The 286,857-nt window shown below is 41.3% G+C and overlaps 7 protein-coding genes, 1 long non-coding RNA gene and 1 other non-coding gene across 15 annotated transcripts; 6 read left to right on the top strand and 3 right to left on the bottom strand.

The window, feature by feature from the left end:
• Positions 1–23,663: 23,663 nt before the first annotated feature.
• LOC144270253 (uncharacterized) lies at positions 23,664–33,846 on the bottom strand. 3 transcript variants are annotated; one of them, XR_013347126.1, is made up of 3 exons: positions 33,431–33,846; positions 32,230–32,259; positions 23,664–25,208 (listed from the first exon to the last, which is right to left on the bottom strand). It is a non-coding gene; the product is annotated as an uncharacterized LOC144270253 (long non-coding RNA). The 3 variants fall into 3 exon arrangements; XR_013347124.1 differs by lacking the exon at positions 33,431–33,846 and adding an exon at positions 33,137–33,411; XR_013347127.1 differs by lacking the exon at positions 33,431–33,846 and adding an exon at positions 33,146–33,411.
• Positions 33,842–45,429, top strand: GPR160 (G protein-coupled receptor 160). Of its 3 annotated transcripts, none has more exons than XM_077826604.1 (4): positions 33,842–34,048; positions 40,810–40,855; positions 42,335–42,446; positions 43,090–45,429. In XM_077826604.1, exon 4 carries the CDS (start codon positions 43,144–43,146, stop codon positions 44,149–44,151), a length of 1,008 nt encoding a protein of 335 aa, XP_077682730.1. In that variant the 5' UTR covers positions 33,842–34,048; positions 40,810–40,855; positions 42,335–42,446; positions 43,090–43,143; the 3' UTR covers positions 44,152–45,429. The 3 variants fall into 3 exon arrangements, with proteins under 3 accessions (XP_077682730.1, XP_077682728.1, XP_077682729.1); XM_077826602.1 differs by having other exon boundaries at positions 40,805–40,855; XM_077826603.1 differs by lacking the exon at positions 42,335–42,446 and having other exon boundaries at positions 40,805–40,855.
• An 11,464-nt stretch (positions 45,430–56,893) lies between these two features.
• On the bottom strand, positions 56,894–157,917 carry PHC3 (polyhomeotic homolog 3). 3 transcript variants are annotated; one of them, XM_077826677.1, is made up of 16 exons: positions 157,753–157,917; positions 154,186–154,378; positions 151,064–151,222; positions 150,452–150,508; positions 148,490–148,567; positions 145,244–145,402; positions 140,693–140,791; positions 90,277–90,517; positions 87,913–88,787; positions 81,670–81,820; positions 78,099–78,352; positions 76,957–77,116; positions 70,489–70,603; positions 63,710–63,860; positions 63,387–63,618; positions 56,894–58,778 (listed from the first exon to the last, which is right to left on the bottom strand). In XM_077826677.1, exons 1-16 carry the CDS (start codon positions 157,791–157,793, stop codon positions 58,624–58,626), a joined length of 3,120 nt encoding a protein of 1,039 aa, XP_077682803.1. In that variant the 5' UTR covers positions 157,794–157,917; the 3' UTR covers positions 56,894–58,623. The 3 variants fall into 3 exon arrangements, with proteins under 3 accessions (XP_077682803.1, XP_077682801.1, XP_077682802.1); XM_077826675.1 differs by lacking the exon at positions 150,452–150,508 and adding an exon at positions 63,068–63,185; XM_077826676.1 differs by lacking the exon at positions 150,452–150,508 and having other exon boundaries at positions 154,186–154,333.
• LOC144270410 (A-kinase anchor protein 4-like) lies at positions 99,862–102,228 on the top strand. Its single transcript, XM_077826875.1, has one exon. It carries the CDS (start codon positions 99,862–99,864, stop codon positions 102,226–102,228), a length of 2,367 nt encoding a protein of 788 aa, XP_077683001.1.
• On the top strand, positions 130,095–132,566 carry LOC144270300 (A-kinase anchor protein 4-like). The gene is made up of 2 exons (XM_077826678.1): positions 130,095–131,496; positions 131,596–132,566. Exons 1-2 carry the CDS (start codon positions 130,095–130,097, stop codon positions 132,564–132,566), a joined length of 2,373 nt encoding a protein of 790 aa, XP_077682804.1.
• Positions 157,918–166,248: 8,331 nt separating the features above from the next.
• On the top strand, positions 166,249–211,092 carry PRKCI (protein kinase C iota). The gene is made up of 18 exons (XM_077825743.1): positions 166,249–167,327; positions 177,209–177,330; positions 181,085–181,174; positions 185,045–185,095; positions 187,035–187,120; positions 189,886–190,026; positions 191,233–191,287; positions 193,866–193,924; positions 194,321–194,497; positions 194,792–194,889; positions 196,160–196,246; positions 198,020–198,155; positions 200,995–201,082; positions 202,793–202,918; positions 203,740–203,819; positions 205,594–205,683; positions 205,992–206,107; positions 208,038–211,092. The coding sequence occupies exons 1-18, from the start codon at positions 167,197–167,199 to the stop codon at positions 208,123–208,125; spliced, it is 1,821 nt and encodes a 606-aa protein (XP_077681869.1). The 5' UTR covers positions 166,249–167,196; the 3' UTR covers positions 208,126–211,092.
• A 5,048-nt stretch (positions 211,093–216,140) lies between these two features.
• TRNAV-AAC (transfer RNA valine (anticodon AAC)) lies at positions 216,141–216,213 on the bottom strand. Its single transcript has one exon. It is a non-coding gene; the product is annotated as a tRNA-Val (tRNA).
• Positions 216,214–226,971: 10,758 nt separating this feature from the next.
• On the top strand, positions 226,972–261,823 carry SKIL (SKI like proto-oncogene). Its single transcript, XM_077826188.1, has 8 exons — positions 226,972–227,069; positions 228,632–229,023; positions 229,501–230,614; positions 236,988–237,085; positions 246,032–246,270; positions 246,511–246,752; positions 251,592–251,816; positions 256,365–261,823. The coding sequence occupies exons 3-8, from the start codon at positions 229,508–229,510 to the stop codon at positions 256,524–256,526; spliced, it is 2,073 nt and encodes a 690-aa protein (XP_077682314.1). The 5' UTR covers positions 226,972–227,069; positions 228,632–229,023; positions 229,501–229,507; the 3' UTR covers positions 256,527–261,823.
• A 6,679-nt stretch (positions 261,824–268,502) lies between these two features.
• Positions 268,503–284,503, top strand: CLDN11 (claudin 11). The gene is made up of 3 exons (XM_077826317.1): positions 268,503–268,876; positions 271,822–271,986; positions 283,161–284,503. The coding sequence occupies exons 1-3, from the start codon at positions 268,651–268,653 to the stop codon at positions 283,391–283,393; spliced, it is 624 nt and encodes a 207-aa protein (XP_077682443.1). The 5' UTR covers positions 268,503–268,650; the 3' UTR covers positions 283,394–284,503.
• Positions 284,504–286,857: the final 2,354 nt, after the last annotated feature.

Below are 286,857 nucleotides of genomic sequence, written 5' to 3'. Positions count from 1 at the left end.
CAGGATCAGCGAGCCGGCACCGCTCAACTTCCCTGGTGCTGCACAAGAAGGCCGAAACAGGGGGCTCACTGGCCCCGAAAGCAGCAAGTCATTCAGGGGAGGCACAAGGGCACCCTAGAAAGGACCCAGTGCCAAGACAGCACGAGTCACTGCCAACAACTTTGGTGCCCCAGACGGGACCACTGAGTCTAGCACGCAGCGACTCTCCAGTGGGCCAGTGCTAGGTGACAGAGCCACCCTCCACCCCGGATACTTCTGAAGCCACCAGGGACTTGACAGAGATGATGGTGGCACAGCACCCAGCTTTAAGGGACAAGCCTCTGGTGCCAATGAGGCTGGTACCATCTAGAGGCAAGCCAGCTATGATGGGCACTCCCAGTCCCTGGCTCAGCACCATCCTTGGCACTGCTTGACCTCGCTGTGGCGCTGCTCCCTGGCACCAAGCCTGGCAACAGACTCACCAGCATCGGTGATGTGATGCCCCACCTCTCCAACACCGCGGTCAGACTGACATCGATCCCCCACGCCAGGAGATGATCGGCACCGACCTACGGCACCAGGTCTTCGTCCGCCTTCGCTGGCACTGGACACGCATTACCCGTCTCCGTCACTGGATTCCAGGCACCAGGCCCAAGCCCTTAACCTCAGGTTGTGGCCGAGACATCTCCACCACAGGACCAGTCCCAGGTATCTACTGTAGTGGCCACAACAGTCTGTACTGACCAAGAGGAGGTCAGAGACTTAGAGGGACAGGAGGACCCAATACCTCCACTAGCCACCTCGTCTTCTTCCCCAGAGAAAGCTGTAGCGGGGCATCCTTCGGGGCCACCTCCAATAGATCACAGGGCGCACCAAGACCTCCTCAGGCGAATCGCCAGCAACATGGGGTTGCAAGCGGAGGAGATTGTCGAGACCAAGAACCCCATTCTCGCCCCCAAAGGTCCATCACGGGTGGCTCTGCCTCTAATCAAGACAGTGCAGAACAATACAAAAACTCTGTGGCAGACCCCAGCCTTGATCCCGCTGACTGCTAGAGGCGTTGAGTGTAAATACTTCGTCCCTTCCAAGGGATATGAGTATTTGTTCTCGCACCCACAGCCATGCTTGTGAGTTGTGCTGGCGGTCAACAGGAAGGAGCATCAAGGACCGCAAGGGCCAGCACCCAAGTCCAAGGAGGCAAAAAGGATGGACCTCTTCGGCAGAAAGGTCCATGCCACGGGCAGGCTACAACTGAGGATAGCCAATCAGCAGGCTATCCTCAATAGGTACAACTTCAATTCATGGACCGCCATGTTGAAGTTCAAAGACATGATCCCGGCAGACTCCAGAATGGAATTCTCCACTATAGTTGAGGAAGGGAAAGTGGCTGCACGGATCAATCTGCAGGCGTCCCTGGACTTGGCAGATTCGGCCGCCCATACCCTCTCCTCAGGAATAGCCATGCGACAAACACCCTGGTTCCATGCATCTAGGCTACCCCCGGAAGTGCAGCAAACTCTGCAGGACCTTCCCTTTGAGGGCGCAGGGCTTTTTTTGGAGCAGACTGACTCCAAGCTGCACAGCTTGAAAGATTCCAGGGCGACCATTAAGTCGTTGGGGATGTACACCCCTGCAACCCAATGCAAACACTTTAAGCAACAGCAACACCATATCATCCTTAGCCGAGGCAGGATTTTTATAGGCAAAGGGGCAGAAATCACAGGCGCAAGCCTTCAAACCCGCCTTCAGCGCAGGATCAAGGCCCAACCACGCCATCGTTGGGCTCCAAACAAAGTTTTTGAAGGGAAGCCCGAGGACGGCGTGCTCGCCAATATCCTGCCCCGTGCTTCCTGAATCGTCTGTCCCACTTCTACCGTGCTTGGTCGCAAATAACATTGGACCACTGGGTGCTTCACAAGATAGAAGTGGAATATTCTCTCCAGTTCGCTCCTTCCCTCACTCCCTCCCACCCCCCTTCCCCATCCCTCTTCAGGGACCCTTCTCATGATCAACTCCTTGTTCAGGGGGTTTAATCGCTCCTTGCCATAGGCGTAGTGGAGGAGGTTCCTCAAGAGCAAGGGATTCTACTCCAGATACTTCCTTATCCCCAAGGCGAAGGGAGGTCTCAGACCCATTTTAGACCTAAAAGGACTCAACAAGTTCATGTGAAGTTAAAGTTCCACATGGTCTCACTGAGCACAATCATACCTTCCCTGGATCCGGGAGACTGGTATGCCACCCTTGACATGAAAGATGCATACTTTCATATAGCCATTTGTCTGGGCCACAGACATTTCCTGAGGTTTCTGGTCGGCCACAAACACTACCACTTCATGGTGCTCCCATTTGATCTATTGACAGCCCCCCGAGTGTTCACCAAGTGCATGTTGATGGTTGTGGCCTTTCTCTGAAAGAGGGTATAGGTGTATCCCTACCTCAACGACTGGCTGCCGCAGGGGTGCTCCAGGGAGCAGGTGGAGTCCCAAGTCCGGTTAGTCAGAGACACCTTTGAGACTTGGACTCCTCCTAAAGGTCCACTCTTTCACCAATCCAAAGAATAGAATTAATCGGTACAGGCCAGAGCAATTCTGCCAGAGTCCAGATTTCTAGCAATGACAGGTGGTATACCACCACAACTGAAAGGGGATGCCGGAGTCTCCTCGGTCACATGGCATGCCAGACTGATGCTCAGGGTGCTCCAGGCATGGCTCGCCTCAACTTATTGCCCAGGTTGAGACAGCTTGGACCCAGGAGTGACAGTACCGGAGTGAGCTCTAGAATCCCTTCGCTGGTGGCTAGACCCTCGTGTGGTCCGTGAAGGAGTCCCATTCAGCACCCCTCAACCCTCCATGACCCTAGTAACAGACATGTCAGCTCTGGGTTGCGAGGCCCACCTAGAAGACCTACAGATGCAGGGTCGGTGGTCGCAGGTCGAGCTCTCACTCCACATCAATATCAAGGAGCTCAGAGCTGTGTGTCTAGCCTGCCAGACCTTCCGGGCCAGAATGCAGGGTCAGTGCATGGCGGTGATGACCGACAATACCACCGCCATGTTTTACATAAACAAGCAGGGTAGAGCCTGCTCCTTCCCTCTCTGTCGGGAAGCTCTCAGCTGTGGGATTTTTGTACAGCCCACTCCATTCACCTGGAGGCATCCTATCTCCCTGGAGTACGGAACAAGCCTGCAGACCACCTCAGCAGGTCGTTTCGCAACCACGAGTAGTCCATCCATCCGGACATCAAACATTCCGTCTTCCAAAGGTGGGGGTTCCCCCGGGTAGACCTATTTGCCATGAGGAACAACAAGAAGTGTCCAATGTTTTGCTCTTTCCAAAAACACAGTCCGGGCTCTATCTCGGACGCGTTCATGCTACCCTGGGCAGACCGTCGAATGTATGCCTTCCCACTGATACCACTTGTCCACAAGGTGCTGCTCAAGATCCACAGGGACAAAGTGGAGGTAATTCTGCTGGCCCCAGCATGGTCATGCCAATATTGGTACACGATGCTTCTGGAGCAGTCAGTGGATACCCCGATTACACTGCCACTCTACCCCGATCTGATCACACAGGACCACGGTCACCTCCTTCACCCGGACCTCCAGTCCCTCCATCTCATGGCTTGGAAGCTTCATGGTTAAACCAACGGAGCTTCAATGCATGGAATTGGTGAGGAAGGTGCTGCTTGGTAGCAGGAGACCTTCCACCAGGGCTACTTACCTAGTTAAGTGGAAAAGGTTCTCATGCTGGTGTGAGCAGCGTCACGTACCTCCACTTCAGGCATCTATGCCATTCAATCTGAAGCAATAAGGTTTGGCGGGATCATCCATCAGGGTACACCTTGTGGCCATCTCGGCATTCCACCAAAGAGAGTTGGGGCGCTCGGTATTCACCAGCCCTATGGTGGGCCATTTCCTGAAAGGCATGGAACGGCTATATCCACAGTCCCGACCGCTGGTACTTGCTTGGGATCTCAATCTGGTCTTCTCTGAGCTAATGGGAGGTCCCATTCGAACCACTGGCTACATGCTCCCTTCTTTATCTCTTGTGGAAGGTGGCATTCCTGGTTACCATCACATCAGCCAGGAGGGTGTCTGAGTTAAAAGTGCTAACTTCCGACCCCCACTACACAGTCTTCCATAAGGACAAAGTACAACTCAGGCTCCACCCAGTCTTCCTGCCCAAGGTGGTATCCCAATTTCACATTGGCCAAGACATTTTTCTACTAGTCTTCTATCCCAAGCTGCATGCTAATGCACAGGAACAGAGGCTTCACTCACTAGATGTCCAGAGAGCACTAGCATTCTACATTGAGTGCACAAAGCCTTTCAGGAAGTTGAACTAACTGTTTGTAGCAGTGGCAGACCGGATGAAGGGGCTTCTGATCTCCTTAACACATTTCTTCCTGGGACACGGACTGCATCCGTACCTGCTATGACCTCGACAAGGTCCCAGCCCCGGCTATTACAGCCCACTCAACACTAGCTCAAGCCTCTTCTGCTGCTTTCCTGGCCCAGGTGCCCATCCAGGAGATCTGCAGAGTGGCAAACTGGTCTTCGGTGCACATGCTTACCACCCATTATGCCATAACCCAGCATGCTAGAGAGGACAAAGCTTTCAGCAGAGTGGTTCTCCAATCAGTGATTCCTTAACTCTGACCCCACCTGTGGGGGAAAGCTTGGAAGTCATCTGGTTGGAATCAATGTGAACAAGCACTCGAAGAAGAAAAAATGATTACCTTCTTATAACTGTTGTTCTTTGAGATGTGTTGTTCACATCCATTCCAATACCCACCCTCCTTTCCCTCTGTCGGAGTAGCTGACAATAAGGAACTGAAGCGGGGTTGGGTCGGCAGGGTCATATATTGAGCCCCATGAAGGTGCCACTCCAGGGGGCTCCCTAGCTGCCCCAATGGGAGCTGTTAAGGGAAAAAGTTTCTGACGGCCATGCGTGTGGCACACACACCTGCTTGGAATCGATGTGAACACCACATCTAGAAGAACAACAGCTACAAGAAGGTGAGTAATCATTTTTTCTGCTTGCAGTGGGTATAATGCACTAGATCTCAAACCAGTCTCTCAGTCCATATATAGCACCCATCACCAGACTGAGCAACTTCAGAAACAAACAAGGAGAGAAAAGTTATTGGTAAACAAGTTATTTGAGTTAATGCTCCAGCTGCTGAACAAACAGCATTATAAATAACTGCACCTCTCACTTAGGACTTGTCCGCCTGCTAGCTCCATCTGTGTTTACCAGTATGATTCTCATCGCAGGGGAGGCAGAGACTTACAGTATGTACCTCTGCCTATCCATCTACCAAAGCTGTTACAACCAGATAAAGACAAGCAGAGAAAACTGCAGTGTCATAATATATAGAAGCAGTGTTTACACTACAGATGGGGAAACATGCTGCAGTTATAAATGTTAAGGAAACTTGCTAGTTCAGTAAATGAAATACTGATCATGATTCAAGGCTGGATTTAATATCATTTGTGACCTGTGTGAAAGATGAGCTGCAACATGCAGCAGAAGAATACACCGACGTACAGTAGGGTTTACTGGCCTTCAACTGAGTATCTGGAAATAGATTACGACTAAGAGAAGCTTTTTGAATTAAAAGTTGACAAAGGAAATTGTTGAAGTATCTACTTAAGAAAAAACAATCCAGGAACAAATGGGAGGAAATAGGTCTGATCAGGAGCCCTAATTAATAGCAATAAGGAATCCCTTAAGGGACAGATTATAAGAAACAGAAAACACCCCTTTAATGGAACAGTAGTGCAGTATTTTTCTTAGATGTAACAATATTTTGAATAAATACATGGCTCTTTTTTTCCTCAGTCAAATAAATAGTTTATTAAGTTTCCATTAATCCATTAAAACCTTTATCACCACATACTGTCTCAGCCCAACCACTTTGTTTTGTTTTTTAAACATACTAGTTTCTCATACAATTCTCCTGACAGAAGTTCCTGCTACTCTCAGGTCCTTTCATTTCTCCCATACATGCTTACATTATTAATCCCTTTGGAAGTTTGAAGCTTAGATATGCTTCTGATCACCATCTCTTGCTCCCTGACGGTCAGATTATAAAATGTCCAACTGGGGGGAGAAGACTCTGTGAGCCTATGCAGAGGCCAGTCACAACTGCACTCACTGTTCTTTTCTGGGTGCAAGAACTGTTTTCAACTAGCCTCTTGAGCACAAGACACTCCAAAAAGAGGAGATTGGAGAAGATGAGGCAGCTATGAGAAGAAAACAGCTTGCACCTTTCTAAAGCATGGCACTGCAGCTGGGCTCTTTAGGAAGTTTAAGGGAGATGTAGGGTCATACTGCATGGAACTATTCATTACCTCCAATATACCCCAGTGCCTAATGAGAATAACCTGGCCTGAACCAGCCAGAGCTAGGGATGGTGCAGATGCAGCACACAAACCTCTGATCATGGAAGCAGGGAGTCCATTCTGCTTTTCTGTGCTAGTCCTTCCAAGCAATTTCAGAACAGTCTCAATGAGCTGCAAATGGAATCTCATCAGACCATCTTTTACTGGAAAGTTGGAGTCTGCAATATAGAGCATTGTTGGTGGAAGGATTAAAGGATTGAAGACATGGAGGAGGAGGGTCACTGTTCCAGAGGAGGGGGCTCACTGGATAGACTTAAGTCTGTTTCTTTTCTGGGTGTTTTTCTTCCACTGGGGCTACCTGCTGGTTTGTTATTGTAGGCTTGTTGGCCCTGAAGTGTTTGTTTAGTGGGTGGGGAAGAAGGAAGCAAACAAACTCAAAGGACTGCATGAATAATACAGAGAAAACCTTTACTGCTTCCAAGACAGAAGGTAGAGTTCCCTGTCCATTCCTCAGCATAATCTCTAGTTCATTCCTGGGAGAGGAAGAAAAAGGAAGGAATCAGCAGTGGTGGGGAAGTAAAGTCTGTTTCTACACACTGGTCAACAGGAAGCTGATCAACCAGCAAACCACAGCTTCCCTTGCAACAGCCTTTTGTGCTCTCTGCACTCATTGCAGGACAATGACAGTTTTTAAACCGCACAAATTTGAGGAAGCTGTGACATGAAACACACTAGGACCAGATTCATTGCAGAACCCAGGCTGCGAGCTCCCAGTAGCATGCTGTGCATGCTAACTCCAACCCTGGCTCTATCAGGGCCCTGCCTTGAGCCAGTGCAACAGTACCTGGATGATGCACTGATTCAGCCCATCCCCCACTCTGCAGCTAGAAGGGTATCTGCTATGAAGCTCCAGCCAACATTTAAAGCTGCTCTCCCCTGGCACCACTTCCTGCATGCCAGAGCCCCGGGTGACTTCCCTCACCTGCCCACCTACGCTATCCCTAAGCAAATATAACAGCCACCACCCTAAAATGTTTCCACAGTTGCAAGCAGGTGTAAATGCCAACATCCTAAATCTGGAGGCTCAATCCAGCCCATTATTTACAAAACTTACTGATAGATTCTTAACAAAAAGCTTGTGGGCTTTGTTACATAGTTAAAATCAACATGGTGCTAAAGAAGAGATAGTGAAGAAGGGGCCAATCCTGTGCCGCACTTAGGGCTCTCAGCTCTCACTGCAATCAAAAGAGGCTGGCAGAGCTCAGCTCAGGACTTCACAGGGTAGGGCCCAAAGTGACCTCTCTTCTCAAGTGCAAGGTATTTAATTTTTGAGAAATTTTATTCTACGTGATCTATTTGTTTGTTTTAAGCACTCAGACATGAGACTGCATTTGGAGTGATAGCAATTACCATATTAATTCAGAGGAGATTAAACAACAAGCAATAAACGAACTTTCAAGCACCTACCACACTGACTGTAGGGGAAAGGGATGGATAGGGAGCCATGGGAAGCAAAGTGGAAGCAGCCTTGAGGCTGCTGTAACCCATGCTTGGGCTATAGCACTTCCAAACAGCTCCAGAATACATGGAATGAAAAAGTGGCTTAAAGCCATCTTCCCCACGCCCCCAGCCACCAATCCATTCGTACACTCAGCACAGAGAAAAAACTGGGACCCAAGTCTCTTATGTAAGTTTTATAGCACTCAGATACCATGAGCTATGGTGATGCACACCTTCTAAATACCTATACAGGTCTCATGGATATTTCTAAGGCACCTGACCTTCATAGGCGCTGACTCCATGGGCTGGAGCACTCACAGGGAAAAATTGGTGGGTGCTTGCACCCACTCGCAGCTCTCTGACCTGCCCCCCCACCCCAGCTCACTTCGGCTTCCACTCCGCCTCCTCCCCTGAGTGCGCCGCCACGTCCTGTTTCTCCCCCTTCCCTCCCAGTGCTTGCACCTCGAAACAGCTGTTTCACGCAGCAAGCACTGGGAGGGAGGGAGGGAGGGGGAGGAGGAACGTGGTGTGCTTGGGGAAGAGGTGGGGCTGGGGTGCAGATTTAGGGAGGGGTCCAATAGGGGCAGTGAGGGGGCGGAGTCAGGGTGGGGCCGGGGCGGCACGAGCACCCACTGGTGCCAACGAAAGTTGGTGCCTGTGTCTGTCTCTGCAATACATAAGTGCCAGCTATATATAGTTAGTGCCCACTCAGAAAATCCTTATTTGATTCCCAACTCTGTCAGTCTTCTAGTCCAGGAGCTGTGTCCCTATACCCCTGTGATGCTCTCTACCTCGGGGGAACACCCTGCACCCCCATGTTCATCTTTATAAAATGATTATGTGGTATCCAATGCAAAGTTTGTCATGTTGGGTGTCTTTGGAAGGCTCATAATGCACTGAGCATGGTTGTTATAGTGATGTTATAGTAATTATTACATTAATGTCATAGTAAGGTTATAATTTTGTGTATATAGTTATGAGGCTGAAAATGTATCCTCGTGGCTTAAAGCAAGCCCAGGCAAAAACTTTCCAAGAGCAGAGAGGCCGTTCACACCTCGGCAGGGCATGTATGGGACAAACCCAGCCCAGCCTCACAGGAACAATGGACTCTGGCTCAGGTAGCAACAAAAGATTCTGTTAGACCTTCGAGGGAGTCACCCCCTTCCTTTGGGCAGTTTGGGATGCAGTGAGGTAATGCTCACCTGACTTTAAAGGGGGGGGGGGCAAAGCCAAGAGGAAAGAAAGGACATGATAAAAGGGAGAGACATTTTGCCATGCTCTCTCTCTTCCACCTGTGTCTGCAGACACCACCACCACCAAGCGACTGAACCACTGATCAAAGGGGGGAGCCTGGCTGAAGAGCCAGCCCATGGTGAGAGGCATCTAAGTTTGTAAGGGCACTGAAAGTATTAAGATCAGCTTAGAATGCATTTTGCTTTTATTTCATTTGACCAAATCTGACTTATTGTGCTTTGACTTATAATCACTTAAAAGTCATCTTTGTAGTTAATAAATCTGTTTGTTTATTCTACCGAAAGCAGTGTGTTTGGTTTGAAGTGTGCCAGAGACTCCCCTTGGGATAACAAGCCTGGTACATATCAATTTCTTTATTAAAGTGACAAACTTATATAAGCTTGCAGCGTCCAGTGGGCATAACTGGACACTGCAAAATGGAGTTTCCTAGGGTTGTCTCTGGGACCGGGGATACTGGCTAGTGTAATTCAATTGCAAATAGCTGGGAGCAGCTTACATGCCAGAGGCTGTGTGTGAACAGCCCAGGAGTGGGGGTTCTGACAGCAGAACAGGGTAAGGCTGGCTCCCAGAGTCAAGGATTGGAGTGACCTAGCAGATCACTGGTCCAGATAACACCAGGGGAATGTCACAGTCCCCAATATTATATTATCTTCCTTTACACAAATGACTGCAGCCTCTCCTAGCATGTAGGGCCCTACTTCATTCTTATGATGAGGCACCTATGAGCTAGATAGAGGGAGCCCAGCACTTCTGTGTGGTTCCACAGAAATGCTGCCTACCAGAGCTCAGAGCCAGGGTATCAAGCTAGAAGCATTAAACTGTCAGAACACGCTTTGGCTGTGATTTCCCTGAAGATATCACACTTCTGCAAGCTGCCTGTGTAAGACATAGCCTGGAAAAAATTAACCCTTTGAGATGTCACCTATGCCACATCAGACAGATCTAGAGAACCAGGAGAAAGAGGAGAGAGGAAAACAAAATGTCCAATAGAATATTTGGGATTTTCACTTATACAGACAGGGACATTGAAAGGTCTGAATCTTCTCTTGATTCTGCACTGAGAAGAAGCAGGTTTTAAAATAGGCTCCTATAAGTAGGGGAAATGTCTTGGTAGCTTCCCTGTTTAGGGAGATAGAGCCATTCACCTCCACTATTTCAGGAGACCCGTAAAAAATCCACATCCAATTTGTATAACATTGTTCCTGAGACATAACACTCAAAAGCTTTAAAGAGAACCCCAGAACCCTTATGAGATCAACAGAGGCTTCTATGGAAGCACATGGCCTACGTGGCGATAACCAGTTCTCACAATGACCTGAGTCTACCCAGTTCAACTCACAATGCATGCATGAATGAGCAGAGAGGATAACTTTTCCAAGAGGTTATCCATTCAGATCTAAAAGGGAGATGGGTCAGTAAGAATCTAAGTGATCCTCAAGATTTCTGTCAATACAGGATCAATGCCTGACTGGAGGAGATGAGTAATGAGCCACTATCCAGAGACAAAACTACATTTAATTTTTGTATTTTTCTAGGTCAAAGCCATCTTTCTTAGGTACATTCCTTGATTTCAGTCCTTCAATGACCTGAGCTCTCACCCCACAGCTCAATTAGATGCAAGGGACCCCCCTAAAGAAAAATCCAAAAGAGCCACCCAATCAAAGAAAGAAAATCATTTTTGTTTTAAGTATAAATAAATGCTTAAAAAAAAATCAAACATAAGAAACTAGTGGTTCTCACCTATGCTGCATTTTATTTCCCTAGGATGGGGCAACATCCCACGGTCTGTCCATTTTGAGAGCACAGTTGATCAAATGGGGATAGTAGATCAAGATAGTGAGTCATAGACAATGATAGTAAGACAGAGTGCAATATGAACTTGGTTCTCTTCCTTCACACACCAGTCCACACACATGCACACACCAGTCCAGCCAAGTCACTTGGAAGGAGGCATCTTCACTTGAGATTCTTTTTAAGGCAGGTTTTAAGTGCTTCCTTACTGAGAGGGAGGATTTTGCAACACATTCCAATGAGACAACTAAAATCTCACTCATTCCAGTTGTCACAGTTCAGCACAGTGGCACACGGGTCATATTGCATAAGAACCTAGTAAGTTATGATAAGATGGAAAATACATGTGGCATATCCATTGATCAGTTACGCTGGAAGGTGCCTTTCCCCTAACTCATTCTTCAGTGTACTGCTTTGTTACGTTTTGAGATTGGTAATAGGAAGCAACAGGAAATGTCACAATGTAAATAAGTCAATGTTTCAGGTGACAACAAGAAAAACCACACCACTTCATGAAAAGAAAATGTCACCTCACAAACTTCTTATGTAATTTGGTATGTTTTGTGAATTCAGGAATACAGAGAAAAAGAAACCGCGGTGAAGAGGTTTATTTACCTATCAGGGGATTTCAGCAATTTATTTATGTAAGCAGAGTCAGAATGAGCTCTACCCTGACATCTGGTGGTGAGCTGTGGAAAAGGACTTCAGGGGCTGATCTTGTTTGCATGGGCACACCCACCCTGCTTAACATGATGGTCTGCCTGCCCAAATGGTCACTTTGGCTGCTGTGGGATCCCCAGTCTCTTTGTTATTGGGGCAGGAGTAATAAAGGTTGCTATCCTGGTTATGTGAATCAAGGACAGCAGAACTGTACTTGGCATTTTATGACAGAGGGACTCGCCCTCAACTAAGCAGCACTCGCTAAGCAAGGACATGGGTTCCAAAACCCAGTGAATTGAAAGAGGTTGGGGACAGGTATTTATAGGGGTGGTGGTAGGGGTGCTAAACACCAATTTCACCCTCTCCTTGCCCCACCGTGTAATATCAGAGCTAATTTTGATACTATTAGAAGTCTGGTTACAGGCTGCTGAACTGAATTCACTTGGGGAAAATGGTGTGCAAGCACTGAGGCTTCCCCTATTATGAGCCGAAATCACTAAAGAGCTAAAATTACTAAGAGTTGAAATCACTGAGTGCTGTTATATGGGGGGCCTGAAGACCAGTCGGTGAGTGGCTAGCAGGACATGGAGCGGAGCAGATAGCACGGAGACTGGTGGCAAGCATAGTGGATAGCACAGCAGCTGGCAGAGAGGAGCGGCAAGCAGGATGGCTGGCGGAGAGGCGCAGCTGGCGGTGAAGACTGCAGCAGAACCCATGGAGAGGCGTGGCACTCAGCCATTGACCTGAGCAGCAGGGCATGGAAGATGCACCCCCATACCTCCCGCCACTTCCACCCAGGCTGGGAAATGAACTCCACAGATGAACTCCTGAACTCTGGGGGCTGCACTGACCAAGGTCAGAAACTGTGGGTGGGGTGACTGTTGGGTTGACGGACTTAAGACTCTAGGGGAAAGGGACATTGCCAAACTTACTTGGGGGTGGGTCTTTTGCTCATGGTTTGTGTTATGAATCCTGTTTGTGATGTTTCCCTAACATAATGCCACATTGTTTCCTTCCTTTATTAAAAGGATTTTTACTACACTCAGACTCTGTGCTTGCGAGAGGGGAAGTATTGCCTCTTAGAGGGGGGTGGTATGTAATTGTCCCAGGTCACTGTGTGGGATCTCAAGCCGGTTTTGCATTGTGTTATTGAAACGGAACCCCTTGATACTGAACCCAGCCCTCGTTGCTGCCAATTCTGATGGGAAGAAGGGCTACATTTACTTTCAGAGCTCTGATCACTGATGTCATCCAGGTTTGTGCGTGCAGCCAGTTACTTTCTAGCTGCTAACTTCAGGATATATGACTTGCTCTGGTTTGTATCTAATTGCAATTAAACCTGAAGCACAATATTAAACTCTATATCAGGGCCCTATCCTGCAAACTCTTACTTGTGGACAAAATGTTTACTACCTCATAGTGTACAGCAATACCCAGTAGTAAGTGTGCTTGTTGCATGGGTACTTTTTGTAAGAGTCTCATGGAAATGGTGATCAGACACATGACTCTCACTAGGCTAGCTTGTGGCATCTTTCCAAACTACAAGAGTGATCATCTTTTTAAAATAAAGAATTATTGAATTTCTCGTTTTTCACAAGTTTATTTAACCACTGAAATGGAATGAAACAGGAAACACAATAAAATTGAGCACTAATTCTTCTGAATTTACCTCCTGTGAGTGCCAGAATGTCACTTGCCATTGGTAGGTGCTCTACGGGCATTAAAAACTTTCCACACAGAGTAAAACATGGACTCTCAGTCTAAAGTAATAAAGTCTCCATGAGACAGCAGAGTGTTTCTCCATTCTAATAGGCTACACCAACACTGAGTAGGGTTGCCAGGTGTCCGGTTTTTGATCGGAGTGCCCAGTTGAAAAGGGACCTTGGTAGGACCCCTGCCCCAAGCGCTGGCTCCACAGCTCCCATTGGCCGGGAATGGGAACCGCGGCCAATGGGAGCTGCAGGGGCAGCACCTGCGGACAGCGCACCACGCAGAGCTGCCTAGCCACACCTCTGTGTAGGAGATGGAGTAGGGACATGCCGCTGCTTCTGGGAGCTGCTTGCACCCCTGACCCCTTTCTGTGCCCCAACCCCCTGTTCCAGCCCTGATCCCCCTCCAGCCCTCTGAACCCCTTAGTCCCAGCCCGGAGCACCCTCCTGCACCCCATCCCAGAGCCCGCATCCCCAGCCAGAGCCCTCACCCCCCCCCGCACCCCAGCCCGACCTCCAAACCCCTCAGTCCCAACCCAGAGCACCTTCCTACACCCCAAGCCCCTAGTGGTTAGGGTATCCTGGGGTCAAGTCCCCCTGCTCCAATCAGTCTCGTTATTTCTCAACAATGATACAGCTTCAACAGGAGAGACTGAAGGACTGCCATATCAGACTCTCTTAGTTCAGTGGTTAGAGCACTCGCCTGAGAGCTGGGATTTGAACTGGGGACTCCCTTCTCCTGCTACTGCAAGGAGGGGGAAACTGAACCTGGGTCTCCCACATCCTAGGTGAGTGCTCTAACCACTGGGCTAGAAGTTATAAGAGGACTGCCATCTCCTCCTCCTCTTCCTTTAGCTGACTTCTGAATGGGGCCCAATATGGTAGGCATATTCAGAGGGTACCTACCTGATGGGGCCCCAGAGGCAAGACTGGCAGTCGAATGCCTATCTTCTCCTGGTTCATGAATTGCCCTGGGGCTTATGTGGGGGATAGGCATCCAGACACCTAGAGCAAAGCAGCCGTGCATAAGCCCAGAGGCAAAAACGTAGGCGCCTGTGGAATTTTCACTTTGAAAAACTTAGGCAACAAGTGAACTTCAGTGCCTACAGCATTCAGCGGGAGTTTTGTGAGTTGCCGTGTGGGACTTAGGCCCCTAAATCCCATTTTTAGATGCTGAAGTATTTTTGTGGCTCCCACCCTGAGTTCTTAGAAATGTAAACCATCAGTACAGAAAAAGAAAAATACATAACAGTGTCATAGCTACATTCAACAGAGGCAACTGTCCCTGGAATTCACCATAAAGGACTGAGAGGGTATGTACATAGTATAGAAACAGCACATCCAAAAATCCATAGAGCCTCAGGTGCTTGGACACTGAGTGAAGTCACTTAAGTACAGTAGTTAGGTGTAGCCTATAGACCTAGCTTAAAGGTAATTTATGTATCAGTAATGCAAGAAACCTACAGACCTACATCCTGCTAACTTGAGCAGTTATCATAAAGCTTTGAGGCCTATGAGCCTTAGCATGAGTGAGTTACCAAACAGTGACCCTGAGTTCTTGGGGAACCGGGGCTATTACACTTAGGGGATTTTTTGTATAAAAATGGAACCAGGTAAGCAAAGGAATATGAACTGATATAAGCTTTTTGATATTTTAAGATAGGAACATCTGCAGATATCTGATCACAAGAGTGCCATGGCAACTAATGGATGCATATTCTAATAAGCTTGAGGTACAACACCTAGTAACCTATGGAAGAAGGGCACTCCAACATTAGCACAGTGAGGAAAAAACAAACAAGGAAGGGTGGAGAACCCTGCCACTGAATGTGCAGTAGGCATCCTGGTGTCAGCGTAACACATTATAAAAATTGTATTCCAGCCCAGGTGCTTTGGGAGGGAGAGATGTAGCCCTTGGGAGGTGCCAGGATGATGACCACGGTTATGGCAATGAGGAAGGTGATGGTGATGAGATGGTGATGAGAGAGATAATGTCTAACATTTCAGGTTGTTCTGCAAGGGATGGTGTGAGTATACGGATGTTCAAATGTACATTCTGTATTATCTCTATCTATCTTGCTGGTTAGAATGTTGGTGACTTAGCTAACTCTGTTAATACAACTATTACAGATACAGACAGGGGTTTTTCTAAGTGTGAATGTTGCAACCGTACACATCGGGGTTCCCAAATGAACATTTATTAATAATTTAATAATACTGGCCCTGATCTTGGGACAAAAACCTATCAAACCTCAGAGTGTTAACTGGAAAATCTTAAAATATCAATGTAATTAATGCACAATCCATATATCAGGCAACATACGTAAAATAACAGATTCAGTGCTGATTGCCAATAGGAAACAATGTGTAAAGTTAACCCCTCCTCCTGTACCACTCTCTACTCTGCCTCCAACCTGTTCCATCCCCAAATAGGAATCCCTATTCTAGTGAAAGGCCCTCTCAGAGGATTAGGGACAAAGGTATGATGTTACAAAGGGAGCCAACTCCTTTATCTACACACTCCTGCTGGTTTTCTTCCTCTTCACAGGCAGAGGGGATAATTTGGCCCATTGTTATTTAAACAGCACAGTAGACAGTATTTATAACACACATAAAAAGACCAGGTCCCAGCCCTATAGCACTTGTACTCTGACAAACATGATGTACCAGACATCTAACAACACACTGTTGTGTGTTATTCTAACAACACACTGCTCTTCTGTACTTCAAAGAATTCAAAGGAGAATTCAAAGGGCATTTCAAGCATTAACTATTAGCTATGTAGGTTTCAGAGTAACAGCCGTGTTAGTCTGTATTCGCAAAAAGAAAAGGAGTACTTGTGGCACCTTAGAGACTAACCAATTTATTTGAGCATAAGCTTTCGTGAGCTACAGTGAGCATCACTTCATCGGATGCATACTGTGGAAAATACAGAAGATGTTTTTATACACACAAACCATGAAAAAATGGGTGTTTATCACTATAAAAGGTTTTCTCTCCCCCCACCCTATGTAGCTTCACAACATCACTTTGAGATGAGTAAACATCACTATCCACCTCATGTAGTGGAGGAAATTGAGGAATGGAGTAGACTATTTATGTCCTAGAGACCAACGTATAAGCATCCTATGATGAAATCAGCACACATTAACATCACAAATGAAGGCCAAGTAGGCAGGCCACCAACAAGAACCAAAACATCGACCACAATCCCAATAAACCTCCTGCAACCTTCCTAATGACAAAAGTGGAAACTATTCCCAGTTAACGCAAGGACTAGGAAAGGAATGGGATTAATACATTTTGGGGGGGCGGGAGGGATCAGTGGGGAGAGGAAGGAAAAACACATGGGGAATCAAAAGCCAAATAGGGATGAACGTGAAATAGTATATAGGCTTTGCATAGTGCCTTAACATCAACCCTAAACTGAGAAAGCGCTGTTGTAGATTTGCTCCTAAGAACCAAAAGCCAGTCCCACCTAGCTGACTGTAACTTCAGGGCAGAGACATAGAACAAGAGACATTACTCAATTACTGAGAGCCTAGATTATGAAAGGCTGATTATAGCAGTACCAAAATTGCAAATTAAGTGACTAGAGGCATAAGGAGTACAGCTCCCAGTGAAGTCACAACAGGAGCAAATGTGGTTCACTAGAAAGCAACTCTCTTCCTAGGAGCAGTCAGTGTAGGTAGATTGACATCACCTCACTTTTCTTAATCAAAGGAATAGAACATCAGCATGACAGCTTTCACAACAATGCAAAAATAGACACAGAGCTTAAACTACCTTTCCCATTTGAGTTCAGTGGAAAGATTCCCATTGACTTCAATAGACTTTGGATCAGACACAAACACAAGAGGGCATTGCTTGGACCCAATGACAAGAAATTAACTCTAGCTCACCTTGTATAGGTGTCCAAGGAAGATCTTAAACAGTGGCTTCTTGGGAACCGGAAGGGAGAGAATGCCTTGGGAATGTTGGGCTCCACAGCTGGAGGTTACAGGACCAAGCTGAACTCCAGGAAAGGGCACTTTTCTGTTTACTCTGATTAGATTAATCTAATTACTTCAAGTGCTGAAGTTCATGCTGTAAATCAGTGGCAAAACTGGGACTAGAATACAGTCCTGGCTCTCAATTCCATTTCTTATCCTTCTTCATGTCAGCTAAGTGCTCTCACTGCTAGCCCCTATCTCTCCCTTATCCTCCAACTTAGATAGTGATAGCCACTTGCTGGCCCTAGGTTTTGTAAATCTAACAGGATGATCATCCTCAAACAATTAGAAATTGCTAGTGACACCTGATACACTTGATCTCTGAGGGGTATTTCATTCATTTGAATAGTTCATACTTATGAAGGTCATTCATTAATATAAAACTCCTCAGCTACATCTTACATGCTGTAGTAATGCTTAGTTTGTTCTCCAGAAAAGATCAGAAAAGGCTTTTCAGAATAATGTGGAATTCTTGTGTGACATGCTTAGGGTACAATCACTTGAGGTCATTATACAACTAGAAATTCAGCTCATTGAGTTGCTGACAGTACAGCTATGAGGGAGGCTACAGTAGGATAAACTTTGAGTTATGACTAGAAGAGATTAAGAAAAAGAAGGGGGTCATGGATAACTTGACATGGGGAGATGGAACCTACTTGGCTCTGACCAGGTCAGTGTTAAACAAAACTGTAATGCTATTTATAAATAGATTCTGTATTGAATTCTTTACTGTCACTTTAACACAGTGAAATCTGAACCAGTGTCTCCATTTGCAGCTGAGAACAACAGGTGGTCAATCTAAAACTTGCAACTTCCTAATAATGGGCCAAATTCTTCCTTTTCTAGGAAGAAACTATACAGGAGAGGAAACTATACAAGGTCAACTACCTGCATCTATTCCAGAGATGGGCAAACTACAGCCCATGGGACCGTCCTGCCTGGCCCTTAAGCTCCTGGCTGGGGAGGCTAGCCCCCAGACCCTCCTCTGCTGTCCCCCCTTCCCTCACAGCCTCATCTCTCTGTCCTGCCAGCGCTTTGGGCAACAGGGCTGTGAGCTCCTGCTGGGAAGCGTGGCAGCGTGGCTGGCTCCGGTCGGGAGGTGCAGCTGCCAGTCCTGCTGCTCTGAGTGGCATAGTAAGGGGGCAGGGAGTGTGGGGGGGAGGTTGGATAAGGGGCAGAGGGTTCTGGGGGGCAATCAGGAGACAGGGAGCAGGGGGCAGTTGGATGGGGCAGAGGTTCTGGGGGGGCGGTCAGGGGATGGGGAACGGTGGGTGGGGAGTTGGATAGGCGTGGGAGTCCCGGGGGGGGCCTATCAGTGGGTGGGGGTGTGGATAGGGGTCGGGTCAGTCAGGGGACAGGGAGCAGAGGGGATTGGATAGGGGGTGGGATCCCGGGGGGGCAGTTGGGGCGGGGGGTCCTGGGAGGGGGCGGTGAGGGGACAAGGAGCAGGGGGGGTTGGATGAGTCAGGGATTCTGAGGGGGGTGAGAAGTCAGAGGGGGACAGATAGGGGGCGGGGGGCCAGACTGTTTGGGGAGATACAGCCTTCCTCATCCAGCCCTCCATACAGTTTCAGAACCTTGACGTGGCCCTCAGGTGAAAAAGTTTGCCCACCTCTGATCTATTCCCTTCCAGCTCAGCTGTGTGGTGATGATCTCCCGTTGGCATGAGGAAACGGAAAACAGCATTAGGACTTAAGTGAGTCTATTCTCTGCATCATAAGATAGTTTAAGGTTTCTATTTTGCAGTGTTGATGTGAAGCCTGCCATATTGATGTTTTTTCCTTAGGTTCAGAAAAATGAGGTAATCTCAGTGCAGCTAAACTGGTTGCTCCCAGGAAGAGAGAGCTAAGAGTGATACCTGTAACTAGAAATCATGAGCCACACCTACCCCTGCTATAAGCAGGCATAGCTTCCATTGATTTCACTGGGAGCTGTGATCCTTATTCCAGAGATGAATTTGGTCTAGTCTCCATAGTGTAGCAGTTTGAAAATTCACTGAGTATGAGATGTTACAAGAATGTTCCTTGTTTGGTGCCTTATATTTTAGAGTGAAGCTCACTTGTCCCTTTTTATAAGGGATGTCCTTCGATGCCTAACATTTAGCATCAAGAACCAAATCAACTAGTATAGATTGGTGTAGCTCCATTGGCTTCTACATATTTTCTGTATTTTAACAACAATCACACAAAGGATCACATAATGATACAAATGTATGATTTTCTGCAATGGATAAAACATTGTGTGGGGCTGCCTCTTTACAATTAAGCTTTGTCTCATGTCCCTTTTCCAGCTGTTTTTTATTTCCTTGCGGGGTAAGAAGCTACTGTAGCAAAGAGAGGTAATGTAGCCAAGAATGCGTCAAGAATGGACTCATGCTTGCTTTCTAAAAGGGAAGAAGACCCTAATAAAGCTGGAAAATTCAGGAAGTCAGGTTAACTCAGGGCAAGAAACTTTCCATATTTATTCTACTGAGTTATGGGTATTTACATTAGCTGTGAGACCCAGGAAGAGGCAATCTGGGGCCCCTTATTTTAATGTTGGAAATAATTTTTTCCTCCAAAAATGGGGAATGGAGAATATGGCTATGGGAAAATTTTAAATGGGAATTGGATCAGATGGCTTATAAACCAAATTCTGCTTGTTACGTTGGTGTTCAGTACCTGGGTATTGAAGTCGGTGGGAGAACACATTGGGGTAATTATAACTGGCTTCACTGTGGCTGCACAAGGATGAGGGCAGAATTTGGCCCACAGCCTTTTAGAGATTCATGTGATTTTAGGGGAAGTCCCATCAGAAGGGTTTGAAAGGAGCTACAAAGGTTTCCAGTCTGGCTGTTCACCCAGGGAGGGGTCTCTAACAGCTGTTTATCCTACTGTGACAACATATTTGAACTGAAGAGTTAGATAATTGGTGATCTAGGTCAGTGATTCTCAACCAGGGGTCTGGGAACCCCTGGGGGAGCGTGAGCAGGTTTCAAGGGGTCTGCCAAGCAGGGCCAGCATTAGGTTTGCTGGGGCCTGGGGCAGAAAGACAAAGCACCACCACAAGGGGCTGAAGCCTGGGGCCCGGATTCCTGCCACCTAAGGACGAAGCTGAAGCCTGAGCAACTTAGCTTCGTGGGGCCCCAGGCAGTTGTCCTGCTTGCCACCCCCTAACGCTGGTCCTGGCTTTTATATGCAGAATAACCTAAGGCACAAGTGGAGTTTTATACCATGTTGGGAGGGCCTCAGAAAGAAAAAGGTTGAGAACCCCTGATAGAGGTGACTGTGTCGAGAGTACCCAGGGCTCTCTTTATTTAATGGAATACAAGAAGTGATTGCAAGAGAAACTACCTACTTCAGCTAGATCTACATTCTGGAATGGTATCAAGTTACTTAGCATCTGTTGAGATCAAGGACAATGCATTGCTGCCCAAGTAGCTTATGTATATAATCACAGACTGATTGTCTAAGTGCAGTGGTATTCCTTGATCAGATATCTGGAAGGATTAGATAGGGGTCTTTCTGGAAGTCTAGCTTTGTAGCCCTTAATTCTAAAATACTTTGTTATTTCTGGTCAGGGGAGGGGGCAGTGCTTCTCCCTGCTATGCAAAAGAACTCCAGCATAACTGTAAAATGCCAGCAGTGATGAACACTGCAAATGAAGCAAAAAGAAAAGGAGGACTTGTGGCACCTTAGAGACTAACAAATTTATTTGAGCATAAGCTTTTGTGAGCTGCAGCTCACTTCATCAGATGCAAATGAAGGTGGGCAGAGACAGACAGTAATGCTATCTACCACTTAGGTCTTCTCTGACTTTGTGTGAGAGAAAGCAGCTAGGACACTTTCTTCACCTGCTTTCCCACCCACCCCACCTCCAGTCCCTTGCTGTGACCACATGCAATCCAACATGACTCCGTTAATAAACCATCATTGCTTCTCATAAAGCAGGTGTAGAAATGAAACTCTACTTGTGCTATGGAAAGTGAGAGAACCCCCACCCCTGAGACTGAGCACGTTGTAGCTGCACTGTTCCTAGCTATACCTACCCAGAGAAACAAGAAGCCAGATCTCAGAACAAAAGCCAGAGTTACGAGGGATATTCCATCAGCACGATACAGGCACGGGCAACAGCTCTTGAAGACACTAGTAAATTGGGAAGTCTATTTCAAGTCTAACATTCCTACATAGTTTTCTTTAAGGAAGTTTATTGAATGAAAATGGCTTGATTTGTTGCTAACCCAACAGTGTGGATAGTAGTGTGGCTTCAGCAGCTCTCCTCAGCCTGGTATAAAGGTTGGATAGACCACTGGCTCCAAATTGCCCCTCTGCTCCTGCCACTATTGGCCTAGGCGGGCCATTCTTTGTTCCAAAGTAAAATATGCAGATCAGTGTGAAGAGATGTGGGAGATGGAGACCAAACTATGGCAATTAGAATAAGGAAATGTCTCAAAATGCAATTTCCTTCATATCAATGCTTGGTACTTGGAGAATTCTGGTAGGTGGAAGTGCCTCCTCCAGAAAGTGCAACTAAATGCTGCCAGGCAGGAATAAAGGAAATAAGTGGATTGTGCTAGAGATGATTACAGAGCAGCATCCTGAACCAGGGCACTGAAACTGACCACCTTCATAATAGACCAAGAAGTGGCAGCAGAATTTTCCTGAAAATAAACACACATGCATGCACACACAAATTCCAGATTCAAGGAATGTTTGACACAGGAAAAGGGCCATGGAGTTAGTTAAAGGCATTCTTATACAAGGTCATTTAATGGTTTCACCATGGAAGACACTTTGTCTAGTAGTGAGAGCACATGATTTAAAACTAGGTCCCAAGGATTCTATTCTGAGTGCTGCCACTGATTTGCTAGGTGAATTTAGGCAGAGAGATGGAGACTTTCCCAGATTTCCCCAACTGCCAAGTGGATTTAACAAGACTTGCCCATGTTGGTAAAATGCTTTGAGCTCCACAGGTGAGAGGTGTGACATTATTGACGTGAACTGTGACTGTATAGATCATTGTTGCAACCAAAGTCCTGTAGTTGCACCAAATCTTGTACGAAGGAGGTCACGTAAGGTGTCTATGGAAAGGTTGTAATTTGCTGGTTATGATTATGCTGTCTGTATGTGTGTATCATTTTTGTATTTGAAGTTATGAATATTGGCTATGTACTTATATCTCAATGTGTTTGACTCTAAGTAGCATCAGTGAAGCATTTGGTTAGCTTTCTGAGAAAGGACTATTCTGAGTAAGTGCCCAATCAAGAAACACTTAACTGACAATGGACTTTGGGAGATGCCAATCCACATTTGAGCTTTCCGGGGAACATTCAAACTAACATGTAAACTATGGCGTCGGCCTTCAAAAAGCTGAATCATTCATGGACATGTGACTTGCCCAGATGGCTACAAACTCCATCTTATTGCTGTGATTTTGCACAGAAGAACAAAGGGGTTTCCACCCACAAGAGAGAGAATACAAAAGGCCCAGGAAACCTCTCCATTTTGTCTTCAGCTGGCTCAAGAGATGGCCTCTCCACCCCAAAGAGATGCCTGAAAGAAACTGGAACAAAGGACTGTGCCAACAGGGGTGTGAGTGATTGCTGGACCCAGGCCATAAGCCACAACGTTGGTCTGAAAAGGAATGGGCCCAGACTAGAAAGGAGTCTAGTCTGTGAAAGAAGCTTATTGGGACATCTCTGAGGCTGAGATTTACCTGTATTCAGTTTCCTACTATATTAGGCTTAGACTTGCATGTTTTGTTTTATTTTGCTTGGTAACTTACTTTATTCTGTCTGTTATTACTTGGAATCACTTAAATCCTACTTTTTATACTTAATAAAATCACTTTTGCTTATTAATTAACCCAGAGTAAGTAATTAATACCTGTGGGGAGCAAACAGCTGTGCATATCTCTCTATGTTATAGAGGGTGGACAATTTGAGTTTACTCTGTATAAAGCTTATACAGAGTAAAACAGATTCATTTGGAGTTTAGGCTCCCAGAAAGACTGAATACTGGGTGCTGGGAAAGTCCCTGTTAACTGAGAAGCCCCTGGGCTAAGTGAATCTTAGTTTCTGTGAACTGCAGGGGGCTGGCCCAACCTCTTGGTCTGTGCTGTAGCGGACTGGTGTGTCCAGCTCAACAAGACAGGAGTGGAGGGAAGCCTTCTCTGGCAGGGAAGTTTGTTCTCAGTGGTATCCCAGCACATCTAGTGACAGTCTTGAGGGAGTTTCTGTGACCAAACCTGTCACAAGATGTTCAATAAAAGTGCAAGGAGGTAGCTATAGGCAGCAAATTGACAGGACTTTTTGTCTTTAAAGGAGTTAAGTATTTGTAAACTTTCCTGAAAAATATTAATGTAATGGGCTAAAGGCTCAGCTTTTAGCTATACTAGAGCATGTTAAATAAGAGTTTGTGCTTAAAGAGAAGTCAAGGTTCCCATATGCACCGAAACAATCCCAAAAGACTTTATTTCTAAATTTCTATAGACACAATCGAAAATACCTTAATATCTTTAACACACCACCATCAGCAAGTGGCTTTAAAAAAATACAAAAGTCAATAGCTTGATCTGGAAACAGGAAGAAATTGGTTAAAGGAAGTTCTTAACTCCATTAAAAAAAAACAACAGAAGCTACACATCAAAGGTAAAATGTAATCAAAGTGAACTAGCTTTAAATCTGACACAGTTCCTTCCTGAAGCCATTCCAGAAGCTTTTGTTAATGTTCAAAACAAGCTACAATCTCCTAGCTTCATTACTAAAAGTCCTTAATCTCTCAGAACATCGAGGATGGGAAGAGGCAGCTTGCTTTTTGTTTTTAATGCTAACCATTCCTCTTCTAAAGTTACTGTAAACTGACCTCTGAGTAGTTATTGTGTTATAATTTGAAATACTGTACAGTCGAGGGTCACCCCGTCCCAAAACCATTGACCAAGATTTAATAATGGTCTGTCACAGTGGTGGTATAATTTACTTGGCAGGTGAGAGCTGGGTGGGTGTTATACCTTGAAAAAAGATTTAATGGTAGGTAAGACAATACAATTTTTTTTTTTAAACAAACCACATAACAGGGATTTTATGTAAACCAGAACAACCAGAACTGGATTCCATCTACCTATAATAACATTAAATATATTAATAATATATATATAATAAAAATGATTTCAATACACACACACACACTAACTTACTAAGTGTACTTAACTATATATAACCCAGTCCCTCAATATATATCTGTATACACAGGTTATTATCGTATAGATTATTATTAGTTCAAGGTTCCCCTTTTCCCAATCTTTCACTAGGTGCTGTCTAATGCCCAAATGAGTCTTTGAACCTCAAGGGCCTCTCAGAACTTCCTGTAGAGATGGACTTGACTCCAGTGGTGTTTGCTTACGGAGGTACACAGCAGACCAGACCCACGGGATCTGAAGGACCTTTGGTTCTCCTGTTCTGGAAGTCTGGGACAATATGAAGCAGTGATAGGAGATGACTGGATCCGATGCTCAAGGAACATGCCATCAAATATGGGCTGACTTGACCAGACAGCTCTAAAACTAAAGGGCCCCTCTCCTGCCCAGTCTCAGCCTCTTCATCCACTCTTGGTTTCTCTCAGTCCCGGTTTCCCTCTGCCCATGCCCTCCCTTCACCCTTTTTCTCTCAGCTACTCCCAGACTGTTTCTCTGTGTCTCTCTCAGGCTTCCCCTGCTTGCCTCTGTCCCTCAACAGTCCCCATTTTCCTCCAACTCACTTCCCCTCCCCCTGAGGGGAGGGGCCACCTCCCACTTTCCCAGAGGGAGGGACTACATCCTTTCCACAGAACAATGACATTGAATTTGCCCTGAACACACCCTAAATTGTATCTCCAGATAGAGTTGAATTTCTTTACCATATTTACATTCTGTTCAAAGAAAGATTCCTGAGGGAAATATCTTCTCACTTGTATACACAGTATTGTTACATGAAAGGGGTTACCAGCTCAATATGAAGTTCTCCTGTGAAAGAACAAATATGGTTATGAGATTAGATAACATTTGAGCTGTACTATGGATATGAAAACATTCAATAAAAGCACTACGTAATGTTAATAATTGTAATGCCATTGTAACCAGGACATTAGGCAGAATTCCCAAATTTGTTTCCTGGTTTTCTAATCAGTCTTAAGTGTGGAAACATAGAATATCAGGGTTGGAAGGGACCTCAGGAGGTCATCTAGTCCAACCCCCTGCTCAAAGCAGGACCAATCCCCAATTAAATCATCCCAGCCAGGGCTTTGTCAAGCCGGACCTTAAAAACTTCTAAGGAAGGAGATTCTACCACCTCCTTAGGTAACGCATTCCAGTGTTTCACCACCCTCCTAGTGAAAAAGTTTTTCCTAATATCCAACCTAAACCTCCGCCACTGCAACTTGAGACCATTACTCCTTGTCCTGTCATCTTCTACCACTGAGAATAGTCTAGAACCATCCTCTCTGGAACCACCTCTCAGGTAGTTGAAAGCAACTATCAAATCCCCCCGTCATTCTTCTCTTCAGCAGACTAAACAATCCCAGTTCCCTCAGCCTCTCCTCATAAGTCATGTGTTCCAGTCCCCTAATCATTTTTGTTGCCCTTCGCTGGACTCTCTCCAATTTTTCCACATCCTTCTTGTAGTGTGGGGCCCAAAACTGGACACAGTACTCCAGATGAGGCCTCACCAATGTCGAATAGAGGGGAACGATCACGTCCCTCTATCTGCTGGCTATGCCCCTGCTTATACATCCCAAAATGCCACTGGCCTTCTTGGCAACAAGGGCACACTGTTGACTCATATCCAGCTTCTTGTCCACTGTCACCCCTAGGTCCTTTTCCGCAGAACTGCTGCCGAGCTATTCGGTCCCTAGTCTGTAGCGGTGCATTGGATTCTTCCGTCCTAAGTGCAGGACCCTGCACTTATCCTTGTTGAACCTCATCAGATTTCTTTTGGCCCAATCCTCCAATTTGTCTAGGTCCCTCTGTATCTTAACCCTACCTGCCACCGTATCTACCACTCCTCCTAGTTTAGTAACATCCACAAATTTGCTGAGAGTGCAATCCACACCATCCTCCAGATCATTTATGAAGATATTGAACAAAACCGGCCCAAGGACCGACCTTTGGGGCACTCCACTTGATACCGGCTGCCAACTAGACATGGAGCCATTGATCACTACCCGCTGAGCCTGACAATCTAGCCAACTTTCTACCCACCTTATAATGCATTCATCCAGCCCATACTTCTTTAACTTGCTGACAAGAATACTGTGGGAGACCGTGTCAAAAGCTTTGCTAAAGTCAAGAAACAATACATCCACTGCTTTCCCTTCATCCACAGAACCAGTAATCTCATCATAGAAGGCGATTAGATTAGTCAGGCATGACCTTCCCTTGGTGAATCCATGCTGACTGTTCCTGATCACTTTCCTCTCATGTAAGTGCTTCAGGATTGATTCCTTGAGGACCTGCTCCATGATTTTTCCGGGGACTGAGGTGAGGCTGACTGGCCTGTAGTTCCCAGGATCCTCCTTCTTCCCTTTCTTAAAGATGGGCACTACATTAGCCTTTTTCCAGTCGTCCGGGACTTCCCCCGATCGCCATGAGTTTTCAAAGATAATGGCCAATGGCTCTGCAATCACAGCCGCCAACTCCTTTAGCACTCTCGGATGCAACGCATCCGGCCCCATGGACTTGTGCACGTCCAGCTTTTCTAAATAGTCCCTAACCACTTCTTTCTCCACAGAGGGCTGGCCGCCTCCTCCCCATGCTGTTCTGCCCAGTGCAGTAGTCTGGGAGCTGACCTTGTTCGTGAAGACAGAGGCAAAAAAAGCATTGAGTACGTTAGCTTTTTCCACATCCTCTGTCGCTAGGTTGCCTCCGTCATTCAGTAAGGGGCCCACACTTTCCTTGGCTTTCTTCTTGTTGCCAACATACCTGAAGAAACCCTTCTTGTTACTCTTAACATCTCTTGCTAGCTGCAGCTCCAGGTGCGATTTGGCCCTCCTGATTTCATTCCTACATGCCCGAGCAATATTTTTATACTCTTCCCTGGTCATTTGTCCAATCTTCCACTTCTTGTAAGCTTCTTTTTTATGTTTAAGATCCGCAAGGATTTCACTGTTAAGCCAAGCTGGTCGCCTGCCATATTTCCTATTCTTTCTACACATCGGGATGGTTTGTCCCTGTAACCTCAATAAGGATTCTTTGAAATACAGCCAGCTCTCCTGGACTCCTTTCCCCCTCATGTTATTCCCCCAGGGGATCCTACCCATCAGTTCCCTGAGGGAGTCGAAGTCTGCTTTCCTGAAGTCCAGGGTCCGTATTCTGCCGCTTACCTTTCTTCCCTGTGTCAGGATCCTGAACTCGACCAACTCATGGTCACTGCCTCCCAGATTCCCATCCACTTTTGCTTTCCCTACTAATTCTTCCCGGTTTGTGAGCAGCAGGTCAAGCAAAGCTCTCCCCCTAGTTGGCTCCTCCAGCACTTGCACCAGGAAATTGTCCTCTACATTTTCCAAAAACTTCCTGGATTGTCTGTGCACCGCTGTAGTGCTCTACCAGCAGATATCAGGATGATTAAAGTTGCCCATGAGAACCAGGGCGTGCGATCTAGTAGCTTCTGCGAGTTGCCAGAAGAAAGCCTCATCCCCCTGGTCCGGTGGTCTATAGCAGACTCCCACCACTGCATCACTCTTGTTGCTCTCACTTCTAAACTTAATCCAGAGATATTCAGGTTTTTCTGCAGTTTCATACCGGAGCTCTGAGCAGTCATACTGCTCCCTTACATACAGTGCTACTCCCCCACCTTTTCTGCCCTGCCTGTCCTTCCTGAACAGTTTATAACCATCCATGACAGTGCTCCAGTCATGTGAGTTACCCCACCAAGTCTCTGTTATTCCAATCACGTCATAATTCCTTGACTTCACCAGGATCTCCAGTTCTCCCTGCTTGTTTCCAAGGCTTTGTGCATTTGTATATTGGCACTTGAGATAACCTGCTGATCGCCCCTCATTCTCAGTATGAGGTAGGAGCCCACCCCTCACAGACGTTCCTGCCTGTGCTTCCTCCCTGTATCCTGCTTGCCCACTTACCTCAGGGCTTTGGTCTCCTTCCCCCAGTGAACCTAGTTTAAAGCCCTCCTCACTAGGTTAGCCAGCCTGCTCGCAAAAATGCTCTTCCCTCTCTTCGTTAGGTGGTGCATGGTGCAAAAGGGTTGACTTGTCAAGTATTTGGAGGCTTTGCTCTGTAATTAAGAACAGACTCAGGGCCCAATCCTGCTCTCTAGTCCATGGGTCTAATTCCCATTGATTACACAAGAACGACAACCGTGACAACATCACTATCATGTAGGTCCAAATATATGAGGTGGGACCCAGTGTTATGCATTCTGGAACTCTTCAGTTAGATTTAGTTACAATTCCTACCCAACACTCTGTAGTAACAGAAGTCCCTGGCAGTGGAGCTAGTATGGTTCCCCTGTGCTGAGGGCAGGGCGGATGTGGATAGTTCAAGAATGGGCTCCGCAGGGCTTTCTGCATGCTGCCGCACAGGAGCTTGGGGTTTGAGCAGGCAGATTAATTGTTAATCACTAAGCAGATCCACTGGCCTTCCCCACTGTATACAGGCACCAGGGGTGGAGGTGCCACAGGGCCTACTCCAGTCCTGAGATTGGCGTAGAGGCTGAAGAACAGCTATGCTGCTGCTCTGTAGCTTTCAGGAGATAAGGAGGAATCCTCACATCTGCCACTTGAGTTAGCTGAGTTATTAGCACTACAGTGCTAATAAACGATGGTCACATAAACACCACCCTATACCGGAAACCTACTGACCGCTATTCCTACCTACATGCCTCCAGCTTTCACCCTGAGCACACCACACGATCCATCGTCTACAGCCAAGCTCTGCGATACAACCGCATTTGCTCCAACCCCTCAGACAGAGACAAACACCTACAAGATCTCTGTCAAGCATTCTTACAACTACAATACCCACCTGCGGAAGTGAAGAAACAGATTGATAGAGCCAGAAGATTACCCAGAAGTCACCTACTACAGGACAGGCCTAACAAAGAAAATAACAGAACGCCACTAGCCGTCACCTTCAGCCCCCAACTAAAACCCCTCCAACGCATTATTAAGGATCTACAACCTATCCTGAAGGATGACCCAACACTCTCACAAATCTTGGGAGACAGGCCAGTCCTTGCCTACAGACAGCCCCCCAGCCTGAAGCGAATACTCACCAGCAACCACATACCACACAACAGAACCACTAAACCAGGAACCTATCCTTGCAACAAAGCCCCTTGCCAACTCTGTCCACATATCTATTCAGGGGACACCATCACAGGGCCTAATAACATCAGCCACACTATCAGAGGCTCGTTCACCTGCACATCCACCAATGTGATATATGCCATCATGTGCCAGCAATGCCCCTCTGCCATGTACATTGGTCAAACTGAACAGTCTCTACGTAAAAGAATAAATGGACACAAATCAGATGTCAAGAATTATAACATTCATAAACCAGTCGGAGAACACTTCAATCTCTCTGGTCACACGATTACAGACATGAAAGTTGCGATATTACAACAAAAAAACTTCAAATCCAGACTCCAGCAAGAGACTGCTGAATTGGAATTCATTTGCAAATTGGATACAACTTAGGCTTGAATAGAGACTGGGAGTGGCTAAGACATTATGCAAGGTAACCTATTTCCCCTTGTTTTTTCCTATCCCCCCCCACCCACCCCCGCCCAGATGTTCTTGTTAAACCCTGGATTTGTGCTGGAAATGGCCCACCTTGATTATCATACACATTGTAAGGAGAGTGGTCACTTTAGATAAGCTATTACCAACAGGAGAGTGGGTTTGTGGGGGGGAGGGGCGGGGGGGGAGAGAGAAAACCCGGATTAGTGCTGGAAATGGCCCAACTTGATTATCATACACATTGTAAGGAGAGTGATCACTTTAGATAAGCTATTACCAGCAGGAGAGTGGGGTGGGGGGAGAGAAAACCTTTTGTAGTGATAAACACCCATTTTTTCATGGTCTGTGTGTATAAAAACATTTTCAGTATTTTCCACAGTATGCATCCGATGAAGTGAGCTGTAGCTCACGAAAGCTTATGCTCAAATACATTGGTTAGTCTCTAAGGTGCCACAAGTACTCCTTTTCTTTTTAGTGGAAAGACAGTTCTCAATGGCCCTTGCCCTGTTGTTAAAGCTGCTTCATGTCCTGAAAGTGTAATTACTGAAGCGCAGTAGGAACCTGATCCAAAGTCCATTGAAGGCAATGAAAAAAGACTAATTTTAAATCCCACAGTGATTGATCAAAGTGGAGGACATCCCCCCCCGGTAAAATATTAGCACCTAGAGCCCAAAATAGGTGCTTTTTAAAATAAGTTGCCATAAATATTTTGGGCTCTAGGTGCTAATATTTTACCGGGGGGGGATGTCCTCCACTTTGATCAATCACTGTGGGATTTAAAATTAGTCTTTTTTCATTGCCTTCAATGGACTTTGGATCAGGTTCCTACTGCGCTTCAGTAATTACACTTTCAGGACATGAAGCAGCTTTAACAACAGGGCAAGGGCCATTGAGAACTGTCTTTCCACTAAAAAGAAAAGGAATACTTGTGGCACCTTAGAGACTAACCAATTTATTTGAGCATAAGCTTTCGTGAGCTACAGCTCACTTCATCGGATGCATACTGTGGAAAATACTGAAAATGTTTTTATACACACAGACCATGAAAAAATGGGTGTTTATCACTACAAAAGGTTTTCTCTCCCCCCACCCCACTCTCCTGCTGGTAATAGCTTATCTAAAGTGATCACTCTCCTTACAATGTGTATGATAATCAAGGTGGGCCATTTATTACCAACAGGAGAAGCAGGGGAGGGGAGAAAACCTGGATTTGTGCTGGAAATGGCCCACCTTGATTATCATACACATTGTAAGGAGAGTGATCACTTTAGATAAGCTATTACCAGCAGGAGAGTGGGGTGCGGGGAGAGAAAACCTTTTGTAGTGATAAACACCCATTTTTTCATGGTCTGTGTGTATAAAAACATCTTCAGTATTTTCCACAGTATGCATCCGATGAAGTGAGCTGTAGCTCACGAAAGCTTATGCTCAAATAAACTGGTTAGTCTCTAAGGTGCCACAAGTACTCCTTTTCTTTTTGCGAAAACAGACTAACACGGCTGTTACTCTGAAACCTGTCTTTCCACTGTTTATGGCATTACAAAACTTTGCACTGAATACATAAGCATTGTTTCTTGCACATTCATCTGCTCTTACTACAGTATTTCTTTCCCATTTCAAGTTGGAATATTTTTGTTCCAAGGGAAACACCTAACCATCTGAAAATCATATAATTCTAACATCTGGATTATAAAATGCTTCCTAAAGTGTAAACAAAGAGATTAGATGAAGGCTAATGGACACAGTTGACCTAGAGCAGACCTCACTTTTCTACAGACATGTTTCTAATAATAAATTCAAGACGTGCAGATGCCTACGTTGAGCAATTACAGGATTGTATTGCTTCATGTCTCATGAAGTGGAGCTGCTGGTCTGGTTCTAAGGAACTAGAGAGCTACCACAGGGCTGTTGTGGCTGTCAGGGATTGGCCAGTCCTAATGATTTTCTGACTACATGCCTTATGCTGGAAATCAGGAAAGAAGCAATGGGATTGGAGTTGCTACACTGGCCTTTATCTTCTGGTGATTTACCTGTCTCTACTTACGTCAGCTTGTTTGCTTGCACTGCGAGAGCCAGGCTCTGGTCCCAGCTTTTTATCTGTAAGCAGTATTTGTAGCTTCAACTTTTTCATTCTATGGATCAATTTATAAAATAAATCTTCTCCTGGACCAGCATCCCCATCCCTCACTGTCTGGGTCTCAACATGTTTCACTGTCAACTGCTGGCAAGTTGCCTGCAGTTTGCAAGCTAAGGATCACGGTAACACAGTAGGAAATAGTATCCACACTCACCTGGAATTATCTTCTCTATCAGCTGAGTGCCTAGAAAAGGAATATAACAGCACACTAAACATTCAAACTCCAACAAAATCATTTCAAACCAAAATATGTACACTCCATATTCCCAATTTTAAAATTCCCAGAGCCTGATCCTATAGGTTGCTGATTTCACTTGGACTTGACTATTCACCGGCCCCATAACTGTCCCCTAGCTCACTGGTTCCCAAACTTTTTACTAAGGCAACCCCCTAACTGCAGTTTGTCTTTTATTGTGACCCAGCCAGGGTGGCCCAAAATCATAGGTCAGTGTTCTTTGCCTACTCTCGCTCCATGCCCTGTCCAGGGAGCATCCACCACGCATAACAACACCCTGTGCCCCAGCACTGCAATCCTAATCCCAGCCCAGCACGGAGGGGAGGCCCCTGTATGTGGGGAAGGGCGGGGAAGAAAGTGAGCTCATCCCAAAGCAGCACTCACTCAAATGTGGCCTGTTTGCCCCTTCATCATCACAGAGGGGCAGTGGTGTAACCTTGTGCTTCAGGTTGTAGTACCTGGAGTGGGGAGCAGGACCCAGACCTCAGGACTGGTGCCACTGCTATGGGATGAGTGCAGGGCAGTCTTATTCTACAACTCAACTCCCCTCCCAGCTCTCACCTCCTCACTGGGCCTCTGACAGGCTGCCTAGAGCCTTCTACAACCCACTGGTGGGTTAGGACCAACCATTTGGGAAACACTGCCCTAGACCATGGGTAGGAGCACTTGGCTCCCATCTCCCACTCAGGGAGCACAAGCACAGTCCCCAGTCACTAACTTCAATCTACCCAATAATTCTTCCAAAAGGTTCCCTTCACAATCTTCTCCTCCCCACCCCAGTAGCTCGGACAATGGCTTAGGGTCTCCCACAAAAGACTGCACCTACAGTGAACACCTGTGCTTATTGCCACTGCTCCAATGGCCCTGGCTGGTCGGCAGAGAGAGGGGTCACCTCTACAGGGGGAGTTAAGCTCTAGAAGAGGCTTCCACGGGAGGTTGTGGAATCGCCATCGCTGGAGTTTTGAAGAGCAGGCTGGAGGAAACCCCTGGCGCACGGTTGGCGGAGGTTTAGCTGATTCTGTGGATGACCTCTCCAGGTCCCGGCCAGTCCTACAGGTCTCAGAAACAGGACAGCCCAACCCTCCCTGTTCCCAAAGAACCCCGTGCCCTATGCTCCGACCTTTGGCGCTCGCTGGGCCCTTCTCTGCTCCGGGGCCCTGTAGACGCGCACAACACTGTGAGAAAGTTGGGGGCCCGTTTTCCCAGCATGGGGCCCTGGACTGAGGAGGGGAGAAACTAAGCAAATTATCTTTCCAGTCTGGACTCCCGCTCGCTGGGGAACGGCGTGTGCTGGGGCCCCATCGCCGCCCGCGGGTGCAGGGGGCGTGCGGGGCCAGCCACCCCCCCGGGGAGCGGCAGAGGGGCCCTGCGGGGCGGCTGCCCCCTGTCCTCTGCGGACACAACCGGCTCTGCGGTCCCGCCCAGTGCCGGCGGCGCCAGGCAGGGCGGCGGTGTGTGAGCTGCTCCGCCCCAGCAGTCCCCTCCCTGTGGGCGGCTACGCCTCTGCCAGGCCCGTCTCGCTTCCCAGGGCGGAGCCCGGCGGGAGCCCGCCAGCCGCAGCTGCCCCTCAGGGAGGCCGGGGGGAGCAACACGGAGCCCCCCGCGTAGCCAGAGCTGCACGGCGCAGCGCCGCCTGGGGAGCTGTGTGAAGCAGCCCCGTCCGGGGCTGGGGGGGCAGGAGCGCAGCAAGCCACTTCCCCCGGGCTGCCAGGCGAGGAGGCAGCGTCTGCAGCTGCAGGTGGGTTTGGCTCCTCCGAGCTCAGCGAGAGGGGCTTCCCCCTCATCGCCAAACCGCCCGCCCCAGCCTTGGCAGCCCGTCTGCCTTCCCTGCCCCAGCCGGTTGCGGGAGAGACCCCCCCACCCCTCGCTCCGACACCTCTCTTCACCCACTGGGGGAGATGCCCCCTCCCCTCCAACTCACCTGCTGTGGCCAGCTATTCCCTCCTCTCTGTGCCCAGACTTCAGGTTATCCACTCTGAGAGGACCCCTATCCCCCCCCCCCAACTCACCCAGCATGAGATGCCCCCTCCCCCCAGGTCCCAGTACACCCACTGTGAGAGATGTCCTTTTCCTCTCTGCCCCCAGAAATTCTACTCTCCAGCTGCAGGAGATGTCCCCCTACCTCTGCCATAGACCTCAACTCACCCTCTGTGGGAGATGCCCCCTACCCTTCTTGCCGCCTAGACTTCAAATACACGTGGCTGTGGCAGATGCCCCCTCTCCCCCTCTGTTCCCAGCCCTCAGCTCACCCACTATGAGGGAGGACCCCTACCCCTCCATGCACCTCTGTCCCAGCCCTCAGCTCACCTGCTATGGGGGATGCCCCCCTACCTACCACTTCCCCTCCAGATCCGACTTTCCCACTGTGGGAGATGTCCCCTCCACCCACCTCAACTCACTCCTTGTTGGAGATGCCCACTGTCTCTTCTCCCTACACACACACTCACCCGCAACTTTCCTCTCTGTGAGCAAAGAGGAAGGAGTGCTCTCTGATCACCCTGGGCTTGGAGAAAGCAGGAGTGTGTCTGTCAGCCCCCAGATGAGAGGATGGGCACAGGAGGGTGCAGCCTGGGGAGGAGAAGCATTGTGGGGTAGCAGGAGGGAAAACAAACAGTGAAACAGTAGCAGGAGGGAAAACAAACCCCCACCCAACACTGGAGGCTTGTGGTGCTTCTGGGAACTGAAAGTTCAAGTTTAAGTCAGATATGAAGCTGACTATCTGTGAGAGCAGGATGCCACCACCCTGGAGTTAGGGAACTTCAGAGCATAAACTCTGACCCCTGACCATTAAAGTAATATGGGATTATCAAGAAACACAGTATGTGGGGTAGCCCAGTGGTATAAAGTCTCACAAAATAATGTTTCCTATTCTCAGATCTGAGCTCCAGATTTTGGTCCAGTTTACTCATATAGCATGATAATAGATATATTGTCCCCTCTGTAACCTGTTTGGGTTTCAGAACTCAGTTATGCTGAAGACAGACAAATCCTCCACATTCCAGTCTGGGCTTCTTTCTTACAATGCTGGTTATTCGCTCTGGAAAAATTTCTCTCCTAGAATTGCAGATCCTTTGCCCCTCTTCATTATCCTCTGGCTGCACTTTCAGACACAGTCCATTTGTTTTGTTGTTTAAGGGGCACCTGGCTTTAAAATCACAGATAGAAAAATTTGTTTACCCATTTTATTTATAATACTCTAGATTATTAAAAGCAATTTTATAAATATTTATTTTTTACCATTTCAGCTTAGACATGAAAATAGACTTGTCATTTCATCTACTGGTTCTAGGCTAGATCAAGGATGTCTGAGTGCCCAACTTGGCAGCAGAAAGTTTACAAAGTTTTAATTTAGTATCATGACTTTTTTGCATTAGGACTTGTAAAATATGTAATCTTCTTTGGTGGCACACACTTCAAGGGACTATTTGTTAATAAATTTAAAATTAAACATTTCTAGTGTCAGATTTTGAAAAAGATTCTTTTTACAAAACCTAAAGTTTGGTTGGTACCGGCTACAACATAGCTTAATTTATGTAGTGTAGAAAGGAACTGTTTCCCCACAACTGGCCTAAAACCTTGCTAAGTCATATTTGATAGCCAGGTTTGATTCACACTATGAATTATAACAGTGCTGTAACCTTGTCACCTTAGTTCTATTTGTAGTGTAGATGGGGCCTCAGAGCGTTAAGGTAAGATGACAAGCCAAGCTCCTTGCCTTTGGGCTAAATTGAGAGAGGCCCAGACGCATACAGAGACAAGGAAACTCACTATTGTTTCTAACTTCCCTCCAATCTTTTTCTTTTGATGCTGATTCCTACCCCCACTCCTCCAAATGTGGCTGCATCTTTGCTAGTAAACTAAGATCTAATTCATCACCAGTACAGCTCCACCAGTGATAGCGTTGGTGGAAGGTGTAGCCATGTGTAAAAACGCCTCAAGTCCTGTTGACTCTACAGTTTCTGCTATTGCAGAATTACAGCTACAAAGCTTGCTTGTGTAGAGGCAGCCCTGAAGTCTCTGTCTCTACAGTATAGATGCAATACAAACTTTGTTTTGTACTTGTGCATCTATGCTGGACCACACTTTATAGATAGAGGGTAATTCCATCATCTGTGATTTCTAAGAGAAGGAATGTCAGAGCAGAATATGCAATGGAACTCCTGGGTTTTCCTCCCAGTTTTAATGTTGATTTTCTTCTGTGGCCAGTCACTTACCTATGGGTTGGTTAGTTCACCCATTGTTTCTTCCCTAAACACTTCTCTCTGACCCATTGCTCTCACCACAAGACCAAGAAAAAGAAAAGATGAAGTCTTCCTACTCAGTGCAACCCACTTCCCTTGTGTCTAATATATCTTAACTGCCACCAAAACAAAGTTGTTTTTTATAATACAGTCAGGTTTGTTTTAAAGTGTTTGGAAAACAAAATGTTATGACTTCATGAATTGAGTTTCACCTACAGTGAACCTTTTAGGCCTTTTGAAAATAGTGGTTTATAATAGAAATGCTTACACAACTTAACCACTAGCTGGATAGTTGAAAATGACAGCAACAACATTTGGGGCAGGGGCTATCGGCAAAAGTTCTCTCTCTTTGAATAAAGGACTCTGGTATTATTGTTCAGGAGTTAATACTACTAACCCCTTTGATGCTGATTGTTCAGCAGGTGGGAGAATTGACATATACAGAATAGTATAAATTATTTTTCATCCATTCATAAGTGCTTTAATTTATATTGTATAATGTTTGCTGCTCTTTCCCTACACACACACACCCAAAATTGCTCCTGCCCAACTTGTGCACATGCAACAGCCAGTACACAATTATAGAGTGAACTCTTGCATGATGTGCACTTTTGAAAATGTGAGCCATGTTGAACAGAGTAAATTGAGTTAAAGCCAAAAGCAAAAGGAGTTGTACAGTGAAAGATGCTATGAGATGAGATTAGAAAAGAGGTGGAAAAGTTCATGAGGTGGAATTATAGATCTATTTCAGATACCAAAAATCTCTTGCAACAAGAGCGGCCAAACAGGAAGAAACTGGTACTCAAAGACCAGGGGAAATAGGAAGGGGAATTCAAAAGACAGACTGGGGCAGAACCAAAATTCTAGAATCAAGAGCAATATGTTGCACCTGTGGTTCAAAACTGCTGAGCACCTGAAGTTCCCAGTGACTTCAGTGAGATTTATGGGTAATAAATAGGGCTGTCAATTAATCGCAGTTAACGCAAGTGATTAACGCAAAACAAATTAAGTAGATTAAAAAATAATTGTGGTTAATTGCAATTAATTATAATGATAGTTATAATGTTAACAATAATAGAATACCAATTTAAATTTATGATAAATATTTTTTGATATTTTTCTACATTTTCAAATATATTGATTTCAATTACAACACAGAATACAAAGTACAGTATTCACTTTATAGTATTTTTTATTACAAATATTTGTGCTGTACAAACCAAAAGAAATAGTATTTTTCAGTACACCTCATACAAGTACAGTAGTGCAGTCTCTTTATCATGAAAGTTCAACTTACAATGTAGAATTTTTTTTCTCATAAATGCACTCAAAAACAAAACAATGTAGAACTTTAGAGCCTACAAGTCCACTCAGTCCTACTTCTAATTGCTAAGACAAATAAGTTTGTTTACATTTATGGGAGATAATGCTGCCCGCTTCTTATTTACAACGTCTCTTGAAAGTGAGAATAGATGTTCGCAAGGCACTGTTGTAGCCAGTGGTGCAAGGTATTTATGTGCCAGATATGCTAAACCAGGGGTGGCCAACCTGAGCCTGAGAAGGAGCCAGAATTTACCAATGTACATTGCCAAAGAGCCACAGTAATATGTAAGCAGCCTCCCATCAGCTCCTCTCCCTCCCTCTCTGGCTCCCAGTGCCTCCCACCCACCAGCAGCTCCACCGATCAGCACCTCCCCCTCTCTCCCTCCCTCCCGATCAGCTGTTTCCTGGAGTGCAGGAGGCTGGGGAGGAGGGGGAGGAGCGAGGGCATGGCAGGCTCAGGGGAGGGGGCGGAGTGGGGGAAGGGCCTGTGGCAGAGCCAGGGGTTGAGCAGTGAGCATCCCCCGGCACACTGGAAAGTTGGAGCCTTTAGCTCCAGCCCCGGAGTCAGTGCTTATACAAGGAGCTGCATATTAACTTCTGAAGAGCCACACATTGGCCATCCCTGTGCTAAACATTCACATGCCTCATCATGCTTCGACTTGTATATTGCGAATATTTGTAATAAAACATAATCTAAAGTGAGCACTGTACACTTTGTATTCTGTGTTTTAATTTAAAGCAATACATTTGACTGTAGAAAAATATTTATAATACATTTAAATTGGTATTCTATTGTTTAACAGTGCAATTAAAACTGTAATTAGTTGTGATTTTTTAAAAATCTTGTGATTAATTGCAATTATTTTTTTAAATCATTTGACAGCCCTAGTAATAAACATTTCTGAAAATCAGGACAGTTATACTTAGGTGCCAAAGCATGGCTTTAGAGCATAACTTTAAGCACTCATCATTGAAAATTTTGATATGAAGGCTAAATTTTTCAATAGAGCCAGCCCTTCTCCTAATTTTGTGTGTGCAATTCTGAAAACACTATCACTTGTATGCACCAATGACTAAATTTGCACACAACATTTAAGGTGCAAGTGATTGTGCAAACAAAATTAGGAGCCATTTGTTAGGCGTGGATCTTTATTTGCCTCCTTATTTAGCAGCTTTTCCGTTCACCTTTAAAGTATTTTCATTGCTGTTTGATTAAAGGTGGAAAGATCTGTCCAAGTGTAACCAGGTTAAATGTGTCCCAAACTTGACAATATGCTTTCAAATGTACAATTATTTAAAAAATATAGTATTATTTAAAAATATATTTAAAACTGTGTGTATAGTTTTCAGAGTAACAGCCGTGTTAGTCTGTATTCGCAAAAAGAAAAGGAGTACTTGTGGCACCTTAGAGACTAACCAATTTATTTGAGCATGAGCTTTCGTGAGCTACAGCTCACTTCATCGGATGCATACCGTGGAAACTGCAGAAGACATTATATACACACACAGACCATGAAACAATACCTCCTCCCACCCCACTGTCTTGCTGGTAATAGCTTATCTAAAGTGATCATCAAGTTGGGCCATTTCCAGCACAAATCCAGGTTTTCTCACCCTCCGCCCCCCCCCCCCCCCCACACAAACTCACTCTCCTGCTGGTAATAGCCCATCCAAAGTGACCACTCTCTTCACAATGTGTATGATAATCAAGGTGGGCCATTTCCTGCATAAATCCAGGTTCTCTCACTCCCTCACCCCCCTCCAAAAACCACACAGAGAACCTGGATTTATGCAAGAAATGGCCCACCTTGATTATCATACACATTGTGAAGAGAGTGGTCACTTTGGATGGGCTATTACCAGCAGGAGAGTGAGTTTGTGTGGGGGGGGGGGGGGGCGGAGGGTGAGAAAACCTGGATTTGTGCTGGAAATGGCCCAACTTGATGATCACTTTCGATAAGCTATTACCAGCAAGACAGTGGGGTGGGAGGAGGTATTGTTTCATGGTCTGTGTGTGTATATAATGTCTTCTGCAGTTTCCACGGTATGCATCTGATGAAGTGAGCTGTAGCTCACGAAAGCTCATGCTCAAATAAATTGGTTAGTCTCTAAGGTGCCACAGGTACTCCTTTTCTTTGTGTGTATAGTATATAGAAAGCCTTAGGGCCACCTTCTAACCTGAGGTATATATCTGCTAGCTATCATTAAAGTGGGAGACAGTAAAATTTAAGCTCCAGATAACCCTGTCTTCTCTTCCCATTGAGAGTAGTACTTAAATTACACCTAGTTCACAAATATTCTCTATTTATGCAAAATGGTAACAAAATATGGATGGAGATTTAAATACAAATAAATCAGTTATAAAAGAGAATGAAAGAATAATTCTTTCTTTATTTACCTTAATGGTCAGGGCTTGAGTTCTGGGCTTTCCCCCTGCAACAGTTGATCACACCACCTTAACACAGAGTGTATGCTGGCAGCTCTCTTTCACCTGAGGCAGGTGAAAAGACTGACTGACAGATCAGTGTTGTAAGAGGAACACAAAACCCTGCCTAAAGTCTTGGCAGGTAAAAAGCTTTTCAGCTCCCCTGGAAAAAAAATTGTTGTTGGACAATAAATTTTTTTAACTTGTTAAAAATAGAATGCTGAAAGCAGAAGTTGGTCTGTAGAAGCTGAAAAAAATTGAGAACTGAAGCAGAAGCCCTTGAGGGGGGAATTGGGATAAGGAAGAAGAAAGGCAAAGTGTAGGGAAGAGGAATGAAAATGTTTAATGAAAATGCCTAGATCTGATATATGAAGTTATATTAAGATGATTATAAGTGTTATATTCATAGTATAATAGAGACAGCAAAGATTTTTTTATTTCTGGAAAAATGCAAACTGATCATTCTTACTGAATGAAAAGACAACTTATGTTCTCTCTCTCATAGGGCAGCTATGGACCATGCTTTCAAGAAACAGGAGGCTCTTTAATAATGATGGTAAAGTATTTAAAAAGCCTATTGCAGTTTAGTAATTCAGGATTAAGTTATAAAACTGCATATCACAGTAACTGAAAACATGACAAATTAATGGGATCCTACATAGAATGGAGAATGGGATTGGATTAGTTACAATAGGGAGAATATAAAACAAAACAATCTTGGGAAAGTGGTATTTGATTATTGTGGAAAAGCTGAGAAAGATATGTTTAAAGATGAGTTTAACTATGGAAGTGGTAATATACAAGTTCTCTAAGGAAATAGAACCACTGTTATTAAAGGCCAAATCCTAATTACCTTACTCAAGTGAGTATTATTGAAGCCAATTCAACTAAAGGGCCCAATTCAAAATTAATTGAAATCAGTGGGAGTTTAATTGGAACCTCACTTGGTGAATATGGCAAACAGGATTCGGCATATGCCCACCATCGCTGCCTCAGTTTTTTAACACAGTAAGATGCCCACTTTCAAAATAGCCACAGCCTCCCATTGTTCTCCACAGGAGTGAAACCAAGCTTCCCTCAGAGTGATGGTGGACTCTGACACCCTTGAAGACAGTTGGTGGCTTTAGTCTCTTAGCAAACAAAAGGAGGAGATGGCTGCCATTTTGAAAGAGGGCAGTTCTTTGTAGAATTCTCTATAGTGGAATATTACATTATCTCTCATAAATGTAAACAAACTTATTTGTCTTAGCAATTAGCTGAACTAGAAGTAGGACTGAGTGGACTTGTAGGCTCTAAAGTTTTACATTGTTTTGTTTTTGAGTGCATTTCTGAAGAAGAAACTTATGAAGAATAATGGCAAAAAAGTTACCATTCTCCCCAAAATTCTTCAAATGTAGCTGATGCACAAAATTTGAGTTTTAATTATTTGAAATGTCTTACTCTGTTCTGAAACCATTAGACACAAAAAGTCTTGACACCCAATGCTAATATTTTATGGACCCACTTTTGATTATTTAATGGATTTAGTTGTAAATTCTCAGAAAATTAATTCTATATTCAAAGTACTGTAATTTAGGGAAGGATTCTCTTCTCTTGCTCTATTCTTCGTATGTAACAAAGTAGTAGAACACTGGCTGAAAGTGAAAAACTTAACTCCACCTTAACTACAACTGGTACTTCCATACTACACATGCCTCTGTGCACAAGGGCCTAAGAGTGCTCTAGACTTGGGCTGCTGCAATCTGCAAGGCTTCCTCAGCAGATCAGGAGGAGCTACTCCTGGGGAAACTGTGGCTTAAAGTACCCCACACCCAATTTTCTGCAAGAGGCAGGCAGAGGAGAAAGAAAACAAGCAGACATCACCCACAGGGTTGTAGTGGCTTCTTTGTAGAAGATTGGATGAGGAGAGAAAGCCAGTTTAAAAAAAAATGAAAGTGATAGTTATTAGTTTTGTGGGATTAGGAAACAGATTTAAAAAATTATATTAGGTGGCAATCTAATTCATTTACTCTTATTCACTTCTTTAAACACACAGATAAGAACAGTTGATCTTACCACATCCTGGTTCTCTAGGAAAAATGGAGGAAAGCAAAATGACTTCTTCCAGAGGACAGCATAAGCATGAGGATGTTACCATGCCGATGCAGGTGAAGCAGCCATCCCAGGCTCACTTTGTATAGAAATGAACGTATGCAAACAAGTTATAAAAATAAACCCATAAAAATCTGAATGGAAAACAAAAAGTGAAATCACTCAGTAAAAAATAAAATCTAAATCTAAATTATTTAAGATGACAGATCTTTTAATTTACAAAACTAAGAACATTATAGAAGATAAAGGAACTTGCTGTCAATAAAATGGTGTTTCATATAAGCTTTATACACAATCAAAGACTTGTGAAAATTTAAGTAGGAGTTTTATAACTGCTCGACTGACAACAAAGTTATGATTGTATGCAGTGTTGTTATAGCCATGTCAGTCCCAGGAAATTAGAGAGACAAAGTGGGTCAGGTAATATCTTTTTTTGGATGAGTTTCTATTGGTGAGAGAGACAAGCTTTTGAGATTACACAGAGCTCTTCTTCAGGTATGGGAAATGTACTCAAGAGTGGCACAACTAAATACAAAGTGGAACAGATTGTTTCGCACAAGTGGATAACACATTTCAAGGGACCATTGAAAGTGAAGTGGCTCGTTAACATCCCTTCCAGTGGGGAAGTTATGATTGGCAGGAGAGTTACAACAGTAATCAGTTAATATACTTTAAGACTGTCATTAATTCTCTTTTCAGGTATGAACCATTGTGTCCTGTAAGATTTATTTTGCTGGCTCTTATCCTTGAAGAATGGCTGCCATGTCTTGTGAAAATTGTTCCTTTCAATACTACAGCCAACTCAATCAACCTCTTGAAGCTAGCTGTATGCTGCTCCTGATTATGCTTGGAAAAGTGTCCCTCAATCTCTTCATGTTGGGAGTTAGAAGACGGGATGTAAAACAAAGTTTTATGGGATATTTCTGTATTTCACTGGCAGTCCTTGACTTCACACTTCTGGTGAATATAGCTTTCATCTCGTATTTTGAGGACTTTGCACTTTGGGGTATGAGATTTACCAAGTACCACATTTGTCTATTCACTCAGATAATTTCCTTTACGTATGGTGTCTTGCATTACCCAGTTTGTCTTGTGTCTGTTCTAGATTATTACATGACTATAGCTCAAACCCCTAAACCTGCTAGCATAGGTCAAAGGCTATTTTATATACTTGCTGTGGTTTTTATATGGATTTCAGTCCTCTTTTATATTCTGAAAGTTCCAGCTGTCTCTGCAGAATTAGAAATACAGAACCACTTTTTTACATGCCCTTTCTATATCAGTGTTCAGAGCTACTGGCTATCATTAGCCATCGTGTTTGTCATATGTGTGGCTTTTGTGATTTGTTGGTCAGAAGTTATAACTATGGTGCGGTCTGTCAGGATTATTTCCTTTACAAGTGAGACTGTTTTAATCTTTTCATATGCATCTGACTGCAATTGTACAGTCTGTAAAAAGCAGCTTTTGACAAGACTCCTCATCTGCTTTCTTGGTACTTGGGCACCTTTTGTTTTCCTTCAGATGATCATCTTGTTGCTCGGTGCTCAGATTCCAGCCTACATGGAGATGAATGTCCCCTGGCTATACTTCATAAACAGCTTTCTAATCGCAACAGCATTCTGGTTTAGGTGTCATGACATTCGATTGACAGAGGGGACGTGGTCTGCAGATCCATTTGTCAGCTGGAAATTCTGCTTCATCCCATTTAACAATCAAAATACAGAGCAAGCTGAAAAGTCAGGCACAGTAATCATCTGTTAATGAACTGCTGTGTGAAAAGAATGTAAGTAAGTGCTGTGCATCCGAGGTGTCGGACAGTGCTATTTTGGGTCCTCTGTGAACACGTGTAAATGGATTATATAAGGAAATTCCTCAAACTATAATCTGAAGAAAAATTCACAAAATGCTCCAATATATAATGGAATATTGCACTACAATGTGGAATACTGCACTGTTTTCCAAGCTAGACTTCAAACAAAAATGGGTGCTTAATGCACAAAATATTTTAATGGAATTGTGTTATATTTTCAAATATAGTTGAAAAATCTGGGTAAATAAAAATGTCCAATATTCTGCAAAAAACTGCTTGATTTTAACATTAAATGCTAATAAACAAAGTTGAGATTGTTTAAAATAAAGCAGGTCTGATGCATGAACTTCCATATTAAAAAAAAAAGAGAGAGAGAGAGAGAGAGAGGAATAAAATCTTTAGCTAAACTTGAGACTTCTACAGCTGTGGATAGGGTGACCAGATAGCAACTGTGAAAAAATGGGACGGGGGTGGGGGGTAAATAGGCACCTATATAAGAAAAAGTCCCAAAAAATGGGACTGTCCCTATAAAAATGGGACATCTGGTCACCCTAACTATGGACTAGTATTATTTATTGTCAAACGTTTTAGCTTTAACTACCTCCTTTATAACTGATCAGTTCTAAAAAAGTTTAACTATTTCCTATTTAAAATGGAAGTTTCCCTCTTTGCTTAAGGAAAGAGAAACTGTCTAAAAGGAATGGATGTAACTTTTACTACCTTCTCCCCTCAAAAAGTAAATATCATGTAAACTATGTTTAAAACTGTCCACAAAAAAAGGAAAGGTGGGTGAGGTAATATCTTTTACTGGACCAGCTTCTGTTGGTGAGAGACAAGCTTTTGACCCACACAGACCTGAAGAAGAGTGTCTCAAATCTTGTCTCTCTCACCGACAGAAGATGGTCCAATAAAGTATATTACCTCGCTCACCTTGTCTCTCTAATATCTGGGACTGACACGGCTACAACTACACTGCATACACAAAAAAAAGAAAGACCAATAAGATGCACAATTACCAGGGTGACATTAAGTGTGACAGTTTAAACTTTTTGTAAGCACTAAATGTAACTTAGACATTCATAACATACAATTTGTACTGTAGAAGCAAGTGTTATTTATTTGTTACTTCATTGCGGTCTTTACATTCTATATTTAGCGTTACACTAACTTTACCAGTAACATCAGAATGCAGTGGCTTTCCTTAGTGTACAAATAAATGTAAAATTTTACTTTAATGTCAAAGGTTATCTTGTTTTCCATACAGTTATTTGGTACAAATAAATTAAACTGCTGATAGTATCAAAAATGTGAAAGAATGACTTATCAAAATGTACAGGGTAGGTGTGAAAGATTTGCAGCTGTATGTAAATCTGTAGAAAGAATCAGTGGATAAAATATGAGCTTTAGCAGAAAAAATATTTTTCTGCATATTGTGTTGCTTCAGAAATTAGGTGCCAGTGAGAAAAGATAAAATGGAATATCTTCACAGAACATTAATAAACACAAAATAGTGGTCATTGGATAAAACAAATGATTCACCACTATATTAAAGTAGTGCTTAATGATACCAATGCTGATTGTTCCAGGCACTGTGCAAACACATAGTAGGCACTATGAAGAACATAGTCCAAATAGATTTCATGGACAAAGGAAGAAAGAGAGAAGTGAGTTGGTTACAGTGACACAGTAGACCAATGGCATAGCAGATCCTTAGCTAATGTAAATAGTTAGAGCTCTGTAATTTACATTGGCTGAGGATCTGGCCTCTGGTGTCTTGGCTCCCAGTCTAGTGCTCAACCCACTGGATGTCACTGCTTCTTTGTACTCATGAGTAGAGTTGACATAGGAACTTTATTCTGCCTGTCCTTTACATGCACAGTATGTATGTATGGGATGCTGTTCTGGGAAGGAGGAGTGCTGGGAAAAGATGGGGTCCATCTAAGAAGGGGAAGAGCATCTTTGCATGGTGATTCACCAATCTAGTGAGAAGGGATGGTAAATTTCTATAGAGTCATATGAGCAACAGGATGGCATTAAGTGAAGGAATCTGCTCTACATCTTAGATGTATATACACAAATGCAAGGAGTATGGGGAACAAACAGGAAGACCTGGAAGTTTTAGTGCATAAGCTAAATTATGACTTACTTGGCATCACACATTGGTGGGATACATCTCATGAGGGGAATGTTGGTAAATAGGGGTATAGCTTGTTCAGGAAGGTCAGGCAAGATAAAAAGGAAGGAGGTGTTGCATTATACATCCCAGAGAGTAGTTATCGTTCCCACAGAGTAGTTATCAGTGGTTCACAGTCATGCTGGAAGGGCATAATGAATGGGGTCCTGCAGGGATCAGTTCTGGTTCTGTCCAATATCTTCATCAATGTTTTAGATAATGGCATAGAGAGTACACTTATAAAGTTTGCAGACGATACCAAGCTGGGAGGGGTTGCAAGTGCTTTGGAAGATAGGATTAAAATTCAAAATGATCCGGACAAACTGGAGAAATGGTCTGAAGTAAATAGGATGAAATTCAATAAGGACAAATGCAAAGTACTCCACTTAGGACGGAACAATCAGTTGCACACATAAAAAATTGGAAATGACTGGCTAGGAAGGAGTACTGCGGAAAGGGATCTGGGGGTCATAGTGGATCACAAGCTAAATATGAGTCAACAGTGTAACTCTGTTGCAAAAAAAGCAAACATCATTCTGGGATGCATTAGCAACAGTATTGTAAGCAAGACACGAGAAGTAATTCTTCCACTCTACTCCGCGCTGATTAGGCCTCAACTGGAGTATTGTGCCCACTTCTGGGCACCACATTTCAGGAAAGATGTGGACAAATTGGAGAAAGTCCAGAGAAGAGCAACAAAATCTATTAAAGGTCTAGAAAACATGACCTAGGAGGGAAGATTGAAAAAGTTGAGTTTATTTAGTCTGGAGAAGAGAAGACAGAGGGGACATGATAACAGTTTTCAAGTACATAAAAGGATGTGTGACAGGGCAAGGCCAGATGGCTACAAAAGTAGTGGGAGATAGATATATTAGCTCCAGGCTAAACATATCCCTAGTACCAGAATAAGTTAAATTAAGACACCTGGGGCCAATTAAGAGCTTTCCACAAGGCAGGGAGGAAGCTAGGTTGATTGGGACACCTGAAGCCAATCAGGGGCTGGCTGAAACTAGTTAAAAGCCTCCCAGTTAGTCAGGTGGGTGTGCATGTCAGGAGCTGTGGGAGGAAGTTGTGCTGTTGGAGAGACTGAGCAGTACACACCATATCAGGTATAAGGAAGGAGGCGCTGAGGTAAGGGTGAAGTGGAGCTTGAGGAAGTGGGGGCTTCTGTGGGGGAAATACCAGGGAATTGTATGTGTCATGTTTCTAAAAGGTCAGCTACCATAGTGGATACTATTAGGGTCCCTGGGCTGGAGCCCAGAGTAGAGGGCAGACCTGGGTTCCCCCCCCGACTTTTGTCCCCCTGATTAATCACTGAGACTGGGAGACAACAGAGACTGTGCAAGGGAGGATAGCTTCTCTTCACCTCCCTTGCTGGCTTATGATAAAAATGGTTCCGTAAACTGACCCTTGTCCCTAGAGAGAGAAGGGTTATGTGGAGGGTCACAGTGAGCCTCTGAGGCTAGCGAAATCTGCCAGGAAACATGGAATCCATGGAGGCAAGAACAGAGCTTTGTCACAGATGTTACAAGGAGGAGGGAGAAAAATTATTATTCTTAACCTCTGAGGATAGAACAAGAAGCAATGGGCTCAAGTTGCAGCAAGGGTGGTTTAGGTTGGACATTAGGAAAAACTTACTGTCAGAGTGGATAAGCATTAGAATAAATTGCCTACGGAGGTGGTTGAATCCCCATCAGTGGGGATTTTTAAGAGTAGGTTGGACAAACACCTGTCAGGGATGTCTACATAATACTTAGTCCTGCCTTGAGTGCAGGGGACTGGACTAGATGACCTCGAGGTCCTTTCCAGGTCTATGATTCTATGAAAACACAGAATTCCCAATAAGTTATTGGAATGTATTGGGGATAACTTTTTGTTTCAGAAACTGGAGGAAGTAACATGGGGGATAGCCATTTTAGAATTGATTCTGACCCACAGGGAAGAATTAGTTGCAAATCTGAAGGTCGAGGATATTTTGGGTGGAAGTGATCATAAAATGATAGATTTAATGATCCTAAGGAAAGGAGGGAGTGAGAGCGGCAGCATAAGGACAAAGGACTTCAAAAAACACTTTGTAAAACTCAGTAAACTGGTAGGTATGATCCCATGTGAAAAAAATCTAAGGGGCAAAGGAGTTCGGGAAAGCTGGCAGTTTCTGAAGGAGACAGTATTAGACATGACTGCAAACTATCCTGATGTGAAGGAAAAACAAGGGAGAATAGTAAGAGGCCAATATGGCTCCATCAGGAGCTCTTTAATGACAAGAAAATCAAAAAGGATCCTACAAAAAGTGGAAACAGAAAATTGCTAAGGAGTAGTGTAAAAGAATAGGAGAAGCAGGAAGGGACAAAACCAGAAAGACTAAAGCTCAAAATGAGTTACACCTAGCAAGAGATATAAAAGGCAATAAGAAGAGGTTCTTTAAATGCATTCAGGTCAACAGAAAGATGAAGGACAGTATAGGTCCTCTATTTTGCAGAGAAAGAGAGTTAATAGCTGATGACATCAAGAAGGATGAGATGGTTAAATGCTCATTTTGCTTCAGTTTTCACTAAAAAGGTAAATGATGACCATATAGTCATATATATATAATATTAACAGCAAGGGGGAAGGAATGCAAGCTAAAATAGGGAAATAACATGTTAAATTATATTGCGGTAAGTAAGATGTATTCAAGTTGCCAGGGCCTGAAGAAATTCATCCTGCGGTACTAATTGAAGCCATCTTGGAACTGTTAGCAATTATCCCTGAGAATGCATGGGCAATGGATGAGTGCCCTTCTTCAGTCTCCTGGGACAACATGGTACCTCTCCTTAGAAAGGTGAGCAAGAGGACAAGGGGAACTATAGATCAGTCAACCTAACTTCAATACATGGGGAAAATACTGGGACAAATTTTTAAACAATCAATTTGTAAGTAAGTACCTAGAGGATACCAGCGTTATGAAGAATAGGCAGCATGGATTTGTCAAGAATAAATCATGCCAAACCAACCTAATTTCCTTCTTTGACAGGGTTACTGGACTAGTAGATGGCAGGGAACAATAATTGTGACAACTTGATATTAGTAAGGCTTTTGACGACAGTCCCACATTACATTCTTGTAAGTTAGGGAGGGAAATGTGGTCTACATGATACTACTATAAGGTGGGTTAAAAGACTACAAAGAATAGTTATCAATGTTCACTGCCAAACTGGGAGGGTGACCCATGGGGGTCAGTACTAGGTCCAGTACTAGTCAATCCGAGACGATCTGCAAATGCTGATAGTCGGGGTGCAGAGTGAGGGCAGCTGGCTTCAGCAGTGTTACTGAAAATGCTCAGTACAACCCACGTAGCAAATCTGTGGGGGCATGTGATCCAGCATGTCCCCACCACCACCCGTCGCTTCTGTAGTCAATATTTTCATTAATGACTTAATAATGGTATGGAGGATATGTTTATAACATTTGCAGATGACACCAAGATGGAAGGGATTGCAAGCACTTTGGAGGACAGGATTAGAATTCAAAATGACCTTGACAAATCAGAGACTGATCTGAAATCACAAACATAAAATTCAATACAGACAAATGCAAAATACTTCACTTAAGAAGGAAACCTCAAATGCACAACTACAAAATGGTGAACAACTGGCTAGGCGGTAGTGCTGCTGAAAAGATCTGGGAGTTATAATGGATCAAAAATTCAATGAGTCAACAATTCTGAAAAAGGCTAGTGTTTTGCGATGTGTTAACAGGAGTGTTGTAGGTAAGACATGGGAGGTAATTGTCCCGCTCTACTCGGCATCAGTGAGGCCTCTCCTGGAGTACTATGTCCAGCTCTGGGTGCCGCATTTTAGGAAAGATGTGGATAAATTGGAGAGGTTCCCGAGGAGAGCCACAAATATGATGAAAGGCTTGGAAAACCTGACCGGTGAAGAAAAGTTTAAAAACAAAACAAAACTGGGCAGGTTGTCTTGAGAAAAGAAGACTGAGTGGGGACCTAACAACAGTTTTATGTTAAGGGCTGTTATAAAGAGGTCAGAAATCAATTGTTCTCCATGTGCACTGAAGGTAGGACAAGAAGTAATTTGGCATAATCTGTGACAAGGGAGATTTAGGTTTGATAGTAGGAAAAGCTTTTGAACTATAAGTGTAGTTAAATTCTGGAATAGGCTTCCAAGAAAGGTTGTGGAATCCCCATCACTGGAGGTTTTTAAATAGGTAGGACAAACACCTGCCAGGGGTGGTCGAGATTTACTTGATCCTGCCTCAGCACAGGGGCTGGACCTGATGACCTCCCAAGGTTTCTTTCAGCCCTACGTATATATGATTTTATATATGTATTTTTTAAATACATCTATAAAATATTTATCAACACAGAATGGGATGCATAAAGGAATTGAACACAAATTAAAAGATTCTAATTAAGAATTAGAATAGGAGATTATTCCACAGTTGGAATGTTGTACATATCTTTAGATATTGATTTTACAGATATGGGGAAGGCAGGCAGGCTGATATACGGATCTTGGTTGTACAGAATGGGTAAAGAAACTAGACCTGTGTTTTGTTATTTAAGCATATTTTTAAAAAAAGATGCTCTCAGTGACATTTTAAAAATGTTTCATGATTTATTTGCCAAGATGTGTAAATATGCCTACTTTATATGCACCAAAAACGATACTGTATATGCAAACATTTTAAAAAAAACTAAGTTGCAATCTGACAGCAGTCAGAAAGGACAGTTACTTCCTGGTTAAAGCAAGAGGTTTTTTTATAGTTGGAATATGAAAGCAAATGTTTTAACTAAAAATTATATTCCCTACCTTAGTGGGAAAAATATTAACTTGTAACGGCTAACCCAACTCAAGTGAATAGATGTTGGTTGTTCTTCTCCTGTCCTTAAAGCTTTATGTAGCATTTAATTTCTAATTTTAAAGTGAAAAAATAAAACTGATTAAATAATCAAAGTAAACAAATGGAAGTAGCTTTTATTTTTGAAGCACTGAACTCACAATACAACATAGTATTGAAATATAATGATATAAATAAATGATGCTGTAGGTTGGCTAGTTTTCCACTTAGACCCACAGGGAGCAATGTTATCACACAAGAATGTTCAATAAGAAAAAATGTGCAGATAACAAAAGGTGCAATTACAAGCAAATTTAAGCAGCATAGTATAAGGTGCTTTGATTCAACACTTGTATAATCAGATTATCCATTCACAGACATGATGTTAAAGGTAAATTTTACTTCACTCTGTTACAGACTAACAAATATGAGAATCTATAATTCATTCACATGCTGGTTAATAGGAAAGTGCTTTTTTCTTTAAAAATGATACACAAAGTGAAGATGATATTTTACATAGCTCACTGTGCTCTTCAACAGTAAAATTTCTTTAACTTAATTTTGGATTAACATTTACATTATTACTTTAATTATAGACACTGATATTACACTTTAATTATAGACATTGATCTAGTTGCTGAATTTGATGCTACATATGCTAAAACTTCTTGGTAAAGAAGAATCCAGTATGATATCACTCCATGATAAGAACAAACACATTATTCTCTTTTTTATATATATATATAAATCCAAATTTTTTTGCAAACAAAAGTTCAATTGTCAGTTTTAATACATGACTTTACCTTGCATAAAGCTTCTCTCATTCACCGCGTGCCACATCTTTCTGAGGTTTTAATAACCAAAGTGTCCTTTTCTAAGATGTAACCAAAAGGAGGAGCAAAAATTTAAACACATGCAAAATGGTTGGGGGAAGTATGGTTAAAAAGCAAGTGAAATGCCTATGGTGTCATTTGCTAAATTACCAATAAACAGTTGAATTTTAAGAACTAGTGCAAACAGGAAAAGGCAATATTTAACAATACGTAGTTTGAAATGTTTGGCACCACAATCACAGGTTCATCCCTTATGCTGGCTTACACAGCATGGAAACGGTATTGTATTTTATGTTAAAAATAGGAAAATAACGAATACCTTCAAGAACAACCCTGAAAAACACCAACCAATAAACTTAATTTCTAGTTACTATTTGAAAAGATATAGGGCAAACCCTGCCCTACCACGTTTCTGAACACTGTTTCTTCAGCCTATATAAACTGGATACACACCAAAAAGGGCTGATAAAATATTTACAAAAACCCAATGGAATTTAAAAATCAGCATATCTCAAATGTATTCATGCACCAGGCATTTAAAGATAATGAAATAAGTAAAACTTTACCTAATCCACAGGTTTATGTATGAAAATACTTCATTTTAACTTCATATGACAATAGGTGAAGATTATAAGGTTATGTCCTGTCACATCCATTTTAGCAGCTCCTATTTAATGAGGTTAATCTAATCTCTAGTCCAGTAAGAATTATGATACATCAACTTCTCAAATGGAACATGAACTATAGATGAAATTTAAAAAAGTTAGATAAGGTTACTAACATTGACAAGTCAGATTTGGCTTTTAAAATCTAGATCTAATAGTACATTACATACTTTATCTGTCCTGAGATGGCAGCATTCTTAATATTTGCTGCAATCATTTTAAAGCGAATGGCAATTTTTACATGGAAATGTGACAAAGCAAATCAATTTCAATTCACAAACTTTATATTACAAAGAATACTTTTAAAGCAAGATTTAGAAAACTTTAAAATAGAATACTTTTTTTTTTTTTAACCCACACACTTTGGGAAAAGGTATCAGTTAGGATTTCAACCCTCAGGATGTCAGTGTATCCATTGACTAGATAACAGCAGGAAGACCAGCTTCCACATACCATCCTCCTACTGTGCTTTAACCCAGTGTTGGAGGAACCATCTTTAAATATGAAATGGTAGTTTTCTCTTTCTGCTAATTTAATCCTTGTTTTCTTATTTAAAGAAAGCAATTAGCATGTGGAAAAATTGTTCACTAAATCCTAGACTGAGATAATAGACTCATGTCATGTAGGATACCAGCTCGAGGATAACTATTTTTTTTAAAATCATAGTTGAACCCCGGTGACCTATGGTAAAACTATCTGTATCCCATTACCCTTCCATAAGCTATCTGTGTTCAAATAAAGGATCTTCTCTCTCTACCCCATTTTCTTATCTTAGCTGATACTACAGTGGGAAGCTATAATGCTGCATCTTTGATATAACAATACAACTGCACCCCATGATATGATTAACAGGATTACAGATTCACTGCAGAATCTAATATGTTGAGAAGGTGGTAACTGCAAATATTTCAAATACTGGCAAAATAATTATAGAAAAATCACTGCCAAATGTGCTTTGTGCATTAATTTATGTGCATGCTTGTGTCAGCATTAAAGTCCTCCTTTAACAGGCCACATGCCATCCAAATTCTGTATAGTCATCTAGCCATCATTATTATAAACACCCAATAAATTCATGATGTAGGTGCTACCCTTATTAAGAACTTTCTGTATCCATCTCATCTTAGATTCCATTAAGAAACCAATGAATGGACTCAGATGAGACCATGTAAATCTGCTCTTTAATGAGAGATTTTATTTGCTTTTCAGCTCCAAATGGAAATATTAGGTACTTATTAATCTTTTATTTTTCTTACTAATGCTAACTCACATCTCTCCTGGATCAAACTGGTTTCATCTGCAGAGCAGTTGTACCTAATAAACCATTCTATACTTGTGTCAATTATTTTTGTGCTTCTACTTCTACTTCCTCATCAGGAGGCTGAAATACGCTGATTTATTATGTGTGAACAATGCTGTACTTTTCAACTGCAGCTATATAAGAATACAGTACTTTAAAAATGTTCATTAAGTATGAATTAAACATTATACTTATTTAATATTTATTTATCATTGTACTAAGATATTTGTGCTCAAATTATAATTCATATAAAACTCTTCAAAAGGCTCTATTTCTAGATGTCTATTTTATATCTAGATGACATTTTGGATAATTTAGCAGCAAGTACCTTGCATTGGAAGTCAGTCTGAAATTTTCACTCATCCTCTCAATTTCTCTTGAAATATATTTACCCCACTGATTCTTATGCATGTGCTTTTTAGGAAAAGCTGAATCCACATCTTTGTCAACTCCAAGTGAACTGCAAGCTTATTGAAAAATTTAAATAATATGCTGCTTATATATTACCTTTCTTCTCAGAATTTCACCATTTCAACATTAATTTGCCCCATAATAGCATCTGAGATGTATAAATATTACACAATTTATAGAAGGGTAAAAACTGAAGTGTAGAAAACGTAACCAAAGTTACACTGCGATTTTAACGTAAGAGACTTTAATAGAACTCTGAGAGCCTAGTTATCAGTCTCTTGTTCTAACCACTACACAAGAGGCACTGGTGCACACAGCCTACACTCATGATGTAAAAATCACATATTTTAATCTCTATGGTGATGCTTGGGGAGGAAATCTGGCATAGTTTAAAACTTCTCCTTAAGATGTGTGATATGAGAAGACAGCACTATTTCTCTCACTCAGATATTATTATTTGCAATGCAATGAGAACACAAATTAAACAGAATCAAATTCTTCTCTTCCATAAACAGGTGCAACTCTATAGAGTTGAATTTGTTTATGCCAGCACTAATTCCCTTAATCTTCCAAGACAAATATTAACTTGTCTAATTTTAGACACTTTTTTTCATTAAAAATAGTGAAACTCCCCTCTCTCTTTAAGAATATACTTGGCCATGTTCTCTAAATTACATTTAAAACAAAGAGGGGAAAATGAACTTTGAATCATGTTTACAAAGAAATTTTTGGCAAAACTGATAAAATGTTCTTACCTTGTGGCTCACACTTACCTGATAAGCACACTGCAAAATCTGACTCAAACTATAACTTATTTCACTATAACTATATCTACACACATCTTCAATAAATAAGAGAAAAGACTTGCAAATACTACCAGTGAGATGTCTTGACTTAATTAAGGTTATTTGGTAGTGCTCAGTTCAGTAGCACTTTCAGATACTTCTCTCTTTAGCTTCACTGAAGACCTGATCCAGCACCCATTGAAGTCAAGGGGAATCAACCTTCCAAAGAGTGCTGGACCAGCCCCTAAATGCCAAAAGCTTCATCCTTTTAGCAAAATAAAGCACAAAACAACTAACTCATAAGTTATTACAATAGTAAAAAACAATGCTTGTAAAAACCCTACTATAATAACTGTACTCACAACTTGAATGTAGGTGTTGACAGGCCCTACTACATAATGAATAAAAATTAATATAAGAGTATGTCCAAAAGTGTATAGAGCCTTTAGAACACAAACATCTCTCCTCCGGTTCCACACAATTATTACACACTTAGGGCTCAATACAACTTCCCTTGTCTCCAGAGATCATCGGATCAGGCCCTCTTACTCTTAAATCATTGGTATTCTAACACTTTAACTGTTTTCTGATGTACAGTGGGAAGGTTTTATTTCATGTGCATCCTACTGCTTTCAATCGAAATAACGGAGTTGACTTTTACAAGGCCTGGCACATGAGAAATCAATGAAGCTTTTCTTAGTATAAAGATGCAACAACACCTCTCAAACATGGGTCTAACATTTCAATGTATAGAAGAATCTGAAAATGATACTGGGATTAAACTTTTTAAATGCCCCCACATTTTCAAAGCAATCTGCAGGGATTTAGCCACACAGTCTACTGGCTCTAATGTAAGTCATCTGACTTACACTGATATTAATTCCTCTGAATATGTAGATGTTTTATTCTATTTTAAATCTCTTTAAAATATTTCCAAACTGAAACTATAGCTCGTTGTGCAAAAGTGACTTTTTAAAAAATTACAATTACTTCTGTAGGAACAATAAATAACATCTAAGACTGAAAAATATGAACTTAGAGCTCTGATCAGCCCCATATCCCAATCAACATTCAATAGTAATAATTAAAAAAAAAAAAACTCCAAGACCACACACATTAGAAAATCATAAGCTTCTCTTCCTTTTTGATCAACTAGTTTTGAAGCAGCATCAATTTAAAAAGTGATCTTACTGAATAAATTATGCCAGGAAAAGCTCCAGTGTGGATGCAGTTATACCAATATTAATTACTCTAATCCAAGATATCTTATTTCACTTTGTCAAACCAGAATAAGATATAATTTTATACTAATATAACTGTATCTACACTAGCTTTTTTGGTTGCACTGCTTTAATTATGTTAGCATAGTTAAAGCAGCAAAACTTTTAAGTGTGGACCAGGCCTACAATTCCAGTTCTCCAATCCACGATATTTTAAAGCATACATAGTGTTTTGTGGCTCTCCCAGCTCTATAAGGAATTATATATGAAGTATAGCTCAGCAAAAGAGCCAGAATGAATGTGTACAGCAATCTGGGTTACTTTGAGCTCCTGGCAGTCTGTCAATAATTAGTCAACAAGGATTTATATATATTAAAGGCTAATATATATAAAAAATCCTTGTTGACATGCATATATATATATATATATATATATATATATATATATATATTAGTCTTTATATACATATAACTGCTAACTGTAGAAGTGTTTTTCTGAAAACTGTCCAACAATTCAAGATTAAAACAATAACGAAACTAACATGCATGTAACACTACAAACAACTGTAGATCTAGGCTATAAGCCTCACAATAGAAGATCACACTATCTAACATACTGTAATTCATTATCAATTCACGTGTAACACATGTACTTTCTACATTGCCAAACAAAGAATAACACAGTAATCAGACAAAGATTAAAAAATTAGCCAATAGTATTTTTGTATATAAATAATTAACGCTCTCTAGTTTTGACAAATCCAAGAGATAAATATCAACATATCTTTAGTCTTCTACTAGCTTATCAAACAAGCACAGATAAGATAAAAAAAAAAAAGAAAGAAGCTAAGCAGAACCCAAAGTAGCCATTCTTTTACCACTGAAATGAACACTGCCAACTATCTGCACAGTGCACTTTCAGCTAAGAAGTTTGATTTAACCACACTAGGATTAGCCAGATTAGACTGTCTTCCCCACACCACTGTGTGTACAGAAAAAAATAAATCAAAAAGTGCCTTGCAAAAAACCCCCAGCTTTTGGCTGTGTATTTTTCTAAATCTTTTGTTGCCCCACTGGGTGTTAAGCTCTTACCATACATTTTGCATTAAGTAGGTAACTTTGGGTAATCTTAACTTCCAGCTTCATAGGCTGATAGAAAATATCGGAACAGAATCTTTTGATACAGTCAGTTCAAGAAGTTATAATTCAATGCAGTGGTTCTAATGCTGACCTCTGGTAGATAGAAACAAAGTGTTATGTCTAATGAAGGAAAGGGAACTACACCATTTTCTGCAGGTCCAATTTGCTCTTCAAAGTCATCTGTGAAATAGGAGCCAAATGTCAGCACACCTTTGACTAATTCTTTCCTTTTAACCAGCAACTGTGTGTTGGTCTAGGTTAACTAGCAGCAAGCAAACTAGAAGTATAACAATTTAATGCTGTCTTAGTGCATACCAGCATACAAACAACAAAAGTAATGTATGTGCTTCAGCACTCTCTGGGAAGAGTGTCATGCCATTTGCTTGCCAGTAGTTCTACCACTGCGAATGTTAGAGTTACGATGAACACCCTACATTTTACAGAATACTTCCAAATGAAGAAAATACTACAATGGCCAACAGATAAGCTTTAGGCTGTAAGAAGAAGAGGTTTGTTACAAATTCCCTTCAAATGATATGCTCAAGACGAAATGAAACTCAGAGAGTGTCTAAATGCATAGCATTTTACCATAATCAGTGCTTCCACAGACTTTGTGGACTCTTCTGTTATTCCATAGTCTAAAAAATGCTTGTGGGAAAATTTGTTTTTCTGAACATATGAACAAAATTCAAACGATGATCAGATTGTGTTAAAAAACCCTTAACCTTGTATGATATAGACCATGGTTCTGAGTGTTGGGTTTTTTTTTGGGGGGGGAGGGAGAGAGGGAAGAGACTAGTATCATCTACCACAACATATTACGTTTTATATGTGCCACTCATCCTACCTCACCCTCTGCTTTATTCTAACAATTCCCAAGCATTGCTTATAAATTTGCTAATTACTGGAAGTTTTGGAGGATTATATGATACAGCCGGAGGAGTAAATTTTAAAGTCATTATGTGGGGGGAAAAAAAGATATTTAGCAAAATATCACAGTAATAGGTATGCCATAGTATGTATCAGTCTGTTAGAGAGAAGCTACTGTCTAAAGCTTCCCATTAGGATTCCTTCAATGAGTTGATGCGGGCACAAATTTTCAGTGCAGGTCCCAGCTTAATGTTCATTGCACTCATAAGGTGATCCTCTTTCAACAAGAGAAGGGCCTGTCCATCGATCTCTTGTGCTCTAAATTCATCTGCAATATCTTGACAACCTGCAGTGGAATAAGAAATAGTAGGTTAGAAATAAATGCTGACAGATGCAATGGCCTTGCATACAGTGGAATTTTTCTGATTCATAATTCCCAATGGCTGTATTTTTCATTGGTGGAAGTTGTAGTGTAGATGAGAGTTAGACAACGATTGCAAGAGCTCCTGAATTCAGCTGAGTCCTATCTACATTACATCATCGACTGGTGCTACCACTGGTGCAACTGTGCCCATTAGAAATTAAAAATCCTAGTGTAAAACAAGGCAATTTTTTCCTATTTTGTTTACAAGAATGATTGCCATGATCTCAGAGTCCTTTGATGCAGACTAAAGAAATACCTATTAAATAAAAACACAGAATCCATCTGGGTTCTCTCCGGCAAGAAAAGATGACATTAATATTCTGCAGGTGTGAACAGCTCAAATCTCAGAGGCTCAGAAAAAAATTACTTACCTATAATTTCTGAAATATCCCCGGTTTTTGGGTTCACATGTGCAACTCTGACTTAAATTTTCAGAATTTTTAGCTATGAAGTTTTATTAGAACTCCCCCAACAAAAATCATTAATATTACAGGCATTGATCGAAGGGCATACTCTATGTCTGAAGAAGGAAAGATAGTAGACTGGCATGTCAATGGAGGTGAGTTAAGGTAGTTGGGTGCCTTGTTTGAGGAGTACCATAATGCTGTGTTTCCCAGGTTTGTTTGTTTTTTTTCTTTCCTTAACTAACAAGGTAACAAGCATTCAGCTCACTGATACATGGTTGCAACTTTAACACAGAAAATTGGGATGTTCAATGGGAAAGACTGTTTCAAATAACCAACAATCTCTCCCACAGATTGTCATTGGGGGAAAGAAAATGATTCTCTGAGAGATGTCCTGATGAACAGTTTTCCTAATCCCATTAAGTGGGGATTTCTGTTATATTTCAACCTGACCTGCAACATCCTTGCTATTTCAATGCCAGCCCAGGAATCTGTTAAGCAGAAACTGTCAATTATGCCAAATTGTATGGTAGTTGTGTCCTATGGAGAATGTATAAATGTCCTCTAGCACCTAGAAGACCACTCATTTTCAGTTTTGACTTGAAGATTCTCCTTTCCCGCTATACCTCATATTTTATATTAATTTAAAAACAATAACTTATTTTCTTAATCCACTTGTCTGGCACATTTCTTTTTATATCCTTTCAGATGTTTTCTCCCTTAACCTTCCACCCCCCATTCCTGATTTTAATTATTACTCAATAAGTTTTACTTTCTTGATTTCATTTAATATTTTTGGCTTTTCCCTTTTATAAAGAATCTGTACAGTTATGGGGAAATCCTCCACATGGAGAAGTCCCTATTTGTGTTCCCAACAGAACCAGGCACCATTGTTCCTAGGATGAGAGCAAGTGACTAATTCTGGATCTCATTGTAACTTTATATTTAAATTCTATAAAAGAATGAATATTGTCCTCTTTTCAGTCTGATTTATAAATGAGCAAAGGACAGGTAAATAGAAAGTGGTGAAGAAGTGTTAGTTCAGCTTGAGTGGAGTGTCACTGCGTATGAAAGCAATAAAATTTATGAGCTGAAACAGGAAGCCCTCCATAAAGAGTAAACCCACTTTCTATTTCCTTTTTAGCACTCTATACACAGATTTGGTTATGTATCAAATCAATTGACAATTTATTAAGGAGATGAACGAGTTACAGTCCAGGGTGATGCAGATTAGAGGACTGTTGAGCTAAATGGCTAGGAAACAGGAACGTCTTGATGGAGAATTCCATAGCATAAACTATGCCTTCAGGAACTTTAAGCTACAACTCAGTAACACATTAATTAACATAGCTACTGTAAAGCAGCAGATTGTCTTCTGTTAACTGTTGGTATAGCACCTACCACAATGGGGCCTTGATACCTGATTGGGGTTCCTGGACACTAACAAGTATAGTGGCATAAAAAGAGGAAAAGAAAAATTAAGCATCTCATAATGATCTATATACCCTGATAACACACCAGAGAAAGGATTACATATTCTATTATCAAAAAGAAAAGGAGTACTTGTGGCACCTTAGAGACTAACCAATTTATTTGAGCATAAGCTTTCGTGAGCTACAGCTCACTTCATCGGATGCATACTGTGAAAAATACAGAAGATGTTTTTATACACATAAACCATGAAAAAATGGGTCTTTATCACTACAAAAGGTTTTCTCTCCCTCCACCCTACTCTCCTGCTGGTAATAGCTTATCTAAAGTAATCACTCTCCTTACAATGTGTATGATAATCAAGGTGGGCCATTTCCAGCACAAATCCAGGTTTTCTCTCTCTCCTCCCCCCCAATCCACTCTCCTGTTGGTAATAGCTTATCTAAAGAGTTTTACTAAGAAACCTGTTTTAAAGTCAGTTTTGGAAAATTGAGGGATTGGAGTTTGGATTATTTCAATTCCCTTACTCAAATATATACTAGCATTCACAACTGCCAAAAGAGTGAGTATACTGTATATACCTTGTATTGCACCCAGTTGGTAATGAGCATTTGGGGTTATATAAAGACCACTAACCTTGGAACAGTATATGTGCAAGTGGAACATCTCTGGAGGAGCATATGCCACAGCAGATCCAACAATAATTCTTCTTCTCCAGGAGAAATTAGCGGCAGTAAAAATGTCACAGAAACCAACAGACCCTAAAAAAGCTCCCAGGGAATTCAGGAAAAGCTACGTATAGACACCAGATGAGGAGACCCTATTCTGTGCTTAGATTTCAGTTCATGGATTCTATTTAGAAGGCTGTAAATCAAAGGTATCTAATGGATTACCAAAGACAGAAACTGACAAATCAATGTTGTATAACAAGACTGATGGCCTGTACGGCGTGCATTAGATTCATAATCCAAAATAATATATGCAGTCCAATTACTATCCTGATTCTTTTCTGTACAAAGGTCAATCACCTCTGCCAATTCTGTTAGTAATATAGGAGAACATTTTCTAGAATACTGCTTGAAAACATACTGGAGGTATGACGAGAACCTGGAAGTGCCCAAAAAGATAAGAAATGTAGCCATATAGTAATAAGGAAGCTTTTTGGTATGTTGGGGCCCATCATTTGGATATCTAGAAGATAAATAATTTCCAAGGAGGGCAGAAAACAAGACCTTAGACTGGACTGAAACCTAATGTTAACTGTAGAGAAATTTCTGAACAAGTCTCATTTAAATTCAGAAATCAACATGTTTATCAAACATATATGAGGAACAGATTCAGTATCCTGTAGAAACTTCCTCAGGTAATTGTTTCAAAGTAGAGAACTATACATTAGGATTTTAAGAACAGTGTCCTTGTTTAGCACAGTTGCACAGGAATTTCTCATGCCTAGGCTGCTCTGCATGTTTTAAAAACGTACTGTAGGGTGATCCAAGGTAGATAATGCAGCTTAATATACATCCACATATTATAGTCACCAGAAGGAATTTACATCAAGGGTAATTTCTGTGGATTAAAAATTTCTACCTCTTTATAGAAGCATCACTTACTGTCAAATTAAATTCTTCTAAATTTCATTTACTTCATAAAAGACCAGTGGCAAAAAGGCAAGTTTTATCACCCAGGGATGAAGATACTTTCCCACAAAAAATCATCTTACTAAAATGTTTGTGTTTCAAGAGAAATTGTTTGCTATCACTATAAATCCCAGAAGCAAGTAAGCTAATAAGAACAGAGCCAACCTGAGTTTCAATGTGCAGAGATGTAAGAGGCATGTTTTGGTAAGAGAAGAACCTTTGATTGCTTCAGGCAGTGAGGTAGGCCTCATCACCAGAAAAGGGTAAGATATGTGCCTGAGCAAAACTACATTTCCCCAAGGGGGAAGCAAATATGGGAGCTAGTCACAGAAGAAAATGCCAAACAAATGTAAAATCAGAACTATGAACACTGAGCTAAAAGAGAAAATATGTACATAACAAGACAGGAGACCCATCCTAGATATTAGAATGGAATATTACAATTGTCTGTACGATTTCCAATACATGCATCCTTAGAGGCTACATAGAAAAGGCTCTCTGTATTTCAGGTCCTCTGAAAAGCCATACAAACTGTGGATTTAATTTTATAAAGGAAAAAAAATGTAAATCAGTCTTTTATATTATAAAAGATCTTTAATGTTAATCTTTCAATAATATATAAGGAAAGAAGAGCCCCTTTCTTGCTTTCTCTTTTAAATGAAGAATGAGTAAGGAGGGAAGAGATAGAAAGAGAAGCATAAAAGGGAGGAAGTGTGTCTGATTCAATCTCTCTACTGACCTCTTGAGAGAAATCAGACTGAAGGGAGGAACACCTTTACTCTCCATCAGCTGGGATGCCACAGCAGAGGTGGGACTAGTTCTATCGACATGGGGCTTGGAGGGGAAACCCGGTTGTGCTGAGGGAACAAGCAAGAGGAAACAAATCACATTCCAGCCTCTACTACCAATTAACTAGCATCTGAGTGCTGTTACAGTACCTCTCCCTCATAACCATGCTAAAAAAAAGCAAAGAGCTTTAATGTTCCAAAACTGTGTGTGTGTGTGGTTTTTTTGGTTTGTTTTTTGTTTTGTAAAGTGAAAGTATCTACATTACATACCAGGCAAAGAACGTATGAAGGCCCAAACTTCATCAACTGTCCACACTGATGGATCAGCTTGTACAGATGGTAGCAAGTCAATGTTCTCTGGCAGTTTTCTAACTTTTAGTTCCCTAAGTTCACGCTCTCTTTCCCTCTCACTTTGTCTTCGCAGACGAGTGGTCATGGCAGCTGGCACAGCATCATCATGAGAAGCCAAATCATCTTCTGCAGATGGATAAGTAATTGGAAGCTGGAAAATGTAATACAAAGAAACTACACTATTATATTTCTTTTGCAATTCCTAAAATAGTGCTCTAGTTTTAAGCAAGTATTCCACAGACCTGTCTAAGGAAATGCTCTCGTGATGCCCCATCAGAGCCACTTGGTCGATGCGCACGTCGTCCAAGACTTTGGCTATCTGACTTCCGATTCCAACGACTGTTCTTGTCTGATGTAAACAGCCCAAATTTTTTAGTGCAACTTACGTTGTGCCTAAAGAAACAAAATATATTCAATAGTGTACTGATAACTCAGTAGAATTTTTTTTTAAATCAATATAAACAACATTTTATGCTTCCTATGGAAATGTAGTCTGCTTGGTGGAACATGTTTGTTCCAATCCTGTTTCCCTAGAAAAGTTGGGGAGCTGTAATAGCGCTTGGCCTGCATGCTAATACTTGTGTACTCCCTGAGCCAGCAGTACCCATTATTCAGATTATTCTTAATTTTTAGTAGGGGCAGAATGCCTATTGAGCCTGTACATATAATTGCTATTATACAGATTACAGGCACGCATGAGCACTGATTTTTGCAGTGTGTACATTTTGGGGATAACTACACCACTTTTCCCTTCCTTATCAGAATTTGGCCATATTAATAAACAAAATATTTTGAACAGGTGGCACACACAAATCATGCCTTGACAAATTATGACCAAAAATGATAGGACAAGGTTACTTACCAGTAACTGAAGATCTCCAATATATTTTCTCTGCAGAGCCACACTGTAGGAGCCACAAACTTACTTCACAGATCATCAAACCATAACCAGCAGTAGCAAAAATCACCAGTGCTCAGTGCATTTCCCACCCAGAGATGTTCTGGCAGGTAAATCTTGTCTACACTGGGAAATTTATAAGATTAACACAAGTGGGAGAAGTCCCAGTATAGACAATCACTGTCTACACGGGGGCTCCAGCTGACACCGCCTTTGGTTTGAAAGGTCCTGCCCGCTAACTGTCCTTCTGTTTCTCTCAATTCAGAAGAGCCTAACACAAATTCTGAAGGTGGAGGGAAAATGTCTGGTATGGAGTGGCAGAGGTAATATAATTGGAGAACTTCTGTTACCATTATGAAATATACTTTTTTTTTCACCCCTCTCATGAAACCAGCTCCACAGAGCCCTATTCTGGAGCAAACAGCGGATCCTCAGAACAAGGGCTACATGGTACTACATGAACAGAGACAAAAGCACTGGTCCCCTCACATGAATATCCAACCTTGTCGCCAAACAGAGACAATTCTTTGTAAAAGCATGAACTGAACTTCAAAGGGCAGCCTTGCCAATTTTCACAAATGACATTAGTTTAGCCAAAGACCAGTAGCTGCCATTCTTCTAGTGAAATGGGCTCTAATGAAAACATTGCCTTTAAGGTATATCTTTCCTGTGGAGGTAACTGAATTAGACTCTCAAGTTGCTTCTCTTGAATTAGTTTAGCTTGAATAAGAGTAGCCAGACGGCAAAATTAATCTCAAGTTGTTGTGTCCATATTAGCATTGCACTCGTTCATGTGTTGCACTAAGATTTGTAGAGGCATATCCTATGGTTCTTTGCACTGCAAAAAGCTGAGCTGCTCTGTGACTTCTTTCCCAAAGAATTGTGGGAGAACATGTCTATTTTTTCTGGGCACTGGAGAAAATTATGGGATGCCACTGAGGACTAGTGACACTGAAGTGCAGTATGGACTCAAATAGCTCCAGAATGGTCATATTAGCAGCTGTTGTCCTAACTTGAGCTCTAGCAGGAACCCCTGATGAGCCAGCCAATTCAAGTGAAAAGCAGCACCACATTTGAATTAAGGAGTTTTGTGTTTGCGCGTGGACGGGAAATACTCGAGTTATAACTCAAATTAACGGCAGTGAAGACAAGTCCTAAGTCATCCTGGCACCGGAACACAACAAATCTGAATACATAACTTGATCCATTTTGATGATTTCTAAACTTCAACAGAGACTTTAGGTTTCCTCACCAATGCCACGAACAAATTAGGTGACTTACAGAAAGGTTTATATGTATCTAAATTTAAAAAGAGATACACAGCATCCTTGTAACATCTAACCAATGGATTCTGAATCTGGCCTCTCATCATAAATCACAAGTTCTAGGAAATTAAAGGTTACAAACTAAATAAATGGTTTGGGATGAAATTTCCTGTAAGGTGGCATAAAGAAGGATCAGCCACAAGGGCATGGATTTATTGAGCCTTATAGCCAAAGTAATGGCAATAAAAATGCAAGCTTCAAAGGATAATGGCGAAAGCAGTCACTTATCCGCAGAGCTGGTCAAAATAGTTCAAATTTTGATGAAAAATGGCAAAGAAATTGATTAAATGTTTGTGGTTCCTCCCCCCCACTTTTTAAAAATAGCTCAATTTATCAGTACACAAAAGAGTTGGTCGGATCAGATTGAAATCCTGAAGACTTCTACAGTTAAAAATTAATAAATACAAGTGTGACAGCCCCTTAAACAGTTTTTCAGTCTCTTCTCACCCCTTTGTATACTAACCCATAGGTGCATGGTAAACTTAAATGACTGCCAGATGTACCGTAGACAGAAATCATACCATCTTTCTCATAAAGAGACCGTAACCAAAAGTAACTGTGATTGGTCAATTAGCAGGATCAACATTTTCAGGACTTGACTACTCCTTTAAACATTTCCACTTCGAAGTATAACAATGCCTAGTGAAATGCTTTCTGGATTTCAAAATAAACTTTTCAACCTCTGTTGAGACCAGAGATGGAATTCTATGCAGACTATGAATGACTAGATTGTAAAGAAAATTTAGCCAAACCTCTAAAGCAGATGCATAAGAAGTCTCATAAATGGCATTATGAAAGTGCATGAAGCCATCAGTCCTACCACTGTAAACAGATGCTTACTGGGAAGTTCTAATACGACTGCCTTTTGTAGAATCAGCCTTGAACCAGACAAGCAGGGATCCTTCTGGAATCCAAAGAAGCTCCTATACATTGTAGCATTTGAGCTGGACTCAATACAGACTTTTTTACATGTATCCTCATTCCAAAGGAGTTGAAGCATGTTATCTTGCTGATGTGACTCACACCTGATCTGACAGAATTCTTATGAAGCACTTGTCCAAATAAGGATACATCTGTGAGCCTTAACAACAAGAGCAGACAGCCACAACTGCTCAGATCACTAGGGTGAGGAGCAGAAGGCTTTGGAGCCTCCTCATCATGAGGCATTATCTGAGGTCAGTGGAATCAAGAGATTGACAAATATTCCTCCATATTCCATTGCCTCTGGCTTGGGACATAAAAGCCCAGACAGATTGTAGAGTTATAGTGTGCATGCTCCTCACGCAGACACCAAGGATAGTAGTATGATCTAAACTGACACAAGAGAGAGGTGGAAGTCACATGGCAACTCTTGATGGCAGAAAAAGGAACAGAGGGATGGATGATTAGGAAGCAGGGCCTTTTACCCATACCGCTGTATTTCCAGAAAGTCTGGGGTACGTGTGCCCCTTAGTTTTTTTTCTACTGAAATGATTCTATGGCTTGTAAGACAAAGCAAGGCACTCCTAACAATGGGTATCTGCACAAGTAATTTCAGAAGGAGACCTTTCTGCTAAAATTTTGTTTTTCCTCACTGGCAAAAGCTTAGTGGGACTCACCTCAGAAGCTTTTTGTGCATGTTCATATGAAGCTTTTATCAGAATCTAAACAGAATGATAGATTTTTCCCATGTCTAATTTCAATCTCCCACCCAGTATAGGACTATTCCCTACAGTACATATTCCAGTGCTTTATTCAATCTATTTTTAAGTAGCTCAAGTACCGGGGCTTCATTCAGACCACCTTGGGAGACTATTCCACAGACCAACAAACCACTCGGTCAGGCTATTTCCCTTGACATTCAAGTTTTCTGTTTTACTTTGATCTCATGGTCCCTAACTATGCCCCCTTGAAGAACATCAAATGACTTGTCTGACTCTTTGGCCTTCAAATATCTGTAACAGTTCTATTATCTTCATAGTCATGGGTTAGTTAGCCAAGCTATACATGTTTAGCTCTTTTAATATTTCATCATTAATAATTCTGGTCCAGCTCCTTAATTTTTGTTGCTCTTCTCTCATTTCTCTCAAATTTATCAATACTGTATCATTTTGGTAATGTGATGCTCAGAGTATCCATTACTGCCTTGTTCCTCTGTGTACACAACCCAAAAAGTGCATGGAACATTTTTCCTGCCACATCACATTTGTGACTCATTTAATTTGGTTAATAAACCAAGTTCTCAATTTAGCCTAAAGGGTTCACCCTTGTTCCATTGCTTCAGATGGCAGGTAAATAACGGGGAATGGACTTTTCTACTTTCAGCTCAACTATTAAAAAACAATCACTAACTGGAAAATTTAATTCTGAGTATTTTCATTAAATTCTTAATGCTCTCTACACAAAAAGCAGTTTAAATTCTTAGCATCATGCAAAAAAACCCTGCAGTATTGTAATATCTGTAGTTATAAATGGAAGATATTTAAGATCATCTAACATTTCCCTTACAAGTGAAGGATTGTTCCCTACATTATGGGTCAGATTCTCAGACAGTGTAATCCATGCAGCCTCATTGATTTCAGTTGAGCTACGTTGATTCACATGTACTGAGAATCTGGTCCTATATTTTCTAATCCAACAATCTCATGTTCTTTAGATGTAGGGCTGCCAACTTTCAGCTCACACAAAACCGAACACCCTTGTCCCACCCCTTCTCTGAGGCCCCACCCCCAGTCACTCAATCCCCCACTTCCCTCTGTTGCTCGTGCTCCCCACCCTCACTCATTTTCACCAGACTGTGGCAGGAGTTGGGGTGCGGGAGCAGGTGAGGGCTCTGGACTGAAGGTGTGGGTTCCAGGGTAGGGCCAGAAATGAGGGGTTCAGGGTGTGGGAGGGGGCTCTGGGCTGAGGCAGGAGGTTGGGGAGTGGGGGGGGGGTTTGAGGGTGAAGTCTCCCGCTGGGGGGTGCAGGCTTTGGTGTGGAGCCAGGGATGAGGGATTTGGGGTGCAGGAAGTTGCTCCATGCTGTGGCTGAGAGGTTCAGAGTGTGGGAGGGGGCTCTGGGCTGGGACAGGGGCGCGGGCGGTGTGAGGGCTCCAGCTGGGGGTGTGGCCTCTGGGGATGAGGGATTTGGTGGGTACAGAAGAGTGCTCTAGGCTGCGATTGAGGGGTTCAGAGGGTTGGAGGGGGATCAAGGCTGGGGCAAGGGGTTGGGGTGCAGGGGGTGTGTGAGGGCTCTGGCTGGGGGTGCAGGCTCTGGGGATGAAGGGTTTGGGGTGCAGGAGGGGGCTCCAGGTTTGGCAGAACTCAGGGCTAGGGCAGGGGGTTGGGCTTACCTTGGGTGGCTCCCCGTCAGCGGTGCAGTGGGGCTAAGGCAGGCTCCCTGCCTGTCCTGGCTCCGTGCTGTGCCCTGGAAGTGGCCAGCAGGTCTGGTTCCTGGGTGCGGGAGCCAGGAGGCTCCATGCACTGCTCTCGCCCACAGGCACTGTCCCCCCACAGCTCCCATTGGCTGCAGTTCCTGGCCAATGGGAGTGCGGAGCTAGTGCTTGGGGCAAGAGCAGTGCGCGGAGCCCCGTGGCCTCCCCACCTCGGAGCTAGACCTGCTGGCTGCTTCTGGTGTGCAGCCTGTTGCCAGCACAGGAAGGGATTAGCCTGTCTTAGCACAGCTGACCGGACTTTTAATGGCCCTGTCGGCACTGCTGACCGGAGTTGCCAGGGTCCCTTTCCGACCGGGCGTTCCAGTCTAAAGCCGGACACCTGGCAACCCTATTTAGATACCTCAGTGTCTGGAATCCTGAATTCACCAGAAATCAAAAAGAGTTTAAGTTCTAGTGTGATCACCAACATCAGCTCCGATGCACCTAGGAAAAGCAGAGTCACCAAATCTCATCTCTCCTTGGATCTATGGTACCTATGTCTAGCCTTGAGTTTAATAGATTCTATTTATTTACTCAACCAATTTGTGACAGAAACTGTCTGATGTTTTTACTCATAATGATCTCATTCAGTCTTCAACAATTTCAAAAGAAGATCAAATTAGAGAAAAATGACACATACTTTTCTGTTTTAGAACGGTCAGTGGATAAATCATGCTTTCCTCTCTATGCTCTGGAATTAATGAAAGCAGTTCTATGAAAACTGACAGTAAAATGAATTTAGCTTACTTTTTCATTCTAAATTAAAACTGATTTTAAACATTCAAACAAGCAAAAAACACAAGGTAAAACTTCTACAGCAAAAGACCACTAAAAGATTAATATCTCTAGATAATTAAGATAATGGTGTATCTGTAGACTTCAATATTAAATTTCTACCCCAGCAGCACTGACTAAAGAGCTTACAAATAAAAGTTTAATTTTTTTAAAAAACAAAGTCAAATATAATCAGACCACAGAAGGACCTGAAACCACCTGTTACTTTGTTAATTAAGTAAACAGGTAACTGCTGTACAGCTTGGTTTATTTGGAGCATCAGAGCAGCTTTAGAAAACATCAACTTAACTATACTTACTCATTACATTTTTTATTTCTCTTTTATGTATGCAAGTAAAGACTATTCCCACTCAGTCTAATAAAGATCTAAAGCCCTACCTATTCTGTGCAGCATTTCAGCTATGCCAGAACACATCACTCTGTTTTCTGAATTGCTTTTTAGTATATTACACTATTCCCTCATCACTGTAGATTGTAAGATCTTTGGGGCAAAGACCCTGTTTGTTATTTAGCATGGGTAGTTTAACTATTTTTCAGGGCAATATACAATTTTAGTTTTATATCCTGATTAATAAATATACATCCATTAATAATAATAATGCAGAATACCTTTTGGCACAGGACATGGAGCAGAATCGCTTTGACCGTAGGAACTTATTAGAATATCCCATTTTTCCACAAAACTCACACTTCAGGAGATCATTTTCCATTTCATCTAGTCCCTCTAAAGGAAGGAGTGACACACACACAAGAAGTCAGTTTGAATGATTTAAACATGATGCCATTTAATTTCTCATCTCTTAAGGAGGTAAAGTAAAATTCAAATATCAATATCAACACATTTAACTGAATGCCTTTAAGAAGGTAAACAGACAACTGATGCCAAACCAGTAGATTATACAAATCATTCTTTGACTAGAGTGAAGTGTTAATTTATCTAATGAATTTAGCCTCTTTTGTTTTGTTTCATTTGCATACTATCCATGAGCAGGTAATGTCCTCAAATGTAATCAACCTTCCGCCCGCCCCCGCCCCCCATCACGGACCGATCACAAACAGTTCACTGTGAGCATTTGACAATCCATATTCAAAATTCAAGCTCTGTCACTTAGCTGTAATATGTCACATCATTACATAGTACTATTTCTCTTCCATGAATGGATAAGAATAACTCTTATAATCAGGAGGAGGGTTGGGGAAGCCACCGAAGCACTGAATCTAATCTATGGAACAGATAGCAATTAAAGAAGAGAATAAGCCTATAGAAAGGAAATTAATATTATTAAGATATTTTCCTTTCTAAGCCACACAGGCCATGCCCAAGCCAGTATTCCTAGAAATATTAGGCTACTGTAAGATGTATTGCCTATGTTTAGTTTATTTTTTCTTTTCAGATTGCATAATGTAGTGACATGTGTGATCAAATCTTTGTCAGGCTCCTTTGATTGTCTTATGCTCTGCCAAGTGGTTCAGGGAATCCTGTCCTCTCCTGTATTAAGCAGTGTTCCCATCTTATATAAAATATACTTCATTTACTGTTTTAATAACATTACTTCACATATTTTATCTCCATAGTCAGTATTGCATACTGATCACCATACTCAGTGATATAATTATATGTGAATACATGGTCGTGGTTACAAAGGAAGTGGTCAGAGCCACTAAAAATTTAAATATTTTTCAGTACTATACTTTGATTAATTTCAACAGCAAATTTTGCAATTTACTGACACACAAGAAAACTTAAGGCATTGTACCCAACCATATCATATAACCCATAGAAATTATCCTTCAGCCTCCTGCCCTCTCACCTAGGAAACTTAATTCCCCAAAATATTATAAGAGAAATCAGACTATGTATCATTCCTGGAAAGTTAACAAATCCAGATTCTGCTGGAACCAGCAGGGAAGCAACTGCCAAAGATGAGGACCTGTCATGCTGTAGACACTGCTAGGTCGACCCAGCTACTGCCTCTCAAGGGGGTGCGTTTACTTAAGTGATGAAAAAATCCCTTCCATTGCTGTACCACGTGTTGCTGCAGCTGTGTTGCTGTAGCCCTTGTAGTGCAGACATACTTAATGATGCAGTGACATCTGCCTGCTTTTGGAGAACTGGAAACAGCTTTTAGAGGTGCGATCTGCCCCATTCATATCAACAGATGTTAACTTGGATGCCAGTGAGAATATTCTAGATGTCACATTGTTGTTAACTTCAGAGCATATAAGAAAGGAAAGGAGAAGGGCTGATCATATTATGGATAGCTGAACAATCTATTTTGACAGTTTATTTTGGTGCCACTTCTTCCCAACCAAAGAGGAGCTCAGCAGGGCCTCTGAGCCCCTCAAGGGGGAGCCAAGCTCAGGAAGCCCAGCAGGGCACACAAGCTTCATTGAGGGGAAAATAAGCCTGAGAAGCACAGTAGATCATGTGTTGTGCTGTGCAAATGGGTGTTTCCAAGTCCCACTGAAGAGGAGCCAAGAGCAAGAAGCACAGATAGCATGCCTGGTCATATTTTGACCATCTGCACAAACTACTATGAGCAGCATCTTACCTGGGTAGATCCGGAAAGAGTACCACCAGCTTTTTCCCCCCACTCCCCAGTCTGACCCCTGGCCTCAGACAAGTTATCCTCATGCACAATTATTGAAATATAACACTACTGGTGCTAATGATCAAGAGAGCAAATTTAACATTTATATTCTGCACGCATTCATGTGAGTAAAGCTCAACTGCTTACAAAACGGGTGCAAGCATGTTCAAAAACAAATTCATTTTAAAATGCAAGTGAACATATAAAGAGGGTTTTTTTTGTTTTAGTTTCTGGGCCCCCCCCCCGTTATTTAGCTATTCCCCCCCCCCAAAATTAGGCAATTCACTGAATACATCTTACTTCTTGCTCTTTGTCCCTTTTCATTCATATTTAGCAACACAAAATTTCCACTTTGTTTGCAACTATGGTTGCTATTTTTTGGTTCTAGACTGTTCATGGAACTCTAATACTAGCTAACGAAGATTCTGGTATGGCAGTTTAACTCAAGGGTCAGGTATCTGAACCTTTAATATTCTGACTGGGTTATATTTACTCATCGAGAATCTTGCCCAATGCTCACTCTGCTACATTGTCAATAGGATAGCAAACTGGAAAGCACTATTTCAACAAGAAGAAATCAAACAATGCTGAATAGATTAATGTGGGGAAAAAACTTTAAGGTTCCAGAATCCTAATATATTATTAAAGCTAAACTCATTTTAAGAATGAAAATATTACCATGTTATATACCAGTTTTATAAACTCATACAGTATTACAACTGCAGTAACAATGGAGAAAAGACCTCAATCTCATCTGATTAAAAACTGGAAAATGCATCAGATCTCATCAACTTTGCAACTGAAGTAATGAAAACCACACAAATGTACCCTCAAAATCAATCTCTCTTCCTACGGGAAAAAGGAATATACTGATACAATTCAACCTAGATCACGCTACCTGCAAAAAGAAGAAGACCCTTAGAAGACTGCCGGGAAAATGGGTAAAAAAGAAACTGTTCTTTTGCATATGAAGCACTTCTTCCTTTTACCCACAGCTTAACTGTTGAACGATAGGAAAAGGGATTAAATTATTTGATCTTGGTGTTTGTGAATGGCTCTCAATGCTGGGTAAACGTTTTCTGACTCATCAACTGAATAACTGCAGAATGTTTATGATACAACAACAAACCGTTAGAAATAATAACTACAATGAAAATGTTTGAACAGTGCTGTAAAATAGATAAACTGTCTGCTTGAAATCTGCTCAGGAACAAATGCTTATGGTTAAGGCTACGATTTAGTCACGGAATCCATGACTTCCAGTGACCTCCATGACTTCAGCGGTCAGGCAGCCCCACAGCTCTTGCTGCCACAGGTGGTGGGGGGAACCCCCATGCTCCACGCGGGGTCGGAGAAACCCTGAGCTCCTGGCCACAGCAAGCCTCTGGAGCTGCGAGTGGTGGGGGTACCCTGCAGCTCCCAGCTGAGATGGGGGTGGGAGCACCCCAGAGCTCCTGACCCCCACAGGCAGCGGCGGCCCCCTGGAGCTGAGGTGGCAGGGGTACCTCACAGCCCTCAGCTGCTGCTGGCGGCTCCTAGCCCCTGTGCAGCTGCCTTACTTCAGGCGGTGTGGGGACCCACAGATCCCCATTTTGTCCTGGATATTTTTAGTAAAATCATGGACAGGTCACGACTTCCATAAATTTTTCTTTTTTGCCCATGACCTTTTACTAAAAATATCCATGACAAAATCTTAGCCTTACTTATTTGTTAGTATACAAAGAACCCTGGAGGGTCCTGTGAAAAATGAAACAGTATTCAGTGTAACTACTAAATTTAAGATGACTTGCTAATTACGCCACTGAAACTGCAAACGCTCTAAAGCATACACCAAAAGTAAAAGTCCTTAATATTTTTAAAATCTCACATGAAGTAAAAAATTAGTAATTACCAATGAGTCAGGCAATTGCCATCTCAGTAGTCTAATAGCTTAATATAAATCAAGAAGTAGAGCGCTCCACACACAAACATGAGGTAGGAGATTTACAAAGCTGTTGCAAGGTAAGTTTTGTCATTTATTAGTCTAGAAAGGTATTGTATATAGTATTGTTAAATTAACAAAAAAAGTCACAAGTAACAGAACTTACCACACATATAACAACTTTGAAAGCCTCCTGCCTCTCTTATGCTGTTCATGTCATCAGACTGTACTTCCTGCCAGAAGAATCAGTAAAATGGCAGCACTCACTGAGAGACACCGGCATCATTCACAATTATGAAGACAATAAAACAATGATAGATTGACAGAATATTTTACAAAATATTTTAGAACTGTTATCATCTTTTCCTTTACCATACTCCATATCCCTCAAATGTTAAGCAACATGCAAGCCAAGGAGTTAAGTAGCTTTCTCAGGGAAAAAGACAGGGCTCTGAAGAATCTTGCCTACATGCAATACGGAAAGGCCAGGGGCTCAAATCTCATTGGTTGTACACATTATAGAGTACAGAATGTTCCACTGATGACTACCAAATAGCTGAACATGGTGAAATTGCTGTGTTTTTTCATTTTAAAATATGTAGGAAATGTCATTTAAAAAACTGCATTAAAAGAGTGTTACGGTTTCAAAGTGAAATCCTCAAACATCAGGAAATTACTAAGTTAAGGCTGTCCTTGCAAAATCAAAAAAGGTTTTGGAGGACTTTTATGAGACATATCAGCAGTTGTGATCTCTCAGACTAAAACAAGTCAGAAAACCCTGAACTGGAAGCTTAAAATTAATTTTGTATTTAATTTTTAGCTATCATCTCACATGTTTTGACTTGCAACAGGACTGCAAACTACTATATCCCATTTCAATAAAGTGTTTCCAAGATAAATAAGTTATCAATGTGTGTCTGTTCCAATGTGTTACTGTAATGAACTACTAAGATGAGAATTTACATCCATTTCAACCTCAAGGCATCTGGCCCCAAATAGCGTTTGAGCGGTGACCTGAATCTCAGCTTTAAATAAAAATCCAATAGTGATTAAATTTTCTATTATGTCAACATCAACAAATATTCCTCTTAGCTTCAGAACCGTTAGAAACACTATGCTTTTTCCCTCCCCAAAAACCTGCAATTCTTCTCTCTTAAGCAGTGGCAAACAATGATAGTAAAAACAATGTTCCAGAAGTTAATAATTAAATAGGTTGAATTCTGAGCTTGTTTGTCATTGAGATATACTATAAATACAGTATGTTTTCCCATCACTTCTATATCAGTTTCACTAGTGGGAGAACCGCAGACGTGAACAATTCCAATTGCTATAGAGGTCTCTGAGGCCCTTATGAGGAAAGATTAGAAAAAGATGTACATATGGTACAGCTTGGATAACAAACAACTCATTTGGGTCAGGGGAGAGGACAAGCTAACAATATATGGATATTTGAAGAACAGAAAGGAATTATGGTACAAGGAGGTATAAACTAGAAGCTGAGGTGGAAAATTAAGAAAATCATAGTACCAGAAACAACTTCCTGACAGCGTCAGCTGTATTAGTCTGTGGAAGAGACCCCCAGAGGAGATGATGGAATTTGGGACTTTAAAATTAGACTGAAAATATATTATAAAATGTAAGGTGGAGAATAATTCACCATTGACTGGGGCCTGGACTAGGAGGTCTAAATCTCTTCTCTCTCTATGATCTATGATGCTATCCATACTAAGGCTTGAACACAGGATTTTGATAAATTGGAGAGGGTTCAGAGAAGAGCGACAAGATTGGCTAAAGGATTGGAAATCATGCGTCAGTGATAAACTAAATAGACTGAACACCTGGAATCTAACAAAGAGAAGGCTCAAGGCTGATTTAATCACAGGCTACAAATACCTACCATGGGCAACAAATATTTGATAATGGGATCCTCAGTGTAGAAGACATAGGTGTAACAGGATCCAATGGTGGGAAGTGGAAGCTATACAAATTCAGAGTGGAAATTCAGACTGGTTATTAATCATCGGAGTAAGTTAGCCAGGGTTGTAGCAGATTCATTCTTGATTTAAAATTTGCCAGTGATGAGGAATGTTTTTTTAAAAGATATGCTCTAATTCAAATAGAGGTTATTTTGTGGAAGTTCTATGGCTTGTGTTATGAAGATCAGACTAGATGATCACAGTGGTCCCGTCTGGCCTTTGAATCTATGAACCATAGTACTAAAATAATCCATGTTAAAAAAATGTTTGAAAACCAGGGTTCTATCAAAACTTTCTGTAACTGTTTTACAATGGAGCTACTGTCAGCATGGTCTCTTTTTTGAGAGCTGTGCTAGCCCAAGCTATGCTATACTACTTAGGTAAGTCAACTGCATAGTTTCTTAAAACAGTGTGCATCCACACTGAGCACCGTTACAATCTGTGTTTGGCTATAACTGTTTGAAAATGGTTTCAAACATCATCAAAAGTGTCGAAAGGATCTAAGATAGAGAAACAGTACAGATGTACAGACTGCAGTCTATGCCATAGCATCGACTAGAATAATGTGTATTAAATTAAATCTACGAACCTTCTGTAATTATGTCCTCTATCTCTGTGTCTGAGGAGTTCTCTGCATGTTTTGTATTGTTCTGCAGCTCTGACTCAACACACACAACACTCATGACCTGACCCTCCATTAGGAGCCTTTTCTTCGCAGGTTGCTCAACCAGCAGAGATGAACGACTTACCTGTTATAATAAAAGCAGAGCAGTATGAAACAACAATTAGAAGAAAATGGCACATGGTATTTAGCACTTGTAGTTGAGCCACTACAACAGTGTTTGCATTCTTTATCCTGTTCATTGTTATGATACATAGTGCCACTCATGCACACATCATTTTATAGACAAATAAAAGGACAGGTTCCTGCCCTATGGATCTTACAATCAAAACTAGACTTAACACAGGAAGACACTATAGTAAGCAAATGGAGATGAGGAAGGTGAATGAGTCCATGAGAGTTATCCAATAAAGTGATCAGCAATGCAGAAGACATCACACTTTTCAAAACTAAAGACCCAGTAGTCTGGAACTGGCCATTTCTGGCTTTAAAAGTTTCCAGTGGTTAGCAACAATCTGCTCTTACAGGGCCAACTCCTGTCAGTGTTTTGTCAGTGACTTTAATGGGATCAAAGTTTGTCCAACACATCTTAACACCAAAATCATAGTATATGCAGAGCACCATCTCAGATATCTACATCAAGTAATTTTTCTATAAGATGGATAAAAATAAAACTAAATATTATAAACAATATTACTAAAACTATTTCATCTCACTATATACATGTCCTCACAAAAACATATATACTTTTAAATAGCCCTCTTTCCCGCTCCCCCAGAAAAATTCTCTGCTATGGTTCTATTAAAAACTAGTAACCTGCCATTCAATTATACAGCTGGACGAAAAAAGTAGCATGAATTCGAACTATACACTTAAGATAAACCTGATTCACATATGCTGTAATACATGTAAATATGCAGATATAAAATATGCTGTAAAAGTGCTGTAACAAATTGGCTATAAAACAGAAGGAAAAGAGGGTCAATCCCAAAATCCTGAAAAGTTATTCAGAATACAAAGAACTTATCTATGTAATAGCCACAAATAACTGAATCAGATTTGTTTGCCTTTTAAAACATATATTAATAGCTTTTAACTTTTACACTTACAGGAAATGGCTCTAAACCCTCCTGAATCACAAAGCCCTCAATAACATGGGTCAGGATCTGTGGTTTAACAATAGCCTGTGGAGGTTTGTTTTCTAGGCTAGGAATGCTATTAGGCATTGATGTGATGTTACTCCTTGTGGCAGCTGCTGGAAGCAAAAGAGGAGGTGGTGGAATAGAGGCATGTGAAGGGTCTGATGGAGATTTAATTACTGAGGCACTGACTGATGATGCCATTGCAGGAAGTCCCACTTGTTCTGGAAAAAATAATTTAAAATAATATATTATACTTTCAATCAGTGTCCAGATATTTTCACAGAGTTATAGAAAGCAGAGATGGAAAACACCTACATTACTACATTCCTGGTCTTGTCAATGCAGATTTTTTCCCTATGGTTTATATTATAAACTTTAAATTATACCAATGATAGGACAACTTTACTTTCCGTGGAACAGTCTTCCAAGGAAAATAAAGTTATTCTAATACCCTGTACCATTAGGACATTTTTCCTGACATTCAACCTAAATCTCCCTTTGTTCAGTATCTCCCATCTATACCCACCTTTGTCCACAACAAACATCTTTAAAATATTTGTATCATACAGTCCTTAGCCATCCATCTAGATTGTAAGTCCACAAGGCAGGAACAGAGACCAACATTTAAAACTTGGGAGTCTACAGCTAGGCTCCTAAAACCATATTGAAGCACTTCACTAGATACGGTCTGTTTTCCAGTGGTCTTATTGGACAAACCCTGTTCCTACTGAGCTGCAAATTCATAAACTCATTAGAAAGCCAGGCCACTTCTATTTAGGTGCCTAAATATGGATACAGGAGCCCAGCTGTAGGCACTCAGATTTGAAAATTTTGGCCTGTGTCTCCTAGTGGCCATCTAAGATGTCATGCACACTGTGATGGGGCAAGGCCAGATGGCTATAGAAAAGTAGTGGGAGATAGATATATTAGCTCCAGGCTAAACAAATCCCTGGTACCAGGATAAGTGAAATGGCAGCTGCTCCAGCTCAATTAAGACACCTGGGGCCAATTAAGAACTTTCCAGAAGGCAGGGAGAATGCTAGGTGGATTGGGACACCTGAAGCCAATCAGGGGCTGGCTGAAACTAGTTAAAAGCCTCCCAGTTAGTCAGGTGGGTGTGCATGTCAGGAGCTGTGTGAGGAAGTTGTGCTGTTGGAGAGACTGAGCAGTACACACCATATCAGGTATAAGGAAGGAGGCCCTGGGGTAAGGATGAAGTGAAGCTTGAGGAAGTGAGGGCTGCTGTGGGGGAAGTAGCCCAGGGGATTGTACATGTCATGTTTATAAAAGGTCAGCTACCATAGCTGATACTATTAGGGTCCCTGGGCTGGAGCTTGGAGTAGAGGGTGGGCCCAGGCTCCCCTCCCCCACCACCTTTTCCCCCTGATTAATCGCTGAGACTGGGAGACAACAGAGACTGTGCAAGGAAGGATAACTTCTCCTCACCTCCCTCGCTGGCTTATGATGAAAATGTCTCGGTAGACTGTGACCCTTGTCTCTAGAGAGGGAAGGGTTACGTGGAGGGTCACAGTGAGCCTCTGAGGCTAGTGAAATCCGCTAGGAAACACGGGACCCATGGAGGCAAGGACAGAGCTTTGTCACAACACTTATGGTATATAAATAAATTCACTATTATTCTAATCTTCATCTCAGCGGGTTAATTATTTGTTTCAGTGCATCAATAATATTCACTTCTTGTCTCTCATTCTATACAAAAAAACCCTCAAAACCAACAAGGTCTGCATATGCCTTAAACTGAAAAACCACAAGTGTATTGCTGTTTCCTTTGTCCTTCCATGCCCTAGTCCCTCTTTATTTGCTGTCACACACACACATTCAGAGGTGTAATGGTCCCCTTGCCAGATACTTCTCTCATCTTTCCAGCCCAAGAAGCTGATTGGACTGATACAAATCTCTTAAGAGGACTTAATTAAAATAGTAGAATAACTTGCAGTTAAAGAGATTTGTAAATGTGTAATATATATTAGGATTTTTAATTTACTCTGTGTTTAGAATAAAAGTGTTTGCTCTGAAGTTTCTCATCAAAACAAATGAAGGCCTGGGATAAGATAGGGGTTGAAAGTAACAGGAATTAAGTTAGGCATTCTGTAGTGTAGAATACTGATACCTGCTTTGATACTTTTTGAGGTTCTACAGTGGTTCTATGCTAGAAACAGACCTGTGGCTCTGAGGAAGAACACAAAGAAATAGCTGAAGGGTTGGAACCTTTTGAATGAGTGGCACTGCAGGTTTGCTTATGTAATAACTCCTCTGTTTGCTGAAACTTGAAAAACACATATCTGAGACCATTTCTTTTGGACTCCCCCAACAGACTCAGGTATGTCTGGGTTGTTTCACGACAATTACTAATAACAGTTATACAATACACACAAAGGGCGCTCTAGTTGGAGTGGGAGCAAAACAACAATAGTGGAACCTGTGCAAAATGACTTCTTCAGTCCAGGCAGAATCCCTTCTAGCCTTCCAGGAGGGCATAATACGCTGGCTCCTCCAGGCAGGAGTAAAGTATACTTGTACCTGATGTTGGCTAGTATTTGTTTTTGACTGAGTATATACGGTAACTGATCCTGATACCAGTCAGCATTCTCTCCTGGCATGTGAAGGCAATAAATAAATCATGTCCTGCTGTCTGAGGGAAGAGACTTTTTTATGCTTTCTTCTCCCTGGTCTATTCCAGGACCTGATCCTACAATGTGCGGAGCACCTCCTGTGATGATCAAAATGCTCTGAACTCCCTCTGATTTAGGGAGGAATTGAAGGTACTCAGCACCTCACAGGAGTACTCATCTACCTGCAGGATCAGGACCTAGTGCAACAGAATGGAAGATACAGACAAAGAATATTCTCTATAATTAAACTAAATATATTTACTGGTTCCTTTTGTCTCACAATATGCCATTCTCATGACCTACCAAAAATTGAAGTGAATTGGAATAATTACAATGCAGCTGATATCCTTATAGCATTTTCCAGATCAGCTTGTATGATCAGGGCTGCAGTATGTTGGGGGCAGTTCACAAACCAATGAAGATTACTACTGTTATTAATTAATGAATTAATTGTGGTAGTGCCTATGGGCCCCAGTCAAGACAGGTGTTCCATTTGCTAGGTGCTGTACAAGCAAATATGGAAGCAGAGTTGCTGCCACAGAGACCTTGTGTCTAAGAGGTCAAATGATATACAAGCTGTACGTCATTTATCTTTTTGTTTGTTTTTAATATAAAAATCAATTAAAATTAATCAAAAAGCATATTCTCTCTATATAAATAGCTTTCTTAAAATTAAAATTCTTTTTCATATATTTCTTTATAACTGAATACATCATTCTACCATCCTGCCTTCTAGTATATTTCATGAAGCTTCATTAACTTAGAGAACTATCTCATTAAACCGTAAAAACAGGTGAAAGTCAGATACTTTTGCTTTAAACATTTCAACCTAGGAAAGTTACCTGATCAGAAGGAGATTCAGGCAGAAAAGCTGACCTAATTCCACCAGTCTCTACACTTGCACTCACCTGACAAAGACTCCTCTGAAGCAAGCTCCTCGCCATTCCCTAAGGTTATGACTGGTGGAGACAAGGTTGGTGGGGTCGGGGTTCTAACCATACGGACGCATTCGGACTCCTCTGGCATCTCTTCCTCACACACGTTCTCCACTTGGTAAATCTGCATTGAACAGATCACTGGTTTAAGAAAGATTTCCATTCTTCCATAGCACCCCAAAACAGATACATGAATGTAATCTTGACAAACAAATTTCCAATTGATTTTTAAAAATATATTATCACCTGTTAATAATATACTTTCATTTTTCCACACTACAGACACGCCCCTCCCCCCCATCTATCCATGAGTGGATTCTGATGGCATAGTAATAATGAGAGCAAAACTATCAGCCAAATTCTAAGACATGTATACCATTCTCTTCACAGACAGGTGGTCCAGAGAACTTAACTGGCCCTCCCAATCTCTAATCTCTCTAGTCTTCCATGTTTTATTATATATATTTAAAGACTATCACTAGATTTAAGCAATAAAACAGAATGGCAATCTTGGTAAAGAGGACATGGATTGAAATCGCAACACTTTACATTATAAGATCCCTATTTTCATTGTTTATAATTTTGCCAAACTAACTGTTTCAGCTAAAATTTAATGTGCCAAGTGTGTCTGCCTCATACTGAATGTTTTTGGAAAGTTTCAGCAAACACTGTACACTGATTTCTCAGAATGAGTTTAGGGGAAAATGCAATGTTTTGCCCATGTTAAAAAAAAATCTTATAACTGTTTCATTGAGAAGTTCTATCATCCCCATGCTTTGGACCAGAAGTACTTGAAATTTGGCAGGTGGGGTCACCTGGGAATGAGGGATGTGACTTTTAACATTCTCATGAAAGTCCACCCCCATTTGGTCAGGTTATAAACCTCTGAAAATTGCAGTTTGCACATGGCCAGTGGAGATTTGTTAGAGTTAGGCAGCTAAATTCTCTGAAGATTCTGTCTGTACTGAGCATGCGCCATCCTGGGTGTGCAGGGTCTGAGTGAGACCTTCCCATCAATTTCTCCTCCCAGCTCTTGGGGCACCAGGCACAGGAACTGAGAGCAGGATAACTATCTCTCCTGTGCTCACAATGCTCACCCTGGTGGCGTTCAGGATGCATAGAAAAGGAGGGGTCCTACGGGAAAAATGTGAGATCATTCCATTAAACACTATCATAATGCATACGCACAAGGGGGTCAAATTAAAGATGGCACAGGCAACCTTAATTCTGCCATTTCCTAACTTTTGAGTGTTTGACTTTGCAAACTTAACATTCTTTTAATGTCATTTTTTTATACAATCTTAGGTAAAGAGTTTACAAATTATACCTTTTCATTAAAAATACAGAGATTCACAGTACCCAACAAAAAAGGCTTCATGTTAATAGGGGAAGTTATATTTTACAATCAATATTTCTGAACTGAGAGCAAGAATCAATTCAGTTTGGAGTCTTTAATGTACAAGGTCTCCAAAATTATGTGCAAACACCAGAGTGCTTTCCTTCTCATACAGCTGGATACTACAGTAAGCAAAACAAGGATTTCAAGAGAACATGCCAAGTTTGTCAGCTAAAGTTGTTATAAATGATTTTCTCCAACACTATAATGTACATTGAAGTGATTTACTGACAGTCAACTCAGGAGATTAGGGAGTTCAACTCCAAGCTGTCAAGAGACACCTTGCTTCCATCCCCAGGCCTTGTCCCTGCCTAAACTAACAGGGGACTGGGATTAACATTACCTTCCAAATGCAGATCAAACAATAACTACAGTAGTATTTTCCTCAGTCTGGTGATAGCCTGAAACAAAGCCTATGAAAGGTGTGAATTCCCCTGCACCATTAATCTCATTGGGGTGTTATGTCTAAAGCCTAATGATGATGCTTTAAATGTCAGCATTAGCTATTTCACAACTGATCATTTTAGTAGATGGTGAGAGTGAAGATCATGAGGGTAGAAGAGAGCTGCTGCAGAGATGAAATCCAGAAGGAAGAAAGAGAGACAGAGTTGCAGATGGAGAAGAGAGAAAGAACAAAAAAAAAAAAAAGGAGGATAGAGAAGATAGAGAAACAAAAAGGAATGAACACCTGGGGTCCTGAATACATAATACTAAATAACATAATAAATAATGATAATTGGTAGCCATCCTCTGATAACATCCTTAGAACAGGACCTTACTCTACAAGTAGTCCTGTTAAAATCAGTGGGACTGCTCATCATGAGAAAGGGCACCAAAATCCAGTCCTAAAAGTTTACTGCTATATAAAGGTCATATTCTACACTTGATATTTGTGCAAACCTCCCATTCACATCAGGGAGTTCCACTGAGGGTAGTATACACTCCTAAATGTATACTCTGACCCACAGATTATAATTAAAAATGGAATTCAGTCCTCCACATGGAAAGAGTTTGATACCCCTGTTCTGCTTCAGGAATATTAAGCATGGTCATACAGACAGACAATAGTCCTTTTCCACATAAAAGGTCTGTAAGAAAAATGCATATAGTTTCCAAGTATTTGTGCTCAGGGAAGAGGGGAAGAATTTAGAAGAAGTCCACTGTATAAATAATACATGTCTGAATACATCAGAATAAAAGATCAGAAGCAAATAATACATAATCTTGTTCACATTACAGTTAGAACTGTTGATTAATCGCAGTTAACTCATGTGATTAACTTAAAAAAATTAATCACAATTAATCGCAGTTAAACAATAGAATACCAATTGAAATTTATTAAATATTTTTGGATGTTATTCTACATTTTCAAATATAGTTATTTCTATTACAACACAGAAAAGCAAGTGTACAGTGCTCACTTTGTATTATTTATTATGAATATTTGCACTGTAAAAATGATAAACAAAAGAAAGAGTATTTTCCAATTCACTTCATACAAGTACTATAGTGCAATCTCTTTATCATGAAAGTGTACCTTACAAATATAGATTTTTTTTGTTACATAACTGCACTCAAAACCAAAACAACGTAAAACTTTAGAGCCTACAAGTCCACTCAGTCCTACTTCTTGTTCAGGCAATCGCTAAGACAAACAAGTTGTTTATATTTACAGGAGATACTTCTGAATGCTTCTTATTTACAATGTCACCTGAAAGTGAGAACAGGCGTTTGCATGGCACTTTTGGAGCTGGCGTTGCAAGGTATTTACGTGCCAGATATGCTAAACATTGGTATGACCCTTCATGCTTCAGCCACCATTCCAGAGGACATGCTTCCATGCTGATGATGCTCGTTAAAAAAAAAATGCGTTAATTAAATTTGTGACTGAACTCCTTGGGGGGGGGGGAATTGTGTCTCTCCTGTTCTGTTTTACTAGCATTCTGTCATATATTTCATGTTATAGCAGTCTTGGATGATGACCCAACACATGTTCGTTTTAAGAACACTTTCACAGCAGATTTGACAAAACGCAAAGAAGGTACCAATGTGAGATTTCTAAAAATAGCTACAGCACTTGACCCAAGGTTTAAGAATCTGAAGTGCCATCCAAAATCTGAGATAGACAAGGTGTGGAGCATGTTTTCAGAAGTCTTAAAACAGCAACCCGTCGATGCAGAAACTACAGAATCCAAACCACCAAAAAAGAAAATCAAACTTCTGCTGGTGGCATCTGACTCAGATGATGAAAATGAACATGCAATGGTCCACTCTGCTTTGGATCGTAATCGAGCAGAACCTGTCGTCATCAGCATGGAAAAATGTCCGCTGGAATGATGGTTGAAGCATCAAGGGACATATGAATATTTAGCACATCTGGCATGTAAATATCTTGTGACTCCTGCTACAACAGTGCCATGCCAACGCCTGTTCTCACTTTCAGGTGACATTGTGAACAAGAAGCAAACAGCATTATCTTCTGCATATTGTAACTAAACTTGTTTGTCTGAGTGATTGGCTGAAGTAGGACTGAGTGGACTTGTAGGCTCTAAAGTTTTACACTGTTTTATTTTTGAATGCAGGTTTTTTTGGTACATAACTCAACATTTGTAAATTCAACTTTCATGATAAAGAGATTGCACTACAGTACTTGTATTATGTGAATTGAAAAATACTATTTCTTTTGTTTTTTACAGTGCAAATATCTGTAATAAAAAATAAAGTGAGCATTGTACACTTTGTATTCTGTGTTGTAACTGAAATGAATATATTTGAAAATGTAGAAAACAACCAAAAATATTTAAATAAATGGTATTCTATTATTGTTTAACAGCGCAATTAATTTTTGTAATCGCTTGACATCCCTAATTATAGTAGCACTAACTCTCTTTGGAAATGTTCTTTGGAACAGATACAGTTAAATTGCTGGCCCATCAGAACTCAAGCTGTGACGGATACAAGAGACCCCTACTGAGCTTATGAAAAACAGCTGGTCACAGAATAGGAAACTGGGGCGGGGGCAGGGGAAGGACATCTTATTTTTGTATGTATATTGAAATATAATCCTGTACAATCCAAAGAAATTAAACACACTTCTGGTTCAAGTCAAATATTTTTCACAAGCTCATTGGGGATGATCCCAGCTGGCTGGCTGAACAGTGATTTATACTCTGCCTCTCTTACATATAATATTTAAAAGGTAATGAAGATGTCACAGTGTTTCCCCTATGTATTTTCACCATTTTTTTCAAGTCTAAATAAGCTTAGGCGCACTATTTATCTAATAAACCTTCTCTAAATTATCTTCCCTCCTCCACCATTATGTGAGCATAGAGGGCTTATTCATTTTCCTTGTGTGTACTGATAAGTATAGATGTTTGATTTCCATTCTTAGTTTTTCACCTTTGATGCTCTTTTCGGTGTAAATTCTCGCCTGTTTAATATTTCTTTAATTTTAATATTTCTAAATGTTTCTAATATTTCCAGTTTGAAACATAACACCACCCTTTCAATATTTAATAGATGGACACATGCAACACCACAAAGAACATATAATGTGTGAGGAAATAAATGTATTTATGAATATATAAGAAAATATGCCTGAATGAAAAATAATATTTTGTCAGTGTGAATGAGTGAAAAAAATCAATGGAAATGCATAGGTGGATGGTGAGTGAATGAGTAAGTGCTTTAATTATGACAGCAATAGGAGCTGTCAAGTAGGCGCACATCAGGAAAACCAGATGACAAAGGTTCTAATCCAGCAAAACACTTAAGCATAGTCTTATCTTTAAACATATGAGTAATTCCACTGTCTTAAATGTGACTACTCATGCTTGCTGTTAAGCACCTTCTTAAGTGCTTTGCCGAATCAAGGTCAAAATGACCGAGCCACAACTGAAAACAACAACTAAAAAATAATAAGAGCTAAGACTAGCAAAGAACAACTTGATTAGGGCAGTGGCTGTGAACACAAAGTGGGCATAAACATTCCCTAAATCTCTCTTGGTGGAGAGGCTTTTCAGTTACAGTACCAACTGAACTATCCAAAATTCAGTTACCCATAACTTGCTTTTATGTTCCCTGATGTCTATTATATTGAAAATTCCCAAAGCCTTGATTAGACAAATGTATCTGAATATTAAAATTGCACTGTATTTAATATAGAGGGCCAAAATTTCATAGTCCAGAGGGGAACTTTCCACTGGCATAAACCTGGTGGAGACAGCTCTTGCACCAACTGTTCCCCACTCCGGCATAAGGGGAAGAAGGGATTATGTTAATGACATTCCACGGGTATGGGGGAGCCATTAATTCCCTGAGGGACCTTATGACAGTGGTGTAAGTTACAGCTGCTCCTGTGCAGTTCTCTGTGAACCTCCATCTCCTTCAAATGAACTCAAGTAGAACTTGTGGAAGGATGCAGAATATGCCCCAAAAGGCTGTCTGGCATTTGGCTCATATTCCTGGGCTTCACTCAATTTTCACTTGATTTTGAACAACAACAAAACATTTTCTTCAAAGGATATGGTTTCAAAATGGAAAAGTCAGTTCTGCAAAGAGAGTAATATAACTTGCTTATACAGCAATAAAATGAGTGTCAGACTGGGAGCCAGCTTTTCAACACACCACTTTGTTCAGGTGCCATGCAGTAATGCCAGTTTTACCAAACCTGTAAATGATTTTGAGAACAGATTCTTCTTTCCTTACACACACAAGAGATTTTTGTCATCTATGGCCATAATAGAATGTTGTTGGAAAAAGGGTTTTTCACTTTCAGTTAAACATCAAAACCAAAAAGAAAATTTCTGAGGGCTTACCACAGGGGTTTCAACAGGTACCGATGGTTGTACTTGAAGGTTTACTGCAACAGTCTGTGGTGGTGGAAGAGTCTGAAATGGCAGCTGGACCAAAGCTTCTGCAGCAGGAAGCTCCTCCTCAGAAACCAAAGTATTTTGCACCAAAACCTGGCCTTGGGATAGAATTTCAGGCTGCATTTGTAAAGACTGCACAGATTGCAAGGGCAGTTGCTGAATCTGGGTTGGAGATGTTGACAGATGTGGAGGGGTTGCAACTGGGATTGGCACGGACTGTAAGGTTGGATATTGCTGGTGTGGTGTTGGAGACACTATCTGCTGGCCTGGGGACATCAAGTTCGGCTGATCTACTGGTCCAATGTGTACTACTGGGGAAGGTGGAACTGTAAGATGGGATGGAAGATTAAGGTGTTGTGCTACTGGTCGTACCGGACTAGTAGTGGGCTGCTGTGGGTTTTGCTCTGACTGTAGAGCTGATGGCATAAGAGGATGTGGTTGTGACTGAATAAGTGCTTGTGGATGAATAATTATGGTGGGTGACTGACTAGGTGAGTGTGCAGGTGTAGGAGACACCACTACTGACTGCTGAGCTGACTGGGACGGAGTAGGAGATATTGTTAAAGGAGGAGGATGTATGTGAACAGGTGAGCAGTGTTGTGACTGGACACTATTGGGAACCGGAGGAAGACCATGGCTTTGGAGTGGAACATAGTGCTGTGATGGAGATGGTTCCTGATTGGGAGGAGTCTGAAGTGTGATTGGCTGAACTTGCTGCTGTTGTAATATCAGCTGATGATGGGAAATCTTTGGAGGTGGTGAATGAAGAGGTATCTGCTGATGTTTTATTAGAGAATGAGGTTGAATTGCAGAATATGAAGCTGTGAGGGGGAAAAAATGACCATTAGTATTTGTTTACTTAAGTTCCAAGAACATTACAATAAATATTTAAATGAGGAAAATTTTCACATCAGATGACTAAAGTCAGCACAGAACTTGACCAAGCCTTTCAGATGAGCACAACTTAGAAATACATTAGAAGATATCCTCTTCAATCATATACTGTGTCTCAAATATAACACGTGAACATAATGCATTTATTTTGGTAAATTCCAAAGTGAAATACAGCAATGAACAATTAAACAACATGTTTTAGATACATTAATGCTTTTATAGAAAGACATCTATCTTTCTGCCACCAGTTCTAAGACTATTGTTAATAAGACTTTTAGTTAAAAAATACCATCCTCAACTTTGAAAAGAACAGCGTTTACCTGCTTTAAAATAATTATAATATAAAAGAGGTAAGTACTTTAGAGTCAATAAGGTTTGATTAAAATTGCTAACTTAATGTCGGTCAGTGCTATTTAAAAATAGGTTTTTAAAAATATTGGACTGAAAGAGTTTTAATTTAGAACATTTAGACTAAGCCTGTAAAAACTAAGTGCCTAAGGTTATGCAACTAATTAATAATTAGGAACCTAAAAAGTGGCCTCATTTTCAGAGATGTACTTCCCTTCCTCACAAAGGAGCCAGTGACTCCTTGTCATAACTGCCTACCCTGGGAAATTGAAATGCCTGAGATTTTCCTCTGGGGCATACCCTTCCTTTTCTCCATACCTCTTCCCAGCCCTACCTGTTTTCTCTTTCATTTAAAAAATAAATTTTAAAAAAATTAGATATCAAATGATAAAGTAGGGGATAGGTTACTTTCCTGACTGACAACAATGGGGGTCAAAAATTCAAGAGCTGTCTGCCTTGCAGCCTCTCTCTCTCTCTCTCAAGAAGCCTGAAATTAAGCAGGTCTGGCTCACCAGCTCCACTCAGCCCACTTACCATGGCAAAATTTCTACTCTTTGAACCAGCCGGAATTATTAAATTATGCAATAGCCAACCTAAGTGCATAGTCTTAGCTTGGTTAACCTCATCCTCTAGCTCCCCACTTTTTTTCGTCATGCTCATTTTCTTGACTTCTTGTAAACTAGATTATAAACTCTCTGAGGCAGGCACAGGTCTACCTATGAAGTTTATGCATTGTTGAGCACAATGGTGTCCTGATGATTGGGCCTTTGGGTGCTAATGCAACAGAAATATCGTAACTACCACCACCCTGGATAATACACGCACACACACACACACAATCATGCTCCTTTTTGAATTCTTTTTCTCTCTCTCCTGCCCTTCTCTGTGAAGGCATAGAGAATTCTAAGATAAAATTTTTTAAGCACCACTGAAAGTAATTATTCATCTCCAAGTGATTTAAGACCTCAAACATTCAATGAATATTTGAGACATTAGACACTTGCTTGTGGGCTCTAAATGACAGGGTGAACTTTTAACAACCTTTTAAAAGCTAAAGCTTAATCACACCTGGTGTTATTAATTGATGTATACTTGATGTCCGTGTGACAGATGTACTTCGACACTCAGAAGTTGGGCTCTCTCCTTTTCTGTTGCTGTCTGGAGAATCCAGTTGGCTGGCCTTGGTACCAGTTACAGTTTTATTAGTACACAGAGCCAATGACTGAGCTTGACTATTGCTCTTTGGTGGGCCATTCTGTGAACCACACAATACACCCAACTTCTGACTGCGCAATGTTAAGTTCTGAACCTGAGAAAAGAACCAAATATGAAAAGTATAGCTACAAATCTAATACATTAAAGACAAAGACGACAATAGTTATTTACTTTATCTGATGCATTTCATCAAATGATACCAAGATATCTGTAAAAAAAAAAACTACACAAGTTAGTATCAGGGCATTTTACAAATCACATAATTTCAGGTAAGACAGAAGACTACCATTCAATTCAGCTTTAAACTGATGACAAAGGAAATATCTTCCAAGTGCTGATCTTTACAAGCTTTATGGCAAAGGCCTCCATTCTTTCCAGTCTTTTGAAAAGAAACTGTAATGGTTGGAAAACAACTTTTCTCTGATTTGATTTGGAGTCTGAAAAATTGCTCCAATATTGCTGTTTCTTTACAATTTAAAGAGATACATTATTGCATTTTTTCAATACTGTAAAGACACAATCACCAACATGTGTATATTAAGAGAGGTTGTTTAACTTTAGTCAGGGTCCTGTGTCACAAAACAGGACCATATTCTTCTGAAAGCATCCTTAAATTCAGTGGCGAGCCCTCTAATTGTGCAACGTTAATTTATTCTGTCACAATGAAACACCCTTTATTCCCACCTTGATGCACAATATACATAACTATGTCTCATGGAACATAAAATTAGTCAATGATTACTTTCAAAAATGATTATTTTTGACAATGGATTTTTCTGTTATGTTCTTTAGGTGGCCCGGTCTCTACCCAGATCTCAGCTCCCACAATGTTATCCAGGCAATCTAGCTCAGAAGCTCTTTCTCTGCAATTCGTGCTGGAGAAAGGAGAGTTGGTAGCCAGTTTCAGTAACTCACATCTCCAGCTCTCCAGTTGTTGGCTGCTGTGCCATTCTCCAGGCAACCCAGCCTAATGCTCCCTGATTGTAAACTGGACTAACCTGTTTCCTCTATCCCTGGCTGCCTGGATACATGCAACAATGCAAGGAGTGTATTCTATAATCCAGAGGGAAAGCTGGAAATCAAGAGGCAACTACAGGAAGGTCTAGGCATGGCTGCGAGACAGAACAATACATGAGGCACATGGCTGCAACAAAGTGGCCAATTCCATGACAAAAATGCCAAATTTTGTGGCATCTTGGAAAAATATCTGACTCTAAGGCTACAAAATTAGGTCGAATTTATAGAAGTCGGCTTTGTAGAAAGCATTTTTACACAGTCGATTGTGTGTGTCCCCACACATATGCTCTAAATGCATTTAGTCAGCAGAGTGCGTCCACAGTACCGAGGCAACCGTCGACTTCCAGAGCGTTGCACTGTGGGTAGCTATCCCACAGTTCCCACAGTCTCTGCCGCCCATTTGAATTCCGTGAAGAAATCTCAATGCCTGATGGGGCAAAAACATTGTTGCGGATGGTTCTGGGTACATACTATCAGGCCCCCCTCTTCCCTCCCTCTCTCCGTGAAAGCAACGGCAGACAATTGTTTCGTGCCCTTTTGCCTGTGTTACACGTGCAGACGCCATACCATGGCAAGCATGGAGCCCGCTCAGCTCACCGTCACCGTATGTCTCCTGGGTGCTGGCAGACGTGGTACTGCATTGCTACACAGCAGCAGCTCATTCCCTTTTGGCAGCAGACAGTGCAGTATGATTGGTAGCCATTGTCACCATAATCCAGGGTGCTCTTTTAGCCGACCTCAGTGAGGTCGGTCAGGGGCACCTGGGCAAACGTGGGAGTGACTCAGTCAGGTCATTTCCCTTTTAAGTTTCATGGCGATTCAGTCCTGACAGCAGTCATACTACACCGTATTCTAATGAGCAGCCAGGAGATGACGATGGCCAGCAGTCATACTGCACCATTTTCTGCCGAGCACCCAGGAGATGACCATGGCTAGCAGTCGTACTGCACCAGCACCAGTCGTACTGCACCAGCTGCCAGCAAGATCTATAAAGATAGATGAAGTGGATCAAAACAAGAAATAGACCAGATTTGTTTTGTATTCATTTTCTCCCCCTTTCCTCCCTCCCTCCATGAAATCAACGGCCTCCTAAACCCAGGGTTTTGAGTTCTATCCTTGAGGGGGCCATTCTGTTTCTCCTTGATGCAAAGCCACCCCCTTTGTTGATTTTAATTCCCTGGAAGCCAATCCTGGAAGCCGTGTTGTCAGTCGCCCCTCCCTCCATCAGAGCAATGGCAGACAATCGTTTCATGCCTTTTTTCAGTGCGACGCCATAGCACTGGGAACACGGAGCCTGCTCAGATCACCGCGGCAATTATGAGCACTATAAACACCGCGCGCATTATCCAGCATGATATGCAGAATCATAACCTGCAAGAAAAGCAAAACCAGGTGAGGAGGAGGCGACTGCAGCGCGGTGATGAGAGTGATGAGGACATGGACATCGACTTCTCACAAAGTACAGGCCCCGGCAATGTGCACATCATGGTGTCAATTGGGCAGATTCATGGCATGGAACGCCGATTCTGGGCCCGGGAAACAAGCACAGACTGGTGGTACTGCATAGTGTTGCAGGTCTGGGACGATTCCCAGTGGCTGCAAAACTTTTGCATGAGTCAGGGCACTTTCATGGAACTTTGTGACTTGCTTTCCCCTGCCCTGAGGCACAAGAATACCAAGATGAGAGCAGCCCTCACAGTTGAGAAGCGAGTGGCAATAGCCCTGTGGAAGCTTGCAATGCCAGACAGCTACCGGTCAGTCGGGAATCAATTTGGAGTGGGCAAATCTACTGTGGGGGCTGCTGTGATGCAAGTAGCCAACGCAATCACTGAGCTGCTGATATCAAGAGTAGTGACTCTGGGAAATGTGCAGGTCATAGTGGATGGCTTTGCTGCAAAGGGATTCCCTAACTGTGGTGGAGCGATAGACGGAACCCATATCCCTATCTTGGCACCGGAGCACCAAGGCAGAGATTACATAAACCACAAGGGGTACTTTTCAATGGTGCTGCAAGCACTGGTGGATCATAAGGGACGTTTCACCAATATCAAAGTGGGATGGCTGGGAAAGGTACATGACGCTCGCATCTTCAGGAATTCTGGTCTGTTTCAACAGCTGCAGCAAGGGACTTACTTTCCAGACCAGAAAATAACCATTGGGGATGTTGAAATGCCTATAGTTATCCTTGGGGACTGGCCTACCCCTTAATGCCATGGCTCATGAAGCCATACACAGGCAGCCTGGACAGTAGTCAGGAGCTCTTCAACTATAGGCTGAGCAAGTGCAGAATGGTGGTAGAATTTGGGTGTTTAAAAGCACGCTGGCGCAGTTTACTGAGTCATTTAGACCTTAGCAAAACCAATATTCCCACTGTTATTACTGCTTGCTGTGCGCTCCACAATATCTGTGAGAGTAAGGGGGAAACGTTTATGGCGGGGTGGAAGGTTGAGGCAAATCGCCTGGCTGCTGGCTACGTGCAGCCAGACACCCGGGCGGTTAGAAGAGTACAGGAGGATGCGGTGCGCATCAGAGAACCTTTGAAAGCTAGTTTCAGGAATGGTCAGGCTATGGTGTGAAAGTTCTGTTTGTTTCTCCTTGATGGAGTCCCCTCCCCCACCAGGTTCACTCTACTTTCCTGTACATTAAGCACCCTCCCCTCCCCCCTTCGATCTTGCACAGGCAATTACGCCAGTGTTGCTTCACATTCATGCATTATTTATTTATTCATCACACAAACAGGGGGATAACTGCCAAGGTAGCCCGGGGAGGGCTAATGGAGGAGGGAAGCACCGGATGGGATGGTGGAGGAGGGAAGGACAAGGCCACACAGCACTTGAAAACTTTAAAAATTATTGAATGCCAGCCTTCTGTTGCTTGGTCATCCTATGGGGTGAAGTGGCTGGGTGGCCGGAGGCCCCCCCCACCGCATTCTTGGGCGTCTAGGTGAGGAGGCTATGGAAATTGGGGAAGAAGGCGGTTTGTTACACAGGGGCTGTAGTGGCGGTCTGTGCTCCTGCTGCCTTTCCTGCAGCTCAGCCATACGCTGGAGCATATGAGTTTGATCCTCCAGCAGTCTGAGCATTGACTCCTGTCTTCTTTCAGGAAGCCGACGCCACCTGCCATCTTCAGCCCACCACCTCTCCTCGCGGTCATATTGTATTTTCCTGCACTCTGAGATTGTCTGCCTCCACGTATTTTGCTGTGCTCTGTCAGTGTGGGAGGACAGCATGAGGTCAGAGAACATTTCATTGCGAGTGTGTTTTTTCCACCTTCTAATCTTCGCTAGCCTCTGGGAAGGAGAAACATATGCAGCTGGTGGAGGGAAAAAAAAAAAGGGAGAGTGGTAGTTAAGAAGACACTTTTATAGAACAATGGGTACACTCTTTCACGGTAAACCTTGCTGTTAACATTACATAGCACATTGCATTTCATTTCAAGGTTGCATTTTGCCTCTTATTGAGGGTATGCCGGTTTGGTGTGAGAGATCTCTCACGCAGGGCTGAGCAACAGAATTCGGCTTGCAGGCAGCCAGGGTAAGCGACAGTCTTTTGGCTTCTTTAACCCTCATAACATGTGGGAATGGCTTCAAATAGCAGCGCCCTCATTTCCCATACGAAGTAGCCGTTGGGTTGGCCATTAAAAATGGGCTGGCAATTTTAAAAGGAGGAGCTGCGGTTTCCGGGTTCATGTGCAGCAGAAACCCAACTAACCCCCTTCTCCCCTGCCCACACACACCCAATTCTCTGGGATGATGGCTTCATCCCTCCTCCCACTGCATGGCTAACAGCGGGGAAAATTTCTGTTCAGCCACAGGCAAACTGCCAGCAGGACCGGGCACCTCTGAATGTCCGCTTACTAAAACCACCCTATTTCAACCAGGTGACCATGAATTATATCACTCTCCTGAGGGTAACACAGAGAGATAAAGAACGGATGTTGTTTGAATGCCAGCAAACACCGGGACCATTCACTGCAATGCTGTGTTCTGCAATGATTCCCGACTACGTGCTACTGGCCTGGCGTGGTAAAGTGTCCTACCATGGAGAACGGAATAAGACTGCCTTCCCCAGAAACATTTTGCAAAGGCTTTGGGAGTACATCCAGGAGAGCTTTATGGAGATATCCCTGGAGGATTTCCTCTCCATCCCCAGACACGTTAAACAGACTTTTCCAGTAGCTGTACTGGCCGCAAATGCCAGGGCAAATTAATCAGTAAACACGCTTGCTTTTAAACAATGTATAATATTTACAAAGGTACACTCACCAGAGATCCCTTCTCTGCCTTCAAAGTCCAGGAGCCCGCCTTGGGTGGGTTCAGGGGGAACTGGGTCCAGGTCCAAGGTGATAAACAGATCCTGGCTGCTGGGGAAACTGGTTTCTCCACTTCCTTGCTGTGAGCTATCTACAACCTCCTCCTCAACTTCCTCGCCCGCAAAACCCGCTTCCATATTGCCTCTCACTCCTTGGACAGAGTCAAAGTATAGGGTTGGGGTAGTGGTGGCTGCACCCCCTAGAATGGCATGCAGCATGTCTGGGGCTCTGAACCGGAGCAGCCGTTTGCCTCTCTGGTTTTTTGGTAGGCTTGCCTGAGCTCCTTAATTTTCAAGCGGCACTGCTGCAGGTCTCTGTTATAGCCTCTGTCCTTCATGCCATTGGAGATTTTTTCAAATATTTCGTCTTTTCGAACAGCATTCTGCCTGCACCGATTCATCTCCCCATACAGCAATCAGATCCTGTACCTCCCGTTTGGTCCATGCTGGAGCTCTTTGGTGACTCTGGGACTGCATGGTCTCCTGTGATGATGGACTCTGCATGGTGATCTGTGCAGGTGAGCTCGCCACGCTGGCCAAACAGGAAATGAGATTCAAAAGTTCGCGGGCCTTTTCCTGTATACCTGGCTTGTGCATCTGAGTTGAGAGCGCTGCCCAGAGCGGTCACAGCTAAGCAATCTGGGATAGCTCCTGGAGGCCAATACTGTCGAATTGTGTCCACAGTACCCCAAATTAGACCCAGCAAGGCCGATTTCAGCACTAATCCCTTCGTCAGGGGTGGAGTAAAGAAATCAACTTTAAGAGCACTTTAAGAAAATCGACTTTAACTATTCACTGTTTTTGCAACCACGAGGGATAGAAACCATTTTTAAAAAATGAAGACAGCTTCTGGAGCACAATGCGGCAAATGCCACATCTGCAGAACTGCAACCTTCATTCAGCCTTCTTGTCCATATGCATTACACTACACTCTTTAATTACGTGACCACATACTATTTTTCTCCAGGAACCTGTTTCATTCAGTGCACAGGATAGATGGCACTCAGTTAATGAGCAGCCTTTCAATATTTTTTTTCTTCTCATTATTCATTGTGTGGCCCCATGTCTTAGTTATTGCACACTATTCAAACCCTGCTCTGAAGACAGAATTATTAATTTCCTCCTGGGATTTTCTATGGTGTTCATCACTATATTACCTGCATGCTTCACAAATAATTAATCAATCTTCACAACACCTCTGTGAGGTGAGGAGGTGGTATTATCCCCATTTTACAGGTGAGGAACTGAGATACAAAGAGATTAAGTGAAAAGTTTCCATTCATTTTGGGTGCCCAATTTGACACACTTAGGAGTTATGGTGTCAGGACCCAAGCCTACCCACAGCAACACCCCAGTCCAGATTTTCCCCTTCTACTCTGCTTGGAGCAAGGAGACTCTTTGGGGAATTTAGCTGATAAGCTCTGGCAAGTCTCTAGTGAGAACGTGAAAACCGATTATTTTTCCAAAGGTTTATATTTTGGTCAAATTTCAGTGGATTTTCACAGGGATAGCAAAAGGTACATCCATGATATAAAGATTACCTCCTTTCAACTCTCTGCTCCAAAGCATGTGTACTCTAGAGCTTCTCAAAGGAAATATTTCTCAAGAATTTTTTTACCAGGGCAAACCAACATATTTTTCTTGGAAACGACAACCATTTGGACTGAGATTTCAACAAACACAAACAGAGATAGAAAGAGAGTGCTTGGGGCAGACACCCAGCATGGAAAGTTTCAACTTAAATGGTAAAAGTTTTGCAAAAATTATAAGCTACTGAAAACAGGGTCTTACAATGGGAAGTGTCATGCAACCTTAATCAGAGGCAACACTACATCCCCACCAGTAATATTCAATCCTTTTGTGAATCCTATAAAGTCCTTAGCATCAATGATATCTCATAGCAATTTTGAAGTATTTTCTTTTACACATTTCAAATGTGATCTTTTTAATTCCATCTCATGTCTCCTTGTTCACATATTACGAGAAAGAATAAACAGACACACCCCCAGTTTATCTTTAATACACTGTTCACTATTTTATACATCTCCATGTTCTCTACTATTCTTCTCTAAACAATCCCAAACTTTTCAATCTCTCATCCTTCCAAAAACACTTCCATGCCTGCAGTCAATTTGGTTTCTCATCTCTGAACCCCTTCTGCTCCTGTTTTGAGATTCATTATGAGAACTAAACACAATATCCCAAACAATTAGATCACTTTTACCTGGATACCTGTGCCTAGCTTCAGGCAACCAAATTTTATCAGTTTGACATCAACCTAAAATGGATATATGCATGGTTACCAGGCAACTAGAGGCATTTTCCACATACCCAGTGAACTAAGGTATCAAAGAAAAGAGAAAAGAAATACTATTTCTAAATATAAATGATACTTTAAATTATTTAATTTCAGAGTATTCAGTTATGTTAGTGGTCCCAGAATTTTGCCAGCATTTAATTCTTATGGAAGCTTTTATTTTTTTATCCCCTGGGCCTAAATGACTCTACTACCTGTACTTGACCAGGATACCCCACTTTTTCTGCATCATGTTACACCTGTTATCTGTCAAATGAACTATAATCTACATATTTAGTTGGTATCTGGTGCTATACACTAATTAGTTGTGAAATATTGGGCAATATTTTTGAACAAAATGTTTTATACAATTATGTTGTAGGCAATAACAAAGGCAAACTGAGCTGGAAAAAAACCCACATAATGGAAAGAAAATTGCCGCTGTTATGAGTATTATACAAAATACTGAACTGCTGACAGTGACAGATATGTATGTATGTAATTATTATTTGTAGTATAATCATACCTAGAGGACCCAACCTAGATTGGAGTCCCATTGTGCGAGGCATGGTACATACACGTAGTAAGACACAGCCCCGAAGAGCTTACTATCCAACTAGACAAGACAGGCAAAAGGTGAAAGAAAGGAAGAGTTATCCCCAATTTACAGATGGGGAACTGGGAATTAAGAATCAGACTGGTTAAGTGACTTGCCCATGATCTAACAGGAGATCTGTGGTAAAGCTGAGAACTGAACCTAGATCTCCCGAGTACCAGTGCAGTGATTTAACAAGAGCATCCATTCTTTCCAGACCTACAAGGTATGCAATAATCTACAAACAGAAATGTCATCAGGGAGATTTAATATTAATCTCACAAACCTATGGTAAATATTTTATTAGGGAACAATCCTGCACTGGCAGAGAGATAGATCAGATGACAAAAAGTCTTTTCTCAATATAATTCCTACGATGTTATGATTTTTCAATCATCTGACAATAGAGGGATTAGGAGCTAGTTTGGTTTATAATCTCAGTCACACTCCCTGTGTTTCGATTTAAAGATTTTATTTTATTTCAGAGTAGAGGAAAAAAGAAAGATACACAGGCTAGTCCTAAGAAAAAAAAGGAAGGAAGAAGACAAAAGGAAAAGAGGGGAAGAGAAAAGGAGAATGAGAAAAAAAGCGGGGAATGGAAAGAGAAATAAGACACTTTTCAAGTCTAGAGGTTTTTTGTTCAGCTATTATTGGTGAGCACTGAACTTTGTGATGTCACCACCTCAGGGAGAACACCATGAGACTACCACCATCTTCATTCCCTCTTCTAATCAAAAGATAACCTCTGTCTTATACTATCAATATATTCACAGTATATCCAGAAAATGCAGCTTAATGCAAGTTTCTTTGTTAAGTGGTGCTGACTCCTTGTTTGATTATGTTTACGAAAAAGTGTTTTTGTTTATATGGAAAACAAAACACAAAGAGTCTCCATTCCCTCAGCGCACCTATCGGAAAACACCCTCCAAACCCAAAGGACACAGGTTTAATACAGGCTAAAGGAAAAAAAATGTATAGCAGTCCACTGCTAAAGCATTGCCAACGCATCATTGGTTGTTGGTGAAACTGGTTCTTTATGATGTCACTGCTGCTATAGAAACCATTAGTCAACACAGGTGAAGATCCCATCTGGCAGTAGAAGAGCATGGAAAGCTGAGAGAGGAGGCAACATCTCGAGTCTGGCAGGGTCATCACAGCAGCTCAACTGAAAAAAGAACACTCTACGGTCCTGGGTACGGTCCTATTATCAACCTGCAAAGATGTCTCAGGAAGTTGACTGGTTACACAGCCAGGCAGGTGTGTGTAAAGTAGACCTCTACAACCCTGATGAACAGAAGGACCAGGACCGGAAAGTGATCTGTTTTGTAGATGTCTCCAGCCTGAATGTAAAAGACAAAGATTCAAAAGCAAAGAAAGCTGCTAGCCAGTCCAGCAGCATGTCTGAACCTTCAAATGAACTTGATCTGGGCAATCTGGAGGAAAAAGAAGTCATTGTAATAAAGGACAACGAGAAGCATGATCATTCTAAAACTGAAGGAGCAGTATGTCTTTTCAAACAAGGTTCAACTGATGAACTCAGCATTGTGAGCTGGCTCAACAATGACCTTCAGAAATATGCAGTTGGATTCCAGCATGCACTGACCCCTTCAGATGCCCCTCAGAAACGCAAAGTTAGCCAAACCTTCAATGATCCATCGTTGTCCCAGAACAGTGACACATCTTTAAAGTCTACCGGTGCCCAAAAGGGAAAGAGAGATCCAGATGATGTTTCATACTATGTAAATAAGCTCTGTTCTTTAGTTGTTCAAATGGCTCGTAAAGAGATCACAGATAAATTGGAAGGCACTGCCAGTAAGTTTATACGTCAGGGGATTCATGGTTCAGGGAAAAATAACAATTCCCGTGGTTCTGTGAGCAAAATCGCATCACAAATGGTGAATGAAGCTGTTGAAGCAAGCACACAGGACCCCCAGGGTAAACTATCATCCCCCAGACCATCTCAAGAAAAGACTACCAAGAGGGAAGATACTTCAGGTTCTAATAGAACATCGCTCTTCTATGGTGAGATGTCTAATCAAAATGGCTATAAACAGGGAGGAAAACCTGGAGATAAACAAATGTGTCAGCAAGCAAAACAGTCTGGGCAGGATGATTCTGGTACTTCTGTAAGCAAAGGGTTAATGGTTTATGCAAATCAGGTTGCTTCAGACATGATGTTCTCATTTATGAAGACCATGAAAGTCCAAAGGAAGGATGGTAAGACAACCCCAGCTTGCGTAGTTTTGAAGAAAGTAATCCTCAAACATACCAAAGATGTCATATCAGACTTGATAGACTCAACCATGAAAAATCTGCATAATGTCACAGGGGTGCTCATGACAGACTCTGATTTCGTTTCCACAGTGAAGAAAAATCTTTTCAACATAGGAAGTCAAAAGTCTACTGAAATTTTGGAAGCAATGGTGAAACGCCTGTTTAAAGCCCTAGCAGGGGATGATAAGCAGTCCAGGTCTCAAAGCCTAGCATACACATCACTTAAAACAGGCTCCCAAGACAGCAAATCTCAAGGCATGCAATTTACAGCAATGAAAAGTGAAATGCATAACCAAGGGAAGGACAAAGACCGAGGAGCCAGCAAGGGTCAATCATCATCAAGCAAAGCTTCAGAAAAGCATTGCTCAATGGATAAGTACGCAAAAGACCTCATTGTGACTGCATTAATGTTGATACAACAACATCTATTACAACAGACAAATGGCAAAGACTCAGCATGTGAATCAGGTGCCAGTTCGTTTGGATATGTTTCTCGTGATTCTCATTTTGAAAAGGCTGGGAGCAGCCATAGTTCCAAGTCCCTTTCAATGGCTGCTGGATCAAGGTACTCAGGGGCAAAGAATGACCACCAACAACTTGACTCCCAAAAGGGGGACATATCAAGTATCCTGTTATCAATCATCCAGAAGGTCTTATGTGAGGCTGGTTTCAATATAGATGACAATTCCAGTGAAACAAACAAGAATTATAAAGAGGCTGCCACCAATGATAGCAAGCGCAGCAAAAAGGCCTTATCTAAACAGCCCAATTCAGCCATGGATCAGTTTGACAATATGGATCAGATGAACAAGCAATTTATTGATCAACTGGTGGAATCTGTAATGAAGTTGTGTCTATTCATGGCCAAAAACAACAGCCCAGATTTAGCTATAGGTGACCTGTTGGACGAACAAAATGCATATGGTGCTTCATCCTCAAAAACGCCAGCAGCACCCAGGAGAAATTCACAATCCAAGGGTAATGGAAAACAGCTATCAGGTTCATCATCTGGTTCTGAAGTGATAGTGAACAACCAGAATACCAACAGCAGCACACTGAACAAAGAACTCCAGGCTATCCTCCAGTGGATGGCTGCTTCCCACTTCAACGTGCCCAACCTGTCATTCATGAATGAAAATGAAGGGGATTTGAAGAAGCTTCCTCTGTTGGCTGAAAAAGCAACCAAGAAGAACTATAGTGTTGGGGATATTCTCCAAGAGGTGATGAGGTACTTTGAAAAACAACAGATGGATGCCGCTGTGGGAAACATGCCTCGTAGTGGGCTGATGGACTGGTTGCTTGCTAACCTGTAAGCAAGTGCCGACTCTTCCTCCCTCTCATGTTACTTTGACCCAGCCCAAGCGCCTAAATCAAATCTTTGCTGGCGCAACAAATAAGAACATCACAACCCATTTGCAAGAGACAACACTGCATTGAATTCAACAGGTTGTCATACACTAGCTGGGCAAGATCATCAATAAAAAAAATTTAAAAAGGAAGACTATTTTATTAAGCACTTCAACAGAGTGTGAGAAATACAAGGCACTAGTCAGAGCAATAAACCTGCTTCCCCACAGGTAGATATGAAAACTAGAGTGGGGTGAGGAGGAAATTAAAAGATGGGAGGCAAAGTGGAGCAGTAAGGGGGGTCGGGGGGAGGGTCCATTAGAGAGGTTCCTTGTTAGAAGCCTTTCTAGAGTATCTTGGAAAGGATAGTTGTGATTTCTACCAGGGTGTTGTCTCTGGACACTGCTTGGACATTTTATCTTTCATATCAATCTCTGACTAGTTGGTGTCTGATAGATTGGAAACTCCACCCCCATCTTGGACAGAAAAGGAACTTTCTGTGTCTTCTCCCTTTCAAAGACTACTAGCTCCTGCAAGGAATAAGGGAAAAATGTCTCCACTTCTCTGTCACTCTCCCAGGCTATTTTTAAAATCTTCCTTCACAGTGAATAACCCCAGTGCTTGCCTGTGCTCTTACTCAGAACTTCCTCAAGCAGCATCACATTAAGATCATTTTTGCCAATTTTACTGCTGTCCACTGTCTTCCAAATAGTAGTAGTGAAACTGACCATAGTCTTATTAATTTCACCCTGGTACTGTTTAGTAAAGTAGATGTCTTCAAAACTTTAAGGGCTAGAAATTTCATTATTTGAAAAAAAAAAAGTTTAGATTCTGTGGAAGACGGTATAGATCCCTTCACAGTAAGCTTCTCACTTGCCCTGGTGAGTCTCTATTTCAAAGTTCTTACTTCTGTAGACAGCATGTATTGTAAAACACAGCAAAAATGGAGTTTAGAAACACATCTTATATTGGGAGAGTGGAGAGATGAGAGGATGCAGTAACCAATTACTACAAATCTTTGAAGATTTCCCAAGTTGGAAATTATGCAAAATAAGGATTATTTCTTGCCTTGACTTTTATAAGCAACAGTACAAAACAAATTCATCAGATGCTTTCTAAATACTGTTCCCCACCCTGACTACCGCCTTCAAAAATCCGTCCCGCTGTTAAAGCTTTTTTGTGTCCAATTAACATTTTCTTAGCACCAGAATTTCTTATTAGTTAATTACACAATGGATATCTAGTAGGCATCCAACTGGAATAAACCTGGAATACAGGTTTTGCTTCCATCTTTTTGAACATTGTATAGTTGATATTTAGGAATGAAATTAGCCTATACAATTTACATTGTCTATTATTATTTATACTGAGTGAGCAGAAATTAGCTACTTGCCACAGTTCCTGGACTGGGACCTGGAGAAGAGGGAGGGTCTGGGTTTCCCTACTGGTTCACTGGAAAAGGTGGTACAGAAACACCCTGGTGCAAAGGGGAGGAGGACTACTGAGTTTGGAGCTGGGCCCCCTAAGATGCATTGCTCTGCACCCTGCAGAGCCTGGGAAAGGGTGAAGAGTCTGCAGTGGGTGTGCCCAGACAGAGGAGAAGAGTTATATTATATTTCTTTGAGTTTACTGGACTCTGTTTACCCTGGAAGGGTCAAACTAACCACGGACAGAGGGCTGAGTCATGAGAAGAGGCAAACCACTACAAGGCCAAAGCAGCTGTTGGCAGGGGTGGAAGCCTATATTGCCACTCCCAGCCACAAGGGGGTGCACCAGCAGTTAAGTCCATACCTCCACACTCCTCAACTTCCCTCTCACAAGTGCACAACATAATGTCCAGTACCCTTATGCCCTTTCTCTCCACACAAACAAGCAATTCACCCCTAAGATAAATAGATGAAAAAACAGAGTTGAGATGATGTAATATCTTGTAAGTACTGTGAGAAAAGTGGGACTTCTGGAAGGATTTAAATGAGGAAAGGGGTGGTGCTCAGGAGAGAGGTTCCATATATAGCGGCAGACATGGAAGTTGTAACTCCCCACCTGCCCCCAATGGGCAGTGTATCTTTAACAATTACCTTTTAAAATTATAGGAATCATATGCAACTGCAAGCACCATACAAAAGTTTTAGGAAAATGACAAGACAACTGCCTACAAGACCCTGGTTTCATAACAAATTCCTTTATTAAAGCAATAGAATATTGACAATGTTCTCTTCTGCCTGAGAGATATCAAACCGTATAATGTGGCAAAACCATTAACTTTATCACCTGAGAATCAAAGGAAACACTCTCTTGAGCCTAACAACCATAGGTTTATCTCTGTAAATATGATTCTTATAACATTTAAACTCTTAACAGAGATTCAAAGGAGAGATGCTAAGGGAAAATTGTCCTGGAATTTAAGGTTTTTTCAGACCCATAAACCAGGATTTTAGGAAAAGTAAACAATATATTAACATTCATCTAAAAACTAATGTAAAATGGAATAGTTTTTAAAAGGTTGCCGTTTTAAAGCTTTTCAAATCTTTATACCAAAGGCATACTTTCTTCCCAAACTTTCAGAACTACCATCTCCCTGCTCCCCACAATAATTTCAAGTAAATTACACAAGTTTCTGACAAGTTACACTATATCACCATTAATTTAACACTGTACTTAAACTACTAATTGTCATTTGGAAAGATATCCAGAATAGCACTGTTTAGAGATGTTACATATGAGGAATAGTTAGCAATCATATTAATAAATGTTGTTTAACTTTTTGATACATTTTTGTTCAAGACTTTTAATCCTACTTTAAACAGAAAATATCTCTATTTTATTAACTCTCTTTATTCTCATCTTTACATTGCAGCATGAGTTGCTTTTTTGAATTGCAGGGAAAGAGGAAGAGCAACAGTAACAACATTTAATACAGCAAAAGCTCTTAGTTGCACATTAAGCTGTATTTTCAAAATGTCTGCACACTTAAAAAAATACAAAACATAAGTGGGAAGTATACCCACTGAACATTTTCAAAGAGAAGTACAACCAGAATGCAGTCAGCAGCATCTGGCCTGACATGCGCTCACTAGGAGGGAAAGGACAGGTAAAAACATTGCAATGAGCTTCCTACTTACTGACCACTCCAAATCACCTGCCTTTCAGTGGTTTATTAGACTAGCTATTTTACACACAAGCCAGACACACAGTCATTTGAAAGCACATCATGGCTGCTGGGCATAGCACCAGTAATATCCTTACAGCTCACATATGGTCCAATCCCTAACAGGACCAGGAAAGGAAGCAGAGATGAAAACTCTCAGGTCTTGTATTTTGAACAACATACAACTAAACTCCTAGCAAGAGTCACCAAACACAAGGAAGCAGAAATAAAACCAGTTAAACTGCCATTTTGAGTTTCCAGGGGATGGGGACACACATAAAGGATTTATGCTGTGCCAGTCAGGGGGAGGAGAGGAGAGGAGAGGAGCCATCGCCATATGTAGATAGTGATGTGAAATATGACTAATACGTGTAACTAGATGGGAATTTGCAAGAAACACTGTTGGCATCAGAAACCATTTTATTTCCTTCATCTGTCTAGAACAGTTCAGGAGTTATAGTCCAAACATATCAATTTATTAGGGGAAGTGTCTCTCTCTCAAAAAAAGTGAAGTCCAAAGAGAGTAAACTCATAGTGCAGAGTGGCCAATCGATCCCAGGTGACACAGACTAAATTCATTTTTGCATCAGGAGACTTTTCAAGGACTGAGGAAACCTATGGGAGCAGGAAAGGGCTATGATCTATGAATGTATAGCACTCTTGCAACACTAAACACCCAACACAGAAGCAATGGCACAGATAACTAGGAGCATGTCATGAGTAGAAAGCTCTCAAAAGGTAGACACTGTCATGGCAGTTGAACACCAGGGTGGTAGGGTCTGAAAGCTGATTAACACAATGGACTATAGTCACAGTAGAATCCTTATATGGGATACCATTGGGAACAGTTCACCTCAAAAGTGAAATGATGCACAAGACACTGCTCATCCTTTAAAAACTGTGATAATTACTGCTGAATCACATCTTCCCCCCCAAAAAGAGTAATTCTGCAATTCCACATACTGTGCAGTTCAACAACCCAATACTCTGGCTAGCTGCTATGTTTTGTCCAGGGGTTTCTATGCCAGAAGTGAGAGCAGGCCATTGTGGGCTGCTGCCTGGCCTGTTAGAAGGGATTCTGACTACTTCTGTGGGGACTTGCTAGCTATTTGAGTTGCCTGCTGTTCCCTGAGATATATTTCTCACAGAGGATCCCTCACTCAACACCTACTAGCCCTTACTCCCCATATCTCTTGAGTGGCAGTTTTTTCTGGCTCTTTCTTTCAAGTATGTCTATATTTGTTCTGCGGTCTTTGGGGTCCCTTCCTTTCAAGTTCACCCTCCTCCACTGTACAGGAGGGAGAAATGGTTAAACTATGTGGAAGGTAGAAATGTAAAAAAATATATAAAACATGTAAGTCACCCCAATATTCCCCTCAAAACTGAGGCAACAGCTGGTGCTGTGCCCTACAACAATGTACTGAAATAAAAGTATCTGTGGCTTGTGTAAATGAACTCCTTTAGAGGGATGTCGAAAGCAGTCTCACCACTTATGAACCCAGACCAATTTTTAAGCTCTCAAATACAAGTGGCCTGATATTCAGAGGTACTGAGCATTCACAGCTTACAATGATGACAGTGAGAATTGCTCAGCATCTCAAAGAATTAGGCCACTTTTATTTGAGTGCCTATACATGGATTTAGGTGCCTACATTTAGTTCTATCATTTTGGCCTCTGTCACTAAGATTCACCCATACATGGTCACCAGGCAGTTAGAGTCATTTCCCATTTTAACCAGTTAACTAAGGTTGCAGAAAAAAAAGAAAGAATATCATTTCAAAATATAAAATAATGCTTTCCGCTATATTATTTCAGTGATGTGGGCTAGTAATGAGCGCTGCACTGGGGGCTAGGAATATTGAATTCTAATCCTGGCTCAAAGACACACTCCCTTAGTGGCCTGGGTTGTCCAGGCTAAAAACAGAAATAATACCTACCCTTTCCAAAGAGCTTGAGCAAAGGGAGAAGCATCCTGGAGGTCAGGGAGACAAATCTGAAGGTCTGGATAAATACTGAACTCTTGGTGCCTATCTAAACTGAAACACATAGCCTTCTGAGGTTCATAGACTGCTATGTTAAAGCTTAAGTGGGGACAGAAGAACATTCATACTATTAGTACTACTAAACATTACAAAGTTCCTCACATGTTTTACTGACATATTACTAACGAGTATTAATAGTTAAACAAAGGCACAACTGAACCACTACTGAACAAAAATTGTTTACCAATAACTCCCAATGCAGTGTATTTAGTCCAGTGAAATATCACCTCCTCAAGGAAAAAGGGATGTTTTCATCCTTGTGAGAATGTGGCTTTGAGCAGAAAACTGGTAAGCACGTAGACTGATTCAGGTGGAAATCAGATACTACATTTGACAGAAACTTAGGGTGTAGCCTAACCAGACTATGTCTCTCTAGAGCATTTAGTCCTCCCACTCTCCTGCTGAGGTGATGGCCACTAAAAAGGCTAACTTCGCTGACAGGTGCAAAAGCAAGCAGGAGGCTAAAGACTTGCATGGAGGGCCCATACGAGCAGACAAAACTAAATTCAAATTCCTGGTGCACTTGAACTTGAGCAGACAGGAACAATCTATTCAGGAATCTTGTCATCGTAGGATTAGTAAAAACAGTTCTACCATCAATTTGAGGGTGAAGTGTAGCAATTGCAGTCAGATGCATCCTAGTTGGGCTGAGGGCTAAAGCAAACGCTAAGATATAAAGTAGGGCTGTAGATTAAATCGCAGTTAACTCACACGATTAACTCAAAAAAATTAACTGTGCTTAAAAAATTGATCATGATTAATCGCAGTTTTAATTGCGCTGTTAAATAATAGAATTCCAATTAAAATTTATTAAATATTTTGGATGTTTTTCTACATTTTCATATATATTGTATTCTGTGTTGTAATTGAAAGCAAAGTGTATATTATTTTTTATTACAAATATTTGCACTTTAAAAATTATAAACAAAAGAAATAGTATTTTTCAATTCACCTCATACAAGTACTGTAGTGCAATCTCTTTCTCGTGAAAGTGCAACTTACAAATTTAGATTTTTTTTTGTTATATAACCCCACTCAAAAACAAAACAATGTAAAACTTCAGAGCCTACAAGTCCACTCAGTCCTACTTCTTATTCAGCCAATCACTAAGACAAACAAGTTTGTTTACATTTACAGAAGATAATGCTGCCCTCTTCTTATTTACAATGTCACCAGAAAGTGAGAACAGGCATTTGCACGGCACTTTTGAGGCTGGCATTGCAAGGTATTTATGTGCCAGATTTAAACATTTCATTAAAGTGAATGTTAAAATTTTATAAATACAGAGGTTGAGAAAAGAGTGTCTGTACATCTGGGTATAGTGCTTAGATTATCCACAAATATAAAGTTTGTTTTTAAAAGTCATATGATACATATAGTACATAATCAGCAATAACCCAAATTTAGGTGAATTAATTTAAGAATACAGTTTAGATATTAGCATCCAAGTATTCGGGTACATCACACATGAAAAGATGTAGAGATTTTGTTGTAGAAAGCAAAATATATCAATGAGTGAAGACTGTCCCTCAGTAATTGAGCATTTAGAAATTGTTGTCTATTTAGAAGACACAAAAAGTATTTCAGTTACTTTCCTGACTGCGCTTCTCATAGGCACTCCAGCTTCTCTCTCCTGGTATTACTCATGTCCGGTGATGTGTTCTATGTAGATGTCCCTCGACCACCTGATGAAATCTGACACCACGAGTTGCCGCATTAGCTGAGCGTCGTGTCGACTGATTCCGCATTCTCTCAACACTCGCTCGTTACTGGGGTCCCATGAGCCCATGGCTCCGATGATCAACACGTGTATCTGAACCTGGTAAACCCAGCTCTCAAGGTTTCAGCCAGAGGGGAGTATTTCTCCTCCTTTCGAGCTTGGGCATTGTGGAGGGCTGGGGTCCTGTTTTCGAGGGCACTGTGACGTCCACCATGATGATCTTCTTCTGGTCCTCACTGGTCATGACGATGTCTAGTCACATTTGGCTGTCGGTTACAGGGATGGTGGAGTTCATGGCAACCCTTCCTACAGGTGGTGGGATGGCTCTGATCAGGTGATCTTGGATGGTGTTGTGTCGCCGCTCCCAGGCTCTGGAATGGGGCTTGCAGCTACACAGGAGGTGGGACACTGTCTGCTGGCATAGCTGCACTTCTTACATCGTCTGTCCTGATTCCCATGGCGGACAGCTCTGTTCAGTTGAGCCAGGCCCCGTGGATGAACCGCTAGTTGGCAAATCAGGTGAAGCTGCCGCCAGAGAGGAAGTGATTGCTGGCATCCCACTTGCACGTCACCTTGAACCTTGCCCTGGTCCAGCTTTTCTACATACTGGCAGCAGATGGCATCCTTCAGGGTCCTCTCCAGCATGGTTCTAGCTTTCAGAGTGATTTCACAGGATTATATGGTCTGTGTTCTTCACATGTGGGACCAGGAGTCCCAGTTCCTGGCATTCTTCGCACCACATCCAGCGGCAGCCAATATGCTTCTCCAGTCGTCACGTAGCGTTGCGGACACAAGTCCAGAGTGAAGCAAAGTCTCCCCCATCTCTTCCAAATTCACCTTCCAGTGAGCCGCTCAGGTAGGTGGCAACATCTTAGTTGGAGGGGGTCCTGGCAGTTCACTTTTTGATTACATCCTGCAGGGCACTTTCTGTGATGTTTCTCACCATGGCATCTGGGCACATCAGGAGACAGAAGGTGTGAGTGATCACCGCAATGTTGTACAGATCACCCATACAAGGGATGTTGGTGCTGCCCTGCCTGTGTGAGATGTACACCAGTTCATTGCTGGTTCTTTGGGGAATAAACATCCACTTCTTCACTAGCTGCCTGATGCTTTTGTCTGCCTTGTTCAGAGGTACCTTCACCACGGCAGATTCCCTCAGGATGAATGAGATATGCGGATCAGGAAGGTGTTCAAGGCATTGATCTTCTGCCATAGTGTCAGTAGGGAGGAGCTATCCTGGCCACATCTCGTAGAATCTCCGTGATGGTATCCTCAGGTGTCTGCTGTACGTGGAACCGGTGGGCGTGCCGAGACGTTGGTATGCTTGCCCATCCTTGGGGAAGATCATAGGTTCACCCTGGATCTGAAAAGGCATCGCCTAGACAGAGTCCCCCCTACTGCCATCAATATGCAGGGATGCGCACTTCCTAGCATTGAAGTGGAGTCCCATCCAGTTAGCAGCCTGGCTGGTGATGTCGAGCTTTTGTTGGAGATACTCAAGGTTGTCTGCGATCAGGACTAGATTGTCTGTGTAGCCCAGGATATTCACACTGTTACCATACAGGTCAAAACTGCCTAGACCACTGGAGATAGCTCAAATGAGCGGCTCCATGGCTAAGTTGAAAACAATGGGGCTGAGGGGACAATCTTGCTTCACACTGTTACGGATAGGAATTTTAGGCGTCTCCACTTCTATGGAGACACCATGGAGCAGATGGTGGTGGTGCAGCCTTCAAAAAGTTCCCAGATCATTTGAAGAAAGTTTTCAGGCATCCCAAACTCTTGCAGCGTGGCAAAAATGTGCTGGTGGGGTATCGATCCAAATGCATTAAGCAGGTCGATCCATGCTATGGCACATTGCCTCCATGCCCTTCTGGCCATGTGGATGGCAGTCTGAAGGACAAAGTTGTGTTCGTAACAGCCTTCACAAGACATGAAGCCTGTCTGGATGGAGCTGATGGCTCCTCAGTTCACAGACCAGATGCTAAATATTCGTATGCCCCTTCATGTTTCGGCCAGCATTCCAGAGGATATGCTTCCATGCTGATGCTCATTAAAAAAATAATGCATTAATTAAATTTGTGACTGAACTCCTTGGGGAGAATTGTATGTCCCCTGCTCTGTTTTGCCCGTATTCTGCCATATATTTCATGTTCTAGAAGTCTCAGATGATGACCCAGCACATGTTGTTCATTTTAAGAACACTTTCAGTGCAGATTTGACAAAACGCAAAGAAGGTACCAATGTGAGATTTCTAAAGATAGTTACAGCACTCGACCCAAGGTTTAAGAATCTGAAGTGCCTTCCAAAATCTGAGTGGGACGAGGTGTAGAGCATGCTTTCAGAAGTCTTAAAAGAGCAACACTCCGATGCGGAAACTACTGAACCTGAACCACCAAGAAAGAAAATCAACCTTTTGCTGGTGGCATCTGACTCAGATAATGAAAATGAACATTGTCGGTCTGCACTGCTTTGGATTGTTATCGAGCAGAATCCATCATCAGCATGGATGCATGTTCCCTGGAATGATGGTTGAAGTATGAAGGGACATATGAATCTTTAACGTGTCTGGCATATAAATATTTTGGGACGCTGGCTACAACAGTCCCATGAGAACACCTATTCTCACTTTCAGGTGACATTGTAAACAAGAAGCAGGCAACATTATCTCCTGTCAATGTAAACAAACTTGTTTGTCTGAGCGATTGGCTGAACAAGAAGTAGGACTGAGTGAACTTGCAGGCTCTAAAATTTTACATTGTTTTATTTTTTAATACAGTTTTTTTTATACATAATTCTACATTTGTAAGTTCTACTTTCGTGATAAAGACATTGCACTATAGTACTTGTATTAGGTGAATTGAAAAATACTACTTTGTTTTTTACAGTGCAAATACTTGTAATCAAAAATAAATATAAAGTGAGCACTGTACACTTTGTATTCTGTGTTGTAATTGAAATCAATATATTGAAAATTTGGAAAACATCCAAAAATATTTAAATAAATGAGTATTAACAGTGTGATTAATTGTGATTAATTTTTTTAATCACGCAATTAATCAAGATTAATTTTTTTAATCGCTTGACAGCCCTAATAAAGAAGTAGTCCAGAATTCTTTGAATCATAGTTTGAGTATGCGGGATATTATGTGTAACTGCCCAGATGGAGGATTACCTACTCTTGGTTTCTACTATTAAGGAGGACATTCTGGACTGCCACTGAACAGTATGTGTCCTCTGTTGTCAGCCACTGATAAACCATGCTGAGAGGTGTAGCACCTGAGGATTTGGGTGCAGCACACAGCTGTGATTCTGAGTTATCAAGTGTCTGGTTAGTGACAATAGCAAGGGTTACCTGGGTTAGACAGCTTTTGTAGATCACAATACCAGGGCTGCCTGAGCTACAAGAATCAATTTGCCTCAATCTTGTTTCAACTTGACAATGACTCTGGGAATAAGGGGCACTGGTGGATATGCATACATAGAAACAGGAAACCATTCAAAATTGGCCCAGGGCTATGACCTACTCTGGAACAGAACTGGAGAAATGTCCTGTTCTACTGAGTCACAAACAGGTCCACCTTCAGAAATCACCATACAAAAAACACTCAAGCTAGAACCACTGTGTTGAGAGACCATCTGTGGTCTAATTTGAAGTATCTGCTCAAGCTGTCCACCAGGCCATTTGAACACCTAGCAAGTGAGAGGCCCTGAGACTGACCAAGCTCCAACATGCAGAAATTCCACAACTTGACTGCCTCCTGGCACAGGCTGTCTGATCTAGCGCACATAAAATACCACTGTAATGTTGTTAGAGAACCTGGACAGTCCTGCCCTGAATGTGAGGCAGGAACTGCTCACAGGCACAGAATATTGCACACAACTCAAGAACATATGTGTAAGGTGGCCTCATGGGCAGTCCACAAACCCTGAGCCTGAAGATCTCCCAAATGTGCTCCCCACTCATGGCTGAAGCGCTGTTATCAAAGTGATTGAAGGGAAAGGTTGAGAAAAAGAGACATCCCTCTCCCCCATACAGTCTTGGCTCATCCACCAGTTCAGAGACAGCTACACTGTCTAGAATGCATACCAGCCTGTCCAGATACTGAATCTGAGAGTGACAAACTCACATTAGCCATGTCTACTTTTCCCTGAGGTAGAGCTGGGCATGAGGGTTCACATAAGTACTGCTGCCATGTGACCTATGAGTCTGAGGCAATTCCTTACTGTGGTTCCTGGCTGATCCTTGAGCAATGTATAGAGGCCCAATATGATCCGGATTCTGGGGAAAGGCAGGAAAGCCCTGGCAAAAATTTAATCCAGGACCACTCTAATGAACTCTATTCTTTGTAGAGGTGATAATGTTGACTTTTCTGTGTTTTCTAACTTCAGGCCCAAGGTGCTGTATGTTCAGAGAGTGTGACGGATAGCAGCCTCTACTTGGTGTCTGGAGTGATCTCAAAGCAACAAATCACCCAAGTAGGGCTACACAGACATCTGGCTGGCAGAGATAGGCAGCTACCACCATACACACCACCATGCTGTAAACCCACAGTGCTGATGATAGATAAAAGGACAGAACAGAATAGTGAACTGTAATGATCTCATAACACGAACCTTAGGAACTTCCTGTGGCTCGGGTGGATCACCACACAGAAGTAAGTGTCTTGTAAAGTTGAGAGTACCACACCAGTCTGCTGAAACTAGGGAAGGGATAACAATAGCAAGGGATACCATACGGAACTTTTACTTCTTGTTGTATTTATTTAGGTTCAGACGGTCTAGAATGGGTCTGAGACTCCCTTCTGGCTTTGGGTATTGGAAAGTATCAGGAATAAAAAACCCTGCACCAAAGAACACAGTATCTTGCACTTGTTATCTCAGTAGAGACTCGTGAGGGGGTCCATGAAGAAGGAGTGGGAAGAGGGAATAGAAAGAAATTTCAGGATATATCTCAATACCACTGTGCATAGCAGGCTGAGTTAAATCCAGTAATGCTGAGTCAAAAGGCAGACTGGTACCGAGCATCACTAGCATCTCTCATACATGATCTGCTCCTGTGAGAGAGTGGAAATATTGATTTGTATGATGGGGGCATCCCCCAAGGCATTCAATACAGCCAGTGAGGAGGCTGGTATGGCCCCAGACCGCAGTTGTGCCTGCACCAATTGTCCTAATCTCTGGCTCTAATCTCCTCATATCTCCTTTTGTGGGTATGAGAACAGGGTCTGAAGGAAACCCTAGACTGTCAATAGCGTGAGATCCAAAAGCCCACTTCGGATTCTGACAAAGAAGTGGAATATTCTGAGAGCCAACGTGGTGCAGTACTGGGAGCAGCTGTTGGAGACTGTGACCAGGATCTATTCCGGGAATGTGGTACCAGAGAAAGCATGGACAGCTTCCTAGCTGCTGGTATTGTGTGACAAAACAGAGATAATACAGCAGTGGAGGAGCCTGAAGAAAGGGTAGCAGAACTGTGGTTGATGTGCCCACAGCAAACTGCCAGAGCTGATGACTACGGTACCTGGAATGGTGTTGGATGAGGGTCTTCACCCTGAATTAACAGCAACGGTGGCCTCAAATGCGTAATCCGCCACACAGGCCTCCAGCATTGTCAGTACCAATAAAGGCAGATGTCCCACCATGATCAGAGATGTCTGATATAGTGTCAAAACAGAGGAAGTCGCCAGTCTCAACGGTCCCTTGGAGGACACCAGAGTTAACGTCTCAGGTCAATGACAGAAAGTATGAACCAATAACAGAAAGTGGGGAGCCAAAGGGCATGCTCTACCATTGGCACCAGAACGAATCTCCATGGAGGAATCTTTCACTGCAAATGTCAAAGAGCCCAATACCAACTTCTTATCCTTCTGAGGCTGGAATTGGTCTGATGTCTTTGACCTTGAAGAAGATGGTCCCAGTGATGGGGATCTCCTATGGCTCCTATTTGCCAGTAAAATGGGGAGTACTCTGGAAAGGAGTTGTCAATGAAATCCCCTTGGAGAACAAAGGGGTTTCAGACACTGATCTAAGGGAAACCTCCATAAGAATATATCAAAGGTGCTCTTCCTGCAGCTTCTTTGTCCTGGTCTTGAAGCCCTGGCAAATTGAGCACCTGTCTCTTACACGGCCATCATCCAAGCACTTTAGATAGCAGGAATGAGGATTACTGCCAGGCATCAGCTTTCAGCAAGCAGAACAAAGCTTGAAACCTGGGGACGTTGGCATGGGATCCCGTGGTACAGGGCAACAGCCTGAAGCTTGCCTTACTCAGAAAAATTGACAGAAAACTTCTAACAAAAAGGAAAATAAGAAAAATGTGCAATGAACAAAAACAGTACCACTAGGAAGAATAAGTATGTATCCATAACTCTGTTCCCAAAGAACGAGGCGGTAAACACAGACTGCTCTGACTACAAACCATAAGAAGGAACTGAAGGAGTGGAAGGGTGTCACCATCCTTTACCGTCCGTTTGGAATACAAGGAGCCGTGCTGTGGGTGGGGCTGAGTCTGTGGCTACTATTAGGGGAAACTCTGGCACAGGTACACAAGACATGTAAATACCTCCAGTGTAATGGACATATGCAAGCACTGAAAGAAAGTTTATCGTATTGCACAACATATGCGTGTACCAAAGACAAATTGGGTTGGAAAATAGTAAAATAAAAGGAAAAATACTGCAGTATGATACATAATACTTAACAGAAAGTACAAAAGAGGTTATTGATATACAAGAATTTTTTAATTCTGGGCATCTCAGAATCTGGAAGAATACTGACAAATTGGAAGGAGTTCAGAAAAGAGCAAATTATTGGAAGGCTGAAAGAAATGATTTATGAGGAAAGATTAAAAGCACTAAATATGTATCTCTTGGCTACATTAGACATAAGAGGAACATGTTGTATGCAGTGTAGTTGTAGCCATGTTGGTCCCAGACACAAGGTGGGTGAGATAATATACCGTTTATTGGACCAACTTCTGTTGGTGAAAAAGAAAAGCTTTTAGACCTGAAGAAGAGCTCTGTGTGGCTCGAAAGCTTGTCTCTCTCACCAACAGAAGTTGGTCCAATAAAAGATATTACCTGACCCATCTTGTCTCTGTAATCAGAAGAACATAACAGCTTAAGTGTAAGAGTGTCAACATCAACAAATGGAGAGGAATTATTTAGTGCGATACAGTGCAGACTGGAAGGGATAGATTTTAAGCACTGCCCTGGATTACAGTTTTTGGTTGTACTGCAACCCGAATTAATTGATTCCAGCTAACTCAAATTAGCATTGTAAATGCTAGTCTAGACACTCACAAATATTTGTTTTTGGTTAACCTGAGTTACATCACAAACAAAACTGCAGTCTAGACAAACCGTGGAAATAAATGGATAAAAATTAATAAAGGAAAACTAGTCAGATAACTAACTCCCTGACAGTGGCAGGTATTAGAATATGGAGAAGTATGTATCCTAAGCTAAGTGGTAGAAGCCACAGCATTTGAGACATTTAAAATTGAAGAAAGCACTATAATCAATAAGGAACAATCATACATTGACAAAGGAAGAACTAGATGATTGAATAGGTTATGACTATCTGAGATTGCTTGATTTATTGCACCAAAAATATAACTTCACCAAGAGTCACATAATCTTCCTTAGGTTATGTCTACATAGCAGCTGGGAGATGAGAATCCCAACTTGGGTTAACATACCTGTACTGGCTCTTCTTGAACTAGTATGCTAAAAATAGCAGTGTGACCACGATGGCCATGGCAGTAGCTCCAACTAGCCACCTGAGTACAAACCTGTCTAACGTTCTAGATACGTACTTGAGTTGCTAAGCCAGGGGTGGGAAAACTTTTTGGCCCAAGGGCCACATCGGGGAATAGGAATTGTATGGCAGGCCATGAATGCTCACAAAATCGGGGTTGGGGTGCGGCAGGGGGTGCAGGCGCTGGGGTGAGGCTGGGGATGAGGAGTTTGGGGTGTAGAAGGGTGCTCTGGGCTGGGACCAAGAGGTTCAGAGTGTGGGAGGGGGATCAGAGCGGGGGCAGGGGTACAGGAAGGGGTGCAGGTTCCAGCTGGGGGTGCAGGCTCTGGGGTGGGGCTGTGGATGAGAGGTTTGGGGTGCAGGAGGGTGCTCCAGTCTGGGATCAAGGGGTTTGAAGAGTGGGAGGAGGATCAGGGCTGGGGCAGGAGGTTTGGGCGTGGGGAGAGGCTCAGGGGTTCAGGCTCTGAGCGGCGCTTACCTCAAGCGGCTCCTGGAAGCAGTGGCATGTCCCTTCTCGGCTCCTATGTAGAGGCGCAGCCAGGCGGCTCTGCACGCTGCCCCATCCACAGGCACCGCCCCTGCAGCTCCCATTGGTGCTCACAGGAGCCGGAGCAGGGCCATGCCATGGCTTCTGGGAGCCATGTGGTGTGGCCCCCAACCCAGCGTCCTGGCTGGAGCGGGGCCGAGCCATGTGGTCCAGCTCCCGACCCAGTGCCCCAGCCGGAGCACTGAAGTGGGGCCGAGCTGTGTGGTGCGGCTCACGGGCCGGCTTAGAACAGCTTGCGGGCCATAGTTTGCCCACCCCTGAGCTAACCAAAGCTGTCACCTGTGCTGCCATGGCCACACTTCTATTTTTACTGTACTAGTTTGCGCAGAGCTAGCACATGTATGTCTACCTGATCCGAGAATCACACCTCCCAGCCGCCATGTCGACATACCCTTAGACTTTTTAGGAGACCAGAACTTGATGAGCCAGACATTTCTGAAAAAACTAGGGAAGACATAGCTGTTCATTGTAACTGGGTTCACTGTTGCCATGGTGTAGCCAGACAGCCAGCCCCCCCCCTCAGACCAGCATTGCTGGAAACACAGGAGGAAGCCGGAACAGGGCACTTAATATATATTCCAGCACAGCCTTTGAAGCTGTGAAAGCACAGGTGTGCTGCTACAGTGTGCCTCTGGGAGCAGATACAACGATTAAGCTCACAGCAGGCAGAGGCCCTGTGACAGACATGGCTTTTAGCCCCTACTAACTAGCGTGATGCACACACACCAACATCCTAGTTGGGAAAATATTTACCCTGATAAAAGAAATGTCCAGTAGTCGACACTTATTGTTTCTCTCCCTTGCAAGTGTAAACTACTCTTGCGAAAGCTGGCGTCACCCAGACAGACCAGCCTCAATTTGGCATAAGAAAGGAGAAAGAGAATAAAGGAGTACAGAGGTATAAGTAGGGGACCTACAGCACCATGATTTTTGAGTGCTTTTCACTATCTATCTGCTGGTCAGATAAGTGACAGCCTCCCAAGGCTTCTGCAGCTAAGAGGGTCCCTACGCCTTGTCCCTTATTCGTCTTTCCGCGGAATTGAGTGACCGATCCTGGCTTGGCACCGCTGGAATCGAGAGATGCAAGGAGGGTAAGAAGCACCCACACCTGATCTCCTATCTTTAGTGTACACATATTTTGAAATAGAGCTCTATACTTTGTTTTCTTCCTTTGGGATTGTGGCTTCAGTTTTGTAACTTGTTTGTGTGTGTAACATCTCTGCATTTAAATAAGTAGGCACTAGCAATTTTGTAACCATATGATTAGAATCTAGCTTAATAAATTTTGGTAACCATTTGTGCATAAGCCTGACTTGTTTTCTCTGGTTTACTGTAAAGCAGCCAACACAATTAAAGAACCTCAGCCGTTTTGGCTCTAAAGCCTGGCCATTAGGTGAGAGTACTAAGAGCCTAGTGTTGAGTTGTGCCGCCTCCACGGGGCAAACTCTTGGGGCACCTGTCAGTCAATCCTGGCTGCCCGCTGCGAAGGAGCTCTGAGCTCTAGCAGTTAAAGTCACGGGTGGTTAGGACCTTGGGGCATCCGTCAGCCTAGCCCGGGCTGCCTGCCGCGAAGGGACAGTGCGTCCTAGCGGTTAAAGTCACGGATGGTATAAACGGGCATAGCTGGCACCTCACCAAACATCCTTGGCCGTCGGCTAACACATGGTCACTAAGAAACCAAATCATCTAACTCCCAATGATCTTATGTCATTGTCAAGGTTCCTCCCCCACTCTGAACTCTAGGGTACAGATGTGGGGACCTGCATGAAAACCTCCTAAGCTTACTTTTACCAGCTTAGGTTAAAACTTCCCCAAGGTACAAATTAATTTCATCCTTTGTCCTTGGAATATCCACTGCCACCACCAAACTCTAATTGGGTTTACTGGGAAACGTAGTTTGGACACGCCTTTCCCCCCAAAATCCTCCCAACCCTTGCACCCCACTTCCTGGGAAAGGTTTGGTAAAAATCCTCACCAATTTGCATAGGTGACCACAGACCCAAACCCTTGGATCTGAGAACAATGAAAAAAGCATTCAGTTTTCTTACAAGAAGACTTTTAATAGAAATAGAAGTAAATAGAAGTAAAGGAATCACCCCTGTAAAATCAGGATGGTAGATACCTTATAGGGTAATTAGATTCAAAACATAGAGAATCCCTCTAGGCAAAACCTTAAGTCACAAAAAAGACACACAGACAGAAATAGTCATTCTATTCAGCACAGTTCTTTTCTAAGTCATATAAAGAAATCATAATCTAACACATACGTAGCTAGATTACGTACTAAAAGTTCTAAGACTCCATTCCTGTTCTATCCCCGGCAAAAGCAGCATACCGACAGACACAGACCCTTTGTTTCTCTCCCTCCTCCCAGCTTTTGAAAGTATCTTGTCTCCTCGTTGGTCATTTTGGTCAGGTGCCAGAAAGGTTACCTTTAGCTTCTTAACCCTTTACAGGTGAGAGGATTTTTCCTCTGGCCAGGAGGAATTTTAAAGGGGTTTACCCTTCCCTTTATATTTATGACAGTCATAAAGCCAAATCTAACAGGAACTGGGCTCTCTGCTGGTGATCTAATGAAGTCAGCCATGATAATCATCATCCTCTCTATGATGAAGGGAGCAGATTACTTTCTTGCCTTACTGTTGCTTTGTATTGTATTGTAGGGTGGCATGGGTAAAGACTAAGTAGCAAAATTCTCTAACATGGTGAAGAGGAAGAGACACAATAGCTTCAGCAATTCCACAACAAATTTAGTTTCATGTTGGGCATGTCAATTCAGAAGAAAGTAAGTGCAAGTTGCCATGTCACAGTCAGCATCATGTGCTGTTTTGTCTCCGCAGCTGTAGTTCTGCAGTGGTAATGGGAGCTGGGATACTTTCTCACATCCTGTTGTTCACTTTACTCACTCTGGCATCACTCAAAACACTACAATATTTATCTTATGTCACTGAGAAATTGTTAGGACTTGAGGATTGAGATCTAAGGATATGACAAAGGGTTTTTACAGTTGCAGTTTAGCTAATACATAGGTTGAAAGAGCCACATACCTTTGGGCACCATTACAAAGAGTTTTCAAAAATTGTGAGAATATTTTATCTTGTAAAAACAAATAAATGAAAGTCTGAAGGATGCTGCCAACATGCTGTGGCCTGTATGGAGGGAGACAGTATTGAATCATAGAATATCAGGGTTGGAAGGGACATCAGGAGGTCATCTAATCCAACCCCCTGCTCAAAGCAGGACCAATTCCCAACTAAATCATGCCAGCCAGGGCTTCGTCAAGCCTGATCTTAAAAACTTCTAAGGAAGGAGATTCTACCACCTCCCTAGGTAATGCATTCCAGTGTTTCAGCACCCTCCTAGTGAAAAAGTTTTTCCTAATATTCAACCTAAACCTCCCCCACTGCAACTTGAGACCATTACTCCTTGTTCTGTCATCTGCTACCACTGAGAACAGTCTAGATCCATCCTCTCTGGAACCCCCTTTCAGATAGTTGAAAGCAGCTATCAAATCCCCCCTCATTCTTCTCTTCCGCAGACTAAACAATCCCAGTTCCCTCAGCCTCTCCTCATAACTCATGTGTTCCAGTCCCCTAATCATTTTTGTTGCCCTCCACTGGATGTTTTCCAATTTTTCCACATCCTTCTTGTAGTGTGGGGCCCAAAACTGGACACAGTACTCCAGATGAGGCCTCACCAATGTCGAACAGAGGGGAACGATCACATCCCTCGATCTGCTGGCAATGCCCCTACTTATACATCCCAAAATGCCATTGGCCTTCTTGGCAATAATGGCACACTGTTGACTCATATCCAGCTTCTCGTCCACTGTAACCCCTCGGTCCTTTTCTGCAGAATTGCTGCCTAGCCATTCGGTCCCTAGTCTGTAGCAGTGCATGGGATTCTTCCGTCCTAAGTGCAGGACTCTGCACTTGTTCTTGTTGAACCTCATCAGATTTCTTTTGGCTCAGTCCTCTAATTTGTCTAGGGCCCTCTGTATCCTATCCCTACCCTCCAGCATATCTACCTCTCCTCCCAGTTTAGTGTCATCTACAAACTTGCTGAGGGTGCAATCCACACCAACCTCCAGATCATTAATGAAGATATCGAACAAAACTGGCCCCAGGACTGACCCTTGGGGCACTCCACTTGATACCGGCTGCCAACTAGACATGGAGCCATTGATCATTACCCGTTGAGCCCGACAATCTAGCCAGCTTTCTATCCACCTTATAGTCCACTCATCCAGCCCATACTTCTTTAACTTGCTGGCAAGAATACTGTGGGAGACTGTGTCAAAAGCTTTGCTAAAGTCAAGGAACAACACGTCCACTGCTTTCCCCTCGTCCACAGAACCAGTTCTCTCATCATAAAAGGCAATTAGATTAGTCAGGCATGACTTGCCCTTGGTGAATCCATGCTGACTGTTCCGCATCACTTTCCTCTCCTCTAAGTGCTTCAGAATTGATTCCTTGAGGACTGCTCCATGATTTTTCAGGCACTGAGGGGAGGCTGACTGGCTTGTAGTTCCCAGGATCCTCCTCCTTCCCTTTTTTTAAAGATGGGCACTACATTAGCCTTTTGCCAGTCGTCCGGGACCTCCCCGGGGTGATTAAGTCATAGGCCTCCAACAGAAAAGGCCAAGACATCTGTTTGTGCAAGATTTTTAATGTGGGAACAGGGGCAGCTAATAAACTCTGTCTTGTTTTTCTGCAGAAAAAAGTAAAGTGGTATACAAGGGAGGAAGCTAGAAGGAAGGAGAGAAGAGAAATGAGAAAGGACCAAATAGCCACTGTGCCAACTGGAGAGTCCTACAATGGGCTGCAGCAGGAGAGGCAGAACCACTGAGTGATGCATCATGGTCTACAGTCTACAAGGAGAGTCAGCAACAAGAGTCTCTGGACCACCCAGCCCTTTTTCTCCACAAGGACAGCCACTAACACAATGCATCTCAGGCTGTGCACAAAGAGGAGCTGAAAAAAAGAGTACCAGACTTGTACTGTGTCTTCAGATGTATACTACCAAGAAGAAGAGGACCTGAAGCAGTGGCAGGCAACTCCAGCTACCATCACACCCTACAGGAGCGAGCTAACAGATCCTCAAACATTTGCGCTGCTGTACTCTATCTGGAGCACTGCTGAGCAGTTGGTGGATGAAGTCTATTAGAGGTGGAGAGGTATGTTTTTTACATATTAAATAAAAAAGGGAATAGTGGATTTAGTGGATGAAATTAATGTAGTAAATGTAATATATCTGGATTTTATACAGTTAATCATGGATTTGATCTATTCTCTCCTGAATTCATACTCAGAAAATTATGAATATTAGTTTGCAACAGACAGTAAAAATGGTGGAATTTGGTACTGGACACTCAAAAACATCAAACTATAAAGATATATATAGCTAAATAGCTCTGATGAGACTGCTAAATTCTGCACTCGGTATTGAAAAGATATTGACAAACTAGAAGGATTTAGGAAAAGAGCAACAGCAATGAATAGAGGACTAAAGGGAGAGGTTTATGAGGAAAGATTAAAACAATTTAATGTACATAATTTGGCTAAACAACGATTAGAAAGGGTAAATAATAAGGATATAGATTTTCTTGCATAAATATAACTAAAAGAAATTAGATGAAATTAAAAGACAAAATGAGGACACAAACACTTCCTGCTAGTTAAATGATCTTACAAGGGAAATATGGGAAGCCACATAATCTGAGAGATTAAAAATTATCCTGGACAAAGCCGTGGAAAATGTTTTGAGGGATCAATCCTATTTTGACAGAAAAACGGACCAGATGACATCATCTCCACCTCTGACATTTGTTTCTATGACTTTTCAATAGTCTGATAATAGATATCTAGAGAATAAGATCATTTAGTATAATGTCCCAGTCATTGTTCCTCCTTCCCTTTAACATGTTTTAATTTTATATTGCCAGATTAAAATATAGAGTGTAGACAATGGAATTGCATTGTTCAGGCCAAGGAAATTTCTCTGAGATGTTATATTTGAGGTGCTGGATAAGGCACTCTGTCCACTCAGAGTGTGCCTTCATTGATGAAAGGAAGAAAAAAAAACAAAACGTGTGTTCTTAACTTGGGTTAGCTAATCAGCCAACTCAGGTTTAAAACAGCAGTGAAGACATGGCAACTCTGCTTTTAACTTGGGTTAGCAACTCAAGTTCCATCCCAGGCTCCCATATAGGTATTAACTCAAGCTGCTAACTTGAGTTAAAAACAGAGTCACCATATCTTCACTACTACTGTAACCCGGGTTAGCTAACCTGAGTTGGTTAAGAACATACTCGCCTCCACAAAATGAAGACATACCCTAAGAATCAGGTTTTTCTAAGATGTCTCACTCTGTGTATTATCATCATTTATTGGTGTTTGCATTTCCCCAGGCAACAAACCAGGAAAAAGATAGGGATAAAGAACTTGACCAAGAAAGCTTTCCAAGAATGGATGACAACAGGTCTGTGGATGGAGAACTGAGACACGGAATATTCAAGGAAATGGGGGATCAAATCATCTAAGTTGAGAGGTTCCTAAGCATGTGCTATAACTCCCAACATGAGCAACAAGAAAAAGAGGTCAGTTCAAGGAACATCCCCATCACCCTTCAAGGAAGAATGCTCTGAGGATATAAATGAGGGGCACATCCCTCCTAAAGAACAGGAAAATCACCCAGGCTCTCCAACATCAGTCTAATGGAGCCAAGGGGGGAAGCTTGTTGCACTTTCCCGCCATCTAACTTCTTTTCTGGTCTGTCAGAGCAACCCAATGATGCCCTGAGGCAAACAGGATTAATCACCTCACCAAAACACAGCCCGCTGATCCCATTCCACAAAATTTAGCTCTTTTATTTCCAATACTCATTGGCACATCTTTCACTTTTAATGGCAATCTACAATAGCTATTCAAATGACACTTGCTGTTCCCAAATCTGCCTCAAGACAACCTCAACAGCGCTGTATTAGTTAGATAATCAACTCAGATCTCATAATTACAACCCTGTTGAATTAATAAAAATTAACTACTTTCTTAAAAATCAGATAAATATGTGACTGGAAATGTTGTGATCTGGATACATGATAGTGCTTGTTAAACAGTATTCAGAGCATTGCAAGCCCATCAAATATTGGCTCTTCTTTGGTTCTTGGTTCATGAATGCTTCATGAACCAATCTCAATTTTTTTCATATCTGTTCACTTGAAAATATTCTGCAAATATTACAAACAATTGAGTTTACAGATTATTTACAAAATCTCTTTGGTCATCATTGGTAATTCACTTCAGTTAGCAGAGTTTGGATCTGGTCCGTGATTGAATGACCTACCTTTTACAAATTGGAGCCATGCCTCCAGAACTCATTGTGGCTTTGATTCTCTCAGGTAGAGGATGGACTCTGGGTGGAATACTTCTCTTGCTGTTGCCAATATTGAATACCACAGTAGCTTCTGACCACCACCACTACATTCAATGCCATCAAATTGGGCACCTACCAATAGTCTATTGGCACTTGTGCATGCATAATGTTTTCCAGTTGTATTATAATGGTGCCTCTGCCTCTTACATGTTCAACTGTGTGCTCTGTAAGTCCAACTGTTGCTACTGTAAGGTACGTGTCTGGCCTTGTTTTTCTGGTTTAAACTCAACTATGTATATTATTTAGTTCAGGGATATTCAGACTGAGGCCCTGGAGCTGCAAGTGGCTCTTTAATATGTCTCCTGCAGCTCTTTGCTGCACATATTAAAAAACTGTGTGATTTAATTATTAACCAATCCAAGTTATTAACCAATCAGGATGCTTTTACTTTTTATTAACCAATTGTCGAATACTGGGTCAGTCATTTTTCTGTGAGTATATAGTAAATGAAACAATGAATTCACACTACTAGGGCTTTTTTGTGTAATATTGATCACTAATTTGGCTCCTGAACCACTACGGTCTGAGTATCATTGATTTAGTTTATGATTTTGAATTGCACACTATTTTCTGACCATCACCACTATGGTATTCAATAATGACTGTCATCTCTAAATCTATCTGCCACATACCAATAGCTACCACTATCTGTCTATGGTGGTTCCCAGCATTGAGTAGGGTGGGAGGAGAATTTTCGCCCATGCCTATGTCTGCCTTGGTAGTGTCTACATTAAATAACTGTATCTTTCACTGCCAACCAGAGGATTAACTCTCTGCTTTGTAGCTTAACTAATGTTTTGTTCCCATAAAAAAAAAGTAATTATTGGTGATTGTATCAACACCTAAGCCACATCATGACTAGAAAAGTGTTCAGTGGAGGAAAGAAGGATTCTGTTGCCACAAAGACAACACAATGATACCATGCAGAAGACCACGGCCATTTGTAACATGGACACCACCAGCTTAGTAGTACAGTCATCCTCACAAGCAAGTACTGCTGCTGCAAGCAGTAGACTGCAGCAAACAAGCAAAACAAACACCACATCACCACAGCAATTTCTGGATACAGTGACAGAAGATAAAGTAGAAAGACTGAGGAGAGAGCATATGGTGAACTCCCAAATCCAGTCCTCAAACAAGATGAATAAAGAGTATTCAGATGTATTTGGCTTTTATCTAAACAAGATCAGATAAACATGCACTAGGGCCTGCTACTGAAGACCATATGCTCAACATTTTGTATTTGCATGCTTTTTGTATCTGCCATATTTTGTTTATTTTAATGAATGGCTGTCTCGCCACATGGCCTATGAAGAAGCAAGTATGCCTATCAGCAAGGACAGAATCCACAGCACTGCAAAGCCATTCAATATACACACTAGGGCCCCAAATCAGCAAAACTTAAGCACACAGGTAACTTTACTCACAAATAATCCCATTGACTTCAGTGGGACTATCCATGGGCTTAAAGTTAAGCTCTTGTTTAACTAGGCACCTAGAGCAGCAATCATCTTGGTGGTGGAAAATTGTGGTAAGTGAGGCTAGCTACTCACATCTTTTCAAATGCCAGCACAGGGTTTGTATTGGCAGATATCACCTAGTGTTATGCATATCCCTTCAGCACCCATGAGGCCTTAGACTTGTCATCCATGAGGCTGTCACAGCATTAGGCACACCAAATGCATTTGGTGAATGAGGGTAAATATCACTTTATGAGAGAAATAATTTATAACATCATATTAGTGTTATAACCTTGGCTTTTCCAACACACACAGATGTCCTTTGTGATTCAGGTTGCATCTGCAAATACACATTTTTACATTTTGACAGTATATGAGAAATGCAGTGAGAAATCACTGAGTGCTATTACACCTTGCACATGTTTTCTTTAGATTGCTACTGCTTCTGCAAATGCAGCCTGCATCACAAAGGGCATTTTATGTGACTTGTGTTATTCCTTATAAGGTTATTATAAATCCCACATAATGTAATTCACTATTATTCAGCAAATGCACAGTGTGTGTGTACATGTTGCTGCTGCTGGCATCAGAGATATGCACCCTGTGATTAGGTGAAAGGAGGGTACTCATTTTCTGTTGCCAATGTGTTTCACTGCAGCACCCAGACCATTCCACATAGTGTAAGAGGCTCTGTCGGGACTCTACAGTTATCACGCAATATATCATATCATTCAGAAAACATGTCACTATGTATGTGGGAGTTGCTGTTGCTTCCTGCAGCACTGTGCCATCCTGTATAAGTGATGACATTGTTTCAGACTTGTATAATAAAAATTTTGGCTTTTTCAGACTAGAAAAAAAAGGTATGTCAGAAAATAGTTCATCATTTCATCATCCCCCCTTACAAATGAAGTGTGTATCACAGTGAATGAATGTATAAGACTACACACACTATATGAACCCTGTAAACAACAAACCCATGTATTTCTGGATGTACATTGATGAAAATTAATGAAACATTACCTTCTATCCAGATGATAGTCATGGGTGTGTATTGCATAAAAGTGAATAAAAGTATATTCTGGGTGTGCTACAGTCTTTCCCCTACCAAAAGCTCGACCCTTTTAAAACATTTAATTTCATAACACACTGTATTAAGAATAAGATATTGCATAGCTGTGGCCAATGGCAAACTTTATACATCAAAATTTAACTGGCACTTTGTCTTTATGTACTCTGCAGAGAGTACCTTCCCTCAGCTGTACCTATAAAACACATGAAAAAGCAGACTGGTCAAGCCATCAGTAGTATGAGATGGGGGATACCCTATCACAAGGAAAATCCTTGCCAAAACCTCCACTAGAAGCTACAGAACGCGCCTCAGCCAACTCTGTCTCAGTGGGAACAGGTGCATCCATGGCATGGTCTTCCTCCCCAGCCACATCGTGAACAGGAGATTCTCACCCAAAATCAGAAGCAACCGATTCTTCCAAAAACCGAACTGAAGAAGGAAATTTGTCAGCACAGTGTTAAGGAACAATGGCTGACCATTGACAGAAACATTCAAATAATCCAGAAATGCCTCTGACTGGTCATCTCTATCTACACTTCCCCACTGCCTGATATCTTCAGCCAGCAATTTCTGTTTCCTCTCTATTTGCTGACTGGCATTGGAAGCCACCTGAAGTCTGCACTTCAAGCTGTGCTGCTGCCTTGCAAAGTAGCTATTCAGAGATATGCTATGTAATATGATCACTCCACATACACATCAAATTATGGTCCCAGAAGTTGATGGAAATGTCATCACCTAGGCAACATCTAGCCTCAATCCTCCTCTTGACTACTGATCAGTATGTGTCTGCTGTATGAAACTGAGTGACAAAGAAGTACACTAATTAATCACAGGAAGAATTTCTTCCAGTCTCCCATAAAAACTTCCTATTTAAGTAACCTTCCTACTCCCATACTGTTCTTAGATAAAGACTGTATATATACAGGGTGGCAGGAAAAGGACTTCTCAGCAATAATAAAATGAATATGTTCATATGTAAACAAACATATGTATAGTCATACTGAATCTATTCATGCATACTTGCATTCATTTAAAATAACATTGTTTCCTTTCAGAAATTTATATATTCATGACAACTAAAGGGCACTGATTCTGTTGAAATGAACCAACTTTAATATTGGTAAAGGACATATTTTAATATTGGCTCAGCTCTATAGGAAGTCTGTTCTACCTAAAAAGAGCACCTTCTTAATTAACAGATAAGCCTGTGTGTCTATTCAGTCATATCATCTGTCTTCAGTGAAAAAAGTAAAGGTTTGAAGGGTTGGGGTTTTCTTTTTGTGTCACCCCCCCCCACCAGCTTTTTACACACACACTCCATAGCCTTGCAAAGGCAACATAACTAAGAATAAAGATTCCAAATGTAAATACCCCAACTGATTTTAACGGGATTTGACTCAGACCCCATGTTATCTTGTTCATCATTATAATTGTTTACTAAATTCAAAACAGCTACACCTGTGCAATCACTAAAGGCAGAGAGGCTGCATAAAGCATAATGTAAAGATTATGGAGTTGCACAAGCATCACAGAACATAATTGACATTTATTGCTAGTTGTGGTGATCAGGAGGGAAAGTAATCAGCCTATCAGATTCTAGACTTGTTGCAGGACAGGCAGTTAGGAAAAAGCTTTTTACTTGAAAATTGAGCACATTTGATCTAGAATGAAAGTAAAACAAGAAATATTGAATCCCATAATCCCAGAATGACAAAGTACATTTTCAGAGTTGAAACAGATATTAATAATGCATGGTTATTCACAATGTATTTTAAGGTAGATAAAATGAAAGCTTGTGTTTGAACATGCCAAAGTGCTAGCATGTCTCATGAACATCTATCCTTTCAATACATATAGAAAAATCCCTAAATATTATTATCCATACAACTGCCTCCCTGTCAGCACCAAAACTACCACAGCAACTATACTGTCATGGGCACTTGTTCTAGCCCCCATTCCCCAATGAGTAGAGTAAGTAACAAAGAGAGAAGTTAATTTTGCTTTGGTTTTGGGGACTAATAAAAAAAAAATTAGGATTGGACAGGACAACAGCATATGTCACATATTTTAAAACATAGTCTCAGGATGTCCTCCAGAAAAATATCTCCAAGGTGTTTGTCTCCAGAGGTATCTTCTCCTTTAAAGCTGAACTCTGTGTTGTATTATCAATATACAGATCTCTCTCTCAGGTGAAAGTATTACTATTTCCAGCAAAAATACAGCTTAATGCTTTATTTGTCAAGTCATAGGTTGCCTTTATCCTTGGTTATGGTTATGAGACGTGCTTCTGTTTATATGATGAAATAGACAAAGACACCACCCTCTTCTCTTGCACCTCCTGTATCTAAATCCAACTTCCCCACAATGCAGGACAGACTTCTCACAAGCTAAAAAGGAAATAAAAATTATAGCAAGTCCGTGTTAAATAATTGGAAACACACCACTAGTTGTTGGCAAAAATCTCTTCTTTATGATGTCACCACTACTATAGAAACGATGTGTTAACAAAGGTGAAGATACCATCTGGCAGTAGAAGACCATGGCAAGTTGAGAGAGGAGGCAACATCTCGAGTCTGGCAGGGTCATCATAGCAGCTCATCTAACACAAGAACACTGGTTACAGTTCTACTTTTAACCTGTAAAGATGTCTCAGGAAGTTGACTGGTTACATAGCCAAGCAGGTGTGTGTAAAGTAGACCTCTACAACCCTGATGAACAGAAGGACCAGGACCGGAAAGTGATCTGTTTTGTAGATGTCTCCAGCCTGAATGTAAAGGGCAAAGATTCAAAAGCAAAGAAAGCTGCTAGCCAGTACAGTAACATCTCTGAACCTTCAAATGAACTTGATCTGGGCAATCTGGAGGAAAAAGAAGTCATTGTAATAAAGGACAATGAAAAGCAAAATCATTCTAAAACTGAAGGAGCAGTATGTCTTTTCAAACAAGGTTCAACTGATGAACTCAGCGTTGTGAGCTGGCTCAACAATGACCTTCAGAAATATGCAGCTGGACTCCAGCATGCACTGACCCCTTCAGATACCCCTCAGAAACACAAAGACAGCAACACCTTCGTTGATTCATCGTTGTCCCAGAACAGTGACACATCTTTAAAGTCTGCCGGTGCCCAAAAGGGAAAAAGAGATCCAGATAATGTTTCATGCTATGTAAATAAGCTCTGTTCTTTGGTTTTTCAAATGGCACGTAAAGAGATCGCAGATAAATTGGAAGGTGCTGCCAGTAAGTGTATACACCAGGCAATTCATGAAAATAACAATCCCCGTGGTTCTGTGAACAAAACTGCATCACAAACAGTGAATGAATCCACTGCAGCAAGCACACAGAAACCCCAGGGTAAACTACCATCCCCCAGGCCATCTCAAGAAAAGACTACCAAGAAGGAAGATACTCTAGGTTCTAAGAGAACATCACTCTTCTATGGTGAGATGTCTAATCAAAGTGGCTGTAGACAGGGGGAAAAGTCTGATAATAAACAAATGTGTCAGCAAGTAAAACAGTCTGGGCAGGATGATTCTGGTACTTCTGTGAGCAAGGGGTTAATGGTTTATGCAAATCAGGTTGCTTCAGACATGATGTTCTCATTTATGAAGACCATGAAAGTTCAAAGGAAGGATGGTAAGACACTCCCAGCTTGTGTAGTTTTGAAGAGAGTAATCCTCAAACACACCAAAGACATCATATCAGACTTGATAGACTCAACCATGAAAAATCTGCATAATGTCACAGGGGTGCTCATGACAGACTCTGACTTTGCTTCCACAGTGAAGAAGAATCTATATAACATGGGAAGCCAGAAATCTATTGAAATTTTGGAAGTAATGGTAAGACGGCTGTATAATGTCCTTGTAGCAGAGCAAAACGATAAGGGACAGTCCAAGTCTCACAGCCTAGCATATTCCATACTGAAAACGGCATTCCCATCAGACTCAAAATCTCAAAGTATGCAGTTTGCAACACTGAAAACACAAACACAAAAGAAGGATAGGGAAAAACCAAAGCCAAAGATGTATACCTGTGCTGAGAAAGTAAGTGAGCACATAATTAAGGAGGGACTAACCATGTTGCATTCCAAACAAACTGCAAGCAAAGCTCCAGAAAAGGTAAGAGGGAATCAGGAAAAAAAGCCAGAAAAGGTCAGCACCTCAATAGAGTCACTAGCAAAAGACCTCACTGTGACAGCATTAATGTTGATACAACAGCACTTAATCCAACAGACAAACAGTGGCAGAGATTCAACCGCTCATGATTCAGGCACTTCTTCACTTGGGTTTGTTTCTCGTGAATCTCATTTTGAAAAGGCTGGGAAAAGCCAAAGCTCCAAGTCTCTTGCAATGGCTGCTGGGTCAAGGAATATTCCCCAAGAGCTCAACTCCCAAAAGGGTGATATATCAAGTATCCTCTTATCAATCATCCAGAAGGTCTTACGTGAGGCTGGTTTCAATATAGATGACAATTCCAGTGAGACAAACAAGAGTTTTAAACAGGTTGCCACTACTGATAGTGAGTCCAGCAAAAAGGCCTTATCTACACAGCCCAGTTCAGCCATAGATCAGTTTGACAACATGGATCAGGTAAACAAGAAATTTATTGACCAACTGGTGGAATCTGTGATGAACTTGTGTTTATTCATGACTAAATGCAACAATTCTGATTTAGCGATAGGTGACCTATCAGATGAGCAAAATGCAGCTGGTGCTTCATTCTCAAGAAACAAATCCACAGCTTTTGATAAAGAAGGGTCAAGGGAAGCTTCACAAATGAAGTCAAGTGGAAAACAGCTATCAGATTTATCATCCGGTTCTGAAGTGATAGTGAACAACCAGAATACCAACAGCAGCACACAGAACCAGGAGCTCCAGGCTATCCTCCAGTGGATGGCTGCTTCCCACTTCAATGTGCCCAATCTGTCATTCATGAATGAAGAGGAAGGGAATTTGAAAAAGCTTCCTCTGTTGGCTGAAAAAGCAGCAAAGAAGGGCTGCAGCGTGGGGGATATTATCCAGGAGGTAATGAGGTACTTTGAAAAACAACAGATTGATGCCGCTGTGGGAAATGTGTCTCGTTATGGATTGTTGGACTGGCTGCTTGCTAACCTGTGAACAAGTGCCAGCTCTTCCCTCTCATGTTACTTCAGCCCAGCTAAATGCCCATCTTAACTCCCTGCTGGAATAACGAGAACAATACAACTGATTTTCCTGAGACAACACTACACTGAATTCCTCAGGTTGTTACGCACTAGCTGAGCAATATCATCAATAAAAAAAATACCACCCCTATTGCCATTAATTCTTTTATTAAGCACTTCATCAGACATTTAAAAATTGCCATACACATACTAGCCTGAGGACAGTACTGGAACAAAGGTAGATAAGATAGATAAAGCGAGGAAGGTATCCACCAGCAAGATGCAGAGGCAATGCCGTAATGAGAAACCTAGCTCCCCTGCCATAAGCTGTTGGAAGTGGAAGGGTACTGGAGTTTTGATCATGTTTTGAACAACTAGGGTGTTGATCATGGGTCCTGCTCACAGGTTTGTCTTTCATATCATCCTCTGACTAGCAGGTGTCAGATAAAAACTTATCTCCATCGTCCATTAGTTGCTGGAAAGAGCTTTTTGTCTCTTCTCCTTCCTCAGAACCTGCTGGATGCTACAGGGAGTAGAGGGTGGGATTGAAGAGATCTGTGTTCCTGTAGCTACTTCCCAGTCACATTTGTGTGTCCTCCCCAGTGAGTTTGCCTCTGCTCCTGCTTAGAGCCTTCTAAAACAGCTGTAGCATAGAATTAACACAATTCTTGTCAGTTCTGCTATCCACAGGGTTCAGAACGGTAGCAGTAAAAATGAGCAGAGTCTTGTTAATTTTACACTGCTGCTGTTTGGCAAAGTTACCAACAGCAGCAGAAGCACTGGAGCCATCTCTTTGCAAAAAAGATGAAGCAACATTAATTTATGCTCTGTTCATATTTGGAAGGTTTTTTTCAAAACCAGAAAGGCTAAAAAGGTTGGAAATTTTAAAATCAAAATTTAGATTCTGCAGAGGTTAATGGATCCTCCTTGCCCAGAGTGAGTGTATTTTTCAAGCCCCATACTTCAAGGGACATAGTCAACTTAAAAATAAAAAGCATACATGTATCTGTAAATATATATGTAATATTACAATAACTGAAAGATTTTTTTTCCAATTTATTTACCTTAACTGTACAAAAATGGCTGTCAAATGAAGTTTCACTATAGCAGTTCCCCATTTGTTTAGATACAATGTAGTTGTAAAACCTCAAACGAGCAGGGTGGCACAAAGACAAATGTGGTCCCTAACATTACTTTTAACTTTCTTTTCCCCTAAACCAGTGTTTCCCAAACTTGGGACGCTGCTTGTTCAGGGAAAGCCCCTGGCGGGCCCGGCTGGTTTGTTTACCTGCCACGTTCACAGGTTCGGCCGATCGCGGCTCCCACTGGCTGCGGTTTGCTGTGCCCGGCCAATGGGGACTGCGGGAAGTGGTGCGGGCCGAGGGACATATTGGCCGCCGCTTCCCACAGCCCCCATTGGCCAGGCACAGCAAACCGCGGCCAGTGGGAGCTGCGATCGGCCAAACCTGTGAACGTGGCAGGTAAACAAACCGGCCAGGCCAGCCAAGGGCTTTCCCTGAACAAGCAGCGTCCCAAGTTTGGAAAACACTGCCCTAAACAATTAATTGATTTCAAGTTGACACTGTCCCTTTAAAGCAATACAGATATTTGCCCTGAGATATACACCAAATTGAAAAGAGAGATAGGGACTATTAAGCCCACTTCTTCTCGTGATACTATATACCATACATTAATATCAAAGGAAACATTCCCCATGTCAGAGACAACAGGTTATCACAGAGGAGATATTAGGGAGTTTAATCCCGGAATTTACGATCTCCAGGTATTTTTAGTCCTATAATCCCAGGATTTCAGGAAAAATGAGAGATAAACAACTATTGTGCAGCTGAAAACTCATCACAAAGAAAATAAGTTCATGAAGGGTTTTCTTTACAAACGTATCACGTTTCCAAGCATTTATAGCAATGGCCTCAATTCTTCCAAATCTTTTGGACAGAGAATAACTTTCCACATTTACTGTGGGGGTTTACAAATTACTTCAATTTTGTTGTTTCTTTATGACAAAATATTAACATAAATGTAGTTTCCTTCAAAAAAAGGATTCAGAATTGCATTATGTAGAGATGCTTCAATGTTGCATTTTAATGTTTAACTTGGATTAGTACAGGCACAGGTGGTAGCACCATCTATTATTAAGGTTGCCCAGCAGTTGCATTATAAATACCTTATTTTGAGTTGCATGTAACTTTGTCAAACTTTAAACAGTTTGAGCTAAATTTTTCAATGCCAGATGTCTACCTCTGACTTTTGTTTTGTTTTTGAAAATTTTAGCCAAAATGGTTCAGCCACTTCTGAAAGAAAGCCTAGGGGAAAATACATTGTTTTGCCCAAGTTAAAAAATTCTGGCAGCTTTTTCTTGGAAAAAAACTCTAGTGTCTCTGTGCTTTGGAGCAGACACATGAAATTTGGCTGGAGAGTGAACTTTCTTTCAGGGTTGTGCCTTGTGCCCAAACTTGACCAATTTACAAGCCTCTGGAAAAAAAATGACAGTTTACACATGCTCAGCTGACATATCTTAGATTTTAGCAGCTAAATTCCCCAAAGATTCCATAGACACTGGGCATACTCCAGCCCAGGCTGAGTTTTAATTACGGCGCAGGTATAGCTCTGGACTGCTGCAGGTTATGCCAGGTCCAGATCCGAGCACCTGAGCTGAAAGCAGGGAGACTGTCTCTCCTGCACTGTCATTGACTCACCTGCTGGGTCCAGGCAAGCTGGAGGAATAAGTTGCCTGGCTCAAATGCAGAGGGGACAAGAGCCAGACCTGCAGGAGGACTGAGGGAAGAAACTGGAATAAGGAACCTGGGGGTGAGGGGACAGAAACTGGGACAGACTGAGAAAGGTGGGGGAAGGAGATGAAGACAGATCTCACAAGGATGGTGGGGAAAGAACTGGGACTGGCTGGACAAGGAGCTGAGGGAGGGCATTCAGACTAAATCAGGAGCCCAGGGAGGAAGAATGGGACTAGGAGCCAGTGGGAATGGTAGAATGGAAACTAGGACTGGGAGTGTGAGATGAGAAACCTGAGGAGTGGGATGAGAAGCCTGAGGAGCAGAGTTTGGGACTGGTTAGGTGATGAGAATGAGACTAGAACAAGGAGCCCAGGGGGTAGGAAGAAACTGGACTGAAACAGTGAGAGTTTAGAGAGGATGGGGCAGAAGGGGTCCCAGTGAGGAGGGGATCAGAATCTGTGCCCACTGAGGCACATTCACGTCCAGAGCCTGGAACAGAATCCAAGATCCCACTGCAGTCAGCAAGTATCTAAGAATCCCTCCCCTTCTAGTGCTGCTCCACACAGAGGATGACAACCTATTACAGCTATCAGTTACTCCTTAGCTCAACTGGCAGAGATTTGTGTGGTGAATCTAAAAGTTCCATCCCTGCTGACCACCAATGTGGGTGTCAATATGATGCCAAATGATGGAATTTTTTTCCAGTCTTTTTTTTTTTTTTAAAAAAACTAGGAAATTACATGCACAAACTACATTAAAAGAATTAGGTTTGCAAAATCAAGCACTCAAGTTAAAAAATGCCACTATTAAGGTTGCCTATGCAACCTTAATTCAGCCACCTTGTGCACATGCATTCTGAGAGTCTTTAATTACTTGATCACATACCATTTTTTCCAAAGGACTCATTCAGTACACAGAATGGGCCTGCTCTGGGGGTGGAGCAGAGTTGTGAAGTGAAGGAGACTGTTGAGGCAGGCATCCTACAGACATTTGTTGCAAAACTAGGAAGGTGCATTGTGAATGAGACAGGGAAGTGCAGGAAGAGAAAGGATGGTCTCATGATTAAGCCAGCTGAATGCTGCCCTACAGAAATAAAGTTGATACCTGCCTCGACCACAGAGTTCCTATGTGATGTCCATCAAACCACTTAAACTGTACTTTTCACAGGTGGTCACTAGTTGTGTGTTCCTCATTTTCTGAGTGCCGGACTTAAGACCCTGCAGTCTGATCTGCAGAAGTGCTGAGCACTCTCAGCTGCAAGTGAAGTTAATAGGAGCTGTGCTTCGAACATATGAAGTGCTATATAATCAGGCTTGGCAGAAACTGATTTTTTTTATCATTTTAATGGACATATCAATGTTTATTTTTAAGCAACTTTTTCAATTATCATCTATTTAAATTTTGACAGTTGAGGAAATTATATGGTGGGTCTGATAATTATTTAATGTCAGTAGATGTTGAAATTCAAAATGTTAAAAAGCTATATAATCATTCAAACACAAATTCTCAGCATATGATGTCAAAATGTACAATGTAAGTACCCTTAAATCACACTCAATCTAATAAGTTCTCAAGCAACATTTTTCTCACTTTGGTTACCTGTAAATTCCAATTACCAATATAAATATTTTTGTTGGTTTGTGTGCGTGTATAGTGAAATTGACATTTACCAATAAAAATTAATCCTTCCAAGCCTTATTAGAATGCTAAGCATTCTGAAAAAATATCAATGGGCACCCAAAAGTAGTAGATATTTTTCATAGAAATGTAGGGCTGGAAGGAAGCTGCAGAGATCACCTAGTCTAGTCCTTTGTGCTGAGGAAGGACCAAGTAAACCTATATCATTCCTGACAGGTGTTTGACTAATCTGTTCTCAAAAACTCCAATGATGCGGGACTCCACAACCTCCTTTGGAAACCTATTCCAGTGCTTAACTATCCTAATAGTTAAGTTTTTCCAAATCTGTAACCTAAATCTCCATTGCTGCAGATTAAGCCAAATACCTATTGTCCAGCCTTAACATATTTGAAGACTGTTATCAGGTCTTCCCCCGTCATCTTCTTTTCTCAAGACTAAACATGCCCAGATTTTTTATCCATTCTTCATAGGTCAGGTTTCTAAGCTTTCTATCATTTTTGTGGCTCACCTCTGGACTCTCAGTTTGTCCATATCTTTCTTAAAGTGTGGCACCCAGAACTGGACACAGTACTTCAGCTAAGGCCTCACCAGTGCTGAGTAGAGTGTGGGACATTTATCTCTCGTATCTTACATACAACACTTCTTTTAATACACCCCAGAATTATATTAGCCTTTTTCACAAGTGCAGCACATATCTGAATCATAGTCAATTTGTGATCCACTATAGCCCCAGATCCTTTTCAGCAATATTACTGACTAGCCAGTTATTCCTCATTTTGTAACTGTGAGTTTGATTTTTTCTTAAGTGTAGTACTTTGCACTTGTCTTTATTCAATTTCTTTTGCTGATCTCAGACCAACTCTCTAATTTCTCAAGGTCATTTTGAATTCTAATTCTGTCCTTCAAATTGCTAGCAAACACTCATTGCTTCATGTCACCTGCAAATTTTATAAACACACTCTCCGCTCCATTATCCAATCATTAATAAAAATGTTGAACAGTACCACACTCAGAACTGACCCCTGCAGAACACCATTAGATATGTCCCCAGAGTTTGACAGCAAACCACTGATAACTTTGAATATGGTCTGTGAACCAGATTTGCATCCACCTTATAGTAGCTTAATCTAGACCACATTTCCTTCATTTACTTTTCAGAATGTCATGTGTGACTGTCAAAAGCGTTATTAAAAATCAAGATATATCTAATGTTTCTACCCATCCACCTTTCACCTGCCACACCTCACCCCAGAGAGGAGCAGAATCATAGAATATCAGGGTTGGAAGGGACCTCAGGAGGTCATCTAGTCCAACCCCCTGCTCAAAGCAGGATGAATCCCCAACTAAATCATCCCAGCCAGGGCTTTGTCAAGCCTGACCTTAAAAACCGCAAAGGAAGGAGATTCCACCACCTCCCTAGGTAACGCATTCCAGAAGAAAAGTCCTCCAAGTGGCCTGGAGTGGCCAGTCAGGGGCCAGGAGAGCCATATAAAAAGGAGTTGCAGAGACAAAGGCAGACAGTTGTTGCAGGAGCTGGAAGAGAGAGGACCATATTCCTGGCTGGCTGAAAGAGCAGCAGGACCATGGACAGTTCAGTGCAGGGACCAGGGGCTCCTGGCTGGCTGTGGGGATTGAGCCAGAACTGAGCCTAGGTAGCGCTGCAGGAAAACAGAGTCTCCCAGGAAGAAGCCCTGGGGAAGGTACGGCCCCATAGAAGAGCCAGGAGAAGGTAAAGACTGTATATTCTGGAAGGGGTTTGTTCTGTTCCACCTACAGACAGTGTGTGTGTGACTCAGCCCTGCGGCTGAGTCACTGAAGACCCACTGAAGAAACCATTGACCAAGGACAGGAGGCACTCACAAGATCTGGGTGCCACCCCGTTCCACAAACTGCAGGCGCATGCACTTGACCAGGGAGGGCCCCTTGTGTGAGGTGAGTGATGAGCCTGTTACAGTAAATTGATCATTTTCAGGGCCTGAGTTCTGTACAGTAAATAAGACACAGGCCACACACTGAACAGTGGGCAGAAAATAAAATATTGAATCACTGTTCATTAAGTATTATCCACTAAAGACTGTATTATAACGCATACACATAAGGGCTGAATTAAAGATACACAGGCAACAAGTAACCTTAAATTGTGGCATTTGCTAACCTTTGGTTGATTGAATCTGGCACCTTAACGTTCTTCTCACATAATCTTGTGTGTGCAATAGGTTTATACAATTTTTTTTTTCCAACCTTTAATGAGCTTGAATTGTACGCATAGAATGAGTGTTACATATCCCCAAGGACAAAAGCCTTGGAGTAGCCGTGCTTCCACATTCTTTATTATTGTATTCTGAGTGTAAGTTGTGGGGGTTTTTTTGAGTCTGAAAAGGTCATTGTGGCAAGTCCAATGCAACATCAGAATATTCTGTAATTGAAAATAAGCCTTTCTTGACTACTGTTGAAACCTGAATTTCTATTTCAGAGTAGCAGCCATGTTAGTCTGTATTCGCAAAAAGAAAAGGAGTACTTGTGGCATCTTAGAGACTAACCAATTTATTTGAGCATAAGCTTTCGTGAGCTACAGCTCACTTCATCGGATGCATAAAAGTGGAAAATGCAGTGAGGATGTTTTTATACACACAGATCATGAAAAAATGGGTGTTTATCACTTCAAAAGGTTCAAATGGCCCACCTTGATTATCATACACATTGTAAGGAGAGTGATCACTTTAGATAAGCTATTACCAGCAGGAGAGTGGGGTGGGGAGAGAGAAAACCTTTTGAAGTGATAAACACCCATTTTTTCATGATCTTTGTGTATAAAAATATCCTCACTGCATTTTCCACTGCATGCATCCGATGAAGTGAGCTGTAGCTCACGAAAGCTTATGCTCAAATAAATTGGTTAGTCTCTAAGGTGCCACAAGTACTGAATTTCTATGTTCATTGTATGGTAAAATTACATCTAGCCACCCCTCAACAGAATAGCCTGGCCCCAAACAATAAATCTACCACCATGCAAGCAAGATCTTCTGGACATTTTCTCCAACCTGTTCGTAATACCTCCACCTTATCCAAGATCAGTTTCAATCAGCTCTCCCATGAACTCATCAACCTTGATCAGACAGGGAGAGGGTACTGAGACTGAACCCTGGGATCTGAAAGGATGGTCCGAATAGATCCAGGTTCTATTAACATACTGACATTACTGAAAACCCTGCCACTATTCAATTCTGTGGCTTCGTACACATTGAATAATAACACATACCAATATGTAAATTCATATTTGTAAGATGTAGTAATCCTTTCTACTAAATTACTTTTTTTTAAATTAGGTCAAAAAACAATGGAACTATATGAAGAACTGTCATAAATGTAAACAACATGAGAACCAAACAGTAAGGTCTTGATCTTTAAAGGAATGCATCTGCCTCATAGCAAAGCAAGACATACAATGTAACCTACAAAATAACTATTGCTAGGTGAGTTGTGGAAGACTGCCCTTAACTAATTATTACTGTAACAAAAAAAATGTATCTATGGTTTGTAACATCTGAAAGCCAAATATTCCATGTATTATGTTATGACATTAAAGAGAGCACATTAAGGACTTATAGATACTATTATAATATAAACATGGAAAACATATACACATTGATATTTCACGTAGGGCTCTAGCTCAGTGAAATGGAGATACAACGAATCCAGGCAAGCTCACCTGAGTAGCTGCAGACTGACAGGAAGAGGAGGAAGATGATGAGACAACAGGAATATCAGACTGGACAGCAGCCACAGTGGTAGCAGGAGTAAAAATCAGCTGGGAAGACAGAAAAAGAAAACTTAAGAAAACACAATTTACAGATAAAGTAGTCAGGTAACAGTAAAACCTTGAAATTTACGAAATAAAATGTTTTGTAGTAGGGAGTAAAATGTGTTACACTTAGGGATGCATGAATTCTAATTTAAATTTTTGTTGTCTTTAACTCAACTTTTTTTTTTAAAGCAAATGTTTGTGGTATCTCAAACTATACATTATATAAACAAGTATTTTTAAAAAATTGTTCTGCATTTTAAGGATAATAATACTTTTGTACTTATAGGTTGCCTTCCATCCAATTGCCTCAAAAGAGGCTTACTTAATCTTTCTTCCATTTTACAGAGCAAGGGGGTGAACAGAGGCACAAAGTCAAGCAACCAGAGTCAGATAAAGATATGGAATGAAGCAGCAACAGGACCGGACATGTCTTGACTCCCAATAGTCTGCTCAGACAACTGGACTACAGTGTCTCAAAATGAATTTTCAAATTAGAGAATATCATGTTTAGTAACACAAAGAAGTGACTCTTTTTTCAAGTATGCCCTAAGTGTTTTGTGGGGAAAAAACTGTCACAGCTAGAGACTGAAATCCTCTGTTCATTAAGATAACATACCATACAGATAATACCAATGGAAGCTTCCCCACAAAGCACCACAAGTATGTCTCAGTCATGACCTGCAAGGACTTTCTCTAGGGACAGTTCAGACTCTGTCCATTCTATCCTCTCTAGAGCCAGGTGCTGAGATTGCCAACAAAATTGCAAATGAGTTCTAATGGTGGTGGGGGTTTGGTGTTGTATATTGTCAACATTGTTTTAAAAAATATTTCAGTTCATCCACTGCAAGAGACAGAATAATTTGTAGGTGTAATACTAGAATTCCTCAGAAGAATTACTCTTCAAAAAAGGCAAGAAAGAATGCTTTTAAAGGATAGCCAAAGAGGTTGACGAGGATATCCACTCTGAACTAAGCAGACTACATGTCTGTTAAAATGAGACCATGGAAAAGTTAATTCAACAAACAAGGTTTCATAAAAAATAAAAACAAAATGGCCCAAACCTAAGGTTATGATTCAGGAAAAAGTCTTCAAGATTGGGCCCTGTAACAGAGTCCTGTCCCTTTAAGGCTAAAGGAAGTAATGTGAGAGACCAGTCACCCCATTCCATGTGTCTGGGGATGGCAGAGGAAGGCTGAAGGAAACCCAAACAGCCACTGGGTCAGAGGAAGATAGTGTCTGAAGGGGGCAGGGATAGGAAAAACCCAGGTCATTGCTCTCTATGGCAGCAGGAAGGCCTAGGCCCATGAGCCTTGTAGAGTGAGAGGAGCAAGGCTCCCTACCCAGGTGTTTAGGATAATTAGACCACATGGGAAGGGTCAAGGGAGTGGTCAGATGATGGGGATGGATGACTCAAAAAACAAGGTTCCAAGCCCAGTCAGGGAGAGCTTGCTGAAGGGAGGATTTAAAGGACACAGTCCAACAAGGAAGGTTGTGAAAAGCCCTGAACTAAACAGGGGAGTCTGCGGATGGAGGACACCAGCACTTGAAGCACACAGTCCCAGAAAGGAGGACTTGGGGGACCCTGAACCTAGGGTTGGATGAAAAGGCAGCTCTTTTGAGAGCTGGGTTAATGTTTAATAAATTAGAACCCAAAAGAGTGAGAATATTGTTCCTAAAGACTTTGGAGTGTAAATGAATTATATCTGGAAACTGAGGTAGGGGACTGCAGTGACATGCCACACTGCATGAGGGTGAGCTTGGAGACTGCACTCTCCTACAGGTCTTAAACAAAGATAGTATTTTATATTATAAAGAGAACTGTATCATAACTAAAGAGACATGAAAGTGTATCTTCTGCACTTTCCACATCACATCTGAATCTCCCAAGACTCAGTAAATAGCTGCTCTCAAATATCTAAAAGGGAACTGAAATGAAAAACTACTGATATTGTATTACTGCTGTACACTACAACACCTTACATTATTTACTTGAATTGAGTGTCAAATGTTGAAATACCAATATCACTGGCATTGGAGGGGGTGGGGGGGGGGAACCTGAGTAAATTAGCTGTTCACAAGAGCTAGACAACACATACTGAAAAGTTAAATAGATATACATGTTGTGACGTGATCTGATTAAATTATGACCATGCAAATCATTGTTGCTACCACTGTTGTATAATTGCAGCAAATCTTATACAAAAAGTGTGACACGTGGCCAGAAAGGGTTAAGCATTCCATAGGCTAAATGACCCAGAGTCAACCTGTAGAGACATGTTAGAAAAGTATGTGAATGGTAATTAGGGCCACTCCATGCTAGATAGGCTAGAACTTTGAAATGCAAACCTGTATTGTTAAGAATTGGATGTGCCCCATTCTTTGCAGTTCACCCTAATTGAGTAACTCCAGTGTGGCTCCCCTGGGACTCTGGTCACACAGGTATATATTGTGTCTTTTTCCATCCTATTCAATACATTAGGTATCCACCATTAGCTTTATACATCAGTCTCTTTGAAACTCCCTTTATTTATTTTTTGCAAATTGGAGACAGCTCCTTCCAGATGTCCACAATACACTGGTAGCATATACTAGATTGCTGCATCTATGGTTTTAACTACTTTCTCAATAAGTATGTAGGAAATTTAATAGGATAAGAAAAAGCTCTACCACGGTGTACCTATATTGTTTTGCAAATCTCAAGGGGACGAGGGGATTTTTCCTAAATATAATTATAGGTCCCAATCGTGCAAGTCTTAGGCATGTACACCGAACCCTCACTAGAATGTGGGATTTGGGATCCATGCGTGGTACCATGTTATAGCGGGGACCACGTTAAAATGAATTGCAATTAAAGTAATTCAATTTGGGATCCATGGCCACAACCACGTTGTATGTGAATTCGCGCGAGGGTCCGGTGTACTTAACTTCATGCACTGTGAGTAGTCCCACTAATATCAAGAACCCCTATTATGGAATGAGATCTGAAGTCGATGGGGAGTACTCAGTGCACAAAGCACATGCGTAAGTCCTTGCAGGACCTGGGCCATAGCTTGCATGCAAACAGAAATATCTCTGGCCCCACACCAGCACTGAATACCACCTGGATGGATCTGTGCACTTGTGCAGAGCCCCAATGCCTTTGGTGAGGCTCCGCATAAGGGCAGGGGTCTGCCCATGTAAAGCCCACTGCAGGACAGGAGCCTGTGTTTGCACTGTGAACAGCATTAAATTTTTTAAATCTCCATAATTAAGGTTTTACAACAGTCATTTTCTTTTACTGTAGAATTATTCAAACTTTGAAAATTACCCTGTTTAAAAACATGAAAATACAACACTGACAGGAAATTGCAAAAATCAAATGAATCCCATATGAATCTTAACAGAATGAAATCTATAGACCCAAGTCAGTCTCCAGAGGCAATACTCCATCGAAGCATATTCTTAGTTAAATGTGAGAAAGCTTTAATCAAGAGCCTGTGAACTCTGATGTTAGAAACACATTAGAACAATCTGCTGGGAATACAGACGGCTACTGTATGTCTAGTCATATATCCACTAAACAAGGACAGATGTTCTCGTCCTATTTTACAAATGTTCAATCATCTCATCAAATAACATTGAGCTGTTCTAAAGCAGAATTTCTTTTTTCTGCTCTTAAAGGACTAAACAGTCCCTTTGTCTCTGTGGCTCACATTGCTCTAAGACAGGGGTGGGCAAACTTTTTGGCCCAAGAGCCACATCGGGATGCGAAAAATGTATGGAGGGCCGGATACGGAAAGCTGTGCGTCCCCAAACAGCCTGGCCCCCGCCCCCTATCCAACCCCTCCCACTTCCCACCCCCTGACTTCCCTCCTCAGAACTGCCGACCCATCCAATCCCCCCTGCTCCTTGCCCCCTGACCACCCCCTCCCAGGACCCCCCGCCCCTAACCGCCCCCCCAAGACCCCCCCATCCAACCCCCCTTGTTTCCCCCCCCCAAACTTCTGCTCCATCCAACCATCCCCTGCTCCCTGTCCCGGCTGCCCCCCCGGGACTCCCTGCCCCATATCCAACCCCCCAGCCCCGGACCCCTTACCACGCCGCTCAGAGCAGCATGTCTGGAGCCACACTGCTCGGCCAGAGCCAGACGCACTGCCCTGCATAAGCGCGCAGCCCCGCCGCGCACAGCACTACCAGTGCAGCGCCATGGCTGCAGGGGAGGAGGGACAGCAGAGTATGGGGTCGGGGGCTAGCCTCCCCAGCCAGGAGCTCAGGGGCCGGGCAGGACGGGCCCGCGGGCCAGATGTGGCCCGCGAGCCGTAGTTTGCCCACCTCTGCTCTAAGAACTATTTATGTACAAAAATAAGCTACCAAATTCCCAACACTGCCTGAAGCTAAAGATACCTGAACCATTTACAAACAAACCAGTAAAACTTTCAAAAATTAACTGTGAACACGGCAACTTGTGAAACTTACCATTTGTGCTCGGAGGTACATTTGAGCCTGGCTTGCACTCAGGGTAGGAGAAGTACTCCCCAGCAACATAGTCTGTTGGGTTATACTGCTGCTAGTGGTATTGGAGGTCTGTGAACGGCTTATTAATTGTGGAGATGTAGGAGAGGTGGAAAGGTTAATCTAAGGAAGTAAAAACGTTACTTTGGTCGTGGCCCTTCATCCTAGGTTTTAAAGTCAATCAGCCTTACCAAATACATCAAGGCAGTTGTGGCATCCAAGCTGTAAAGAATTCAGCAATATTTTGATCTAAAAAGTGTATGACTGCTGCAGATTCTCATCAAAATAAGTCAGCTACTGTGTGAACGCTCATGCAGTACCATTTTTTATAAGTAGCAATATTAATGTGGCAGTATTATACATTTTCATTATAATAATGCAATTTACATGCAGCCATGCTTGGGCAGTTCAATCCATGAATTGAAGAGTTACTTGTCACCATAAGTTTTATTTTTAGTTTTGCATTGAACATGAAACAGAAATAGCTAAAGCATATACAATACAGAAATGTGTGGTCTGTCACTAGTTTAAGGCACCAATTCAAATCAGTGGCATCAATAATCCACACTGAAACACGATCTACTCCTTTTCTCACACCTTCATATTCATGTGCTGCCCCTGTCTAAATTAGGATGGAAAACAAGGAGTTATTTACATATCACTACAGAGGTGCATGTTTATATAAATGAAGTAAACAACAAAAGAGTTCACACAGGTAAATTTTCAAATGAAGAAATTCACAGTATTTTGGTAAAATTGTAAACTAGTGAAGATAAAGAAGAATGTGAAAATGTTGGCTTAAAATTTCACAGGTTCAGAGATAACTGGCTTCAAAGAATTGTGCATTGGCATAATTCACCCGGATACAGGTTCTAAATAATTAATGATTCGTGTGTACATAAAAAAAAAAAAAAGTAAATGTGGGGGCTAGGTTGCATGAATGTTATTTTGAGGAACACAAGGCCATTACAACAAATCCTTAAATACCATTGCCAATTTAAAATTTACACTGTGCATTGTATTCTTCACATGAAAATGCATAATTCCCAATAATGAATGTTTGGTTTAATGTAAGCATTCTTAATGAATGATAAACTGTCATTGTTGGATCAATAGGTGTTTTTGTGAGTTGTGAATGGAAGTTCTAGCTAAAGAATGAATGCACTGGAGAAGACAACAATTAATTTATTATGGTTGAACAGAAACAAAAACTAATTAATGAAAAGGTTATTTAACTATGGATAATTTACCAGAGAGTTACCATGACATGAAGAAAAGATAACATAGTTTTCATCTGATGATGCCAGTTGTTTGTACTATCCAAAGAATTACACTTATTTTATGCTAAATGGCCATAGAACGTTAAAAGTCAAAGACTTAGTGTGAAGTGTAGTTGTAGCTGTGTCAATCCCAGGATATTTAGAGAGACAAGGTTGGTCTCTCTAAATACTTAGTAGTCTATTATAATTGTTAGTAATCCAACCAATTATTATACATTAGTTTAATATAAAGTGAGTTACTACAAAGTAAAAAATAAGATTAGCAGCTCAGAATTAAGCTCACAACTAGGAAAAACATTAGGATACAAATATTTTGCAAGCATAGTAATCTGTCACATCTAGTTTTTCAAAGCTATTCCATTATACAATATTCAAAAGTGGAACCTACTGAAACAAACAGTTAAATCTGTCTTCCTGAGACTTACGATGTTTTGACTTTGAAGATATTACACTTCCCGGCATCGCCACATTAAAATTTTGCTATGCTTGTACTGGTTTTCAAGGAATCAGAATCTTCAAATTATGTGTAATCGCTTGTGTGATCTCTGTATACAGTTATCATGAATGCATACACAAACCAAGTATCTATATGAGAAGATGGCCAGATATACTTAATTGGCCAATTTGTATACCTAAATGTCATTGTGCATTTAAATTGAACAATGACAATACCTAGCGTTACAAAATTAGAAATTTGATGCAACAGTGAGCTTCTGAGATTTTGAAAAATTAAACCTTATGTTTACTTTAATCTGTTCCTCAGCATTTCCAATTAACAGATGCAAGTTAACAGACTGACAAGCACTTGTGTAATAGCTCCCTACTAAACACATGCATTTTATGAGACCATAACTGCAAAAAGCCTTATGTCATACAAATAAGGTGTGGCGTTTTAAAGGAACAGCATTGAAAATCTGTAATAGTAGAGGCCAAACAAAGTGTACCTATTTTTGCACTACGTCAGTGATTTTCAACCCCTGGGGTTCCACAGACTATGTCTAAGGGCTCCGCGAAAGGCTGCGGTTACCATTCAACAGTGGTTTTCAACCTGGGATCTGCAGACTGTCTAAGACTTCCAAATGGGTCCACACCGCCATTTCAAATTTTGTTAAGGGTCCGCAAATGAAAAAGGGTTGAAAACGACTGCACTAAACACAGTGGCTTGTAATTCATAAATAACAATTGGGTATTTGTGTACTTTAACACTGTGCCTCAATCAGAATCTGAAACAATAATTAGTATAAAGGGTAATATTGTGGAAACTAATTAATCTGAACAGCTACCACAAATAGATACTTACTGAATGTGGTACAAGCCAGCAATTAATATTTTAAGAAAAATATTAACATTTGGGTGTCTAAAGTTAAGTGCCTAAATCCATATTTAGGCATGACTAAAAGTGGTCTACTCTTTTAAGGTGCTAACTACCCACAGCTTGCTCAGCAGCTCTGAAGATCAAGCTACCTTTATTTAACTACCCACATATGGGTTTAGGTGCCTAATTTTAGATTTTCAAATTTGAAAATTTTGTCCAATAACTGTAAAATATTATGCAACTTAATGTTAAATTATGCTTCCTAGAAATTGTACTTAGTATTTTCTTAAGATAAAGGTTGAGATTTTCAAAGGGGAATTGGGCAACTAACTATCTTGGATTCCTTTGAAAATCCCAGACTAATTGGGGTACTAGTTTAAACACATGATGTCCTTTTAGAGGAGTGTATCTTACATTAATTAATGATTCTATGATCTAATACATCTTTTTTACCTCTAACTACTACAGTCTCATTATGTACCTACTTCTCATTATGTTGCAATAATTTTAGTCAGATTTATTTATTTGAAACATGAAAAATGTTTTCTTTACAAGAAGTTGCATTATAGCCATTGAAGGCTAGGATGGGATATAGAACCTTGTTTGATTACATACCGAGGTCTGTGACATGCTTGACTGCTGAGTGACGCTCCCAGTAGGTGATGCACACTGCCTTCCACCCGACAGGCTTGCCTAAATAGCAAGAATATATGTTAAATACGTCAGCTAAGCGGAAATAAAAAAAATGTTTAAACAGATACTATTACATGAGCCAACAGAAACTCACCTCTAGTTTTACCCTTTCTCTGAATTACCAGTAAAAATAAACAAATTTTACCCAGTAGAGTTAGGGATATGTTTACAGCACACTGTACTCCAAACTATGGTCCTAAACTGCCCACTGTCCTCAATTCTCTCTATTGTTGGCTACCTTTGAATCTGTTCACAACTTTTCGCTTTTATTTGCATGGCAATCTTGTTTTGCTTTTGCGGGTGAGAGCAGGGTTACCTGTAATATGGATAACAGCCTAAAACATATCTGAACAGCAAGGAAACAGGATCCACTTTCTAATTAAGAATGCAATCCCACTATGCTTACTCACATAAGACAACCCCCATATATTTTAATATGTACTCACATGAGTAAGGATTACCAGGTCAAGTCCTGTGTGGATTGTATTTATTTGTTTTAAATTCAAGGTCCTTTATTGAACATGGATGCAACATCAGTTACCTTCTTCTGAGTCATCTCAATTATAAGTTGAGATCATATGACTATCTCAGGCAATCAGCATGATCCAGCGGAAGAGGTACACGACTGTGATCCAGCAACTCCCGAGTCCTAATCCTATGTCTGATAAAATAAAGCTGTATAGCCTTGAGGTCTTTAACTCTTCATGTCTCAGCCTCTCCATGTGTAAAATGATAATTACCTCTCTCACCAGGGTACTGTTCCCTTTCCAGTAACCACTGAGGTCAATGGAAGTCTTTCCACTGACTTTAATGAGCATTGGAGAAGGCTTCTTGTGATGATTAATGCTAAAGCCTCTGCAAATAGGAACAGAACATGGCATTGTCTCGTACTTTCTTTTCCAATTTCAGAATTACAACTAAGGTTTATTGTAACTTATTATGTACCCATATTCCTCGGCATGATTCACTAAAATTAAGTACCAAAATAAAATATAAAACGCTAATTATTTTTATTTTATCTGTATTAAGGACTATTATGTTCCTTCCCCTGCGTCCATATTTTGGAAAGGGGGGTTGAAGAAGTTTGGATTTTTCCTGTTAACATCATTAAGTCCTTTACTTTACCAAAATACACTATACAGTTAATTATATAATATATGTAATGGACACCCAGAGCATAGGATAGGCACCTAATGAGATTCTTACAAAACTAAAAATATTCAAGTGGGTTTGCAGTCCACACAGAGACAATTAAAAGAATAAAGTCACTAAAATACTACAATGAATTATTGTGAGATATTTAGACATGCACAGTAAAGCTGTTGTTTATGTTTGGTAATGGTTTACATTTTTCATCCTAGAGTATTAGTTTTACACATGTGACCCTGGGAGCCCTCATTGCCAACTGGCAGAGGGCCCATCATACTGTAGTGCATATCAGGCCTCACACACACAGTACCCACAATGCACTGGTGTCATAATACGTATCTAAATGGTGTCTTGTAAGGTATTATATGTAAACTGATGACACGCTGGTTCCAAAATCATTGTGTGATATGTACAGTTTGTGTGCAAAGAGTTGTGTGTGTGCTGGAAATATGGGCTTGGGAGGCAGTGCATACACTAAACAAAGGAACGTGGATTTGCCTGTCTCACCATCTTGATTGCAGGCAAAGGACAATGAAAGTAAATTTACGTATAAGGTAAACAAAGCCATCAAGCTAACAAATGGAAGGAGGAGGTTAGTGAGCTCACCAGGGGACAGAACCTGTACCTAGGATGCGTTCCTGGCTCTTAAGGCAGAGACAATGGGCTTTGGGTAACATAAGGGGAGCAAAAAGACTTTTAAACTATCCATTATTTAAGGGACATAGCGTACAGTACCCTTTCAGCCTGTGACAGTTGGATCCTGTCATCCGAAAGGTTGGGGATGCTGGTAACCTGATATAAGTAAGAAAACTGCTTAGGCAAAGACTGTATCCTGCTAAAATTAAGTTTTAGACAATATAAAGTATGTTTTGTTTTGTATATAACCATACCTGTCTCCTTCTCTTGCTTAGAATATCACTAAAATCTCTTCTTTGTTAATAAAAACTTTTTCTAAGTTTTACTATGAATCATCTCAGTGCCATTATACTGAACTAAATGAAAGTCTTCAGCTAAGTAAACAGGCTAATATGTACACTGTCTCTTTGGAGGAAGAAAACTTAATTTAACAATTTCTGTGAGTGTCTAGTGAGAGAGACCACACACTGAGCGAGGAACTCAGGAACTGAGGTTCATTGATTATTACCTGCAAGGCAAGATTAACGCTGGCAGAGTCTTGAGGAGTTTGCTGGTGAAGCAGACAAGTTGCTTTGGCAGGGAGTGGGGACACAGTTTAATCTCCAGCAAAACTCACTCTTGCTGGGGGGGGGGGGGGGGGCAGAGGGGTAACATGGTGGCTCACAGTTCTGGGTGTCCTAAGCAGAACATCATAACATATTTAACTCTCACCTGTGGAACAGCTGCCAGACTCTGAAACTGGGTACTGCTTAAGTGCTGCTGTTGTAGAGCAGCAGTCTGCAGCATTAAATGCTGCTGTTGGGCTGCATACATCTGCTGAAGATACTGAGCAGCTGAGCTAGGGGGACGATGCAAGGCCTGTTGAATAACCTGCAATATACCAATACATAACAAACCACAATTACAAAATATTGGGGCTGTCAAGCAATTAAAATAATTAATTACAATTAATCACACTGTTAAACAATAATAGAAAACCGTTTATTTAAATATTTTCGGATGTTTTCTCCATTTTCAAATATATTCATTTCAGTTACAACACAGAATACAAACTGTAGAGTGCTCACTTTATATTTTTTATTACAAATATTTGCACTGTAAAAAACAAAAGAAATAGTATTTTTCAATTAACCTAATACAAATACTGTAGTGCAATCTCTATCATGAAAGTTGAACTTACAAATGCAGAATTATGTACAAAAAAAACTGCATTCAAAAATAAAACAATGTAAAACTTTAGAGCCTACACGTCCACTCAGTCCTACTTCAGCCAATCGCTCAGACAAACAAGTTTAGTTACAATTTGCAGGAGATAATGTTGCCTGCTTTTTGTTTACAATGTCACCTGAAAGTGAGACCAGGGGTTCTCATGGCACTGTTATAGCCAGTGTTGCAAGATATTTTCATGCCAGATGTGCTAAATATTCATATGTCCCTTGATGCTTCAACCACCATTGCAGAGGATATGCACGCATGCTGATAATGGGTTCTGCTCGATAACAATCGAAAACAGCGTGGACCGACGCATGTTCATTTTCATTATCTGAGTCAGATACCACCAGCAGAAGGCTGATTTTCTCTTTTGTGGTTCAGGTTCTGTAGTTTCTGCATAGGAGTGCTGCTCTTTTAAGACTTCTGAAAGCATGCTCCACACCTCGTCCCTCTCAGATTTTGGAAGGCACTTCAGATTCTTAAACCTTGGGTAGAGTGCTGTAACTATTTTTAGAAATCTCACATTGATACCTTCTTTGCATTTTGTCAAATCTGCACTGAAAATGTTCTTAAAATGAACAATATGTGCTGGGTCATCATCCAAGACTGCTATAACGATAAATATATGGCAGAATGCACGTAAAACAGAACAGGAGACATACTATTCTCCCCCAAAGAGTTCAGTTACAAATTTAATTAACGCATTCTTTTTTTAATGAGCGTCATCAGCATGGAAGCTTGTCCTCTAGAATGGTGGCTGAAGCATGAAGGGGCATATGAATGTTTAGTATATCTGGTACGCAAATACCTTGCAATGCCAGCTACAAAAGTGCCATGCAAATGCCTGTTCTCACTTTCTGGTGACATTGTAAATAAGAAGAGAACAGCATTCTCTCCTGTCAATGTAAAGAAACTTGTTTGTCTAAGTGATTGGCTGAACAACAAGTAGGACTGAGTGGACTTGTAGGCTCTGAAGTTTTACATTGTTTTTGAGTTATGTAACAAAAAACCCCCACAAAACTACATTTGTAAGTTGCACTTTCACTACAAAGATTGCACTACAGTGCTTATATGTGGTGAATTGAAAAATACTATTTCTTTTGTTTATAATTTTTTCAGTGCAAATATTTGTAATCAAAAATAATATACACTTTGATTTTAATTACAACACAGAATATAATATATATGAAAATGTAGAAAAAATCCAAAATATTTAATAAATGTCAATTGGTATTCTATTGCTTAACAGTGCAATTAAAACTGGTATTAATCATGATTAATTTTTTTGAGTTAATTGTGTGAGTTAACTGCGATTAATTGACAGCCCTACAAAATACTCAACTATTTTAATCTTGTTAGTGCTATAATGGAAGTTCACCACTGCAAGAAAATAAAAAACAAACAAACACTCCCCCACTCCCTGAACACCTGCATAACATTAAACTTCCTACATAATCAACTTTCAAGTGAATTATAGATTGTAACTAACACACACATTCTGGTCTATAGTATAAGCCTATTCTTTGACAATCCACATTATATAGCACCTTTCAGCTCAATTGTTCCCAAATCAATTTACAGATAAAATACATACTATACAGCCCTACTGAAATGCTGGCTCTTCTGAGGTAAATGACAGATAAGCAGATAACTGGCACTAAGAAACGTTGCACAACAGCCGGGATTAGAGAGAAAAGACTGGCAAGAACGCTGGGTCAACCTTCTACACCTACTCTTCAAAAACGTGTCATAGGGCCTTTGGGATAAAATTCTAGCTCCAATGAAGTCAATGGGAGTTTTACCACTGACTTCAATGAAGCCAAGATTTCATCATTAATGTCTATGCACATTGGTTTTTAAAGGTCTTATCAGAAAAACCTCACATACAACCTTACAAAATACATGGTACACAATTTATCTATGCAAAAGACCAGAGAGCTGAGCTGACCCTTGTCATGACAAGGCTGTGGTTCCAGGGAATCTAGATATTTCATCCACTCCATTACTTATGATCGTGATAACAAAACTAGTCTGTATAGTGCAAGATTCAAGTCAGCAGCACAGTTTCTACCACTGAAAGTTTTTTGTAAACAATCACTATTTCATGAAAACACTCAAACAACCCAGACAGTGAGAACCAGAAAAGAAAGAATGAAACTTTTAACTTACTAGCATGCAGCACTGCCCGATTTATTTTTATAAGCCAGTACGTTGCCTATGTTTGAGTTTTTAATCAGTAAACATCGTTTATGAAATTCTTTCTATTTCTCTCTACACTACATCAGAGGTTCTCAACCTTCTGAGGCCCCCCCCAACATGCTATTAAAACTCCCTGGCCCACCTGTGCCACACAACTTTTTTTCTACATATCCAGTAGATTAAAAGCCAGGGCCAGCGTTAGGGGGTAGCAAACAGGGCAGCGGCACAGGGGGCCCAAGTTTCTCGGGCTACAGCTTCAGCCTCGCATGGCAAGGCTCGGGCTTCGGCTTTCTGCCCTGGGCTCCTGCAAGTCTAACACTGGCTTTGCTCTATTTTGGAGGCCCCCCTGAAACTTGCTTGTGGCCCCCTGGGGGCCCCAGATCCCTGGTTGAGAACCTCTGCTCTACATCACAGCCCAGTACCTGTACAGCATGTCGGTCGGAGCCACTGTAGACAGATATCTGTGGTGGTTGTGTCCGAGAGGAGGAGGTGGTGGTGATGGTAGTTGTACATGCGGAACATGTTGTTGCATTGGATTCATTCTCCATAGCAGTGCAATGTTCTTTCAGTCTGGCAGGAAATTCAAGCAGTTCATTTATACTAGTACATGATGTACTGAATTTAAAGAAAAAAAATCTAAAATTATTCCAAAGAAATAATCATGGACAATTTATGTTAATTCCTAAGAAAAGGATTCATTGTATATCACTTATGGACAGGCAGACATAGTTTTAAGCTTGTGAAGGTATTCTAATTATTAGGTATAATACACTTAAGCTACATCAAAAACTCCTAAAGTAGTAGTTTACTGATGTAATTACCGTCAAAACTGAATACCACCAAGCTACACATTATATCACCATCCTCCAAAGAAGCACAGTGGGAAAGCCACTGCCTACTCACATCATGCACCTGCACCAAGATAAAGTTTCTGAAAAAAAAAAATCATTGGTGGTTAACTTTAGCCCTCAGGAGACAAGACTGGGAAAATTGCTTTTACTTCTCTGCTGCTTTATGCAGAAGAGCAGTGTTGTACGAAGGGAATCTTCTTATCTATTCTGGCCTCTCTTTACCCACCATCTGAAATACAGATTCATTCACTTAATGTAGACTTCCTCAGCTTTCCTAACCAACCTTTCTTTCTTTCTTCTGTAGAAGATGACTTCTCTTCATAGAAGCCATGTTTAAAATTTAAGTAAACTCACTATGAGTTTCTGGTGGAGTTAACATTTTTGTTCGATTTTCTGTTTCAGTATGGTCAGATCAAGAATAAATAGCAGGACTACTATTTTTGGAAGGAGTAGGATCATAGGAGAACATACTTTTTCTTTTACTTTATGTTTTTAAGAGAAGGTAGCAGAGCACAGAAAGCAGTCCTTCAGAAAGTTGCAGTATACTGCAGACGAACAGCATTGCTAAGAGCATAACAAAGCTCTGTAGAGTGCTTACAGTACATAACTTGTAATAATCAATAAATTCTAACAAACATGTGACAATCTAGGACTTCACACTTGTCACTATGCTGCTTGCCATGGCCATTGGGAACCTCATTGCAGTAGTGGGAAAACAACTCAGAATTCTTGCTCCAAAAGCATAGGCCTCCTACCACTTGAACTGAAAGAGAATCTCCAGCTGTAAAATGGGAACAATGATACTTGTTTGCAAAGTGCTTAGAGATCTACTAATGAAAAACGATATGTAAGAGTTAGGTACAGTATCGTCATCATTAGGTGTTATGTATAGGGCTTATGGTACAAAGCTGATCAGTTCTGATACTCTCCAGCAGAGGGCAACACCCCTATGTGCACATGCCAGTATCATTCAATATTAAGAAAAAAATGTAACAGGTAAGAAGGCAATTAATATAGAGGCAAACTTTACAGTATTGTATCTCCCTCCTGTGCAGGATCTTGGGTTCACTTCAATGAAACATTTACATTTAAAATTTCTCTTTCCGATTTGAGCAGAATCTTGTCTAATTCAACTAAGTTATTAATATAGGGAATCACTCTGGATGTTTAATTTTCATAATTGATAAGTATTTTGAAGGTACAACACTGGCTATGTGTGTGATGTATCCGCCTCTAGTGGCTGATCCACAAGAGGCCAACAGGCTATGATTTCTGCAAGATAAGAGTTACTCCTTTAGCTTAAATGGTCCCACTTGCTCAAAAAGAGCTTTATTACGCTCCCAACTTTCCCAAGCATTCATTTGTAGAAAAATAATGCAATAATTATATGAAGAAAATATACTATAATTATGCAGAGTTTTTGTTATGTTTAATTTGAGATCCAATCTTAAACCCCATGGGTGCATAACTCACTCAAATCAACCCTGCTCTTGTATTTTTTGCCACTGATTATGTGGACAGGGCTTAACAGAACAGGGTCCTTCATTGGTGGCACCTAGGTGCTACCACAGTACAAACAATAGTAATGGAAGCAACATGTGGACATTTTGTGTGTGTGAAAGAAAAAGAGAACATTATCTTCTCTATTAATCGGTTGCAACGTAGAAAGAACTACAGGTATTTCATTAGCTGACAGATAACATGATATTTTGTTAGCCCAAGTGACAGAGACCTACCATTTTTGAGAAATTTGTATTTTGGGGGCTGAAGAGCCTGGAATCCAGAATCAGTTCAGCAGGTGGGTGATGATTTATGACACAGAGGATAACCTCTCCATATTGAAGGTTGAAACCAAAGTCCCTTTATAGGACTGACTTGATCGCATTGGCATAGAGCTGCTACACAAGAGATCTTACAGTGGCACAGCTGCCTCGGTACAAGCTCTCTAGTGTAGACATAGCCTTAGACTAAAATTTGGAGCAACCCAAGCAACTAAGCGAACCCATAAAATTACCAGATGACAGAGGCTTCAAACACTAAGAATCAGTAGAACGACAGGTTTCAAACAACGGTTTCAGCCGTGTTAGCGTGTATCCGCAAAAAGAACAGGAGTACTTGTGGCACCTTAGAGACTAACAAATTTATTTGAGCATAAGCTTTTGTGGGCTACAGCCCACTTCATTGAATGCATGCAGTGGAAAATACAGTAGGATGATTTTATATACACAGAGAACATGAAACAATGGGTGTTACCATACACACTATACTATAAGGAGAGTGATCAGTTAAGGTGAGCTATTACCAGCAGGAGAGAAAAAAATCCTTTTGTAGTGATAATCAAGATGGGCCATTTCCAGCAGTTGACAAGAACGCATGAGGAATAGTGTGTGTGTGTGTGTGGGGGGGATAAACATGGGGAAATAGTTTTACTTTTTGTAATGACACATCCTTATTCAAGCCTAATTTAATGGTGTCCAGTTTGCAAATTAGTTCCAATTCAGCAGTCTCTCATTGGAGTCTGTTTTTGAAGTTTAATCACAAACCCAAGTAAGCTTAGCAGAGTCCATGAAACTGCCTGATGAGGCCTAGCCACCCCAGCAGTCTCCACCCTCCCCTATGCCTGGGCCGTGCCCTCAGCAGGCTGCCCTGTGGTAGAAACAACCCTCCCCCGCGCTCCTGCCACTGCCCTCTCCGGGCCACCACACACCTTAAGACAACCACGCTGCTCCAAGACACCCACCCCACGACCCCCCGCGCTATACAGCCTCCCACCGCGGTACTGCCACCTCTGGGCCAGGCCACCGCATCCCACCTCAGGCCAGGTCACCGCCCCCTCAGGACACCCACTGTGCCACCACCCCCACAGTGCTGTCCTGTGGGGCGGGCTGGCCAAGACGGGCCCCTGGTGGGGGCAGCACGGCAGGCAGGAGCCCTTGAGCCAGGAGGTGCCCGTGGCCCAGCGCCCGGCGATGCCCTGCCTGGCACCCGCTGTCAGACGGGAGAGGGGAACGGCTCCCTGCATGAGGCTAGCCCAAGGTCGCCGCGTTATCAGGTCCCAGTTCCCGGCCCGGCCCCGCCCGCTTTCCCCTCCCCCATCCACCCGAGCGGGACCGGATTCGCCCCGAACGAATTACTCACTCCGCTTCCGCCATCTTCTCTCCTCCCTCACGGGGAGGCATTGCGCATGCGCTCCGCCGCCGGGAGGTCGAAGTCGGGGGGAAAGGGGAAGTTGTGAGCCCCCGGCTCCAGACGTCCGGCCCCACTGCTGCAGGTACCTCACCTAGCACCGCGGTCCTGCTTGGAGCTGTGTGGGCGCCAGACAGCCACTGCTCCGCGTCCTACGTCCCTCACGCTGCCCAGCCCACACCGCTTGTGTTGTCAATAAGCTTCTTCTAAGTCGCCGCAGGCTTAAAGCGGGAGTGGGAGGCGGAGGGCTAATAGCCGTGGCCCAGGGTCGTGGGAGTTTCGAGGGGACTGTTACCATTTTAATCAAGTCCCGTATCCCAAATTGCCTCCGGCCAGGGCCCATGAAAGGTTATCACGGGTCATGGTAAAATGGTGGCTGCGCTTTAGCCCAACACAATGGCACTCCCTCCAGTCCCCCTCCCCAGTGTTTGTTTTTGGAAAAATCTAAAGCGTGCACAGGAGACAGGCTGGTCAGAATTAGAGGGTAACTAGAGCAGGGCGCTGAGAGAAAGGGAAACCTGGATTCCCTGCCCTGCTTGGCTCACACCGTGCACCTCACTTACGGCCTGATTTTCAGAGGTACCAGCCTTCACATCTCCCCCAGAAATTAATGAGACCTGCAAGACGTTGACAACTCTGAAAATCTTTGCTCTCAGTTTCCCCCTCGTTAGATCTGTATAATTAAAAGTTTCTCTCAGAGATGTTGTGAGGGCTAAATTAGTTAACATTTGAAAATCACTTTAATCTGTAAGTATTTTAAGATCCTTGGATAGAAGACACTATAGAAATGCAACTAATTTATTTTTAGTGTTGAACAAATCTATATAATATATTAATTTCCCCTTTGATACCACACATTCAATGTTGATGTTGTGACTCATGATCACATTGGGTTGTGTTGTGACATTTTCACACCAAGATAATGACTGCATAGCAACAAAATGTCATCACCTTGCGTAGTGACATACTAACTCAGTGATCAAGTTAATTCCACCAATCACATTCAAAAAAGCAGGTTTCAGAGTAACAGCCGTGTTAGTCTGTATTCGCAAAAAGAAAAGGAGTACTTGTGGCACCTTAGAGACTAACCAATTTATTTGAGCATAAGCTTTCGTGAGCTACAGCTCACTTCATCGGATGCATACTGTGGAAAATACAGAAGATGTTTTTATACACACAGACCATGAAAAAAATGGGTGTTTATCACTACAGAAGGTTTTCTCTCCCCCCACCCCACTCTCCTGCTGATAATAGCTTATCTAAAGTGATCACTCTCCTTACAATGTGTATGATAATCAAGGTGGGCCATTTCCAGCACAAATCCAGGGTTTAACAAGAACGTCTGAGGAGGGGGGGGGGGGAAGGGGAGGAATAAAACAAGGGGAAATAGGTTACTTTTTATAATGAATCAACCATTTCCAGTCTCTATTCAAGCCTAAGTTAATTGTATCCAATTTGCAAATTAATTCCAATTCAGCAGTCTCTCGTTGGAGTCTGTTTTTGAAGTTTTTTTGTTGAATGATAGTCACTCTGAGATCAGAAATCGAGTGACCAGAGAGATTGAAGTGTTCTCCGACTGGTTTATGAATGTTATAATTCTCGACATCTGATTTGTGTCCATTTATTCTTTTACGTAGAGACTGTCCAGACACAAATGGACACAAATCAGATGTCGAGAATTATAACATTCATAAACCAGTCGGAGAACACTTCAATCTCTCTGGTCACTCGATTTCTGATCTCAGAGTGACTATCCTTCAACAAAAAAACTTCAAAAACAGACTCCAACGAGAGACTGCTGAATTGGAATTAATTTGCAAATTGGATACAATTAACTTAGGCTTGAATAGAGACTGGAAATGGTTGATTCATTATAAAAAGTAACCTATTTCCCCTTGTTTTATTCCTCCCCCACACACACACTGTTCTTCAGATGTTCTTGTTAAACCCTAGATTTGTGCTGGAAATGGCCCACCTTGATTATCATACACATTGTAAGGAGAGTGATCACTTTAGATAAGCTATTACCAGCAGGAGAGTGGGGTGGGGGGAGAGAAAACCTTCTGTAGTGATAAACACCCATTTTTTCATGGTCTGTGTGTATAAAAACAACTTCTGTATTTTTCACAGTATGCATCCGATGAGGTGAGCTGTAGCTCATGAAAGCTTATGCTGAAATAAATTGGTTAGTCTCTAAGGTGCCACAATTATTCAAAAAAGCAGTAACCTATGGTACAAATAACACCTTCAAACATAAAGCCACACAACATAATCATTGAAATCAATGGGGCTAAGTATATGCCTAACTGTTTGTAGGATTGGGACCAATGTAAGGTAGTTACTCAAGATATGTCTATGCAGCAAAGAAAAACCCATGGCTGGCCCATGCTAGCTGACTTGGGCTCATGGAGGCTTGGGCTGGAGCCCGGGCTTTATAGGGTGACCAGATAGCAAGTGTGAAAAATTGGGACGGGGTGGGGGGCAATAGGAGCCCATATAAAAAAAAGCCCCAAATATCTGGACTGCCGCTATAAAAAATGGGAACATCTGGTCACCCTAGGGCTTTAGGACCCTGCAGGGTGGGAGGGTCCCAGAACTCTGGCTTCAGACTGAGCCCATAAATCTACACAGCAATGAAACAGCCTAGCAACTTGAGCCCAGTGAGCAGAAGTCAGCTGGCATAGGCCAGCCACAGGTTTTTCTTTGCTCTGTAGACACACCCTCACTGTCCTGCAGAGAACAGTGAGTGCAGCCATTTATGGATTGTGTAAAATTATTGGGTGAAGAAGTTAAAAAAATACCCTTCATATTTTCAGTAAATACTTTGTGAAAATTTTAAAAATCAGTTCTTTTAAAAAACTTTAAAATGACATTTTAGAATTTTTTTAAAAATTTCCATATTTTTAGCAGGTATAGTGGTACTGTATCTATCAAATCCGTGCGTGATTTTAATCACTGTCTGCTGCCAGAGAACTATCTTTTATTCTGAGCCTGATCATGCAAAGTGCTAAACATCTACAGATTCCAAGAGCCCTCAATTCTCACTGGGTGAAATCCAGGTGCCATTGAAGTCAATGGGAGTTTTGCCATTTATGTCAATGGGGTCAGGATTTCATCCATTCACTTCAAAGGAAGTTGAGGGTATTCAGTACTTTCTAGGAGGTGCTTAGCACCTCACAGGATATGGGCCTGATTTTGTATCCACTGATGTCAAGGATGAGGAGGGTCTTTTCATTGACTTCAATGGAAGCCTGAATGGGCCATAGCCACACTGAGAATGCCACACTTAGGGCAGACTGCAAGAAATACAGCAGACAATCCCCCAAACTGTCAGTTTATTCTATAATTTTATTAGCCAAGCCAGTAACAAAACAGCTTCTGCAATGCCACACTGGTTAACAAGAAGCCAACCATAGTCACCTTTTGGCAATCCTGGATCGCATATAGACAGCCAAGTGGAGTATAGAGAGGGGTTACTGAAAACCTGATTCACCCTATGGGAGATTGGTCCTTTTGGATTGGTTAGACACTTATCCCCAGGTCAATATGAGTCTCACTAATCATGCTGGTGCCAATCTTTTAGTAACGAAAGCTAAAGATTTAACAATAAAAGGAAAAAGAAAGAAGAGGGTTACAAATGGTTAAAAGATCAATATACATACAAGTGACTTCCAGTGTTCAGGATCACAGCAGTGATGGAATAAATTGCTGGCTTGTAAAAGTCTCTCTGGAATCTTCCCAACAGGTCAGAATCGAAAGGCAGCTTAGATGTAAAGTCTGTTGAAGTCTTTCCATGCATTTTCCAGAGTATTCCAAATAATTATTTGGAAGATCTCCATCTGACAACTTATCCTTTCCTTGTTCAAAGTTTAAGCAGACTCGACATGGCAGGATCAGGCTCATGGCCATGGAAAATGTGTCACGGACTGTGAAATAAGCCCTGCCCCATGAAATCTGATCTTCTCATGCTGCTGGGAGTGCCCTCACTTCTGTGCTTTAGCAGCTTCAGGACTTGGCCCAGGGCTTTCACCCTGATGGCTTCTGACCAGGCTCGGAGCTTCCACTCCTGCCAGGGCTCTGGGCACCTGGGCTTGGGGCTTCTGGCCCCCATGGCTGTAGCTGGAGCTTCATCACGCATTTGGGGGCCCCCAAATTGGCCAGGGCCCCTGCATTAATCTGCCAGTGGACTAGTAGTTAGGAGCCCCCAGCTGAGGTGCTCCCAGCAGTTGGGACCCAGCTCTGGGAACCTCCTCTAGCTTCAGGAAGGTTGGTAGCTGCTGTCTTCAGAGCCCAGCTTTGAAGGCAGCATAGAAGTGAGGGTGGCAATCCTGTGACAACCCTACAACAATTTTCAAGCCCTCCCACCCCAATTATCCCATTTTGGGTTGGATGTAAACATCTGAAATTGTTAAATTGGCTAATTTTTAAACCCTCTGGTCGTGAAATTGACCAAAATGGTCCCTGAATTTGGTAGGGCCCTATTTATAGCTTTTCTAGCAGGTTGACAAACCTCCTAACAGATATTGTCATGGCAGGGCCTTCCCCTGAGAAAGAATAGGTCATGCATATATTATGTGGACCATTTCTTTGAAGCTAGTCTTCTACTTCCTATGCATACCCAGGTAAACTAGTTACACTTATTCACATAAAGCAATTAGTTGGTCCTTCATTATAACTAGGGCTCTCAAGCAATTAAAAAAATTAACCGTGATTAATTGCGCGGTTAAAAAAAATAATCATGATTAATCGCACTGTTAAACAATAATAGAATACCATTTATTTAAATAGTTTTGGATGTTTTCTACATTTTCAAATATATTGATTTCAATTACAACACAGAATACAAAGTGTACAGTGCTCACTTTATATTTATTTTTTATTACAAATATTTGCACTTTAAAAATACAAAAGAAATAGTATTTTTCAATTCACCTAATACAAGTACTGTAGTGCAATCTCTTTAGCATGAAAGTTGAACTTACAAATATAGAATTATGTACAAAAAAAACTGCATTCAAAAATAAAATGTAAAATTGTAGAGCCTGCAAGTCCACACAGTCCTACTTCAGTCAATCACTAAGACAAACAAGTTTTGTTACAATTTTCAGGGGATAATGCTGCCTGCTTCTTGTTTACAATGTCACCTGAAAGTGACAACAGGTGTTCGCATGGCATTGTTGTAGCCAACGTTGCAAGATATTTACATGCTAGATGTGCTAAAGATTCATATGTCCATTCATACTTCAACCACCGTTTCAGTGGACATGCATCCATGCAGATGACGGGTTCTGCTCAATAACAATCCAAAGCAATCCAAACCAATACATGTTCATTTTCATCATCTGAGTCAGATCCCAGCAGCAGAAGGTTGATTTTCTTTTCTGGTGGTTCGGGTTCTGTAGTTTCCGCATCAGAGTGTTGATCTTTTAAGACTTCTGAAAGCATGCTCCGCACCTCATCCCTCTCAGATTTTGAAAGGCACTTCAGATTCTTAAACCTTGAGTCAGTTAGAAATCTCACATTGGTACCATCTTTGCATTTGTGAAATCTACAGTGAAAGTGTTCTTAAAATGAACATGTGCTGAGTCATCATCCAGTGGGAGCCACGATCGGCTGAACCTGCGGACGCGGCAGGTAAACAAACTGATCCGGCACACCAGGGGCTACAAGCTACTACAAGCTAATCTGGTTACATTGTTAAACTTATAACAAGATATAGGTAAACACAGACAAATGCATTTGGCATCTACCTTTGATTTCTTTTACTACAAATGAATTAGTTGATGATGGCTAGTCTACTACAGCATTTCTCTAATGCAGCCACCAGAGGCTTTTCTAGTGGCCACAGCCTCTTAGGCAGTGACTGGGGGGTGGGGGTCAGGTGCAAAGCAGTGGCCCCTCCCCCAGGGCCATCAGCAGGGGTTTGGCACTTCCCTCCCTCTGGAGCCACAAACGCCACAGGAACAGGCAGCCGGTGTGAGTTCCCCACCTTCCCAGGGGCAGTGAGGCTTGGGCTTCAGTCCTGGGGTGGGGGGCAGCAGGCTCTGGTCGTGGGGGTTTAGGCTCCAGCCCTGGACCCTGGCTGTGGGTGCCAGCCCTCGGCTCACCCCCCACCACACACACACACACACACCACCTCCGACCCCCACTGCCTCCCCTGCTCCCCATCCATTGCCCTTGGCCCCCGCTGTTTCCCTAACAACCTTCCCATCCAGGGCTTAATTTGTCCCCTGCCTTGCCAGGGCTGAGTAAGTCTGCTGTGAAAATTCATATTTGTATGTTTGTTAATATCACTTTTCACAGCCTCCCAGCTAGCTAGTAAATCTGCTGTGGAAATTGATATACAAATTTATAACAAATTGATAACAAATATTACTTTTCACAGCAGCAGACTTACTAGCTAGCAAGTTTTTTAAAAAAGCAACCAAAAAGCAAAAGAAACAACAACAAAAGAGACAAGAATGTGCAAAACGCCTTATTTGAGTTTCTATTCTGTTTAGGTCTAGTAAAGAATAGAGACAACTTTACATTATTTTTAATAATTGAGTCTGCAAAAAAACCTCTACAAAAATAAATTTACAATGATTTGGACATGTATATGTGCATATTTATTTGTTTTTCCTAAAGTTAAGTATTGTAGGAAAAATTGTCAGAACAGCCACTCGCAAGAGTTGGCGGCTGTACTCTGAGGCCACCAAAAAATGTATTTTGAGAACCCCTGATCTAGTACATCTCCTTGAAATTTACGTACAAGTAGATTGACTTGATTACAATTGTAATGCCTTCTGTTAAATTGTTATGGATCATACAATATGGGTCATCAGGTTGGTTGGTCTGTCAGTGATACAGTAACAGAGTGGGATAATTTAAGATTTTGCATTACAGAAGCATGGCAGGCTGATACATTTTGTCTGATGCCTGGCAAGCCAAGGGTTAAAATCTTGTTCCAGGTAGTTAGCAACTAGATTTGTAATAATTTCCCAGGAAACAACTGTTTTCTTATCAAAGCTGATTGGCTGCAGTCACTTGATTCCCCTCACAGGTAAGGTAGTAAATTAACAATAGAGAATGAACTAGAAAATAACATACTGGGAGCTGGAAGAAGCAGTAGATGAAGCACGTGTTTGACTAAATTACAGGTATTGTTACCCTATATTATTTGATCTCTAGTAAATGCAAGTCTTAGGATATGGCTATACTACAGAGACTATGCCAGCATAGCTATGTTGCTGTAGCTGTGCTGGCATTACCCCGTAATTTAGATGCAGCCTATACCGAGGGAACAGATTTTTCCCGTTGGTGTAGGAACACGACCTCTCCGAACAATAGTAGCTACATTGACAGAGGAAGACATAACTGTGTCTACACTAGCAGTTAGGTCAGCATAGCTACATCAGTCATGGATTGTTCACACCCTTGACCAACGTAGCAATGTTGACCTAATTTTTAAGTGTAGACCAGGCCTTATTCCTTTGTTTAATGCTGGTGAATGGAAGTTCAAAATTACGTTAGGTCCAGATCTGAATGTGTGGATTCTCCCCCCCCTTTTTTTTTTCTGGAGGTGATTAACAAGTGCACTGACCAGCTTGTCACAAACTGTTGCATTATCCTATAATATTTCACTCCACCGACCTCAAAGCAGTGACAGCAGGAACAAGGTCTGTAGCTGATTGTCAGGAAAAAAAAAAAACAGATCTAGAAACTTCTAATTGTATGATTGCTTAAAAGAAATAATTTAGACAAAGAGCTACCATAGCTCTATGTTTCCTTCTGGTAAATTACTGATGATATGTTTTGCTGCCTACAGAAACAGGTTTAAAATTACACCCATATTAGTGGATACATGGGAAAAAATGAGAATAGATCACCCAGGCTTCCTGAGTATTCTACATTACTGCAGAACACTCCTCACCAAATTACTTGTCTCCCTTGAAAAATGGAGTAGATTGTCCTAGCAAATTATTGATGACACTTTATCTTGTTGCACCTGAATGCTGTAGTGAACAGTGTAGTGCATGCAGGTTTCAATCATTTGTTGAATTCAAACCTGTTAATTAATCATAACCTCAAAACAGTAGTAAATCGCATCAGTGTGCTAAAAAAGGATTTTTGCAGTGAGTTTCAGCAAATGCTGCTCTAGTTGTCACTTCTGCTCCCAAAACAACTGATATATTACCATTAAAATACCTCACTCCCCCATTTATTTCTCTATGTAACATCTTTTATTGGACCAATTTGTTAGTGAGAGAGAGTGAGCTTTCAAGCTTACACAGAGCTTGACTCTCTCACCAACAGAATTTGGTCCAATAGAAAATGTTACTTCACTCACCTCATCTCTGTAATATTCTGGGACCAACGAGGCTACAATGACACTGCATTAAAACACGAATTGGATTAGGCTCAAATCCAGCAAAGCATTCAAGCACGTGCACAACTTTAAAAAAAAAAGTGCTCTTCTTGATTTCACACACCACATGAGCGAGGAGGCGGAAGTAGCAGTTGTGCTGGTACAACCTACCAAAGGTAGCAAGCTCCCCATCCTTAACTCCTCGAAGTGAAGAGCACTACACCCTTAAGAAACCTCTGTCAGACACTTCTATTTCACCCCAGGCAGATCCTTCCCTATAAAATCCCAACACCCTCTATGCCTTCACCCACACATACTACTCAACTATGGCAAGGGTAGAGAACAGCAGCAGCAGCGCATGCCCCCTGATTCTGAACCTTAGTGACTACAAGCCCCAGAATTCCGTATGGCTTTGCCCATTCCCGCTGTAATATCCCCCTCCCCAGAAAGCTATGGACTGTACCAACTGCGAATAACAGATCACTGCTGTTGCACACCTTCACTTTACAGAATACGAGAGAAAGTGGTGGCAGTTCCTGTCTTTTTCTGCACAGTTTGTCTTCGGATAAATCGCTCTGGTGCCCGTTTAAGGAGATTGGTGTTTGTTTCCCCCCCTTCCTTCCTCAGAGCGTAGAACAGTCTCCTCAACAGGTGCGCACTGGAGGAGACCAAGGAGGCAATTGATAGGGGGATTGGGTGGGTGGTCCCCTTGCTGCTCTCGCCGGAAGTAGCGGTGTGTCGTCATCGTCGTCCCCCCCCATTGCTGTGGAGTATAGGCTGATCCCACCTCTTCCCCTCACCGGACTGGTTTGTCCTCATCTTGCTTCCCTCCAAGAAGTGGTTTGTCCCTGCCTCCCGGTATGGGCCCTGGGCTCTGCCCGTCTCGGGCGGGGCTGACTCTGAGGCGCTCGTAGCGGCTGGCCGGAGGCGGGGCTGAAGAGCTTCCTGAAGCCTGGGCGCTGCGGCGCTTGTGCCACTACAGGGGCCGCTCTCGGAGTCGCTCGTTTCCTCCCTTCCTGCTCCTCTGGTCGCCTCGCGGGGCCGGGGAGATGCCGACTCAGCGGGACAGTAGCGGCGGCAGCAGCAGCAGCACCACCATCATGTCCCACCCGACGCTGGGCGGGAGTAGCCTCGGCGGGGAGAGCGCCCACCAGGTCCGGGTGAAAGCCTACTACAAAGGGTGAGTGAGACGGCTGGGCGGGGTGCCTGGCGGACGGGAGCTCGGTGGCTGGGGGGGGATACCCGAGTGGGGGGTGGGGAACACGGGGTGAGAGTCTGGGGGCCAGGGGGTTGATTGGGGGGAGGGCGGTGCGGGGGCGGTTGCAGGGAAGCGTACGTACGGGAGTGGATGGGGGCGGGAGCGGGGCAGCGGCCTGTGAGGGGCGGAGAGAATCATAGAATATCAGGGTTGGAAGGGACCTCAGGAGGTCATCTAGTCCCCAATCCCCAGTTTTTGCCCCAGATCCCTAAATGGCCCCCTCAAGGATTGAACTCACAACCCTGGGTTTAGCAGGCCAATGCTCAAACCACTGAGCTATCCCTCTCCCCCTGAGGGATAGAGCTGAGGGACAGCAGCGGTAGGTGATATTTGTAGATCCCTGGGGTGGTGGCTACCGGCACTGAATGGGCAGGTAATGGAGCAAGGCCTCAGGGGAGAGGGTGAGCCTACAGGCGGGGCGGGGGTACCGGCAGTCTCTGCAGAAGCTTGGCGCCAGGGGAAATCTGGGGTTTCAGCGGGTGCCTGCAGTGATTATGGGGGGATTCCAGAGTTGCATTAGAATGGGAAATCAGAGGAAGCAGGAAGGAGTATTTACTGAAGCTGAAGGGGATCGAAGGGAGATGGGGCTTTGCGGGGGGGGGCACCCTCGTGTAAGTTAGGAGAGAACTATCATGCTGACTAGATAATGTGAACTTTTGGGCTAGCGGACTTTATAAGTCAGTGATTTGAAAATACTCATGTTTTCTCCCTAATGGTGAAATAATGGGAATGCCCCATTTTTTGGAATGTTATTCTTGGCTGGGTAGGAGGTTGGGGAGTGTGAATTCTGCCTATGCTGTTGCTTTTAACAATGTTCGGGGTGGTTTTTGACGCTAAACTTCTGTCCCTTAGCTTATGCAATACATCTATAGACAGTGTTAAACTGTGCTTCAGGAAGCGCTGCCAGTTGCTCCAAAACTTGCCAGTTGCAGTATTTTTCAAACATGGTTCTTAAGCAGTCTTTTGAACACAGTTGGAACTAACAGGGATTGTGCTCCAGGGAACATCTTGGGGGTGGTGGGTGGTGTCAGGTTTCATGATACTGCTTGTGGGAAGAGGCACACAGGGGAGAAGTGAAGAGATGAACCCATTCTGGCTCCAGATCATCAGCTGTGCTCATTACAGTGGCATTACTCACAAATATGAATTTACCTGGGATAACCTTTCCCTTTTCCCTCTTCCCTCCCAGATATTCTAATACATTTTTCAGCAGCTGACAACTGTTCAGAATGAGCACATTCTGCTTGATTTACTTACAGTATTTTTAGAAAGATTTGAATTTATGTACTAAGGTAGTGCGTAGGGTCACAATCTCTGTTGGGACCTATTGTGCTAAACAGTGAACAGATACCTAGGAAGAGACAGCATATGCCCCGAAGAAAAAATCCAAATAGCTAAAACATCGGTGAAAGTTCATTTCAGATAGAGGTACACATGTAGAGACCATCACATTTCTTGACAGAAAATTGGATGAAGGTATAGCAGCAATTTTACTAAGTTTGTAGTGCTTGCCATTCAATAATAGTGAATATTTAAGGTATGTCTGCCGTTTCATAATTTTAGAGGAAAGTTAAAAAGCCATGTGTAGACTGAGCACCATAAACCTTTTCTGTGTTTGATCGTTGTCACTCAATTTCATTCCTGACCTAATGTGTAAAGAAGTTTGTTTCTGGGCTTCTCTTGAGCAAGGTCTGTCTTAATTATGCCAATCGGTGTGATTATTTGAATTGGCATCACTCAAAAATAATTGTTAATGTCTTGTTTATTTACTCTACCTGAGTGGTGTTAATGCAGTCAGTAGTTCATTACTAAATATGGAACTAAAATGACTCACACAGGAAGTTAGTTATAAACAAGCTATCTGACTGGAATGCCTTAGTCATGATTTGTATTAAGGTCTTACATTTTGACAGGGTTTTTTTCATCATGGGATCCCCTATTTTGATTTCTGCTTCCCTGCAGTCAAAATACTTTCGGCAAACCTGCACGCTTGCAGACTTTTCACCTTGCACCATTGAGGAACTGTTAGTGTGCAAGATATTCCCTACTCCTATTCCAGGCCTCTACAGGCTTCGGAGCTGAGGACCTGAAACTCTGAACCCCTGTGTGCAACATAGCTTTCTTCAGCAGTGACAGTAACTCAAGATAAAACAGATCTTTTACTCAAACACTTACTTGCTAGAGTGGTCATTGCAGTTAGAGCATAAAATAAATTCCTCAGAGTGGGAGTTGGCAAGAGATACAACTCTGAAACCAGCTAGTAGGACTATTTGGCTATGTTAGGCACCTTACCCATATTCTTATTTACTTACTAGTAAAATATTTTTTTACATGGTACTTGCACAGTGACATTAATAAAGAGTTCAGCAACAACAAATTAAAAGAGCCAGCACCCATTGGTATAAGCGTGTGAGCTCTCGTGTACATTTTCATCACTTTGTGATTGGAAGTTCGTTGTGATGGGCCCATACTTTAGTGTACTTAACCGATTGTGTGATACCAGTTATCTGTGCTGTACAATAATAAAGCTATATGATCTCAATACTGTAGAAGTAGAGGAATAAATTATTAGTGGCATGGGTTAGAACAGCTAGAAATAGGTCATGCAGTAATTTATGCTGTTGTATGCAATGATGAAGGCAAGTCCTGAGGAGGAACCATTATCCATCCAGGTTAAGATGAGACTGCAGGAAGTGCTGAGTAGTGCTTACCTTTAATGATTGGCGTAGATGGAGTGTCAGAAAATTCTCTACCTATTTTTCAACAGCATAAGCTCTAATTTAGACCAGGCTTAGAGGACAGTTAGATGACAGGATAAAGATGCTTCGGCCCCCTCAACAGTATAATTTATGCCAGTGATGAAAAGTTAAATTCCCAGGAAAATTAGTAGTCTGTTTATAATAGATCATGAAGATATCCTAAGTGAATGCATAGTAAAATAAACAGAATTCGTGTTCTAGTATCAAGACTAATTCATCATTAAATATACTGGGGATAATGAAGGACCACAGAGCATAAGTAGTCTTGTCCCAAGAACAAGCAAGAAAATATCTGTATCATGAGCTTCATAGTATGTTAACTTGCCTTTTCTTTTTTACACTAATATAGCAGCGTTGAGTAGGAAAGGGAAATAACTGTTTAATATATAACCAAGGAGCCAAAACATAACTCAGCAGACACTTGAATTTGATTTTGTTGTGTATCTTCATTTTAGAATTCTTTTCTGGATTATAGTGGTATTGGGCAAATTATAGCACATGAGTTAGTATGAAGTTAGTAGAGCAGAAAGTTTTTCTCCGCTGTCTTGACCAAACTTCTTATGGTCTTCTGTGGAGGAATATCTTAAGAGGAGTAAACCTTTTACTCTTTCTTTTCATAAATTATCTGTCGGTGCTGTAAATACTTCACTATAAAAATTAATCTGGGTAGGAGGGTGACTGGGTCTTCAGGCATGGTGAGCAATTAAATCTCACTGTGCAGGAGTACGTGATCTCCAGACCTTGAAGCATCCATTATGAGAAGGGTCACTTTAAATCATGCTCTAAAGAGTTTCGATTTAGTACTGGATGAGAATATTTAAATAGGAGACTGATTCTGGGAGTCTTATATTGTGACTTTCTGAGTGATGTAATTAGACCTCCTCAAAAGCATGAATGTTTGATGTAGGAGTATGATAAATGCATGGAGGAGTTTTTTTCCAAAGCATCTAGATGTAAGATTCTAAAGAATTTAGTCTCTATCCCCACTGTGCATAGTAGTTAATCTTAGGCTTCCGTGGGAGACCAGTGGTATAATAAACAATGGGATAAATGTATCCGTTAGATAAAAAAAAATTTTTAAATCCGTTAAAGCTGTATATCAAAGGCTGTATATAAAATGACCGTTAAGGATAATGAAGAAAAGCCATTTGATCTCGATTGAAAAGTGGGAGGGCAGCAACAAGGTGTACAGCATCCCTTTTTAGATACGATAACAAATCAGTCTGTTTTGAGTCTTTACCGCACTGAATTCCAGGAAAGACAATAGTGGTAAACACAATTTTGGTGTAGCTCATGATTTACTAACTCTGTTAGAGAGGCTACTCATGTGAAATGTTGCTTTAAGTTTTTTCTTCCAGGGGTGGAGCAGGCCTCTTTTATTTACTGAAGGAGGAGCCTGTTCATCTTAAATGTTTACAAAGAGAGCTTTTGAATATTTGTTTTAAATGCGAGGTATTCAGGCCATGGTCTCTCTCTGACTGTATTTGTACAGGTCCTTGTAAAATAAGGCCTTTATTTTTCAGAGTTTATTATTTTAATTTCAGAGCCCAAATCGAGTTTTTATAGTGGAGGTGTTTACACCACCATTAAGGGTTAGCAAATAATAGAAATGTAGGCCTTGAAAGGGACCTTGAGAAGTCATCAAGTCGTGGCAGGACCAGAAACCTAGACCAGTGGTCACCACCCAGTCGATCGCGATCTCCAGCAGTGTAGCTGGGCTGCCACTAAGGCAGGCTTGCTCCCTGCCTGCCCCGGCCCCACATCGCTTCTGGAAGCAGCCAGCATGGCCTCAGGGGCGGAGTGGCAGGGGTCTCCCTCTGCATGCTACTCCTGCCTGCAAGCACCGCCCCTGCAGTTCCCATTGGCCACAGCTCCCCGTTCCTGGCCAATGGGAGCTCCGGGGGCAGTGTTTTCAGAGAGGGGCAGTGCACAGAGCCATGTGCCCGCACACTCCCTCCCCAGGGGCGCATTGGCCCCTTCCGGGAGCGGCATGGGGCCAGGGTAGGCAGAGAGGCTGCCTTAGTGGCAGCCACACTGCGCCACCAACTGAGAGCCGCCAGAGGTAAGTGCTGCCTGGCAGGAGGTCTCACCCCAGCCCTCCCAGAGCCTGCACCCCATACCCCCTCCTACACCCCAAGCCGTAGCTGTGACTCCCGTCCCAGAACCAGCACTCTGCACCCCAACACTCTGTCCCAACTCAGAGCCCCCTCCTGCACCCAAACTCCATCCCAGAGCCTGCAGCTCCTGCCACACCCCAACGCTCTGCCCCAGCCCAGAGCCTGCATTCACTTTTTGGTGTAACTGTCACTAATGGTGGCAGGATTAGTTAGAGCAGGTTGGAAGATTTCACTCCTGCACAGTGGGGGTGTGGGTGTTTGTTTTAGGAATACCTTGTTTAAATTTGGACCAATAATCCTCTCACTGGGTAACAGCAGAGGGAAGGGGACTTACCCCACTCTGCCGTAAGCCACTGCAAATGTCAGGACAATCCAAACTGGCATATGGATTTCAGAGGCTTAGAATAGTTGTCTTCTGAAACATAGTTGACTCTCAGTCTTAATTATGGCAGAAGCTGCCTCTCCTTTATGACAGAACAGCGCTGTGTTACAAAGTCTGAAGGTAAATACAGGCAATACCACTGAGTGTCCCATTCATCTCCACGGGGTGTTTGCTGTGAAGCTTCAGTTTTACTCTTTGCTTTATAGAAGGGTTTACAGGCTCCAGCTAAGGGCTTGTCTATGTAAGAGATGTCTGTATGAGGTATTTCCAGTTATACTAGTATAAACTATTATGGTTATACCCACGGCTTAAATTCTCAGAGTATTTCCCAGAGCTCCCTTTCCACCTACCAGATAGACAAAAAGCTGCTTGAGGAGGCTCCACGACTGTATCAAGTTGTTTTCATACTTTATTTTCTTCTCTGACTGTACTCCTGAGATCAGTTGCAGGATGTCTTCCTTTCCTAACCTAGGATCTCGCATATGGCTCAGCATTGAACATTATGAGAGACAGTCCTACCAAGCTAATGAAAAGTAGTGTTGATATGGTCTGCACTTTCAGAGATTATATTCATGTGTGAGAAACCGCATTCACTTGATGTTATCAGTAGATATTGATGCACTTTAAAGGAGATTTTACAGGACCTGGCATTGCCTTCTGGTGACTGTACTTTTACTCTCTGAACCCACATGCTACCACTCTCTTATCCAGTTACAATCTATAGCAGGGAGCGTGGACTTCACATTCTCCATGGAGTATGTTGGCATGCTGCGGCTAGTTCCTAGGCTATAGAAATTTAACATCAGCAGCAAATTGCTCATCCCTTTTGTCTATGAGCCTATGCTGCAAACTTCTGTAGAATTGGGATTGGTTGATTGATGTGATGTCTTGAAATTCCATCACAGCTTCAGCTTCTCAGGCAAGCCTCTCTTGCTCCCCTGGTGCTTGCAGTCTCTGCTCAAAAACACAAATCTACCTCAGAGTTTTGTCTTGTGCAGTTTGGATGTTGATTTCCATGGACTGCAGCTCAAGTGACAGTTCCACAAACTCTTGTAGAGCATCAGAAAATATGCCCAGGTTGAGTACAAATTATGTAGATGTCAAGTGTTTCTGGAGTCTGCTGAGCATGTCTTTTTTTTTTTTTTTTCCCTTTACTTTGTGCTTCTGCAGACTGCTCTAAGTGAAAAAAGAGACTGTAATTCTTCCAGATCGCTTTCACTGCACGGCTACTTGATGCAACACACCATGTTCCCAGAACGGGCCCAATTTTCAAGATTTCTACATGCAAAGTTGCCGCACATTCTTGAAGTTCCTTTGCACTTTTAGGGGAGGCATAGTAGAGAGTACAGTTTGTCCATAAACACTTTAAAGTGGTTGACTCCATGAATATCCGGCATGACGATGTGAACAGAGTGTTCAGGGCAGGGCAGAGCAGTGCAAGACAATTCAGGAAAATGGAGCTGTATCAGAGTAGCCACTCCACTCTTCTGACCTAGCATAACTGCAGCTCCATCACAAGCAAGAGCCATCAAGTGCTCCTTTAGGTAAGCCTCTGTGAATCCCACTGCACACAATTTTTGGAGTAAGATTCTGGCAATGGTTGAGGCATCAGTGGCTAGAAGCTCAATTAGGTCAACAAAACACATTCATAGGCTGCTCCATCTCCTCTGTTGCAAATCATATGTAGATGCTAACAGTGTAAGCTTGGCTCAAAGTAGTTGACTCATCAATCATTACTGCGATTTTTGAACTTACAAGATACTATATTTTAAAATATTTTTTCTTCATTTCCTCCACAATGTGCTGCTGTACGCTAGTGCAGGTGACATTTGAGTGGAGAATTTGCCCCATATTTAGTCTGTTTAACTTCTGCAGATCAATTTGTTTCAGAATTATAGGAGGGACGATTTTGTTTTACCAGTTTGTACGCAGTATGGAATACTTTGCAAGGTGGTTCAGTATTTTGCGACTGCCCTTACACTGGGCATGCTATCAATTTATCTTTCTCTGCCTCACTGTGAATATTTTCTGTGGCTTTGTGACTGAGACTTTGAGGAAAAAGATATGAGCACAGAGGCTTCATTTGTTTTAATTTGCTGTCCCCATAGCTTGAAATATAAGAATTAGCCCAATCTTCAAGCCATGATTTCTGCTCATAGCTCTGAAAACTGTACATTTGTTTAGATGCTGCAACCCAGTTAATCTTTTTTCTAACATTTCGTCATGGGTTTATCCTCCCCGCCCCAATTCTTTCTCTTGGCTGTCTAACCAACACAGCAATAGGTCACTCCTGCCCCTTTCCTGTGCGTCATAGTGTTGTTCTTGCTCTTCAGGCATACTCTGTGCTGTTTCTTCATCTTGGTGAACAACTTCCCCACCCTCCTCCTAATCAGACAGTTTCTTCCTTCTTGTGAAAAATATAGTACGTTTATTTTTTTGATTCATGTTGGAAAATTGAGTACTGTACACAGATATTAACCACACATGCAAGTCAGATGCGATTACCCACTGACTTTTGCCCTCATTGATTACATCAGAAAGGCGTGGTAGTTTACATTCTGTCAGCCACCCATATCTGTGGTCTGCCAGCCTATGAAGGGCTCCTCCTGCTCTCCATGTACAGTATATAACTGTTAATTTGTCATAATTACTATGAAAATAAATTGTTGCATAATTTTTATTAAACATGCATTTTGTATTGCTTATACCAGGGGTTCTCAATCTTTTTCTTTTTGAGACTCTCTGTCCCCCACCCCAACATGCTGTTAAAAACTCCAGGGCCCACTGGTGTCAGGGTGGCCTCCAGGTTTCAGCTGCTGGGCTGAAGGAGAGGGGGGCTAAGGGCTTCTGCCCTGTGGTAGGGCTCCGGGCTTCAACTATGGGGCAGCGGGGCTCTGGGCTTCTGCCCCGTGGCCCCCTGAAACTGGCTCATGGACCCCAAGAGGGCCGCAGATTGAGAAGCGCTGGTTTACACCACACAGCATCAGGCTGGAGTTAAGGTTTGAAAATATTTACTGGAGCTGCGCTCCGTACAGCTCTGGCTGAATTTAAGTTTTGGTTACACCAGTATAGACTTGAACTGAAAAAAGCCAGTCTTATTCCAGAGTATTTTAAACTGCTTCTGAAAGGACATAACTTTAAACCAAAAAAGGGCACACTGTTTTATACCAGAGTAAGTGTGTTCACTCAAGTAATTATACTGGCATAAGTTCAGTGGTTTAAATACGCACCCTACTTTGTAACAGTATAACTTTTCTGGGTAGACAAGTCCTCAGACTAGGGCCACGTTGTGCTAAGTACCATAGATTGTTCCCATCGTGAAGAGTTTAAGGTCTAAACAAGGCAGAAAAAGGGTGGCAGAAGGTGATGGCTTAAAAAGGTCATGTTAGATCATTAATATATAGAAACCATCAACCACAAACATAAATTGTGGAAGTAAGTGGCGGTGCTATTAGCTGCTTGTCATTTTAATAAAAATACTTGGCTTCTCTGGGATTGCATGTAGAGCTTTGTTATGGTACCACCATTGTTTCCTACCCCTGTTCTTCACTGTCAATGGCTCATGTAATTTTTTTCTTCTTTTTCCTGCTACTTCCCTTTCTCCCAAAACACACTTTTTTTGTTCCTCCATCTGTGTTCCTGTTCTTTGCTTCACTGCTTCATGCTCCCCCCCCCCCCCCCCAGCTGCTTCCAATAGTTGGAGCTGGTTTCCCACCTATTTGATAGATTATCCATTTCAGATACCGTCTTAGAACCCACTTACTTCATGAATCCTTCCTTTGCTGGCCTCCTGCCCAGTTATTACTGGAACTGTTAATGTTTTGTTTCATCTGTCAGTATTAGCTCAAAAAGGGGGCAATGATTTCTTCTGTCTTGTCAGTTGCTATGTACATCTACAGACTATATGAACATTTCATAGCTTGTTGCACATTTGTTGCAGAAAGAATTTATAGATTTTATTTCACTATAATATAGATTCATGAAACAAACAAGCTTCTTATATACTGCTTAACTAACCTTAACAGAATTTTTTTTCTTTCTAGCTATAAATTGTAGCATTTCGCTCTTCTCAGTCCAGCTTCTGTTGGTACTGGTTACTTGCATATATAGCTAAAATCTGTCCTGTTGATCAGTGATTGGTGTTTTCATGATGTAGCATGCATGTTGGAATGATGTAGCATAGGGCCATACATCTTAATCTTTCAAAAGTAGATGATTACTCTTCCAGTTTTCAAACAGGTAATAAAATCATTTGAAGCCCAGGTTCTAAATTGCAGAAAATAAACTGGAGTGCTTATTAATTCTGTTTTAATGGCTTACAAAGGCCAAATTATTTCCCTAGCACTGGTGTATTCATGTTACACATGGATTAAAACAGATAAGAGTACAAGGAAGTACTTTAGGATGATGAACTTTTTTTGGAAGACTTTTTTGGCATTGGCAAACCAAGCAGTAGAGTTCAGGAAATGAATAACTCTGTAGTCCTGCATACAACATTGTAGTTTCTGAGTTTGAATAATTTTGTTAAATTTATTTCTTATTCAGGGACATCATGATAACCTATTTTGAACCTTCCATCTCATTTGAAGGACTGTGTAATAAGGTTCGAGACCTGTGCTTCTTTGACAATGAACAACTCTTCACTATGAAATGGATTGATGAAGAAGGTAAAGTGACATCACATAGTTTTGTCTTGTGGCAATTTAGATCTCCATCCTTCTCCTACATAAATTAAGAAGGTGTAACTGAGTTCAGATGACAACCAGTCCTCCCTTTCCTCTGTAAACTTATTTTCTTACTGAAAGTATTTATTTATAAAACATCCATAATGGTGGCATCTGGATTCTATACTAAATAATTAGTTCAAAACAAAAAACATAGTAATCTTATTCATAGCTACCACTAGGGTCAAATGTTGCAGAACCTACCCACCCTTCCTTCCTCCAACCCTAGTCTTAAACTATGGAAATGGACTTAAGCATCTTATTCACACTATCTTAATGCAACATATCAAATCCTATTGAAGTGACCCCCCTCTGCCCCCCATTGTTTTCTGTGAGCTGTCAATCAGACCCCTTGATTCAAAACCTTATTTCTTCAGGGGAGAAGAGTGGTGTTGTAGAATGAAGGAACAGTAGTAACAGTTCAGCACATACATCTTTCTGAGGAGCCGACTTGTAGAAGAGTAGTATACCTCTACCATTATACTGATGTGGAAAGTTTGTTATGAGTGCATGCTGGGGATGGACACTAGTGACTATGACTACAAATAATTTTGTTTTCTTTTTAAAGAGAAACTGACTCTGTGCACAAATATCTACAGCTGTATGTACAAACTAAATAGATGAGATTTCCATTTTGAAGAGAAGGCCTATAAAACCATGTTTTCTTTTTTTTTTGAAATGTGCAAAGGGAATAGTTTAACTTCTGTATATAAGGAATTTTCTTGGAACTTAATTTTTGTACTCAGTCTGAACTGTAATATCGGTATTTTCTGCCAGCGGTCTTTAGCCCTATCCTAAGTTAGAGAAGGGTGAAAAATTGGGCTTATTAATAGTGCTGTGGTTATGCTGAAATCTTTTAGTTTCATATGGTGGGATTTTTCAAAAGCATTCAGCATTGGCCTGACCACTGACTTCACTGGGAGCAAAGTTCATCCCATGCTGATTGCGTTTGAAAATCCCACCCATATGTACTAAGTATAGCTCTTCAGTATACATTGTTTGCCTGCCTGCCAAAGAAAACCCTTAGTCAGGTTAGTTTTCCTAGAAACTTGTAATTTAGTTTATTGCACAAAAATTCCTTTCCCAAAGCTTTTTTTAAAATACCCTCAATACAGCTTGTTTATACTACTAGTATGTAAACTGACAGCTTATAATGCACATGCTTTTACTTTCAATTATTTAAAAAAAAAGAAAAGGACTTGTGGCACCTTAGACTAACAAATTTATTTGAGCATAAGCTTTCGTGGGCTACAGCTCACTAGACTAAATTATTCATGCTTCTTGGGAATATAATACAGGAAATATGGCATTTAATAAGCAAGCAGTGAAACTATGGCTTAAAACTGCCTGAGTAAACAGTTTTATTTGAGTCACACTCTCTTATGCGATTTTTCCTTTGTTTGTTACTAGGTCTAATTTTTTTAGCTCTTGTAAAATAAAAAGCTTGATGTATTGTAACTTCTATTTTTTTTCACACATGCATACTATTATACAATTCATTACTTCCAGCTTCCTTTGAATGCATGCAAAACAGCAAATGTTGATGTTACTCCTGAAAGGATACTTGCTGCTTATTCCCTGTAAAATCCATCTCCTTCTTTTTTTCCTCCCTTCATGGCTTTGTTCATGTGCTCTTACGAGATTTCCTCTATTTATCTAATAGCACTTAATTGAATAACCTGCCATGATTCTTAATGTTGGGAGCGCACAGCTGAAATCTGTAGGTCATGTCAGAGCTAGCATAATTTTTTTTTTTTTTTTTTTTTCAGAAAAATTTACTCACTGTTAATGCTCTGTTAGCCTCTCACTCTAGACCTTGGATGTATACAAGCGGATGGGTGACCTATTTATGTTGTGGTGCAATAAGTCACTATGCCCTTTTGTGAATAAACATTTTTATTGTTCGTCTTAAAGTTTAAAGGAAAGATTGTGTGAATGTGGTGGGGAGAACAGCACGTATTTTCCTGGCACACCTAGAAAAAGCTATTAGTACAGGTTTTGAGAATGAAACATTTACCATCTATCAGAAGCATTATAGGCATTAAATCTCCTTAGAGATATTTAATAGCATCTGCCCATTCTCTTCTTGTATTTCTGAAACCTGTGTCACAGTTCTCTGTTCCTGTTTGGTGGTAGAAAAACTGGTTTGGTTTGATATTGCAGCACAATTGAATAAAAATAGTTCCTTTTTTTAAGCCTCTGGAGCACATGCATTTATGCAGAGAGTGGGCAGTTCCATGTCCCACAAAGGAACTAATTTCTCACATTGGATGTAGTGAGACGTGACAGTCTGGCTTTAAAGAGCATATAAATTATTTTAGTCTTGACAAATCATAGCTGGCAGGAAAGAGGAAGTTTATACTTGCTGCCAAAACATTTTAGTAGGTGATCATCTAACAACAAATTGCGAAGGCTTGGGACGTTACATGTGATATCAGTGATAAAATCACATGATCATGAGAACGAAAATTAAAATATAGTCAAATCCACATTTTCTGTAGGTAAATGTAAGGTAAAAAATGGTCAGGTCTGTTATGACATCCCCATTCAGCTGTGATTCATGCTGCAAAAGTTAGGGTGAATAGTCCCTTGTGGGCCAAGGGGCGGTGGGGAGAGGAGAACAACTACATATTTATCATCCTTCAGATTTTGAGTTTAAGACTATCATTCATTTTATATCTTCATCCAGGTTAATTTGAGGAAAGTACTAGAGTATTAGCTGCCTTTTTTTCCTCTTCACTTTAAGGTTTTGTGTCTGATAGGAAGGATGGAGAAAATATAAAGGCAAAGTTAACCCAGTTTTAACATTGTGCATTTATGAAATATTAGAATGTGTGTGAAATCTTGAGCGAAATCTTAATAATCTCATGTGGTGAAGTAGTACCTACTCAGGCTCATGAACCCCAAAACCACTCAATATTTGAGAGCTTTAGTGTGCCTGCCTCTTACTGGGCATCCCTTTTGAGGCTGAGGCAGTCCTGATTCTGTTGGAAGTTGGAAGTGCACATACCTGCTGGAGGAGAATCTTCTTTTTTTCCAGCTTGAACTAATTTGTTGAAGAAAGATCTAGAGATAGCAGACAGCCTTCCCATGCAATTCATAGCTCCCTTGAAAGTAATGCTGTGCTACAACTACAATAATCTTTTCTAGCATCATAGATACTAGATGTATGTGCAAGAACAGCATGATGTTTAGAAAGAAGATTGTCTACACAGTGCCAGTGCTGTTTGAAACATGACTACACCAGTGCACACTAGGGAACTTTTTAGTGCACACCAGCAGGGCCCACATGTACACTTAGTGCATGACACACTGGTGCACACTGAAGTTTTCATCCCAGCTGGTATGCACTAATGCACGGTGTAGACACGCCCTTAGATCTGTAGCTCGCATTTAGTCCTACCCAGTCTAAATGGGTGTGATAACAGGTCATATGTGTAAAGACTTGTAAATCAAAATAGTTACTGAGTAAATAGGTCTTAACGTCTTCTTTATTCTGGAGGGAGTTCAGATGGCGTCTCTGGAATATGATTCTTTCAGGATGACTGTTGAAATATTAATATTGAGGCTGCTAATATTAATCTAGATACTAGCATAAATATTCATAGTATTACTGTGATTTAAAATTAAGTGCTGCTAGTCTTGGGAGGACTCCGTCACAATGCTGTATTCTCAAATTGAATTGATTCTTTTTTAGGAGACCCATGCACAGTTTCTTCTCAGCTGGAGTTAGAGGAAGCCTTTCGGTTGTATGAACTAAACAAGGATTCAGAGCTTCTAATTCATGGTAGGATAGAACTTGCTGTCTTTCTCCTTACACCCATGGGCCAGTACATATTTTTTTTTTTTTCTGTGTACGTTGATACTTTATGGCCTATCTCATAATATCTGAATATTGAGGATCCTTCTCTATTTTGCACTTTTCTCCGTCTCTCCATCCCAAACATCAAAGCCTCATATGGCAAAAAACATTCAGTGGCCTCATGGCAAAAAACTGCCCCAAACTCCCATCGTAGTATGTCAGCACTTCCTTAATTGGAGGATACATACTTCTCCTTGTACTACATTAAATACACCAAAATGAAGGATGGAAGGGTCTGGCCATCACCACTGCTTGCCTGTTTATAGTCACAAGAGACTGAGAGATGTATATCATGCAATGTCCTAACATTTGTTTCCTGTTCAGTGCTTTAGAGTAGGGGTTGTATTATTAGGAAAAACAAATTTCACTTAGCTCCATCCACAGTCCCAAACTATCTTTTTGTTAAACTTGAAATTCTTCGGAAAGTGATGGGTCACCAGAGAAATGATGATAGTATGTGCCACAGAATATTTGGCCCCTGCTTCAGTGAAAGTGAGACAGCCCCAACATTCAGTGCCAGTCTGCTTGGAAGGAGGGGAAAATACTTTCATAGTCCTGGATTTGGGAATCAATTTATTTCTGTGCACACGAGCAAGAATCATAACTTCTAACTCCAGTCATACTTGGTTATTGCTGTTGTCCTAATTACTGTTTCATTTTTCAAGATTCCTAAAATGATGGATCTTTCTACCTCCTAGGACAGAATTCCTAATGTTAACTATCTTCACTATGGGAAGGCATGGGGGAAGAGGCAAAATTCCATGTATTTAATGTAGTATCTGGCATTCACTTCTGAGAGTGTCTGTAGGTCAAGAAGTAATGGGCTTAATCTGCAGCAAGGGAATTTTTGGTTAGCTATTAGGAAATTGCAAACCATAAGTGTAGTTAAGCTCTGGAATAGGCTTCTGGGGAGGTTGTGGAATCCCCATCATTGACAGTTTTTAAGAAACTTTCAGGGATGGTCTAGGTTTAATTAGTCCTGCCTGAATGCAAAGAGCTGGACTTGAGGACTTCTCCGGATCCCTTCTAGTTTCTACTTAGTTCAAATAGATCATTACCCAAGTCTTTGCATACATGGTGACATACTGTAATACAATGGCTCTCATCCTTTCCAGGCTACTGTACCCTTTTCAGGAGTCTGATTTGTCTTGTGTACTCCCGAGTTTCACCTCACTTAAACTACTTGCTTACAAAATAAAACATAAAAATACAAAAGTGTCTCAGCACGCTATTACTGAAAAATTGCTTTTTCTCATTTTTATCATATAATTATAAAATCAATTGGCATAAATATTGTACTTACAATTTCACTATATAGTATATAGAGCAGTATAAACAAGTCAGTATAAAATTTTAGTTTGTACTGACTTCACTAGTACTTTTTATGTAGCCTGTTGTTAAACTAGGCAAATACCTAGATGAGATGGCATACCCCCAGAATTACATGTATCCCTGGTTGAGAACCACTGCTGTAATATGCTTTCACTTCTGCCTTGACTCCACTTCAGTTGTGACAGGCTGAAGTGATTTAAACTAGCACCATGTCTAACTCTGCTCAGTGGTCTACACTAGTGCTTCCTCTGTTACTATTTCCAGGGGAGAGTCCTGGGTGCTAGGCAAACTGTGAAAAGTACTAGTGTAGGCAAGACCATAAATGCCTGGTTATTAAAGCACCATAAGGTGAACTGTCAGGCTGGAAGGAGGTTACTAGTGGAGTTCCTCAGGGATTAGTTTTGGGACCAATCTTATTTAATCTTTTTATTACTGACCTTGGCACAAAAAGTGGGAATGTGCTAACAAAGTTTGTGGATGACACAAAGCTGGGAGGTATTGCCAATACAGAGAAGGACCGGGATATCATACAGGAAGATCTGGATGACCTTGTAAACTGGACTAATAGTAATAGGATGAAATTTAATAGTGAAAAGTACAAGGTTATGCATTTAGGGATTAATAACAAAAAATTTTGTTATAAGCTGGGGATGCATCATTTGGAAGTAACGGAGGACGAGAAGGACCTCGGAGTATTGGTTTATCACAGGATGACTATGAGCCACCAATGTGATATGGCCGTGAAAAAAGCAATGTGGTCTTGGGATGCATCAGGCGAGGTATTTCCAGTAGAGATAAGGAGGTGTTAGTACCGTTATACAAGGCAGGGGTGAGACCTCATCTGGAATATTGTGTGCAGTTCTGGTCTCCGATGTTTAAGAAGGATGAATTCAAATTGGAACAGGTACAGAGAAGGGTTACTAGGATGATCTGAGGAATAGGAAACCTGTCTTATGAAAGGCGACTCAAAGAGCTTGGCTTGTTTAGCCTAACCAAAAGAAGGCTGAGGAGAGATTTGATTGCTCTCTATAAATATATCAGCGGAGGGAGAGGAATTATTTAAGCTCAGTAACAATGTGGACACAAGAACAAATGGATATAAACTCGCCACCAGGAAGTTTAGACTTGAAATTAGACAAAGGTTTCTAACCATCAGAGGGGTGAAGTTCTGGAACAGCCTTCCAAGGGGAGCAATGGGGGCAAAAGACCTATCTGGCTTCAAGACTAAGCTTGATAAGTTTATGGAGGAGATAGTATGATGGGATCTTTGACTATTAGCAGTAAATATGCCCAATGGTCTGTGATGGGATGTTAGATGGGGTGGGATCTGAGTTACCACAGAAAATTCTTTCCTGGGTGTCTGGCTGGTAAGTCTTACCCACCTGCTCAGGGTTTAGCTGATCGCCATATTTGGGGTCTGGAAGGAATTTTCCTCCAGGGTAGATTGGCAGAGGCCCTGAGGGTTTTTCGCCTTCCTCTGCAGCATGGGGCATGGATCACTTGCTGGAGGATTCTCTGCACCTTGAAGTCTTTAAACCACAATTTGAGGACTTCAGTAGCTCAGACATAGGTTAGGGGTTTGTTGCAGGAGTGGGTGGGTGAGATTCTTTGGCCTGTATTGTGCAGGAGGTTAGGCTAGATGATCATAATGGTCTCATCTGACCTTAAAGTCTATGATTCTATAACGTGGGGTATTTATGGTTGAGGTTCCTGAGCTCGGGTCCATGGCCTGCGGGTGGTCTTTAGAGAGCTTGCTGGTTACATGGTGCTGGCTTCTCAGTTACTGTTGCTCAGTTACCTTATTTGACATGTAAAAATACACTAAACAATTTCCTAATATTACTTTGCCATGTAGGCAACTGCTGTAGCTGTCACATGGACACTACGACTAAAAATGAGTTGAGATGTAGCCATCAAAAATGTTAAAGTGTACTTAATCTTATAGAAAAAGTCTGATCTATAGATTTGGTAGCAATAAGCTCTTCTGATGAGTACTTGAAGCCAGTTTTTGTGTCCGTGATAATATCAGATGAACAAACTTGCATTAATCATTCATGTTCTTGTGAGGGAAGTATTGTAATCCACATTTTACATGCGGAAATGAAGCCAGAATTCTTATTACTTGCCGAAGGTCACAGAAGAAGTCAGGATAGTCTTAGAATGTGGGAGTTCCTGGCTCCAATTCTTTGTTTAAGCCTAGCCTCTAGCATAGCAAGAGGTCTGCAGTGAACTAATTCAGTACAGGTTGGCTTACGCAATGCAGGAGACCTCTTGAGCAGCTGTTTAAAAGAACCTTTTTCAAGGAACCTCATTGGCTTTACACCATAGATCTTTCATTGTCCTTGACATCCTCTTTCTTCCCAGATGATACAAGTGCTTTTCGTATCTGTTTGTATATTTTGAAAATGTATCTTTATATCTGAAGTAAAAGATCAATCTGAAGCATTACTCTTTACCTTACAGTGTTCCCTTGTGTACCAGAAAGGCCTGGCATGCCTTGTCCAGGAGAAGATAGTAAGTAGGCATTTTTGTAAAGGAAATACTTTCTGTAAATGGTCATTGTATGGTATCCCAGAACATACGCTGAACTGATTAAAATAGTAGCTTTTTATTTTTCCTCTTGATAAGCTTTGATATAGAACCTAAGAAATTGAAACGGAAATGTGGCTATTACTCTTCTCGACAGGCTATCCGGTTTTCCGCAAAGATGGATAGCCATGATAACTAACAGTGCTGTCCAATCTTATTAGCTGAAGTGGCCAAAAATCAAACTACGTTTCAGGCACCTTTCAGGCAGTCTCCCGTTGCTGTCTTTCAATGGACTCTGAAAACTGTATATGGTGCTGAAAATGCTTTGCAATTCAATGAAATGGTGGAAGACGGAATTACTGTTTACCTCTTAAATTATACTCTTAGGAATTCCTCGTCGTACCAATTGAAATTAATATTTTGATTAAGATTGGATTTGCCCAGATAACTTTTGAATGGATTATGCAGCTGAGGCTTTCCTTCCCCATGCTCCCCAATATATTTGATTTTACAATGGTTTGCATTCAACCGCTGCTCTTAAATTAAGGTTGCAGACCTGCCCATTCATCCTTGGATGTGGTCCCACCAGATCAGCTTATCATGTTCATAAGGCAGTGTGAGGAATCTTGCAGTGTTGGTATGTGACATACCTTTTCTCTGACACCACAGAAGACAAGTCTCCCAGAGGTTGGGACTTTCAAACACATTCCTAGGCAGCTTACAGAAAACTAAGAGTTTCTGGTATTTTGCAATTAGCTTCCTGTGCTGAGAAAATCTCATGAGAGCCAATTCAGACCTTTACAACAGAAGTAAACCCACTTGATGCAAGTTGCGTGTTTTCATCCAACATGAACTTGTTCAAATTTTTGTGCTGGAAGGCACATTGAGTTAATATTGTAGGTCTTGCTACACTCAAAGTTGTGCTGTATTTTGTCACTCCTGGATAAGAATTTACCTCATTTGTAACCACTCATGCCTCTTTGTATTACTTGCTCCAGCTTGCCCCCTAACATGACAATTTCCTTTTACATGTCAGCTTCTCCTGGACAGTTACCAATTTGCTGGTTGAATATTGTAGGTGGATCTTTGGAGTTCTTGTCACCAGTAATGAAGTGTCATATTTTTTTTGTCTTCCTGGGTACAGCAGTGGATGTCAATTTATAGATTCAGTTCAGCTCCTGCTCTTGAAATTTGAGGTCATGTTACCCAAGTGTTAATTGTTAGTTCTCTACTAGTTCTTAAGAAAAGCCTCAGCTTTAACTTGGGTGCTTAAAGCTATAAAAAAGCATACTATTGGTATGAATGAAACCCATTTAAAATTTATTTGGTTTGCTTTACCATACACATGGATGATAAGTGTGACATCACTCAGATTTTTAGAAACTGGCATTCCCAAACGTAAGTGGATTTGAAAAACAACTTAAGATGCAGTTCTGTGTGGTTCAGTGTGGTCCTAATGTGGTACTGCCAGTGCAAAATGCATTGTGTGATGGCAGCTGTGGGCCTAAAATATCAGGGGATTATAGTGCAGCAAACAAAGTGTAAATCAGGGCACTCCTCTTTATTCTTTCAATTTAAATAAAATAGTTGGTTTTTTATTCAAATATTTGTAATACCTGGACAATCTCCATTCTCTTGGCTCAGTCTTGAATGCTTTTAGGCAATAGCAATTATTTGTAATTACCATCAGGGTTTGGAGGTTTTGGTTGGTGGGGGCAGCACTCACGTCAGTGAAGAGGTTTTAGAGTCCTAAATTGTAGTTTCTGTTCATGGCAAGACATTCCCATTGACATCAAATTCTGCTGGAGTAGAGACTTACAGGATTGGGCCCTTTATTTGTAAATTAGTGTATAAAGTGTCCATGAATGTGTTATGGTGTAATGTTCACACTTGAATGGATATAATTGTATTTTACTTATCTTAGAATCTATTTATCGTCGCGGTGCCCGGCGGTGGCGGAAGCTCTATTGTGCAAATGGTCATACTTTCCAAGCTAAGCGATTTAACAGGGTAAGACTTTCCATGGGTAGTTGAATAGAATGTTAAAACCTTGATGCACTGGCCTTCTCTTCTGTAGTTGTACTATTACTGCCTCCAAAGATTAAAATGTTCATTGTCTAAAGAAAATGGACTTTGCCCTCAGTGTATCAAATAAGGTGGTTCCTTTTATATAAGTTCTGATAACCAGAAAGTATACAGAAGTAACTCAAGTTTACATTTCTGGCTTCAACACCTCTCATTTCTTTGTTTATAGTGTAAGTAGTTTTTTTGGTTAATCTCTAGTATTTGGTCTTTTGATAACCCTGTGCTTTCAGTAAAATTTGCCACTTGGGCTATTTAAATGTTACACACTTAAATAGGTAAATTATAACCCAAATTCACTGATTATTTTTTTTTAATCCAAAGCACACCAAAAAATTTATTATTTCAACGGTACATAACACCAATATTCTTTTAATTTTGTTTGCAGAGGTTAGATGCCAGCACTGATTTTAAATGGCTGTGAGCTGGCAGAGCGCTCTGGGTACTGAGCTACCAATAGGCATTGTCACTGTTTTGAACTCTAGGAACAAACAAGTTTGAGTCACTTGTGTTACAGGGATTTCTCTTTATGGTTTACCAGTAAGAACTAAGGTGTTCAGCCAGCCCAGCCTCCATATGCTGGAGTAAGAGGAATCAAAAGTAACAAGCATGTATTTGTCATATTAACTGTAAGAAATTATTTACTTTTTAGGTACTTTTTTCAGACTTGTTTAAAACATTTAAACATGGTGTAAGAAAATCTGCAATGTGTAATGAGTAGTATTTGTATAATACAGGTCCATAGACAATATATCTTCTCCCCTTCACCACTGGACTCAAACACATGGAATTTCTCTCCAACTCCCTCCTTGACCCTCTCCAAGTCTGGTTTCTGCTCTTTGTTCCACTGAAGCAGCTCTTTCCAAAGTCTCTTGAGTGACCTCTAACTAGCCTCCTCTATGGTTGTTTGTCCCCAGTTGCTTTGTTAGTGTTCATTTTGTGGATTGTCCTCTTCCTGTTTCTATCAGTGGGTATTGCCCAAAGCTCAGTTTGTGAGGCCCTCCTACACACACCTCTAAGTGTACTGAAACTGCTGCTTATGTTAATAGCTTTATTACTACCTTGTGCTCCTCATCTATTATACCCATTTAACTCCTGGGAGAATTCTTCACCAAAAATAATTCTGCACACAATATTTTAAAATTCTGCATATTTTGTTTGTCAAAATAACACAATATAATGTCAGTTGCAATTATTTTGGTAATTTATTTCAGAATACCTGTCAACAAATAGGTCTGTAATAATACAGACAACAAAAATTCAGGAAATGCTTTTTGACAGTTTCCTTACTAGGCATATTAATACAAAACTTTGAGTAGTAATTCCTTTAAACTGTAGTACAGAAACGTATTTCCTGCACCCCTCAAAAGCAGTGCAAAGGGAGTCAAGGATAATGAAAGAGCTAAGGGAGCAGAGTTGCCAATTTTCTGTTTGCAGAAAGCCGAAAATCCTTGTCCCACCCCTTCTTCAAGGCCCCGCCCTCTGTTCACTTCTTCTCCTCCCCCACCCCCAGTCACTCACTCATTTTCACCAGACTGGGGCAGGGGGTTGGGGTGCAAGAGGAGGTGAGGGCTCTGGCTAGGGGTGTGGTCCCTGGGATGGGGCCAGAGATGAGGGGTGCAGGAGGGGGCTAGGGGTTGGGGCTGAGGGGTTGAGTGTAGGAGGGGGCTCCAGGCTAGGGCAGGGGGTTGGGGTGTGGAAGGAGGTATGGGCTGGGGGTGTAGGCTCCAGAGTGGGGCCTGAAATGAGGGGTTCAGGGTGCAGGCTGGGGCAGCAGATTGGGGTGCAGGAGGGGGTGAGGGCTCTAGGGTGGGGCCTGGGATGAGGGTTTTGGAGTAGTAGGGGGCTCTGGGCTGGGGCAGAGGGGGTTCAGGGGGTGGGAGGGGGCTCCAGGCTGGGGCAAGGTGTTGGAGTACAGGAGGAGATGTGGGCTCCGGGAGCAAGTCTGGGTGTAGGACAGGGCTGAGGTCTGGGGCAGGGGGTTGAGGTGTTGGAGGGGGTTTAGGGTGTGGGCTCCGGGCAGTTTTACTTCAGACAGCTCCCATAAACTGCCAGCATCTTCCTCTGTCTCCTAAGCATAGTGGTGCAGAATTCCTCCAGGAGTATCACTTGTTTTCTCTTGTCATATACATAGATTGAAAGCAATTTGTTGCAGAGACCATCTTTTTTTAAGGGTACAGTGGCAAGTATGATGGGGCCCTGATTGGAGTTTGTGTTCTACTGCAGAGGTTCCCAACCTTTTTCTTTCTGAGCCCCATTCCCTCCTGCCCCACAATGTGCTATAAAAACTCCACTGCCCACCTGTCATAACTATTTATTTTTGTCTGCATATAAATGTCAGGGCCAGTGTTAGGGGTAGCTAGCAGGGCAGTTGCCCTGAGCCCCATCCCATAGGGGCCCCCACAAAGCTACATTGCTCAGGCTTCTGCTTCAGCCCTGGTTGCAGGACTCAGGGCCCCGGGCTTCAGCCCCATGCAGTGGGGCTTAGGCTTTCTGTCCTGGGCCCCAGCAAGTCTAATGCTGGCCCTGCTTGGCAGACCCCCTGAAATCTGCTCACAGGCCCCCCGCGGAGGCCTGGACTCCTGGTTGAGAACCACTGTTCTACTGTAATATAAACAATGAAAATGCTGCTGGTTGTTTTCCTGTTTCTAGTGTTTATTTTTAATCTGAATTTTGTTGATTTGTCATCTTAGCGAGCTCATTGTGCCATCTGCACTGACCGAATTTGGGGCCTGGGGCGTCAGGGATATAAATGTATCAACTGTAAACTCCTTGTTCACAAGAAGTGCCACAAACTTGTCAACATTGAATGTGGCCGCCACGCACTACAACCAGTAAGTGAAATTATCTAGTAACTATTCTGAAATAAAACTTCATAGCATAGTGGAATGGTAACTAGGGAAATGGTCCCCAAACTCTGCAATGCTGAGGACCTTAGTGGCAATTGGACAGGAGCCTGATACCTGCACCCAACTTGCATATCTATGTATCAAAAATAAATGTACATCCCTGCCTGTTGCTTGTATCTGTATTTATTTAATTGATGCTACTTGTATAATGCTCTACATCTTCAAATGCCATGGGGGAAAAAAATATGGTTCCTCACATATCACTATTGAGTGGGAAAGTAGGTCTCCAATTTTACAGATGGGGAAAATCTGAGGCACAGAAGTTGCAGTTTGGCCAAAGCCACACAGCAAGTCAACTATGTTTAGCCCATAATATCATGATAACTAGGATTACCTGTCAGACATCATCAAAACGTTGTAGATCAGTTTGTCTTCACCCTGCAATTAAAAAGGAGACAACTACAGCCACATCTTAAGAATTCAACAGGTTGTATTTTGGGCATCCCTGAACTAGTCAAATGACTAGTAAGGCCATTTGAACTTTTCTTGTCTATCCCATTCCCACTGCTCTATTTTTTCTCTACTGGAGTAGATTGCTATTTCAGTATCTGTCTGAAGTATGAATAAATCTGGATCTATGTAGAATTAATAGAATAGTTCCCAAATAGTTGCCGCCTTCATGCATTTCTGATATACTTTTTTTTATAGTGAGCATAATTAACCATTCAAACAATTTATCAAGATTCATTGTAGATTCTTCATCACTGACAATTTTTAAATCAAGATTGGATTTTTTTCCTAAAATATATGGTCTTGGAATTATTTTGAGGATGTTCTATGGCTTGTGTGAACAAGAGATCAGACTAGATCACAATGGTCCCTTGTGCAATCTGTGATAACTATTTGAATTATGCCAGTATGGATGCTGCTTAGTCTAACTTTTAAATTTTAACTAGAATATGTTAATCAGATAACGATCATATATGATAGTCTGGGTTTTTTTAAGTAAAATGTGAAAGGAATAGGAACTGGAGTCCCCCAGTTAAACTTGGCTCTGTCTGAAAAGGAGTCTGAGTCTCGGACTTAAAGGGAAAAATGCCTCTGCTCTTCCGTTTTCAGTCCTAAAGATATAGTTAATTGTTACAAACTGTAATAGGCAAGAAATGAACCATTACTGTGAACATTTTGTAGGAGCCTGTAATACCTATGGATCAGTCATCAGTGCACCCAGATAACATAGAACCAGGTAAGATGAATGAATAAATGTATTTTTATATAAAGTTTCTGCAATTTCAAGTACTTTAACTCTGAAATAATATATTAATTCAGTTTAATTATGATTTGTTAAATAATTTAAAACATTTCATGTGAACAAACAGAATAATTTTATGTAGTGTTGTTGTTGCCATGTTGATCCCAAGATATTAAAGACACAAGGTAGGTGAGGTAATATTTTTTTTATTGGACTAACTTCTGTTGCTGAGAGACAAGCTTTCAGGCTACACAGAGTTCTTCCTCAGGTATGGGAAAGGTACTTAGGGATTGTCTTCATGTACAGCAGCACAGCTACACCAGTGCACCTGCACCACTGTAGCGCTTTAGTGAAGATGCTACTATCTATGGGAAAGTTTCTCCCGTCAGCGTAGTTAATCCATCTCCCTGAGAGGTGGTAGCTATGCTGACAGGAGAAGCTCTCCCATCAACATAGCATGGTCTACACAGGGGGTTATGTTGTATAACTACATTGCACAGGGGTGTGGATTTTTCACATGCCTGAGCGAAGTAGTTATACCGATTATAGGTCTGTAGTGTAGAGCTGGCCTTAGAATGTTACAACTAAATACAAGATCAAACAGATAGTGTAGCATAAGTAGTTAGGACATATTCTAAGGGACCACTGAAGGTGAAGTGGCCTATTAACACCCCTGTAGTCATAGGACAAAAAAGGAGAGTTAACTGGTTACAGGTTGTTGCAATAAACCATAAATCTGCTGTCTTAAGACCATGCTTTTTTTTTAAAAGCATCTAGCAAAGTTATGAATTTAAGCTCCCAGGCTTGTCTTTTGAAAGTGTTGTGCAGGCTTTCCACTCAGGATGAGGCCTGATAAGTCAGAGTGATCAATTTCTGAATTGTTCACCCACTTAGCTGATATGGTGTGTGTTGTCTTTTATCATTTCCTGTGATAGTTCATTTGAGATCAGTGACTGTTTGGTTTTACCCGAATAGTTGTTGTTGGGGCATTTAGTGCACTGGATGAGGTATGTCATGTTGTGATAGGCATGTGTAGGACCCATGGAAGGTGTGTTGGGGGTGGTGGTGATCATTGTAGCAGTGGAGATGTCTGCAGGTTTTGCATCTGTTCTGGCAGGGCCTGGTGCAGCTTTGACTTAGTGTGTCCTGGTCTGTGGAGAGCTTGCTTCTGATGAGGTTGGGGCATTGTTTGAAGGCCAGAAGAGGAGGTTCAGGAAAGAGATTTTTTTTCAGGATGGGATTCCCATCATATATGGGTTTTAGCTATTTGATTTCCCCACATGGGTTCAAGTGTGGGGTGGAAGGTGACAACTAGGGGTGTGCATTCGGAGGGGTTTTTTATTTCTGAATTGAAGCAGGTTGTCTTGGGGTATTTCGGTGGAGTGTCCTTGTTTTTGGTAAAGGTAGTTTTGAGTGTATTAAGGTGTATTCCCTGGATTTTCTCCTCAGAGCATATTCTGTGGTATGAGTGCCTGGGTGTAGATAACAGATTTCTTGGTATGTTTGGGTTGGTTACTGGCTCTGTGAAGGTAGGTCTGGTGATCTGAGGGTTTCTTGTATATAGCTGTCTGTATGGTTCTATTGTTGAAGCTCACTGAGTTTTCCAAGAACTTGATGCTAGTGTGCGAGTGTTCCAGAGAGAGTTCAGTGGATGTGTGGTGGTGCTTGAAGTTGTGGTGGAAATTTGAGGGTGTTTGTCATCTGTCCAGAGCACAAAAATATCATCCATGTATATCAGGTGTATCACTGGCTTCATGGTACATTTGTGTGAGGTATCATAGCTTGTAGTCTGATACCTGATGGGGACCCCATTTTGAAAAGCTAAGGAAAACATCCCTTACTCTCTTCTGTTTAGGGAAAGAGGCCTGTTTTTAAGCTTGTTTATTTAATGCACATGCACAGATCTTTGTACTACACCTTAATCTCCTATCCTGCTGTTCAAATCAAAAGTTTAAAGATGGAGAACAAATATTTCCCCATGTTTTAGGTTTACACCTCTCTGTAAATAGGGTAGCTCTTCAAAAGAATGTGGTGGGTGTGATTTGATTTCTACAAAAATAGAGAGAGAATAAAGTTAACTAGTAGTTAGCATCATGGCAATGTCTTTTATACAAAAATCAAGTTGGAGGGGTATCTAAGTAGGAATAGTAATCTTCACTTTCAAACTTGGATCTAGTCACTATTCTTACCAGTAAAACCAGAATTTAACAGACGCTCCATCTTTTTCTCTCTTTACCATTCTCTGTCTTCAGAAATCACTGCATGAGATCAGCCCAGATAATGCAAGCTACCCTATGTTTTAGAGATTCAAATTTTTAACTTGGAGTCTTGTATTAATTATGAATGAGAGATTCTTCAACAGTGTGGTGGTGAAATAGTGTCCAAAGCTTTTTAGCTGGTAAACCAACTTTTAAATCAATATACTTTATTTTTCTTAGAATATTTGCTGAAATCTTTTCTGCTACACTGTAATCCTCTATTTTTGTGCACGGAAGTTTAAAAAATAGAGAATATCTGTCTGTCTTTCATTTAATAGAGTGAACACCTTCATTTTTTTTGCTTGTTCTTTTAGTGATTCCATATAATCCTTCTAGTCATGAGAGCTTGGACCATGTTGGTGAAGAAAAAGAGGTAAAGTGTTTTAGAGCAGTACACCTAACTATTCAAAGGTCTGGAAATGTATATCAGTACTAACTTTAAAGTCTTAGCACAAAGCGACCTACATACAGATTACATAATTTATCTCATGTGCAAACTCAAGTTAGTCCACACAAAGTTTGTGTTTAGACACAGAATTCAATATGCAGGAAAAACTTCAATATGAAACTGGAAGGAGAGATTAAGCATTTTAATCTACAAAGCTGTTCTTTAATAATTATCCCCCCACCCCCCTTTTTATTACTGCTGCAGCACAGTAAGTAAGCTATTTGAACCCCCAATATTAAAAAAAAAAAAAAAATCTGCAGTTACCAATATATTATTATAATGGCAAGGTTGCTTAGTTGTGTTTAAAATCTTTATTTATAGGCGATGAGTATTAGAGAAAGTGGCAAACCTTCCTCCAGTCTGGGCCTTCAAGATTTTGATCTGCTCCGAGTTATAGGAAGAGGTAGTTATGCTAAAGTGCTACTGGTTCGATTAAAGAAAACTGAACGCATTTATGCAATGAAGGTTGTGAAAAAAGAACTAGTTAATGATGATGAGGTAAGCAATGTTTCTATCAGTGGACTAAATAATACTTCATTTAGAAAGAACTTGCACACAGTACCCGTAAGAACTAGATTTTCAACCTTACTATAATCACACTATATATTATGCATAAGGCTGCAAGTTTGTCATGGAGGTAAATTGATACAAGTCTGTCTTAATTTATCCTGAAACTAGATGCAAGATGTAAACATTTCAGTGTGTCTGACTGATACAGTTTTAAATAGTATTTGACCTAAGAAATACAAAGAAGAACATTGTTTTCTAAGCTTGCGATGTTTTTATAAATAGGATATTGATTGGGTACAGACGGAAAAACATGTCTTTGAACAGGCTTCAAATCATCCTTTCCTTGTTGGACTACACTCTTGCTTCCAGACAGAAAGCAGGTAAGGTCAGAAAGTATTTGACACTTCATGATATTTTTCATACTGGTAGGTATCCCAAAGGGCTATCCAAATACTGAATGCAGAATAATTACTAAAAACTATAGCACCATAAATGTCTGTGGTGTTTTGTAAACAAAAGGATTCTGAGAAGAAGGGAATTTGAAGGAGGGATGTTTCCTTCCTTGAAGAAGGAAACTGTCCTAAGCATAGGAGACAGTATGATAGAAGAAAAAGCCCAATATGGAAGAAAAGAAGTAGGAACATAAAGAATGAGAGGGAGTATGAAGAAATGAGAACAGATGTAATGTGGGGGGGGGATGATGTTACATGGGGCCTTGAAGAGGGAAAGGAGCTTGAATATGATGCTGTTAAATAGGAAATGAATGAAGGAATTCAAAAAGGAGTGGTGAGGTGGCAGGAGAGATTACTTTAGTAGTGGTATTTGATAGCTTGGATATGAGAGAGAAAGTTAAAAATAATAAAGGCAAAAGATGGCCAAGATGGCTTAAGCAGCAAGGATAGTGAGAAAATTGCATTTTGTTTATGTTGTATTAGAGGGACCTTGTGGGAGACTGGATATATGGGTGAGAAGTCAAATACAACACTGGATAAATGAAGGATAGTTGGGTTGTCAGTGATGGAAATCATGAGGAAACATAAGTTCAGCTTTAAAGTTTGTGATAACTTTTGAGATGTGTCAGGCAATGAGAGGCACAGCTGGACTAAATGGTGGGATTGGGTGTATAGAGGTCGATTTGGGAACCATTCACATAATTGGGCGTGGGTAGTTCAGACAGAGCATTGGTTGTTCAGTGGTAGGATTCTTAATTCAAAAGGAATTACTTTGGGAACGCTCTACAGGAGGTCAGACTGGATGCTCACAATGTTCCCTTCTGGCCTTGGAATCTATATAATTGTTTTTGTATAACACTTATAAATGTTGTTAAAGAAACTTAGAAATCCTGGTGGTTTGGGAGAATGGGAAGAGTTAATTGCCTTCCTTTAGTAATAAAGGAAGCCCCAGGACAAATTCTGTTTGTTTGGCTGTTGAGAGAGGCCCTGAAATATGGAGACATGAACATAAGATGTTGGAATGGGACTAATCCATTCTAATCCATATTCTGAGAGAGAGAGAAGGAGAATCCTTGCTAGACCCTTTCAGTTCTTCTGTTCAGAAGTTATCAAGCTCCAAGAACTGTGAGGGTAAAAAAGATCAAATGAAAAGTTGAAACAATCAATTTTTGCATTAATATACCTTTGTGTGTTTCAGATTATTTTTTGTGATAGAGTACGTAAATGGAGGTGATTTAATGTTTCATATGCAGCGGCAGAGGAAACTGCCCGAGGAGCATGCCAGGTATGTTTAATCTGAGAGAATATTGTTAGCATGAAATCTGTGTTTCTGACATGATGCAGCAGTGCAAAGTTTGTTGACACTGGCCTCCCAACTCTTGCATCCTCCAAATGGAAAGGAGCTAAGAGATGGCGATATTTGTCTAAAAAAATTCTACTTTTTCTGTTAGATGAGTGCCTATAAGTAGCTATTTAATTTTTAGTGCTTTAAGCTACAGATACCTTTTAAATTCAGAATAAAGACCGTAATATTAACCAGAAGTCCTGTTCACACTAGAATCACCCTGAAGTCTAAAGAGTGACTTTGTAATTTTAAATTACAGAGAATAGAATTGGAGAAATGTAGTGCTGGAAAGGACCTTGAGAGGTCATCTAGTCCAGCCCCCTATGGTGAGGCAGGACCCAGTAAACCTAGATCACATCTGTTTGTCCAACCTGTTCTTAAAAACCTCCAAAGATGGGGATTTCACAACCTCCCTTGGAAACCTATTCCAGTGCTTAACTAATTTTAAAATTACATAGTTTTCCCTAATATCTAACCTCAATCTCAATTACTACTTGTCCTATCTTCAGTGGACACTGAGAACAGTCAATCATTGTCGTCTTTGTAACAGTCTTCAAATATGTTAAGAGCTATCATCCGCTCCCCCTTTGTGTTTCTTTTCTCAAGACTAAACATACCCATTTTTTAACCTCCTCTCTTACATCAGATTTGTCTAAACCTTATCGGTTTTTTGCTCTGCTCTGGGCTCTCTCCAATTTGTCCACATCACTCCTAAAGTGTGATGCCCAGAATTGGACACAGTAGTGCAGGTAAGACCTCATCAGTTCCAAGTGGAGCGTGACAATTACTTTGTCTCTTAAACCCCTGAATATTAGCCTTTTCTGCAACTGCATCACGTTGTTGACTCTCATTCAGTTTGTGATGCACTGATTCTCAGATCCTTTTCACAGTACTATCACCTAGCCAGTTATTCCCCATTTTGTAGTTGTGCATTTGATTTTTTTTTTCCCCTTCCTATGTGAAGTACATTGCACCTGTCTTTATTGAATTTCATCTTATTTATTTCAGATCAATTCTCTATTTGTCAATGTCATTTTGAATTCTAATCCTGTCCTCCAAACTGCTAGCAACTGCTCCCAGCTTCATATAATCTTCAAATGTTACGTGTGTACTCTCCACCTTATTATCCAAGTCACTAATGAAAATATTGAATAGTACCAGACCCAGAACTGACCCCAGTGGGTCCCACTCAATACACCCTCCCAGTTTAACAGTGTACCATATAGATTGTATATTGATAACAGTTAAATAAAGAGGGGTGTGTGTGTGTGTATGTATATATAAATCTTCCTAACTTCCATCTCTGCAAACTACTTCTGTGATCTGAGGATTCAACTGAGTTCTTTCTATTTATGTATCATCACTACTAAGAAAATTCTTCAGCCCCAATTTACATCTGTGCAGCTTCAGTGGGGTCACAAGTGTGACTGAGGTCAGACTTTGTCACTGCAGCATGAAGTTGGTGAACAATTCTGATGTGCAAAAAGGAATAGAATCCTATTCTCTCTTAGATGTATTGGCTCTGCAGGGCTATCAGCAGTGAATGTACTTTTGCACTTATAAGCATCTATGACTGAATAAACAGTATTGGTTTTCAGAGTAGAATTACACGAAGGACACTTTATTGCTGCACTATTTATTATGCTGTAGTTGTAAATCTGTTTTGAAAAACTGAGGGACCTTGTGTCATCAATGTATCTTACTTCATTCTAGGTTTTATTCTGCAGAAATCAGTCTAGCATTGAACTATCTTCATGAGCGAGGGATAATCTACAGAGACTTGAAACTGGACAATGTGTTACTGGATTCTGAGGGGCACATAAAACTCACAGACTATGGCATGTGCAAGGTGAGGGAGAATTTTTTCCAAATAGATAAAATGTGAAACTTCTTGCTTGGGTACCTTGTAACTTATGGTAGCTTATTAACTGACTAAGTCTGTTATCAACTTATATACAGCTCATGTGGAAACAAAAGGCTTTATCCCATCTGAAATTAAAAGGAGGAAGGAAGAACAAGAAATGCTGAACTACTCAGATGTGTAAACACTCCTGCCTACAATCCACTGTATATTGGGATCTAAAGCTAATCGCAGAATGTAGCAGGATAAAATAATAAACTGAAAATGGAAAAACACAAAATGAGTGTATTACCCCAACTCTCTGGCTGTGAATGTTTCAGCCTTGTGTTACTTTAAACAGATGAACCCGAACACATTAATTCTATGTACACGCAGATGGGAGTAACAGCTTCCTGTGTCTCCTAGCCAGGAGATGTGTCCACTCAGTCTTCTGAGAATGGGAAAGAAGTCCAGTTCTATAAAGGGCCTTGGCCGCCTCTCCCATATCCCAGCATGCCCCAGCCCAAACAGAAGGAACAGCCTTTTGATACCTGTCTCGGAGGCAGGTTAGGAGCAAGGCCCTTTCTAAAATGGTCATCACTGGGCTGCTGGGCGTTGCTTCCACACCACAAGAGAACTGCCTTGCTTAGTTTTTCCCCACATCTTCCAGAGGAGTTAAATATTCAGACCAGACTGAAGATAATTCCAGGGAAAAAAATTAAGGCACTACTTCGCTTACAGGCAAAGCAGACAGTAAGGTATGCTTGGGCTACAGAATGAGGATAACAATTCTTTCAGACACTGAGGGGAGAGAGAGGTCTCATCCTAAAAATAGCCACGGAAAATAAGTCATGTAAGGAATATCAGCATGTTTCTTAAAGACTGCGTTACTCTCCCCTTTCCAAAATAGCATTGTCCACTTTCATGCTGTGGATGTAATACTGAAACATGAACTTGTCTTTGCTTGTTGTGCACTTTTCAGTTGTAAGCTGGTTGTTGGGCACTGGAGAAAAATAAGTTGCATAGCAGGTGCTTGCCAGGGAAATACAATCACAACTTGTGTGTGGAATTCAGCTTTCAAAATGGTCTAGTTTACTTCTGATTTAAATGATGTTCTTATAACATGCTTAGGATTGAAAGCCTGCGTCTGCTTGCATGAATTCACTCATTCAATTAAAATGATTGGCAATTAGAATTTCCTCATTGACCACCATTCTGGGTCCATTCCCCTAAACTGGATCCTCATCTCAGAAAGTTTTATTTGTGCTTTTCAGGTGCTTCAGTTTTACAGGGTAGAGCATTCAAGTTTCAGCTATCTTATTAAAGGCCAGGAATGGAACTCTGCATATGTGCCACTTAAGCTGGGCTCAGTGTGTGTGTTTTTCAGGGAGGAGTAAGAACTACATTGTCTTAAACATAGTGTTAAAAGCTTTTAAGCATTTTGTCATTCCAAATCCATGGCAGTTTATAAAAGTGTTTTTTGGCTGCCTAATCATTGTTTATGGGGAATGTCTCTTTCTGTAGTGGGTCTATTTAATGTATATAGAAGCAAGTTTTCAGTCTTAGGGTCTTTCCTTAAGGTTATTGGATGCCCAAATAGCCATGGCAGCAAAAAACACCCTATCCATATGTCATTGACCAGAGGATTGTGCTTCAATCTATTGGACAGAAATCTGGACATGGCAATCAGAGCTGTTGCTTTCAAAATCCTGAAAAAACACTACTTTTTTCCTTTTTGTTGTTTTTCCTTGGGGGAAAAAAGGGCGCTATGAAGTGAAACCCAACATGCTATGACTTTATGCCATACATTTATTCATTAAAGGTAAAAATGCTCACACTTTCTGAAACAAAACATAGTTCCCAGTCTATTAACTAGTTAGATCTGCCACTCTGCTGTATCAGCCCTTGGATACCAGTACTTTTCTATTTACTTGTTCAGGCAGTAGGCTGTTAATGTCACCCAAATCAAGACAAATGTGCTAAAAGCACACTCTGTTGCAGAACTGGCTGGAGAACAGTGCACGTGTTTTTAAAACAGTCAAAATTCTGAATTCAATGGTGGTGTGGTCAGGAACGTCACGTCTACGATTTCCCACCATTTTGATGCAACCAATTGTGATACACCACTTCTGCAAACAAAGGTTTGGGATAGGAATCTGGAGTCTGTTTTAAATGCTTAAAAAACAAACAAACAAAAAAAAACTCGTTACTTTCCCTCAGCCATACTTCAACATCTTCTACCTGTCCTGGGCTTAACCTCTGACCTTCATTGTTGGGATCAGTCATGTTGGCTAGTAATAGGAACAGAAGCTTCTCTGAATTGTGTTGTCTGTCATTTTGTGGTTTTTAGCTTTTTAGGTTAGATGAAGCCAGATTTCCACTGACGCTGCAATTGCTTTAAATTGTTTTAGATCTGTGTGGTGCCTTGCATGCCATGGGAAAGCACTGCAATCCATTATACCTTAAACACACATTTCTGACTGGTAATTAAGATAGTGTTGCCTAAAACATGATTTGGTTTTTTAATACATTCAACATAGTGTTTTTGTAACTTAAACATCTAGTGTTTTAGAAAGGGAATATTTAATTTCATTCTTTGACCGTTATTAGAAAACAGTGACAGGTGCAATGAAGACAGAGCTTTTCTTAGTGCACTGTACACTCTGCATACAGATCTATTTTTATAGAAGAAATGCATGTAATCTGCATACAAAGCACTATATAAGTCTAGTAACTTATTTTGGTATGGGTCACTACACAAAGTATAGTTGTTTTATATAGTAAACAGAAGTAATTTTTAGCAAATGGTATAAAACTTTCCCCTCTGTTTTTCCTTTCCTTTTTTTAGGAAGGATTAAGGCCTGGAGACACAACCAGCACTTTCTGTGGAACTCCCAACTATATTGCTCCTGAGATTTTGCGAGGAGAAGATTATGGTAATTTGATTTATTTCAGTGCTGCATCATAAAATACTTGAGCTGTAATGCATTTCTGTTAACTTCCTTGTAAAATGATTTGTGGAAGAAAATAAGAATCACCATACTAGATCAGACCCATGATCCAGCATCTTGTTTCCAGCAATAGTCGGCACTAGATGTTTCACAGGAAGGGGCAAGATATCTCATTTTAGGCAGATGCGGAATAGTCTCCGCGCTCTTTCCCACCCCCCCACCCCCCCGTTAGCTAGTGGTTTAATCCCTTATAATTAGCATTAAACCCTGAAGCATGAGGTTTTAATATCTTCCACAGTTTATTAACATTAGCTATTATAACTCTGGATTGTTATCCATATAAATGTCCAGTTAGTCCCTTTTTCAATCTTGTTAACTTCTTGGCCTCAATGACGTTCTGGGACAGAATTCCATGGTTTAGTTATGCATTTTGTGGGGGGAAGGGGGGAATTCCGTTTTGAATTTGCTACCCTTTAATTTCATAGAATGTTCTCTTGTGTCATGAGACAAGGAACAAACTCCTAATCTCCTGTCTCTATACTATTCATTATGTATTTTCGTCACGTCTCGTCTTATTCATCTTCCTTCTAAGGTAAAAAGAATCATTCTTCTTGGGGTCCAAGATAAATTTGCCTCTCTCCTGTCTCAGTGGTAAAGCATTTGTTAGCTTAGAACTTGATCATTTGCTCCCTTTTTCACTGTAGCTCTCTCTTATAAACCTAAGTATTGGGTCACAGATACTATCAAGTAAACAGGTACTTAAGCATTTTAAAATGCTTTATCCATATAAACCTAAGTAAAATGTATCTAGTGACCTTTTAATAGCTATTAAAATTTATACAAACACAGTATGTACAAGTTCTATTGTAGGTGTAACACTTTTTTTTTTCTCTCTCAGGATTAACTTGGCCACTTTTATAGTTATACTAATACAAAAGGGTATTTTGCTAGTCGCAGACATTTCTGGAACATTGCATTACTTGCATCTTATGTTTTTGGCAAAGGCCTGAGGCTCACCCTATAACCTATCACAGTTGCCTTCCTTCCAGAGGAGGGAGATGGCTTAGTATTGTCTTGTTAGGTATGCTTAATTTTCAGTGACACAAGACCCTTCCTCTTTTCTGCCAGATTCTCCCCAGGCTAAGCAGGCTATCTTTATAGCAGTCCCAGCCTTGAGGAGAATTAAGATACTAGAACTGTTAATTGATCCCTGTCTTCAGCAGTGAACAATAGAATATGTGATGTCACCTGCCTAAGTAACCATTGTTGTTTGTTGCAGTGTTTGACACAAATATCTGTGTAACCTTCCACCAAAAAATGCTGTTAATACACAGCTGAGGCTGAGAGTTTTTTATTCCCCCTTAAATACTAACATTACTACTTAAAGTTGAGAACCTAATCTTTAAGGTTCCAGCACCAACCTTTTAAGTCTCCATTCCATCTCCTTCCCGAGTACTGCCTTCCATCCTGCACATAATGAACCAGAGGACTTCTGTTGCCATTGTCATGCCCACCTTAAATGTACAGTAGTCTTTAGGTCATAACTTAACCATTGCATGCCTTTCTGACTATCAAGACGTCCAATTATTCATTTGTAAAATATATCTTGTTCTTCATATAGTTAGCATTGATACTTATTAAAATTAAGTCCTCCCTGATAAAATAGTGCTTATTCTGATTTTTTTTAAATCCTAGGCTTCAGCGTTGACTGGTGGGCATTAGGTGTACTTATGTTTGAAATGATGGCTGGCAGATCCCCATTTGATATTGTTGGAAGCTCCGATAACCCTGATCAGAACACAGAAGATTATCTCTTTCAAGGTGAGTAGTGGTGAGGTTTTAACATACAATAGATTCTGCTTATTGGCAATCCTTTGGCTGACAGCAAAAAGTTACCATTATCTGGCAGTTGCCAAAAAGCAAAAGTTAGGTTTGTAGGGCTGCAGCTGAAAGTACTGGAAAGTGCCTTACCTGGCTGCAGCCCTGCAAATCTATCTGTGGGGAGGATGGGTGCAGCTCAGATGCCAGGGCCCTCCCTGAGGAGGGAAAACTGTGGCCAGGGCAGCAGTGGGGGTGCTGGAGGACCACTGAACTGCACAGTACCAATCTCCACTGCTGTCCTGCCGACAGCCTCCTCTCCCAGTCCGCAGCACTGGGTCTCTAGCAGGGTTTCCCCCATTGGGTGTGGATGCAGGCGTCTCTGCCCCTTACCTCCTGTGCAGTCCCTGAGCACAAACAGGTTTGTGGGACTGCAGCCACGAAAGGAAGCGCTGGTACATGGCAGCACCAGCTGCACACAGGTTTTTGGGGTTGCAGCCAGGAAAGGCATTGTCCAGTGTTTCCTTCCTGGCTGCAGCCCCACAAACCTGCCTGTGGCTATGTCCCCCACCCGCCCCCCTCAAAAAAAAAAAAAAAAAAATCCGTGGCTTGCCATTGCCAGTATCCTTAACATTAGTTAATGGGATGGGATTGGTTCCTGACAAAATGTTGCTGTTAACAGGAAGTTGTTTATATTAGTGTTGCTATTAAGCGGCATCCACTTTATTTAGTGGTTTTTGTTGTCTCTACAAAACACTGTTTTACAAAGAAAAGAAACTTTAACCATACGAAGTTCTGATGTCTTAAATTCTCGATTCTTCTAGTCATTTTGGAAAAACAAATCCGTATTCCACGATCCCTTTCTGTTAAAGCAGCAAGTGTTCTAAAAAGTTTTCTTAACAAGGTAAGATCTAAAGCCCTATATTTGAACTAAGGTTTTTCAAGAGCTCCCATTGTCAACTTACACTTACGAGGATATAACTGAAATTGAAATTGCCCCTGAGCTGAAGCTCTGCAGACAAGGTCTGAGCCTGTTCTAAAGCAGAATTCTTAATAGATGGAACTGACCTACGTTTGGCTGATTTTTTTTTTAACTGTTTAAAAAACCTGAAACTTTGTAAATATTCAGACCTAATGGGTAAAACACAAAATAAAAGATCTAGAAATGCACAGAATAGTCATATTAACCAGGCATTGAGGAAACAGATACTTTTACCATAATTTTTGAAACATCACTTCTGAAATTCTGTGGTACTTATGGTCTGCTAGATCATAATCATTCTGAATGATTGGAAGTAGGTGGACTTAATGTGTGTGGAATTTTGCATTGAAACAATATGGCCAGAATATTTCAGAAGGGAACTTCTGAGAGATCACTTAAGACTTCTTATTTCAGAACAAAATGTCTCCCCCCATGTTAGTTAGTGAAGGTCTTGAATGCAAGTTTCTGGGCTTGACAAACTTCCCTTTCAAATGTGATGACAAAGACCATGTCATTTAATGTCTTTGGTATTTAAAAATAAATTTTGCTTGGAAAATTGATATGAACTGGCGGCAAATGCTTATCAACTTTTTCAATAAGTTAAACGTGTTACAGCAGTGGTCACCAACTGGTCAATCGCGATCAACAGGTTGATCCTAGAGGATCTCTCAGTCAATCGTGCTCTCTGGTGGCGCAGTGTGGCTGCCACTAAGGCAGACTCCCTACCTACCCCAACCCCATGCTGCTCCTAAAAGTGGCCAGCGCAGTCCCGGGGGCAGGGGTCTCGCTCTGCACGCTGCTCCTGCTTGCAAGCACTGCCCCCGCAGCTCTCATTGGCTGGGAGAGCTGCGGGGGGCGGTGCTTGCAGAGAGGGGCAGTGTGCAGAGCCATGTGCCCCCTCCCCTCTAGGTGCTGCAGGAGCACGTTGGGCCCCTTCCGGGAGAGGCATGGGGCAGGGGTAGGCAGGGAGCCTACATTAGCCTCGCTGCGCCCACTGCCAACTAGGAGCCACTGGAGATAAGTGTTACCCGGCAGGAGGCCGCACACCAACCCCCATCCCTGAGCCCCCTCCCAGAGCCAGCACCCCAAGCCCCCTCCTGCACCCCAGCCCTGAGCCCCTCCCGGAGCCAGCACCCTAAGCCCCAGCCCTGACCCCTCCTCCCAGAGCCCGCACCCCCTCTTGCACCCCAATACACTGCCCCAGCCCGGAGCGCTCTCCTGCACCCAAACTCTCTCTTAGAGCTTTCACCCTTCACCCCTTTCTGCACCCCAACCGTTTGCCCCAGGTTCAACTTGGGGTCTTCTAATGGGGTTGCCTGGACGTTCTCCACCTATGAAAATTCCCATATTAAATCCAGTTGTGACCTGGCCAGTATAGGTCTCAAGCATGCAATATATTTTGATATTTGCACATTTTAACTAAAAGGGGGGGGGCATATAACCAAATACAGAAGCTTGTAACTGAATTACAGCGTATATTAGGCAATTCTTCCTGTTTCTGAAGGCAGAGTAAAACAGTTGCAGATTTAAATTTGAGAATAGGGCTACTTTGGCCAGTGCGTTAGCCTAATACACTTGCAGCTTTGACATTAGTGTGTCTAATGAAATCTACAATGAGTAACTTTAGCCTTTTATGCTCGAGGTCACATATTCTCCAAATAATTTTTCACTTTGAAACATTTTCGTTTTTCCATAGGATCCAAAGGAACGTTTAGGCTGCCATCCTCAAACAGGATTTGCAGATATTCAGGGACATCCATTCTTCCGCAATGTTGATTGGGATCTGGTATGTAAACACTGATGGGTTTGTTTCTTCTGGTATGTGCAGTATAGCTCTGAAAGTTTGTCTTAACTGAAGGTTAAAAGGGATGCCTAATTTTTTTTAACTGTTTTAAACTGTTCTGTGAAGAGAGGACGTAGATTCCATTAACCCTTTTACACACTAATCATATTAATTTATTTAATTAATTTGCTGGAATGTTTGTAAGAGACATGAGAAATTTAAGTAATGTTTTCAGAACTCAGTCCTTTTTTAAACATAAATGTAATCTGTCTGATAGGCTGTTACTCATACATACTTTAAATTATTTCTAGATGGAACAAAAACAGGTGGTTCCTCCATTTAAACCAAATATATCAGGTGAATTTGGTCTGGATAACTTTGATTCCCAGTTCACTAATGAACCTGTCCAGCTCACTCCAGATGACGAGTAAGTAACTCAAACTTAACAAAACCTTTTTTAAAAAAGTTAGTAAATTATAATGGTGCAAGATCAGTTTGATTGGCTTTATAAAAGATGTACCTACAGGGTTTTTATTGCAGTCTGCTGCTAGGGTGTGGGAACTTTCATTCAGTGTGGTTCTCTCTAGACTTGGAAAAAGTGAACCAAATTTTACACCAAAATCATTACAAAAACTTTGGGAGTGAAAAAGATGCTCTCAAAGTGTTTAAAATTTTTATGGAGACAGTCAATGGGTGCTCTTTTTGGAGGTGGAGGCTTGAGGGTATCCTCTTCGAAGAGACCTTTTGCTAACACAAGCACAGGTGTTTGATTTTTCAGTGTGCTGGGTCTTGCTTGACCCTTAGCTCTGCTCCAGACCCTGCCCCCACACCACCCCTTCTTCCAAGGCCCTGCCCCCTCCTCCAGCACGTCTCTCCCTCACTCCTCCCCATCCTTCTCAAAACCTCCTGCACGCTGTGAAACAGCTGATTGTGGTGGGGAGGGTGTGGGAGGCACTGATCAGCAGGACCTGCTGGCAGGTGGCAAACACTGAGGGGGCAGGGAGGGAGCTGATGGGGGGGCTGCTCAGCACCCACTGTTTTTACCCCGGTGGTGCTGTAATCCCGGAGCACCCTCTGAGTTGGTGCTTATGAACACACGCCATATTTGCAGTCTTGTAGATCTTTAACCAAGATTTGGGGGTTTTAATTTCATCATTTGATTTCTTGGGACGCTGCAGTCTTAAGGGTACATCTACACTACCCGCCGGATTGGCGGGTAGCGATGAATCTATTGGATTGATTGATCGAGTCTAGTGTAGATGCGATAAATCGATCCCCGATCGCTCTGCTGTAGACTCCTGTACTCCACCCTTAGTAATCAGCCTAAACCAGACTGCTCTCTTTATTTTAGGAGCTTGAGGGCTTTCTATAGTATTTAATGAAATAACTTTGGAACATTATGCATGAATAACTTGTAAGCACTACCAGCCGATACAAATGTTCCATACCCTCACTTATTGTAAATAAGTATCTTGCTTGAGATAGTTGAGTGAAGATACACTGAGAGGAGTAGTAACTAATTTCTTAATTTTTTTAAGACACCATCCATTCTAGAAGGGTTTAACCTAACAGACCTGTAGAGAGTGCTGTGCCAGGAGGACCTAAGGAAAGGAGAAGCCAAGTCAGCTCTCATAAATGGAGCCAGCCTCGTACCTCTGTATGCAGTAAGAAAAGGAGGACTTGTGGCACCTTAGAAACTAACAAATTTATTTTAGCGTAAGCTTTTGAGAGCTACAGCTCACTTCATCGGATGGATTCAGTGGAAAATCTCCCCACTGTATTTTCCACTGAATGCATCCGATAAAGTGAGCTGTAGCTCTCAAAAGCTTATGCTCAAATAAATTGGTTGGTCTCTATGGTGCCACAAGTCCTCCTTTTCTTTTTGCGGATACAGACTAACACAGCTGCTAGTCTGAAATCTGTATGGAGTGTTCAGCCCCCACCTCTCTTTGGTAAAGAGCAGAGACAGCAGGAGCCATGGGGAGGGCAGAATGTGGTATGAAGCCAGAAGTCTCTTTGTGTTTAGAGGCTGGCAGAGAAGTAAGTTTGTGTGAGGATTTTGCTGCACTGAGATGGAGTGGCTGGGCCTACTTTGGTGCCTGGGTGAAGACAAGAACAGGGCTGTTGCCCTTTCTCTTATGCACCTGTTCGTTGCTTGCTTCCCTGCAACTTCTTGACTCCTGTTCCTCAGAGGACTACAGAAGAAAGCCCTCCTTAGGGTTCTAAAGTTTAAGACCAACTCTTTATGGTTTAGTTTCCTCATCCTTTTTATACAACTTTGATACTCTTAGTTGAGTAATATTGCAAGTAGCAATTTTGTGTTAACTCAAGATACTAACTAGTTTTTATTTTAACAGTGATATTGTGAAGAAGATTGACCAATCTGAATTTGAAGGCTTTGAATATATTAATCCTCTTTTGATGTCAGCTGAGGAATGTGTCTGATCTTTCGTTTCTGGACTGTGCCATATATTGCACCTATCACTTGTTTTCTGCATGGATAAACAAATTGCCATTTGGTTGCACTTGCATCAAATGAAAAACATTTTACCCTTGCCACCAGCTGTGGAGTCAGATTTTTAATCTTGGTTGTTACAACTTGCTATCATGCTGAACTTTGTGTTAGGCTGCAGAAATTTTTTGAAATGTTAATCTTCCAACAATCTTGCCAAAGTCTAATTTTAATATAGAAGCAGCCATTGGTTGCTAACTCTCAGCTAGCGATTTTTCTGTTTAAACTGCTGTAAGTAATGTAGCTGTCTGCTTAAGGAAAAATCTTCTTACTGCTTTAAGAGCATGTGTTGCATTAGGGCACATAATGAAACAGCATTAAAAGCCATTATATACTTGCATTTTAACAGCAAGACTGACAAGACTTTAGCCCTGGTAACTTCTAAAGCCTCTCTCCAACCTTGTTATGTACACTGACCTTTTCAGGTTTACAGTTGAAGCTGTAGTGTTGCCCCCATACACTCAAATGACAGTAGGACAGCAGTTCTTTAAAATGGGTAGAGTGAAGGAGAGTGGCTGCTTTCTTGGACTAGGGAACATTGATTCTGTTCCAAGAGAAGATTATGCTCGTGTAATTGAATGAATAGATTCCACTCCTGAGCTACTTCTGATTGATAACTGGGGGTAACTCACACACACACACACACACACACACACACACACACACACACACACACACACACACACACACACACACACACACACACACACACACACACACACACACACACACACACACACACACACACACACACACACACACACACACACACACACTTTGCTATGTGAAAAGTGAGTGCCTTTCCAAGCCTCTCCCTTTCAGCAAGGGCTGTAAGTGATGTAAAGTGTCAGTTTAAGTGAGTGGAACTCACTTCATACTTTTTTTAAAGGAAAAAATCTGCACAGAGAATTCTTTTTAGCAGAAATTGGCAGCTAATATTCAAGAATGTAGGACCTCATGTTATTTATTCCTTAAGTTTTGGTAGATCTGAATGGTTATATTATAGCTACAGCCTAGCTAAGGAGAAGACAGTAAAATTAATAGAATCTTATTGCCGTGCTGTTGGAAAAGCGTTCACTCTTCCCAGTGGAAAAAAGAGTGCATGTTTTTTATTCATGTAACCCAGTATCTGAAAAGTGGAAGGGCTAGCCACAGTGACTCCTGAACTTTTTTGATGTTTTTCAATTATGAATAAGCTCTTCCAAATCTTAGGTGTCCACAATGGACTTAAACTAACTGGCAGAAAAATTGGAATAAATGGAAATAATTTAAACAAGAAGTGACTTGACCGGAAGTGTGATTCTTATAAATGTCCTTATGGATACCTAAATATTCAAACTTTTTTTTTTTTGAATCTTTGAGGGATATATTGGCTGAAGAGATGCCAAATATATTTTATGCTTGGTTTTAAAACATTTTTAAGTAAAAGGGATATTAAGAGACAGTCAAATCTATATAAATTCTCCTATAAAAGGCTTAAGCTAAACTGCTAAGTTTAGTAAAAGCAGAGTTAATAGAACACTATTCTGAAAACACAACATACCTTAGGGCTTGTCTACACTGTGCTGGCAAAGCACATCAGGGGGTGGGATTTGTAGAGTGCACTAATATTCTGTACTGTGTTCACCCTGCTGGTGTGCTCTAAAAGGTACCTAGTTTGCATTGATATAGTTGCAAGTGCCATGTAGACAAGCCTTTAGCAAGAATTACCTAAGGTTAATGAGCTTCCCCTCTGCTGCTGTTTTCCCTTGAAAGCTATAGTGCATTGACACTATAATTTCAGTCTTGGTGATGTGAATTACCTTCATTTGTACACTTAAACTGTTTCATACACTGACTTAGTAGCTTTAATGAGAGAGGTTGACACTACGTGGTTCATGCCCATAGTACAGTACCTAGCTCACTTTTGTTTACAAGATACATTGTAAGACTAATCTTTTAAAAAATATATTAGGCTACATTTTCAAAACTGACAAGCTGTTTTGGGTGCCTCAACTTTTGGGAAGTACTGAGCCTGGCCCCCCTAGTCTCATGAAAATAATGCTCCTGTAAGATGTCTCAAGTTGGGCCCTTAAAATCAGAAGCTGCTCTTTAGGCTTTAATCTATTTAAATCTTAAAGGTTTTTTTCCACTACACAAGTTAAATTTGGGATAATCTTGAAGTATTTAGCCTTTGACTTGTAAAGTCGTCGTCTGTATAGAAGTCTGGAATTTGTTGGTATTAAACTCGGAGGCTGCTATCCATGAGGAATGGACTGGACTCTATACAGTGACTCAAATTCATAGGATATTCAGTGGAAAACAGTTTCATATAGGAAGTGCATTTTCAGATTTTCATCATGCACATAAAGATGAATGGAATTCTCACTTTGAAGTTTTTGTGCTTCATGCAAAAACTTTTTTATAGATAATGTTACAGAAGTTACGCATTTTTTATTTATGTATTTTAACCTTAAGATCTGCCTTCTGTTTTAGTATCAACTTAGTTAACAAAAAAAGTGGTAAATATTTTAAACAATTGTCACTGCAAGTCTATTTTTTACTTTCTCTTCTAAACTCTAAGTGCCATGACATTAACTGTTAATTTTTTTTTAAGTTGTTAAATGTGTAGAGGCTGTCTTAGCATATTCAGCAGGGAAATCAGGCATGGACAGTCAAGTACAGTAGGTTATTATATCTTGTAAAGATAAACGGTCTACATCAGGATCATGTGTTTATGCGGAGTAACCTCATTTCTGTATACAAATTGGACTCTGGGTGCTCTTCTAGTTGAATACTGTTGCTACTGTATTTTTCTCCTTCACCTAGAACACTGTTTTGAACATTATACTGTGTAATCATTTCCTGTATTTGTGCACACTTTTTTTTTACTTGTCTTTAAATAAAACATTTATATTAGGGCTCTGAATATTGTATTAACACCAGTATAACGCACTCAGAGAATGATGGATAGTTTCATGTAACTGGATTGTATGCTGTAGTTGGAACCTCTACAGTTTTATCCAAGTCTCTCTTCTGCAAGCAGTCCTACAGCACACTGACTTGCATTTCATAATTATGTAGCCATAGACCTTCACCCAGGGAAGTCCTGAAATAGTGACCCAACAAAAGAATCAAGTTTGTGTGCAAGAGAAAGGAGCAAGGCTTAGGAGTACTTAGTGGTGCTAGCCAGTGACTGAGCGGCTAGCATATATGACAGGTTTGGGGATAAAATTGACAGTTTACAGTGCTATTTCAAATCAGAAAGAATGGGATAATTTTGTAGCTGTTATATGGAGATCACGTTGCAACTGTAACCAAACAATTTGATTAGTGCTGTTTACAAAAATATTACATTAAAAGATATTATGGCAAGGATATTATGTTTTTAAGAGTGCCAGATCATACTCAGTTCAGCCCAATTGTGTGCTTGAGTACATCCAAGGGCCCCAACAAACAGGTTCCATTCTGCTACCAGGAAAACATCTTTTTCTGGTTTCTATGTGGACTGTGTTGCAGTAACACCCTTGGAAAATTTTACTTCTCCCTAGGTGAGTGCTGCAGCCACCTCCTACACTACCTAACTGCCTCCACTAAACATCATAAAAGCAAAAAGCATCTCATTCTCAAGATAAGTCTGACCGGCTTCTCCTAACCTGTGAGACCAAAACATAGTCCAAGCCTATGTCCTCCCTGCCTTCAGAACCTGTCACTTTCCAATATTTGAAGCTGAGCATTGATGTTAGAGCATTCCCCTGGAGTTTTAAAGGACTCCAAAGACACTTGCCCTCCTTGTGTGATCCTATGATTGATTAGGGTGTGAGGTTGTCAACCTGTGTCTTATGACCACCGCACCCTTCCCATATTAAATGGAAGGGGGGGATCTCCAGGGGTCCTATTGTAGGAAAAAGTTGAGAACCATTGCTCTTGAATTTCTTTCTAGGTGTGATTTTTGAGTTGCAGTGACATCAGCTAGGATAGGTGAAACTACAGATTTTCTTGCAAAATTGTATTTAACTATATTTTGCCACGACACGTACTGGTACTGAGAACTAATGCAAGTACCAAAAAAACCCCTCCATGTTTCAAATTGATCAATTCCTCCTGTCCTTGTGTCCCATCATGAAATAAAAGGATATACAGAGGTATCTAAACTCAGGCTTCAGTCATTTTGCTAAAAATAACTTACTGTATATGATTCACATTGATACAACTTGACATTTTCTCCTTCACAGGTTTTTTTTAAACAGTCTCTTCTTAGACTGTCAAGCAGCTAACACGATTTTATATGTACATTGTAACATTCTAGTTACTATAATTTATCAAATCTTTAAATTGGGTGAGATTGTTACATTACCTTCTGGGGATGGCTTGGGAAGAATATCAAGCTGTACATTGGAAATAGACACAACAGAAAACAAGTAATGCAACTGTTCCAGATTTCTATTCTGGTGGACTTGTGAAGATTTGTGCATGGTATGTGTCCTCAGAATAGTCTATCTTCTGCATAGAAATATTGGCTGTGCTTTTCCCACAGATGAGGAAATTGATCTAAATGACTTGTAAAAGAACAACAAGCTTCTGCTTATTTTTCCAGTGTCTAGAAAGAAAATTCACCTTCAAGTTTTGTTCACTTTAGAAATTCACATGGACTATTCTTGAATACTCCTGTGGCTGATGTAAGATTGACATCAAGTGCCAGCACTACTAATTAAAACTCGTGGAATAATGAATGACAGCTCTCTGAGCTCAACACCTATTCTTCAATTCAGGGCTGCATGTTCCTGCACACATTTGAGATCTCTAAGAGCCCTCCACCAAGAAAGACAGACAAGACTTGACCTTCCTCATATTTCAAAGGGGAAGAAAGACACTTAGAACAATCTTTTGGGGGACACTAACAAAGTTTTATTAAGCCTACACTATCAATTATTTAATAAGCACTTGATACACAGTTATTCCTAAAAGATCTGATCCTGTATGCTGCTGAGCACCCTAAACTCTGTTGATGTCAGCGGAAGCTTGCCTCTAGGAGCTTTGCACCACTTCACAGGATTAAGCCATGAGTGGGGCCTACAACCGTGTTACGCAAGTCAAGTGCTGTAGATGTTACTGCAATATTTATAATATTACATCTTAAACATTACTAAAGCAACTGTTTTAGCTTTAACTTGTCAGAAAAAAGGACATGCTAACAAATACTTGCTTGACTAGAAAATGCATATTTTTGTCCTTTATCTCTGTGTTCAATTAAATTTTATTTTGGCAATTTCAGAGATTATGTATCAGGAAACATTAGCAAATGCTAAATTTCTCTGTAGAAAACTCCCTTTGTTCACAAATGTGCCACTTGAATGGAATCTGATTCAGAAAACAGTGTGACAAGATTTTTTTACACATTTAGCAGTTTGACAAACAGTTTTAGTATGTGTGTTAACCAGCTCACCTGAAAGATTCTTTTATTTTAAGTCTTAGTACAACATTAATTGACATGTCACTTTGCAGGCAGTAATTTGGAATGAAATTTTTCACTTACGCATTAGAAATGCAGATCAGTTGTCTCACTCTCTCCCCTTCTTAGTGTGTGGGTGAGAGGTATCGCCCACCAGAGACTACATTAAAGAATGTTAAAGGTGACCTGTAATGGGTTTTTTAAAAAGTGTACTTTTTTTACTTTATTATATTGAAGGCTTAAATTTTTGTGGGTGTGCTCTGCTTATTTTTATTTTAGAAATATTAGGCATGTCATCTCTTGTCTTCATGACTTTTGTAGGACCTCTTGGATGTCTTAGACATGGATCCGTTATCCCACTTCAACTGAAAAAAAAAACACCCCTTTCAGGCTATATCAATACGTCATATAATACAGAAAAAATCCTGTTTATGTATTGCCTTTAAAGGTCTCCCATAAAGACATAAGTTGAGGCTGCTTTAGACTTAAACATATCAGTATTTTGAATACCTGAGGGTTTCTGGTTTTGCATTGCACTGTAAGACTGCCTTAAATATGAGTTTCCTTAGTATCCTAAGAAATTAATTTTAGTTTATGCACAGAGGTTAGTAGTAAAAACACAATTCTCCTTTTTTTTTTTAATGCAACTTGTGAACAAGAACTGTAGGCAAATGTCTTTATGTAACACCATTTGTGCCAAAACACTTTACACACTTTTATATGTACAGGAATTAATTTACAGAAAAATGGGATGGCCAGGCATCCAACTGTACAATAGGACAGAAGGCTAGAAAAGTTTTGGACAAGGATAGCTAACTCTTACAAATTCATGAAAACTAATGTCCAGGCAGGACAGTTCCCATCCTCAATATCCTTCAGGTTCGGGCCCAAAGATGGGTAGATCTCAAATATTTCTATTTGCTATAATCCATTGCTAGGGCCCTGAATCCCTACATATTACATGAACACACAGTATTAGTACTATTCCAAAGTTCCCTTCATAGAACTAATTAGTGTCCTAGCCACAAGAATTTACTTAATGAAGGGGAAAAGAAAAAAATCTAAATGGGGATGATCTCCATCTTTTAAAAATGCTTTGACATCATTGGAATCTTTGTAAGTGAAACGTGGTAGAAGTTGTATTTCAGTGATTTTCGTTCTCTGCCACTTTTTCTGAATTCTATTTCTTTCACTCTCCTTTTCTTTTGTCAGCTCACATTCACTTCACTTAGGAAGGAAGAATCATGTACACAACTACAAGATGGGGAATAAGTGGCTAGGTGGTAATACTGGGATATGGGGCTTATATTGGATCACAAATTGAAAATTCCACAGCTGTGGAAAAGATTAATGTTGGGTGTATTAACAGCTGTATGTAAGGAATGGGAGATAATTGTCCTCTTCTAGTCAGCACTGGTGAGGCCACAGCTAGAGTATTTTGTCCAATTCTGGGCACCACGCTTTAGGAAAGATGTGTCCAGAGGAGGGCATGTGGGGAACATGCAGGTTCACATGCAGAATTGCAAATGGAATTTTTGTTTATTTTGGTTTGCAAGTACATCTCATTGACTTTTGGTTTTGACTGATACTTGAAGAAGGGGTAATATGACCTACAGCCAGCAGGGAAGCACCAATTCAGACACTGGTGTCTAGCCATTCTGGTTCCATACTTACTTGGCTTCTAATGTTGCTGGAATAGTCCTGCAGTGCATTCACATTGGCAAATCCAAATAATTTCAATTTGCTATGCCTTCTATTTCTGTTATCTAATATTAAAAATCCTTCCCTGTCCCCTTCACAGGAAGAAAAAAATATTACGTGTTTAAACAAGCTCCAACATTTTGCTATATTAATTAAATTGTCTCTTTGGGCAATGATAGATTCAGCATTTCTTTGAGACTACTTTAAGCCCTGGCATTTTCAATTATGCTAGTTTTTCAGCCTGCAGCAAAACAGTATCACTCAGGCCTGTGTATATATGCCCTTACCCTACTGGCACCTGTACCAAGCACATATATTTCTACAGCACCTCCTGCTTTCCCAAGGAAACAGTCCAAGAGAGGTACAGCTTCACATAGTGTAGGTGAAAGTAGACAGGGGTATATCAGTCTATTGTGCATATACTTACATCTGCTTGTGTTCTTCCACCACAACTGTAGATTTTTCCAGTGTTGGGCACATGGTATATGGTTCATAGTATCATAGAATATCAGGGTTGGAAGGGACCTCAGGAGGTCATCTAGTCCAACCCCCTGCTCAAAGCAGGACCAATCCCCAATTTTTGCCCCCTGATCCCAAATGGCCCCCTCAAGGATTGAACTCACAACCCTGGGTTTAGCAGGCCAATGCTCAAACCACTGAGCTATCCCTCCCCCCATAAAACAAGAGTCAGACATTGGTGCTACCAATTATTAATTTGGTGTCCAATCACAAATACTTTGAATTCCAACTTCATTGGTAGCTTTGGGCACTCAACAAATCTCAGGAGAACCTGAGTATCTTTCAGAATTGGCAAACTGTTTCCGCCCGGTTTCGAACCGGGGACCTTTCGCATGTTAGGCGAACGTGATAACCACTACACTACGGAAACTTGCCCTTGTTCAGTCTATAGCCCTGGTGAGATCTTCCATGGTGCACAATTCCTCCAGGAGCTGGCAGACCAACGGAGTTCCATGGTTTGTGTTTTACTGCTAACATGTGTCTGGATTGTTGGAATAGCTCCACTTCTGCATATTGGCTTTTTGACCTGCCAACTGTTATTCAGAGGTGATTTAAATATCTCCAGGTCGACCAATCCCTCTCCTCACATGCAGGAAGGCATTCTGCAACATCACCGTGCATTTTAACATCCTCGCTGAGTATTTTGAGACATGTGCACTACATTTCCAGTTGTGTAGGTGTCGGTTACGTTTTAAGCAGTTCTGTTGCAGCTAGGAAGCTTTTCCGTGATTTCAGGTTGCTAATCAGGTGGATGAACAAAGGGGAAGAAGTTTGAAGAGACAAAAAATGAGTGTATTCAGTGGTTGTGTTCTGCACTAAAGGAGAGAAGAGGTTTTGGTAAGTTTTCTTCTTTTCTCTGACACACATGGAATGGAACGAATTCACCCCACGAAAAGGGGTAACTTTTTGGAAGCATTCAAATGTTTGTGGAATGAATCTGTTTCAAACATGGACAGTTGGATGCACATAATATTCAATAATTTGGAGGCTTAAATCCTTCAGCAAAGTTAAGGCTTTGTTTTGGCACCTCTTCAACCATAACTTGTTAGCAAGTTAAAAAAGTATGGATTGGATGAATGGACTATAAGGTGGATAGAAAGCTGGTAGATTGTCGAGGTCAATGGGTAGCGATCAACAGCTCAATGTCTAGTTGGCAGCCGGTATCAAGAAGAGTGCCACAGGGGTCGGTCCTGGGGCTGGTTTTGTTCAACATCTTTATTAATGATCTGGATGATGGGATAGATTGCACCCTCAGCAAGTTCACGGATGACACAAAGATGAGGGGAGAGAGAGATACGCTGGAGGGTAGGGATAGGGTCCAGAGTGACCTAGACAAATTGGAGGACTGGGCCAAAAGAAATCTGATGAGGTTCAACAAGGACAAGTGCAGAGTCCTGCACTTAAGATGGAAGAGTCCCGTGCACCGCTACAGGCTGGGGACTAACTGGCTACGCAGTAGTTCTGCAGAAAAGGACCTGGGGATTACAGTGGATGAGAAGCTGGATATGAGTCAGCAGTGTGCCCTTGTTGCCTAGAAGGCAAACGGCATATTGAGCCTCATTAGTAGGAGCATTGCCAGCAGATCAAGGGAAGTGATTATTCCCCTCTATTCAGCACTGGTGAGGCCACATCTGGAGTATGGCATCCAGTTTTGGGCCCCCTAGTACCGAAAGGATGTGGACAAATTGGAGAGAGTCCAGCAGAGGGCAATGAAAATGATTAGGGGGCTGGGGCACATGACTTACGAGGAGAGGCTGAGGGAATTGGGCTTGTTTAGTCTACAGAAGAGAAGAGTGAGGGGGGATTTGATCGCAGCCTTCAACTACCTCAAGTGGGGTTCCAAAGAGGATGGAACTAGGCTGTTCTCAGTGGTGGCAGATGACAGAAGAAAGAGCAATAGTCTCAAGTTGCAGTGGGGGAGGTCTAGGTTGGATATTAGGAAACACTATTTCACTTGGAGGGTGGTGAAGCACTGGAATGGGTTACCTAGGGAGGTGTGGAATCTCCATCCTTCAAGGTTTTTAAGGCCCAGCTTGACAAAGCCCTGGATGGGATGCTTTAGTTGGTGTTGGTCCTGCTTTGAGCAGGGAGTTGAACTAGATGACCTCGTTATGGTCTCTTCCAACCCTAATCTTCTATGATTCTATAATAGGCCTACCTTTCTTCTGCAATAGGCCTGTACACTATGGTAAAAGTAAAATTATGATCCTATGTTGCTGTTGAAACATCTACCACTGAATAAAGGAATTGAGTTCATGCTCTGTTACGGATTCATGATTCCCTCATCTCTGTCAGAGCCATTTAGTGATAGAAAGGTCAAGTGGTTTTCCTTTTCTCTAGGTTTCAAAAATAAATATAATCATTATTGGCTTTGCGATGGCAGAACTATTGTTCTACTCTCAGCAACAACTGTTTATACACAGTTATACTGAGCCTCTTTCTACTATTTAAACTTTCTAGATATTTATTATTTTTATATTACAATTGCACCAAGGGGTTCCAATCAGCAGAGAGTCCCTCATTAGCTGCTGCAGAAACACAGTGTACCAGTCCCCATCTCAAAGATGTGACAATCTAATCATAAATCCATGGTGTGCCCCCACTTGAATAGTGTATCAAGTTCTGGTCACCCCATCTCAAAAAGGATATAGTGGAATTGGAAAAAGTTCAGAAAAGGGCAACAAAGCTGATCAAAGATACAGAATGGCTTCCATATGAGGAGACACTAAAAATATTAGGGCTGTTCAATTTAGAAAAGAGACTAAAGTGGGGATCTGATAGAGGTCTATAAAATCATGACTGGTGTGGAAAAAGTGACTAGAGAAGTGTTATTTGCCCTTTCCTACAATACAATAAACAGGGGTCACCTGATGAAATTAATAGGCATTAGGTTTAATACAAACAAGAAGTAGTACTTTTTCCACACAAAGCACAATTAATCTGTGGAACTCATGCCCACGGGATGTTGTGACAGCCAAAAGTACAACTGGCTTCAAAACCAAACAAGATAAGTTCCTGAAGGATAGGCCCATCAATGCCTATTAGCCAAAATGGTCAGAGATGCAATTCCATGCTCAGGGTGACCCTAAACTGCTCACTGCCAGAAGCAAGGAGGGAAGAAAGGGTGAATAACTCCAATGCCCGGTTCTGTACATTCCCTCTGAAGCTCTGATACTAGCCACTGTTGGAGACAGGATACTTGGCTAGATGGACCTTTGTTCTGATCCAGTATGGCAGTTCTTACATTCTTAGGTTCTTAAGCTTAAGATCAGATGCAACAAGTGGGGTGTTTTAACATACAAAACTAGAGGAAGTGACAGCAATATACACATATTTGTGAACACACTAGCTAAGTGCACAATTCATAGGAATTTAAGTTGCCATGCAAGGTGGAACAGCTTCAACAGGAGATTGAGAGAGCCCCTCCCCAGAATACCTTATAGCCCCATAGTTAAGGCACTTATCTGGGAGTTAGGACACACGTATTCAAGTCCCTGCATAGAAGCATAGAGATTTGTACCTAGGTCTCCCACATCACAAACAAGTGTGCTGACCATTCAACTATTGGGTACAAGGAAAGTACCTTCTCCTCCTTGGCTGTGTTTTGTGCAGGTTAGGCATGTCTGAGAACTCCTACCAAACCAGGCTCTGCAAGCAAATAGGCAAGGTCACATCTTGTTTGCAAATCCCCCAGGAACTCAGGCATACATTAGGCCACCAAGCAAACCAGTAACATTGGGAGTGAGGTGGCTTTGCATACGCACACCAACAGAAATGTGGGCACCTACATTTAGGGTCAGGCAGCAGCTGAACAAGGATTTTGAGGATCTATATTTTGGACTTAGCTAAAATGGCAGTTAGGTGCCTAAATCCCTTTGTGATTCCAGCTCTTGTAGAAGAAAGGGACAAATGGACCTGAAGGTTTATCAAAGGTTGGCACAATTGGTGGAGTAAAGGGGGTGGTTGACAATGTGGTAAGATAGAGGGGCTACGTATGGCAGGGTTAAACTGTGACGGGTCTTAACAGGGGAGTCAGTAATTTCCATCCTGCAGCCAAGGAAATCAAAATATTGTACTGTAGAACCTCAGAGTTATGAATTACCTCAGGAATGGAGGTTATTCATAACTCCGAACAAAACGACAGGTTTCAGAGTAACAGCCGTGTTAGTCTGTATTCGCAAAAAGAAAAGGAGTACTTGTGGCACCTTAGAGACAAACCAATTTATTTGAGCATGAGCTTTCGTGAGCTACAGCTCACTTCATCGGATGCATACCATGGAAACTGCAGCAGATATTATATACACACAGAGATCATGAAACAATACCTCCTCCCACCCCACTGTCCTGCTGGTAATAGCTTATCTAAAGTGATCATCAAGTTGGGCCATTTCCAGGACAAATCCAGGTTTTCTCACCCTCCACCCTCCTACACACAAACTCACTCTCCTGCTGGTAATAGCCCATCCAAAGTGACAACTCTCTTCACAATGTGCATGATAATCAAGGTGGGCCATTTCCTGCACAAATCCAGGTTCTCTCACCCCCTCACCCCCCTCCAAAAACCACACACAAAAACTCACTCTCCTGCTGGTAATAGCTCATCCAAAGTGACCACTCTCCCTACAATGTGCATGATAATCAAGGTGGGCCATTTCCAGCACAAATCCAGGTTTTCTCACCTCCCCACCCCCATACACATACAAACTCACTCTCCTGCTGGTAATAGCTCATCCAAAATGACCACTCTCCCTACAATGTGTATGGTAATCAAGGTGGGCCATGTCCAGCACAAATCCAGGCTCTCTCACCCCCTCCTTTCCCTCCCCCCCGGGACACACACACACACAAACTCACTGTCCTGCTGGCAATAGCTCATCCAAACTGACCACTCTCCAAGTTTAAATCCAAGTTTAACCAGAACGTCTGGGGTGGGGGAGGTAGGAAAAAACAAGGGGAAATAGGCTACCTTGCATAATGACTTAGCCACTCCCAGTCTCTATTTAAGCCTAAATTAATAGTATCCAATTTGCAAATGAATTCCAATTCAGCAGTTTCTCGCTGGAGTCTGGATTTGAAGTTTTTTTGTTTTAAGATAGCGACCTTCATGTCTGTGATTGCGTGACCAGAGAGATTGAAGTGTTCTCCGACTGGTTTATGAATGTTATAATTCTTGACATCTGATTTGTGTCCATTTATTCTTTTACGTAGAGACTGTTCAGTTTGACCAATGTAAATGGCAGAGGGGCATTGCTGGCACATGATGGCATATATCACATTGGTGGATGTGCAGGTGAACGAGCCTCTGACAGTGTGGCTGATGTTATTAGGTCCTGTGATGGTGTCCCCTGAATAGATATGTGGGCACAGTTGGCAACGGGCTTTGTTGCAAGGATAAGTTCCTGGGTTAGTGGTTCTGTTGTGTGGTATGTGGTTGTTAGTGAGTATTTGCTTCAGGTTGCGGGGCTGTCTGTAGGCAAGGACTGGCCTGTCTCCCAAGATTTGTGAGAGTGTTGGGTCATCCTTCAGGATAGGTTGTAGATCCTTAATAATGCGTTGGAGGGGTTTTAGTTGGGGCTGAAGGTGACGGCTAGTGGCGTTCTGTTATTTTCTTTGTTAGGCCTGTCCTGTAGTAGGTAACTTCTGGGAACTCTTCTGGCTCTATCAATCTGTTTCTTCACTTCCACAGGTGGGTATTGTAGTTGTAAGAAAGCTTGACAGAGATCTTGTAGGTGTTTGTCTCTGTCTGAGGGGTTGGAGCAAATGCGGTTGTATCGCAGAGCTTGGCTGTAGACGATGGATCATGTGGTGTGGTCAGGGTGAAAGCTGGAGGCATGTAGGTAGGAATAGCGGTCAGTAGGTTTCCGGTATAGGGTGGTGTTTATGTGACCATTGTTTATTAGCACTGTAGTGTCCAGGAAGTGGATCTCTTGTGTGGACTGGACCAGGCTGAGGTTGATGGTGGGATGGAAGGAGCAAGGGCATGGCAGGCTCGGGGGAAGGGGTGGAGTGGTGGCAGGCCCTCAGGCAGAGCAGGGGGTTGAGCAATGAGCACCCCACAGCAAACTGGAAAGTTAGCATCTGTAGCTCCAGCCTCTGAGTCATCGCCTATGCAAGGAGCCGCATATTAACCTCTGAAGAGCAGCATGCAGCTCTGGAGCCACAGGTTGGCCACCCCAATCTAGACCTAACAGAGGGTTGTCTAACCTGCTCTTAAAAAACTCCAATGATGGAGATTCCACAACCTCCCTAGGTAATTTATTCCAGTGCTTAACCACCCTGACAGGAAGTTTTTCCTAAACCTCTCTTACTGCAATTCCAGCCTATTGCTTCTTGTTCTATCCTCAGAGGTAAAAGAGAACAATTTTTCTCACTCCTCCTTCTAACAACCTTTTATGTACTTGAAAACTGCCCTTCCAGCTTGACTGTGAACTATAGATAACTACTCTCTGGGAATGGTTTTCCAACCAGTTATGCACCCACCTTATAGTAGCTCCATCAAGGTTGTATTTCCCTGGTTTGTTTATGAGGTCATGCAAGACAATATCAAAAGCCTTACTAAAGTCAAGATATACCACATCTACCGCTTCCCCCAATCCACAAGGCTTGTTATCCTGTCAAAGAAAGCTATTAGGTTCATTTGACACTACTTTTTCTTTACAAATCCATGCTGACTGTTACTTATTACCTTATTATCTCCTAGACATCTGAAAATTGGTTGCTTAATTATTTGCTTCATTATCTTTCCAGGTACTGAAGTTAAGACAACTGATCTGTAATTCCCTGGGTTGTCCTTATTCCCCTTTTCATAGATTGGCACTATATTTGCCCTTTCCCAATCCTCTGGAATCTCACCCATCTTCCATTACTTTTTGAAGATAATTGCTAACGGCTCAGATATCTCCTCAGTCAGCTCCTTGAGTATTCTAGGATGTATTTCATCAGGCCCTGGTGACCTGAAAACATCTAACTTTGTTTAATGGCAGGTCTACACTACTGCTTATGTTGATATAACTTATGTCAGTCAGGGGTGTGAAAAAGCCACCTTCCTGAGCAACGCAAGTTACAACAACCTAAGCACTGTCCACACGAGTGCTATGTCGGCGGGAGATGCTCTCCTGCCGACATAGCTTCCAGCTCTTGCAGAGGTGCAGTAATTATGCTGACAGGAGGGCTCTCTCCCATCAGCATAGAGTGTCATCACCAGAAGCACTACAGCGGCGCAGCTGCTTCAGTGCAGCTGTGCCAATGTAGCACTTCTAGTGTATACTATCCCTAAGTAATTTTTAAAGTATTCTTTCCCTATTTTCTGGCATTCATTAAATTATATGTCCAATTGCTACTAAAATTTTTGGTGAAAACTGAAACAAAAAAGTCATTTGGCACTTCTGCCATTTCCACATTTTCTGTTATTGTTTCCCCCCCTTGTTGAGTAATAGGCCTGCCATGTCCTTAGTCTTCCTCTTGCTTCTCATGTATTTGTAGAATATTTTCTTGTTACTTTTTATATCTCTAGCTAGTTTAATCTTGTTTTGTGCCTTAGTCTTTCTAATTTTGTCCTTATGTACTTACTTGTTTATATTCATCTTTTGTATTTTGACCTAGTTTCCACTTTTTGTAAGATTCTCTTTTGAGAATCATTGAAGATCTCCTGGTTAAGCCAGGGTGGTCTCTTGCCGTACTTCCTATCTTTCCTATAGTTTGCTCTTGTGCCCTTTTGTCTTTGAAAAACTGTGAACTCCTGAACTGTTTTTCCCGTAGACTTGCTTCCCAAGGAATCTTACCTACCAGTTTTCTATGTCTGCCTTCTTGAAATCCATTTTCTTTATTGTGCTGTTTTCCCTCCTACCACCTTAGAACAGGGGTCGGCAACCTGCAGCACGCGTGCCAAAGGTGGCATGTAAGCCGATTTTTACTGGCACGCTTCTGCCAGTTGGGGTCCCGGCCACTGCCCCCACCCAGCCCGCTGCCGGACTGGATGAACGGAACCCCAGGCCAGCAGCAGGCTGAGCGGGGCCGGCGGCTGGGACCCCAGCTGGCAGGAGCCGGTGGACGGAGCCCCAGATCGGTGGCAGGCTGAGCCGCTCAGTCCACCGCCGGTCTGGGGTTCTGTCCACCCATGTAGTGTATTAAATTTCTCCCCATAGGAATGTGCTACTTGCGGAGCACCAGGACTGGCAGCCGTAAGTAGCACACCGTAAGTAGCACACTCCTACGGGGAGAAATTTAATACAGTACACCGCAGTAGGGAAGGCTGCACCTCCCCAAACAGCCGGCCCAGTTCTCGCCCCTGACTGCCCCCCTCATAACCCCTGACCCATCCAACACCCCGCCCCCGGCTCCTTGTCCCCTGACCACCCCCTCCCAGGACCCCCTGCTCCCTGACTGCCCCCCTCAGAACCCTCCACCCATCCAACCCCACCCCTCCTTGTCTCCTGACCACCCCCTCCCGGGACTCCCTACCCTTAACCACCCCCCAGGACCCCACCCGCCATCCAAGCCCCCCTGCTCCCTGTCCCCTGACTGCCCCAACCCCTATCCACACCCCCGAACCCTGACAGGCCCCCCGGGACTCCCACGCCTATCCAACCACCCCTGTTCCCCATCCCCTTACCATGCCGCTCAGAGCACCAGGACTGGCCGCCGTAAGTAGTACACTGTAAATAGCATGTTCCTATGGGGAGCAATTTAATACACTACACCTGGCCCTGCTCAGCCCGCTGATGGTCTGGAGTTCTCAAAATATGTTCTCTCACCCCTTATAAAAAATTACACTACAATTAGCTTAAAAACCTGAAAACTTAAAAACTTTGTATATTACAGTAATCATTAAAAAATGTATAATGTTAATAAATACATAGGTTTGATGAAACAAAGTAGTTGTAATTATGTGCCTGTGCTTAATTTGTGTTTTCGACGATTTACCTTCTAAAAAAAATCTCGCATGTCTCGCACCCCAGGTTAAGAACCACTGCACTAAACTGATAAGATCTGCATTTTAATTTAATTTTAAATGAAGCTTCTTAAACATTTTAAAAACCTTGTTTACTTTACATATAACAATAGTTTAATTACATAATATATACCTATAGAGGGAGACTTTCTAAAAACGTTAAAATGTATTACTGGCACATGAAACCTTAAATTAGAGTGAATAAATGAAGACTCAGCACACCACTTCTGAAAGGCTGCCGACCCCTGCCTTAGAATAATGAACTCTATCATTTCATGATTACTTTTACCTAAGCTGCCTTCCACTTTCAAATTCTCACTTATTTGTTAAAATCAAGTATAGAACAGCTTCTTCCTGAGTGGCTTTCCCTACCTTCTGAAATAAAAAATTGTCTCCAATACATTCCAAGAACTTGGCTGGATAATCTGTGCCCTGCAGTATTATTTTGCCAACAGCTGTCTACATAGTTGAAGTCCTCCATCACCGCCAAGTTCTGTGCTTTGGATGATTCTGTTAGTCACTTATAAAAAGCCTCATCCACCTCCTCTTCCTGGGTAGGTGGTCTGTAGTAGACCCCTACCATGTCATCACCCTTATTTTTTACCTTTTATGCTTACCCAGAGACTTTTCAACAAGTGTCTCCTATTTCCATCTCACCCTCAGTCCAAGTGTATACATTTTTTATATATAAGGCAACACCTCCTCTCTTTTTTCCCCCGCCTATCCTTCCTGGGCAAGCTGTACCCTTCTATACCAAATATTCCAGTCATGTATATTATCCCACCAACTCTCTGAGACGTCAACTATGTCATTCATGTTCATTGACTAGCATGTCTAGTTCTATCTGCTTATTCCCCATACTCCTTGCATTAGTATACAGACATCTAAGATACCGATTTGATTTCCCCTGCGTTCTCTCTTCTCTCCCTCTTATCCCTGCTGTAACAGCCCAGGCTCACCCCAGATTCCAGTCCTTCACCCAGGTCTCCATGTTTGTCTCACAATGGAAGAAAAGGGGAGCTGCATTGTATGTGTGGGGAAAGTAAGGAGGGGGTCATTTTGGTGGAGGGGAAGCATCTGTGAGGAGGGCCCTGGAAGGGCTTCTTGGGGGCTTGTTGCCATGGGCAGTGGGGAAGGAGATGAGCTTTGTTTAGGAGTCAGAGGGAAGGTATCTGGGTGGGGAGACTATGGTGAAGTAGGAACAGGCTCTCTGAGGGAAACACCTGGGGGAAGGGACTCTCTGTGGGAGAAGGTCTCCCTTGGGAGTGCAGACAGAGCTCTTGCTGAGAAGTGGGATACCTGTGAGGTGAGTTTCTGGGTGGGGGAGGGTTGAGAGCGTCTCTGTGAGGTGAGGGGCCTCTGAGTGAGGGTAGAGCTGGCTGTGGGAGAAGGAGGTCTCTGTGGAGGTCAGGGCTCACTGGGCAGTGGGAGGCCTGGGGTGAGAAGAGGCTGGGGTCTCTTGGAGCGAAGGAGGAGGGGAGCAGAAGGCTGCTGTGGGGGATAGATTCACTGTGTGGCAGGAACCCCTGAGAGACCCTTGAGGGATGAGGAGTCCCTGTGGGAGGCTGGGGGTTCCTCACATTAGAGGTGGGGCCTCGGGGGAGCATGGGGCTCTCTCATGGAAGGGGGAGGTTTCTGTGAAGGAGGAGGAGGGTGTCTGTGCGAGCGTGGGGGTCTCAGAAGGGGGTGTGGTCCCTCTGATGGGTTGGGGGGTCCCTGTGAGATCGTGGGGATTTTTCTCACAAGGGGCGGGGTCTCTCAGCGGTGGGGGGGGGGATCCCCGTAGGAGCGTTGAGGGTACTCACGAAAGGCGGCTGGTCTCGGGGGGGAAGGGGGGAGGGAGAGCTGAGGTCACTCACGGAAGTGGGGTGGGTCCCTGGAGGAGCGTAGGGTTCTCTCAGGGAAGGGCCCTGGGGGCGCGACGCGCTCCCTGGGGGAACGTGGGGTCACGGAAGGGGGCGAGAAGGCCTTATGGGCGCGTGGGGGTGCCCGGGGGGAAAGCGCTGCGCAGTGGGACGGGAGCTCTCTGTGTGGAGAGGAGGGAGGAGGAGCCCCTGGCTTCATTCCACCAGCTTTTCGCTCGCGGGGGAGGGGGAGGGGGAGCCGCTCGCCGCAACCGCGGCGCTACCCCAGACAGTAGGCGGGGCTGGAGGCGAGGGCGCGCGCCCGCCGGGTTGGTGCCCGCGCGCCGCCGTCTCCGCAGTGAGGTCACGAGTGGGCGGTGCGTGCGCGGCTTCTGCTCTACTGTTGGGGTGTCGGAGACCCCACGATGCAGGGTGAGCAGCCGGGCGGCGGGGTGAGGGGACCTGCCACAGAGGCGGAGGGCAGAGCGCCCCGGGGGTGGCGGGAGGAGGCTGGGGGGCGCAGCCGGGGGTAGGAGGAGTGTGCGCGGCGGAGGGGGGGAGGGGAGGCTATTCGTGAGAGGGGGTCGGAGCGTCTTGGGGGGAAGGGGGCAAACCGAGGGGAGGGTATTCGTGAGAGGGGTCGGAGTGTCTGGGGGAAGGGGGCGAACCCAGGGGATTGTGTGGAGAGGGGCTGATTATGCCTGCGGTGAAGGAGTGTCTGTGGAGGCTGGGGGTTTAGTCCATAGGCGTCGGTGGGGGTGGGAGCATTATCCCTAAACTGGGGGAGCGTCTGTGGGGGATGGGGCTTAGTGGGGGAGGGAGGGGTGTTATTTCGTGGTTGGGTGTGCGTTCGGGGAAGGGGGAAGCCCATGAGGAGCGGGGGTCATAATGTGGGGAGTCACTGAATGAAGGAATTGTTCCTAGTTGGGAGGGGGGTGTTGTGTGTGTGTGTGTGTGTGTCCTGGGGGTGGGGTGGTGAAGAGTTGCGTGGTGGGGTTTGTGTGAGGTGGGTTTGTGTGTGTGTGGATTGGGCCGGGGAGAAGTTGTGTGTGAGGTGTGCCGTTGAGAGGTGGGATTTCGGGGGGCTACACGAGAATTGGCAGGGGGTTGGGAGAGTCAGTGGTAGGTTTGAATGCGGGATCACTTCAGTATTTGGGGTGTCTGTGGAAAGGAGGAGAAAAGGGTAAGTCCTGTGTTTGATGGAGTCCAGTCAGAGAAGAGCGTGGGTAATGGTTGAGTGAGTGATATAGACTGAGGTGGAGGTGAGTCATGGGCAGGAGGGGGAGGCGAGTCTGGGTGGAGTGTGAGAGAGACGGGATGGTGGTGAGTGTTGGGGTTATTCCAGGAAGGGTCAGTATGTCAGAGGAAATTATGGGGGAGGGGATGTTAATCTAAGGGAGAATACAGCGCATGTGAGCTGTGGAAAAACACATAAGTACTGTTTGGCTCAGAGGAAGCAGTAGTGGTGAGTGTTGCATGGCGTCTGGTGTGGGAAAGGGTCTAGGCTGTTTCAGTTTAGTTATGTTGGATTTGTTTGGATGGCACTGAATGTAAAAAGTGTGAAGGTTGAGGTTAGGAGAAAATACTTTCATTTCATATACATATTCAAAGAAAGAGGGGTTAGTTGTTCCCTTTCCCTGTGTTAATCTTCTCCTACTTTGCAGTGCATGGAAGAGAGATGTGGTAATCCCCCTTTTTTTTTTGGATTCTGTCCTTGGGGTTTACAGAGCATTGAGTAGGGTGAGGGAATAGGTGATTCCCTTCTGTGTCCCCTTTGCCACATGTTTGCAGCACTCTGAATGAGTTACATTGCAGCTGCCATAATAGGGTTTATGATTTTAAATCAAAGTTCTCTGCAAATTAGAGTTATTTAGGGAACATATCCCTACCTTGGTATATTGAATCCATTTCAAGATGAGAGACTGTTTTAGATAAAGATTGTATTCTTCAAATAAATTTGAATGATGATTACTGATCTTTTCCTCTTTTTACAGGTTATATAAAAGGATTGACAAAGATTTGTATTATTAGCCCAAACAATGAATCTTGCAGATGGCCTGGATCTTATTTTCATTGTCAGTAATTTAGGGTAGGAAAACTGACACATGCTAGGATAATTTTTACTGATGCCGACCTTGTAGGGATGTTTAGTTTCCACCAGCAAACCTGGATCAGCCTTTAATTCGTGGATTTATCACTGAATTACCATAATACATTTCTCCAACACTAGAGGTGTGATTTAAACTTGGCTGCACAATAAATAAAGTGACTAAGCTCTGTGTTGGATCCTGTGAGTTGAAAGGGATGTGCTGCGTAAATTGTACACGCAACTGAAATGATCTTTTGGAAGATTTGCATTAAGACCAGCACTGCTCAGTGAAAACAAGTGAGCATTTTTGTATTTTAATACTTAAATGCAAACATATAAGAAAAGTCAGTATGTTTTTTAAAAGAAAAACTTGCAAAAAAAGTCTGGTTTTGATCACCAAACCCCAATTTTTCTACTAGATTAATTTATTAGAATGATCTATATATAGTGGTGTAGGGGTATGAAACTATACTCTTTTGTATGTACATTGTGCTGTCCATTTAATAAAAGAGAACTCAACAAATATTTTTAAACCCCCCAAAAAACCTCTTGTTAACCCTTCCACCCTTTAATTTTATGCTGTTACATGCAAAACGGGTTACGTTTGTAGCTCTTGCAAGGATTTAATCTTTTAACCTCTATAAGGAGGTGGCACAACATTTGCTGGGCATGATATAATTAAAATAGTTGGAAATTGGTGTGTCTTTAAGAAAAACAAAACAAACACAACTAGGAAGATGCACATTTCAAATTTATTTATTTAAAATTCTGCAGTTCAGTGATGGAAAGTCCACAAACGGATTTCTCTGTAAGTCCAGGTTCTGACCAAAAAGAGAGTGAAGTCCAAGAAGATGGCAGTCCACCAGTAAAAAAAGTAATGACAGAAAAGCATGTAAATAGCAAAGTACAAGCTGTGGTAAATAAGATGCCAACAATAAAGAAGGAAAACATGGATGAATATGAAGACACTCCCATGGAGTCTGATGGAGAAAATGCCAAACCGAACAGTACTACACTATCTGAGTCTTTGAATTTAAATCCTGGTTTGAAACACACATTGGCACAGTTCCATTTAAGCAGCCAGAGTTCACTGGGTGGACCAGCAGCTTTTTCAGCTCGTTATTCCCAGGAAAGCATGTCACCCACTGTCTTCGTGCCTCTTTCATCACCACAGATACTTCCTAGTCCACTGCTCATTCCTTCAGACAGTTCCACAGAGCTCACTCAGAGTATATTGGAGGGAGAATCTATTTCTTGTTTTAAAGTTGGAGGGGAAAAAAGACTCTGTTTGCCTCAAGTGTTGAATTCAGTGCTCCGAGACTTTTCACTACAGCAAATTAATACAGTGTGCGATGAACTGTATATATACTGCTCGAGGTGCACTTCCGACCAGCTTCATATCCTGAAGGTTTTGGGGATCCTTCCATTTAATGCCCCATCCTGTGGGTTGATAACACTGACTGATGCTCAAAGACTATGCAATGCTTTACTACGTCCTCGCACTTTTCCTCAAAATGGCACTCTGCTTCCTGCAAAAAACACATTGGTCCAATTGAAAGAGACTGGCAGTGCCTTTGAAGTAGAGCATGAATGCTTGGGCAAGTGCCAGGGTTTGTTTGCACCTCAATTTTATCTTCAGCCGGATGCTCCGTGTATCCAGTGTTTGGAGTGCTACGGAATGTTTTCACCCCAGACATTTGTGATGCATTCGCATAGATCTCCTGACAAGAGGACCTGCCACTGGGGCTTTGAATCAGCCAAATGGCATTGTTATCTTCATGTTAACCAAAAATATTTAGGCACTTCAGAGGAGAGAGAACTGAAACATCTTTTGGAGGAAATGAAGGAGAAGTTTAGCATGAAAAATCAGAAAAGAATTCTCTCCAAAGTAAGTTCAACTCTTGAAAAACTTCTGGATCAAAGATGAAATATTTATTTTTAGAAGTATGTTCATTTTTATCAATATGAGTAGGTATCAAACCAAGTATAAGTTAAGGCCACTATAGATCTTTAGCATAGATAATACAAAGCAGTAATGAATATTCCTTTTGTGTTGGGGTTTTTATGGTGGTAGGAAACTTGCCAAAAAACTTTTAATCTAAAAGGTAGGTTTCTTTTTCTTTAAACTGGCAAAAGCTAGGAACTTTAGAGCCATCATGGAAACACTGCGCTACTTTTCTCATTTCAGTTACCAATTTTGTGTGATGTTCTATGTAGTGTGTGTTGCCATGGCTAAGCAAAGCAGGAGGGAGCCTCAGAATGGAGCGTCAGCTTTAATTCTGTTTGTGTCAGTTAAAGCGAGTTTGTTAGCTTACCAAGCACCCACTAGCATGCCATGATTTTTCAATTAATGTAATGGTGCATTGATAAGATACTATTTAAAAACAGAAGACTTTGGTAATTTTTTTCTTCATTAAACAGGTTATATATAATATAGATATGCCATAAATGGTTTTTTAAGCAATCTAACAATTCTTTATGCCAGCACCTTGCGCTACTATGGAGGGACTTGTAATAAAAATATGCAAATAGTATTGCTATAAGTCTATACATTGCTTCACAAACATAAAGCTAGTCTGTGCCACAAAGAGCTCATAATCTGAATAATACAATTATTAGCCAAAACATTAAACAGTCCTAGTGAAGGAATTATTAGTGCTTGAAGAAGTGGGTTATAAGAGATTTGGAGGAGAAGTGAGGGTAAGTAATAGGTGAAGACAGGAGATTGTTTGAGGCACTGGTTTCACTGATGTTTGTGTGCAACTATTAATTTTGCTGTAGAGAGAGTTTAAACTTTGAGGTTTTGAAATGCTTCCCTCTTCCTGTTGGGATATATTGTGTTCTTTGAAGCATTTACTTGTCCATTTGCAAGCTACGGGCCTAATCATACACCCATTAAAGTGGGTGCAAGTTTTGCCATCCAATTCAAGGGAGCAGCAGAGGGTCATGAACGTTACAAGTAGTTGGCACCCCTTGGAAACAAGTTCTGAGAAACTATCAGTGTAGGGACCCAGGGGCTGCCCACTTTACAACAGTAATGTGACAGTTATTAATAAGCCAATAGAGAATTTTGACATTATAACATGCCTGTAACAAATTCTCCTTCCGCACATACAATTATTACTAAGCGTGCACAGATATAGTATGGTTGGTGGTGTGCTTGCTCCTAGAATGATTAACCACTGCATCACTCTCTCATGGCAGTGCCACACGCTGGTATAACACCTGCAAAAGTACAAATATGCTTTCTGTGCAATCCCTCTATGCCTTCTATCTCTCAGTGACGATTTTGACAGCCTAAAGCACTGGCTCTGTCACTTCTCAAGCTGGTTATGCGCAGGCCCAAAAGTAACAAGGGCGATCTTTAGGTGGTTTCTGCTGTGTCCAGTCCATGAAACCCACATGCTCAGAGCAGATCTGAGGGCAGCAGAGGCAGTATTCAGTTTGTGTTGTCTTTTCTTGTTCACCCCAGCAGAATTCTTCTCAGAACTCCTATTTCTTGCTGCTAAAGGGAAACAAAAGAGAATGAAGCATAGTGCACCTGCAGAACAGGAAAACAATAACACAAACTCAGTTTTAAAAATTACTGAATAAAGAATTGAAAGTAATAAAATCAAGCTCCCTGAGCACTGCCACTTCCAGACCCTGAGTTGCCTCACTTTTCTTCTGAACTTTTCACTGTCCGGTTTCATTCCCCTCACAATACAAGTATACTTTGATCTCACCTATCTTAAAAAATAAAACCACCTCGATCCGACCTGTTTCACCAATATTATTTCCCTTTTCCCCTTCACCTCCAAGCTAACTGAATTGACTGTCTACAGCTGATGTATTGACTTTCATTCAGCTCAGTTCTTGACTCTCCACAATCCAATTTCCACTCTCCATTCCATTGAAACTGCTCTCACTAAACTCTCTAATGATCTCTTCAAGGACATGTGTACACTACAAGTGCTACAGTAGCACAGCTGCAGTACAGCAGGTATGCTGCTGTAGCATAGATACTTGCTATAGCAATGGAAGGGGTAAATAAAAGGGCCCTCCAAAATATATATTGGGACCAGTGCTGTTCAGCATAAATAATCTGGAAAAGGGGATGAACGGTGAGGTGGCAAAATTTGCAGGTAATACAAAATTATTCAAGATCGTTAAGTCAAAAGCTGACTTTGAAGAGTTACAAAGAGATCTCACTAAACTGGGTGACAAAATGGCAGATGAAATTCAATGTTGATAAATGCAAAGTAATACACTTTGGAAAAAATAATCCTAGCTATACATACAAAATGTTGAGCTCTAAATTAGCTGTTACCACTCATCAAAGAAATCTTGCAGTCATTGTGGATAGGTCCCTGAAAAGATCTGCTAAATGTGCAGTGGCAGTCAAAAAAGCTAACAATGTTAGGAAAGGGATAGATACTAAGACAGAAAATATCATAATGCTACTACATAAATCCATGGTACACCTTCACCTTATATGTTGCATGTGGTTCTGGTCCCCCATCTCAAAAAAGATATATTAGAAGTGAAAAAGTTTCAGAGACAAGCAATGAAAATTATTAGGGTGTGGAACAGTTTCAGTTTGAGGCGATAGTAAAAAGACTGGGACTGTTCATCACAGAAAAGAGACAACTAAGGGGAGATATGATAGAGGTCTATAAAATTATGAATGGTATGGAGAAAGTGATTAGGGAAGTTTTATTTACCCTTTCACATAACATAAGAATTAGTGGTCGTCCAATGAAATTAATACAATTTAAAACAAGGAAATATTTTTTCGCACAGTGTACGGTCAACCTGTGGAACTCATTGACGTGGGATGTTGTGAAGTCCAAAAGTATAACGGTTCAAAAAAGAATTAGATAAGTTAATTGAGGATAGGTCCATCAGTGGCTATTAACCAGGATGGTCAGAAATGCAACCCCATGCTCCGGGTGTCCTTAAACCTCCAACTACCAGAAGCATCTGGCACTGACCACTGTCAGAGACAGGACACTGGGCTAGATGGACCATTGGTCTGACCCAGTATGCTTGTTCTTCTGTTCATATGTAACTTAAACTCATCATAGCCAAAACCAAGCTGGCATCTCCCCCAAGCCATTGCCTTCCTTTCCTTTCATGAAGGCCCAAGTGGCCTACGTGTCATCGCAGCCCTATTTCTGGACCCACATATATAGGCAGTGTCTAAATCTTGCCGCTTCTTATGTATCAGTTCAAAGATCTAACCCCTGTCTATCCAGGCTGCTTAAACTCTTGTCTTGATCACTGTAATCTCCTCCTCTCTGGCCTTGACTGCTGCAGTTGTCTTCTCACCCATCCCCACTTTGGTCTCCCTTTAGTTCATTCAGAATGCTGGTAGGATCATTTCAGTAGCTCATTGCTCTGACCACCTGACCCCTACCTCTTTGCATCCCTCCATTGACTATGCTTCTGATGAAGGATTTTAAAGGTAACGACTATTTAACCCCACCTTACCAAGATCTTATGTTGTTGACCTTCACCTTTGCTCTGTCCATGATCTCTGTTTTGATTGCCTGCTAGTCTGCTTTTCCCACAAGTGCCGCCACGCTGCTCATTAGGTATGGGGAAAACTCCCAGTCACAATCTGCAGAGTCAACAGTTTTTCTTCTGAATCTCTCCTTAAATCCTACCTCTGCAGTAGTACTTAAAAACAAACCAACAAAAAACAATCAACCAAAAACAAAAAACAAACCAAAAAAACCCCATTCAAACCGCTGCCAACTGATAATGGCTAAGCAGGTTATGAGCTGAAACCACTACCTACTATGCTCATTTAACGGATACCTTGTCTTCCCATACCATTACATCGCCATTTGTCTTTCATTCACATGTTATGTCTTGTCTTACCGTGTGAGCTTTTTAGAGACAGAAAGGGTCTGAGTTACTTGTTTGTACAGTACCTACCACAGTGGTCTTCAGATCCCTGGCTGAGGCCCTAGATGCTACCATAATACAAATATAAATACATTTCTTCATTTTATATGCATACTTTTATTAAGTTTTTGGCAATGACTTTATTTGTTTTGGGCTTTTTAGAAAAGAGCCTGGAAGCATTTGTTTTATATAAAATCATTTTTATATAGCTTTTACAAACATGAGTAAAATGAGGTCAAATTTTAGGCTTACCAGCTTTGATAATGTCTTTTTATGTACAGTACATTCAAATATTCATTAACTACTTAAAATCTGTGATTTGGTTGGATGTGCTTATATATGCATATACAGTCTATATTTAAATGGACACTTTCCCTCAGGGGCTGAAAATGTTATTAATAGTTTGGTTTAGAATGGCTGGACCTGGACAGTGAGTGAGAGAAAAGGAAAATATTTTAATTATATATTTAAATGTATTTGCCAGAGGCTTTACCAAGTAACATTTTCATTGTATTTCGAATAATTCAGTTGTGAAATAGACACAAAGGAGAACATGTACATTAAAAAAACTGGTCTGATAGCATAGTAATGTATAACATAATTGTATAAAAGGTCATCTATAAGTTAAAACATCTGATATAAAAGTTGGAGATAATGTAATCCAGAAATGGCAAAAGTAAAAATCATGCTGTACAATAGCTACTACATAAGTAGAAAAATGAATATAAAGTATTTAAATTATCAGAATGACCTGACTAATAGACTGGAATCCAGCTTCTCAGGCCATTTGTGTGGAAGTTATGTGTTCTCTGTATTTCAAATCCTTTACATTTAAGGCAGTATTTATTGTTTTAAAAGTTTTTACCATTCTGGGACCTAGCTCCTTTGCAGCCTACATCTGCCCAGTGTCCTGTCCTGAGATCAGAAGGGGGCATTCTTGATTTTAGTTCCTAAGATTGAACTTGGTGTACTGGAGATTCTGATTGGAGGGTTGTTGGCTACGGAGCTTGCTCTCTGTCATGGTCTGCTAGAGTTCAAGTTTGACGCTACATGGCGAAGTGCAAAGTACACTTATCTAATCAGGTATTCTCTCAACAGCTAAGGATGTAGTTATGAGAACTTATTTTTGGGATTCCTACTGTAAAGTTGTGATATATTGGTAGATGATATATGTGCACACTTTTTAAAAAAATTTTCGTAGATGTTAAAATATGTGTTGCTCATGTGTGTATCAGACTCTTCTCTAGTAATATTACTGCTTTTTGCACAGTGGAGCATTGAATATTGCCAGAAATTGATAAGGAATGTTTCCCAGGCTCCATATTCTTGAAACAAAATGAACAAAAATTTCTCTTCAAATATGAAATGAGGAAGGCTTTTACAATGTCACTCCTTGGTAATATCTAAAGTATGTCAGTATTTCAAGATAACATTGTTTAGTCATGTTATTGTGGTGAATCTTTCCCTCCTCTATAAACAAACATCTATGACTAGTAAAATCCCCTAGTGTGTGATTGGAGTAATTTGCTCTTGCTTTTTCTTTGTAGACTTCATTTTGCAATAAAGTGTGTGACAACTGTGTAAAGTGAGATGAACATTTCACTGCAGCATAGGCCCTGTCCTTGCCCTCATTAGCAATCCTGGGTTCTACTTCCCTTTACTACATATAATTATAGTATGCTTCTGGCAGAAATTTGGAAGGCCAATGAAATCTTTGTATGGATTTTTAGGAGTTTTTCCATGCAGTTCAGTATGTAGACTTGGCTCGGGGATAAAGTGCACATTACTACTTTTTCCCTCTTGCTTTCTATATATAGCTAATATAGATATTGTTAAAGTTGAATTATGTGTAATACAGTACATTTCTAAAATAAATAAGCAGCATCTTTTAATAAAGAAGTTAATATCTGTAGCTTTAAGGTATATATTTGCGGTGTAGACGCCCATCCTGTCTTTTTGCATGCCATATTTCAGTCTAAGAGTTATCAGTTACTGAAATGCCATATGTGAAAAATAATCCATTTGTATTGTGTCTCTGAGCCAATTTTAAACAAGCATTAGTGAATGTTCTATGTTTATATTTAATGCAGTTTCATCTTTACCCATAATTGGATGGGACAAATTAGAGGTCATGCAGCTTTCCTTGCCCCGCATTGCTGCTCTTCATTGGCCTATATTTCCTTTCTCCTCTCTCTGTTCCCCCATCTGCCTTATGCTGCCCAGCTTGAAATAAAATGAGTTTATTGTATAAATGCCATTAATAATTGAATAACATTTTTCCTAACTCTTTAGCAAAGCTGACTTCTTAGAAGTTGAAAGATGAGTAAAAACAATCCTAAATTGGTTTTATTTATTTATTTTTTCTTCAGTCAGATCCTCAGCAAAGCCTAGAATTGCAGCAATGGTATCCAGTTATAAAGCATGAAGCAGACCCTGTTACTCAGTCACATTCTTTCATCCATCCCAGGTAACTGAACATCTTCTACAGAAATGTGTATGTTAAGTCTAATAGTTTTTAATTATTCAAAGATTATTTTAGGTTTTAAAATGTAATTATAAGTTTACTTGTTAACTGAAATTTTATGGGAAAATTGCAGCATATTACACAAGGATAAGTTAAGTCTACTGGATTTTTTTAGTGTAAGGTAGTGAAGTTGTCATGCTTAGTGCTAATAAACAAATGATACATCACTTAATAGTAACTTTGTTTTGCTTAATAGAGATGTTTGAGCATTGTTGAATTGGAAAAAATTGGAAAGTGCAATCACACTGAGTCACTTTTCAAAGTAAAAATGGCTTTGTGATGGATGCTAAATTCTAACCTCTCTGTAACTTAATGTGTGTGTAGAACGCCACACACCTCATTAATGCCATAATTGAAATATAATTTTCATGTGTAACTAGGACTAAATCTTTCCATAGTTTGTATTCTACATTGAAGCAAGGTGAAACCTCACCCTTCTGATGACATGTCTGTAAAATGCTGACTACTGCCGTTGTTTAGTCGGTTCCCTGATTTCACAAACCAAGCACATTTCTTCAGCATAGCACTCACTTCGTCCTTATAGCAGCCAGAAAAAGTGTTTTTTCTTTGAGTATGTGTTAATGTGTGCACTGTAGGTGCACATGTGCCTCATGTGTGTGAGATAAGATTCCTTTGAATAGTCATGTTTATGGGGGCCACTCGTGCACCCTGTGCCTCCTTGTGTTTCTGAGTGAGGGACATAAAGGATGGAGTGGCCATGAACCTTCCTTGGTTTCCTCTTACTGCCTGTGGTAGCGAAACGGATTTTAACAAGTGTCCAAACCAGTACTCTTGAGAGCTTCAAAACCTCTGTTTTTCACAAAAATGGGTGAAGAACTTCATCTTCTTTACCTTTTCATATTGGACATTTCCAAAAGAAAAGAAAAGAACTCCAACATCAATGCTCTTCCCCCCTGCCAGACACACCGTGTTATGGCTAGGTGAGGAGCTTTGCAGCAGCTGCCTCTTTTCATGGTAGACTAAGCTATCAGGGTTCAAACCCTGCTTGTCCTGTGATGGCCTCATCCCACTTATGGATGGACTCAGTCTATGCCTTTCCCCCTCGGAAGAGAGCCACATCCCAGACAGGTGCTCTATGTGCTGGTCTTTCCCCTCAAGGATTAACAAGTCCAGTAATACTCGGCTCAGGTTACATCTGCTAGAGCAGTCCATGCAGGTCACTTATGACCCAGAAGAGATGCTAACAGCTTGACCTGAGCCAAAGAAATAATTTGCTAACACTCCTCAAGCAGACACAATTCTCTGGGGTTTCGAAGAGAAGGATACATTGAAGAAGGAGCCAACAACATTGTACTGATAACTTCAATGATGGTGACTTGGCACCAATTACCTTGGCACCAACTCTGACAAGGCTAGCATGTGTGCCACTAACACCAAAGGGAAACTCTGAGAGGGAAAGCGGGTTGGAGTGCAAACACTGTGCCAAGCACCACATCGGACCCCCTCACAAAAAGGACTCAAAACCCTACTTCTCCAAAGGTAAAGCTTCCAAATTCCTGATGGTTCCCAAATTGGACAAGAAAAGCCAGTCAGCTGATGTAGCAAGTGGTAAAGAAGTCCTGGTGCTGGCCTCACTATTGACCTCAGCACTGGTAGCCAAACCTGTCAAGGGTTTGAGCTATACCTAAATAGAGGAACTGGAGACATCCACTGCTCCAAACAGCGACCAACGCAGGCTCTCCTAGCACTTGAATCATGCCACTCTACAGCCCCGCTGTTTGAGGAAGTATACTCCATTGCCAAATCATTCTTACCGATGTTGAATAGAGATCTTTCTCCCCTACTATTGGATAGTGACCCTAGGGAGAGTTCTGGAGGCCACTAATTCTGGGTCCCACCTCTGTAAAGCCATGAATGGCACTGGGACAACCATCCTCAACCTGGCCAGCAACTTTATAGCATGTCACCTTGGCCATTCTGGCCGTACTGAGGACCAGTGTCAGATATGTTCCGGAGCAGATGCCTCTCTCATACATTGGTGCAAAGGACATCTTACTTCCAAGTAGTATCGTTAGCCAGGCAATTCACTCCAGAACCAGAGGTCTGCATCCAGGAGCAGGTGACAACTGAGGGACAGCAACAATCTCACTCGCTACCTAAGGAATCATTCCTGTCGTCAGATAAAGCAGTAGTACCAGCAGTCAATTTTGAGGCTTTCTGGGACCTTTGTCCCAGATCACGGAGATCCTAGACATTGAAACCACAGTCATCCAGGGGAAGTCCCACAAACTTTTTCATATACTGAGCTCTACAACTCCATCCAGGATCACTTACCTTTCAAAGAGGGTATAGCTGAGCTGGCAAAGGGACTTTGGCAAACACTGTCTATTTTTCGTCCCACATCTAAATGAATGGAAAAGAGATACAAGGTACCCCTGAAGGGCTTTGAATCTTTCTATGCCCACCCAAACACGGGGTACAGAGGATACACCTAAAGGTAAAGACCCTAAGAAACTGGAATGCTTCGGGTTCAAAGTATACTCTTTTGCCGCCTCACCACAGTTCCAGGTTGCGAACTACCAGGCCCTGTTTGCAAAATAACTTCTTCACCTGGGAAAGGGTCACTCCCTTCCTAAGATCCCCCAGGAGAATAGGGAGGAACTAAAAAATATCAGTAAAGGGTCAGATGGTTGCTAGAATGTCATTGCAAGTGGTCTTGGACACAGCTGATATCAGCATGGGGTGGGAGATCGATGGCCATGGCCATTATGATCAGGCGGTCCTCATGGCTTCTAGCATCTGGTGTACCAAAAGAGGAATAAACTGCCATAGGGGACATGCCCTTTAAAGGGTTGGAGCTCTTTAGCCACAGAACAGAGAAAGTGCTCCCTTTATCTGCGGTCATTAGGGACTTAAACCCTGAGTCCCTCCTGAAAAACATAAATACCAGCCCCAGAAGTAGAGGACGGTCCTATTCTCAATAGGTGTCCTATTCTCAAGCTTCACAGCCTGAGTACCTGCCAAGAGATGCCCATTGTCAACCTCTTTAGTCACACATCTGGCAGTCATAGAGACAGCAGGTTTGATAGGAGTGTCGAGAATGACACTGGAGCCAATCCAGAGCTTATTGCTACCTTTGGGGACCCCTTGCCATTGGGCGTGGGATGCTATAACAGCCTACAAATGGGTGCTAGATATCATTGCCGAAGGCTACTATATCCATTTCTATTCCTTGCCTCCACCCACCTTTCTTCCCCATCCCTCTGCAGGGACCATTCTTGTGTCCTCATTGTTTCGTCTAGGAGCCACAAAGCTAAATTTCCTGTAACTGTGCAGCTGCACAGCAGGCTATAAAGGGCTGTGCCGGGGGGAGAGGCACCCCTCACCCAGCCCAGGCCCTCTGGAACTGCTGCAGCTGGGGAGAGGAACCCGTCCCCCAGCCAGGCCCAGGCCCGCTGGAGCTGCCGGGGAGAGGAGCCTGTCCCCCAGCCCAGCCCAGGCCCTCTGGAACTGCCACAGCTGGGGAGAGGAGCCCCTCGCTCGGACCAGCCCCGCCAGAGCGCCTCCCCCGGCCTAGCCCAGCCCAGGTCCGCCAGAGCTGCCGCGGAGAGGAGCCCCTCCCCTCGTCCAGCCCAGGCCCACTGGAGCTGCCGCAGCTAGGGAGAGGAGCCCCTCCCCTAGAGCCCTCATCCTCCCACACACCAACCCCCTGCCCTGGCTCTGAGCCCCCTCCCGCACTCCAGTCCCCTCATCCCCAGCCCTACCCCAGAGCCTGCACCCCCCAGCCAGAGCCCTCACCCACCTGCACCCCACCCTCTGCCCCAGCACTGAACCCCCTCCCACACTCTGAACCCCTCGGCCCCACCCCCACCACACATCACCTCCATATTGGTGCACATAACAAAATTTATTCCACACATAGACTTAAAAAATTAGAAGGAACACTGCCACAGAGGTACCACTTCTAGGATATAGTAGAAGAAGTCTCTACTCCCAATATTTCCATATCCCAAAGAAGAAAAGGGGTTGATCGTTCAGGATCCAAAGTTGTAGGATTGAACAAATACATACACGGCCTCATATGCAAGATGGTAACACTTACATCCATCATTCCATCTCTTCAGGCACAAGACTGGTTCATGGCTTTCGACTTACAGGATATGTACTTTCACATAGCCATCAACCTGGCCCACAGAAACTACTTGAGGTTCACAGTAGTGCCAGATCTCTGCTAATACAACTACTGCCATTCAGACTGTCCACAGCACCAAGAATCTTCACAAAATGCCTAGCGGTGGTAGTGGCGCACCAAGAAGACAGGGCATCCATGTCTGTCCTTACCTGGACTATTAGCTGATCAGAGACAGGTCCCAGCAGGGGATGATGATAAACCTTGAATATGCACTCTGTTTGCTCAGATGAGCCTCATAGTGAAGTACTGAAAAATCATCTCTCATTCCATCACAGATGATAGAGTTCATGGGAATTATGATCAATTACAGGTAAGAGAGAGTGCACCTTCTCGAGGACAAATTCCTGTTATTGCAATTACTACTACTCAAGATAAAAATCAAGCTTGGCTACAATGATACTGGCCTGCCATGGAGGGTTGGGCCATATGTCAACATGCACATACATGACGCTGCTTATTTGACTTCTTCTGTGGCTTCTGTAACTCTGGCTTATGTCAGTCTACTTTCTGGTGATATGCTGGATGGACAGAAAGATGTTGTCACATCATGTTGTTGCAGAACTAGGATACTGGCTAGAACTCAACAGTGTATGAGGAGAGGTACGATTCTCAGTCCCCTCTCTGACAAGGACTTAATCACTGATGCGTCAGGAATAGAATGGGGAGCCCACCGGAACCACGTACAAATGCAAGGGACATTGTCCCTAGCAGACATGGCATACTATGTAAATGTCTTAGACCTCTGAGCCATCAGGCTAGCCTCTGTGGTTCTTCACTTCCTGAGTGTCAGCAATAAGCTGGTGGACTTGCTGAGAAGACAGTTTGTGACTAGTCATGAGTGGTTGCTGTAGAGGTCTGTCATAGAGACTAGTCCCTGGGCACTTCCCATGGTAGACCTGTTCACCACCAAGAACAATGCCAAATTCTTGAAGTTTTGTTCCAGAGGTGGCATGAGTCTGGGATTGTTACCACATGCCTTCCTTTTTCATCTGGTCTTTCAGTTAATCCCCTGATCCCCAGGATCTTTTCCAGAGTCAAATGAGAGAGAGCCACAATCATTCTTTTAGCTCCCTATGGGCAGAGGTAGTTGTGTCTGACAGACCTGCTACAGATGTCTGTTCAGCTACCAGGCTTCCCAGACCTAGTTTCACAACATTACAGTGAGATAATATATCCAGACATGAAGTCCCTGCATCTAACAGCCAGTTTCTGAAATCTGCAAGGCGGTCATGTGGAGTTAACCTACTGACTTTTGTCAAGCATTAAAGCATTAAAATGCCAAGTTCAGGAGAGAGAGACTACAAACTCTGTTGGACTGATGTAGGTGATATTCCTCATCCCACTATCCAGAGGGATACTGTTTGCCAGTCACCTACAATGGGGTTCACACTGACACAAATTCACAGAAGAAAGAATAATTTCTTGCCCTGCATTAACTGTGGTTCTTAGAGATGATGTAGTTAATGGGGATCCTGTGGCCCTGCCCTCCATCCCTACTTTCGGAATCCCCTATTGTCACAGTCTTTGAATTTCAAAGGAACCCAGGGATGGTTGTGGCCACAACACCCCTTTTGTCCTCCTGTGGGAGCACAAGGGGGCACTTGTGCAGCCTCAGTAGATGCATTTATTTAAAAAAAAAAAATCAGTCTTGCAAATGCACTTCTGCAGTGGGATCCACGCTGACTACAATATCTCAAAGAACCACAGTTGCTGTAGAAAGAAAAGGAGTACTTGTGGCACCTTAGAGACTAACCAATTTATTTGAGCATGAGCTTTCGTGAGCTACAGCTCACTTCATCGGATGCATACCCACAGTATGCATCCGATGAAGTGAGCTCATGCTCAAATAAATTGGTTAGTCTCTAAGGTGCCACAAGTACTCCTTTTCTTTTTGCGAATACAGACTAACACGGCTGTTACTCTGAATCGAGTTGCTGTAGAGTATGCGTCCTTCTATTCCCCTGTAATTTCCCCCTTCCCCTCCCATGTGTCATTTTCCTTCAAATCTGTTGTGATGAGCCCTGCACTTATACAATAAAATCAGTCAGAGTTAGAGGTGTATGTCAGTAGTATTGCCAACCCCAAATGTTCAAAAATTTAAAGTCAAGCTCCAGAAGATCATGCAATTGGCTTAAAAATCATTATTGAAAAAAAAAGTCATGAATTTGGGGTTCGTACTTGTCTTGTGGTTTCTTAGCTTTAGGGTATGCTTGGTTCACATTTCCAGGCTTACTTTTTAAAATGAAAGCTGAGATACTCACTCACATAATCACTTGACTCCAGGAGCTTGAGCTTTAAGACAAACATCAAGTATTGTGAGACTTATGATAAATAGAGTCCAGCACCGATATAAAATTTGTATCCGCATCCGAGTCATGATCTGCAAAAATGGTCCGGAGATATAAGGCAGATATCTGTGGATTTGCAGGGCTCTAGCGATAAAATCACATAGTGGGCAAAACTGGTGATGCTGAACAGGACTTTAAAAAATCAAATTCATGGAAGTTCAGGTACGATTCTCAGTGATTTTACACATTTTCTTTCAAATTATTTCTTCTGTTCCCCACCTTCTTTATCTAGAGTTTCATTTATATATTTAAGAAAAGAATACCGAAACACTGTATGACTAGTGTGTTAGCTTGCATTATTATCTAATTAAACTTATTTCTGAGCGAGACTGACTGATTTGCAGTTTTTACATTGCATGCTTTCTCTAAAATATGCAACTATGAGAAACAGTAAGGAAAATAGGTGGAAACAGAAAATATACTATGTGGCATTGTTTTCCTTTCAAATGGCCACAGCTCCAATAGCATAGCAACATTCTGTGTGTCATAGCAGGCGGTATATTAGTGCTTAGTACAGATTCATACTTAAATCTTTTTAACAGATAATATCAATGCAGACCAGTGGCTTTCCTACTGTCTCCTGTTTAGAAACCTGTCAGAACATAATTTCCAGTGGGAGAGTAGAATTATTAGCATCTTGTCTGTTCAGTAATCCTAAATATAAACAAAAATTTAAAAACTTCCACATTGGTTTGTCTGAGGCACAATGTTTTGAAAAGCATGACCTTTAATAGTATAAGCTTCTCTTTTGGTATCCTCCCTGACTACTATTCTGTATCTTGATGCACTGATACACCAGACCTAAGTTCCCTCTAAGCTGCACGGCCACGCAGCAGGCTATCAAGGGCCATGCAGGCACGCAGCCACAGGGGCCTGGACTGGAGAAGAGAGAGGTAGGGGATGTGCAGGGCTGCGGCAGGGAGAGGTGCCTCTCTCCCAGCCCTGGAGCTGCTGCAACTGGGGAGAGGTACTTTTCCCCAGCCCTGGGCCGCTGCAGTAAGAGAGAACTGGGTGGAGTCCTCTCTCCCCACTACAGCCCCAGGGCAGCCTTCACCCCCCTGTACTCCAACCCTTTGCTCTAGCCCTGAGCCCCCTTCCGCACCCCAAACCCCTCATCCTCAGCCCTACCTCAGCGCCTCCACCCCCAGCCAGAGCCCTCCCCGCACCCAACTATCTAACCCAGCCCCGAGCCCCCTCCCACACTCCAAACCCCTTGGCCCCACCCTTGCCCCACATCACCTCCATATTGGTGCACATAACAAAATTCATTCCACAAATGGATGTAAAAAATTAGAGGGAACATTGCACAAGACCTAATCATTAAGATTGATGGGAAGAAGTTTTCTTCTGAACTGAAAATGTGAATTCTTTCTGTGAAAGAATATATTTGCTGTGTGACTGATGTACTGGTGATTAATATACATTTCTTTTTGGTACTGAATGAAGTAGTTTGGGAGATTCCAGCAGTGCATTGTAAATAAATCTGTCTCTCAAAAATAATTTTCAGAGAAGAAACGACCCTTTTAACATCCCACTTAGTTAACTGAGTAAGGAATATGATTAATCTCTGAGTGCAACTGCTGATTTCACCTTGGTAATCTTCTTTAACAACTTATTACAGTGACATACTGTTAATGTAAGAGTTGTAAGAGTTCTAAGGTGTCTTGTAACAGTCTAGAGACTGTGAACCCAGTTTTTAAAAGAAGAATCTTTAATGGAATGTCCATATCGAACATTTGAATCCTCGGATTAATACTTGAGAAATTAAAATGGTCATTTAACATGCATAAGTGCCTTTATAGTTTTAATTTTATCTTTTGTATCCAATGAGTAATTTGTACATCATGTTAAAGTAATCAACTGAAAATTGGATTCCTCCACTTGATTTGGTTCTGAAGATCCTAGATTATGTAATCACTGCATAAAGATTCAGTAGATAGCTATGCTTTCTATTATACAAGAACAATTTAAAAGGGAACATAAGAACGGCCATGCGGGGTCAGACCAAGGGTCCATCTAGCCCAGTATCCCATCGTCCAACAGTGGCCAATGCCAGGCGCCCCAGAGGGACTGAACAGAACAAGTGATCTGTTCCTTGTCGCCCATTCCCAACTTCTGGCAAACAGAGGCTAGGGACACCATCCCTGCTGATCCTGGCTAATAGCCATTGATGGACCTATCCTCCATTAATTTATTCTTTTTTGAATCCTTTTTATAGTCTTGACCTTCACAACATCCTCTGGCATTCATTTATTTTCTCTTGCAAATTTTTTATACTTATGAAACATTTAATATTTGAAATCATCTTAAATATAACTTACTGCTGCTTTAATTCACATTTGTTAAATCTTAGGTTTTTTTGTTAATTTTGCTATTCTACTCTTTCAGCCATTACCTTTACATGTGTGATAAAGTGGTTGCTCCAAATGTATCCCTTACATTGCAATGTAAAGAAGCTACAAAAACAGCAGTCAAGATTTCAGAAGTAATTAAATCTTTACCTGGACAGTCACAGAAACCATTCAATAGTGTCAAACACAAAAAAGCTGCCTCCTATCCAGAGCTCTCTCTTGAAGAGCAGGAAAAAATCGACTTAAAAACTAGCACAGAACTGCATAAAAGTGTGGGTGAGTAGATAATGAAATTTGAAACGTGCTGTCATGTTATTTCAGTTTTTATACCCAATAATATCTACTTTAGTAAAGATCAAAGGCAAGCCAATTTTGTAATTTTCATATATTACTGCATTCTTTTTCTACATTCTTATGCATTTTACATAATCTTATAGGTTGCTTTGTATTTTTGCAATCTGGAATTTCAACAAACAAATTTCCACAAGTGTTCTGCTACCTTTTTGTCTTCTAAAGATCCACCTATGTCAACTAATTGTACAAGAAGAGGGAAATCTGAACATGCCACTTCCAAAGCCGCTGCAGAATCTAACCAGGTTGAAGTAGGCAATGGTGCACAAACCTCATCCCCAGCTCCTATCAAGGACATCAATTGTGAAGATGACAAGGGAAGAATCATGGAGGAAGTAATGAAAACCTACCTTAAACAGCAAGAAAAACTGAATACTATTTTGCAAAAGAAGCAGCAGCTTCAAATGGTATGGTACCAACCTTTGATTTTATCACCAGAAAACTGTTGTTCCTTTTAACTTGTTGGTCCTAGAATCAGTGCTACTGTTACAAATGAAGCACAAGTGATACTTCATATTAGGAACCTGACATTCACTATATTGTCTTTCTAATGTACGTTATGTTAACATTTACAGGATAAACTATAAAACCATTTTTTAATTGATTTTACCGAGTTTCAGATCTTGGTACACGTGTATTGCCACTTGGGAGAAAAAAACCCACGTGCTTCACTTTCTAATTAATTTTTGGTGCTTAGATATTTCTTTCAATGTGCATTGCATATTTTAATAGAATTCTTTAAGTATAATTGTCAAAATCCTCTTTTTAACCAAAATAATCCATAGGTATTCTATGGTGTTAATTTGGAGGTTAAGTACTCAACCAGTATATGACCTTAATAATTAAAGTATAGCTTAATAGCTGACTGTATTCAAACCTTGTGTTTTTTCTATCACATGCCAGATAGTTTAAGATCTTGCTGCTGTCTAAACCATTACCGGAATAGAAACTTCCTTTGTCTAATATTGTTTCACTAGCAGCTGACATAATTTACTCTACATTTAACCGATGAAGTGAGCTGTAGCTCACGAAAGCTTATGCTCAAATAAATTGGTTAGTCTTTAAGGTGCCACAAGTTCTCCTTTTCTTTTTGCGAATACAGACTAATGCGACTGTTACTCTGAAATCTACATTTAACCATTTCAAATGAGCTGCAAGTTGCTAGCTACTTGAACAATAATTATTTGACTCAGTTTTGAATAAAATTTAAGATTACCTCTCACATACTGTCAGATCATGTCTTAGGATTTTGACCTATTAAGTAAAATTAACAAAAGGGAAGAATTCTTAATGAATAAAACTATGCTTTGAGTTTGTATCTGTGGTAGAAAAATTGAGGAGGTTTGGTCAATAGAAAAATCTCAACCTTCTTCGAGCTATCATTGGCATTTAGAATTGACAGATAACAAAAGCTTTGACTTTTATCTTTGTGTGTGGTACAATATGGTACACTTACTTTTGAAATAATGTATCAATGCTGTATTCATTGATAGCTAAGATTTAATTCAACAATAATAAAATGTCATTTCCAGAGTAGTGTAATATATTTTAAAAAACAGTTCAGGTACTGTACTTAAATTTCTTTTTTTTTACAGGATATTTCTGTTGTTAACTAGAATTAAACAGCATTGGCTTTACAAAAAATAGTTACCTAATATTCTTGCTAAAGTTGTATTCACACAATTTTTATGCATGCACACTACATTTGTATACCAAATTTTACACTAGGCCTTATGTACCTGAAAATATAATTTAATAATAAATGAGACTGAAATTCAGCCCATTGCAGAAGTTAAGGGCTTGCATGGTGCCCAAGGCTTTGTGCAGGCCCTCTGCAGTGGGGTGAATTTCATGCTTATTTAGTTTAGTATGAAATAGAGTTTTGTGTTTGTTTATACCTGAAGTTTGCATCTACATTTGCACAAGGACCTTTGCTCTACTTGAGTCCCTCTTAAACCTTGTGATAAAGTTTAGCACTGTCATTGGTGTATAGGTCCTGTTGACACTGTGGTAATCTTTACTCTGAATGAATAAATATTAGCACTGATCCTGCAACTGGTTCAGTGTGGGCAGATCCTTGTTCTTACACAGAGTAAATTGCAAGATCTGGACTTCAGTAATTTCACTGTGTTAACTCTCTAGTTCAGTTAGCAGGTAAATACATTTTCCCCAGCCATACTCACATCTTCATAGAATTACAGATTAAGGCCACAAAGGACCTTTATGATCACTTAGTCTGACAAAACATTGAACTTCACCCAGTAATTCCTGCCTTAAACCCAATAATTTATGACTGAACTAGACCATATCTTTTAAGAAAACATCAAATCTTGATTTAAAGTCTTTATGCAATGGAGAAAGCACACATTTGATAAGATGTTCCAGTGGTTAAGTGCTTTCATTGTTTTTTTCTTAAAAGTGCATGATTTCCCGTTTTAATTTTTCTAGCTTGAACTCCTGGACACTGGATCTTGTTATGCCTTTGCCTGCTAGATTAAAGAGCCCACTAGTACCAGGAGTCTTCTCCCTTTGTGTAGGAACTTACAGACTGTGACCAAGTAGCCTCTTAACCCTTACTTCAGTAAAATAGATTGAGCTCTTTAAGAGATTGAGTCTCCGTCTATAAAGCATGTCCTCCAAACCTTAAATTATTCTTCTAGCAATTCTCTGAACTTTTTCCAATTTTCAACGTCATCTTAAGGTGTGAACATCAAAACTGAACACACTGTTCAGCAGTAGTCCCACCCAGTCCATATAAAGAGATGACATCTTTTTATTTCTATTTGATATTCCGCTTTATACAGCCAAAAGGATTTTGTTAGACTTTTGCCAATGCATATCGAAGCTCATGTCAGTTAGTTATCTACCCTGATCCCTAAGTCCTTTTCAATGTCACTGCTTTCCAGGATTCAGTCCCCCCATCCCGTAAATATGGCCTACATTCTTCCATCCTGGATGTAAGATCTTGCATTTGGCTGTATTAAAACTCAAGTTGTCTGTTGTGCCTAGAATACCAGGTGATCTAGAGTGTTCTGTATAAATGATGTCATTATTTCCACTCCACCAATCTTTGTGCCATTTGCAAACTTTATCAACAGTGATTTTATCTTTCTTCCAGATCTTTAACAAAAATATATACTGAATAGCGCAGTGCTAAGAATTGATCCCTGTAGAACCCTAGTAAAAACATGCCACTCATTGATGACTTCCTACTAACAATTGTGTTTTGACATCTGTCAGCCAGTTTTTAATCCATTTAATATGTGCTATATTGATTTTTATAATGCTTGTTTTTTAATTAGAATGTGTGTTAATTTTAATCTTAATTTTTTTTCTTCAGCACCAAGAGTTAAAAAATAAACATTTGTCAAAAACTATTAAATAGTGTTTCAAACTCCAGTAGGGTTCAATCACTTCTCATCAGGCAAGTCTGTCTTTTCAGGTGGATTGAACATGGGATTCAGCAAAGGATTGAGTTGCTCTAGGTCATTGTTCATCTGTTATGATTTTGCTCTAGATTTTTGTGAAATTTATTCCAGGGTTATTCATTTGTGGCTAAAAACACTGCACTTGATTGTCCTGGGCCTCTCTTTGGCCCATATACTTTCTGTTCCTTTGTGCTCCAAACCATCAACTTTTCTGTTTAGTTGGTTGTGGTTTGGCTGATCCCACAAAGGTTTTTACCACCATATGATGGCTTTTGAAATTTTGACTCTGATCCCATGCACCACAATATAGTTTTTCACCAGTCCTTCCCTCTAGTGCCACAGTTTGGTAAATGTTTGGTTTTTATAATGGGCACTAGCACCAGGTACGAGACTTATTTCAGAGGTGCAGGGAAGTTTTATGGTTCAATGTCTAGGGCACCAGACTTGGAGTCAGGAGGTTTGGGTTCTGTCATCAGCTCTTTCACTGTCTCACTGTGACCTTGTGCAAGTCAGTTTACTTTTCCATATTTCAGTTTTTACAGCTGTAAAATGGAGAAAAATGATAGTTATCTACCTTTGTAAAGTGCGTTGAGATCTGTGGATGAAAGATGCTATGTATTGGTATTTAAACAAAAATAAACTTTTGTGAAAGTATAAATATTATCTTCCTCTCTGGTTCCATGTAGTACTTTAGTTTTAAGTTAACCACTTCTGCCAGCTTGAAATATAATTATATTTACTGTTTAGGCTGCTTACAACGGTTTCCCTTTTGTAGTAGCTTTTTAACTAAATATTCCAGCAAAGTTTGTCTGTTTTTCCCTTTGGAGCAGAAAAATATCTCTCCCCTTGAAAGTCTATTGTCATCACCAGTTCGGCTCTGCTTCTTTGTTAAATTCAAATTAAGGCAAGATTAATTTAAATACAGAAGATTTCTTTCCCTTCTATTTGTGGTAGCAGAGACCTCCGCAGCTCTCCATAGCTAGCCTTAAAACCCTCTCTTCCATAGACACTTATCAGAGAAATAGTAGTACAGGGACTGAATTGAAGAAAAAGCTAAATGTAATTATCATAAGCTCTAATCACAAACTAAACTCTGCCCACTTCAGGCCCCAAAGCAAGATGCCACTTACATCAGGTTGTTCATATCTTCATAATGTGATTCTCTCTCTTTCTTGCATGCTTTGCATGCATTTATGTCAGTTGATCGTTGTCTTTGTTTCATGTTCTTTGACCAGCAATAAAGTAGTTAATTTGCATTTTAACACTGGTATAATTGACTTTAGAATCAACACAACTGAGGTAAAATGGGACAGCTCACGCCTCCCAGAGCTGCTATTTCAGGCTGCTTGCAGACTCTGGTATATGTCACTAGTTTGATTACACCTGGTTCAAAGACTTAGCTTTCATTTAAAAAACATATTAAAACTACAGAGGAAAAGAAGGCAATATCCAGAAAAAATACTGACTTGCTAAGCTGCCACAAGGCAGCCCATTTTGATCTCTGCATTTTTATATAAAAGAACAAATGTAATGTTCTTATTATTTTAATTGGTTTATAAAATGAAATTGCTGCTCACATAGGTTCACTTTTGCGACCTGTGAATTTGTTTTTGGAAGCTCTGGGTGTTTGACAATACCACTTTGTTATATTGCATAATGACTACAGAATTCAACACTCCTATTTACACAGCAGCAAAGTGGACATTCTGTTTTTCTCCTCAGTATTTCCAGATACCCATTTAAATTAATAGAAACAATGATTTTGATTGTAGTGATTTTAGAATCACTCTGTGTATAATCGTCATCATTTCTTGACAGGAAGTGGAAATGTTAAGTAACTCTAAAGTTATGAAGGAACTAACTGAGGAGCAGCAGAATTTACAGAAAGAACTTGAATCTTTGCAAACTGAGCATGCTCAAAGAATGGAAGAATTCTATGTTGAGCAGAGAGACTTGGAGAAAAAACTGGAACAGGTGATGAGACAAAAGTGTACCTGTGACTCCAATTTAGAAAAGGACAAAGAAGCTGAGTATGCAGCACAGGTAAGGAAAAAAACACTGCTTGAAATCTGTCTTGTGTTTTGTCTAGCACCACCTACTTAATTATGAAATTGCCAAATAAAGTTAATTGTACTAGGCTGTTGGCAGCTCAGCTCTTAAACTTTTACTATGAAGAGTGTGTTACCCGTACCACTGCCAGCTTTCATCTTCTTTGGTCTTTCCTCTCTTGTTCACCTAAAGGCAGCACACCTCACCATGCCTGCTGACCAGAGTTGAGGGAGACATAGGGTACAGAAACTCTTTATCCTTCATCATCTCTCCCTAGAGATTATGCAGTTCTCTTCTTTTTGGGGATGCCTGCATTAAATGACCCATACCACAGTAAATTAATAAAAACAAGAATTTTTAAAAATGAGGAGAAAATGCAATTAAAACAAAAATGGTTTGCTTAATACATTTAGGTTTGCACTTGTAAACTAAACAAAATAAAATATTCTTATTTTAGTTGTAGAGAAAAAAAGAATACTTATATTTTTTGGAAGTAACCACTTCTCTGGCCACACTTTGGTTAGACTGACAGCTTCCCTTGGTGTCAGAGTCCACTATAGGATTAGGTGAGGCTACCTCTACTTTTCATAGAAGCATTTGATTAAGAGTCCTATTGGAGAGGAAGGCCATAGTCTGGGTTCTTCATCCCATGATGTCTCCCGATTCGTTACCTCTGGAAGTTCCCCCAGCTTTCCTGTCTCCAACGCCGCTATGTCAAAAGCTAGACTTTCACTTCTTTAGACTAAATAACTTTTAATCTATATCATTGTTCTTTTCTATAGGAGCTAGCGTCTGTCATCCTGCTGGATGCATCAGGCAGCATGGAGTCTGACTCTTCTAAATATTTTGTTTATTAATTTTGCTTGCCATGAAACTTTAATTATTTCAGGTCTCAGATCCTCTGTCATAGAGATCTAGTCATCCTAATTATTTAAAAACAAATTCTAAAACCCAAAGTTGATAAATTTTGTGGTCAACTTGTCAGTAAAATTATATTATACTTCCCTTACTATACTAAAACTACCACCAGATGAAAAGCAGCCACTGGCTGAATGAAGAAGTATTTGATTTAGGATCAGAAATCCTTTCTGTTGAGCTTAATTTCATGACATTCTGCTCAGTAGCATTCCTAAACTCTGCTGTCAGAAATAATCTTTTTGGTGTGTAGTCCAATTTACTAAACATCTGGTACAAGCCCCATTACTGCAGATAACAGCGTATTCTGATTTATGAAGATAATTATGTTCAGTGTGTTTTTTGTATAGTTTACATTCTTTGGAGGGCACGAATAGTAAATTATTCTCCAAAGGGTTTTTTAAAAAGTTAGATTTATGAGGCTAAACGCATTTTTCACGTAAACTCCCAATTGTTTAGCTGTGTGGTTCAATGGGACAGTACAGCTCATTCAAGCGTTCTTGTCTAATTATTTCTATGTTACTAGCAATTGATTTTGGCCATACCCGTCAGCATCAGTCACAGACGCATCTGAGTGAAATATAATTCTTCTGAACAGTGATTTCTTCATAGGCTGGATGTAGCATTCCAGAGATCCTCAGTTCACTGTTTCTATCATAGAAAGCATCTGCAGGCTCTTCTCTCTACCTCTGAGAGCTTTAAATTGTGAGAAATATCCTTCTGCTGGGAAACCAAGAAAAAGCGGAATTCAGAGCTTACCTGGATCATTGTTCTTCCTTCTAGACCAGCCTGAGGGTGTTGTGGGTGGAAGTCCCTTCTTCCTGGCTCCCTCAGTGAGTGTAGCAAAATGGTCTAGTCTAATCTGCCATTTTACCACACTTGCCACCAGTTCCCTACAAAGTACGGTGGAGTAGTTTAGCCAGTATCACTAGACTGCCAGTGGATCCTTCCAAATGGCTGGAATCCTGCAAGAAAGTGAAATCAGAGGCTCTCTTCCTGGCTCCTGCACTGCATACATCACAGTGGCATTATGCATATTATTTCATTGCACCTGTTACCTGCTCTCCACAAAAGCACAGTAGTCAAGGAGTCCATGCTAACAGCCTGCCACTTTCAAAGGACCATCTAATTGGCCTTGATCATGAAGAAAGAGGTCAGTACTAAAGGAGAAAGTGCCACAAATGGTTCTGAATGGCATGGTTCTAAATTCAGATCAGCTGGGTCATCTGTGCCTGGCATACTTCAGAACAATTAGAAAATGCTTACACCTGTGTCAGTGCCCAGCTTATAGACTCATAGATATTAAGGTCAGAAGGGAAAATTATGATCATCTAGTCTGACCTCCTGCGCAATGCAGGCCACCGAATCTCACCCACCCACTCCTGCAATAAACCTCTCACCTATGTCTGAGCTATTGAAGTCCTCAAATCATGGTTTAAAGACTTCACGGTGCAGAGAATCCTCCAGCAAGTGACCTGTGCCCCATGCTGCAGAGGAAGGCGAAAAACCCCCAGGGCCTCTTCCAATCTGCCCTGGAGGAAAATTCCTTCCCAACCCCAAATATGGCAATCAGCTGAACCCTGAGCATGTGGGCACGATTCACCAGCCAGATACCCATGAAAGAATTCTCTGTAGTAACTCAGATCCCACCCCATCTAACATTCCATCACAGGCCATTGGGCCTATTTACCATGAATAGTTAAAGATCAATTAATTGCCAAAATCATGTTATCCCATCGTACCATCTCCTCCATAAACTTACCAAGTTTAATCTTGAAGTTCTTCAGATTTCATAAGGCCCTTTTGTTAGAGATAAATTATTGGATTATCTATATACATGAGTCAGATAGGGAGCAGGAGTATAACTGTCATCACTGCTTAAAGTACCCTTCTGATCAAGCTGGCCGAGCTCCCACAAAAAAAGCCAACGACATCAGCAGGCTTCTCCAGTTCCCACTTCTGTCCTAAAAAGAGTTTTGTGGAAGGAGAGGAATGGAGGGGAGGAAAAATCTAGACTAAGACACCTGAATCCATGATCATTCCTTTGGGGGGGAAAGGAGTTTGAATGTAAGAGACACTCTAAACAAAACCCAAAGCAATGTTATATTTATATTACAGTTCTATACTAAATGGCTTCAATGTCTGATTGATTTCTCTCTTTTCTGCTCTTTGTTTTTACTGCATTAGGCTTAATGTCACTTTTCAAAAATGCGTCCATATCTTTAAAAAAAGAATGGGGAGACTCAGGGATAAATTAGTTCAGTTCAGTCTTGGGAGATATTTCTTTATCTTCTTTCACAACACTCATTGTACATGGAACACTATTCCTTAGCAGAATAGTGGGGGGGGGGGGGGGGAAGGCCTTCAAAGGTCACCAATTACTAAGTATTTGGAAAATTGAAAAGAACGCAAAAATGTCATGTTTTTGTCAAAATGTCCCAACCAGCTCTAACAGATCACCTCCTCAAGCTATCAGTTCAACAAAATCTTCATCAGTGTCATTGCCAGAAATGAACAAAGAATTCTATGAGAGAACTTGTAGCCTGGCATTATTGTATCATTTGCATAACTGGTCATCAGGTTCTTCAGTTTACCTTCAATATTAAGTAATGCAATATACTGAACATATTGAATTGACTGTTAAGGAGAGAAGTGTGTGTGTGCTCATGGCGACCAAGTTAACTGGGGGTATGAGTTTCCAGCATGATAGACATGTGACATTGAAATGAAAGTATATAATCCCAAGAATATAGTGTATGCACTAATCAGTTTGCCAAGAATGATTTGGTATTATTGGGGTCATTATCTTTGCAACAATAGGTGACTTCATGTTGCAAATTAATTTAAATTCTCTATCACTCTAGTGAGTTTGAACTATAACTATGAATGTCTTGGCTTTGGGGTATTTTACATTATATTTTTCACTTAGCATGGCTTTCTTTGTGAAGTAAGCACATTGATTTTATATTATTCAAAATATTTATGCTATATGTATGCTCATGTTTTAACTTATACGTTTTTATGTAGGTAATTTAAATAGTCATCTTCTCTTTAGTTTGCACAGTTCTCTTTGGTTTGAACTAAAGGTAATCATAGCTGACCATACCATCATGTCTTATTCTGGTGACATCCTTAGTTATAGAGGCACATTAAAATTAATGCTTACGGAATAAAGTAGCATTTTGTCAGGCAAGACAATTAAACGGAGAGAACAAAAACAGTGGGATACAATATGGGATATGAAAAGCAACTGGTACTGACCACCGGTAGAGACTTAATATCTGATTACATGTACTAATGATATGATGTGGTATGACAGTTCATATACTAATATGAAAACATATCTAAATATACACAATGTGGGGATCTACTTGTATTGTACCAGGGTGGGTATGCATGTATAGTACTACATTGTTGCCAATAGTGTACTAGTACGTGGCAACTTTTTGAAAAAGATTCTTTATTTTAAAAAAGTCTTTGTGACCTGATCTGAGACACATTGTTCATCTGAAATATTTTTATCTGATACTTACAATGTTAATCAGCTGGTTCATTAAATGAATACTTGGCCTTTACAAATATATATGTAAAAATTGCTCTCTCCTTTCTTTTTAATTATTTGTGCAGTTGGCAGAACTGAGACAGAGACTGGATCATGCAGAGGCAGATAGACAAGAGCTCCAAGATGAACTGAGACAAGAACGAGAAGCAAGAGAAAAGTTAGAGATGATGATTAAGGAATTGAAGCTTCAGATTTTGAAATCTTCAAAGAATGGAAAAGGAAAATAGAAGTTGGTAGCGGGAAACTCACTTGTACCCTTCAAACCGGGTTTTTTGTAGTTGAATTGTGCGCAATTTATCTGTATGATAAGACAAGGTATTTCTAGTTCCCAAACTGAAAACCAAGGTGATGATATATATCTTGATATACATTTTTAGATTTTCTTAACTAATGAAAATCTGCATTTATTTGTACTGGTGTTTTTTCTCAGACAGCTATTAACAATATGAAACCTTTTGTTTAAGAACAGTCAGTTTCTGCCTATATTTCTAATGCAGTCTTGAGGGCTCTGCACCTTTTGAAAGCAGCATTGTATGTTTAAAATATACTGTGGTCATTTTTATTTTGCTATCTATTGGATATCCAGTTATAGAAATGTATTTTTTTTTAATTATGATCTTTTCTAAACTTAAAATAGAAAAGCAGAATTTAGGGTTACAGTAAGGAATTCAGTGACAATAAGGGCAGCTTTTCATTTGTAAATTAATGCTGCATGTTTACATGCTGATAAAGGGAGATTTGACCATCAGAAATATAATAGCCAGAGGTTTTTTTCCATAATTTCATCTGTAAGAATTTTCAAACTGTTGTTTTTAATAGTTGCTATTAAATGTCCATTATCAAGATGAAAGAATTTCAAAATCTAAGTTGTGATATTCTGTTGGCATTTTGGAGGATGATAACATTATGCATTTCAGTGTGAAAAGGAACAACTGAAATGGAATCCTGTGTATTTTAAAGTTTAAAAATCTCCTTCCCTCTGCTCCCATCCCATCCCATCCCTCTCTCTCCCCACTTCCCCCCCCCCCCCCAATCCTTTTCAGGTAACAACTATTGAAGAAAGTCTTTAAAATAAAATGGGGGCTGTATTGTAGAAACCCTGAACATTTGGATAATTAGCATTGTTTTGAAAATATTAATGCTCTGGAGAATAACAATTGTTATCATTCATATATGTTAGTTACTTTGATATCCAAAAGTCTCTCTTCTCTACAGATTTCTTTTGGTATGTAGAAACAGGCCTTATTGACATTTAGGTAATTAGTAAAAAGTTTTAAAAAAACATCAAATTTTGAGCTATGACACTTTGAAAGTCATTTTGATACTCTGTGTGGTTAAACAACATGGCAAATATTACCATAATCTTCAAAAATACTGCATGTTCAACCATAATATTTAAAAATGGATAGAAGTACAGAATCCCTATATTGGTATACTTGACATTAATGTTGAAAAATCCTGGTCACAAAGGATTGGATTTAGAATCCCTTATTATTAGAATCCTGACATATTAAATGCATTATTACAAAATTGGGTGAAAGAATACAGTCTCTTACTTCTTTCCAAAAAATTTGAAGGATCTCTCGTGACAGACTTTAGTTGTTGTTGATTAGAAATACTTTTAGTAGTTCCATGTTCCATAATCTGAGTCCACTGTTAACTGAAATAGTTTTGCTATAGTTTTGTGTCTTTGTTGTTCTCTCCACAGTTAAATTAGTGTTAGATAAAATCATGAGTAAAAATGTCTGCTTCCATTTTTGTTCTGAATTAGCTAAAATTAAAAACTTTGCATGCATTTTAATTTTTTCACAAATGTAGCAAATATTGTACAAAGAAAGATTAAATTGGCATATGTGCCATATACTGCTTGTTCAAGTTTGGAGAGATAAAATTAAGAATATGTGTTTTAGAATTTTAATAAATTCTTAATGTCCCATCTACACTGAGGATTAAAGCAGGTTAAATGAAGCGATTTGAAACATCGTGTCCCTTGCTATTATGGATTACAGAGCACAAAATTTTCACTCTGGCATCTTGGGATCATTCTTTTAAAAACAGGTATACCTATCTACCCTATCTGGGCAAGCCAAACTATTTAAAGGGGACTATGGGGTGGAGACAAAAGTGCCTGATTGCTCCTTATATGCTTTTGTATTCAAAGTCATGTCTATTTGCTTTAAAGACCCCCCCCCAAAAAAAGTCTTACTACTATATACATAGTCAATACAGCTATGAGAGAGTGAGCTGTGTTCTAGTCTAGTTTACATACCAAAAAAACTGCTGACCACATTCCAACTGCAAAATCCTTATTATTAGATGTTGGAGCCTGAAAGAACACAGCTTGGCTCTCAGGTCTCAGGCTGTGAGTGCCAGTTAACAGCTGGGAAAAATACCCTGTTTTCTGGTAAACTGAAAATGTTAGATCTGAATGTCATTGAGGCAGTAAAGAATCCCATTATGCCATTTTTACTTACTTTTCAGAGTGCATCTTGCACTTCAAACCATGTTGGCTCACATAGTTTAATCATCAGTGTAGATAGGACCTAAAGGGGTTGTTTAATATTCTTATACTATCTGATTTACCACAGTATTTCGTGTGTTAGTTGTTGAATGGGTAGAGTCCTCACTGGATAATTACAGTAGTAGTAGTATATCAATTTTCACTTTTAGACTCTTGTCTACACTAGGTGATTTCTGCAAAATTTCCCATTGTTGTTGCCACTATTTCAACTTACCAGTGGTAACACCCATGGGAGTCCAGTGCTACTGTAGACAGGGCTCCATGGATCTGCCAGTGTTGTAATCACATGCTATCTAACTCTGTTCAAAACCCGTCTAAATGATACAGTGTTTAAAATGCTAGTGGCTACAGTCTATACTAGTATTCCCATTACTGCAACCAGAGGTGGAGCTGTGGTAAGTTTTAGCAAAACAATTCCCATTGCAGATATGGCCTCTTAATTATAAAATAATTGGCTCAAAATGCCACTTAAAATTGATTAAAATCTTTTAAAAGGTAACTTTGTAAATATACCATTTAATTCTAAAATTACAATAAGTTTTAAATTACTGTAATCCTCCTACATTGAGTAAAGAAATAACCATTTTAGGTTCTTTGCATAACACAATTCCACATGTGTAGACTTAATTTTATACAGATTTTAGGTAATAAAATATATACAAATGTGCCATAGGTTTTGTGTCCATAGTAATTGAAAGATAGTTTTCTAGTAAATTGTAAATACTGTATAAGTTCTAGAATAAATAGTTTTATGTTGAGCTGTTTTACTGACTTAGAGTAGTTATGATAAATTGCTTATTTGACAATGTATGCAGAGACTTGGAATGCCCATTTAGAGAGACTGCTGGCAAAAGTTAATCTGTCAATATGAACTTGGTTTCTTAATCTTATGATGCTCATTTTATATATTAATAGTGCAATTTGTTTTGATTCTAGTTTCTGTATGTTGGTCTTTTACACAGGAAGTTTGTTTTCCAGATTTTCCTAATATTAATTTTTTAGAAAAAGACTAAAATGTTCTTAATTTTAAAAGTTTCATTAATGAACACTTAGAAGCAAAGTTGCCTAGAGCACTTTTGGAAGAAAATAATTAGTATTCAACATAAATACCTAGTTTATTAATATACATTTTAATTTAAAGGAAAACTTTCATATATTAGGTACACTCCACTCTGCAAGAGAAATGTAATGACTTTAGAAGAGTAGTAAATCTTTTGTAATGTTGGAAGCTGTAAAATCACCCAGATTCACAAATGCAATCATTTAACACTAGATAAAGAGAGGTTAGCAAAATCTTGACGTTAATTCAAAGAAGCTTTGCTTTAGTTTTTGTTATCCTTTAGTTACCCTTTAACTTTAGTATGTGGCTAAATATAGTAATTGTTTTACATTCTTGAAGTAATTTTATTCTATATTTAATATATTAATAGCTTAGGTGTAAAATTATTTGTATATAGTAAAGGTAAAATGCAGTTAGTGAAGTAGGCAAAGTTAGAGGGCGTATAAAGCTACTGGTATGTTGGCCTGTCAGGCACTGCTCAGGCCCACCTTTTGGAAGTCACGAACAACTTTTTATTCATACATTCTTGGTTTTAGTTTGAAAAAAGCATTAAATTAAATTTGAAAAATTAATTTTTCAATTAACTATAATGATGGGATAAGAAATTTTAGAAACATTTTTGTAGTATTAGTTGTAAAGTTGGCCTTGAAATACTTTCATAGTCAGCTTCCTAAAATTTACTTCTTGTTAGTAGGGTATATATTTTGACTAGTCAGTAAAAATATTGAATTTGTATTTTTTCCCCTGCACTTAATCTATGTAATTAATCCACATGACAGAACTTTTTATAGTATGGTAAAGTTAACAAAATACTTAAGTACACCTACCTGTAATTCTGTGCTTGCAGTGGTTAAGTAATTTTATCTAAGCTGTCAACAGTAAAATATCTTAGTACAAAAAGCTGCAGATTTCAGTAATGTTACATTTGTTTGTTGCATTTGTAGTATGAGAGGCAGTTACACATTTTCCTTACTGGAATGTTGGTTCTAGTATTTTATATTGGTTACATTTCTCCTTTAGTTCAAAAGGACAGTCAGTTTTCTGCCTAGTAGCCACTTTTGTGAAAGTAAAAGTCACCAACTTACCAACTGCATGGTACATTTAATGATATGTCTCCATTATTATTAAGGATAGAATTTTTGTTTTCTGCTGAGTTACTGTTCCAGTTGGAAAATGCTTGAAAAATTGGTGGGTTGAGACATTTCTTCATCAAGCACAGCAGATCAAAAGGTTTTAAAAAGAAAGCAAAACACTTGAAAATCAGCTAAATGTAATAAAAATCTATAAAATATTTTTCTTCAAATGTAGATACCTCACTTGAAAACAAGGAAAGCACAGTTGTACTGTATTTAAAATAATTCTAGGAAATATAAAAGTTTGTCTAAAAATGTTTTGCTGCAGTTATTGTTGCCTTCCAGGGTTATAAGGTCTGTGATTGACCACATCTATTTTTGTGTTTTCATGCTCACTATTGGAAGTATTTATTGATGCTGACATGGCAGTATAATTAATCTTTCAATTACAAAGAATAACTGATAAAACATTGTAGAATATATCTCTAATCAAGGCAACAAGTGGAATAACTATTCTGAAATTAGTAAAAAGCCTGAGATAAAATGATCAGTGCATTCAACAATTTTTAATTTTCTGCCAATGATGTACAGTTTTATGGTTAGCATTGCTGTGGTTGCATTACATGACATGCAAAGCTGTCCTCTACCTCACGTGAGATTAACCAATATTTTATATGGTTTTAGTAAAACAAGATGCATCTATCTGGTCACTTAGTTTACAAATTTTGAATTATATTTATTGAAACATGACATACTGTGCTCTTAGCTTATACCTCAATTGTATTTTGTGCTGTTTTCCATTTTCATGCCTTGTAAATATTCTGTATAGATTGTGCATTCAAATACAAATAAAGAACTGTACTGTCAAAACACTTGTTTTCATGGTTTGTGTGAACTTAACCTTTGTGGAAGGCCTTTCTGAGTATTATAGTTCTACACAGGACACTGGAACATTCATGGCTTGTTTTCAAAAAACACCTAACCTTCCTGCTACAAAATATGTAGGTTGGGGGAGGGCGGGGGGTAATGCTAGGGCTGAAATCCAGGTCCCCATTAAAAGAATAGCAAAATTCCCATTGACTATAGTAGGACCAGGATTCCAAAAACTTTTGCATTACTAAAACTTGTAGGTCCACTTTTCCGTAACTGTCCCTGCCCTTAGCATCAGTATATTACTTGGGAATTATGGAACCAAGATTCTATATACCTGGAAATACTGGTATTTGTTTTTATGTAAATGAAACGTCCTTTGTGTGCTTGGCAGATTCTCTCAGGAAAACAGGCCTTTCCCCTATCTAGCTACTGTAAAAATACAGTATAGTCTCTCTTTGGGAAAGTGAAAACACCAGAAAAATTGTTTTAAAAGAAAATTCCACCCCTTTCTTTGCAGCCTGAAAGTGCATAAGGTAAGCACATGTCACCATATGAAATATGTTGGTGACAATGGAATTTAAAATCACAGTTGGCATTTCTGAATCTTCTGATGCTGGGGAGCCATTATGCTGAGTAATTATTTGTATCACTGTTAATGTGGGAGTTGTAGATCAATTTTCAAAATGCTTTAAAAATAAAAATGTATAAATCCTTTCTATTTTAAAACCACTATTAAAATTATTTTTAATTTCAAGATCATGTCTGATTATAATCTAACATGTTTTCATAAATCAGTGTCCTGAATGTCATTTTTCTGTCCCCAACCATCAGAAAGCTCAAATACCAGTAGTAAACTTTAACATGTTGGGACCTGTTCCTGCAAATCCTCTGTGCCAAGTTCTCCTATTAAAGCAGAACATATTCCTATTGTAACATTTAGGGCCTGATTCACAGCCTGTTGAAATCAGTGGGACTCTTTCTGTTGACTTTAATGGACTTTGGGTCAGGCCTTTTTATGTACTCCTGCACTGACTAAGTTTAAAACAAAGATTCTAGTAAAATGATTTTACTTTTTTTTTTTAGTTAAATAAAAATTGTGTGTTTTTAGTTGACAAACTATGGAGAATTTCTAGGTGATTTTTCTCTCTTGCTGAGGAAATGTTAAAATATTTATGCTGTATATTATTTTTGTTCTTGTGAGAGGAAAAATGTCTTGTGATTATGAGACTGGACTAGAACTTGGCAGATCTTGGTTCTGCTCTTGACCATCACAAAATTTTAGTGTGGTTGTGGGCAAGTCTCTTAATTTTTGATTGTAAAACAGGGATGCTTTCTTATCTCACAGGGATAAATTCATTAATGTTTGTGAGGAGCTCTGATATCAGAGTAGAAAAAGTGAATCAGTAGCTGTAATTAGATTAATGCAACCAACAGAGTAAACCTGCTAGCCCATACAGCTTTGTGGTTTTGCATCTTGTGAGCAGTCAATATACCTGTTGCATGCTTTTTCTAGGTGTCCAGATTAATCAGCAGTCATTAATTCTGAAAAGTTTTAGGAAAATTACATGGAGAAACAATCCAGGAGTGAATCGCTTGAATGATTTAAAAATTCAGACTGCCATCAAAACTAATACAAATATGTTAAACTAATTGCAACTAAGATCACTTGTCAGAGCAAACACTGAATGCTGATCCAGGGAGCTCTCCTAAATAACAAGGCATAAAGTTTAGAAGCTTTAAAGCATTTACGCTATTGTTGCCTAAGTAATAAATATTGACATTAATGGCAGCTGCTTTTAAGTTGGCAAATTCATTTACTTTTTAATATTAAAATTACTTATTCACTCATGTCAGTCAAAATATTGTCCTGAAGAATATATATTAAATGCACTATGACAGATCATTCTTTGTTGTTTGTGGTTGGTTGTTTTATTGATTCTGGTGTCACAATCCTGGTACAAGAATCTGGGTGTTGCTCTGACCATGACAAGATATTGAAACTTTAAACAGATTTTTTAAAGATGCCTAAGGTATTTGAACACCTTATTCCTGTTAAAATTAATGGGAAATGGACATCTGTATTCTCTGGCAGGTTTGAACATTTGTGTTATTGTTTTTGTGCTGTGTGCAAGAGGTATTTGCCCTAACCACCATGCAAAAATGTGAATAGTTGCTGTCATAAATATAAAGGGAAGGGTAAACCCCTTTGAAATCCCTCCTGGCCAGGGGAAAGCTCCTCTCACCTGTAAAGGGTTAAGAAGCTAAAGGTAACCTCGCTGGCACCTGACCAAAATGACCAATGAGGAGACAAGATACTTTCAAAAGCTGGGAGGAGGGAGAGAAACAAAGGGTCTGTGTCTGTCTATATGCTGGTTTCTACCGGGGATAGACCAGGAATGGAGTTTTAGAACTTTTAGTAAGTAATCTAGCTAGGTATGTGTTAGATTATGATTTCTTTAAATGGCTGAGAAAAGGATTGTGCTGAATAGAATAACTGTTTCTGTCTGTGTATCTTTTTTGTAACTTAAGGTTTTGCCTAGAGGGGTTCTCTATGTTTTTGAATCTAATTACCCTGTAAGATATCTACCATCCTGATTTTACAGGGGGGATTTCTTTATTTCTATTTACTTCTATTTTTATTAAAAGTCTTCTTGTAAGAAACTGAATGCTTTTTCATTGTTCTTAGATCCAAGGGTTTGGGTCTGTGGTCACCTATGCAAATTGGTGAGGCTTTTTACCAAACCTTGTCCAGGAAGTGGGGTACAAGGTTTTGGGAAGTATTTTGGGGGGAAAGACGCGTCCAAACAGCTCTTCCCCAGTAACCAGTATTAGTTTGGTGGTGGTAGCGGCAATCCAAGGACGACGGGTGGAATATTTTGTACCTTGGGGAAGTTTTGACCTAAGCTGGTAAAGATAAGCTTAGGAGGTTTTTCATGCAGGTCCCCACATCTGTACCCTAGAGTTCAGAGTGGGGGAGGAACCTTGACAGTTGCCCTGTTTGAGATTAAATGTATAGCGAAAATGTAGGGAAATGCTTCTTGCTTTGTGTTGAAAAACCCAAATACACTCAGAATTTCTTAGGACAATGTATGTTGGTATGATATAGGGCATTTGTTTGGTTTTTAAACCCCAAAGCCAGTCAACCTACTTTTCATCAATGTTTCAGTAGTAATGCTCAGTATGTTTCTGTTGTATTCCTTGGTTAATTATGAGCTCAAATAATATCTTGACATTTCCATAGATCTTAGAGATGCTCTCCAGTTAAAAACACATTTTTAAAAGGTGAATTTCCTTACCTGTATTACTAATAGCAACTTAATACTATGCTGTGGCTGCCCTTAAGCAGTTGCAGAGTGTTTTGGGGAGGGAGCTCAGGGCAGTTTTTCCCACACCCATGCAGGAAGTAATTAGAATATGGACACAGTATTTCTTGGAGCAGTATGTCTTTTGGCTAGCCAATGTATCTTGCTTTGAAGGAATGTTTTGCAGGATTGCATGGAATTTTCCTGCTTCCATGTCCCTTTGCATGGCTTTCTCCACGTAAGAGATCATTCTGTCCTCTGAAAGGACTCCTGTTATCTTGCATCATGCCCTTCTAGCAGTGGGAATAAATGAAGGGATGTTAATAGCTGCAGAAGATTGTCTTATAAAAAGCTTTAGAGAGCTGCATATGGTAAACTGCAGCTGCTTCTCATAAAAGCAGATTTGTGCTCCACGCAATAAGGGACCATGTTACAGCTCTGGAATAGTATCAGACCTGGGTTCTACCCTGGCTGTGCCAATGACTTGCTATGTGACTGTGGGTAAGTCACTTCACCTCTCTGTGACTCTTTTCCCTCCCATCCTTTGTCTGTCTTTGTCTAATTAGATTGTAAATTCTTCCGAGATGGACTGTCTCTTACTATGCATTTATACAGTGCCTAGCACAATGAGACACAGATCTCAGCTGGGGACTCTAGGTCATAATACACATAATAAAGTGTTTCAATGCCAGAGCCTTGTCTATGTGAAAGCTACTTAAAAACAGGAAGTATGTTATCCTTTCTTTATGATCTAAAAAGAAATTAGAAGGATGTCCTATCAAAAATGTCTTTGGCATCTCCTACCTTTTAACACACTTTAGGAGAATTTAAAGACAGCCTAGGGAAACTAAATAGGAAAGGCAAAAACCAGGAGAAATTAATCCTGTTAGCTATTGAGTCAGAAACTGGTGTTGGTCACTGAAGCTTCCACATTGCCAGCCCTTCTCAGCAAGGTGACCACTAGCAACAGTAGTCTCAGAAACGGCAGCTACTCATACCAGGAAGACTATAGTATATAGGAAGGCTACATATAAACTAAGGACCTTATCCTGCAAATATTCACTAATGTGCAGTTACTGCCATGAGTACTCGTGGGACTACTCACTGAAGCTTTTGCAGGATCAGAGTATAAAGCTGTATTTTTTTATTGTCCGCAATTCTGGGATGCTTATCTCCTAATGTGACTTTCCATTTTTTAGAGTTCATCCACTTTCATAACAGATCAAGGCAACCTATGCATGTTTTAATAGAAGTCTATAGTTTTCAGGTTCATTTTCCTGTAGTTTCACAAGTCCCATCTAATAAAGAGACCACCACCACAGAAGGATTTGTTTTAGAAGGTGTGTTCTTCTTGTGCTCTGACTCCTTGGACCACAATTTTTTTTCTCAAATCCTTAATTTTTTATGAAATCTACAACAAATTCTGGACAGCATACAAACAAGAATTCATTCTTAGCCATGTCAAACCAAACAACGCAGAAATCCATATGCAACAGCGTTGTTAATGTAAACATACCACAAAAATATGTATTTTTACTAAGTCCCCCTCATTCTGAACCTTATATTATTGTTTATATAGTACCCACAATGTGCTAGCAGCTGCTTTACAGACAAAGGTCCTGACCCAATGAGCTTTAAATCTAAATAACATACAAAGAGGAGCTGGGATGCAATAAAAAAGTAAAGTGATTGACAGAGGAAGCTTAGCATGTGTCTTGTTAGTTCTTGTGCTTTTGCGTAGTTTATTTGCTGAGGTGTAAGGCTAAAAGAACTTTTAGAAAAAGACTTGAAGTTCTAATATTTTTCAAAGCTGAAAAATAACTATATATCTGACAGGGAAAACATTTCATTTTAATTCTGTCTAAAACAATTATTAAATTCATGTTTTCTCTCTGTTCATACTTATTTCTAAGATTTGAAAAATGAAGATTTTGGAGGTGAGATTCTTGTTAGAAATTGACTAGTTCATCTCTTTTTAAAGCCACGGGGCATGACTTCTCACAAGCTTGCAAACACTTTAACAAACTATGTGCCAAGGAAGACCTGCTCCAAACAATCTGAATTCATTAGATTTCTCCACTGGAATGACAGCCCATGGCTGCTATTTATTATCAGTATCTAAATGGTAGGGATCAGCTCCCAATGCTTTCCTTTAACAGCTCTAAACACAAATTAAGAGGACAAAGCATTTGATGTAATCTTACTCATGTTAGATTCTTCCCTTACACAGTGCAATGGTAAAAAAATTCCACTAGTGGTCTCCACAGGCACATTTTATTTGTACAGACCCAAAGCTTCACAATTACACTCAAATCTTCTCTTTGACAAATTCCAAACATTGGCTACTGGAGCACTATGCAGTTCTGCTAGAACTCTGCTGGCATTGGAAATACTTTATGCTTTTTTGCAAATAAGTATAAGAATAGGAAGATCTCCTGTCTCTCTCAACCTTTCTTGACCTGGTTCAGACTAAGAAGGAAAAGTGAATTTTTTCTTCTTTGACATTTAAAAAAATGTATTGCTCCTCTCTTTACAGAATAAATAACCTGAAATCTACAAACCTAAGTAATTATGAGTGAAAAATCAGTTACTCTGGGTCTCACAATTCAGAAGTAGAAATAATAAGATGCTGGAAAGTAGATCAGTGAGACATTTTGAGTCTGAATTACAAAGTACTTTGAGAACTGGGGCACAGTAGAGGTAGTGCAGGAACTTGTCTGTCTTTTCTTTCCATCGACAGAGAAGGCATCAGAAAAGATCCCAAGGAAACATGACTGATCTTCACTAGGCTGCTTACTACAGACAGCTTCTGTTTTGGTAAAAGGATCAATTTCTTCTTTCCAGTAACTTTATCTGCCAGCTCCATTCCCTCCCTCCCTCTCCAGCCCATTCCAACGGGAGTGTCTTAGTGTGATGACCTGTAGTCAGCCCCACAATGTTGCTTAACCTCCACTTTCTTCTGCATTTCCAATAGTCCAACTATTTGATTTTTTTTTTTAAATTAAAGCTCTGGCCTTTCCTTTTATTAGTTCAGTTAGCCAGAGAGAGAATGTATTTATAAAAATACAAAGCCGCACTCAACTCTGTTACATTCTGATGGGTTTAGTTCTCTGACAGTAACATAGGACCCCCAAGGCAAGGTAATAGAAATGGGGTAAGTCTACACTTCTGAAGCCTTCTCTTCTCCCTGCTCTCTGATTGGCTAGTTTGTCTTTCAGCTCCTTCTTGATTAGCTGGAAGAAATAGGGCTCCCTGTGTTACTCCTCCCATCTCTGTCAGTGGGGCTGGCAGGAGTTCTGACCACTCCCAGAGGCTGAACTGATCAGAGGCATCCCTGCCACTAGAGCACCACTCAGGATCTGCTTACACCAAACTCCAGTCCTATCTGCTGACAGTTTAGGGCAGGTCCCAGCACTTGTTTTGTTCAGCACCAAGGCTGCTCCAGCTTACAAAGCCCAGTCATCTCCTTTACTCTTTACTTTTTGTGCTTTTCCTTTCAGCTGCCTGGCTTGACAGCTTAACATGGTTGCCACATGCTTGCACCTAGTTGGATTTGTCTCTAGTTTTGTTGGCTGGATTGGTGTGATCGTGGCAACAGCCACCAATGAGTGGGTCGTGACTTGTGGCTACACCATCACCACTTGCAGGAAGATGGACGAGCTGGGATCCAAAGGGCTGTGGGCAGATTGTGTCATGGCAACAGGGCTCTATCACTGCAAGCCACTAGTGGACATCCTCATATTGCCAGGTATGGGCTCCTCACTGTGTCCCTTTTGGTACAGAGATGAAGGGAGAAGTGCTGCTCCTCTTGCGACAAGTCCTGCTCCAGAGTGAGACCATGGCAAAACTCCAACTGATTTCAACAGCGCAGTATCTCACCCACTAATTATAATACACATAGAATTCAAAATTCTACTAGATTGATACTATCCTATATTTACAGCTAATATTAAAGATAGATTATGGCTAATATTTTAATTATGTCTTAAGTATGATTCTATTTTATTACACTGTCAATGATCCATTTTATTTTTTATTCTTATTTGCTATCATTCTTGATACACTAATTCTTTCTCTCTCTCTCATGGTCTACAACTGAGTCTTCTGGGTGCTACTGCCATACAAAGAATACATTATAATAATTGGATATGGCCTAGAGTTTTGAATTATACAATTATTTCTATTAACTTTAGGCTTTGACTTCAGATAATAATAAAGTTCTTTAAATAAATAACTAAGCTGCTCTTACAAATATTATAGATCTACTCTATTAAAATATTGATGAGTATAATTAATTTTTAATGCTAGATTATTAACAGTTTATTTTAATTTAGAAGACTTAGTCTTGATATTCAAATGCTTTCTGATCCTATTAAGACTATACAATATAGAACTTTTAATTATAGAGTTATTCCTATTTGCTATATTGAATTATTGTTGATATTTGCTAATTGTGTAATTTGCTAAACTAGTTTCACACTAAAGTCCAAGTTAAACATGATGCGTCACTAAGTTTGAATATGTCCTTTTGTGCTAACTAACCAAACTTCTGGACCTTAGCATATGGATTCTTTGTGCAATCTTGGCACCTGTAAATAGTTTAGCTAGCTGGTAGCATTATCCATTTCCATGACCGTCAGTTTTGTAACACTTTTTTATTGTTCTGTGCCTTTGGCCTCCTCCCTGCAATTCAGGAGGGGTAGGAGGAGGTCTGCCAGCCACTTTTCAGTGAATTGTTTTTCTTTATTCACATTTTTACAAGGTGCTCTGAAGTGAGTTTCAGTGAAGGTGGAAAAGCCCTGGATTTGTTTCAGATATTGTCAGTCAGTGTTGCAGAGCACTAAATTTGGCTGATCACAGGGTTTCTTGCAGTGTCCACTACCATAGTAACTAATTAGACTCCGCTCATATTTCTGTTTTTTTTCCTGTGCCTTAGTTTTTGGTAAATTTTCCTTCTTGTTTATTTTTAGTATAGTGCCACACTGCCCACAATATACTTGCTGCTGTAGAAGTCACTGAGAAAACCCCTGCCTGGAAGAAAAAAAGATTGTGCTATTAAACTTTCATTAATAGGTAAATAAATCTTTTAGCAGCAGAAAACAATGCCCCTCTTCAACAAAAATAACATCTCACAGGCCAAAATACTTCTTGCAGTAACTTCTTTAATACCAGTGGGTATACATCAGGGACTAATGTATCCTGATTTGTCTAATAGCTGAAATCCACACAGTACCTCTTACTGAATGAGTTAGAAGGATTTAAAATGAATGCGTATGTATGTTTAACTGGGACCGATTCTACTGAAACCACATCGGGCTTTTCAGTCTTGTTTACCATACACCTTTTAAAGAGTTTGTTTTCAAGCAGATGTTCAAATGTACACAGAGTCTACATGTCCAAGAAGAGGAAAATGCTTGAACCCTGGTTTCTCATCTGCATGATAATTAATTCTGTGACTCTTGATTCAAGGCACTGTTTGCAGAAATACTGTGTGGTATCATCAGAGTTCCTGAACTCATGAATCCTCTCTCCTATGGCAGTGCTGTCATTTCCTTCTGTTGGACAGGATGGGAATGGGAGCTGGGAGTATGTGTGCATTTCCCCTAGAACCTCCCTATCCCATTAAGACTGTGTCCGGAGCAGATAGGAGACTTCCAAACAATAGGAACAAACTTTGTACCAAAGCCAAACATGTGACCCTTTTAACAAAAGCAAATTTTAGCATTATTATTATGTATGTAATTACTTTGTTAGTTATAATAGGAGTGTATGGCATTTCACAGACAAATATAAATGACATGTGCCTTGTCCTGGGACACTGACAGTCACCAGCTCTATGATCTCCTGCTGTCTTGTGTTGAGCTGTTGTTGCATAGGTTAACAGAAGCTCAGTAGAGGACATGGTTTACCTGCCTGCTGAAGTGGCAGGGAGTTCAGCCTATTAAACCCCTGAATCCTGTGATGTCCATATTGGCCTGAGGGATTCGTGGAATTTCCTATTTGTTAGAACTGGTGCCCATCTCTCAATCCCCCATCTAGCCTGGCTGACCAAAGCCTCTGGAAATTTGCCTCCACTGTGTGTGGGGCTTCAACAGCACTGGAATATTATACAATGAAGTACAGAGTGGAGCTATCTACTGAAGTTCCATTGATTTGGTGGGGGGTCAGTGCCATGGGTCAGCTGGGTATTGCCCGTCCTCACTGCTGGAAGTCTAATCCCCCTAGATACCTCCTAGGAGAGGCTACCATAGGGTTATGAGAAAGAAGATTGATGTTACAGAGTTGATCATTTCCTTACTTTATGCTCCCTTCAGGATCGATTGGGTTTTGTCCCATATCTCAGCTGTGTCGGGGTGGTTTTATATCCCTGAGTTATAAGAATGTAAATGACCCAGATTGCTCTCATTTTGCAGACCACCAGGATGGGCTTTGTGGTGTGGACCATGGACCACTGTCTGAGAACTTCCATTTTAAATTTCCGCTGTTAACCAGGTTCATTTCTGTGTTAGGGATTGGGAACCTAGGAAAATTCCTCCCAAGCCAAATTCTTCCCTTGCTGTCCTCTCCTCTGCTCCCCAGCTCCATAGCTTCGTGGTGCTTAGGTAGTTAGTAATATAGGAGTGTTTGGCTGAATATCTCCTCCTGTTGTTTTTGTTTATTAATCAAGACTCTGCTTCCTTTCCTTGTCAACAGGCTATGTCCAGGCATGCCGAGCACTGATGATTGCTGCCACAGTGCTGGGCCTCCCTGCTGTTTTCTTGCTGCTGACTGTTCTACCCTGTATTCGGATGGGTCATGAACCTGGAGCTGCCAAGTACCGGCGTTCCCAGCTGGGAGGAGTCCTGCTCATTCTCTTGGGTAAGGTGCACATCTGGCCACTGGACATACTTCCCGTCTTTTGATTTAAGGATAACATGCTGTACAAACTGAGTAGGCAGGAGATTACCTGATCCATCGCTCAGAAGACATGGCTGTCTGGGCTTGGCCTAACCACAGCCGGGACAAGTGGACTAACTACATAGTCTGTTGGAGAAAACAAATGCATAAACATGATGAGGAGAACAAATAAAAGAAGCAATGAATGATGGCGGGGGGAGGAGAAGGGTTTCTAAACCCTACTGTGTATTGTCTTAGGGAGTCCTTTGGCATCTTGCTCCAAGTAAAGCACCCAGCACGAGTCTGCAGTAGGGTGATCAGTAGTGACAGACACACAGCTGCCCATGGGTGATTGATTTGGCTAGCTAGCCTGCAGTAGTGTTACTATGTTTGCGGGGTAAGGCAGGGGAGAGCGGGAACATGAATTAGATTCCCATTGCCAGGGGTGCTGGAACTGGCGGTGCTGCCGCATCCCCGGCTTCAAGTAGTAATAACAAACGCATGGTTTACATCATCAGTACCCCCACTATAAAAAATTGTTACAGCGCCCCTGCCCATTGCCCCAAAGTTGCCTAGAGAAAAAGATTAGCCCCCAAATTCTCGTCTTAGCTCTGTGCCTGTGAAGGGTCACAGGTGGAATCACATAAAAATAAGTTGAGTGTAAGGGTGAGGAAAGCAGGATTAAGAAGGTACAAGTCTTGCAGGCATACTGGCTTCAATAACAGGACAGGGTATAAAGTTGAGGGCAAGGACATGTGCCCGCATACCGTCAGCAGTTCTTCCCTATGTGGCCCGTCAGTCTTGCCCTTTCCCCCTTGACTCTGAGTTACTCTCACAATTTCTTCCCTTTCTCCGTAACTGAGTGGGAGATTGTTTTGACCAGAATCAGACTGTGAAGCTCATTGTCCCAAGTGTAACACCTGTGTATTCTTGAGGCCTCGTCATCTCGACAACAGCCTTGGTGTCTTGTTTTTATCAGTTTGTTTAGCAGGGGAGGAGGGGCGAGGGAAAGTGGCCTCTTTGTGCAAGCTCTGCCTCGTCCTTGGCTTTCTCAGCGTGGCAGCCAGCACTGACATCATGCAGTTGTTGGGTTTTTTTATTTTGTTAAAGTGAACACTGGGTGTAGTCGCCACAGCAGAGGGAGTCAGTGCTGGGGCTTGGGAACTGATGAGCGGCTGCAGCGCATGCCAGGGCTGGGGATTGGGGCACAAGGGTCAGTCAGTTAAAGAGGCGTGAGCACAGCAGAACAGCTCCAGTCTCCCCCGTCCCCTCCCCTCACCCCCAGTTGTGAGTTTAGCCTTTAATTTGCTGTTCATTCTGCAAATAGTTCCAGCAACTAAACACCTATAAAAACACCATGTGACTTACTGTTTTTGAAGAGCATCCTGGAGAAGTCCTTTTGAAGTCCTTGGAAGAGGGGCAGCTCCTCTCATCTCTGACCTGAAGGGAATCCCTTCCATAACTAGACTGAGTCTCCATGCCTGCTCAGTCCTTGGGCTCTCTCCTGACAATTCCAACAAGAGTATGATGGTAGGTTTTGCCCCTGTGTGGCGCACTGGGAACTGGGCTGAGTCCCCAGACTCATTTAACAGGCCCACTGGTCAGAGGATAATACTGTAATATATACTGGTTTCAGAGTAACAGCCGTGTTAGTCTGTGTTCGCAAACAGAAAAGGAGGACTTGTGGCACCTTAGAGACTAACCAATTTATTTGAGCATAAACTTTCATGAGCTACAGCTCACTTCATCGGATGCATATTGTGGAAACTGCAGAAGACATTATATACACAGAAACCATGAAACAATACCTCCTCCCACCCCACTCTCCTGCTGGTAATAGCTTATCTAAAGTGATCACTCTCCTTACAATGTGTATGATAATCAAGGTGGGCCATTTCCAGCACAAATCCAGAGACTGATTCCATGCCTGTGATGCTGGGGCCTATAGCAGTGCATCTGGATTTTAAAAGGATATTGTCACAAATGATGTCCCTAAAATCAGATATATAGGCCCTGTGTGGGTTTGCAGGTTTGCCAGACCATCCATATTGTAGGCAGTCAAAATAGAGGGCTAATGTAATGTGTGAACTCATCACTGACCACAGTCTAAAACCTTGAGCACAAAATAGCCAACCTTGGCAGAGGGGGATCCTGGTGGAGGGGAGAAATAGTCCTGACTTGTGTGTCCCAGCTCTGTGGGGTGCAGTGGTTGGCGGATCTGAGTAGAGATGGATCCGCTAGCCCCACCATAAAATTGGGACGAAAGAGGTCTGAATAATGGATCTTTCAGTTCACCACCAATTCCAAATAGTCAGCACAAAAATTTGTTTGGGGTCAAGCAGATGTTTCCTTGACCTGAAACAAAATGTTTTGTTTAGCTTTTGAACATTTTCTAATGTTTTTAGATTTAAAAAAATAAATTCAAGGAAAATCTCAAAACAAAAAGTCATTTTGTATTGAAAAATCAAAACAGTTCATTTTGAAAATGCTAAAACCAAAACATTTCCATTTTTATAGATTTTTTTTTTGACCAAAACAATTTGGCCAAATTGACACAAATTTGTGAAATATTTCAGTGTCACCAGTCTGCATTTTTCACCTAAAAAAGTTTAGGTTGAAAAATTTAGCCTCACTCTCATTGGGACACAGGAGACCAAGCAGAGCTGGATGTGAATTAGGAGGTTCCAGAAATCCTGTGCCTGCATCAGGACCCTCTGGAGCTGCAGATGATGAAAAAGGGTCTGGCTCATAATTCTTTTCTTCTCGAGATTTCAGTTACTTTCTCATTGGGTGCTGCCAGCCAGGGTAGACAGACACAGACTAATTCTGCTTGAGCTAGCGCACCAACAATAACAGTGTGGATTTTGCAGCATGGGCAATAGCACGGGCTAGCCACCTGAAAACAGACCCAGGGCGTGGGACGGGCTTGTAGTCTGGTGACTAGCTCCTGTGCTGCATTGTCCACACTGCCATTTTTAAGCATGCTAGCTTGAGCTGAACTAGCATGTGTTATCTACCCTGTCTGGGACGTACACTCCCAGCTGCAGTGTAGACATACTGTACGTTTCCAACCTGGCAACTCCTTTGAGAAAAGAAAGTGTTAATGTTAAAATGACATGGACCAGTAAATACTCCTTAGGCATGATTCTGATCGCTCACTGATTTTTCTCCATTGCGACCAATGGAATAACTCCTTATACACACTCGTGTACATGAGATCAGAATCAGTCCCACTGTCTGTAAGGGCTCAGTCCTTGACTACCCATGTGTTGACTACCCATGTCAATGGGAGTGGAGTGTGTTCAGGAGGATCAAGCCCTGAAGTGCCTAGCAGATGTTTGGTGCTGTATAAATAAAAATAAACAAATTTCCTAACCCATGTTACCAATAATACTATGGCGGATTAAAACCGAACATATTTGCTTTCTCATGTTGTCTGCTCTAACCCCTTTGGCCCTAGTGTAGCACCTTCCACTACAACGTTGCTTACTCTGTGAATTTCACTCAGTTCCACCAATGAAAATATATTACTGTAGTCAGTTTTGCTTTTTATTCTAATCAGTTTCAAATCACTTTCACTTTCTGGCTCTCCTGCAGTAGCCCAGTGCTGCAGTGTTTAAATTGTGTGGGCATTGCAGGGAAATGTTTAAAATAAAACTGCTTCAGTTAGATTACAAAAATCACAAATGCATCATAAGCTTTTTAAAATAAATTTTTACACCACCTACATTTTCTCGGTCAAATTTGGCCAGGTGTGGTGTCTTTGGAATGTGAATACTGGACACAAGTACATGACTTTAGTACCACTGCAGCTTAATGATTTGTCCTCTGGAAAACAAATATGGTGTTGCCAGCCCATAGCATTCAACAGTCATGAGTCAGGCCCCAAAAATCATGAGATTGAGTTAAAATGGTTGTTTTTATTTGCTGTCAGATTATCGAACCTTTGTGGTTCGCGTTTTCAGTACAGGGGCAGGGATAGCTTGGTGGTTTGAGCATGGGCCTGCTAAACCCAGGGTTGTGAATTCAATCCTTGAGGGGGCCATTTAGGGATCTGGGGCAAAATTTGCGGATTGGCCCTGCTTTGAGCAGGGGGTTGGACTAGATGACCTCCTGAAGTCCCGTCCAACCCTGAGATTCTAGGATTCAAGCTTTTTTGAACAACCATGAGGACTAAAAACTTGCTTTTTTCTTAAATGAAGGCTGAAAATATCTCACTTAGTCACATGACTCCTGGAAGAAAGGCTTTAAGAATAATACCAAATTTGGTGAAATTTGAGCAGAAATCACAAGAGTTGCCAACACTGTAAATATCCCTATTAATTTAAGAAATTGATGTGCGTTTAGCACTGAAATTGTTAAAAGGAAAAACAGAGGTCGTGATACACATTATGGAATTTAAAATAACGACTGAAAACTTGCCAGGAAAATAGTGGGCTCAGATATTCCATTGATTTAATGTCCACTGAAAATAGCAAGGCTGAAGTAAGAACAATTGTACATGTGCACACCACTCTATCTTGTGTGCTGATGTATATTTTTATGTCTGCTTTAATCCCGTCTGTACTAGGGAATCGATCTGTTGCTGCAAACAGCTGTCAAAAGTGGTTCCCTCTGATTCAGTGCTGAAAACAGTTCAACTGCTAGTGTTGATGGAACAAAAAACAGATTAGCAGCCAAACTGTTGGTACTTGTTTTATGGGGATCCATTGCTGATAACAAAAGGTCAATTTCCTAGTGTAGATTGGGTGGGGTCTGAAATAAAGGATGGTGAAAAAAACCCAAATACCTACTATTCTGATTTTGAAAATTAAGATAACTGGAAACCGCATTGGTTATTTTATACATTGAATAATGGAAAGTCTGTAAAAGATTAAATTGGGGTCAGCCAGTTCTCTCATAATAGCCCCATTCTTGGAAGTCTGATAGTGTTGAATGTTATAAAGTCACATTTAAAATAAAATTATCGCAGTCAAGAAGGAAAGATTGCCTTTTATTTTTTAATCTCAAATTTCTGCTAATCCTCACACACTCTAAAGGAAAACTCCAGATTGTTTCCCCTTTGGGAATCCAGAATCATTTCATTTTGTTTTAAAAGAAATGTTTAATATAAAAAGAAACCCCAACATTCTATTAAAGAATTGGGAAGCTGCTATTTGGGTAGAATGAGGATCATAGAAACTCGCTCTGGATAACACTGAATAGGAGAGAACAGGAGACATTGAGGCAGATTTCAGGGAAATTTCCATGTGCAGTGACATTCTCTCTCCCTAAGTATAACACTGTCTTAATATACACTGTCTTTACTTACTTCTTCTGCGGATACTTTCCAATGCTTTTATAGTAAAGCAGATAGTGGGGACTCACTCCCCTTGACAGTATGTCAAGCTAGATTCACACTACTCTATCCTCCACAACAGCCCCCAATCCCCTTTTATGCTCCCTATTTAGGTGAATGTATCACCCAATTAAACTAAGTTTATAATGCAGAAGATTAAGAGTTTCAGTGCAGTGGTCTGAACCCCTGCAAGCACATGGCCAATCGACACATTAATGGCATGGTTGGGATTTAGTGTGGAGGACATGACAATATGAATTTATAGTAGTATGATGGAGCAAGTATAAATGTATGGCATGTCAATGCCCAGTCTCATTTGTGAGAGGTCATGGGCTGGCTTAGTAAAAATCCTAGGCAGTATTAGCAGAAAAAGAGAAGTAGGGGCAGTTTATATTCAGACAGCTTGTAGGGAAACCTATTTCACTAAACCCTTAATCCTGCCTAAAAATTACCTACAAAAACTCCTGCTTTTTCCTTCCATTGCTATACAAAGCAAGTTTTCTTGAATCCTACTCTGTCACTTCCAGAGTAAAATCAGAGCCCGCTGACTTGTAGAAATATTGAAATTGTGGCATGTTCTTTCCCAATATTTTTGGGGGGATTTACATTGAAATGTTACCCATGCAAAGTATTGGGAATCCAGCAGAGTTTGAACACATCCCTCATCAGGATCAACAGACTCATTTAGAACTGGTGGCAGCTGGTGACAACCAAATGTGGGGAGGTGAAACTGACCCATAGAGTGTCTTTGATTGGCTTGTGTTGCACAGAGTTTCCCAACATTGTCAACATCAAAATAAGGTGGTTTACACATAGTTTATCCACATATACAAGAGATGTTATTGTTTCAATGACCCTGAGAGCTCTTCTCATATCAGAGCAAGTGTTTTCTTCTGTCCTGTGTTGTGGGGGAGAGGTCTGGAAGGATAAGGCTCTTACAGTCTATGGACATAAATATATTTTTTTTACCCAGTGCCGACAGAAAAGAAAAGATGATTGTACCCTTTGTGGGCAACAAAGAAGCTTTTTACATGAGCCATCAGATGGCTTTGCAGATTCTCAGTTGATACATTCATGTTTGAAAACATTAGAAGCTCATGGATTTTCTTGTTTGTAAGAATCAGATAAAGCTGACCTACATGCAGGACAAATTCAAATCCTCCCCACCCCCCCAAATAGCCTTTAAAATCCCCTTGGTCTTTCTCTTTCGGGAGGCTCAAAATTATTATTGGCTTTATTAGCATTCTTCAAATGTTCCTCTCTTTTCCATAAACAAATATTTTCTCTAATAATAACGGCAGCCATTGGGGTTGCAATCTCTGCTTTCCTGGACAGAGTCTCTCACTAGTTCTCTGCTTTAACCAAACAGTTTTCCTTTTTCTTTCCCCACATCTTTCCCCTTGCAACTTTAATTTTTGACACAACTTCAAGATATCTTTTAACACGGTTGGTGGAAATCTGTAACTCTGCCATAGTCTTGTTATTGTTTTGCTCTGATTCCCTGATAGCCACAAGGACGGAGTCCAGCACAGCTTGCTCTTGCAGGAAATAAAACATTGGCAGATTGATTCTTCTCAGATGTCTGAGCCATAAAGAATTATTGTTTTAGGGCCCAATCCTGAGAGTGCCTAGTATCATCAACTCCTATTGCCTTCAATGGGTGTTAAGAGCACTCAGTGTTTGCAGGATCAATGATAGACCCTTAGTGAGGGTGATTATTATGAACTCATATAGCAATGAGCATGTTCAGAATGCAGGGGCATGTTTTCTCACTGCTTTCAGCAGCCATGATCATATTATGCCAAATGGTATTTTTTTGACCCTGGTTGCCTATAAAGTGCTGCATTGTTTTTCAGTTGGTCACTTCTGGCTTTTAATGCCCTTAAGGGTGTGGCTTCTGGCTGTATGTGAAACTTCCTCTATAACCTAGGGACATCTGTGTTCACACGCCAACTGCTTCATAGCATCACAATCACGCTGTAGACTGGAAAGCCATTGTACCATTCCTGCAACTTTATGAAGAAGTTCTATAGAATTTAATTTTAAAAAACCCCTTTGGAGTAGATTTTTTTGACCATGCAGTAGAATGTAATAGATTTCAATCCTTGTTATAGAATCCTACTGGATAGTTCAAAAGCCCAGAAAAAGGATCTAATTTTCTGTTTAATTCTATAGGTTTTTAGAGTAACTTCTGTAGACTCCTGTTGGTTCTGTCCCTACTAAATTCTATAGCTCTTCTCCCACAGGGAAGTGGAATTTGCTCCACAGTTAAAATCTGTCTCCTTTCTCTGACCCCTTAAAAAAAAAAGTCTGAGCTTTTTCCCCCTTATGCTATTTTTTAACCTGAATATTGTTGTCCATCTCTCCTTTTACCTTTCCCATCTCCATTCCTTTTTTGGACTTTTTCCCTTGCAGCTGATTCCTTCTTGTTGCTGATTCTAATTTTTCTGAGAGTGTTCTTAATTTGCCTATATTATGTTATGTTATATGGTGCCCTGATTGGTGAGGCACTTCCGAAATGCATATATTCCTGTCCATGTGGGACCTTTCAAGGAGGAGTATTATAATGAGAAAGGGGCCTGAGTCTCTGCTCACTTACTCTGGGGTGACTCAGTTGACTTCCCTGAAATTGCTCCTGGTACAAACAAGAAAAGAATCAGGCCTAACCTACATAGCTTATAATTAAGGAATAGGAATAAAAGGTGAGAGTTTTGTTAGGGTTATTTTCTTATGGGTCGGAGGCATATAGTTTTCATGTGAACTGAAGTCAGTTAAGTTATATGGATTTACACCAGCTGAGAATTTGGCTCATAAATCAGTGGAGCTATGTTGATTTATTTCAGCTGAAGATCTGACACATACATTTTACTTGCTTGCCAATAGATATTGCTTTTATGTTTGAACTGGAGATGTGTTTTCTCTGCCCTCCTATGGAATTTTCCTTATTTCTGAATACCTTCAAATCATCCATTCCAGGGATGACTTTTATCCTTGGGCCATAACTATACTTAGGCTTTGCAGAATTTAATTTTTATTTTAAATCATTTTAATGGATATATCAATGTTTATTTTTAAACATTCTTTTCTATTTAAATTTTCCCAGTAGCTGAAAAATGATGTGTTTTAAGCATTTTTCAATTTTTATTTATTTAAATGTTCACAGTTGCGGGAAATTATGGGAGGCTCAGACAATGTGTGGTCAGACAATATGAAGTGAGCTGTAGCTCACAAAAACTTATGCTCAAATAAATTTGTTAGTCTCTAAGGTGCCACAAGTACTCCTTTTCTTTTTGCGAATACAGACTAACACGACTGCTACTCTGAAACCAATAATTATTTAATAGCAATAGAGCTTGAGATTCAAAAAGTTAAAGCTTTATAACTGTTAAAACACAAACTGTCAACATCAGATTGAAATATACAAAGTAAATATCCTTAAATCAAACTCTAATATGTTCTCAAGCAGTGTTTTTCTTACTTTTCCTCAATTTGTGTATTTATGGTGAAATTGACATTTATTGATAAATACCTAATCCTTCCAGTTCTAATTATGTTGCCTTTGGAATGCATCAGATTGCACCAAATGGCAAGTGTCTTTTTGGTGTCCTTTAAATGCCTGTGAGGATATTCCTACTTTCTCTCTTCCACTCTGCTCAGATCTCTCCTGTAAGGCTTTTATCCTCCCACGTTCAGGTTCCCACCCCTTCTGCAGGTTACTCAGTTCAAATACTGAAGATAAGGTTCATGAGAACCCACAGTGGGCCTGAAGGACAAAGTGGGGGGGGGGGAGGGCATGCTACTGTTTTCTCAAGGGAAAATAGGTTACGCCTGTCATATCTAAACTCCACACATTTAATACACAGACAGGGCAAGACTCTGGTCTCTGTTATGCAAGTGCAAAATATTCCTTCTACTGTGCAATATAAAAGGACTATGAAGTATCCGCATACTCTAACTTCTGTGATGTGTTTATGAAAAGGGCACATTTAGTTTCTTTTTGAATCGGTAGGAATGATTTTTAACATCTGTTTATATCACAATCGCGTCATTTTGCATTCTATGTGATCCTGCTCTCACTGAAGTCAATGGGAGTTTTTCCATGGACTTCATTGGGAGCTAGACCTTGGAAAGTAACTGAACTATTGAGGGTGATCTTTAAAATCTTAAATATAGCCTTAGCGTGGGGTATATAAACGGAGGGAAGCAGAGGGAGAATTAATTTGCCTACTTTGTCAATAGCCCACGGAGTCTACGCACAAATGTATTCTATGTGCACTAACTGTAAAATATTCAGGGTAGTTACTCTTTATTTGTTGATATGGATAATAGTTTAGAAAATGATACTTATTTACTAGCGATGATCCTCACCAATTGGAAACTCCCTGCATAATTCATAGCTTCATCATGTGCCTCACCCAACTGGCTGTATTTTGGGAGGATGGTTTTTATGTCAGTAGTGTTGTCAAATCTGTGGAGACACTAGGGTTGGGATTGTCTGTAGCCCTGCATGTTGTGTATTCATTTACATCCGTGTAAAGTGGGTGGCGTTCTGATCTGGTAGCACTTTGCTCTGGTGTAAATGACTACATGAGCTGCTGGGCAATGAGAGTCCGGCTGCAAGTGTTTTGCTATATTGAGTTCTGGTTGGATTGTCTGTTGATATTATGAATTTTGAAGCCATTTTACCAGTCAGATGCCAGTGCCTTTATTTGTTTTCTTCGGCACTAAAAGCAACAAAGTAAGGCCTCAAAGCCATTCAAAGTATACCCACTCTCCCCTGCCCTTGCCAACCCAAAAGTTAACTTGGAAGAATGGGTAGTTCACTGCTTATCTTTAGGGATATTGGAGTCAATTGCAAGAAGTCATTGAAGTCAGAAGTCATTGACTTCTGTGGGGTCAGGATTTCATACCCACTGTTTCTTCATCTGTTATTGTGCTTTTAAACTTACTGGCAAGTGACTTTCATTAGTAACACTGAATGGTTTGTAGATAGGCTTGAAAGGGTTAAATTTGAACTGATAAATATTGGTAATTTTTCTCCTCCTCCCCACCCCCTCAAAACTGCATCATAACCTGAATTTCATTAGTACTTGTGGCACCTTACAGACTAAGAAATTTATTCTCTAAGGTGCCACAAGTACTCCTGTTCTTTTTGTGGATACAGACTAACACGGCTGCTACTCTGAAACATGAATTTCATTGTTAACCATGAAAATAGATAGAGGAAGCAGCATTAACTGAGAGGAAGAGAGAGTGAGGACCTGAAAAGGAATTTGCTATCCCATCCTGCCTAAAACCGAAATATTAAGAAGTGAATATTGTGAAATATTGTGATCTGTAAGTTTATTCCTGAATCTGTTGCACATCTTGACATTCACTGAATGTTGATTGTTAAACAATGGTGAGTGACCCTGAGGTCTTAAGTGTCCTGTAAAAATGTGCCAATGGTTCAAGGTCTCCAGCAATAAAAGCTACTGTGATCTGCCAGGTTCCTAAAGGATTGAAAACAGAATCCTTCCAAATTTGCGGTGAGGTGCCCATTGCCCTCCTGGAAGGGCAGTCATGTCAGTGGGAGCTTAAGGGCACTTGCTGTCTCCCAGGAGGTGCCATGCAGGATCAAGACCCAGTTCTTGAGGTGCTAAGTAGCTTGCAATTTTTATTGACTTTGGTGGGAATTGCATTTGCTCAGTCTGTCTTGTGATCAGGCTAGCGGCAGAAGCCTGTGCCTCACATTTATTTAACGTAGCTCACATGACTACATCTATGATTGGATTGGATTGATGTGCTGCAGTTACTGTTGTTTTTAATGTCTCCTCAGCATTGTGTGGTATCGTTGCTACTATCTGGTTCCCTGTGTCTGCTCACCGTGAGACCACAATTGTGAGTTTTGGATACTCCCTTTACACAGGCTGGATTGGATCTGCCCTTTGCCTCTTTGGTGGCTGCGTCATCGTCTGTTGCTCAGGAGATGCTCAGTCGTTTGGTGAAAACCGTTTCTACTACGCATCGGGATCCAGCTCTCCTACCCATGCTAAGAGTGCTCATGTATAAGCAACCTTGAGACTCCCCAGAGCCTTCATCATCACATGCTTTTACTGGTTTCAGAGTAACAGCCATGTTAGTCTGTATTCGCAAAAAGAAAAGGAGGACTTGTGGCACCTTAGAGACTAACCAATTTATTTGAACATAAGCTGTAGCTCACGAAAGCTTATGCTCAAATAAATTGGTTAGTCTCTAAGGTGCCACAAGTACTCCTTTTCTTTATGCTTTTACTGGTGGACTTGGGTGCTTTGGGTTTGTTTGTACTGTTACACACCATTGCCAAGCTCCACAGTGGAGGATTTAAAAAAAAACACATCATGAGTGCCTGATATTTTAAAGTATGAAACCCCCACTTTTGCCTTAAAAGACACCTCTAGCAAATCAGACCAGGCCATGCCCCATTTATTTCTTGCTGATTATCCACCCTAACCTCTTGCATTCATGATGCTCTTGGTTCCACGTTAGCTGGTGGTGGTTTAGTTATTCTTTTTTTCCAGCTCCCATGATTATGGGAGTGTGGAAGAGACACTTTCCCACTGTTAAAGTGACTCTGATAGCTTCTCTGAATGCATTACCATAGACTTCTCCCCCACTCAAGGTCACTCCTTTGGCAAAGTTAGGATGGAAAGGGCAGGGACAGGGAGAGACTCTGTGCATTCCAGGCACACACATGTTTCTCTTTTGTAAGATTGGGGGTGGAGGGAAGGTTGTTTGCCTTTCTCTGTAAATACTTCTTTTGGAATTTGATCATTTTAGTAACAATGTTTTTCTAAATTCATCAGTATGAAGGAAATGAAGCCCAAAGGTTCGAATTACAAGGTAAATGGTGCATTTGTATATAGCTTTAAATGACATGAGGGGGCTCTAATCCCCACTATCCATGTTTTTTTTGTACAGATCGGTTACTAAAAAAATGTATTTTTACATTGATTTTTTAAAAAAAACATTCTTTTCTTTATTCCAATTAATTTGTGTTCTGACTTGCATCCTTAAAATGGAAGTTTTTTTAACACGCAGTATAATGTACCCGTTACAAATACAGTAAATTCCAGTGAATACTGATGATGCCTTTGTACTTTAAATGAAATATTGTACAATAAACAAAAAAGTATGTGCAAACACTGGCTTTTTCTTCCTCCCTGTGTGTCTGCAAATATCTATTCCCCGTTATGTTTTTATTCAGTTTTCCCAGTGATTCTGAAGGATTTTCTTCGTGATTCAGGGAGAGTAATTCTACTCTGTAGTTGGTCTGCACTGCTCAGTATCGTTCTGATGCTGTGTTATAATGATCAAAACCCAAGTGTCAGACTCCCTGTGCAGGGGGTATTTATTTATAGTACCATTCATTCCTTGCATTAACATTCCAAATGATAGTTTGAGTCAGCATAATTATCAATAATCTTTTCTATGTCTGGAAAACATAGAAATCAGTATTGTTAAGGTGATACAACACACTAATGTGGACATAGTTATACCATTATAAAAGTGCTTATACGGGTATCGTTTAAAAGCTATACCAGTAGAAGCACATTTAGAACAGAGTAAGGGCATGAACTTGGGCCCGTAGAAGTCAATGTTATAGCTCTCATTGATTTAAATGGTGCAGGATTAAGCTCTAATTGCATCCTCACTGGAGGCTGAACCGATTTAACTATATTGTTAAAGCACATCGTTATCTGAAATAGTTGAATCAATTCAAAAACTGTGTAGACCAAATCTTGGAACGAGAAAAGGGAATAGCTCTGATGTTAGCAAATGCAGTAGTGTGTACTTCACTCAAATTACCTACCTTGCGTTAAAATGGTAGTGAAGACATGGCAACTCTGCTTTTAATTTAGGTTAGCAGCTCGAGTTCAATCCCAGCTCCATTATTGTCTTGAACTTGAGCTGCTAACCTGAGTTAAAAGCCAAGTTGCTGTGTCTTCACACCTGTTTTAACCAGAATAAGAACACACCTTTTCTGCAATGTAGACATACCCTTAATGACTGAGCGTCTGATCCAAAGTTAATTTGAAGTTAACTTCAGTTAATAAAAAGAAAAGGAGTACTTGTGGCACCTTAGAGACTAACCAATTTATTTGAGCATGAGCTTTCGTGAGCTACAGCTCGAAAGCTCATGCTCAAATAAATTGGTTAGTCTCTAAGGTGCCACAAGTACTCCTTTTCTTTTTGCGAATACAGACTAACACGGCTGTTACTCTGAAACTTCAGTTAATGGCTCCCACTGACTGAAATGAACTTTGGATGGTACTGGAGATAAAGACCTTGAGCTGGGTTGTTTTCTTTCACCCCAAAATAACTCCGCTGATTTCAGCAAAGTTATTTCCAGTTCGTCCCTGTGTCAGTAACAGAAGAATCTCTCCCTCTGTGTGTGTCTAAAAATTCCCTGAGGGCCTAATGCTGCAGTTCTTAGTGTGCTAAGGCAAAATCCGGATTGAAATCAATGGAAGTTTTTACTGAGGGAAGATTAGAGCGTGTTGGCCCTTCATGTTTTATTAATGTACCCATTGGTAGCAACACGTTTCTTCATGTTCCTGAGACTCCAGTACAAAGGAAATGCCTTTTTGAAGTACTCAAGGAAATCAAATAGTTTTGGGTTTTTTTCTCTTATGGCTGGTATACATTAAACAAAACATGGGGAATTAAATGGAATTATTTTACTGGGGGAGAAGGAATCCTAACTATTTCAAGCACATAGGTGTGAACTGTAAGAATTTTCTTGAGCACCAATTTACTCTAATATTTTTACCAATAACTTTAAGATAATAAGAGGCAACACTTTTCTAAGCTATTTATTTCACACGACTAAACATTGGTTGGAATGTTAACAATGTGAGGTGCCTTCCTTTTAGAGCACACTGCTGATTTCTGTTTTGATCATTATTGGGTAATCTTTGACAGCAGGTGATTTCACTTACTGCTCCGCTTTTACAGATCTGCATTCCTGACTCCAGCCTAGGTTGACTGACTACACGCAGCTAGCAATTTACCTCTGAAGAATGATGAGGAAGGACAAGTGCAGTGTCTGGTCTATGCTGGCATTTGGCTTGCTTGGAAAGACATTAAAGATAGAAGGGAGGGGGTTGATCTGAGCACAGATCTGGGAGCCAGGAACTCCTGAATTCCAATCCCTGCTCAGACACTTGTTTTCTTCATGGCTTTGGGTGTGTCACTTAACCACTCTGTGCCTCAGTTTCCCGTCTATGAAATGGGAATAATAATCCTTCCTCATAGAGTTGCGGTGAGGCTTAATTCAGGTTTATGATACTCTGTAGAAGTGCATATTATTACAATAATTTATTTATTATTCACTAGTGTTGGTAGTGGAGATGGAAAGGCAACTGGTGTTTCCTGACTGACCTCAGGAACAGATCTGTCAATAGGGAAGAGCACTAAAGAAATCATGCGTGGTCTATATAGTAATGAAAACAAATGGTAGCTATTGGCAAAGGTAGTGAATGGGGACTAGACAT

This window comes from Eretmochelys imbricata, chromosome 9 (assembly GCF_965152235.1).
Source record: "Eretmochelys imbricata isolate rEreImb1 chromosome 9, rEreImb1.hap1, whole genome shotgun sequence".
Lineage (NCBI taxonomy): Eukaryota > Metazoa > Chordata > Testudines > Cheloniidae > Eretmochelys > Eretmochelys imbricata.
The sequence above is the reverse complement of the archived record's forward strand: the minus strand, read 5'-3'. Positions and strand labels throughout refer to the sequence as shown.

Excerpts from the sequence above, each read along its gene's own strand:
- CLDN11 (XM_077826317.1), top strand. The coding sequence starts at position 268,651 with ATGGTTGCCACATGCTTGCACCTAGTTGGATTTGTCTCTAGTTTTGTT. Across the intron at positions 268,877-271,821 it reads GGACATCCTCATATTGCCAG|GCTATGTCCAGGCATGCCGA; the intron begins GTATGGGCTCCT and ends CCTTGTCAACAG. Across the intron at positions 271,987-283,160 it reads AGTCCTGCTCATTCTCTTGG|CATTGTGTGGTATCGTTGCT; the intron begins GTAAGGTGCACA and ends ATGTCTCCTCAG.
- GPR160 (XM_077826604.1), top strand. The coding sequence starts at position 43,144 with ATGGCTGCCATGTCTTGTGAAAATTGTTCCTTTCAATACTACAGCCAA.
- LOC144270410 (XM_077826875.1), top strand. The coding sequence starts at position 99,862 with ATGTCTCAGGAAGTTGACTGGTTACACAGCCAGGCAGGTGTGTGTAAA.
- LOC144270300 (XM_077826678.1), top strand. The coding sequence starts at position 130,095 with ATGTCTCAGGAAGTTGACTGGTTACATAGCCAAGCAGGTGTGTGTAAA. Across the intron at positions 131,497-131,595 it reads TACCTGTGCTGAGAAAGTAA|AAAAGGTCAGCACCTCAATA; the intron begins GTGAGCACATAA and ends AAAAAAAGCCAG.
- PHC3 (XM_077826677.1), bottom strand. The coding sequence starts at position 157,793 with ATGCCTCCCCGTGAGGGAGGAGAGAAGATGGCGGAAGCGGA. Across the intron at positions 154,379-157,752 it reads GAGAAGATGGCGGAAGCGGA|TACATCATGTACTAGTATAA; the intron begins GTGAGTAATTCG and ends CTTTAAATTCAG. Across the intron at positions 90,518-140,692 it reads GTCAGTCTGCAGCTACTCAG|GTTCAGAACTTAACATTGCG; the intron begins GTGAGCTTGCCT and ends TTCTTTTCTCAG.
- PRKCI (XM_077825743.1), top strand. The coding sequence starts at position 167,197 with ATGCCGACTCAGCGGGACAGTAGCGGCGGCAGCAGCAGCAGCACCACC. Across the intron at positions 185,096-187,034 it reads GCCTTGTCCAGGAGAAGATA|AATCTATTTATCGTCGCGGT; the intron begins GTAAGTAGGCAT and ends TACTTATCTTAG. Across the intron at positions 202,919-203,739 it reads AGAAGATTATCTCTTTCAAG|TCATTTTGGAAAAACAAATC; the intron begins GTGAGTAGTGGT and ends CGATTCTTCTAG.
- SKIL (XM_077826188.1), top strand. The coding sequence starts at position 229,508 with ATGGAAAGTCCACAAACGGATTTCTCTGTAAGTCCAGGTTCTGACCAA. Across the intron at positions 230,615-236,987 it reads AGAAAAGAATTCTCTCCAAA|TCAGATCCTCAGCAAAGCCT; the intron begins GTAAGTTCAACT and ends TTTTTTCTTCAG. Across the intron at positions 246,753-251,591 it reads AGAAGCAGCAGCTTCAAATG|GAAGTGGAAATGTTAAGTAA; the intron begins GTATGGTACCAA and ends ATTTCTTGACAG.